The sequence below is a fragment of the Lepisosteus platostomus genome, chromosome 12 (assembly GCF_059453375.1).
Source record: "Lepisosteus platostomus isolate fLepPlt1 chromosome 12, fLepPlt1.hap1, whole genome shotgun sequence".
Classification (NCBI taxonomy): domain Eukaryota; kingdom Metazoa; phylum Chordata; class Actinopteri; order Semionotiformes; family Lepisosteidae; genus Lepisosteus; species Lepisosteus platostomus.
The window spans coordinates 24,523,693-24,812,050 of NC_142622.1; the positions used below are offsets into that span (position 1 = coordinate 24,523,693).

The 288,358-nt window shown below is 37.5% G+C and overlaps 1 protein-coding gene across 1 annotated transcript; it reads left to right on the forward strand.

The window, feature by feature from the left end:
- The first annotated feature begins 11,966 nt into the window (after positions 1-11,966).
- LOC148651334 (ATP-binding cassette sub-family A member 13-like) lies at positions 11,967-134,991 on the forward strand. The gene is given in 40 exon segments (XM_088602304.1): positions 11,967-12,087; positions 12,647-12,786; positions 12,901-13,008; positions 17,093-17,187; positions 17,189-17,318; positions 17,920-18,170; positions 19,201-19,315; positions 21,251-21,580; positions 23,266-23,352; positions 23,813-24,118; positions 26,244-26,310; positions 27,177-27,283; positions 27,286-27,362; positions 30,113-30,118; positions 31,327-31,545; positions 31,819-32,010; positions 32,866-32,936; positions 39,350-39,507; positions 47,331-47,552; positions 50,539-50,641; positions 53,902-54,145; positions 69,694-69,781; positions 71,107-71,215; positions 72,255-72,309; positions 72,662-72,839; positions 72,967-73,056; positions 77,580-77,762; positions 85,059-85,312; positions 94,520-94,663; positions 94,665-94,701; positions 96,602-96,711; positions 100,029-100,179; positions 100,879-101,013; positions 101,564-101,667; positions 110,181-110,245; positions 110,248-110,266; positions 115,299-115,404; positions 115,665-115,830; positions 123,574-123,692; positions 134,785-134,991. Coding segments are annotated over 40 exon segments (5,469 nt in total).
- Positions 134,992-288,358: the final 153,367 nt, after the last annotated feature.

Genomic DNA, 288,358 nt, shown 5'->3' on the forward strand with positions numbered 1-288,358 from the left:
GGGAGAGAGCCTGGGGTCAGAGCACAGGGTCTGTTATTGTACTGTACCCCTGGAGCAGTTGGGGTTAAGAGCCTTGCTCAGGAGCCCAGCGGAGTAGGATTCCTCTGTTGGCTACAGGATTTGAACTGGCAACCTTCCAGACACAGGTGCAGATCCTTAGCCACAGAGCCACCTCTCTGAAAGTAGGGGACTAACTTTACACCCTGCTTTCAGTTCATTACAATTGACTTAATTGTTTCAACTGAGAGATTTAGGGAATCAATATACTGTAGATGCTTACAAGTGAATGCACAATTTTATTTTATTTTATTTTATTTTATTTGTCTGTCTGCCTGTCAATTAAATGAAGATCAAACAGACTTTTATCACTTTATTATCTTTTTTATTGATTTATGAAAGGCTAAGAAAACAATGTCTGCAGCTAGCTTTATAAACCCTCATGGAATTTTTTTGGTCTTTGTTCTATCAATCTCAAATTTTTATCCAAGGTAGTATATATTTTGGACAAGACAAGAAAGTTAAATTCATTTGTTGTTTTTTTGTTTTCTTTTTGTTGTTTGGATATTACTTTCTATTGTGTGTGGACATATAAATACTGTTACAAACTAGATGCCCAACTGGTTACCTTGAATTAAAACCCTGAACCAGGCCTAACTATACTTTACAAGATAATTTAAGACGTTTAGGGAACATACTTTCCAGGTGGATGTACATTTGGTGTGATGTTTGTTCAATAAAATCTCTGTGTATGCTTTAAAAAAGACTGCCATTTTCCTGATAAAATAACTTTTGACATGATAATATAATAACAGATATACTGTATATGATACATTTTGTTAGAAGATCAACACATATAAAGTGGGTGTTTAAATGGATTTATGGATAAAATATGTAAATATTCTAACCATTTGGTAAAATGATGAAAATATCTTAAATTTTAGTGCTCAATGTAAACTACAATAGGAAAATTAAGCTAAATCCTTAGTTTTTATACAGTCTTTCTAGCTTTAATTCTGGATACAGTTATACAGTTAGACTTAATCATCCACATTCCCAAATGTATAACTTTAGCTCCATTACTACTGCGTTTCCTTCTTGATTGATCAATTTCAATGATTGCCTAAAACGCACGTACTACAGTTATTATTATTATTATTATTGCTTACACTTATATAGCGCTTTTCTGGACACTCCACTCAAAGCGCTTTACAGGTAATGGGGACTCCCCTCCACCACCACCAATGTGTAGCATCCACCTGGATGATGCGACGGCAGCCATAGTGCGCCAGAACGCTCACCACACATCAGCTAAGTCTTGAGTCCTGGCAGTGCAACATAATGGCAAATGTCATCTGTATTGTATTGTGCCTTACAAATGCAAAGAAATTGTACAGAGAAAAACATGTGAATCAATGAGAAATCAAAAGCTACAGTATTTACAATCTGTTAAATGACTTATACTGTATATTCTTTTTACATAATCATGAACTGGACTATTTGCAACAATTGCTATAGATGGTGATAGTTTTAAAAATAAGATTCAATAAACTTTAAATAGATTATTGACCATTAATTTTTGAAAGTCACATATATTCTCAATATTTATGTACATTAACTCTCATAAACAATGAGCACCATTGTGGACTAAGCTAGTTGGTTTAGTTTATTGCTTTTGCAAGTCCAGGATTTATTTCTTAAGATAAGATCACTTTATTAGCAATATACAACTTTGTGCATTAGGCATTTGTCTTTTCTCACATACCCCATCTCACTCTCCATGAGACACAGACAGGGAAAGAGAAGCTGGGGATCAGAGAGCAGGGTCAGCCATTGTACAGTGTCCCTAGAGCAGCTGGGGGTAAGGGCCTTGCTCAGGGGCCCAACAGAGTAGGATTTCTCTGCCAGCCACAGGATTTGAACCAGCAACCTTCCAGCCACAGGTGCAGAGCCTTAGCCACACTGCCACTGTTCCACCCCCTTTTTTTTAAGATAAGGAAAAAAAGAACCCCAGCTGCTCCAGGGACGCTGTACAATGTGACCCTGCACTCTGAGCCCAAGCTTCTCTCTCCCTGTCTGTGTGCCTGTATGTCTCATGAAGAGCAACCTGGAGTATGCGAAAAGACAAATTCCTAATGCAAGAAATTGTATATGGCTAATAAAGTGATCTTAGCTGCACTTATATATTTGCTTTGTAGTGGAAAAGACCCAGACTAAGTAGATCAAACTGTGAGAGCATACTGCTATCTTCTAACATCAGTGATATGTATGATCTGTATTATTTAAAAATCTATTTGGAAAAACATACTGTACATATTGTTTATTGTACTGTACATTCATATCTGTGGGTTGTTCTGTCAAATAATAGTGAAAAAGATAGAGCATTAAAATCATATTACAGGAAATAATAGCTTTAAATTAAGATCCCTTTAAAATTTTTATGTTGCCTTATTCACCACAAAGTTTTATTTTCATCTTCACTTATCATTGCTAGGATGAAGTCAAGTCAAGTTATTGTGGAGTCTGCGTTGTTGTATAAATCATTCTTTTTTTCCTGCAATCTCAGCAAATGACATTGAAAGTAAATGAGTATCCTCTCAACTTACTGTGACTGCAGTTGCACTTTTCAAGCAGTTAACCTGGCCTCCTTTCCTGGTGTGGTGCATTGCAGTGAATAGAACAATTTGATTTTGTCTTTCTAAGTCACGGGATTGCACATGCCAGTTTAGCATTGCCCTGGGTCTGTAGACTTAGTTATAGTGGAGTGGTTATTCTGATTTAGCACAGTGAGTTTTTATTTTTCATGGTTTCTGAATGAAAATGAAACTGTCAACACCTGCTAAACAAAGTTTTTTTTTAAATCTTGTTTTATATTTGGAGCAACATTAAGACATTATACAGTATATAGTGCATTGTATCCAAGATGAAAATAAGTTATTAGTTGATGTTTCATAGATTTTCTGTAAATCCCTTCAATAGAAATAAAACAATTTATCTTCCAAGAAGGTCAATAGTCTATTTTGCTGCATAAGAAAATACCTAGCCCATACAGTTTCTCTAACATAACACTGTGGTTTCAGACTGTTAATAAAACATATTTCTGCAGTTTGGTATATCTTAATGAATGCATTATAGAGATGAAATACTGTATGTATAAATTATTTGGTGTAACTCACCTATCTGAATTCCCCCCAGCCCCCCTCCTCTACTGAAGAGTAAGGAGGAGCTAGGGAGTTTGCTGTATTTGTGCAAGGGTGTAGATGGAGGGGGAGTGCAAGAGAGATACAGTACAGTGGCGATCAAAAGTATTCTCCCCTTTTGGACCTTATTCATGCTACAATATGGAATCATCCACCCATCTATTTTCTAACCCCTTTATCCAGTATAGGATCACGGGGGAGCCAGAGCCCTTCCTAGCAAACAATGGGCGCAAGGCAGCATACACTTTGGACAGGACACCAGTCCATCACAAGGCAGACAGACATCAACACACACTTACACCAGGGCCATTTTTCCCAGAAGCCAATTAACCTTCCAGTGTGTGCTTGTACTGAGGGAAGAAACTGGAGTACCTGATAAACCTATGACAATATGGAAGGATATACTGTGCAAACTCCACTCACCCCAGGTCTGGAATTGAAGCCAGGGCCCCAAAACTGCAAAATATCAGTACAAATCACTGCACCACCATGCCACCCCAATATAGAATTGTAACGTATTGAATTGAGATTTTTTGCTATTTATCACCAAAACACTCTATAAAGTCAAAGTGAATACATAATACTAGAAACACAGAAAACCAGCAGGACAATGACCCAAAACATTCAACCAAAACTATTGGAGTGGCTTAAAAACGATGATGTTTTGCAGTGGCCCAGTCAAAGCCTGCACCTCAGTCCAATATAGAATCTATGGTTGAAGTTGAAAATTGGTGTTCACCAATGGTCCATAAATGGTGAATAAATACTATGCAGTTATTTTCTTTTTTTATTTACAATTAATGTAGAAGGATTTGCAGAATAGTGTTTTCAGTTTGACATTATGGAGTGATTTATGCCAATCAATGGTAAAAAATCCCAATTAAATACATTATGATTCCATAAATCCAAAGCAGTGATTACTTTTGATAGCCATTGTAGATGAAGGGAAGACCAGTGTGTAAGACTATATATGTAGGTGAGCAGAAGAGTGAAATTAGGATCTAATCTTTCCCCAAAACTTCTGCCATGAACTTCATTAATTGAGTTCTATTAATTTTAACAAACACTGTGTTTTTCACAGTAGCATGTGAGCATAAACATTATTATTTTTAGCACATTTTCCATCATTTTTGAGTGCAGGTGAGATACTGAATTAATGTACAGGGTATTTGTAGGACCTGGTTTACTGAGTGGTAGTACAGGACTATTTTGTATCTCTCCCTGCTATTTATGTTACCCTTACAGAAAGTGAGAATATTTGGGCAGCACATGCAATAAAGATTAAATCCAACTACAGTACCACTTAATTTGCATTGAACAAATTAAATGTACATACACAACCTAGCATGCTGAGCACCATTAATGACCAGTAATACTGTATATTCACAATTTGTACACAGATGTCTTAAAATGTCTTACCACATGTAAAAAACACACAAAAGACATAGAGTACCCTGTTTACTTCATACTGTATCACAACAAAATAATTTTCCATTATCTAAATAAAAAAAATAATTCTTCTCAGCAGAGTACAGTGCAGCTGTAGACAATGATTTTTGACATTTTATGTCCAATTGTCAAAATAAATACACATTGCAAATGCAAATGGGATGGTAAATATAGGATTTTTACTACAGAGTCAGTGCTAACAACATTTTATTTTTTGTGAGCATTCCCAATTTGATTTTCTTCTTATCTTACAAGTGCACACTTTGCAGTGTTTGGTTAACTCCTAAAAACAGAAATTGGGACATTCTACTGTATGTAGCTCAATCAGTAAGAACTTGTTCAGGTGCAGATTAAATACTAGGACCATGTGTCAAGTCTTGTTTTCTGTATGTATACTGATATCCAGAAAGACTGTCAGGCCCCGCTTATGGTCTGCAATTAAACTGAAATCAAGATCAAGGCAGTGTTCTCCATGACAGGTCTCTGTTCTCTTTGAGCTCAACTTGGGATACCTGCATTAATATTTGACAGGTGAACTCTCTTAGTGAAACTTCCCACCTGCCAGTTTCCCTGGAGCGGACTCAGTGACACAGTGACCATTGTGGCCTCCCAAGCACTTGCAGGTATGCAGTGCTGTCAGTGAGGAACACAACTGTGCTCCAATTGGCACTGAACCTGCATTATGGGGCCATTTTGCCATTGATGTGTTAAAAGACAATTGGCTCAAAGGTGGGTGGGTTGGCGGAGTCTGACTATATGTTTACTGTGTGAAAGAAACTCATTAATCCCAAATCAGTTGTTTATAACAAAAATAATAACTAGAGATTCTAAATGTATTTAAAAACATTTTTTCTGAGTTTATTCCCAGCCAAAAATAAGTAAATAAATGACTGGATAATTTATCCAGTTAAAAATACATATTGAAATGATTAATTAAAAAATGTTGAGTGTACTTCAATAATGATGTACGTACAGTAAGTAGCAATCAAATCATCTACATGTCTGATCTGATCACTTTTCTCAACTTTTGCATTCTACACTCTTTCCTGCACCATATTGACTAATGTTCTAATCAGCTATATGATTTGCGCAATGCACATATTCACTTTACACGTGGAATAAATCACATCAGGTTGTTATTAAAATCCACCCTGTGTACAGTATTGTGTACATTTTTACTGTCATTAGCCTAGCATAGTATACAGAATGTATTGCACTTCTATCTAATGCTAGCTCTATTGTCATTTAAGTAATTAATCTTACTGTATTTACATGATCTTGCCTTGCAAAAGTATTTACCCCCTTCCAATGATGTTATAAATTAGGTATACACATTTTATTAAATCAATATTTTGAGTTTTCTCATAGATTTTTTTATTGGATTCAAAACAAGATTTTGACTGCACCAGAAAACATCCTCTGTATTCTTGTTAAGCCACTCCAGAGAATTGATTTGGCCATGTGCTTTGGTTTTCCAAAGCTGTAACTGCTGCCAAAGGTGCTTCCACTAAGTACTGACTCAGGGAGGTGAATACTTATGTAATCAACATATTTTAGTTTTTACCTTGCAGATTTGTTGAATTTGTTTAATTTCTTTCACCCATAAAAGCAGTTAGAGCATTCAGTTTTTATACAAATATTCACTTTAAAAATGTGTATATTTCTTTTGTAACTCAACAAAATGGGGCATCATTGGAAGGGGTGGAATACTTTTGCAAGGTACTGCACATAGTAAGTTGCTGTAGTTAACTGCATCTGCTAAGCATGTAATAATGCAATATTTTTTATATTACTGTGATATTTTAGAAATTGGGAGCTTTGATGACTATTGGGAATCACTTTTAATTCCATACACAATATTCACACATGGATTATAAATATACAGTATACAATTTATTGATATAACACAAAAACTTATTTTTAATATATAGAATATATTTATGAATTGATCTGCTGTAATATAAAAGGTTGATTGTTCACTAAGGCATAACAAAGAGAAGAGTTAACATCAGAGTTAAAATATCAACTATAACATGGTCTACCCTATAGGTTACAGAATATTTTTCTAATACTTTTATGCATACACTTTTATATTCTCAAAGACAATGAAATATTCAGTTATTTTCTGAATTTTACTTAACATGTTTAGAATAATAGTTTAACTCTTAAGAATTTTAATGTGAATTAAGATCGTTTGGCCAAACTGAAAAGAGCAGTGTTCTCGTAGTTGTTTCTTCAGCTCATTTGTTCTGTTCTGACAACGTCCTGGTGTAGACAGAGAAAAGGGGAGCTTTGCCTAGCAGTGCTGAGGACAGTTATCCAAAGAAGTTATTGTCTTGATAATCTTTGGCATTGACAATAGGCTGTGCACAGTCATTTGTTTGGTCCCGCCACAAGTAAATGGGTGGGAGAAACTAGGTTCATCCCGGCTATAAATTTTTACTGAATATGCTAAGATATACAGAATGTCAACAAAAAGATTCCAACTATCTTAATTTCGTTGATCAAAAATAACAAATTTGTTTGCAAAACACACTATTTCTACTGTTGCAGAAAGGATATTTTGGGCAGAATTCTGCTCTTTACTGACTTACTCTCTCGGCCTGGTGTATTGGGATAAAGTTTAAAATCTGATTTGGATTGCTTGCAGTCACATGGTTGAGAAAGTCAGAGTTCCAATTTAGATGGAGAGAAAAGAGAAGCCAGTGAGGTAACCGACAAAGTAAGTCATGTATTACCTTCATAAAGCAGGAAATCACAGTGGATGATTGGTTAGGATGTTGTCAGGTACAGTCTAGTCCTAGTATCCAGACTCCAGGTCCCTCATTGGTTGATCATACTTTGGGTGATGGACAATGACCTTTGGCCCATTGTCTTGGGCAGAAGGGAAATAGCAAACTGAAGGTAGCTAGGCTGCATTATACTTTATCTATTTAGGGTGTTTCAAAATGAACACAGTTTTACTTTGTTCTTATCTGTGATACATATTTGTCAATGCAATAGAAAGATTATTAGAAATTCGTAGTGTAATAATACTGTATGCCTTGCTGCTACAATAATAATTAAGGATTCCTGTCAAATCCCAATGAATGCGACAGAGAGCTGAATTATGTATAAAGAATTTAATAAATAGATGAGAACCTAAGTTGCCAAATAACTCCTTCACTATTGCAAGTTTGCAGCAAGGGTGTAGATGGTGAGGTGGGGGGGAGGCTACAAGAGAAATACAGTATGTGAAGGGAAGACCTGGGTGAGAGACTTGTAGATGGAGGCAATTGGAAGTGTGAGCAATTGCTGTATGATCCAACCTTCCTCCCACACTTCTGTTATAAACTCCATTAATCAACTAATGTCATGTACACGAGCACAGTTCATACAATACTATGAACAATGCATCTAGTTTGTTGACAACAACAGATCTTATGTCTATGTGTTAGTTGTGCAAAATACATTATAAATAAATGCATCCATTTATGGTACAGTAAAAGACAGTGTTGTGTATTATCTGCTACTTTAGGCAGTGTTATAAGAGGAGTTTTTATCAGGTTCTGAGATTGCTGCATTACAAATACTGAGATTTACTTAATGCACAACTGTTTCCCATACCTTTTTCAATGTTCTTATGCAGTTTTGTGCATCAATGTCCTGTTTTTCTAGGGATCAACATCAACATATGGCCAGATTCTATTCATATGAGTTGCAACAGTTTTATTAATTTAAGCTTAGAATTATCACAATCAGCGGAGCAAATTGTTAGCAATCTTAGTAACTTCACCAATTGCAAATGCCCCCTGTCTCCTGAAAAGACAATTCAACATATGCAGAGGTGAGTTAACCATATCACATCTACTTTAAAATAGTACTGTGTTTATACAGTACATTTAATTGTTTGTATACTATAATGCAAATGTTAGGTATCATTTATAGACACAACAAAAAACATTTTGTATTTAAATGTTTATAGTAAATATAGCAAAAAAAAATATTTACATGATGTGCCTACATTAATTGATTAATCAACTTTATTTGGTGTTAAAGTATTTGCATTTCATTTGTGTAAGAAATTTTACTGATTTTAAGGACTTTTAGATATTGAAAACATTGGATTGGTTTTACTTGGAATTCAGAGGATTAAGTCAGTGATTGATGTGAAAAATCTGTTTTTCTTTACCTTCCTTATTTGATTTTACAAATGTTTAGGCCTGCAATGATTGTTCATACAGTACGTAAGAAAAGAATGGTATGCTATTTCCTTTTTTCCCTTTGGGCTTATAGGTTCAATACTTTTCTTGAAGAATATTTCCCTGAAAATACTTTCAAACAGCTTCTCAACAAGATAAAAAACCTTAGTGGTATGTTTTATCTTTTATTCCCTTTCAGCTTGTTACAAATCCTGCATAGTAATGGAATGTGCCAAGATAATATTTTAAAACTTAATTCATTTCAGCGTGCTTAAGGCTGATTTGTCTCTTGTTCAAATATGTTTCAAAGGTTTTAATTATGAATCCTATGGGACTCTTATCTCTGATTAAGACTTAATAATCCAAATGTAATGTGTTATTTGTAATGTGTCAATGGTGTCTAAAGAAATCCCTACAAAAAGTTTTTAAAACACAAAAAAAGGTGCATAATAGAGTGTACAAAACATTTGACTCATTTCTCACAAACCATTTAATATAAAAAAACTGTATTTTAAATATCATAAAATATGGTAGGACTTAATTTAAATTTGCAAGGATATGTTTTTAAAAAACTGCATACTATACAGTATGTATTGAAATGGCATGCCACCAATGCAAATGCTAAACAAGATATAAAAGCAATGAAAATGATTGTCTTTTGAACACTGTCATAAAACCAATAGAGATAAGAAATGAACAAAAGAATTAATTTAGGATATGAATTTAATTAATAAAAGTATACATCTTTAAAAACAAAATCAATGTTTCAGACAAAAAAAAAGTATTTCTTCAGCTGAATGTATTGTAACCACAATGCTAAAATCTTGAGGTCCAAAAAGGTTTTGAATGTTTAAACAATAGCATTTTTTTTGCTGAAATGTTTAATATGAAAACAGAATTAGAAGAAGAATTAAAAGTAACTTTAAACAGATCCAACAAGCCCCTTTGTTGTTATGACTTGGCAGAAGCTAATTAATATTCATACCAATAATGCTTGCAAAGAACATACCAAAGGAATGGATTGACACCGCCCAGGCTGCACATGTACAGTACTGTACCTGCACAGGCAACTACATTCTCAGAACAAGGTGAAAGACATAGGGTGGCAAAGGCTGAAAATCTGGAACTCAGTAACCACTGTGAAACATACTTTATATCTGGGTAATAGCTGAAAAACATCTACAGTATCAATGCCCAAAGTTCATGATAAGTACAGTATTTCATACTTTGTTATATACATACTGTACATTTTGCACCTTAATTTCTTTAGGCTTTAGGCAACGAAATTTTTGTATTTTACCAGAATGGTAAAAATAATAATGACAATAACAGCAACAACAACATTTTAACAACTGTTAAAGTTGTGCACAATAAAGTTGTTTCTGTTTCCAGATTTTAATTTAGGAGCTTGTATACAGAATATAAGCAAGTTCAAATTGCATCTTTGGAACATGACAAGCTTGTCCTTTGAAACCATTGAAAACATCTTGACAGCAAATATCTCAGTATCAAAGATATGAACAGCTTGTGCACTCAAGGTAGTAACAGTTATATTGCTCCCTTTCAGATGTCTTTATGTCCCTTTATAATTTTTTCATGCATTTGCTGCATCCATTATATTGTAACGCAACGGGGGCTCAGGTGGGCACCCTTGCCGCATCTGGTCGGCCCCATCCCGACTGGAGGCTCGAACCCGGGACTTCCGCGTCTCTCTGCAGCAACCTAGCCCCGTGAGCTAGAGAGAGATCTCTCCACAGCCCAGTAGCTGTGGTCCTGCTATCACAGGGAAGGGCGGTGACGTCACCCGCTCTGGTACGCCGGCTCTTACACACAGTGCTTGTCGGCCGTAAGCGTTACAATATATACAGTAGGTTAGAGCAGGTTTTTAGCTTTAAAATTACTCAGCAGTTAATAATCTAAGTTTTACAGCAGAAAAAAACGATCATTCGAATGATATAAAGGTGCAAATTTAGTTTAATTTAAGTTAGTTTAATTTAATTCCAGAATTAAATTTCTGACTGACTTTAATGGTTTTCTTTTATTTATCTATAAATGTATGCATTAGTCTTCTTTTGTGAAGCAATTATTGAGATGTTACAGATCTCCTCCTAAATTTTATAATACTGATTTTTCTTTGCACTATGTTGATGTTTTTAAAGAGTAAAGAATCATAAAATATTGATCTGACTAACCTTCATCTTTCTTTAGATTATGACAAATACTCTTGCAATCTCTCTGGCTGGGAGTTGTGATGAAAACTCACTTAGATTGCTGTTGTCCTTTGCCGAGAACAGAAATATCTCACACAGTGTTCAAGAACTGGGTTCACTGTCTTCAGACGACGTATATAACACCTTGATATACGAAGCATAATCTATAAGGTACAGGACTCATTTTTGGATTGATGTCTTAATCCAAAGTACTCTGTTATTCAAATGTTGAATTTCAATAAGAGTGATTGCTGATAATGTTTTTTCTTATTTCACAGATTTTAGATAATAGATATCTAAAACATACTCTGAGTAAAAGTATTTTTGTTAAGATATTACTTATTCTTTCAGTGGGATCAGTGCAATTCAATTGCAATTAATCATCACTTCTGGCAAGCAACTACCTAGAGGAAAGGTTTCTTTGTACCTTTCACACCACTGCATTTTGTTTTGTCTGTGTCTTCGTTCATGTATATGAAATCCTCATGTCAAACATAACAGATTGTTCAAAAATTCATGATCCCTGAATTATGTTCCATACATCCATGCTCAAAGGAGTTCTTATTTTGTTTTTGTTTTTCACACCAGGCCTTTGTTCCAGTATTCATGCCAGTTGAAGTCAAGCAGATCATGAGCCATGTGTTGGAAATGTTTTCTAGTATCACTGAACTTACCACTAAAGCTCGTCCAATCCTACACCGCCTTCCAGGGTTGCTTACATCATTGACAAATTTGGAATTGCCTGGTATACAACAGTTCCAAGAGGTACAATAATTTACATTAATAACCTCAATAATCGAATAATTTTTTATAATTATGATATTCATTTCCTAGACTTGGTAAGTATTTATTGCTTACTTGTATTTCAGGCATTGGCAGGCAGTAGATTAAAACCATCTTCCTCTAGCTCTTGGCACACAATATCCAGCATGGTTTGCAAGCAAGAAGTGCCTTCCATGCTTTCTGAAAGTATTGTGCTCGCAGAGCTGCCTCAGATTACTGAACTATCCTTGGATGATATTCAGAAGTATGGAATTCCCCCTAATTCTTGTAAGTGACTTTTATATTCATAATCCAGCTTTGCCACATACTGATAGGAACTTGAACAACTAGAAAAGAGAACCCGGCACAGGATTTTCTGTCTGAAACATGATCTCAGATAAACCAGTACAGTACTGTACAGTAGAGTCTTGCAAAGGTAATAAGCCCTTTCCAAATGTTTTTATAGTTTTTAGTCTGAATGCCTGCTGTCATTATACTTTGAGTAGCAGTTAATATTTCTTATTTACACAACCTATTGCACACATTCTAAACAACAAAAGAAGAATAAGTAGCTAATATGAAAGAAAACTACAGAAATATCCTTGTCTCTGTAAGGTCCATCAGTAAAGTAGTGAATTTTGAAAGAGTTAGCAATGAAGACCACGGAACACTCCATGAAAATCAGACAATTAGCAAATCAATAAATTGGTTATGAGGCCAATAGCAACTTTGAAATAGTGACAGAATTAATTATTGGATAAAATGTCCAATAATCAACAATATTGTTGTAATAATAAAAAGTTCACCAATTCATGTTATCCTTGGTTTCCTTTCTTTTTTGTCCTAGCTGCCTTTTGTCTGGCATTTTATCAGGATATCCTGCAGTCTCCAAATGGAGCTATTCTGTGGACCATCCTCAAGCCTTTGGTACAGGGCAAAATTCTGTATTACCCACAGATTGCTGAGACACTACAAATTCTTCAAAAGGTAGGTGAACATTTTAATAAGAACTCTATTTGCGTATTTGTGTACATCTAAGACAAACATATTTTTGTAATTAATATCATAACAATTAAATAATCAATCTTATATTTGTGGTAGGCTAACTCTACTTTTGAACATATCCAAAAACTGAAACTCTATGCAGAAGAAAGTGGGAAAAACAAATTGGGAAAGAAAGAGAGCATCTTTATCATCAACCAATTTCAGGTAAGGAAAATACATTGATTTACAAAAAAAAGTGCTTTTAACATATTTATACAATTGCTTTCGGTAGTAAGAAAAACACAGAATTGTGCTCTGCATTCAAAGTATAACATTCAAGGATTACGGAAAGAACAGAAGAGTTTGTCATTTGACCTGTCTTGTACCTGTCTTGGCCTTTGGTTGCTAGTTATTCACCCATCCATTTTACAACATAAGCAGGTTTGTTCAAAGACCCACAGCTTTTTCTCAAGCAATTATACATTTGTAGCGGACGCTAGCACATAAGGGGAATCTTGACCAAGGTGTGAGGTGAACCCCATATGCCCAAATGCAAAATAAATTGTAAGTACAAAGGAAAGAAGTTACTAAATTAAGAGAACAGATAGACATGGATAAACTAAAGATAATGATAATAATTAAAACATCATAATGCTATGGTTATACGATTGGGAAGTTGCTATTGAAGTGTTATAATGTAAGGAGAAGGTTCAGCATCTTGCTAGTGTCAAAATTTCCAGTTCTTGGGAGCTTCAAAGCAAGGATGTTTTTGCTGAGGTGTAGGTGTCTGAGATTCACTGATCAAAGCAATCCTAAGGTTTACCTTGGTTTGCCTTAGTTAATTCAGTTCTTGATAAATCATTAATACAGGAGCACTGCATAAAATCAGCCAGGTACAGAGGAGGAAATGGAGAGAGACATAAAGTTTCTATTTTAATTTTAAAAATGATATGGATATTCTTATACAGCTTCTTAAAAGGCTAGAGAATAAATTAGATAACTGTTCTTTAAATTTGGAAAGGCAGATATAAAGACTGTGAAATCAGAGGAGAGATTGGTAGCTTAGAAGAACAGACAGATGTTTCAGTGAATGCAAAAAGGTAGAGTTGTGTGAGCCTAGAAATAGAGAAAGAGAAATTGGATTGTCCACTAACCAGGACAGAACTGTTTTGCCTCTGGATAACACTGATAGTCTCTGATAGTGTTCAGAGTTATGGGGTAGAACAATACCCAGTTCTAGAACAGAGTTTCAAGCACAATGCTCTCTTAACAAGGTTCAAATACTTAACTTAAATCTTGTCTTTATGGATGGTTTTGACAAGGACATCTCACCTTCTGTCCTTCTTTCTCCTCTCGTCTCTCTCATTTTCCTCTCTCCATACCTGCCTGTTTTTAAGTTGTGTTCCTATACTGTTGGTGACACTCTTAATGATTTACCATGAACTTAATTAACTAAGGTAATTCAAAGTAAACCTTAAAGTTTAGTGGTACTCAGCGGCCCACTGCTCAGGACAGAGACCAGCATAAGCCACCACCTCTACAGCAACACCTCTCAACAACTGAAGCGACAACAGCTAGGGCTGAACCTTTCTCTTTCTCACCTTCACCTGGTTTTAACAACATACCAGAGACTGAAGGCCTACAGCAGAGAGGAACCACAGTGGACAGCAGCAGCAAAAACAGCCTTCACAGAGCCAGCGATACCAACAATGTTTCTGACTGTAGTCTGAGCCCCTTGGTCACAAGATTGTGAGTGGTCAGACTAGAGCCCTTGTGACACCCTGTCTACACCAGAGGACAGGGCGAGTTATGAAACACTGAAAGAGCAGAGGAAGAGCTCTTAAATCTGCACTGCAAATTTAGAGATCATCTGCAACAGAGATGTACAGTTTTTTTTGCCAAAGAGCATGGAAGACAAGCCTCCCTAAGAACTTACTTCTATCTGCAGTACCGATGAACTATCTAGTCTCACTTCATACAACTATCTGCATCAGCAACACAAGCAGTATAAAGAATATGGATCTTTCGTCCTTTTAGTAACTATTCAGGCTAGTTTTAAACCACTTCTACACCTGCCATTAATTTACTTATTCACATTAGGTGTGGTTACCATGGCAACGCGTCTCCCTTAATCCGGGGCTCCGCCCCCCACACCAGACACTCCCTGCATTGTATCACAATAAATGTAGCAAGAGATTTAACTGTATGTCGTATTCTGTTGGTTTATAAAACAGCTTTATCTATGCTGTGGATCTGTGTAGGTGGTATTGAGGATTTGAATACTAGGTACCTGTAGTAGTCTTGGGTTTATCTGGGTAATCTGGATGTAGGCCTCTGGGATGCCTTGTTTGTAAATAATGGAATTTGACTTTTGTACGTTTATGTTGTGTGTTGTTTAGTCTGTTATTTCCATTATCAATAAATATTTGTTGATAATGTATGCCTGAGTTATTACTCTTTAAACAAAGCTGTGCCAGAGAACAAAGACCCCAGGTGCCTCTAATTGTACCAACCACGTGGGTATTATCCTGGTTTTGGGGAATTCGGGGATTATGATTATTAATTTAATTACTGAAATTATTGATTAATCTGCTTTCCCATTTCTTAGATGCATTATTTTTGAACCCCCTTTGTAACAATAATAATTTGATAGTGATGGAAGTCAAAAACTTAAAATTAACATGGATTTCAGAACGTTGTCCTAAGTCTGCATGGTTACAGGGGCTACTGGCTGACAAGAAGAAAAAAACAAAGGGGTCACTTGTTAATGCTGGAATTTATTGGACTAGACATTCAAATTTATCAGTTTTTTGGGAGAATTGGAGTCTGTCTTTATCCCAAATTTCACTTTAAACTAAAAAATATATTCAATAAATACATTAATAGCATTATAAATTAATACATGATGTGATTTCTACAGCAGTGTGAATTGTAAAGAGATCTATTCTTTATAAAATTGTAGACCAGAATGATGTGAAATTGTAAACTGTCGTTGTCTTAGCAATGCTAATTTCTGTACTCTAATTTGTTTTTCTTTTGTTTGATTACAACAAAGGGATCTTCTACCAATGTAAGGAACTGGAACTTATATATTAAGCTTTCTTACAGGGAGCCTTTCAACATATTTGTGTTCAGAACTTTGTTCAAAGCCATTTCAAAATTGATTTGGATATGCTGGCTGCAGAACTTCAGGATTATGGTAATTGTTATTATTAGTTTTATTGTTGTTGTTGGTGGTGGTGGTGGTGGTGGTGATGTTGATAGCAATTGTAGTAACATGGTTGGCTTGTTATAAAATGTGTAACTTTGTATCACAATTTACTATACAGTAATTATATCTCAAAACAAGCTAATTACTAATTTAAATCCTGTGTATACAACCTGCGTTATAACTTGTCTTATAAATGCAATTGTGAATATAATATAATTGTGAAAATGAGAACTTTGAGAACAATGTTGTCACATACAAATTATGCACTTCGAAACATTTTCTTATAATTTGTGTCTTATTAATTTATATATATATATTAATTTGGCAAAAGGTTTATTTTTAAGTAACTCTGATCTTGAAGATGAATTATTTAAAGACATAATATCTGGTAGTTATAGTTGGAACCACTAGTTTTGCAAAGGATTGTGAAAAACCTCAGGTCTAATTTGATTAAGCTTTAAAAGCTAAACATCATTGGCCCTGATTAGAATATGTTTTAATTTTTATGTGAGGCAAAACGTGTTTAGTGCATCAATAAAACAATTACTTTTCCTTCAAATAATTAGTGGTAAAATTGATAATTAAACAGACCATAAAGGAAGAAGCTTTCTTTTAATAGTCTGGTTTTACATTTTATTTTCTTGTCTATTTTATAGGCTTTATATTGTTGTGCCCCTGCATATCTTCCTCTGATTACTGAGAATTTCAAATGTTAACAGCAAACTCTAGATAATATAACAGTAATAAAAAACATAAACATAAAATAGCTAAGCCGTCTTTCTGATGCAGACTAGAATAGATATAACGGAAAAAAAACACTAAATCTATGATTGTTATTTATTTGAACCCTTATGGAATTACTGAAAATTTATCATGTAAGTAACACATTTTCAAAGGGTAAAAAATCACCTCTGCAAAGGGCTTGGAGTGATGATAAGAAACATATGTTTTCTGAACATGTTCTGGGGTTTACATTATCACCTTGAAGAAACACTCAAATTATGTTGAATAAGACGTAATAAAAGTAGGAACTACTAGTGATCATTCATTCAGGAGGTCTTCTTTACAATGACTTTGCAATATATGCTGCTTTTAGAGAAAGCAATAAACAAGACATTGAGTAGTCCAGTGACTGAGAAGATTAACGTGCTGTCTGAGCTGATGGTAAACATCTCAGCTTGTGTATCTCTGGACTTTTTATGGATTTGATTCTCTTGAAGAAATGGAACAAAAAGCACAAGAATTAATGCGACAGAATGACTTCCTAGCTAGTAAGTATAATTCCAGTAAGTAGTGTTGTCATATAGACCTTTCCATCCAGAAAATCACACTACATTTCACATTAAAAAACACAGCATTTCCTGTGTGTCTGCTCATATAAATCATAAAAAATAACCTCAATTTGAATGAAAAGATGAAGCTGCTGTCATAAGGCTGAGGCATCTGGATCCATATTTCAACTCAGTAAAATCTTTGAGGGTTATTGCAACTTACTCATGCAGTGTAAAGAAGTTCAGCACATTGTAAACACAGAAATAAAATTGCATAATGCAATGCATCCATACTTAAAATTGTGCATACCATACATCACAGTGTGTCATGAGATTAAACTTTGGTGTCCAAGCCACAATCTGTCCTGTGTCAAATCTTGGTTCAAGATAGACTTGAACTTGGCCTGTGCTTGTCATATTGTATGCCACATTGTAATTCATACTCCAGAGTAGTAATGCATGTACTGTATATTACAGGATGAGGATTTATTGCAGGATGAGGATTTCATTGCTTAGCCCACTTTCCCTTGTGTGTTTTTCATTGAAAATACAACAGATAACTTCAATAATACTGCTATGATTTTTTCTCCTAAAAAGGTGTGATATTCAACATTACTGGGAGCAACAAATCATCTGCCCCTTCTCCTTGTTCACTTTCCACCTCATGTGAGTTACACCATCAGGACCAGTGTGTTCCACAGCATGAGGACAGACCAACTGCAGAACCCAGTGTGGGCAGTTCACCCCAAGACGGTGCCCATGGCCAGCTTCCGATACAACCGTATCTTCATTCCACTTCAGGACATGATTAAACGGGCAATTATTTCAGTTCAGACTCAGAAGGAGATTACTGAACCCCTGTTGGTTGTTCAGGCTATGCCATACCCATGTCATGTCCAAGATCAGTGAGTATGTGTTAGGAATTAGTAGTGAGGACCCTATGCAGAAAACCAGGGAGATTTCCAGAGATGTACTATAGTTGAAAGAACAATCTGAGATCCAAAAGCCGAAGGTAGACAAGCCGGTGCAAAAGTACTAACCAGACAATGAAGCCGTAAACCATGAGGAAGCCGACAGTCGAAACCAGAACCAGAATCAACGTACCAAAACCAAAACCAGGAGACGCAGTCGAAAACAAACCAGGATCAGGAAGCCAAAAATCAAGTAGTAAAATAATCACAAGGATCTAAGTAGCTCTAGCCAGGAAGAACCCTAATACTAAGCTTAGGAGAGAGAGTGAAGCAGAATTAAATAGGCAGCGGTAAATGGGGTAATTGGTAACATTTTGGAATGCGAGGTGGAATGCCGATTCCTCAGGAGGCGTGGCGTTACAGTATGTTTCTGGCATTGCACTGTATTTCTGGTGTTAAGGCCCTTTTTTGAAGATAATTAAAATAATCAACAAATAACTAAAAATAAATTTTAAATAATGTAATAAAGACATAATAGAGAACTGTAGATTTAAATAGATTTGCAGATGTTCTCAAAATTATCAGAAAATCAAGGTTTACATGAAATACATTACAATAACAAATCACATGCTTTAATGTTATTGAAATTTGAATAACCTTCTTGTACAAAGAAGTTGAACACATTTATTTGTTGCTGAGTTAGACTTCAGAACATACGGGAATGCTAAGAAGTGTGAATTCAGGATTGAACATCAGGGGCAATTAGTCGGGTGATAAGGGATAATTTTCAGAAATAGACGATGTACCATCTTTCTGAAATTGTTTGATCGTTTAAAAAATGTAGTCCTTGTTTTGGTGACCATTCTTTAGAATATTTACAATCAAGACTAAAATCTATTTGAAATTAATTACATTTTTGTTTTAAAAGTGATTCCATGCTCTCCCTTTTACATTCTGAAGAAAATAAGCTGTTCCTGTAAAAATTCCATGATTTGTTGTTTTTTCTCCTGTTCGTCCTTGTCAGATTTCTGGGAAGCCTTGGGTTTTTATTCCCATTGTGAATGATGCTGGCTTGGATGATCTCAGTTGCCACCATGGTTCGACAACTTGTCTATGAGAGGGAACTACAACTGGAAATGGTGAGTAATCTTGTTTTACAGGTAATATATGTATTATTAATTAGAATAGAAACATACACCATGAGCATTGCAAGAAACTCCTTAATTCAAGACTGATGTATTGGATTTATCTTAAAATTACAAAATATCTGTTCATAAGAAGAAAAAAAATTAAACCATGAATACACGTGCACAACATTAAGTTACTGCGTATCACATCAAATGTAAGACTTCGTAATTAATAGGAAATTATTTGTATTCAGGGTTAATTTTTATTTGAGCCAGTAAACTAATGTAACAGAAATAGGGGGGAGAACTGGCCCTACATTTACAGTAGTACGTTAGTACAACATCAAATGCCAGACTTCTCATATAAACTGTTCATTTGAGCTTCAGCAGATAAGGTTGTATAGTAATATAGAATACAAAAAATAAAAGTCAGATATACAGTATTGTAAATTTCAATTTGGGTAAATATATAAGAAATGTGTTTTGTTTTGCTTTGTTAAAAATAAAGCTGTGTTGCTAAAAATACTTTGAATGTAGCAGAGGATCCTGAAATAATAAACAGAATCAATTATCGCTAAAATGACAAGCTGAACTAAATTTATGCCATTTACAAAAAAAGAATGAGTTAAGGGAAAACTGGAGCATTTGAGGTTCTTTTTAAATCTTTTAAAGCCTGAACAAAGTGAATATTTATAACTATTTAGGGCCATTCACTGAATCTAATACAGCAGATCACATAAAAAAATCATGTGTATAGTTAGGAGTTAATTTTAAAAGAAATTCTGGAGCCTTGGCTACAAGTGAGGCAAAGTGAGGTACAGACAAGATTGTGATTCTATTACACTAAGTTTGTTCCATCCATAACCTGCCACAAATTCCCCATACAGTTATATTCAGTGTTGGAGTGTAAACGGGTGGTTAATGTGTGATGTTCCTCCACTGCCATGCTACAAGTCAAAGATGATCTGCCATACATGTATAGTACTTGTGCCTTTCAACTTCCAGTTAATGAACAAACAAACCCCAGCCTCCAGCTGGTCCAGCACAGCTCACCTATATATATACTGTATATCTTTATCATTAAATATGAACTATATAAATAAATTGTGGACTGCTTTTTCAAAATGATTGCCAGCAGCTATATCACCCTGTAACTCATAACTGGTAACACACTGAAGCTCAGCAGGTGTGAGGCTGGTCAGCACCTGGGTGGGAGACATTCTGGGAAAGATAAGATTGCTGCTAGAACAGATGTTAGTGGGAGCACTCATCCTGCACTCTGTGTGGGTCCTAATGCCCCAGTACAGTGATCGGGACACTATACTGTAAAAAAAAGGTGCAATCCTTATCATGTTAAACCAATAATCTGACTCTCCATGGTCATTAAAAATCTCAGGGCATTTCTTGAGAAGAGCAGGGGTGTTACCCCAATGTCCTGGCCAAATTTCTCTCTGGCCTGTATCAGTCATGGCCTCCTAATTATCCCCATTTATGAATTGGCTTCATCACTCTGTTCTCCTCCCACTGATAGCTGATGTTTGGTGAGTATACTGGTGCACTTTGGCTGCTGTCATCATCTAGGTGGGTGCTGTTCATTGGTGGTGGAGGGGAGTCCCCAATATATTTAAAGTGATTTGTCCAGAAAAGCGTTATATAAGTGTAAGGAATATCAAATTGCAGAATCTGGAGGGGCCAATGCTACTTTTAACTACATTTCTATATGACATATGCTTATAGTATAAGCATGCATACTTTATGTGGAAACATATAAAACATATAAAGTACCACCCCAAAAAGGTATTAAAGCCCTGCCTCTGTAATATAGTGATAATCATGTAATATGTTTTCTAATTATAATTGTCTCTTAATAACCACAAACATGCAGACACATGTGTATCTTGTACTATTTTAAATAACTGGGTGTATTATCTAATTGATTTTTCTTAGTATTTGGAGCTAATGGGAGTCAAGCCAGGCACCCATCTTATAGTATGGCTGCTGGAGAACATGGTCCTTCTGGCAGCCAGCAGTGCCCGTCTGGTCATCATCTTCAAGATAAGTGGGATTCTCCCCCACAGTGATTCCCTCCTCCTATACCTCTTCCTTCTGGACTTCGGAGTGTCGATCATCATGTTCAGTTACCTCATTAGTGCTTTCTTCAGCAATGCCAATGTGGCAGCTATGTGTGGCAGCCTCCTGTACATGATCACTTTCTTCCCCTTCATGATCCTGGTGGTACTCCAGAGTCGACTGTCCTTCTCTGTCCAGACTCTCATTGTGAGTGTCTTTCGTCATATCAAACATGTGTAAGAACTAGGACGTTAATATAAACTGTTTAGTTCCCAGCAACAAATTGCAAATCACACCAAATCAAAATATATAGCAATTTAACAAGTTTAGTAGATTCCATGCCATTTGTAAACTATGAATACAAAGATTATTAATGTATGTAGCATACTACACACAGTATTTATTTTTCTTTTGGAAATATTTTTAAAAAATTAAAACATCTTTTTAACACATTTCCTACATGTACAGTGTACAGTGGATACATAAAGCTGTGATATATCTTAAAGTGGTTTTGAAATGTTTTACACAACTTAAGCTCTATTTAAAGAGAAAGATACTTCCAGTAGATGAATACTTCAAATTTTATTTTTTAAATGTATTTAGCAGATTTTCTTTTCCATTGACATTCCCTCTGTAGCAGATTTTTCTGAATTTAGTTCAGCTGATTCAGATCAACATACAAAAATTATGAACAGCTTCTTGTTGCCTAGATCCAATCCCTGTCTTTTACCTGAAAGCTTGCCTGCTAGACAGCTGCCCTTAAAGTTTCAATATTATCAACAGTTCGCTTTCCATGGGTCTGCCCCTACTGCTTTAAAGACTACATCAATCACTCCAATACTAAAGAAAACTGGCTTGGGTTCTGACATAAAGATGAACTACTGACCAACTTCAGTACATTACCATTTCTACCTTAAGTTTTTGAAAGTGTAGCTGCTGTAATGCCACGGCCAGTTACAGCCGCGAGGGTGGTGATGCATCAGATCCCAAGCAGAAGTGACCGGAGAGCGGTGGAACACTCAAGGAAACCTGACTGATTGAGGGCTAGGATGCTCCGGGAGAAAGGGAAAGGTGAAAACAGAAAAGTGAAAATAGAACAATTGATTACTGGCCAGCAGGGCTGAATTACCCCAATCCAGACAGTTAAGGAAAAGAAGAAGGAAAAAACAGAACTAGCTGGCAGAGCAGGGAAGGCCCCAGCCAGTCAGCAAGAAAAGAAACCAAGTGTAGTGCAGCGGTCTGGGAGATGCCAGCTGTCTGCATCCCTGCTGACCAAAGAGAGAAGCTGACATGGTAAAGTGCCAGCACCGATTTAGACTGCTCTTTCCAGCCGACCAGAATCTGGGACCCTCTGCTCCAGGATGGAACTGGCTACCGAGCTGCCAGTAGGAAAGGAGGCTGCACAGATCTGGGAGGCAGCCCTCCAAGTAGCCAGGGGTGCAGGCCAGAGACCCATAGGCTGATGTGCAGGACAAGAAAAGGAGTCTCCTAAAGTCACAGCTAAGCTTGCCCTAGGGGCTTTACTGAGAGGAGAGGTTTTATAGAGCTGGGAAGGCAGATGGTCCTGTCACAGGGTCCAGGAGTTGGTGATTCAAGGCGTACGCCCTTATGGGGGATCTCCTCCGAGACCAGGTCAGGCATGCACTGTCAGCATGGTCTCCCAGGTTCTCTCTGACTGAGGTGCCTGGGTGCAAACAGAATCAAATATCTATGCATCCTCTGGACCCAATGGGAGAGACATTGCAAAAGACAGAAGGCAAGGACCCGTCCTTAGATCCCTCTTAGCATTCAGCACAGCTGCAGGAAGCAATCCCAGTCAGAGCCTGGGAACAAGAATCCTCAGCAAGACCCGGCTAACAGTCTGAGCACACAAGGGATGCCTGGCTCTCCAGGAAGTAACAGAAGACTCTGCTGGGAAACTGGAGACTAGGGAAAAAGGAGAAAAAGATAAGAACCCAAAGAGCCCAAGAGACAGGAGGGTGAGGAAAAGAAAACAGTCCTGAACCAAGAGAGGAAGTAGCCCCAGGGACAGGACTCTACGGAACAAAACTGGGCCGTGGGGAGAGGTGAGGGGAATGCACAGACAGAGCCCTGGATGATGGAAACTGCCTCCTGGATGTGGGATGGAACCTCCGATGGGAGGCCAGCAGGGAAGAGTCCTGGGATCCCAGGGCAGAGGTCAGGAGACAACGAGCAGTCAGAGCTAGAGCGCAGGTGCAGAAATGCAAAAGGACAGTGGACAGTGAGAGCTGCCTCCTGGATGTGAGATGAAACCACAGGGAAAGAAGTCAAGCCAAGGAATCCTAAGGAGAAGACCAGGAGTCTCTGTACAGTCCAGTTCAGAAGGTGCAATGCACAGCGAAATCCTGGAGTGGAATGAATGATGAGGAACAGGGAAGTAGGGCTGCACGGGAAGAGCCCTGGGGTCCTGGATGACAGAAGCTGCCTCCTGGATATGGACAGAACCACAGAGATGGGAGGCCAGCAGAGACAAAGTCCAGGGACCCCAAGTCAGAAACCAGGGGCCTCGAGTCCGGTTCAGAAGATGCAGTGATGAATGAATCCTGGAACTGGAGTGATTTGGATCAGATTCTGAGCAGACTGCCTCAGTGGCGAGAGGTGGATGGTCAGCATCCAGCCATGAGATCTCTACCCTGGAGAATCAGCCTGTCAACAGAATTGGGCATCCTTGGCTACGGAGCAAAATCCTATGCCAAGCTCCAAGAAAAAAAAGAGAATGATCGGGTATTTTAGTCTTGGAACAGAACCCATCTGCTGAGGCCCGAGGAAGAAGGGGAATTCAAATTTGGAGTTTAATCCTGGCCATGACAACCAAAGATGGGGATACAGGGTGACATGACCACCCTGAGAGGCTGCTAAGACAGGAACAGACTAGATGGGAAAAAATAAAAATGGAACAGAGAAAAAAGTACTGACGTGAAAGCTAAAAGAGGGTGAAAAGAACAATGATGGAGTGCCATTGCAGGGGGGCTCTGGCTTTAAATAGACAAATTCAGTAATTAGTAGGGAATGGAATAAGTGGTAGTTAAAGGCAGATTACCTAAAGGGGATCTGGTTTATGCAACAAGCTCTGAAAAACCACTCTTATTAAGATCTCTTTATCATCTTAAAAATATTTATATCAATGTGTGATGTTCAGGGCTTGATTCAAACATTTATAACATAAAGGCTTGATTTCTGCAACTCTTGGCTCTATGGGCCATAATACCCTCCTCAGAAAATTGCAATGCAATATGTCCAAAACTCTGCTGCTACACTCACACTAGAGATGGTGGTATTTTAATAATGTATTCCCAGGTGTGTAATTACAACATTTCTTATTGGCATACTCTTACCTCTTTCTGTTTTCAGATAACACTAATTTTTTATCCTAACATGAGAAAAGTGCATCGAAAATGAATATGTTGAATGCAATACAGTGAGTGTAATTAACTTCAATAATATTAAAAAGGCAATAAAATATTACAGTATTTAAAACTTTGAAGGTGAAAAGCTATAAAATACATGATTATGACAACATGGTTACATGGATACATAATAATAATAATAATTGCTTACACTTATATAGCGCTTTTCTGGACACTCCACTCAAAGCGCTTTACAGGTAATGGGGACTCCCCTCCACCACCACCAATGTGCAGCATCCACCTGGATGATGCGACGGCAGCCATAGTGCGCCAGAACGCTCACCACACATCAGCTATCAGTGGGGAGGAGAGCAGAGTAATGTAGCCAATTCATAGAGGGGGATTATTAGGAGGCCATGATTAGTAAGGGCCAATTGGAAATTTGGCCAGGACACCGGGGTTACACCCCTACTCTTTTCGAGAAGCGCCCTGGGATTTTTAATGACCACAGAGAGTCAGGACCTCGGTTTTACGTCTCATCCGAAGGACGGCGCCTGTTTACAGTATAGTGTCCCCGTCACTATACTGGGGCATTAGGACCCACATGGACCGCAGGGTGAGCGCCCCCCACTGGCCCCACTAACACCTCTTCCAGCAGCAACCTTAGTTTTTCCCAGGATACATGGTTACATGGCATGATTATGATTTTTTTTATTCAGTCTGAGCATTGACCTTTTGAGAGTGTAATAGATTCATTCCATTCTGCGGAAATAACAGAGTGATTCACCAATACAACATCCATACATTCACCTCATTCAACAGGACATTCACCTCCCTCCCCTAAAACTAGAACTATTTTTAAATGCTTTCCAGAACTCTGTAGTTTGTGCTGAAATAGTATGTGAAGCCTGAAATTTAATTTGTCAGAAATAATTAAGAGAAGAAATGCAAACATTTAGTATTCAGATACTTCCTCTGGTGTCCCATTTTGTGAAATTTTAAAATGTTGAATTTTATTTCTGCAATTTAAGATTTTATTCAAAACCTGAATAAATGATTTTATTCAAAACCTGAATGCTCAAACGGAAGACTTCTAAGAGTAAGATGTTACATTTAATGTCAGCAAAAAATAAAGACTGAAAATTGAAATGTATCAATTACATTATTTGGTTAAAGCACCTTTAACAGAAATAACAGTGTTTTTTGTAAATCTCTAACAATGTAGCACACCTGCTTGGTGCAATTTTTGCTCATTCTTCTTGGCAAATTAGCTTAAGCTCTCTGAAGCTGCTTGGGGATCATTTCTGCACAGTAGTTCCACAGTTTCTCAATAGGGATCAAATCAGGATAGTGTACGTAGCTTTGGCCTTTAGATTTGGATCATTCACCTGCTTAGAGGTGAATTTTCATCCCAGTTTTAGGTCATTAACAGAGCTTTATGTTGTATAATTCATGTGATTGGATTGAAAAATGATTAATGTAATAATGGAAATGCTTTTAAGACCAAGAAAGAAGGCACTTTATGCACGGTGTTTAAGTATGGAACAAACTACCCAGCTGATTTTGAAGGTGATACTCTGGCTTCTTACAGGAAAAGGCTGGATGAGATCCTTTGATCAATTAGCTACTTTATTATCTACCAAACTAGCTAGATGAGCTTAATTGGACCCTCTCACTTGTACCTATTATTGCATTCCATGTACCTCTAAAATATATACATTTTTAATGAACATATGCTCATTTTATCTGCTATCACATTAACTCTTTTTCTAGAGGTTAATTTATTAATTGAATACACAATTGTATTTTTTATTTAACATATTCCTATTTCAATTAATACGTTTCTTTTAAGTACAGGTTTACTTGGCTTTTTGTAGAAATCCTACCACGTTGTCCCACAGGTGGCTGTGTTTCTAGTGTATGGTTCTGAATGATCTGAGCTATAATAGTCAACTAGCACTCCTAGTAAATTAGCACTCCTTTTTTGTGATGCAAAATAAAAAATACGGACATGTTAATGTATGGATATTGTCTAAACCTGATATCTTAATAGTGTTTGTTTTAAATAGGGAAGTATAGAGACAAGAAACCATGGTATTTTATTTTTAATGCTTAATTTTGGAGAAAACCACTTGAAGGAGCTGACATAATTAAAGAGAAGTATCTGACCTCAAATATTTCACTCTACAATAGGCAATTTCATGACCAAGGTAATCATGCTTTTGTTATTAGATATTTTTTAAGATTCTTTAGATTTAACATTTATGTGGATCTTGATGAGATATCCAATACTATTTCATAATTCTTTTCCTTTCTAGAAATACACTGTACACTGTAGATATTGACATGAAATCCTTGCCTTTTGACAGTATTACAAGTATTAAAACTTACATCTAAAACTGTGTTCATATCTTCATCCATTACTTCTTGTGCAGTGACCATGGAAGATGAGGTCCCAGGAAATGGGTCAGATTTGGCAGATTTAAGTCCTGGAGTTGTTCTTAGGTCACTGACCAAGGAATTTACAGGTTTGGAGGACATGGGGTCAGAGATCTGAATCTTACCTTCTACAGGGGAAACATTACCTCTATGTTGGGGCCCAATGGAGCAGGCAAGACCACATCTACAGATGCAGCCATTCAAAATGGGTGGGGTATTTCGCGGCATACCCCGGTGGGCGTGTCGCGGTAGCACGCAGTATCACACGGTTAATCGCGTCATTTGAATTTTTTTTTATTTTTTTTAATCGCGTATCTAAGGAAATCTCAGTATAACTTTGTTCATGCACAAACAGTGGCATGTTACATTATTAATTTGGGTGTCTTAATTCGATGTATTTAAAGCAGTGAACTACTGTAGGTGTAACATAACATTCAGAAATACAATCGAGAATAGTTTTGTGGTGTTTGTTTAGATGAAACGTTCCTAAAACGTATAACGTAACCGGGCATCCATATGAATCAAGTAACAGGTTTATTCCATGCCGAAAAAAAGAAGAAAGAAAACACATTCCATAAGAAGTGACTGAGCTCCGCTCTGTACCACGCAATGATCCCCCCAGAGTCTCTGCCCCGGGTTATTTGGGTTTTTAGACAGAGGGTAAAAAACTCTCTCTCTCGCTTGACCTCCCCCTCCCTGTGTATTGTCTGTTTTTTTGTTAACAAGGCTCGCCAGCTAATGTAAATAGAAACCTGTCTTTCTACCTTTTAAAGTCGTGCGATGTGTAAGCCACAATTCAAATAGAGAAAAAAGAGCTGACTGACAAGATTTAAGATGTGGCTGTCAATGTTGGATTAAAAAAAAACACATTGCCCGACGTTTGTTGCATTGCTTGAAAAATAACTGTATTTCGAGAGACTGGATAAGTGTGTGTGTGTCTCTCTCTGCTGGATGTCCCTCTCACTCTCTGCTGAATGAATAAAAGCATTTTATTAAAAACGCGTTTGCGTTTGTCTGGTATTTACTTTGGTCCCTTTTAACTGTTTTTCCATCTACTGTATTGCTTTGAGATGCCACTTTTAAAGGTGATATGTAAAATAATTTTTTTTATTATTGTTATAGAGAAACATGATCAGATTTTCCCTGGTTCAGAAAAAAGACGATTAAAATCTGTAATCTTTGCACTTGTATGTCATCGAAAAATACAATCAGTCTCTGCTTTGTGTAAGAATGGTGTCAAAAGGTAATCTAAGTGGTGAGAAAGCTGTGCTCCTCAAAATGCTTTACAGGATAAAAACAATAACAACAATAGTGGCTGGGCAAACGATTTTTTTTTATAGAAATACAAAATGAGATACTGTATAATGATGTGCATGAACAAAGTTATACTGCTATTTTCCTTAGATACGCGATTAAAAAAAATAAATTTTTTGAATCCCCGGCGGAACACTTTCCATAAGAATCAGCGCTTTTATACAGTATATCGCCTTTAAACACATATATTTAAACATGCGTTTACGATTTCAATCAAAACGCGATTCAAATCAATATAAATGTTTATTTTGTAACGCATAGGTGACTATTCATTGTTATTAAAAAGACTTAAATTCAATCATGTTGTGATATTTAGAAATATAAATTTGTTTGGTGCGAGTGAGGTTTTATTTAATCTCTGACCAAGGGAAACGTTTAATTTTTTCAAAGAAATGTTTGTTAAAAAAAAAGTCATAGTTTCAGGGGGATTCAATCACAGACCATGTGACATGGGAGTCAGGAACCTAACCCACAGCGCCACCGGCAAGGTCACATGCAGAGTGCTGAAAAAGCACTACAGAAACATTATCGACAGACAATGTACAGATTTGATAAAGCTATAAAATAATGTAATTAGGCACAGAACAAGTTTACAGCACAGTACAATAATAAATGCTGACCATGACTTTAGAAGCATAAATTACCTTACACTCAATTTAAACACAAGCTGTCTTTAGCCCTCTAAGCTGGTTCATACAGAAATGTAGAGAACCAGGCTCAGAACACACAGCTTCATTAGCGAATACATATGCAGGACAACTGGAGAAGACGTTTTACAGTGGATGGATTTTTAGAAACATCCCATCAGTGACATCACTGAAGTCAACTCCTAGTTAACTGTCGTGTGGATAGTTTCACAAGAATCAGACAAAGGTTTAAGCTTCGCTTGTTCTAGATAAAACTGCAAAAAAAAACAACAACCCATAATGTACTTCTTTGCGGCTCTGTTTGCCCAAATCATATATTCACAACGTGAAATTAGAAAATAATATTACGGAACCAAATTCCGCAATATGGAAACAGAACGTGTGTAATTGTTGACAGATGATGTACTCGTAACATTTTCACAAGACGAACTACAACATTTAAAAAATGACTTGTATGTACTTGATATCTCTAATCAATCCACGGCGATATAGTTAAAGCAGTCCCCGCACAAAACGAAACTAAAACTACCTGGGCATACCGTTTCACGCTTCTTATCAGTTGCTCAAAAGTAATTTGACCGTATGAAATGCATAATATAAACCTAGAAACATATACGTGAGCAGTATTTACGTAGTATCGGTGTCAAGACATACCTCTCAAATACTGTAAATCAAGTTAAAAATATCTCAAGACCGATTCTGGTAATAATGAAACCATGTTTTGTGTATGTTTTCTTTAAAGTACCGAGACCAGCCATATACTGTATGTTTATGTTCCAAAATTAATATCGTTTATGGCCTTCACACACGTTGCAGTATGCTCCTATTCTTTTTATGCTCAGGCACTAAGATTTCCCTTCAGTGGTAAAATTCCATATGAATATTCAATACTACAACGGGCACAGTAAAGACGTTTACAGTAAATCTTTCTACGACAGACCAACGGACCACGAGTGCCCGTGTCGGTCAACCATCATGTACCGCGGTACCCCGCGTCATCTTGCGTCACGATGCGCGACGCCGTAGCCAATTACCTCCAGTACATGTCTGTACCGCGCACTTTGAATGGCTGGATCTTTATGTGAGTTCTACACTGGTGCCAGGGAATTATTCATAAAGCTGTAGTACACAAGAAAATTAATAGTAACCTAAACAAAGGAAGATAAGCTTGAATAATGAAAACTCCAATACAGTACAGAAAAAAGTTTGTGAACCAGTAATACAGTATATTTATGTGAATTACAATTTCTTACCATGATGCCATTGTATAATCTAAACCAGTCTTTTTTCAGATAAACAAAATAGTTTATATTTACTAATTCAATGACAGAATGGTGTATAAAGTAGAAAAAAAATGTGATATTGAATAAGGTGGTTAAATAATTGGGTAAAAAGTAAACAAGAAATGTTTGAGCAGTACCTTTGTGCTCCACTCTTCAGCATACAGTACTGGTTAGTGGAAAAATACCAGAAAAACAGAGGGCCTCAGAGTAGTCGATGTTCATCTGTCTGGAGAGGATTACAAGTATAACTAAACTCTGAAGCTACTCAGGGTGGTGTAAACAGTTAATAAATGTAAGGGTTCAAATACTGATTCACACAGGGATATTTAGTAAGACTTTCACAAATATCTAATTACATTAGTCTAAAATATACAAGAATACAGAACAACGTGGTTCATAGACTTTCCCCAACACTGTAGCTGTTAAATTTTCAATATTTTGCAACAGTCTGTTAGGTTATCGACCAGGACAAGATTAGTGACCAGTTTATTGACTTTGGGAAAGATTTGCCAACATCATGCACAAAGGCATTAAATTTCCTTAGTGTTTCCTTTGAAAGCTTTTCAAGAGCACATCAACCATGGCCTGGATTCACTCTCTAATTGAGATGCAGACCACCAGCAGGTGTGGTAGTTGGAATGTGCCACATAATCCTGCCTGTGATTTGTAGCTTTTATGAGAAAGATTAATGAACACAGTAATGTGAAGTCAGGCACCAGAACATTAAATTTGTTGTTTTAATCAGACGCAAATCCAAAAAAACAAACACAAAGTAAATCAATTCTGTTATAAAACCCCACGAAAATGTCCCCCTGTCAGGTTGAATTAAAACCAAACGTTCATTTTTTTACACATTTTACAGTAGTTTCTGTAGTTCAATACTTGTTATTTTTCTCTCTCAGCTCCCTGGTGACTGGCCTACTGCAGCCCTCCTCAGGCACAGTGTTTGTGAATGGGAGAAGTACACATCAGGATCTGCTTGCAGTGAGAAGGGAGCTAGGAGTATGCCTGCAGCAAGATGTGCTGTTCCACTGTCTCACGGTCAGGGAGCACCTCCTGCTGTATGGGTCTATCAAAGCCCCTCACTGGGGGAGGAGACAGCTCACTCAGAAAGTCAGTAGGTAAGGTATACTGCAAAACTAAACTCCACATGTACTGCAAATGTATAGTGTTCCTCCAATATGACAGGAAGTCCAGAAATAAAATTTAAATAAAAAAAATCAGACATTATTTATAAATAATGGAACAAGTAATAGGTTTATTCCATGCTGAAAAGAGAAGAAAGAAAACACAATGTTTTGGTGGTGGAGCCTTCTTTGGGTGTGAACTTTTTTTATACTTGCCATGCTTTGCTGACACCTGTAAAAGCCTTGGCCACATATTTTATTTTACAGAGCCCTTGATGATGCTGGGTTGAGAGAACATGAACATAAAAAGGTGGTAGCATTGTCTGGGGGAACAAAGAGAAAGCTTTCAATTGCCATTGCTTTTATTGGTGACCGCAACACCATTATTTTGGATGAGCCTACGAGCGGGGTAGATCCTTGTTCACGAAGAAGTATCTGGAACACAGAAATACAGAACAAGTAAGTCATTTTTCTGCACTCTTATTATTAAGATTTTACTTTTTTGCCCCTGAAAGAATCCCTATTATATCTGAAGATACTCTATATACACAGCATTCAGCACTAACTGCAAGGCTATTCCTTATGTATTACTGTTTGAATAGTTTTTTTTTTTTAGTGTTCCAACTCTGTGTAATTGTCTGGATTCAGTGCACTGTATACTTAATGGATTGACAGTATATAAAGATAAATTTGCCGAAATCTGCCAGGCATTCCCTAACAAAGATGGAATTCAGACATCACTAATCAGGGTGAGAATACCTAAGCTAAAGAGGTGTCCGTTGCTAAGACTTCTTTACTGACAGTCTACACCCAAACAATGCATAAAGCAATTTTCTGGCTTTTGCCACCACTCCAATGCCAAGATACTTGTACTTGACTCCATGAGGGTCCTCAAGGAAACAAATTCCTTGCAGCAACCAAAGTGCAAGGTAGACCCAATAGGAGTTTCTGTGACACTTCTACTATGTGGCCTGGTAGCTGGCAGAAGCTCTAAACAGGATAAACAGGATGCATCCAGAAAGAACTGCCCTAGCATGTCCACTGAGTTAATGTGTCAGGAAGGCAGGAGCTTAAGTGTGGTTTAGAACACTCATCTTTCATTTCACTTTCAAACTAAATTTTGTAACAGCAGTGTCAGTAATGAGCAAAGTTCCAGCTGAGCTAGACTGAAGAGATGACATTCGGATAGTCAAGTAGACGTACTGTACAACCTGGAGGGTTAAAATGGGGATGCACCCACTTGGGGAAATCTGAGGGAGGAGACAGAACATTTCTCCCATATATGAATCTTATGCAGCACCTGTGTTGTTCCAGGATGATTACATTAAAGAAGGCCACCAGAGGATATCCTCTTGACCTGACTGGTGCACCAGTTGCCGCCAGTGGTGAGCAATGGTCTGAATATTTGATTAGACTGACAATATGATCTAAGTTGTGCGGTCCTCTGAATTCAAACACTGTTTTGAATTTAATACAAACATCAAGGAGGTTTAGTATTGCTTTTTCAATGATACAAGGGTCTTACTTAAAGCTGAGGATGTGTGTACCTCGACTCATCTCCTCAGAAAAGTCTTATCAGAAAATCATCAAAGTATTGAACCTCTACAACATAAGCCATTGACAAGCATTGACAAGATGTGGATACTGTGGAGCCTCCCTCACCCTGGAACACAAAGCCCTGCAAAATTACACCTGGAACACATAGCCCTGCAAAATGTGTCCTGCTATGAATGAAGAGAAAGAGAGAACAATATAACACAGAAAATGGAAACTATACATCATATAACAGTATCTAAACTCTACAAATTACAACTTGCAGTCTGTTCTACCTTGGATCTCATCTGTCAAACAAATCAAGGTTTTTAAACTCATAATGAATGAAGGAATTATGCTTGTATATCAAAAGATGTTCAACAACATGTGCCTCTTCTTTAACCTTTATCACAATAACAGAAACAGACAGGGGTATTTTGCTTATTTATAATTTATTTGTCTGCACCTTACAGTATATGTTATATTGTACAGCTCAGTATTATAATTTAGATATTACCATGCTCTAGGGTACACCAGCAATGTTTCTCCTGTGACTTAAACCCACAACTTTCCACTTAAAAGTCCAATACCCTAACCACTGCTCCACAGTGCTGCCATTGCTTGTGGTGGGATGTTGGAATATGGGATGATATTGTTACGACCCCAAGTGTCTAGGGGAAAAGGGGTGTAACATTTAGGATAATTCTTTTGGAAGCAGGGGGGTTTTGGTGAGGGACTAGGAAGCGTGATAAGGGTAAGGAACTAGAGTGGTGTCAAAGAAAAGAAAATAACAAACAAAATGGAGCTGGCTAGGACAGTGAGGGAAAGCTAATCTGACTACAAAAGAAAACCCGAAACACACGGTCTTCGACGTCTTCAACACCCTAGTTAACCTGCACTGACTACCCAAAACCATACAAGACAAAATGGCACTCACCCGTACTAACCTAGTGTACTAATACAAAATCAACTAAGTGTGTAAGTGTACCCAACCACCTAAACTAACCTTATATACAAAAGTTCACACAAAAACACAAGTGAACCAGAAATACAAATAAGGGAAAACAAGAGTAATCAACAGGAGCAGGGTACAAAAGAACACATAAGTTGAACATGTAACACTTGGGCAAGGTAATGACAAAACAAGAATGAACACACAAACAAACGAAAGTACAAAGAAACTAACATAAACCAACAAAACAACAAAGCCGAAGCTATACGAAAATAAACACACACAAAGCAAAACAAACCAACAAACGAAGCCGAAGCAATAACAAGAAGCGAAGCGAAGCGAAGCAAAAACCAAAACTGAATGGGACCAAAGTCAAATGAAAGGCCTTTTCTTCCTGAAAGCTTCCATGTTATATAGTGAATAAAATGAGTTCTGATTTGCTGAGGCTGATTGATGATGACATCATATTGAAACAGTGGTGTGATGGTTGGCCAATGGGGAAGGGAGAACAATCAAGGGTCAGCAGTGTGGACATAACAGAAAAAACACACACAGAACACACACTGGGACGTAACAATATACATAAACGATATTTTTGTACTTTAACATTTTCATTTTTGCTACACTAAATGGAGTGCTACTCACATGGTATACCATAATAAAAATGTATAAGAACACCTAACAAATTACTTAATGAGGTCTATGAAGTATCTGCTTCCTGAAAGTTTGCACATATGTACAGTATATAATTTATATCATTTACAGAGTCTACTTTTATGTCCTGCCATTTGTGAGCAGATTGAAGAAGTTCAGAACTGGCATCTGAAAATATATAAGATTCTTTTTCAGTATCCAAAACTTTCCAGAGTCCAAAACTAGAGATCCAGGCAACATATTGAATGGTGTAACAAATACTACTGTATTTGTCTTTATCACATGTACAGTAGTTGCAGGGCCAGGTTGAGTTAAGGCCATATTTGTCCCAGTACAAAAGGCTCAATATGTGTGGATGGCAGAGGTGTACATGAAAATGGTTGCAAGCAAAGAATGATTTCTGAAAAGCTGGTAAAGTTAGTGCTTATAACAGATGAGTAATGATTTGGAGACAAAGACACCAATTATCAGCTAACTGATTCTAACTCTGAGTCATGAAGCATCATCTAACAGGGTGAACAGACTGCCAGGCAAGAAACACAAGCAAACAACTGTATGAGCCGCAATGTCTTGTACCAATGTGTTTATTTGTTGCCTTGTTATCATTTGTTATGTAAGGTTGGACTTTTGTGTTTTACATGAAAGACACATCAATCATACAGTATGTTATTGGGCTAATAATAACTAGTCACTTTCATTAATATTATAGCTTTTTTGTAGAACAGGAAGTGATTGTTTGGAAGGTCTGAAGCTTTTCTGGCTCAAATTTGTGCTATCTTCCAAAAAGAGTTTGAGGCCATGGTATTGTGGCAGGAACACCTTGTGTTTTGCCATTCCATTGCTTGAAAATACATTTTCTTGACACTGCTTTCTCAGTCATTTGGCTACATGTGGAAAATAAGATATTTTATTGGAATTTGCACTTATAATTATTTACTAAACAAAATGCAGGATGCTAGGGGATAGTTCTATGTAGACATTTACACCAGTGTATCTTAGGCAAAGGAGCTTCTGATGAGAAAAATACTGCTTTGTGACACAGCAATGGCAAAGAAAAGATCTGCCAACAGTGGTTTTGTCCATAAAACTGAAGAAAGGTCAAATAATCAGATGGAGTGGTGGACATACAGTATAATGATTCTCTTCTGAAAGGACAAACATGATATTCTGATGTTAACAACTCTGCATCTAGTCTACATAACTCCAACGCTTCATTTAACCAGACAAGGAGAACAACACCTGAATCCTGATTGCAGCTTTTCGTACAATGACATGCTATGCATTTACAGAAGTCACTGAAGTGTTACAGGAAGGAGATGATCCATCTTTTGGACTTGCATATGACAAAACTGTGTGCAAACAGCTACCAGAAACTTCAAATGTAGTGGGCAAGTGTTCCAATTAATATGTATAATCTGTGCAATAAGTAAGGGATACATACTTTACAAAACATTAACATTATACCACACTCTTTTTGTTATGATGTTTTGCAATAATTCATGCCAATACTAACTCCCAAATTAAGCACCCGACTCTTCAGAACCTATAGTGGGAATTTTCTATGTTACTTCTAAAATTTGCTGCATCTTCTTATTCTTAATATAACCAAAACATTTGCACTTGAATAAAACCTTATGTGGCCTATGGCAAATAAATATTGTTAAAGAGTGGGCTTCAGTTACTATGCTAACAGGTGTTATGGGCTTGACCCTGTTAAACACTACTATTTTCCTCAATGTCCAGTATTCTTATTTGGCATTTAAGAAAGAGGCTATTATTCTAGCAGCATTTATTTACAATGTCAAACACCAGTCTGAAGCAAAAATAAACAGAACATTGCAAAAAACTAATGAGCACTGAATTAAAAGAAAAATTCAGATGGAATACCATTCTTTGAACAATGAAGATCTATAAATATGCATTTCTGCATGAAGCACCAAGAAACACTAATGAAATGCGTTGTTATTAATCATGCATAATGATGGTCTATTAGTTATGTTGCATAAACCATAAACACAAAGAGAACTGCATGAATTTCCTTCTGCTACTTAGCATACTTGGAGCTGAAATATGATTCAGTAATCAAACAATTCTGTTGTAATCAGACTTGAAGAAACTGTACCAGTAATGTGCAGTATTTCCTTCATTCCAATTCTTTTGCCTTCACCTAAAAATCTAAAATCAAATTCGGAGTAATAAACCTTAACCTCTACATGATTCTAGTTTTATCACTATACATGTGTATTGTTAATATTAAATTAAGCCATAACCCACATCCCAAGCAAACTGTAGACTAAAGATATACCTTATACAAATACTATACCTTTTTCTAATCATATCATAAATCATAAACCTATTCACAATTTTAGCCCTGCAAGCAAAACCATCTGCTCCTAACCTACATGTATATCCCTAACAGTAACCTTAACTCTGCACCCCTCCCGCCCCAAATGCTGTAGATATAATACAAACTCCCAAACTCTAATTCCATATCTCTAATCCTAATGCTTATCAATCTAAAATTAACCCAAACCATAAGTGCTAATTCACGCTCCTTAAAATTAATAATTTAACAATAACCACTTGCATTTAACAAGAACATGTCTTACCCCAAAAATTAATAACAGCAACATCAAAAACAGCAATACAGTGCATTTTATTTTTAAAAAGTAATAATCTAGTCTCGTAGATCTTTACAATTCATAAAGAGCACATAGAAAATAAAATTAAGGACAATAACAGAGCAGAGAAAATAAAAGAAAATTCCTTAACCCTTCTTTAAGTTAAGTTCTATCCTTAACTCTAACACAGCTTCAATACCTATTGTACTGTACTGTTTTGGTAGAGAACTATTAAACATATCATGAACTTTCTTTAATATGTCGGGCTGCACGTCAAAATATTTACAGTATAGCAAGAATCATATAAAATGTCAGTATCCAATGAACAGTACATAAAAAAACATTTGCTGTACTGTAGATCTTCAGATTTTGAAGATTTTGGTGATATTGATGGAGAACCATTTTTCTTTGCAATTGCTATCACATTACAATTTTATAATTAAATTGAAAAGAAGAGGCCCAGCATAAAGAAAAAAAAAATCAGGGCTAGAACCTTCCTGAAGTAATACTTCAATCCAATTAACTGGCATCTTTTTCTTCAGATCCATATGTAGAGTAGATTAGTTTATTGCTAAAGTATATGTACATTGGAATTCTTATTTGTGCTGATCTCTCAGGTCATACACAGTACAGCAGATAACACAGTACAACTACCTAAATACACTACCTAAGTAGTAAATTTATGAAATTCATTCACAACTATCAGCTGTTTAAATTAGTTAAAGAGAAAGTGCATATCACTGAGCTTCTCTAAAGCACTAAACGTGTTTGCATATGATTATAATGCAATCAGTTTTTTCTTGAGGCTTGATGTACTGTAACTTCTAATCAATGTGTTTTTATAGCATAGTAAGGCAGAATCTGCAATAGCTCCCATATTACCTTTACCTTAACAATGCACATATTTAAAATGACATTTATTTCTTGGAAGGCCAATAGAGATTTTTTTTTTTAATCTAAATATGACATGATTTTTCCTTTAGGATTAGGAAAAGAGAAATGCTTATATACTATAATCTGTCCATGATGCAGCAAATTGTGACGGTTAAGGTAATAACATAAATAAAATATATGTTGGTTACAGAAAACATAATCATGAAAAACATACCACTGAAATGTTTGAAATTCACAAAATTGTCTTTGTCCAATTTATAATTTACTGATTTATCATTTTTTACTTTCATTTTTATTTTGTATTGGCTTCCCATTAGGGAAAGGTGTACTTTTTTATTTCAAAAAGAGCTCTTAACCAAAGAAACATCGCTTCTACTGTCACAATGTACATGCACATTACCTTTGTCAGTTTAGAAAATTGAATATGACATGGTAGCTCTTTGGCTTCTTCTGATTTACACTTATAAGTGGAATGCTTTGAAATTCTTGCTGCACATTTGTATCAATTATGTTGGACTGTGACAGGAAGAACACATGAATATCTCACTCAAAGACATTTCTTCTGAATTGTGAAGACATTTTTGTATGTCATAAAAGTGGACAGTTGGAAATCCAAAATTCATTCAAAAACTGTCCAAATTGTCTATAATTATAGTACTGAACTGATAAAAGCATTCAAAATGAGTGTTGTAATAAATGTCCAATTATGCATTACTTTCCAGAAATATGGACTGTCAATCCAGTTAACACAATTTCATTGATGTTCTGTACAAGTATTTATTCTGAAGTCTGTTTATAAACATAAAGAAACATCCTTTATGTTAAAAGGTTGAAAGTTTGTTGTAAATGGTGAAATATGGAATATTTATCAAAGTGATCAAATACGTTTGAAAGCCTGTTTTACAAACATTTTAACTAACTTAAATAGACCATAACAAGTCCTGTGCATATACTCCTTAATGATGATTAGCTACTGTATGTCCTTTGAAGGTTATTTTGTGGCTGGAAAAAAATTGGCTTCTTAACATCCTACATTATGCTGGGTAGTGTAGAGAAAATGATTCAAAATGATGGTCCAAAAAATGATTTCAAAAAGAAGGGTATTGAACAAAGCTAAAGAAAAGCTGTTTAATTCCTTCCACAGGAAATACTATTATCCTCACCACACACCATCTGGATGAGGCAGAGATCATCAGTGATCGGATTGCCATCCTGGAACAAGGGAGACTCAAGTGCTGGGGCTCCCCTGCCTACTTGAAGCAAGTCTACAGCCCAGGCTACAGCCTAACTCTCATAACAACAGTAAGCCAAACACGAACAAAAATAATCTTATGGATTGCTTATTATCATTACAATGATTCTTGATAGAGAAAACTTTTTATATTACATGCTTGAAAACGTGAACAAAATACAAGTGTTTTTTTTAGGGAAAGATAAAGATAATCCTAATCCTGCTTGTGTAAGGATATTTCCTTGCTTTCTACCTTATGCTTCCGACAAACTGAAACACATTCATCTGGATGAATTTTCTAAATTTAGCATATCTGCTAAACACAGATGAGAAACCTGACAAATTTCAGTTTTTATACAGTGTACAAGTTCAATGAACAGCATTTCTTGAAACGCTCCTCAGGCATGGCATTTGGTAATTTCTCATGGGCTCATTGACTAAAAAAACTTCAAACAAACACACAAACTGTTGAAAAGATAATCTTTTGTATTTGTTTAACTTCTGCAGTTTTGATTTGCCAGTTTATCTCTTGTTGTTATGTTTGCTTCTTGTTCTTGAAATTGTAATTCTTATGCTTTAGGAAGTACATCAATTTTATTGGCAAACAACTATTCACATGGTTGCCACCTTGCCCTTTGCTTCCAGAGTCCTAAATTAATTGAGGAGAGTTTTCTGAAATGTCACTCAAATCAATTAAATAAAATGTACTGTATATTTATTTTTAGAAGTGTGGAGCCATTTAATAGTGTCTTAATATCATCTATTTGATTTGTGGAAATGGTCAGAGGAAGAGTCTGTGTGGGTTTGTTGACAGGAAATTAAAAGAATAACTTCAAAATTTCACAAAGAAACAAGAAAGGTTAATTCCATGCTGAAAAACAGAAAGAAGAAACTGAACGTTTTGGTTGTTTATTCTTCTTTAGGTATTAGGTATTAGAATTGTTTTTCCAATTCAAGTACATAATTGCATGTAGAATTCAACTCACTAACCATACCTTTTGGTTCAATGCGTGATATTAACAGAATATATTACAACACTGAAGACCTTCATATTTCACTTAATTGACAGTTCTATGGGGCCACAAGAGGGGCATCCTATCTACAGTACATGAGCTTTGCATCCTTAACTTTGTTTTATAATCATCTGACGTGATACAAATAATGCAGTAGTTGTTTTAAATACTGCTTACAAATCCCAGATGAAAGTGACTTAATGTGGGAAATACATATTGATGAGTCAGAACATCAATCTGATCAGAAGCTCCGCTGGGTTCACCCTGCAGTACATGTTGTTAATCCTGTTTTGTAAAAATAAATCCATGTATCTGTTTTGTTTAGTTACTGTGAACAATATTTCATCTTTGTACTTCTTTTATGTTTTATGAAAGAAGGACAACACACTACAGGATATTAAGATGGGTAATGAGCACGAGTTTCTCTTCACTGTTGTTTCATCTAGCCACTGTTTACATGCATTGAAATAGAAAAGTTAACTTTCAACAACAAAAAACAAAGGGTGGTAATTTCTATAAATGCCATTACTGTTCTAGTATATATTTTTCTTAAAATATTTGTGAAAAAATCATTTCCAATAACAATCCACATTCAGCTCCTCAGGATAATATCTATATATACTAGCATAAAGGATACAATTGTGATATCATGATAGTGAGGCCCTGCTTTCTAACATTGAATATCCAGAAGTTATGTTAAGAAAAGAATTAAGAAAAAAGACTTCTGGGTCACTCAAATGTTTCTGTACCCATCTCCAAACTAGTTGTTTCTTAGTCACAGTACGAATGATTAATGATAGAATGTAATTTATCACAGTAATTCCCCATGCCATGCCAACTAAATTGCCATGTTAAATTGTCTGTTCAAGAAACACTGAACTTTTAACCTGCTTTCATTCAATAATGTATTGCCTTTCAATAAAATATTCAGTGCTGTTTATTAATCATAATTAGTTCAGACAGGAAAATACTATGAAACATATTTGTTTCAATAATAAACACAAGTCTGAAAAAATCTTTTTTTCACACTTCCCTATTTGGATACTCCAGATAATAAAATCACTGGTAAGATTGTCATGTTTGAATCCTGGAAAAAGAAGGGAATCACAAGTTTAAAATACCTTCTATGGAGGCACTATATTACTATTTGAAAAATTACATTATTCAGATAGTGCTTTCCTTCAGTATTCTTTACTGATGGGGGTCCTAAAGATATTAGTAAGAGAGAGACTACCTTTGTTACCATTTCCTAAGTTAACAGGCTGGACAAAATTATAGGAAACAGGGATATCACATCTAAGATCTATTCATTACTCTTCTCCCTGGATGAAAAGATTTAAGGTAAATACCAAAGGATAAATAGGAAAGGGATTTAAGTTCTCAGCATGTTTTTATGTTCTACCCATATTTGTGTGGGTTTTCTCTTGGTGAAAACACATTTCCTTAGTCTAAATAGATACAGTATGTGCAGGTTGCTGGATGCTGGGAAACCTGGCACTGGTGTGAGTGCATTTATGTCTGTGTGTGTTTCTTGCAATGAACCATTGCATTCTTGGATAGCCTCCAGCTGCCTCCCCCCAACCCTGAATTAGATACAGCAGCTTCTCTGTAGGTATTGTTTTGTGCATGTTATTAAAAACAGAAAGTAACTGATAAAAGTTAATTTTTAGCTACAGTTATATTTAATTGTGTTAAATTCAGTATAATTCAAAGTAATCTTATACATTTTTGTTAAGAAAAATTCAGATTAAAAAAGTCATTTACATTTACTTGATAATCCCAACAGTTTTAAGAACAATTTCAGATTTTTTAGAAACAGATTATTCCACATAGTTTCAAATTAAACCTTTCTAGCCTTGTATTATAAAAAGTTAAACGTTGAAAGTGCTAAGAAAGATGCCTTCTTTTAAATAAAGCATAATGATTAGGAATAGGCAGTAAGAAATTCCTATAAAACTGTTGGATGCAATGGTAGATACATTAAAAAAGGAAGACAGGAGTTTTTTTAAAGGAAAGCACAAAATAAAAATAAATTTTATCAATTCCAAATCTATTTGATAATTTTGGAAAGTTATCAAATGATTTCATCTAGTATTTTGTTTAATTTCAGTCTTGTGAAAAATAGTGCAAGTGAGTAAGCAAGAAGAGTTATATTTGTATGTACTGTTGGTAGATTGAGCAAGATTGAGCTTGGATCCCCTCATAAACTTTTATTTACATTCCATATGGGCTAGATGGGCAGAGTGGCCTCTTCTTTATAACCCTCTCTATGTTACTGTGATTTTCAGCATTTTATAAAAAAATATTTATACTTTATTTATAGTAAGGCCTTACATTGGACATATTATGATGATTGTTTCTCTTCATTAAGATAATGTAAAAGGACAATTAAATATTGTGAAGAGATTTGATGTCACTGATTGCCTCAAATACTGTAAACAAAATCTGCCTTGGAACACTAGTTTGTCTACATTACAATATGTGTGCTGTTTTGATGTGTTTCAGTGTACTTTAAAAGTGGTTTCTTACTTTTAAAATTATATCTATGTCTACATTTACATACTTCTACCTTTTGTATTAATGTACAATAGCAGAATATACTGTATTTTTCAATGACCAAATATTCATATACAACATCAGCCACCGACCACTAGACTTCCTGGCAGTCTGGTGGATTATTTGGTCAGTTTTGGGAGGGCCCTAGCACTGAGATTAGCCTTTTATTTTTAAAGTGATTCATTAGACAATAAAACCAATTCTCTCCTTTGTTCTACAGCTTCTGATTTTTATTTCATTATATTTGTTTTATATGATTTTGACCATTTGGTTTACACTTTGAATGATTGGAAATGACTAGCCTTTCTCCTGATTTAGCTTCTTTTAATGTAGCTCTGTCTGCAGTGTATGCATTGTTAATTATAAATAAATGAGAGAAAGCTTTTTTAAATAGTGATGCTGAACAAACTGCTGTGCTGTTTGTTTAATGCAAATGTTAGTTCTAACAATGAATGTTTGTTTTGCACTTTATAATTCATTGAAAACAAATGGCACAAATTACAGTATTTTCCAAGCCCAAGCCGAGATAATATAATTGACCAGCAATGTGAACGGGATGATGCAATAATTCATTGTGGTTACTAAAGCATTAGTTAATACTTCCCGTATAAGAAATATAACTGGAACAGTGCTGGTGTGTTTTCCAAGTAATTATATTTATCATCATTATTAGAGAGCCAGCCAAGACATTTTTGGGAAATTTTGGCATGCCACATAGTTAGACAAAATCTGAGGAATTTTATTCTGAGAAAATTATTCGCTGAACATTGTAGTCTGAAACTTGGTGGGCTGTGTTATGCCAAATAAATCGATATTTATTGCACTATATCATGGTGGCACAGAACCCGACAGAGACCTACACTGAATGAAGCTGATACTGTATGTCGCACTACTTAATCACATTATGTTTTCCCAATGTACCTGTATTTTTCCCAATTGTGTTGTTTTTTTTTCCATGTTTAAATCTTGTAATTTTTAATGTGGTGTACAGCTTTAAATAGTGTCCATGATTTTTTTCTAATAACCTATACAAGAAACATTGATATGTTTGACTAATGGTAATGAAAATTTGGTGTACTGTATTTAGACTAAGACATTCTAGACTATCCCTATCCTACACTATTCAAAACAAATTGCTGTTTAGAAAACATGTTCACTTTTAACCAAATGTCAGGTGTGCTTAATATGTATAGATTTCCAGGTGTTGTGACACTTATCTATCTCAGAGTGTTGTGGGTTCATGAATAATAACATATCCTGTATATATTATATTCCACAGCTGAATGGCTACATAATTTGGTAGCCTTACAAGACCTTTGACCTGGTATTCTTAAAAATAAACTATATACAGTAGTTCCAAATCCTTATAGTATGTGCTCTTGCAAAAACTACCTTTTCTATGACCACCAACCTTTCTTAAAGGGCACATACAAAATCTCTTTACAACATGCTCATATGATCACTGTTATAATGGAGCCCATATACTGTAGGAAGCCCTAACGTTCTATTATAAAAATGACCCTTAATCTCTTTTGTTGTAACAACAAAGAAATACATCAGTTTGGGCACTGACAAGCTCTGCTTGCAGCTATATTTTTAAATATCAAATCACATTTGCTGAATCTGAGGTATAGTATTACTAAAATGTACAGTAGCTACTTTCTAATAACACTTGTCTAGAGATGAAATTTACTAGAACTAATGAACATACGGTAAAGATGTCCGTCCATCCATTTTCTAACCGCTTTATCTGATACAAGGTCGCAGGGGATCTAGAGCCTATCCCAAAAAGCAATGGGTGTAAAACAGAATACCCTCTGGACAGAAAGTCAGTTCACCACAGGGCACACACAGACATAATCACGCACACACTCACACCAGGACCAATTTTCATAGAAGCCAATTGACATACCATGTACAATATGTTCCTTGGGTTGCGGGAGGAAACCTGGAAGAAACCCATGCGAACACAGGGACAACATACAAACTGCACACAGATAGCAAGAGAACAAGTGAAAGAGCTCTTCATAAGACTTCTCTTTTTGCAGAGAAAGTGTTAGGCCTAATTCTGTTCTATGTAGGTCTCTCTCTGAGTTACCATCAGTTACTATCAGTTACCTATAGCTGAGGTCCTTTGAGAGAGAGCAATTGTCAATTGTTGTGCAACACTTTTAAGTAAAAAAATCAGACTGTGATTGGTCATTTTATCAAGTGCAGTGTTCATCATCACCCAGTAGATTCTATATTGATGGATTGTCCTAGCCCTGACAGTGGGTAATTGACTGTGACCCATAACCAAGGCCCTATGTCCAAATGTATCTCATTCTTTAATTGTATACAAAGAGCTCAAACATAGAAAGTTAATTACTGGGGATGTCAAAATCGACCCTATACATGATGTCCAAGTTTATGTAAATATCCCAGTGCATCCTTCTTATTGGGTACCCTTCTTATTAGCATTCCTAAGAAAATGACTCACTTGAGCTTTTCCTGCTCCATGTTCATAGCAACAGAAAGATGATTATTAAAAACTGTCTGAACACTTAATTCTAAGCATATGAAAGTCATAGTCATAAAGTGCAGAATACATCACATAGAAGTAAGATGGCTGCTGCTATGTTATAATAGCTTAGAATAAGAAACTAGTTCCAGTATTTATCCCTAAGTGCATGTTACAGATTTGACAAAAGCCGAGAAGACTGACATTTGGCTATTGATATTAATCAGTCTTTAATCATCTCCATATGAATCACAAGTCTAAAACTGCACGCTGAGTGGGTACCATTACTGGTTGAGCCACTCAGAAGCAGCTGCATCAGCTTCACCTCCAATTATCGGTTTGTAGCTGTGGTAGTATACTTCTAAGTGCTGTGTTGTTAGTAAAATCCTTTCTGATTTAACAAATACAACAGTTCCCTAAGAGTTCCCTGACTGCACAATTAAGCTATATGTGCTGCAGAAGAAGATATTTGGCATAGCCTTAAGCAATTAGTCTCATTGTGTTCTTGGAGGTTTCAGAACTTCATAGCCCAGGAATGTGTTAATAAAGTTGTGTCACGCTCACTTCTTGGTGGGCTTAATATCTGGTGTTTTTCTTCCAACTTTAGTAATCAATAAAATAATGAACTTAATAATTTTCTTAGACAAATACAGAATGCTACCTAAGATACTGTATTTTACATTTGATTACTCAAAACACTTCAGTAAAAGTGACTTATTATAGACCCATTGTTTCAAGTACTACACTTACAGTATGCTGTTTATTAAATAATTAGACCCACTATGTAACCGAGGTCAGAACAAAACACAAAGGATACCATGCCCTTTGGGAACATTGGGAGGTTAACACCCCTGTGTTAATGGAATGCTGGCAACATTACAGTTTGATTCAAGGCTCATTTATGAATGCATGAAAACATGGTCCACTCTGTTGGCTGAATTGAATGTGCAAATATACCACTGTGTATCACACTGTGATTGATTTTCTTTTTTATGTTGCCTGCCATGGTATATACTTAATACAACAAAGGTACAGTTTTTTTTTTTTTTACCCCAGGATTATTATTTAACAGTTTACATAATACGAGTATATTTGCAAAAAATATGTTTCTTACATTTAGTTATTGACACTAAGCATTTATTTGACTGCATTTGCCATATACAGTATAAGCCACTCATTAAATAAAATCAATAGTGCATGAGTTTTAATGTTCCATGTTGACTTGGCACATATATGGCACATTAGAAATAATAGTCACTATGATTTAAGGACTTCTTAATGTGTCAGTGTCACTGAAGAATTATGCTTTAATTTTTTAAACTAGGATTGTTCCTTTACCAGCTGTATGGTATATTCAGATTCCGGTTCAAATTCCAGTGTCTTAAGCATTATTGGCAAATACTTTTAACTTTGGCATTTTCCATCATATTAATATTTCCTTCCACTGGCAACAGTATTACCACTTTTGTTGTAAACACATTGAAACTGTTATAGCATATTTGTACAGTATATTATATTTCTGATTATACTGTATTTAGAATTCTAAACAGCAGACAATAAAACTTTGTGATATTATATAGGTTTTATTGTAACTCAAAAGGTTTTCAGGTAAAGAAAACAGTAACAGTTTACTTCAATCCATATGAAAATACAGTACAAGTTTAAATTTAAGCTTCATTTAAAGAAGCAAAAAGTGGGCATGCCATGTTTTGAATCGCGCTCCACACACTGTCCAGCATCCAGCATGTGTTTATTTTTATTTTATATTATATTGCCTGTGATAAAATTAGTTTACACTGATTTTAACGTGTTTTCAGGGTCTTAGATTGAGCAGTCATTAGCCGAAAAGTTGCTGAATGCAATCATAGGTGATAACTCAGATGTAGAGGATTTGTCAGATGGTGAAGATGTTGAGCCAGGTGATTATGACAATTCAACTGATGATTACTCTCCACCGGATTCACCAGAACCTGAACATCAGAACAGTGATGACAGTGACAATGAGCCGAGACCCAGTGGGCATGCCCGCAGGCGTGGTGAATGTTGGGTATGCAGTGCGTTCACTCCTGACTTAGTTCATTTCCTGGCTGGAGATGACACCTCTGTTGATTGACTTGATTGGCAGCCACTGGACTATGTTGAACAGAACATTGGTTGATGAAACTCATTTCTTATTGTATAAATGCTATGTCACTGGCTACCACTGGCACATGTCTCAACACTACAGTTGCTGAGATTTATCATTTTTTCGGTGCACCTATTTTGATGTCATGTGTGCCATATCCACAAATTAGAATGTTCTGGTCCAATGCTTTACAAATTCCTGCCATTAATGTCACGATCACCATCCCTCTTCTAGAGGGCCCTCCAACCCTTTTGTATTTTAGTTTCATTATTACATTCACCTGTCCCTTGTTCCCCGTTTATTATTTAAACCCCGTGCCTCCAAAGCTCAGTGCTGTGCATTGGAAGATGGCACCCGAAGGCCTGCCTACCATCATGTCACCCCATGCCCGCAGCTTGAGGGCATAGGCTTCAGAACGGCGTCCTGAATAGCTGAGTTCTGGGCTCGGAGCCTCGTTAACCTATTTGTAACTTCCTTGTTCCTGTTCCTGTTCCTGTCCCTTATCACGTTCCTGGTTTTAACTGTTTGTCTTGGATGGATCTCCCGGCACCTGGACCCTAGACTGCACCCTAGTTTTCCATTTGGACTTCCCTCATTTGGAATCATTTGCTTACGCTCCCCCCCTGTACCTGGATCACTGTCGGCACCGCCTTCTGTTCATCATCCTGTCCACTCCTCACCGTGTTTTCACTATTGTCCTTCTCCAGTCTCTTCTGGATTATACCGTCTTCATAGGGTCCTAAACTATGCACTTCACGGGAGTCAGGACTGGCTTCCATTACAATTACCTTATCACTAGTAACAGATTCTTCAAATTGAGAAAGTGAACACAACTGTTTCGCACTAGTTATTAGGCAAGACTTTTTAGGGACCGACTGTAGAACTATTGTTTTGAATGATGACATCAGTTTTGTTTGCACTGAAAGTTTCTAACTTTTTTCATACTGATTGCAGTTTTGAATGATAACATCATTTTTTATTTGCATTGGAAGTTTCTAACTTTGCATACTGATTGTAGTTTTGCATGCTGACAGTTTTTGTTTGCACTGCAAGGTTCTTACACTGAAAATGACAGTGTGATGCACACTGGTCACCTTCTTGTGATTTGCAGTAAGGTAATTTTAAAATGTTACCCCGCTGTCCTTATATGAAAATAAACCCAGTGTCCTCATATGAGGAAATCGTTTATTTCACAAACTACTTTCTGTTTCAAGACATTGCTTAGTTTTCATAGTTATCAGGTGCTAGTAGTTACAAAAAGCAAGGAGAAATTAAAAATGCTCAGAACAATATGGTCAGGATCTCAGGGCCTTTTAAAGATTTCATTTTCTTTATTTCAATTGTATTTCAAAGCTCTTCTTCTTGTTTTTCTCTAGGCAATAATTTAAGTTATACTTCTGCCCCCTTAAACATTGGAAATCAAACTTTTTTAATTTCATTAAATCATTTAATGCTGGTATGTGTAAATCCTTTCACCAAAAAGAGATTTCTAGTACTTCCTAGTCAACATTTGCTGTTAATATTTTATAAGATGCCTTGATGTGAACATAATGTTGGGTTAACCTCTAATAAAAACTGTCTCAGGTATAAAATAATGGACATTTGTTTCTGTGAGACTAATGTTCCACAGACTGTTCCAATGTCTGCATTGTTCAGGCATTAATATACAGTAGGCCATTTTTCCCACTATCATTATTTTACAGCATTACTCAATCAAATGCTCATTCACCAGAGGGGTTTTGCCGTTTTAAAAGTGCTAGCAGGCATGCTTACCATGAGTATATTAAGAAATGTGATATCTAGAAACTGAATAATTCATTTGGTAATAATTGAGAAGAGTCCTTATCTCCCAAAAGGTTTCTTGTGAAAATCTGTGAAATTACATTTTGTTGTAAAAGCATCATTACAGAATCTTTGTACTCCTGCACTTTTCTTATCTAAGATGTTACACTACTGTTTATCCATTTACACTATATCCAGGATTCTAACTGCAAAACTTAATCTTTAAAAAAATGTTTTCAATTCTTCCAAAACATTAAAATATGAATTATTAATTTAAATACACAAACAAATAAAAACTACAGAGCACAAAAGCATATGAGAAGATATAGACAAATGCTTTAAGTTTAAGTTTTCTAAAAGTTTATCATATTTTCACATCATTGCACCTATGGAACATTTAATACTAAGATACATTTGATTATCTTGACAATGGACACTTCTATTTGTAAATGTCTTTGATAAAAATTAACTTTAGAAAATGCGTGTTAATTTCTATTTCCATAGAGGCACATTTCAAAATGATTAAAAATATATTGAGAGACAATTAATAGGAAACAAAAGCTATTGGTTCCAAAAATCATTTTTCAGAATATATACTATACCACATTTAATTAAGATGAACAATGGTTATATTTACATTTTATGTCAACCATTTAATACTGTAGCGTTTACAGGTTCTTTTCAGGACAAAGGACCAGTGGAGACGCGATTAACAAACCAAGCTAGCTTTATTCATTAACAACCACACAAAACCAAACACAGGATATACACGCACATGATGAGACTGACGAAACACGTACACATCTTTAGGGTGGTAATTACTTAACAACACGCTATACTTTTATAAGACTACACAGGGCACTAGAACTACTAGGACATTATTTACACAGGTAGGGTCAGCCGCTGGTCATCGTGCTGACCCTCAGACTCTCCCCGGCTACCACTCCCAGCATGCCCAGCGGTACTACCACCAGGCGAGGGCGTTACAATACTTTGTTAGTACCGAAAATGATGGGTAATCATATCATCCATTACATTTTGTAACTTCTATATTGTATGGGATACAACCAAAAACTAATTTTACAAGGGTATATTTTACATATACTGTATGTCCTTTTATCCACAGGCATTTTTGAGTCTTCTCCAGGACACAGACGTAAAAGACTGCACTTACTCACCAGACGCAGAAGCTTTTACTGTCGGCAGTGTCACAACAATTAATAATGATGGTAACTACTGTAACTTATAAAGATTTACATTTGCAGTTTGGCTATAGCCATAATTGAGTTTTTATGCCAGTAGCCTAAAGATGTTATTTGACACTTGTCTCCTTAAGCAGCAGACTGTATTTTAACATTGCTTCCACTGCAATTAAAAACAAATGTTTTCTTTTCCTTAGTCTCTAGGCAAGTGTATTTTTCCCCTAATAAATATGAATGTCAATGAATAATTCAAAATGAGAAATTTCTGAAATGGTAATGGTAATAATCAAATTACAATTGTACTTTCAGAATACTTGTAAAATTGTGTAGTTTTGGTAACATTAATGATCAATCCTAAATTTGCTTTGGAGGTTCAGTGTGTGCCCCATCTCGCAAATACTGTACTTATCTCAAAATGTAATGTAACTTATCTGGATATATAAATTAGCTTACTGTATATGCAGTTTGGTTTAATACAAGTTTGAGTGATTTTCAAAACTGAAAATATTATCACTCTGCAAACCTGAGAGATAATATCTTATGAAAAAAAAGAAAAAACACATGCATCATTTACACTCTCCACTGGCAAACTGTCAAAAAGTACATTTGCTGGCAATGAAGTCTGTATTTTAAATTACAGATGCAGCCACTCAGAACATGCATAAGAACTCATACAGTAGCTGCGTTAGAGGTGTTGCGGCCCACTTCGGTGTAATTCAGCTGTATGATTCACCGGCCAAAGATGATTGATAGGTGGTGCATTAGGTCAGCAGCTCTCCACATTTTTGGAAGTGCAACCCCTTTGGACGAGCCACAAAATGTGCGACGCCCCAGGCAGAAAAAGCACATTGTCAATCATATGAAAAATAAAATGATAGTGGAAAAAAATTACTCACTTAATGAGATGGTTGCGCTTGCATAGAAGAAGAGAGAACTTCTAGTAGGGGATTTGTTGGTTGAGGTAAAGACGCAAATCATGTTAGTCCCTGAGATGGGCTCTGTATTTGCTCTAAGTTAACGCTGAAAAGCCAGACTCACAATGATAGGTTGATGCGTATAGGATAATTTTTTCAAGAACATGTTACTCTGGTCTTGGTATTCACCGTGCACAGAGATCCAAAAGTCAGGCAGTAGGCTCTCTGCAAACATGTGCTTGAGAGCCAAGTCCCCTGTAAGATCAATCAATGATTCTACCAATTCAATTGTTTGTACTGTATGATAAGATAAGATCACTTTGTTAGCCATATACAATTTCTTGCATTAGGAATTCATCTTTTCACATACCCCAGCTTGCTCTCTATGAAGCACATAGACAGGGAGAGAGAAGCTTGAACTCAGAGCACAGGGTCAGCCATTTATACAGCACCCCTGGAGCAGCTGGAGTTAAGGGCCTTGCTCATGGTTCCAACAGAGTAGGATTCCTCTGCCAGCTGCAGGACTTGAACCAGCAACCTTCCAGCCTCAGGCACAGATCCTTCACCACAGTGCCACTGCTCCGCCCATGTTCTCCCTGTGTTCACATGAGTTTCTGCCAGGTGTTCCCGTTGCCTCATACAGTCAAAAGACATACTGTACTAGTAGAATACTCTTCTTTAAAAAATTGGTCCTGGTATAAATGTGTGTCTGTTTGTGTCTATGTGTGCTCTGCAATAGATTGGCTTCTCATCCTGGGTGTATCCTGCTTTGCGCCTGTTGCTTGCTGGTACAGGCTCCATCTCCCCATGATCCTGTATTGAATAAAGTGGATAGAAAATGGATGGAAGGATTAAAGAACATACATTAAAAAAAAAACAACCCCATTGTAGGTTTGGTCTTATGCTTTGGATTATTGCTTTTGCCTGTAGTTTACCCCATCCATTTTTCCTTCCCTGTAGGGATGATGATTGAGTGGTGTGCTACATCGGTTTTGCACTACTGTAGATCCAATATAGATTTCCAATATACCAGAAAGGTCCAATTTTGTCTCTTCTGATCTCAAAATCTTTGGCTGCTTGTTTGCAGTATCACTTAAATGCTTTAGTGCTACAATGGCATATTGGGCAGTTTAGTGGATTGACCAGGACATAGTTTACTAACCAACATTTTTTCCCATCTCGGACATTAAAGCTCTTTCAAAATTGTTGCTGGCTTACGATGACATCCTTTATCAGTTTATTCTTGCCTTTCTGCATACTTTGGGACAGCTTGATTTAGGCAGGTACTACTGGAGGTAGAACGTTGTGTCTTCTATTTCGTGGTGGTATGACTAGAACGTACTGTATACAAATCCACAATGGGAGATACTGGACAGTGCAGGAGGCTTTATTGCAGATAGTTAAATAAAACCCTATAGCACATCCTCTCAAGACTACTAATTCCTCAACTAATACTGTGAAGCCATTTATATCTCATTCCATTTATTATTATTTCAATGCATATCAGTCATACCCATGTGAGAATCTGCCCTCTAAATCCTTCACCAATTTTATAATTAACTAAACATCACCTAGGCTTTTAGTTGCAGTTCACCTATAAACAGTCCCCTCATAGACACCTTACCACAACAGCATCTAAAATCTTACTCCATTTGCTTCATCAGTTGTGTTTGCTGTACCTGTAGTTAGAAAAACAACAAAAAAGCAAAACATGAATTTCATGATATCTGCAGTCAAAATGTATGTCTTAGTCAGGCAACTGATCTGAACTGGATCTGACACTGATCTGAAATACATTTAAAACACCAAGCTGAATGCTTTAAATAATTTATATGGTCAATCATGACACTTCTTTTTTACATCCTTTTATCACACTTTTGAATGATTTTTGAATGCACTTTGAGTAGGGAAGGATCATGATGCAGGCACACACAGCAGAATTCATAACATAGTTTCAATTTTCAACAGATAATGATTTCCCTATCAGTTTATACAGTATGCAAATTCCTAGGCATGTTTTTAGCAATGGTACTTCTTGTGACTGTGACTTGGTGAAGTACTTTTGGACCAGCAAGAACTATCACTTGTAAGATTTACTGTATTAAATTTTAGATATATTCAAGTTTTTCCCCCCATTTAAACATTTATAATTGATAATAAAGGACTTCAGACAGTTTAAAAGCCATAGGTCATACTTTTAATTTTGATTTCTTCACACTGCATAACATAATCAGCTTTTAAACATTTAGTTTGCTTTCAATTTTGCTACAAGGTTTCTGGAAAATATAATCTAGGTGTAGATCAATTATTAAACTGCATAGTATTGTAAGAAGCGTAATTAATTACAGTGACGTTTGTTTTAATGTTTGACAGATCTGACATGGCTCATTAGGGACACAGGAGCTGGGTTATGTCTCAGACAGCTTGCTGCTCTGTTGATCAAGCGCTTTTATCACTGCCGGAGAGACTGGAAGGGAGGCGTAGTTCACCTCCTGCTGCCAGTTCTTTTTGTCACCATGGCAATGGCTCTGTTCACCGTGAAACCACTGGTTATTCATTACCCAGCACTCAGGCTGACTCCCCAGATGTACAACAGCTCTGAAGGATGGTTCTTCAGGTATGCCAATTTAGCACACAACAATCTCCTGAGATATTTTCTCTGTGTGTATACACAGGAGGTTTGTAACAAGATTTGGGGGTTCCTTTTTCCATCCATTAACAGACAGCCAGTTATTCCTGGTAAGGGTCATGAGTTCTCAGAGTCTAGAGGCAGTTATTGCAGATATTAAATAGCTTATAAATTGCAGTAAATAAGGACAAGGTTGGATAAAACCCCAGAAAGCATAGCTTTTAAAGTTCATTATTAGCACAAAAAGAGCCACACAGAAAATTATAAAAACTTCAGGAGAGTAATATAAAAATGAACAGATAAAGGTTGACACTTTTGACGTACTAGGAACCAAGAAATACATAATCATCAAAACTTAATATTTCCAGGATTGGCTTTCAATCAATATGCAGTACGTACTGTATTACCCTGTATTTATTTTATATAATTCAAGTTTCATATTATCATTGAATACCTCACAAGATTTATCACATTAGACATGCCCCACAGGTCTATTGATTGATTTCTAGCTGTGACAAACTGACAAATATGGATTAAAAACACAGGGAACTCAAATAGTTTTTCACAGCTTTAGACTTTAAAGAAGAAATTGGGATGTCTTTGTCTAAGTGTTTTAATGATAATACTGTTGAACAGTATGAATTATATTTTAGAATATGGTTAATTACCTTAATACCAAACATTCATTGCCCTTCACACAGACTTACTACATGTGCATCAAGAATTTATCCAAAAGTAACAGATCCCACTTTAAGATGCTTTAACAATGTACACTATGTGGTTTAATAAATAAATAATAATTGGCTAAAAATCTAAATATGGAAAAACATATACAGTATGTAATATTTCATAAAAGATTTTAAAATAAAGGCTTTTAAAAGGCGCATTGAAAATAAAAGTACTGAAGACAGTTGAGCTGTTCAGATATGCCTATGGGCACATTGCTTGTCCACATCATTCACTACTCACCAACAAAAGTCTTCCCCACTCATTTTACATTAAATTGATGAATATAAATATTTATTTTAAAAATAACTGAAATAAAACTATATAATATTTAAAGATTTCACATTGATAAATATGAGGAGTAGCTTTAATTTGGGGATTCAACCCACTGCCTTGGGGCTAATCATAGTGTTCAAATGTTCCATGTAAATAGTATCAAATTTAGGCCAGAAGCGAGCCGTACCAGAACTTAATAATGCAGCACCAACAACTTTTTTATTGCAATCAGACAGATAAGCCCTAAAAATAAACATGAAAACATGTTAACTGCAGAGGGTTTGTCAGAATCTGCTAAAGTTATTAATGAAAGTTTAAGGAAGACCTTGTTTCCCACCAATCACCCATTACAACGTCACTATACTGTACTTACAAGTCTTCTTCCCCTGAAATCACTGCTCAGCAATCCACCATTGCCATTGTAGCAGCCTCTTGGTTGACCAGACACAGAGGGGTCATCATGGGTCCTGTTTAAAAATTACTGAATTGTACCTTACCATTCCCATACCATATCATCCAGGTTTCTAAAATTATTCTGTGTTGAAGTTATTGAACAGATTATCTGTGAAGCCTCAACCTTTCACTGTAATTTCTTAAATTCTGTTAATGAATTTTGCAAATATAGTATCTTTCACACAGTATCACATTTTTTCAGTATGTAATTGTTTATTTCTACTTCAGCTCTGATGATTTTGTGCCAGACAACTTAACAGATGCACTTCTGTATCATTTTGGAGGAGTAAATCTGTGTGATAACCAGACAACAGAAAGGTTAGTTTTTAGACAATGTCTTCTAACTGCGACAAGTATGCAACATGTTACTGTACACATTTTACCACCTCATGAAAGCAGACCTCTCAGAAATACTATGCTACAGTATGTTAGTGTTATCTAATTATGTTTACTCTTTTGTAGTCCTCAAGTAAAATAATACCTGAGCTATTCCTGCAATATCCTGGTGACAAAGAAATAAACAAGCAAAGCTACAAGGCTAATTTTACTAGTCTTTTACATAAACAAAACTATGTAATATTAATAAAACTACTATATAGTATACAGCTATTGAAGGGGTGTAACTACAGTTCTGTAGATACAGTAAATTATGTTTTAATAAAACTAGTAAATCTGTCCTAGTCCATGTTTATTAAGCTTGCATTCTAAATTTAAATTGTCTTATATCAGTGCATAACAGTAACTTAATTGACAACAAGTTGAGTTATATTTTGTTTCAGTATGATACTTAGCCTGAGAAGAACTAGTTATGACTTTATTTAATAACAAGCAAAAAATGTAGCCAAGGATGTTCTAGTTTTGTTGCAATGCTTTGGTATCAAACAGCATGGTCTCTATCTAACCCATAAAAAGTTGTTCACATCTTGGATTTAGACATTGTAAATGTGTAATTTTTTTTTCACACTTGTCTTGAACTTGAGTCTTTCTGGTCACTTGAGTGTTATCTTTGGTCTAGAATTCCATGTCTCATACTCATCACATTCTGTAAGTTTTCCGAACTAATGATCAGCTGATCAGAACAGGTTTGCTGATTCTGCTCTCTCTTCATCGTCTTGCTTGCCCATTTCTGATACTCTGGATGATACTCTGGGCACAACTAGCATAAGAGATAGATAAAACTGTAAGAGGAGCTAAGGTGCAAATGATTAATAGCTTTTGACTTTTAACTACTCTTGAAACCTTAGCTCCTCTTACAGTTTTATCTATCTCTTATGCTAGTTGTGCCCCATGGTTCAGTATATTTACCAGTTGTCCTCAATGAAGGCAGTCTCCCACAAACTAGAATGCAGGTGCCGTCTTTCTGGCTTGAATGTACATCTTCCGTCTTTGAAGGAGTACTTGATAGTGTACAAAAATCAATCACCACCACCAATTGATTGCTAAAGCCACTTCATTTCCTGCTTCTTTCCATTTTGCAACAACCAAGATGAACAATATGCAGTACCATATTCTCTGTGCCACACTTTCCACTACTACACCTCCTTCCTGGATGCCTGTTTTTTCTCTTTCTTGTTTCTCTCAACTTGACACTGCATGCCTACTGTAAGCAAGTTGGTATAGCATATGAAACCCACCACCTATCTACTAGATCCCAATCCTTTTGTTTTATTTCAATCCAGTTTTCCAGCCCTCTGCCCTCCTTTCCTCAACATAATAATTGAGTCCTTGATCACTGAAGTGGTACCGACAGCCTTTAAAATGGCTTCTGGTCCACCTGATCTTAAAAAAAATTGGCTATGAACAGCGTAACCGTTTTGATCCTATATCTAACTTATCTTTTTTTTGTGAAAATTTAAGAACATGTTGTTAAATACAATTTAGCAATCGACTTATTGCAAATATGTTTACTCTCCCACCCTGCGACTATTTTTAGAGTTTCTAAAATCCTCCTTAAATGGTTCAACTCTTATCTTACTGATCAACGACACTTTGTTTCTCTTGGGGATTTTAGTTCTGAAGATGGCTTCGTTAAATCTGGTGGTCCCCATGATACTGGGCCCACTGCTATTTAGCATTTACATGTTCCCAGTTGATCAGAAATTAAAAGCACATGGTCTGAATTATCATTTTATGCTTATAACACTCCAATATATGTCCCTACTAAACCTGACACTGAAATAGCTGTTTCTACGTTTTAATTGCATATCTGATATAAAAACCTGGAAGACTCAAAAAATTGCTTAAACTGCAAAAAGACTGAAGTTTTACTACTGTGCACCTCCCATCATATACGTAAAGCCAATGTAGTATCCCTATCTGTGAATGGCACTGTTGTAACAGAAGAAATAAGGTTCTTGATCCCGAGATGAAGTAAAACAGATGAGTTTATTGCATGCAAGGAACAATAATGCCGAAGTCTTGTTTCCCGCAAGAAACAACAAAACCGAAGTATTGTTCAACGTACTGTTACAAACTTTTGGGTTATATAGTGTTTTCTTCTCCGTTTCTGACGTCACTCGGTCTGATGGTAAAGAGGGGGGTTCATGGTATTTGGCCAGTTTACGATGTTCTGGGCAAATGGTCAGTTTAACATTACACCCAGGGGGGTTCCTAGCTTGCATCTGCAATCCTTATCAGTTAACCCCCTTTCCTGCCATAAACCCCAGCTTGTGACTTAGAAGTCTAAGCCCCCTACAGAAAGGATTAAATTCAAACCCCCGTCTTCACATCTTTCTTCATTCCCCCCTTATAAAATATGGCATACGTCAGTGTAGCCTATTTTTATACATACAATGTCAGGGCAGATCTTTCCTTTCTTGGCGAACAGGTATGTATTGCCATGTCATTGTACGTTCCACGGTTATAGCAAGATGTGATACATGTTTTTGTGAATGTGATGATTACAATTATACATATAAACAATACTACTCCTACAGATAAACACTATAAAAAGGTTCCACCCCAGGCCCCAAACACAGACTTTACCCAAGACCCAATTCCCCAATTTTCAGTATAATAGTCCTGATATTTCTGTCCCTCATTGTAAATGTGTTGGGCCAGATCTGAGATGTGCTCAGAATTATCAGGAATATATGTGCAGCATTCAGTGCCAATTACTGCACAAGTTCCTCCTTGGGCCGCCAGTACATAATCTAAAGCTAGTCGGTTCTGCATGGCCACTGTTCTGAGGGCTACCATCTCATCATTAACAGCCTTCAGACTAGATGAGGTAGAATTTGCTAATTCTTCTAAAGTCGAGGCCATTTGAATTAACTCTCGACTCAGAAAGTTCATGCCGGCTTGTGGAAATATTATACCTAAATAATATTCCCAATCAGCCAATTTTCTTTGTGGTCTGTGGTTAGGTCCGAAGGGGGTGTGGGTTTGAACACGGATATGAGGAACCACATATCCTAAAAAACATGAGCCAGACCACTGGGCTGGCAACCATGGGTAGGCTCGTTTTCCACAAATGAAATATGTTCCGTTTGGCGCTCCCCATGCCTCTGAAAATAAGAAACTTACCGAATTGTGGGGTGTGCCGATCCCATCCTGGAATTTGGAAGGTAGAGGTGGATATATTTGCAGCGATGGTAAGGTTGCAACGACTCCATCCAACCAAGTGCAGACCATTAGTGTGCTGAAAACATATGTTTCCCTCACGTTCCTTATTTAGAGTCAGGTATGGTGGTGTATGGCTTCTGTTATATTTAGGAGCGTAAGAGCCTGTGAAACTCGTGGGCTCTAAGCCTCGCTCCTGTAGATATTGTAATGTTGTGCAGGTTAAAGTCGTGTTATGGCAACCCCCATAGTTTGTCATATTAAAATCTCCTAAATTATCCCTCCAAATGATCATGCCTATGACTTCCTCGAGACGCCAAGGAATGGCCCCCATAGGAAGTCCTCCCTGTACATATTTGGGTAATGCGGCACACACCCAGCAGGCACTTTGGTTGGTTTTCTTAGCTGTCAGATAGGAGAGGCCTAAAAAGGAATTAATTCCATGTTCTCCTTTGTGGGAGAGATGATCATTAATCCCTGCGGAACATAGTTCTACAGCAACAATTATCATTATTGACAGAAATGATTTCATTCTGGGTCTGGGGATGAAGCTCGTCGGCAGTGTGACGCGTGGATCCAGCGATCTTTTCCTTCCACTCGAACCGCAGACTCGGTTGTCAACAGGATCTGGTAGGGTCCGTCCCACCTGGGCTGGAGAACCTGTGAAGGAAATTTCCTGATCCACACCCACTCTCCTGGGATGAGGTTGTGCCCTCCTTCAGGTGGTGGTCCCCACGCCTCCAGGACCTGCTCGCGGGCTCCTTGGGTGGCCTCTGTCAGCAACTTGCAATAATACAAAGGAATGGTTGATCCATCTGAGGAAACCCCAGTCTCAGCACCTGTAAGAGAACTTGTTTCAAATTATTAAAGGCGGCTTTTGCTGCGGGAACCAAGGCAATCTTGTCCTTGTACTGCACTCCCCCCTTAAGCAGATCTGTTAAGAGTTGTGCTCACCCTGTAAAAAACATTGCACCCAGGCCCTGTTAAAATTTCACAATGCTAGACACAAAAGGGCCTTATCATAACTGCTTCTATTAGACACTCTAAAGCTGAAGCAACTCAGACTTGTGGGTTTCCTCGTCAGGGGAAGCACTCAGAATACCATCAACATACTGAGTGATCACAGCCAGTTGAAGCCACGTGATACCCTGTTCTGCATAGTCATTCTTTGTAATGCATAATATTCCAACCCAATAGATCTGGGATAAAACCACCCATTAAAATCTGGTACTCGGCAAGTAAAACTTGCTGTCCCAATACTCCTGTGGCCTCCTGCCATCTTCCCATATACATTGCTCTATAGTACACTGTTGAACAGAGGAGTGAAACAAGCAGGACAGTAGTGCTCCAGTATCCCCTAACAGAGAAACCAACACTCCATTAACAGTACATTTTTATCCACTGGACTGGGACAGACTTAGGGAGGCTACAAGGGATTTACATGATCTAATCGTTAGGTAAACAGATTTTCTCACAAGACGTTATTCTCCCCAGTCTCGATTCTAAACCTACAGCGTTTCAGCATGTCTGGTTTCGAGACATTCGAATAAAACCAAATTGTTTCCATTATTGCAACTAATTGTATAAATTACAATTTATAATAATTTATAATAATACAAAAACTGTTTAACTACTTTTATGTCCACCTGTACTGTACTTATACGTTTCAGACGCTCTTATATTTTCCAATCTCCTTAAGTTGATTTTCGTCAAGTCTCTTTAGTTACGTCTCTAGCCAGTCCCGCTGGCTAAACACACTCACACCGTCATTTAGTATACCAAAACTCACAGTTACACACATACATGCCGGCACACAAATTCATAAAACACACATACACATCGAGAATATATTTTTCTCTTCGTAATACAATGTGCTGTATTCTTGTTTTACTTCTACATGAATCCTTTTAATTCCTGAAGCACATTCCAGGTTCGCTGCATTTCTAATTTCGGGTGCGGTACTTCTCTAGCCCACCGGTCAATATCCTCCGGTTTTGGATTTGATCGTATTGGGGGTTCAGGGAAGGTAGGTGCGAGAACGGACCCCCTCGGCGGGGTGCGAGACGGAGTTAGAGTGGCGCTGTCATCAACGGCACCAGCCCCTGCTACATCAAGTCCTTTCCCACTTCGAGTGAGAGTACAGACCTGCGGGCGCCCTCCCTCTAACAGGGGAGACCCTGATCCGTCTTTATCACACTCATACCAAGTGTTATCCCAATCAGACCCCCCTTCTCCATATGACCACTGAGGGAATTGATCCCAATTATTTTCGTTTCCTGCCTGTTTGTTCCCCTGTGGGAGAGCAGGATATAACTTAGTCGCCGGCTGTAGCACATTAACCAGTGCAGCGTGACCAGGAGTTAATTCCTTCTTTAGTTTCTCATTCTCCTGCACTGTCTCTTTTAGTTTTTTTTCTAGTACCTCTTTTGCCACGAATAAATTATCTTTCCTCTCATTTAACGCTTTTATTTTTTCTGTGAACTCCTTCTCTTTTCTATCCCATTCTGATTTCTCCTTCATGCTAATCTGCCACCTCAGGTGTCGGCCGATCACCAGGGCTGCAGCTAAATCTTTGTTTTTGTTCCAATGTTCATACGCTTTTTTACAGGCATCTTCGCCCCAAACTCCTTCTGACAGACTCAGCTTCTTCCTATATTTCTCTTCCCTTTCAGTCAATTTACACTTTTCCGATATGTAATCAGATACTTCCACCACTTTCTCAAACACCCAATTAGCACACATGTTTGGTTTCTTTAAGATTTACTTTTGTCGTGTGTGAGGTAACAGCTCATTCAGTAGGGGGATGTTTTCACTTGGAAAAACCTGTGCATTACTGCACTCATTCAGCTAAGGGCGTCTGTTACCTCCAGATCTAAATGCCTCTCCGAGACTTTAGAGAGGACTTACACCGCACTGTTCACAGGTAAGAAACGAGACCTCGAAAACCCCCTTTCTTGATCAGTAATTCACCATCCCCAGAACGCCAGCATCGCTGCTTTTGCCCCGGGGTGGACTTACGCACTGAGCTCAATCAGGGCGATTCTCGGGTCTCAACGTCCTTTAAATCCTGCTACTTAATGCTTTGCTCTTTTATTATGAGGTGTGTTTATGTTAGTGTCGTGCGTGTGTATATGTATTTCACAAACAAGGAAAACACCAAAAACATACATACATATATCTCTTCTACTCCTGTTTTCTTTAAAACAAAAAAAAACCACGCCACGCCAGAAACCACGCCACTCCAATCAGTGCACGATCAAGGCGTAGCTAATCTCAGGACCCCGGGCGTAATTAAAGCCCACACCAATCCTGGATTATACGTGCATTTAATGCACCACTCAGCTCCAGAACCCCGGGCGCAATTAAGGCCCACACCGATCCCGAGCCACAGAACTCCGGGTGCAATTAAGACCCACACCAGTCCTGAACTACGTGCATTTTATGCACCACTTGCTCTAGAACCCCGGGCGCAATTAAGGCCCACACCGATTCTGAGCCTCAGAACTCCGGGTGCAATTAAAACCCAAACCAGTTCTGACCTTCAGAACTCCGGGTGCAATTAAGACCCACACCAGTCCTGAACTTCACGGTAAGGGTCCAAAACCCGTTCAAAACTCCACGCGCAATTAAGGCATACACCAGCTTCGAACGCCTGTACACAATACCGCGGAACCCCTGCCAGACCAAATTCTGGGCTTACAGCAACCAACCCATTACATACATCGGTGCCTTCCCCGGGCCAGAGGAATTCAGAAACTCACGTTTACTCCGTCATCTCGGGCGATTCTCGCAGGGAGCAGAGATTTCCCAATCGGTCAGAGAGAGTCGGGACTTTTTTAAATAAAAGATGAGTCCTTACCTCTTAGTTATGTGCGCGCTGACCGTCTCTCCTGCCGATGGGAAGTTCTGCGCCTTCTGGAGCATCCGCCGACTATGCCAAATTTGTTGTAACAGAAGAAATAAGGTTCTTGATCCCGAGATGAAGTAAAACAGATGAGTTTATTGCATGCAAGGAACAATAAAGCCGAAGTCTTGTTTCCCGCAAGAAACAACAAAACCGAAGTATTGTTCAACGTACTGTTACAAACTTTTGGGTTATATAGTGTTTTCTTCTCTGTTTCTGACGTTTAACATTACACCCAGGGGGGTTCCTAGCTTGCATCTGCAATCCTTATCAGTTAACCCCCTTTCCTGCCATAAACCCCAGCTTGTGACTTAGAAGTCTAAACCCCCTACAGAAAGGATTAAATTCAAACCCCCGTCTTCACATCTTTCTTCAGCACTGTTCTTGAATTTCAATCAAAATTGAATAATTTAATGCTGATATTTAATTATAGAATATAAATATTACAAACAAATCATTCTTCTGTCTCAGGAATATCCTCATACTACACCCTGTGTTGTCTTTGACTGTAGCAAAAAAGCTGGTCAACACATTTGTCTTTCCTAGAATTGATTACTGCAAAGCCCTACTCACTGGGGTATCTAAATCCACACCGAAAAACTCCAATACAGTATGTTCAGAATTCAGCAGCCAGAATCCTGACCAGGTCATGTACAAGTGATTATATTACCCTTATCTTGGAATCTTTGCATTGGCTTGCTATCTGGTTTTGTGTTGACTTTAAAATCATTATGCTCACCTATAAGGCATTACATGGCTTGGCACATCCCTACCTGTCTGATTTAGTATCTGTCTACTCCTCACTTCACAACATTGATTCATCTGACTCTGGTCTTCATGTACCCCCAAACTTGTTTACATTCAGTGTGTGACAGAGCATTCTTTTGCTATCTCAGAGCTCTGGAGTTGTATTCCCAAGTATATCAGAGTCACCTATTCAGATTGCATTTAAAACTAGACTGAAAATCTTTCTTTTAAGGAAGGCCTTTACTTCATCAATTTTCTAATGTATCTTCTGCTGCACCTCACTACTTGTGATCTTATATGCTTATTCTGTAATTTGCTGTTCTTATAACTGTATTCTCTTTTTCCACCTTTTCTAAAGCTCTTTGAGATGCTACTTTTAAAAATGCTATACAAAATAAAGTTTACTATATGAAGTGACGGCTACTCAGAGATGAAACCTGCATGTGTTGAATGATCTGAGAGGGAAGATGATTATTGTTGTAAAGTAGTTTGCAAATACTTGCAAATTTACAAAATGTTAATATTAAATTAGAGAATACCAGTATTGTATATTACAGAATATAATAAAATCTTTTTTTTTTCTTTTGAGATCTAGTTCATCCTGTCAGTGGTTTAGCCATGGAGCTGAAGAATATAGTCATGAGTCCTGTGGTTGTATGGACAACCAAGAGCAGGTAAAAACAAGAGGTCAGATAACTCCAATTAAAAAATAATACAATCAATGCAACATATACTGCAGTCACATCAGGAAACCCAGATGTTGTACTGTAAATGAGGGTGAAAATAAGGAAAGGACAGATTTGATATATTTTCTGAGATTAGTTTTGATAGTGTATTATGTGTTAACTCTCTATGGTATCTTCAACCTACTTAAAAAAACTATTCATTATTTGACAACCTACAGTAAATGTTTTTTTAAATATAACTTTATATTATATTAAACATAACGGTTCAGGACTAAGTTAATCAAATTTTTATAACACTGCTAAACTATGTCAAATGAAACTGCTTAATATATGTTATTTTGTCATTGGAGATGTTTTTGTGTAAGCCATACCTTCCCCCCTCTCAGTATCCAATCTTATAAATAAGTAATAGTTAAACATTGTAAATATGGTAGATGGAATGGGGAGCTGCATTTTGTCTTTAGCAAACTTGCATACATGTTTGACTGTGTTTATGTGGGATCCAAAAAAAGTACTATATTTTCTAGTTGTCACTGAATATTACTTGTAGGCAAAAATACAATATGCACTATTCATATTTCACAAAGATATACTGCAAATATACAGTATGTACAGTATATGTGTAAATCAGTCACAATGAAAATGCTAGAAGTCAAGATTGTGAAACAGGAATTCACTTCAAATCTAAAAATATACCTTTGCTATATTGTTGAAATCAGTCAATACCTGTTTTAAATGTGCAAGAGCATACTTTTTCAGGCATGGGCAAAAAGCATTCTTTTAGGACCCTATGCAGACAACACAATCCGGGGGGAGTGAAGAAAACACGGGGAAAAGGCATGAAAGGGGGCTGGAAGGAAAACAGGGGGTGTGTCCATGGTGGACTGGTGTTCGGGGGAGGTGTGGACAAAGCAAACAGTCCAAGGGAGTCCGAGGCAAATCCAAGAGTGTAGCAAATGTCCAAGACCAGGTAATCCATCCTGACAGACAAACAGAGTTAAAAGCCGGAGCGGGATCTGGCGGAGGGTTAGGGGAATAAAAGGGGATAACGGGACCACACCTATGCCGTCAAGTCGCTCCTGGACTCGTGGGTAGGCGGGCTTCCAGGCATCCATCTTCCAAAGCTGAGCCCAGATTGGCAGGAACGTCTGTCTTTTATAGCACGGGGGGCAGGAACCAGAGGCAGGTGCAGGGGATCAGTACAGAACAAGGAAGGGCTGGAGCATCATTAAGAGGTTTACGTTCGTGACAAATGCAGTATGATAAAATGACCAAAACTATTATATAGTATACATTTAATGAAGAGGTGTAGCTATAGCTCTCTAAATCAAGTATGATTTATTAAAATAGTTCACCTGTCCTAGTGATTTTTTGCATTCTAAATTTAAATGGTCTTACATTAGATGCATAACACTAATTTAAGTGACAATGAGTGGAGTATGACAGTATGACAAAAGGACTTACAAGTACCATTTGATCCACTTGATATCTGATCAATTAAGCTAAATTTTCCTTTGTGGTATCATGGAAATATTTGATTTTTTATTACCATATAGAGTATTTACAGTAGTCTAATAAAAAATGAACAATAGTAAAAAAAATCCTTACATTTAAAGTAAGTAGCGTTACTCTGGACACTCTACTCAAATGAGGAGGTAACGAGAACTCCCCTTCGACAACACTAATGTGTACCACTCACCTGGATGATGTGACAGCAACCAATGCGCGCCAGTATGTTAACCATACATCAGCTTTCAGTGGGGAGGAAAACAGAGTGATGAGACCAATTCATAAATTGTCTTATTAGTGGGCTATGATTGGGAAAGGTTTCAGGGTAAGATCCCTTTTCTTTTCTAGAAACACCCTTTGATTTTTAATGACCACGGAGAGTCAGCACCTGTATACAGTATAGTGTCCCTATCACTACATACTGTATATTGGGGCTTTGGGTCCACACAGATTGTGGGATGAATGTCCCTACTGATCTCACTAACACCTCTTCCAACAGCAACCTTAGTTTTCCAAGGAGGTCTTCCATCCAGGTCACGATCAGACTCACACCTCTTAGCTTCAGTGGGTTCCCAATTGTGAGTTGCGGGGCAGCTGCTGGCTTAAAATGTTTATCAAACCTGGCATATAGACACAGTCTGTAGAGGTCCACATCTCTACAAACACCAATTAATATTAATAATAAACCCATCCAAAACCCCAACCACCACCACCACCAAAACCCCTTTAATAGAAAGTTTGGTATATATATATAATTTCATTGTGATCTAGATGCACTACAACTAAACTTTAAACACAATGTGGAAAGGATCCCCCAAAACAAAACCTTGTTATAGACAAACTGTAAATCAGCCCATAGATGAGATGCAATCACTTTGGGACAGGGAGACAGATCATACTGATAAAAATCAGCTCTGTGAAGCAACTAACAACTTTAAATTGAGTGGAAGATGCAATTAAATAAGGACATTAACCACTTTTATATATATAAAGGGGTTAAAAATAAATCAGAAAAGGCTTTATCAGAGCTTTGCCGAGTCTGACTGTGTGGTGACCAGAAGTATGATGGTTGTTACATCACTCTTTCAAAAATGAATATTAAATTATCTACATCACCACATATACAGAATTGAGTACACTGAACCAGTGCCAAAGATTGAAGTCATCTATTGTTTCAGAATTAAATGTTTTTTTTATTTTAGCCAAATGTAATAGCTAACTGAAACTCATTGTGAGATTTTTCAGGATTTGTCGGATTTGTCAGGATTTAGTATGGTATGCTATTACTGTATATAATATTACAAAGACTTATGATTAGTTGCATTGTTTAATGCAAAGAGTAGTACAATAGTTAAATTAAGTTGAATGGGAGTCAATGAGAAGGCCCACAGAGCTAGAAAAACAAATGTTTGTATTAAGTTAGTGTATTACTACTGTACAATAAGCATCAATTGTGATCCCTCTGTTTATCAAAGTCTGTTTTCAGAAAACATAAAAAATGCAGAATTTGGAAAATGCTAATCTCTTTCCACATGTTTAATTAGTTGATTATTTATGATTGACAGTGATTAACTTGAGTGACCTTGGCAACATGACCTTGTTAATGAGAAATTGGACACAGGTGATGTGGTAATTTAGCCCGCTGAATGTCAAGCCTGGTAAAAATAAAGAAATAATGAAAAGGAAAAATATATGCCACTTATGAAAAGAAGCCTTTGGTTTGTTGGAACAGTAGTTCAGGTAGACTCACTCAGTTGCGCAAAAGAGATCTTTGATCATGAATGAAGGTTTTTATAGACCACCATGATTGATGTCAGGGTGTGTAATGTAGATGTGTATGTCATTACCTCTGCTCTTTTATTTTTATAAAGAGCATGTGTTCACCTGTTTGCTGAGAAACATACTTCCTGCTCTTTCAAGCAAGTGTAAATGCACTGTTCCAGAAAAAAAGATGCCTTACAGAATTCTGTATGAAAAGTTCTGGAACACAAATGCAAACACACCTATACTGGGCTCTTCGAAGGCATTTGATCTGGAATACCAACAATTCAGATGGATAAAAACAAGCATAGCTGTTGGACTTATTTTATTAGTCATGAAGATTCATTAAAGAGGAGGTCAGATGTTTGATTTGGTAATTTGAATGTGATATACAGCATAACAATATCATCATTATCTGTTTAGACCATAGCATTTACAACTTAAAATTAAGTATGATAAATGTTTGCATTTCTGGGGAAGCAATCAGCAAACCCATTATGGCAAATAAATCCTGTCTATGCATATTTATGCTAACTCATCTCTGACATTTACATTCCACTTAGGGCAAAATATAAATGTGATTTGTTTTCTTAGGACTGACTTTTGTGTCATGACACATTAAACCTGATTTAATGAATGACTGGTGTGAACCATTTAAGACTATGTCAAGTGCTTTCAGAGTCACTTAAAAATAAACAGTTTTTATAAGATATTTCTTAATCTAAAAAAATCTTAATAATGCTTGTGATTGTAGTCTTTGTAAAAACTAATAGATTTCCTTACTATGGAATTGTAAGCAGACTGCACATATTTTTACGGCTGCACAGCCATAGCAGAAAAGCCGTAGCATTTCTGCCTTGCAGCAGAGGTCCTGGGTTCAATTCCACAGGTACTATCTGTGTAGAATTTGTATGTTCTCCCCTTGTTTGTATGGTGTTTTGCTGGGTTCTCCCGTTTCATCTCAAGGACCAAAGACATACTTGTCCTAGATAAATGTCCTAGGTGTGAGTGCATACATATTTGTGTTTGTGTGTGCCCTTCGATAGACTGGCATACCATCAAGGGTTTACTGTATACTGGCATGTGCCCATTGCATGCCAGAATCTGACTCTTCTGTAACCCTATATTGAATAAAGCATTTAGAAAATGGATGGATGGAACTGTATGCTTAATTTAGTGCAGAGCCAAAAATGAAAGAAAAGGTTCTATTTTTTATGGTACACTGAATTTGTAAAAAAAAAAGTATATTAACAAATATTTTATTCAATTAAAGTTAAGAAACATGAAATACTTTTAGAATAATCACTTCCAGGTTAAGTTCACAGCCCTATAAGCATTGCAGAATATGTCAATTTCAATTCAAAATTATCACCACTATTTATCTGTTAAATTATACTTTCTTACAATAAAGATCTTTTAATATATCATTCTTTACAGAAATGTCCTGTGCTGAATATATCTGTGCCATTCTTGCTAAGCAACAAGGGTGATATTCTTTATAACTTGACTGGCTACAATGTGGAAAAGTATTTAACAGGAACAACAAGAAAATTCTTTAACAAGAGGTAACTAAACTGACCAATATTTCTTTTAAGACAGAAAGGTTTCGGCAAGATAATATAAGTGCAGGATACAATCAGAGACGACTAACTTAAAGGTCTCATTTTGCACTCTGAGATAGTACCTTCCGTGGCTGAGCAGTTAAAAGAAATGTGGAATAACATATCAATGCTGTTTTTAAAAACATGTTTCTAAAAATATTTTAATTCTTTTATATTTACATTTTTTAAAATTAAAAAGATTTTTCAAATGGCTGAACTACACAAAACATGCTCCTTCTTATATCAACAGTTTCAGAGTTCAGCAGTTTCAGATTAGAAATATATAAATGTGTGTGCTTAACTTTCTCACAGATTTGGAGGCTGGTCTTTTAGCCGAACCTTTCCCAGTGAATTTGAACATGATCGAAGCAATTCATCCTACATAAAATCTATGTGCAAGGTGAGATTAGGCAATGTCCACATCAGAAAGAAGTGTAACGCTGCTCTGTAGAGGTGAAAAGGATCCAATGCAGATGCAGGAATCGCAGGGAGGTACGTAAGCATACTGAGCAAATCCAGGAGCTGAGTCGTAGTCCGAAGGCGAAGGTAGGTCGAGATCCAGTAAAGGCACTGGTGGCGAACAATCCAAAATGTGAGACAGAATCGTGGTCGAAAAGAGGGCTGCAGGGTCAAATCCAAAACAGGCTGTAAGACCGCTAGGCAGAGCAACAAGTAGTGAACTCAATACCGAGCAACGGGAATCGGGTAAGAATGGTATAAATAACCCGGCGTGCCGCACGGTAGAGCAATTGCAGGTGTGTTAACTCGTGCGGCGGCGCTTGTTAATAGTAATCCGCTGCTGGTGCTGTTTAGCTCGCTTACGTGTTGATCTCTGCTGGCTGGTGGTCGTGACAGAAGAGAACATAACATGTTACATCTTTTCTAATACTTCGGTTTTTAAAATGTGTCTGGCCTACAATTAACTGGTATCGTAGAGTGCAGTATCGCTGTGTACCCCATGATTCTGGGATAGATCTTGATTGCTTCGATCCTTTCCAGGAATGAATCGGAATAAATTTTAGTTCTTCCCCTGAGTTAAGGCTTTCGGAACATCAGTTGACCTTTACTCAGGAGTCTCTGACTTCTGAATGCTAAACATTAACACTTTTTACTTATTTCCCAGTTCCTGATATTAAAATATATATATAATTCTTTCTAGATGTGCATATATTGTATTTTGACACTTATTGTACAGCTTTTAAGGGATTCAAATCATTCACCGTTAAAGAGCTATTTTTCTAATGTTAATTTTCCAGATTTCTATTTTCCTTATGTATGAAAACTCAGTGCAAACCCCAGGTATTTGTATGTGGCTTATTCGTTTTTTTTACTGCAAAAATAAATTATATATTTGAGAATTACTGTGGATTTACTTATATTGTTTTTACATATATACTAAGATTCTTAATTTCAAAGTTTAGTTACAAACAAATGACTGACTAGAAAACACAGCGCTAAATTGTCAAGGAATTGGAACATTTGACTAGGATGTAAGATCTTCAAACAGTTTAAATTAATCAATTTATGTAAAAATTGAATATTGAGTACTTTGTGAATTTTTATGTGAAATATCTAATAGGTTTGGAGTAAAAGCTCTTTCAGGCTATGTCAAGTAGTGTCACATAATGCTACAATACATTTTGTTAATTGACTTGCATGTCAGTTTGCTCATTGCCTTGCATGTCAGTTTGTTCATTGACCTGCATGTCATGCCTGCTTTTGTAGGTTTGGTACAACCAGCAGGGCTATCATACAGGACCATCCTTCCTTAACCAGCTCAGTAACTTCATTCTCTGGTCTCACCTTCCCCCTGGTACAAACTGGAAACAGTATGGTAGGACATTAATGTTTTCTGTGTTTAAGTCAAAATAGGGAAAACGGCAAATCACATCAGCTTTAAAATTAATCAATAGTACAATAGTCATGTGTGAAAAGAGAAGAATCCAATGGGACCCAATCCAAGTACAGTAACACAGTGTATTTGAGAAGGTGTGGAGATACAAAAGAAGAATACTACTGATTACTATGAGGAAGGTTTTATTAAAAAAGCAACAGAAAGATCTTGAGGAACAATCTTGGTATTAAGTAACAATGTAAATGTTAGTACAGTAGGACATTGTACCCTGTAAAAAAATGAAAAGATCAGCAAATATTACTCTCTCAATTACTGAATCAATGCATACAGTATTCATTTCATTGTAAAAATACAGTACATTGGTAAACAACACTAAAAAGATGTAAGTTACTAGATTTGAATGCACTTAATTTGTTCAACAAGAACAACCTGGGGCTTGCTTAAAGCACTTGATGTGCTCAAATACTTCCTGCCAGCAGCCAGTGTAATACCACCTTCCTAGGCACTGCTGCTAGTTTGTGCATCAGTTGCCCTTGAAATTGAGAACATACAGTATAAGCAGTTAAAATAATGTTTTAAGCAATGTAGACCTTCAAAATTGGGTTTTTGTAAAAGCTCTGAATGTTTATCAATTTCCCTTTCAGTGACTCATTTCTGTTTTTACTCTTGTTCTACTTCTTGCTCATGCTGTTATTTTAATGCTGTGTACAAGAGTAGTATAAATGTTCTGATTGCTATTTGTTCTGCCAATTTTAGAACAAAACGTATCATTCATGTATCGTTTATTCATGCTGAGTAAGATAACATTACTCTTGGAGAAGTGATGTGAAGCAGCTAATGAAATTAAGCTCAGCAACATTGATTTTACACAATATGTTACAATATTACACATTGCAAGAAGAAAAATAATTGTATCATGGTTCTTACAGAGGTTTTACAGAGGTTTTTAACTAAGTAGGGATACTTTTTTAAAAATTAAGGATTTTTCTAAGTCTTTGGTTTGTGCCTGTTGTTTTAGGAATAACACTAAATAGTCATCCTTATGGTGGTGCCTTTCTGGATGAAGACAGAATGTAAGTCAGTTTGAAAAATGAAGTTTAGAAACATTGTCCAGACACATGCATGCATGTTAGCATGAGATGTAAATCAAATGAGTATATCAGATTTTCCAAGCATAAAAAACATCACTTTAGACAATTTTAATGCTCTGTTTTTATTTTATATATTTTTAAGCTTTTATATATTTCATATACTGTATAAGTTTTCACACAATATGCTATATATGTTTTTGATAAGAAATGTGTAATTGTTGCTTTCTTTAAGTACTGTAAGTTAGAATGACATTTGTATGGCCTTCTGACATTGTTTTCTTTCGCGTTTTGACGGTGTCTTATATTTGCATAATATAATATATAATATCTGCAGCCAGGAGAGTATTCGGCAGTGTGGTGTTGCCTTGTGTATCCTGTTGGGATTCTCCATCCTCACAGCCAGCCTTGGCACAGTAGTAGTCAGAGATCATGTCTCGGGGGAGAAGCGGCTACAACATATTTCTGGACTCAACCATATAATCTACTGGGCCTCTAATTTCATATTTGATATGGTAAACTCTTAATATTATCATCATATAAAAATATGATGACAAAATTGTAGTGTGGAATAGCTCTACTATTTTACTTATATTTCCTATCTCTACTGTGTTTACAGTATTGATTTCTGTATTAATGCAGGTGTTCTACCTTGTCCCAGTTGGTCTGTGCCTTGGGGTGTTTACAGCATTCCAGCTGCCTGCTTTCACATTCCGGGAGAACCTCACTGCAGCTGACCATTGCCATTGGGGAAGCTGTTAGGGAAGAACTTAGTTTTGGTCAGAAATAATGTAAGTAGAGGATAAAAAACCATTTTTGGATGACTTATGAATATAGCATTGCAAAACATGAATTGAAAAGTGTCAAAGGACAATGTAATGATTTTACCAAGAGGACTTTTCAAAATATTAAAATGGGATATAAATTAAAAGAAAAATTTTAGAAATCTTATCTGTATTTTAAGAAAGGAACAAGTAATAGGCTTATTCCATGCTGAAAAGAGAAGAGAGAAAACACAATGTTTCGGCTGTGAAGCCTTCTTCAGGTGTGAACTTCACAGCCGAAACGTTGTGTTTTCTCTCTTCTCTTTTCAGCATGGAATAAACCTATTACTTGTTAATGTGCATTTAGGAGTTTTTTTAAAAGTTATGTGCTTTGTACACCTGTTAAAACATTTACCCTGACATAAAATTAGGCCTTGAATCTGTCTAATTATAATTGATCTTTAGCAATCAAGCAATCTTTTCAAAGGCGATTCAAAATTTAAACCCTATAAAGTTACCCAGTTTTGATCTCTTCCTTTTATTTTACTCATTTGCTAACTCATTATTCAAGTGGTGACTCCTCAAGGCCAAAGCATACATTACATACAAGACATGACTTAGGGTTTAAAATATCCAAATAAAGATAAATAACCCAATCTATAAAAACATAATTCCAATAGCCATTTAAAAGTGATAATGCAACATGTAGATAAAGAAAAGTAATCAGACTAACAGACATTCAATAACCCAGGTCCCCAGACAAGAACAAAGGGATAAAGTAACTCCCAGTCCTACATAAAGATGCAGTTGTGACAAGATTCTCATTAATAAAGTCTTTAAACTGAAAATAAAAACCAAAAAAAATGACTCTGAAGACAGGAAGTTTAAAATGGAAATGTCAAAGAAAAAAATAGTGATCAGCACCCCAACTCCTAAAACAGACAAAAAGTCATATTGCCATTAAACCTTTCCAGAAAATGAATAGCATTACATTTTTTGCAAAAGTTCACATACAATACCTTAATACATTAATAAGGATTTATCATCCTTATTACAGAACTCTTACAGTACATACTGTAAAATATAATATACACATTTACTTCAAGAGAGGATTCACATTTACCTCAAGAGAATATTAGGTTCTAAGGGAAATCTTTAAAATGTGACTTTCACTGGCAAACAGTATTTCCAAAATGGCCATTCATGGCCAAACATGCTGGCCATAGTTGAGTTGTGGACTCTAAAATCATTGATCCAAAAAAAGTGACCCGTGACTGGATGACCCTAGTTAGCCAGGAGCTAAGGACTTACATGTGCAAAGCACAATTTCATCTATTTTGCACATGTTGAGAAAGAGGAATCAATTTTTATTTAAATTGGCACAGTTGCACCCAGTTACATGCACTTATACTTGTTCTCTTACCTTGCTTTTAGACCAATTTGTTTTAGAGTTCAATACCACACTAAGAAAAATACAATGGCTGACAATATGAAGAAAGAAAGTGAGAAAGTCAATAGTGCAGTGTATATGGTATATAGCAACATGTCTTATAATCCTAGTCCATAAAGAAACATTTTGTAGAAGCTAGAGAAAATATTCAAAATTTCAAAAACATACAAAAAGATTAATGTTAATTTGAACTTAACATTCAGATTTTCAGTATGACTATTGAAAGAAAATGCCAGTAGTTTGTAGATAGTATTTACATTTTTTAGCTTTTATGCTTTAACTGAATCTTTTTGTAAATAAATAAATCGCATTGGTTTAAATGTGCTAAACTCCAGACAGGACAGAAGTAGGCAAAATAGTTTAAATACATTTACTGTATACAGTACTGTACGTATGTGCGCACATGTATATACAGTATATCTACCCATTTTTAAAGTGAATACTTTCAATCGAAACTTTTATGAAAATACAAATATTTATGGGTGATAAAATGCCAGCATAAACTGGAAAGAAAAAGAAAAAAAATAAAATAAATGTATTTCACTTTTAATTGTTTACTTTAAGCATTCAAATTTTGATTAAAATATTCACTTTAAAAATGTGTAATCATGCTTCTAATTCAACTAAATCTGACATCTTTGGAAGTGAATGAATGCTTCCTTTCTTCTCTTCCCTGCATGTACTATTTATCTAGCTATACTGATATGGACTATAGTCCATTCCTATGGAGGATGTTTTCATGACTTCACTAGGAATGACCTGTTCACTTTGAGTATTTATGTTTTAATATGGCTGATTTAATAATTTATAATTTATTCAGATTCTGTTTCATTTGCGTTATCCTCATGTTAATTTTCCTTATGACCCATGAAAAGAACAAATCTTTTGTCTTAAACCTTCAGAATCAGGTAAAGAATTTTAGGTTTAACATATTTAGACATATTTGACCTTCGCTTAGTCCTCGCTTAGTCCTAATGGTTTGATAAAACAAATTTCATTTGACAAACAATACTCAAAAAATCTACTTTGTCATTATTTAAAGTCAGTCATCATTCAGCAATGCTGCAAAAAATCAGTCAGTAATCTTTGTGTGAAAAAGCAAGTACACCCTTATTTCTACCATCTCAATTAGAGGGTATGTAGAATCAGGTGCACCAAAATGTGCACAAATGATTAGTTGGTCATCAGAAAGTGATTCCACCTGTATGTCAGAATCAGAAACATTGTCAGTTTGTCAGGTCTCTGGTAACACATCATGACCAGAACAAAATAAATTCATGACAGTCTTTGAAAGAGAATTGTTGCTGCCTATCAGTCTGGGATTTTGGAAAGTTGGAAATTGTTATTTCCAAACAATTTGAAGTCTATCATTCCATGGTAAGTAAAATAATCTATAAATGGAGAAAATTCAAGCCCATTTCTAATCTAGGGATGGCTACCCAGGAGTGGCTGTCCTAACAAATTCTGTCCAAGACCTTAACCTAGTCTTGGGTGTAATCTGCCTCATGCCCATTCCATCCAGGATTGGCTCCATCTCCCCTATGACACTCTATTGAATAAAGCGGATAGAAAATGGATGGATAGTTGGTGCACCTTGTGCACCTTTTTATGTGTCTGAAGTTTAGGGACTATTGGCATATATATAATGGGATTTGCTCTGACAGTTGCTAAACGCCAAGCATTTTGATTAATGCTACAATGACAAAGAACTATTAATGACATACATGGGGGTGGCTATCCTGAATTAACAAAAGAATATAATAGAGCAGGGATTGCAATCATCAGCTGCCAGACAGGTCTTTAAGGTGGTGTATTTGAGTTCTTTATTGTAGTATAAATGTAAATGGACCTTTTACCATTACAAATACAATTATTATTAAGCACATTCTCTTCGGAAATGGAAAGACTGGAAATTCAAAGCAATATCTAAAATGTAAAAGTATTTCTCATGTTCATTGCGAATAGTGCTATACTGTATATAGTAGTGCTAAAGTATATACAACAAAGATTCTTAGTGAAACTAGAATTTTTATCTATATTCCGTACTTTTATCCCTCTTCATAAATCATAAAAAACATATCTTCTTTAGTTTTGGATTTTAGATTTTGGTAAAATATTAAGGGAACAGATAACAACAGACTAAATTTCAAGGTGTGATGTTTATTGGTACATTTGTATCATAAAAGGATTGTTGTGTAATGTCATCTGTAATTAAAATGGCTTTATCTGTTCTTTAAAATAAAAAAATAAAATATTTTATTATAAAAGATGTGAACTACACAAAAGTCAAAGTCTGTGATCTGCAAATATTTTGTTTCCTTGTACCTCCATGCATCATCTTCCTCTCCCTTTTTTGTGTTTTTTTTCTGCTTTAAATATCTATTTCCTCAGGCGTGACATTAGGTAAAGGGAACAAATTGAGATGGCAAAAGTGGTATTGATTGACTTCAGTCCATGTTTATAAAAACACTATCCAGATGCCCCGTTAGTGGTTTGGAGAGTTGCCCATCAATTAGGAGGTGCTTGGGTCAAAACCAAGAAGAGACGGTGTGAATCTGTCCATTTTAAAAATAAGCTTTTGTTATGGAATAATAACTAATAACACTATTGACACAGGGAATATTTTTGGAATAATTGGTTCAGATTATTGGGTAGCACTACCCTCCTTGAAAGTCACTATCTACAGAACCATTACCTTTTTACTCCTTCCGTAGAACAGAAATCAGAGTAGGAACGTACAGTACCAAGATAGACAATAAACATTTTTCGTTATTTATTTAAATAAAGTCTCTATGGAAATCACCATGTACATTTAATTTTGTACTAAAAAATGACATTCTTTAACAATTTTATTTTTGAAGGCTCCTGCAGTGATATTGAACCCCTGACTCCAGTGGGGTTTCCAGATGTCTGCATCTCCTCAATAGCTTAAACTTTTTCATTGATTGAGTGTATGGAAGCCCAAGTGCAATGAAAACTAAATGACCTTGTAGTCCCCATGTACTTAAGTAATGAACTCCAGATGTACTGTGTCATGACAGATTATGTTAATTGTTGTTGTTTTTAGGTTTTCAACACTGTCATGGATGTACCTTGTTTCTCAGTTGTTCTCCAGCCCAGACATTGCTTTCATTGCCGACATCTCTGTGAACTTTGTCTTCGGGCTTGGCACAGTGTTCCTTAGCTTTCTACCTCGCTTCCTGGCTCTTCTGTCTTACAAACAGGTCAGTTTTCTATATTTTTCCCGACTCCTTAAGAAATTATTTATTAAGAGGTACAGTAGCAAACAGGATGTACAGTAAACGTATCTGATATGCACCAAAACTACCATACTGATAAAAATGTCAAATTTGAAATCCAAGAATTGCAAGCATTCATTCATTCCACATCAACTACGTATTGCACTACAACAGCAACATGGAAGGGCTGTTTTCGTAAGGGTTTTGATTAAATCACTGTTCTCTTAACAGAAGAATGTTATATACATACAGATTAGAAGAATGACTAATCTATGACATACTGAAACCTTGTATGTGTCTAACAGCTCTCAAGAGCATCTGCCATTCCACAAAAAGCAGAATAAAAATCATTGAAAAATAACGTTTAAGATGTGTAGCCCATCAGCACCTGTGACTCATACATTGTTTTTTTTTTTCTATTTCTTGGATCTTGAGTGATGCTTCAATAAACAATGCTGCTTACACACAATGAGACCTCTTGCTGATGTGTAATTTTCATTAAGCTGTTAGGTTGTTAGATGTGTTGGAGTACCGTGCAGTTTGATATTTTTTGTTCCCAAACAAGGGAAAAAAATATGAAGTGTCTTTTCAAGTATGTTGATAAAAAGCCTAATAAACCTTTGAAGGAATAGAGACATACAGTATGTTCTTGTCTTCAGAATGGAAAAGAGGTTATGGCAGTATTAATTTATAGTTACTTGATGTCCAAAATATTTTCAAACAAATTTGATATTTCTGCCATTTCAAATTTTTGCTTGACATGTCAGTGCCAATGTGCTCATAAAAGCTCAGCTTCTTTAGAATTTTGAAATAAATAAGTGAGTGTGAATTAAATTATTCAAAATTAACTGAAGTCCAGTGGTCATAATTACAACACGCAATGGAAAAAATCCCCTATTTTTGCCAATTCATAAAATAATTGAAAATTACTCCATTATTAAAATACAAGTGTCCATATTTTCTATTCATATTACTGTTTACCTACTGTATGTTTTAAATTACAGTTGCTGAAACATAATTGCTCTAAAATAAGTAAAATAAGCACTAATAATTAATCTACCTTAATCCCCAATAATTAAATTCACAACCTACACCTAACACTCTATCTCTGCATTTTAGCTCAAACACCAATCAAATATAAAATCTAATCCTGGCGTTATCACAGCACTATTTAGAACATTGAAACTACCCCTAACTCTAATTTTAAAACCAGCATAAACATTATCCCCAAATTCTACCTTTATGCAAGTTACTAATTTAACTTAACTGGTATAATCTAGCCATTTGATTTTTGATTTTGGTTTTCTTAACCCTAACCACAAACCTCATGGAAACCTTATAATATTTAACTTTAATCAATTGTGAATTCTAGCCCAGTATAATACTCTTAACGTAGTTAATACTCTAACTATAGGATTATGTCCTACCCTATATCTCCAATGTTATAATGCTAACATTAGGCCAAGAACCATCAATTTCCAGTAATTGTACATACTGTAGCTCTGGAAAGTTTTTTTTGTTTTTTACAGTACTTTACCTTTTGTCTTAGGACATTTTTATTGCTTTCTGTTTTCGTATCAGAGGTTTTCCAACATTAAATTTATTGCTGGGCTTTCAATTTTCTTTCAATGTACAATTTTCATCCAAGCATTCAAGGTCTCATCTGAAATATCTCTGAGAAAAGGCAATAAATTGCCATCTTTTTTAAACTATCCCCTGTTAGACCTTAGAGTTAGAAGAGTGGTCAGATTCTGATAACTACAGTACTATACCTCTGCACAGACTTTAAAATAATCTAGTCAGTTCTCACTTCCATCATGTCAACAATGGGTTTCTATTGTACAGTACATAAAGCTAGAAGAAAATGACATTAAATGGTGTACCATGTTTATGGATGGCATATAGAATGTTCCATATACAGTACATCCATGTACCGTCAAAGTGCACATACTGTATAAAAGCTGTGATTCAGCAAGATTTGGGTGAAATTAGATATATTTAAAAAAATATGTTATGCCTGCTAGAATATTTCCATTTAAAAAACATGGTGTTCTAATTATCATTTCAAGACTGTGTTTTTTATTCAGAGGGATGGAATCCAAACTGTTTGAATAGGGCTTGGTTTTGAAAAGGGCTTTTGCGGAGTTTGTAGTTAAAATACTATACTACAATTTCAGGTTGGACATCTTTAAGGCTGGTGACATTGCACATACTGTATTTTTGTGTTCTCTAGGCTACCACCAAGTGTGGGGTGCAACAGATACAGATGTTCTTGACTCATTTGCCGTAAGTTCTTTCATAACTGAATGCTTCCCAAAACTAGTCCTGGGGGAGCCTTGTGTCTACTGGTTTTCAAACCAGACAAAATGGTAATCATTGTTATTAACGGGTGCCTTTAACTGATCAGTCTGTCTGTTTGGATATTAAATTCTTTAGGGTTTCGTTACTCATATTGTATATTGTTCCAACACTTTCAGCAAACAGAACCTGAATGAGATTTCTTAAGAAAAATCAGCTTAAGAATTTACTTAGTTCTGTCTAAATAACTAAATAACAAGAGGAAATGAAAATGTATCTGACACTGAGTTTTTTTTGCTTCTGGTCCAACTGGCTACGTTTCAGCACATCGTTGGTATTAGTTTGTATTTGATTCCAATTACGAATACCATTCTATTTTTGAAGAACAGAATACAAATTAAAAATTGCCAAAATACAAATATAAATTCAATTAGGCAGTGATTAAGAACTAACTGGAACATAAAAACAGAAGACACGAGAAGTCCCTCAAGAAGCCCTAACAGTTGGGAACTAACTTTAATTCAAAAGTGTTTAATCTTTAAAATAGTGCAATTAAGTGCTGCCATATCCATTTACTTTTCCCTGTTTTATTTTTTATGCTAAATTAATTATATTAAAACACCAAACGATAATCAGGTATATTTCCCCTATCTATAGTTTTACCCAAAGTTTTAGAATTATAAAACAAATAGACTGATCCAAACACCCATCAATGGGTGAAATGACAGTCTATAATTTTAGATTCCATTATGCAGTGTTATCTAACACAATATTCGCAAATGAATTATGCAGCAGCCTCTACTAACATTACACAAATGTTTAATTAACTGAAGTGCTCCCCAAGGTTCCTATTCATCTGTAACAACACTAATCTCTGTATCATAAATTCAAAGAGCATTGAGATGATACACACCTGGTTATTATTGAACAGTTTAAAAAGCTTAACTTGCTTTGTTTTAAAGCCAGCAGAGGGGAATACACACCGGCACCTAAATGTACTATTTAAACACAAAATATACTTTGAAATTAAACACAGTGTCTTGCAAAATTATTTACATCCTTCCAATGATATGCTATTTTGTTGAATTACAAATGATACAGTATATACACAGTTTTTACAGTGAATATTTCAAAACATGAATGCGAAATCGGAACTTTCATGGGTGAATGAAGTTAAATGTCAGCATGAACTTGAAAAAACAATGCTGATTGCATAAATATTCACACCTTTTCTGTGGCAAAACCTAAATTACTTCAGGTGCACACAATTAGTTAAATACCATCTGTCTGTGATTTCAGAATAAATTCACTTGTTTTCCTAAGGGCCCTTAATCAGGTAGTAAATTTCAATCAAAGATCAACCCTGAAAACCAAGGAACTCTTAAAACAGAGATAATATTGTACAAGGGCAGAAATTACAAAAAAGGGTTTAAAAAATCAAAGGTACCGAATGTCACTTTGAGCATGGTGAAGTCAATCAAGAAGAGGAAAAGCCTACCACGCAGACAAAATCAACTCAAATGCATATGTACTCTAGTTCTCATCAGAGATTTTCAGTGATACTGCAAATTTGCTAGAATGTTTTGCTTTAGATGAAACAGAATTGGAATGTTTTGGTCTCTGGCACAACCCAACAGAGTGCATCACCCAGTCAACATCATCCCTAATGTCAGGCATTATAAGGTGGCGGCATTATGTTATGGCACTGCTTTTCATCATCCCAGGAACTGGAAAGATTATCAAGATAAAGGGAAAAATTGATAAAGTACAGGGAAATCCTAGACGAAAACCTAGTTCAGCCTGCTAAATATGCCAATACAGGAACAAAATATTCACCATTTAGCAAGACCCCACACCACAAGACCAAAGCTGAACAGAAGAGAAGAAAGCAAATGTCTTTGAGTGGGCCAGTCAAATCCTATACAAAATCTGTGACAAGACTTTTAAACTTAAAATCCCCAATGCATGTGCGAAGTTGGCAAAGACCCGAAGCTGTAATTGCTACTAAAGGTGCTTCCTCAAAGTATTGACTCATGGTGATGAATACCTATAAAATCAATCTATTTCAGTTTTTAATTTATCTTTGCTTATGCTAATATTTATTTTAAGACATAAAAGTGTTGTGTATTTGAGCGTCCACTAGAATTGACCTTAGTCCATGGGCAAAAAAGTGACTCCCAAGACTCTTCTCAGCTGCGATGGAAAACAGTCATATTCCTCACATTTAAAATAAGATTATCGTAATTGTGTGGGAAAATTACAGGAAAGGCAACATACTGTATGACTCTGGGAGGTACACATCCAATTAATTGCTCTGCAAAGCCTAAACGCTCTAGCAGCAGCTCATTCTTTAAGAATAAACTCCATTCCTTCCGCAAGAACAGGCTGGACTTTTGTTCCAGCACATCCATTACCAACATCATTAACCTTAACACAAGGCCATAAACTTATAGATCTTTCATCAACCTATGGAACAGTGTGGCACCGTGGGCAGATATAGAAATGTTCAGTGCTGCTAACATGTGCTCAATTTGTGGCTACTGTGAACAGTTTTAATCAATGGAAGGATTGTGGCCTACATAATAGATTCAGAACTGCCAGAATACTTAACAACAACCCAAACAGGTGACACCTGAAGAAGTCTCCACGGCAGAAATGTTGTGTTTTCTTTCCTCTTCTTTTCAGCATGAAATAAACCTATTACTTGTTCCTTTGCAACATATTTAATGTGTTGTGTGCCGTAATGATCTAGCTCACATCTACCTTGAAAGTATTATTGACGGGTCCTTAAACTTTCTACCAGCACCTCAGGAAGGCTGGTAAAAAAGATAAAAACACAATTGTTTTGTACTGCAGCCACTGAAGAACAGAGCTGCGGTGAGATGACAGGTTGAAAACAAAGTGCAGGACTCAGGCGCTCTTTGGGAGTTTCCAGAGAGAAATATACGTGATGACTTGGGAGAGAGGAGCAGTCATGCTGAATGTTTGAGGGAGAATAGAGTGATGAGGAATCTGGGTGAGGGCTGTCCAGAGAAAATCTAGGAAGTCTAGTGGGAGAGACACTGCCTGGGGAGTGGCAATGGAGATACTGGAGAGGAGACAGACAGCTGAACCAGCTTGAAAAAAGGAGGAAACCAGTGGATTATGACTCTGGAGAGCTGGCAGGAGTTTGCTAGAGGGAAGTTGAATCTCAGCTGGAACGGTACTCGAAACATGATAGGGAATTAGATGTTTGAAACGGCTATGTTGAGTGTATACATTTGCCCAGGTAGCTGAATGATGGAGCACTGACTCAATGGAGAAATCTGCCATAACTAGCCAGGCTAATGAGATAATTGAAAGGATGATTGGCTGCCTAATTGAGCGTTCATGTTAGAAAAATGTATGAATTTGTAACTCAAAAATTTGGGACATTATTGGAAGGGAAAGAATACTTCTGCATGGTTTAGTAATTGGTTAACAGGATAATACTTGGAAACATAGTGTAAGTATTCAAAACAACCCTAAATACTGTATAGCATTATGATTTTCAAATACCCTCATTTATGTGTTTTCACAATATTAATCCCCAGAATGGATGATTAAACTGTACTGCACTTTTCTTTTATTGTTACAAAATGAAAACAAATTAATAGAACATAATTTTGAGCATTGTTTCCGTACTGTGTTAGTATGTGTTAGTTAATCTTAACTGCACCATACTACTCCATTTTTCCAAAGGTGCAGCATATTCTATGATGTGCCCTCATTCTATATCAGATACAGTATATGGAATATTCAGGTGGCTGTGAGTGTTAACATTGCTTTGATCTGCTCTTTGGTGATTTTGTTTCATCTTCAAAAGAAGTATTCTTAGTGCAATGGTTGAGTGTCTAATAGGATTGTTTTTTTCCATCAATTTTATAACCTCTTCATCCAATTCAGGATCACAGGGGAGCTTGAGCCTATCCTGGCAAGCAATGGGCACACACAGACACACACACGCACACAAGGATCATCAATGTTCTCAGAATCCAATTAACTTATCAGTATGTTTTTGGACTGTGGGTGGAAAGTGGAGCACCTGCACGAAACCGACGCAAACACAGGGATAACATGCAAACTCCATGCACATTTGAGCCCAGGACCCCAGTGTTGCAAGGCCCTGGGTTCAAATGCAAACCACTGCACCTTCATGCTGCCCAGGATTGTTCCTACTGACATTATAACCTATTGGTTTCCAGCTGTTAGTTACCCTAGTTCTACATGAAGGCAATTATAAATAGTCTTTGAATTCAAAACAATTGGTGGGTTTCTTAAATAAAGAAGAACAGGCTGTGATCTAATACAATAAATTTGCAATAAGTGCTGCAGAAAAAATTGCCCACTGTAAGTCAAACCATCTACAGATTTCAGTTTGTCCTTTTTCTAATTGTGCTAAGGAGTAATTTTACTCTTATAAAAATCAGAACATTTTTTATTATAACTGGTAAATGTTTATCTAATTCCCCTAGACGTGCATATAAATACTTCCATTTTGTTTTTTTTTATATTTTGTTTTTGCCCTACAATGGATTGGCATCCTGTTCAGGGTGTATGGTGCCTTTTTCTCATTGCATGCCGGCCCCTACGTACAGTAATTGTATTGGATAAGCCAGTTAGAAAATGGATGGATAGATGACTATTTCAGTTTTATAAAGTAAAACATCGTTTTTTTATTTGTCCATCCATCCATTAACTGTGTAACTTATTGTTAATCCACGAAATTCAACTTCTCCTGTGTCTTTCCTTATTATTTTAATTGTATTATTATCATCTGTTTCTCTTGATAAGATTGGGTGATATTTGGAGGAAAAACACCTCTCTTACCCATCCTTCCTATGGCTAATAATCAGCAATTTCATAATTAAGACTTGAGTTTCCTCAGCACTATATTTTAGTACAAACGTGACAACTACTCATTATTCTCATATCTTCTTTTGTTTTTCCATGTTTTGCCTACAGAGTTTGCACAACATGTATAATACTCTTCGGTGGGCATTTTTCATCTTCCCCCAGTTCTGCCTTGGGCAAGGGCTGATTGAACTGTCTTATAATCAGATGAAGTTTGACCTGACACACCACTTTGGAATTGACTCCTATATCAGCCCATTTCACATGGACGTTTTGGGCTGGAACTTAATTTCCATGGTGACTCAAGGCTGCTTATTTCTTTTACTACATCTTTGGCTGAACTGGGACTTTCACTGGCATCAAAGGTTAGTTTCTGTTTGCTTAATGCATTTTGTAGATTTAATAAAATTTAATTTTAATTCACTATTTTCCAATGACAAATATGTACTATTTATCATTCTTATGTATTTGTCATCAGATGAAAATTTACAGTATATTCATAACCTTTTCTACTTTGAGGAAACACTTAAATAATTCTGTTTGAAAAAGCTGTCAATTCTGTTACTAAATGTGAAGGTACGTTGCAGGATCTTAAATCGCTTTCATCTCCAATCCAGAGACAGATGTCAAGACAAAAGCTAAGGTGACACAATAGCATTATTTTACAAGGAATTGCAAAGAAGGCATTTGTACTAATCTATAATAAAAAAATTTACCCCTTTCCTTCTGGAATCAGTAAAAAAAAGAAATCTTTGCAAAAAAACATTTTAGACTCCAAACTTATTCACGGATGACTGTAGATATTAGTCCCTAAATATTTAATTGAATCCCACCATCTGGACCACTAAGGAGATCAGGTGGATTTTCATCTGACTGTACATTTAAATCTTCTGAAGGATCGTGGTGGTGGGTTGCAGACCTGTTCTGCAGCTGGAACACAGCTGCAGAGCTGAGCTTTGGGATATATATGAAAGTAACTACTGAAAGTGTAACTTTCAGGATCTGCTTGATATCTTTAAAGACCCAGAGGTATGGCTGAATAGCTGCTGACAAATCGAGGTGAACAATTATAGCCAACAGCTTTAATACCCAAAGAAAATAATTTAATAATGGCAAGAAATATTTTGCCACACCACAACTCTCAGTGAAGAATAAAAAAAACAATTAAACATTTGAAATTCACATTTAATAAAGCTTGTCATTATTGAATATAAAATTAATGCTGACATTAATTAGGATAGGTTCCAGGACACCTCAACTGTTACAAGGGATAAGCAGAATAAGCAGATTTCTGACAATGGCTGGATTAACCAGCAATGAGCCTATTTATACTGTATTTACAATCACAGATCACGCATATAGTTGGCAACTCACTTTGTGGCATTGCACTCAAACAGTTTTTACTGTTCTGAAGCAGTTTGCTAGTTATGGGTTTAACTTTAGTACAATTCCACAAATGGGACAAAAGAGGAGAAGTCATCAAAACTCAGGGGAAGATGAAAATAGGTGACTAGAACAAAAAAAGTAACGAATCAATGATTTGACAGGGCTGCTTATTTCCCTTCATGTTCATGTTATTAATCAATTATTGGCAGTATGGAAAACTTTAAATGTGACCTGAAATGGGGTGAATTCAGATCTTGATTTTTTCGGAAATCAATATTTATGATCAGAAGTTGAAATGTTAACATATCACTACCCCCTGCCAATATGGTATCAGTTCCTTAGAGGAAAGAATAAAGATTGGAAAGACAAAGGCTGCTTTTATAAAGCTTAAAAATATTTCGCTACTTAAAAACATCTTTCTCTAGATGAAACTGAATGTACCTAATACAAGGTGATTATTATTATCATACTGTATCTACAGAGAGAAGTGAAACTTGGCATCTTACCAGGAGAGATATCAAGAAACTATATGCATTTCTAATGCCTTAGAAAATATTAAGAATTACTTAAAAAGACCAAAAAACTAATGCAGAGAAAATTCACTGCACAAAACACATTTTTGAAATTAAACTGTATGAGAATATAGTTGTTGGGGCATGTGTTGAAAATGAATAGATTGTTTGTTGATCACAGCCCCCAGATAAAAGCCAGATAACACAAGACAGAAATCAGTGAGACCCAGAAGAATATGGCAGAGGACAATGTGCTGGAGTTGGGGATGGCTAATATAGAATTTTAAGAACCAGCAACTATGATGGTCAACGGACAAGGACAGGTTATGCAGCTGCTGTAATCTGCAGACACGGGCAGGTCACATAAAGGACTAAGTATCAACTATAGCAAGTTTCCTACTGGTTACTTGTTTTAAGTAGCTGAATATTAATATAAATTAAAATATATAATAACCCTGATTTAATATCTAGGTTAAGTACTAAATACTAGCCAGGTTATATATGGTAGGTGGGAGGTAAGAGGTACACCCAGCAAAAATGGATTCCAACACAAGCAGTACATGCACATTCCACATCAGACAGGCCTAATGTTACGAAGCGTCTTTCACGGTGAGGAGACGAGGAACTGGGCTGGTAGACGAACAGGGGGACGTGACGAAGGTGCTCAGGGGGGTGTGGTCCAGGCAAACAGTCCAAAGGGCATCCAGGAAAAAAACGGGGCGAAGTCCAAAAGTCCTAAACCGAGGAAATGCAGGAGGAGATGAAACAAAACACAGTTAAAAGCCAGAACGGGATCCTGTGCAAGGACGGGAAACAAAAAAGGGGTAACAGGACCAGGCGCTCTAGGTCCCGGACTCGGCTGGTTCAGGACGCTGATAGGAGGCCAATGCCTTCGAGCCGCAGACGTAGGACGACTTGGTGGTAGGCGGGCCTCCGGGCGTCCATGTTCCAATACAGAGCCCGGAACAGAATGAGCATCTGGCTTTTGGAGGGAGGCTGGAAAAGGGAGCAGGTCCACAAAATGAACTAAACTGTGAAAGAGCGGGAGCGCCCTTAAGGGGGTGGGATTACAATCGTGACACCTAAGGCCTGGTACTGAGACCCAGCCACACCACTGAGCGACCTCAGTATCTTTTGAGTATCTTTTGAATATGCCTACATTTGTTATTAGTATGTACAGATATATCAGAATAGTCTGATTCTACCTATATAGAAAAAAATGTTAAGTACTAACTTTGTAAAAAAGCATTGACAGCATTATTTTGTACTTTAATTTCTATATTGATCTTGAGTGACTTTCTTTCTGTGACAGATGGAATGTTTAATTTAATACAGTTCACCTACAGCATGTTTTATCACAAACCCCCAATAAATATAAAAAGACGTCTTAAATAATTGAATCATAATCTTATCTGCCAAAACTCCATTTAATTAATTTAAATCCCTGCCGGGCACATGTAGTTAAAAAAAGTCCTGAATCCTGAAACAAATGGTGAGCATAAAGTTTTTATATTTTGGTTTCTTCAGTTGCTTTGTTTCATTACCATCTGTACTGTATGTTTTTAACTTGTTTATATCAGATGCACACTTTTTCACTCATTTCAGTTAGATGGATATTGCTAAAATTGCATTTTTACCAGTTTTATGCATAAAATATCAAGATTTCTCACAATTTACACCATTCCCATTCTTTTTCAACCCTTACTTTTGTCCTGAATTCCCTTCACTGACTTTTGCCAACATTAAAGTTTCATATGCATACCATCAGGAACATGCTGTGCTAGCTGTTTCTATTATTTCAGAAAGGTGAATCTGAAAGGTAATCAATAGGCTTTTAGTACCAAATAGAAGACACAGTTCACTCAGTCCTGCAGGAACTTGGTTGACACCAAAGGTCACACTCAGCTGACTTTACCCCAACACATGAGACATTTTGCTACCATATAGAGGTTTGATTCTCACCAAATCCCTAAGCTTTCACAGTCTTATATAGTCTGAAATAAATGTTTTATTAAATAAGAAGTTAGAAAGTTCTGTGTTCTCTATTTCTAATTTGCAATGCATGTTTGTCAGGTTTCTTTTGTTTTGCCATCCCCCAAAATAGTTTTTCTATTTCTGTAACAAGTTGTAAAATTACTGCTTATTTCGGTACAGTAGTTCAGGAGAATTAAATCACATTTAGTAAAATATGAGTAGCTTTTCTTTGTTCTCTAATGCCACAGTAGTTCACAATACAGAGTTAATGTTTGTAATGCATTAATATAGTTTTCTGCCCCTAAAGTAATATTGAATTACAATAAACATAAAATAATAATATTCCATACGTACAATAGTCTTCGTTTTATGCTTGAAATACATTTTTATAACTGAAAGATAGTGTCTCTCAAGACAGGAAATAGAAAGAGATAAATAAGCAAGAAAATATATTTTGCTGGTTTGGTATTTTTTCTTAATTTTTATATAAAAAAACCTGCATTTCCTATGCGGCTTGGCTGTTAAGAAAGCTGAACATCAATTTCAGGCTCTCTTGCCAGATCATTCATTTCTCTAGGACATTAGAAGAGGAGCAAAGGTAATTTCCCACTTAAAGGGGCACAGAATATCCATTATCCATATCTGTATCTATATTTATTAGCGCGGTAAACCTAAAGGTACTTTTCAGAAATTATTCAGGCTGTAATAGTATTTTGTTTTGCCTCACAGACTTTATATTGCTTGTATTCAGGAAGGTATACACTTACATAAAATTTGATTTTTGAACTTCCAAGATTTCTTGGTCAGTATAACTATATCAGAGAACATGCTGGAAATTACTTTTACTTTGTATCCATTTTCTTTTTCTTATTTCTTTTCTTATTAGAAAAATTGCTAATGATATTTAGTACTACAGTACACATCAAATTAAATTTAGCTTGCATTTACAGATATGAACAAAATAACCTCTTTTCTCTTTTCAGCATGGAAGAAACCTTTACTTGTTCCTTAACGTAATAACATTGATGTATATATACTGTACATTATTTTTATGTACTGTACAGTATAATTATTACAGTATTATACTGTATATTATAATAGTTATTGTCATATTATCATGTTTTTGATCATTTCCACTCTACCATTCAAACATTTCTGAAACCACAAAGATTTTTATGTTTTTGAAAGTTTTAAACTAGATGTTCTACATTTTTAGGAAAAACAAAAAGAGCTATTGTATTACGATGAAGGTTTTCTGCATTTAACAAGTACTTCAGATATTGTATTCATATCAATTAGCTTTTAGTTAAAAGTAATCAGTGGCCTCTTTGTGTTTTAAATATGTTAAAATATCAAGGCAATACACAAAACAAAAATAGTTTTCCAAGTAATAAACTATTGTCTTAGTTTGGCTGCAGTAAGTCAACCTCAGAATACAGCTATATCCATTATAAAGTAAAAGTAAGACAGTGCCATAATCTTTGATTTAATGGCTCCCATGATCCGCTTGCATACGCATTGAAATACATTTACATGTTAAGTGACTGGCAAAAAAAAATCTCATAAAACTTGTTTTGACAGGCTGTTTTGATTGAATAGGCTCTGCTTGAATATTATTTCACTGAGATAGATCTCCCCAGGGAGTACAAAAAGTATCCGGAGATACTCTTGATTGTTTGGCTATTCAGATTATGTGACTTTGCCTTTAGATGGCAGAAAACTAAAATAGAAAGATTAAAATGGCATGCAAAACCCTTTAGTGGCCAGCAAGATATGGAATAATATTAGCCTTTTCTTAAAAAAAAATCCAATTACAGAATACAGTATTTATATGGTAATTATTTTGTAAATAAGTACAGTATATACTGTACCTACTCAGTTACACTTATGCATTCAAGAGTAAAAATGTGATTTTTATTATTTTTCTAATTTCACATTTCCTTTGAAATAACCATAGTGGATCATTTGATCTACAGTTAAAAATATCAATCTATCCTTAATAATATTGTAATTATTTATATGTACTTAAGTAACTACTATGAAATTACAGATTTTGTGTAGGCTATAAGTTGATATTCAATGAAAAGTGTTGCTAGTTGTTTCTATGTCCTGGTATGTATTAATGGTGACTAATGGAGTTATCCTTTTGTCTTCCAAGTACTTACTGTATAACTGAATGTCACTGAATCAACATGGATCCAAACTTTCTTATCCTTTTAAAGCTATTTTCAGGGAAAGAAAAAAAATGTGACATAAATCCTGCAGATTGCTGGTCTGTGTCCAAGCTCTGCTGCTTGTTCAGTATAGCAGTAAGTCCCAGTGGCACAGCTGAATTTACAGGATCACTCTGTAGGCTTTATATTGGAGTCTTAAACCATCCCTAGCAAACAGAGTTAAAATTAAAATTGGCAACACAAAGGCTGGCCAGTGTAAGCGTCAGTTATTCTTTTGATCAAACTAGCACAAAAACTGTACTTTAACTGTCTTGTTGGAAAGTTTTAAATTATGTGTTTTGAGACCTACTGTACAGATGAATGTGCATCAAATTGTATTACTGCAGTTGTGGTACTGTGGCACAGTACTGTACACTGATTCATTGGTCAAAGAAAATTGATAGGTGGCACTTGTGGTGCATTAGATGTTAGTGAAATGATTTTAAAATTTAATGTTTCTCTATTGGGAATGTTTAAATCCACTTATTATATAAATATTAATAAGGAATTATGCAACTAAAGGGAAATTTTGGAAGCTGAAAATAAAAATGACAGAAGTATGACATCTATGAACATCATGAATGATATTAATTTATTAATATAATACATAATAACACTAATAGAGTAGCTGTAAAAAATAAAATAAAAAATAAAGTATACAATAATATTCCACCTTAAATATTTTCTACATCAAAGTCTTTAACTTGGTCTCTTACTGAGGTTATTTTGGAAAAGTTTTGAAATGCTTGTTCTATCTATATAAAGTTTATAAACTTTATATAGATAAAAAGCTATAATGTTTTAAAACTGTTCTAAAAATACTATACTTGCTGTCTTATTAATATAACTGAGTAATTTTACATTGTGAAACAACCATACTTTCATTTTTAGTATTAATTTAATATTTAACATACTGTCATATACCGCATTAAAGTAATACAAGTCTAAACAGTATACAAATTACATTCTGTAATTGGAAAAATATTGTCCCTACGGGGATGAGCATTGAAAATCGAGCCCGGCCATTTCACGTGATAGCCTAGAATACTTGCATACCCCACACTAAACATTCATTGAGTCACCTGTTGGTTTTACAAAATAGTGAAGTGCAGCTCCAGGTTATTAAAAAAAAAAACTTGATGCAATGCATTATGTCTGTACACATTCTGAATGACTGCATCTGTACAGTATGCACATTCAGTTCTGAATGTTTATGTTTATGCTACCTGTTACTTAATTTATTGAATTATTATTATTGAAAAAAAAATATTGAAAATAAACAGTTTAATTTAATATACATAGTAAGAGTGATTGTTTTAAAATCCAAATGTAGAGAAATCATTCTTTTGCATTGTCTATAACTGCTTACTTTGTCCATACAGTTAATTTTCTGGGAAGCAGTTAAAATTTGGAGTCCAGTTTTAATCACATTATAGTTATGTTTATATGCAAAAGTAAAGAGAAGTGATAGTGATTTTGTCAGACTATACTTTTTGTGAAATTATTTTATTGAAGGTTTAAAATAACTCAACATTAATTAAGCAAACTAAAATATCTAGTGTTCTGCTTTCTCTCTTTAAATTCTAACACACATGAGGGCAAAAGATGAGTAATGTAGGCTAAAATACGAATGTTATGGGGAAAGGCTAAAAGTAAAAAACTTGCAAGCAGGTATGCCCTATGTTTTGTCAATGGTATAGGCAGTAACACAGTGATTCACTTCTGAGACATGTAGTCACATTCAGTGAACCACCTTCCAGGCAATATTTTAAAATGTACTCTCCAGAATGGAGAATTGAGTTGTTTGAGAGCTATAGCCATGTTCAGTTTCAAAGGGATGTTTGGTTTGCTTTGCATGCAAAATATTCTCCTTGAAGAAGTGTGAAGTGTATCTCTGATTCTAGATTTGATGAAGGGAAACATTGTGCTGTTAAAGTTTGGGAACACAAACACTTGCCAGAACATACCCATAATTCTGTGGTATACAAAGCAACAAGAGGTGGTAAGATATGACACCGCACTGTAAATTCATGCTAATAAGGAGCAACAATACTGGCAAGAACTGCTGAAACCTATTACTCAGGTTTTAAAATTCATTGTAGAACGTGGCCTGGCATTTCATGAATATAATGAAACTCTTGTCACAACACAAAACAGTAACTGTCTTGGGATTTTGGAACTCATTGACTTGATCCATTTTTGTCAGAGGTTCAGAAATTCATTATCTTTCATATTTGTGAAGAGCTTATTTAACAGATTGGGAATAAACTAAAATTTTCTAGTTACTCAAGAAATGAATAACATAAGCCTAGGCAAACACCTGGCAGTGTAGTTTAAAGTACTGTAGACAAGTAAGGTATTATGTGTATGCAGAAGAAATACACATTTTATTAAGTTATGTACTGTACAATATATCAAATGTAAGATGATAAGCTTTATGAAGTCACCTATGAAAAAGCGGTGAATCTTGAAACTAGAGGAAACTACAGAGACATACATTGAAACTTGAAAATATTTTTTACACAAACAGTAGTGGGAGTCGAAAACAAGCTACCCAGTCATGTTGCTGAGCTGATTTCTTGGCTTCTTTCTATTAATAGCTGAATGAGATGTTGGGATCAATTACCTGGTCGTGATCCCATTTTATGCCAAATGAACTGCTTTTGTTTGTAGCATTTCTTAAGTAATTATGCTCTCATAAATAATGTACATTGTGTCAATTAAATGACAGCCAGCATCTCTTGAGAAATCAAAGTCATATTTTTTCTCCAATCCGAGGACAAAATGTTCTCCCAATCCCCAAAGTGTCCAGACTGTCTTCTGAGTCCTAGCTGAGGTTTCAGGAAAAAGGATTCTCTTTGGCCACCTATTCTGGCTCCCTGCTACTGGTTTTCTGGGGATGCTCCGATTTGGCTTATCCCACTGCTGACTCTGGGATTACTCCCCTCTTTTTGAATTTGCTGGAACTTTTCAGGTTAATTCCACTCTGGCTAGATCTCCAGGAAACTACTGTATCTGGCTTAGATTTCTAGGATACCATCCGTCTGTCCTGCTATGTACCTCCCTTATGACTTAATGCTTCACAAATCAGCCAGGACAAAGGAGGGTCCCCCCACCATTTTCAGTCTTTCTCAGGAAGCTTTTACCAAGACAGTGAGTTGCCAATTTCAGGACAGTCTATACATGTGGCTATAATATTCTTCCTCTAGCTGTTTGTAGATCTGTTGCTTCCAAAATGTTATTTTCTGTCTTTTCTTCCATATGGTTCCTGTATCTCTAGCTTTAGTATACATCTATAGTACATGCAGCTGTGAGAGACCTTCCCTCTAAAACATAAACAGGCTAGTGGCTTCACTGTAAAAAAGCCACTTGTTTATCAAAATGATGATACCTTAAAACAAATTGTTGTTATTATTATTATTATTATTATTATTATTATTATTATTATTATTATTATTATTAACGTTGTTTTGTTTATCTGTTACAGAGGTAAGGGAGTTATTTCTGGTGACCTTGAAGAAGAAGAAGAAGTGGAAAACATGGATGTTGAAGCTGAACGACAGAGGGTCAGCGGAAGGCTGGATAGTGATGTTCTTGTTCTGAGAAACCTGAAGAAACATTATCAGAGTTTCAGTGAATGGTATTAGCCTGGGTGTTTCTAGAGGAGAGGTACATTTAATGTATCTTTCAAGACTCTATGGACATGGTTGTGGAGTTCTGGTTAATTGTTTTCCTTGCATCATCATCATCATCATTAATCTCACATGAAAAATGTCTATGAAGAAAATCTTAACAGGGTTAGCCTCATCATTGTTCTTTATTTAGAATCAGGAAATATTTGTTACAGACAGGTCAAATTAGACATCGCCAATTGTGTCATTATTATCTAAGTCAGAACAATGACCCCTATGCCTGAACAGGAACCTTGAGGAAATGTTCCTTCTGACTTATCCACCCATTGAGCCATTTGTCTTTTGATTACTACATTACATACTCTGCAGTAATTTATACAGTATACTATGGGTTTCAGCACCAATTGCAGGAAAAGCTCATCCTTCACTGATATCACTGCAAGCCGCTAGGCACCTGGGAAGCTGTAGGTTACACTCGGAGAAGAGATACCCCTGCCGCCAGTGGCCCTTATCCAACTGTGCATTATTGCTTGGGGAATCCCAGTCACAGTCATTAGTGTTATGACCCAGTCCTGACCATATAAGCTTGGATTCTAGCCCCAAGCTTGTGATTAGAGTCGGTGCCTTTACCATTTTAAGAAAAAATGTCTGATCCCAAATAAGAGACACTGCCTCAATAACTAATAAAACTTTTATCTCAGATGCTTCTGGAGATAATATTGGTCCCAGGAAACAGCACAGCACTGTCCTATCTAAGATGAGATAAGATCACATTATTGGCCATATACAATTTCTTGTATTAGGGATTTGTCTTTTTGCATACCCCAACTTGCTCTCCATGAGACACACAGACAGGGAGAGAAGCTTGGGGTCAGAGCACAGGTCAGCCATTTACAGTATATGGTGCCCCTGGAGCAGTTGGGGTTGAGGGGCCTTGCTCAGGGGCCCAACAGAGTAGGATTTCTCTGCTGGCCGCAGGATACGAACCAGCAACCTCCCAGCCACAGGCGCAGATCCTTAGCCACAGAGCCACCACACCGCCCCCAAAGATTTTTTTCTAAAGATAAGAACAATAGAACTATCTAAGTACAATAGATTAAAGTCTTTGTAGAGTCTACTTTGCAACTTCTTTTTTTTCTAAATTTTTGTCTCTAGTTTGGCCAGCCAGTCTTTTTCCCTTTAGCTTTTGTTGACATTTACTGTGCCTTATCTTCATGTTATAAGCCTTCACACCATAGGAAGAGTCTGAATAATTTTGAAAGGCACTATAACTCTTTGCATTCATTCTTAAGATGATATATAGAATGAAAATCATCACTACTCTGCTCTGGATAAGCCACTTGGAAGCACCTGGGTAATAATAATGATAGTTATGACTGAATTAATAATTATTCATATTTGAACAGCTTATTTTATCCTAAAGTTATATATGTATACAGTATATGAGGAGACCCACTGCACATACCCCTATATGCAGCACCCACCTGGATGTCAGTTGGCTGCCAGCATGGAGCAGAAGCTGCAGTACTCGTGCAGCCCATCATCAGTGAAAAATGGGAATTTGCTTCCCTAATTGAATCAAGTGGAATTAATAGGAAAGCCGGATTATACAAGTAGATTTTAACCAGGACACCAAAAGTTTAACAATCATATTCTTTTTAACAACAATGGAATGATTAATGTCCAAGTAATCAAGACCTTCATCAAACATCTCACCTGAAGGATGGCAGCTCTTACAACATAATGTCACTGATCATAACAGTGGTTTGAAAAGTCTGATCCAGAGTGCAGTACTTCCTGCTGGTCCACCAATACCACCAGCAGCAGTAATCTGTGTACAAAGATTATTAGTCCTCAAGCATAGCCTTAACTGAAGCTATTCCACTGTGTATGAGAAAGAATTGTCCATATTTCAAGAAAAAACTTATTCTTAACAGTGCTTTTGCCTGCTTGGCATCAATGGTGCTGGAAAGACAACAACATTTAAGATGCTGACAGGAGATCTTGCACCATCTTCTGGACAGGCCATAATAAGGAATAATATTGGGTAAGAGTAATAGAGTTAGTGTAACTTCTAGTTTAAATATTAAAATATATTTTTTCTTTTAAATTTGATTTTGTTCAAACTTTCTGATCCTGTACTATATCATACAGATGATTTGTCCAGGCAATGTACTTATATTCATGATCTTCAAAACATCATCAGTGAAAAATCTACTTTTACTGTATATGATTATAAAGGTAAAAAATAATTAGAGTGTGAATGTTTTAACAAACACTTTATGGGTTGTGTTTCCAGCCTTCTTTCTCAATACATGATGACCTAATAAATTTAGTAGCATTGAAAATTAAAGATATAATCATACTTTTGACGATCATCTCAGATTATACCCATTATCTTTCAGGCTTAAGTGACATTTAACATTTAACTTAAATGGCTGTTTCAGCAAGCTCGGTGAGTGAGAATAAGGATAATTAAATACAGTTTAGTGACACAGATCATCAGCAAAATAGTTCAGGTAACTTGGGTCTTGGCACTGATGCAGTGACAGCCTGAAAGTTTTTCTTTCTCTTGTTTCTGTGTGCACTCAAGGGCACTTCAAATAATAGAAGCTTTAAATGCTTAAGATAATTGAGGTTTAACATAAATGAGATTCAAGGTCTGGACCTAAAGGGATAAAAGCTATTCAGGCATAAATTTTGAACCTGCAGTTAAGATGCTTTGAACAAAGCTGTAAAATGGATTTCATATCAAAATTTCCATTGAGGATATTGTTAATGGAATAATATTTATCCACTGATGTGAATCCAACATGGAAAATGAAAGCCAATGTAAAAAAATAAAAGAAAGCAAAGGGTCTTGTTCAATGTTTGTAGTAAGTGTCTCTTAAAGCTATGTTTGTCTTTTAATACAAGGAACCTTGGACTGCCTTGTCCAGCCTGAATCCAGATTAATTCAGTTCAGAGTACATTTAGTGCTTTCATCTCATAATTCATTTACTTTGTCATTTGATTTGTTTGGTTCATTACTCGAGATAAATATTCCCAGAATTTTAGTTCTAGATGTTAAGGTACACTTACAGTATATAGTGAGACCTTTGAAGACTGGTTTTGACATTTTCTTCTGGGTGACATTGATGGTTGTCTTTGTTATAACAATTAGTAATGATGCCTTATTGACTGTAGCATTAATTTATTATAAGAGCCCCTATATTCCTAGGATGACTTCTTTCAATGGGAAATGCACATCATAAATCACAGAATGGCTATATTAGAAAACCTAGATGGTTGATGGTCTAGAGCTCAACAATTAGTTCATGGTATGATTAAAATTAGGAAATACAGAAAGTTTGATAAGTGGCAAATGTTGATGCCCACAAAAAGGGAAAGTGTTAAGAAAGTGAATAAAAAAATAAACTGTAGAATGAGTCCACCATTACATTTCTATATTCTAGGATTTGATCAGTCATATTTAGTTTTGGTTTCCATGCACAAAGAGACTCTGAAGCATTAGAATATAGTTGAAAAAACAAACATCAAGAATTGTTCCAAAGGCTAAGTTAGCAATTAATGCAAGGACAGGATTAAAGACTTGTCCCAGCAAGTTAAGAAAAATGTTTTGTTGGTGGACAAGGAATTCAACAGCATTTTTAGATTGGTTTACTAAAGAAAATTACATTTAAGATGAGCAGATTTTATAAGACAGTTAGATTTACAAAATGGAAAGCAGCGCCTCAAACAAAAATATCAGTAGCATGTATTTCAAGCTAGCTGTACAGAGAGTTCTCACTTTTTGGAATTCTTAATGTATAGGCTATAGTGTGTTTTGAAACCCCCTATATCTCTGAAAGATACAGTTTTCTTATTGTTAGACTGCATTTTATAAGGGGAGCTGCTTCTGCTTCAGCATGCATCGGTCGCAAAGCAACAAGTAAAAGTTAATTCCGAGCTGAAATTGAGAAAAACACAACGTTTTAGCTATCACATCTTTTTCAAGATACCTCAACAACCAAAATATGCTTTTCTCCCTACTTTTCAGTGTGAAATTAACCATTACTTGTTCCTTCAAAAAGTGAACATTTATCATTTATATTTCATATATAAATTAATATAAATGTATATACACATATATCACATGTACACATGTATCACACATATGTAAACATTGTTTTATGTTTTTTCTGCTGTTGTTTTTGAACAAAACTGTTTATCCTTAAGAACTGTTGTACTGAGACCTGCAACATATCTGATGAACCCACATGTAAAAATTGAAAGGTGTCTATTCCAAAATTATAGTGCTCTGAGCTACTTCAATTATTTACCAGGGTTTGTGCTTGCCTTTTTCCCTCCACAGACATGGCTGTGCCATGCATCTACTCTGGTGGACAGCTTAGTAACTAGTGGGAGCTGATCCTACTCCTTGTTCCCCTCAAGAAGCTCTTTTGGTGTCTAAAACTGAAGAACATAAGAGCAAACATATGAAAATGTTGTGAATACTGGTTGCAGTATTTTTCTCTGCACTGCTGAGTACACAATACATCCCACACCGTGAATGAATATTTTTTTATTCCATCTGATTTCAGATTAATTTAGGTCTTTCAGGTCAAAGGATCAAATGTAACTAGGTTTTGAGTTATAGACTGTGATATTTTATCATATAATTGAACACCTGCAGATCATATTCTCACTGTCTTGTGAGAACATTTGCACTTACTTTCTCTCTGACTGGTCTCTGAGCCTCACACCCACATCTCAAACCAACACATATGGATCAGAGAAACAGCTGCTCCTTTACAGTAATATCTTAACAGTTGATATGTTGTATATTAATACTGTAACATTCACAAAGAGTTGATTATCATTCATCATTGTATAAAGTGTTACTCATCCATCTGTGAAGCATGAATAGACATTTCCAGTAATTCGGTCAAGTGTTAGTATTTGTATAGACAAAAAGTGACTCACATTTCCATCCCTACAAAATAATCAAGGTGTATGATCAAAAGGAACTCTGTAAATTGGAGTAAGAAAAGAAAAGCACACAAATAACTACACTTATAACTAAGGTTTATTATATCAGGGTTGGTCTGTTCTCAAACAGTTCTGCTCTTTCCTGTTTTAAGCAGGGGGTTTATGTACAGTATGTACTGTAGGTCCAACACATCTCACTATGATACAAAAAGTATTATGCATTTATACAGTATTAATATGGCAAGAGAGTGCTGAGAAACCAAAGTCAAACTGACAATATCCTGTATAGTGCAACACTGTCAAGAATGTTACATTATGTATTAAGAATTCCATATTCTCTTGCCAATAAGCATTAAGGCCCTAATATCTACTGTTACTATGTTTTACTTGTAGAACAGAGTTGGAAATCAGAGATGCAAGCTCACAAGGGATCATGATTGGTTACTGTCCTCAGTCAAATACATTAGATAACCACCTCACTGGGTGGGAACATCTGTACTATTACTGTCGAATTCGAGGAATTCCAGAAACTCACATCAAAAAGGTATGCTTGTCCTGAATTTTAGCTTTAGTGCTTTAGCCACCTCTTTATATAATATCTAGAGATGAAAAGAAAACAAAAGTATAATCTAAATTAATTTATATTTCTCTATTTCGAATTATTGAGTATTTATGTTATTCTAACATATAAAAAACTAACTTTTTACATATTTTAATATTTTAACTAAAACAGCATCTTGTAGGTACTTATTTTTCAAATATAACCCTGAAGTAATTGTAAAGATTCTGGGTTGAATTGACTATGTCCAGCTAATTCTAAATACCCTTATTATCAGGTATAAATCAATTCATTGATATTCAAAGAGTGTACCTACTGAAGTTTAGGAATTACAAGACATTTGGTTTCTAATTAAAGTGTAAGCATAACTGCAATTCCTTAGGAAGAATTATATAATGGGTCTCAGTTGTGTTTGCTTTGAAAGTAATGCAGTTCCTGATTTGTTCCACAAAGAGAGGCAGAGAAAAGATATTTTAATTCTAATCACACTAGCCAAAAATACCCAGGGACACATTCATTTCATAAGACATTAGCAAGTTATTAAATATACTTCAATCATATTAGTTTAGTGAAGCTGTTTATGGTTTATTGCAGTTTTTTAGCCCTCAGATTATTTCTTTTTGACTTATAATATCTAATAAGCATCAGAAAAACTTATTATAATAAGCTCTTTAATCTTGATAGGTCACCCAGAGTCTTGTTCTACGGCTGCATCTGTCTGCCCATGTTAATGAGCTGGTGGGAACATATAGCGGAGGCACAAAGAGGAAACTATCTACAGCACTGGCACTGATTGGCAAACCTCAAGTGCTTCTTCTGGTCAGGGCATTCATCTTCAACTATTAAATTATTCTTTACTGAACTAAGTTTTCATCAGCAACCTATATGCTGTCTCTTATGAGAATACACTGTATAAGTTGCAGCTGTTTAAAAAGCTAGCAGTGCTGTATTGGAAAATAAGCAATAACTGTATGGTGTGGCACTGTGTATATTATTTCAAGCAGCAGTTGAATGAGAAAAAGAGAGATTATGGCAAAAAACATTAATGAAATTTCATATATTTACACTCACTTTCAGTGGTTTACTATGGTAAAAAAACAGAGTCATGAGTCATTAGTTTTTAGATTTAATAGTAAGCATGCTACAGACATACAGTATGCTATGCACATCATAACATCATGTGAACACTACAGAAAATTTCTGTTCACTGTAGAGTTTTAAGTAATCTAATGGATTGAATTTCAAATAAACCTAATGCTTATTGTTTTTAATTTTTTGGCATGACTTGGGGGTCTGATTTTGAAGTAACAGAAAAGTGGAGATCTATATTTGAAGTGGAAAAGATAAGCATTGCAATCTGTGCCTCTAGGATGAACCCAGCTCAGGCATGGATCCTGTCTCCAAGCAATATCTCTGGAGAGCAGTTTTGAGGGAAGTCCAGGATGGCTGTGCAGCTGTGTTGACTACACACAGGTATTTCATTTCTTCTTTCTGTGGGAGGGGTAGGGTTGGGGTAAAATCATGGTAACAATATGGTGAACATTCTAGATTTATGGTTAATGTGTTAATGTGAGAGCCCTGTATTCAGATACAAGGGCAAAGAACACAATATTCAGGATTTAGAAGTGAACGCATAGAGCAAGCCAAGTAACAAATCATATGAAATACAGCATAACACATAAAGTGAATAATCAACCTAAAATATACAACAATAACACAAAAATAGATATACTTCAAGAATAAATTGTAGCATTTCACTGTGTATACAGTATATGCATACAGAATAGATGTAAGACCTTTAACTAATGACATTATTAGTACAGTACATCATATATATAATTCCATGTTTTTTAACATATTAACTGTTAACTGTTGCAACTTGTTTTAAAATGTAATTTGCGAAATGCGAAACTCCAGAAGACATCTTTAGTTCATGCTGCTGTAATTTGACTTTTTTGACGGTCAGCCAGAGAACATGTTTTAAAGCAGAAGGAGTAAGGCGTGAAATGGTATTTGGTGACAAGTTATCTTTGAGCATGTAATGTTCAGCTTATTTGTTTCTGTAGACTCAAATAACCACATTTCTACTATTTTTTTATATCTCTCAGTCTTTCTTGCTAGAACTTCTTTAACAGTTGTGATTATATACTGCACAGTACAGTGAGTAAAAAGTACAGTACAAAGTATTCAGACCCCTCCACTTTTTCCAAACTTTGTTGTGCTGTAGACTTGTTTCAGAATGGATGTATTGATTCTTTTTTACCATCAATCGACACACAATACCCCATAATGACAATGTGAAAACACGTTTTTGGGAAGTTTAGCAAATTTCTTAAAAATTTAAAACTGAGATCTCCCATTTACATAAGTATTCAGACCCTTTATTCAGTACTTTGTAGGACCACGATTAGCAGCTATTAAAGCTGCTAGTCTTCTTAGGTATGCTTCTACCAACTTTGCACACCTGGATTTGGGCAGTTTCTCCCATTCTTCCCTGCAGATTCTCTCAAACTCTATCAGATTGGATGGGGAGCATTAGCAAACTGCAATCTTCAGGTTTCTCCACAGATTTTGTATAAGGTTCAAGTCCGGGCTTTGGCTGGGTCACTGAAGGGCATTCAGAGACTTGTTCTGAAGCCACTGCAGTATTGTCTTGGGTTCAGAACGTTGTCATGCTGAAAGGTGAATCTTCGCCCTCGTCGTAGGTTGTGTGCACTCTGGAGCAGGTTTTCTTCAAGGACCTCTCTGTATTTGGCTCCAATCATCTTTTGCTCAATCCTGACCAGTTTCCCAGTCCCTGCTGCTGAGAAGTATCCCCACAGCATGATGCTGCCTCTACCATGCTTCACTGTATGATGGTATTAGCCAGGTGATGAGCGGTACATTTTTTGTAATTGTTAAATTTTTGTCTTAACAGACCAGAGAATCTTTTTCCTCAATCTCTCAAAGTCCTTTAGGTGCCATTTGGCAAACTCCATGTGGGCTGTCATATGCCTTTTGACAGGAGTGTCTTCCGTCTAGTCATTCTATCATAGAGACCTGATTGATGGAGTGCTGCAGAGATGGTTGTCCTTCCGGCAGGTTCTCCCATCTTTACACAGGAACTCTGAAGCTCCGTTAGAGTGACCATTGGGATCTTGGTCATTTCCCTGACCAAGGCCCATCTTGGCCAAATACACAATTTGGCCAGACAGCCAGCTCTAGGAAGAGTCTTGGTGGTTCCAAGCTTCTTCCATTTGACAATGATGGAGGCCACTGTTCTCCTAAGAACCTTCAATGCATTGCCAATTTTTTATACCCTTTTCCAGATTGACAGATTGACACAATCCTATCTCAGAGGTCTGTGGAGAGTACTTTGGACTTCATGGCTTGGTTTTTACTCTGCCATGTACTGTGAACTGTGTGACCTAATAAAGACAGGTGTGTGTGGTTCTAAATCATGTCCAATCAAGTGAAGTTGCCACAGATGGCTTACAATCAAGTTCTAGAGACATCTCAAAGATGATCAAAAGAAATAAGATGCATCTGAGCTACTGTGGTAGAGTATCTGATATTCTCCACAAGCCTCAGCAAATTGCCCATTATACTATATTGTTATATATACAGTAATTCAATTCAGTACTTCAATTGTATAATTGTACTAATTGTTTTTTGTACTTCTTACTGTCTGAGAGCTAGCTTAATAGCGTTTCATTATACCATATACCTGTATGTGAGTATAATGACAATAAACTTGAACTTGAACTTGAATTGCAATTATATAATATATTGTATATAATAATTTGAAGGTATAGTGGCATTTTCACTATGAACTACTTCTACTACTAATAATAATTAATATATTGTATTATTAAGCCAAATAATAATAAGAATAATTATAATAATTTATTAAAAATTAAGTATTTTAGTTTTGATTTAGTTTATACAGTTATATCCTCTTGGGTCAATTAAACAAACTGAAAGAGCTGAATTTCTTAATTATGAAGGAGAAAATGTTGACAGGTGGAAGGACAGTTGGCTAACTGTTTTTTCTTGTTCATCATGTGTATGATGTTGGGTAATTAGGCACTCATAAAGGCGCTGTGAACATCCCATCAATATGTTTCACTTCAATGTTTGGAATCAGTAGCTGAAAGACAAAATGAAAAATCCAATAACTCACTAGAAAAGCTAGTAAGTCAGAAGCTGAAAAATAAGAAAAAATCAGAATCACAGCACAGAAACTGGGCTTACCAAAATCAACAATGGAGAATACACCCTAGAAGAATGAAACCATGGGTATAATTACCGATCAAATTAACACTTGATTGTTAAATAAAAAACACCTGCAGCTGGTGACAGAAAAATTATCAGAGCCATCAAAGAATATCTTAAACAACTGCCTTTGAAATGACCAACAACCTCTATTGTGCAGGGATTTACGTTTCAAAGTTTCACAAAACAATGAGAAAGTAGGATTACAAGCAGAATTTCAAGCTCTTCACCTCATAATAAAAGAAAAGAAAATGCAGGGTGGAATTTACTCAGAAGTACAAAGATGATCCAAGAGAGATTTGGAACATTGGAAGTTTTACGAACTGATGTCCCCCACACTGTATATATTTTAAACATTTACCAAAGTGATAGAAAGATTAAAATGTTGAGAAAGAAAAGAATTGCTTATGTGTGAAGATGTACAAGTAGATCTGTGAAGCATGTTAAGGTACTTTTATGGCCTAGGCATGCATGGCTCACTCACTTATATTGATGACTAATGCTGGAAGCATATTCCAAAACATGCAAGCAGTGTAACCCAGGAGTCGGTCAGAAGAAAGAAGTGGACAATTTTTCACTGACCATGTTGACCCCCAGATTTAAATTTAATTGATCAAGCATTTTACATGCTGCTAAAAAAAGTCAGAAAACCCCAAGAATAATTGAAGTGATCATAGCAAAGGTTTGGAAAAGCATTTCAATCAATAACAGTTTAGTGCGCTCAACGGGTTTCAAGCTTCGCACAGGTAGTGTGAAGAAATATATCCTCAAAGGAATATGCAGTCAAGTATTGACTTTTACAAACTGAGATGTACTGAAAATGAATACTGTATGTCCCAATATTTAGGGTCACAGGAAATCACTTTGTTGAACACAAAGTAAGTTTTTGTTTTAATATGATCATACTGTACATTATATATGCATGGAATTACCCAAAAATAAAAGCTACTGTCTATGATACATTTTTGACTTTGCAATCCTAATATTTTGAAGGGCAATGTATATGTATAAAACAGTGATGCGTAATGAAAGTATGTGCATTTCACATCAGTGTCTTTTGAAATGTACTCTACAGTATGTAGATTTATATATACTGTATAAGTAACTACCACCAAAATATTAGAGAGTTCATATGAATGGCCCAACCAGTGGAAATGGCCCATAACATGGAATGTTCCATGATTGCAGCAGACTATAAAGTATTGACAAGGCTTTTCCCTCAGCGACCCATGCTATTGAAAATAAATGTGATGTTAGACCCATGATTTCTGCCACTCATACCTCTTATGCATGCATGCATCAATGAAGGCAATAGACCCAGTTACAATGTCAGTTCTGACAGCCTCAAGGATTTACAGACAGTGTTTGCTATATAAAAAAAGGAATCATAATTCAGGACACAAATACCTACTGAATCAAAGGGACAGGCATGACAAATGTCATGTGTTGAAGAATACCACTGAGTTCTCCATTATCTTCACAGTTACCTAGTAGAATCTATATCATAATATGTTGTAACTGTAACCACTATGAGAGGCAAACAATCTACTACAAGGGTTATTCTCTCACATTTTGATAAGACAGTACAGAATATTGAATACAGCTTGAGTGGGAAGCTGTGTCAAATGCAGGCTACAAAGATACAAATAGAGAATACAGTAAATAACAAAAAACACACGTTAAGACTCTTTTTTTAACTTTTCAGCATGGAATTAACCTATAATATAATATCCCTTGTGACAGCCCATTGAGTGTGCTGTAACGAAATCTTTCAATTAGGCAGGTCCAGGACAACAGACATACACTTAAACACGGTAGTAGTTCAGGTGGGTAGCTGCGTCAGCATGCGTAGGCTGCAAAGGAACAAGTAATAGGTTTATTCCATGCTGAAAAAAAGAAGAAAGAGAACACAACGTTTCAGCCGTGGAGCCTTCTTCAGGTGAAGAAGGCCACACCTGAAGAAGGCTCCACGGCCGAAACGTTGTGTTCTCTTTCTTCTTTTTTTCAGCATGGAATAAACCTATTACTTGTTCCTACACTTAAACACAGCTGTAAGGTTAAAGAAAACACCAGCATGCTTTATTTACAGTGCAATAAAAAAATAAAGCTCCACTTCAGCCACTAACTTAATGTGCTCTACAGAGGATCTGCCTTATGCTCCCACACAGCAGATTGATCAACCCAAAAAGGCTCCACTTCCTGTTTTTTAAACAGTCACCTAACTAATGTATTCCAGAAACTGATCAGGTAACAAAGAGCAGTGGCTCATTCCTCCACTGGTTTCTAGGGAATGTGGTCTAGACATGGCTGCATTCTTATATCCTAGTAGCTGGTATTCTCTAATGTTTACTAGAACTATATTCAAATATTATGTATATTATACAGTGTACATACTGTATGAGAGGTATGAGAGGAAGCTTAAATGGATTTGTGATTTATTCACTTGTGATTTGTCCCTTTGCAAATCCACACAAATGATCTGCTTCATATACATCCAGGTTACATACTGTACATCTAAAAAAATTCTGCTAAGCCTGCATGGAAACTTCCTCTGCAATAAAAGTGCTCAGTCTGAGAACTCAAGTTTTGTGTATACATAATTTAATATTTAACAAAATGGGACAACATCATGAATATTTTTGCAAGGTGCTATAAATAAACTGAGTGACAATAAAATGCAGCAGATGTTATTGGTTCCAAAAGTGTTAGAATGTACAGTATATATATATTTGTTTTGACCGCTCAAGAAGCTGAATTGTTAGATCAAATTGTTTAGAAAAAAACAGCACCCTGTAATTCTGAACGACCACAGCTGGCCATTCCTGATTTAATTAAAGCAATCAACTTACTAAATTGATGAAAACACATATGCCCTCCAAATCTTTACAAATTAATGATTTAAGGGTGATCTATAATACATGCTGGATTGTGGCTACGGGATCAGGGTTGGCCACTGCTGTTACAGTATCTGTTGTGTGTGGTTGTATGTTGTAAACATTTTCTAATTTAAAATGCAGATTTAACCTCAAGGCTCTAATCTAACTTCAATTAATTTACGCATTTTCTCACATTTCTGTTTCATATTTTTCCATTTTTAATCTCCACAGGAATATTTTTCCCTGCAACACAAATTTGAGTTATATTAAAATTTTTATTTTTAAAATTTGAATTCCTTTCTGCAAACAATAAGTCACATATTCATTTCAGTTTTCGCCCTGGAGTTACAAAGCAACTTTTACTACTATCTGTACAGTATGTGCCTCCCACAGCTATCAATTTGAAATGCTTTAGAAATATCCCAATATTATTACTAATGAGTATTACTTTTAGCCTACCTTTCCAGTTTTACTTAAGGAAACTTATTGTTTACAAAGTCTTCTCCCAGCTCTTCTGGTAGGCTGCCAGAGCTGAACATGTTGTTCCAAACAACAATAAGTAAAGAACCATGCAATGCAGAATTCTTTTTGACTTGGTAATTACAACGCAAAAAATGGGATCTTAAATTTGTAATATGGTTTAAAAATACTGTAGGAACCAATGCTGTTTGTTGTTTCATTTCCTCTTTATGGTTTACTACTTTATATTGAATGAATAATTATACATATATATGTTTCTGTAGCTCTAAAATAAAAATGTAAATTTTATATCCACAGACCACTATCAATCTGCATTCAATGTTTTCACAACAGCTTTTATTTTCCCATCTCTTTGGAAAAAAAAGGTTTCATTTTTTCCTGATTCTGCTTTGTACTGTAAGTCAAATTAATAGCAGCAATACAAACAATTGCAAGCACAAAAATGTCTAAGACACTCATCCATATAATGGCATACAGTATACTGTAGGTGTGACTTTGTATACTGTACAACATATAAATATACACTTTCATACTCAACAGTTACTTGTAGATTTGCAATTTAAATACAAAAACAAGATGCAAATGACCCTCTAGATACTGAATTATTTGAGAATACTGTATATAGTTTCTATATACAGTGCCTTGCGAAAGTATTCGGCCCCCTTGAACTTTTCAACCTTTTGCCACATTTCAGGCTTCAAACATAAAGATATAAATTTTTTATTTTATGTGAAGAATCACCAACAAGTGGGACACAATTGTGAAGTGGAACGAAATCTATTGGATTTTTGAAACTTTTTTAACTAATAAAAAAATGAAAAGTGGGGCGTGCAAAATTATTCGGCCCCTTTACTTTCAGTGCAGCAAACTCACTCCAGAAGTTCTGAATGATCCAATGTTGTCCTAAATGACTGATGGTGATAAATAGAATCCACCTGTGTGTAATCAAGTCTCTGTATAAATGCACCTGCTCTGTGATAGTCTCAAGGTTCTGTTGAAAGCGCAGAGAGCATCATGAAGACCAAGGAACACACCAGGCAGGTCCGTAATACTGTTGTGGAGAAGTTTAAAGCCGGATTTGGATACAAAAAGATTTCCCAAGCTTCAAACATCCCAAGGAGCACTGTGCAAGCGATCATCTTGAAATGGAAGGAGTATCAGACCACTGCAAATCTACCAAGACCTGGCCGTCCCTCTAAACTTTCAGCTCAGACAAGGAGAAGACTGATCAGAGATGCAGCCAAGAGGCCCATGATCACTCTGGATGAACTGCAGAGAACTACAGCTGAAGCGGGAGAGTCTGTCCATAGGACAACAATCAGTCTTACACTGCACAAATCTGGCCTTTATGGAAGAGTGGCAAGAAGAAAGCCATTTCTCAAAGATATCCATAAAAAGTCTCGTCTAAAGTTTGCCACAAGCCACCTGGGAGACACCCCAAACATGTGGAAGAAGGTACTCTGGTCAGATGAAACCAAAATCGAACTTTTTGGCCATAATGCAAAACGATATGTTTGGCGTAAAAGCAACACAGCTCATCACCCTCAACACACCATCCCCACTGTCAAACATGGTGGTGGCAGCATCATGGTTTGGGCCTGCTTTTCTTCAGCAGGGACAGGGAAGATGGTTAAAATTGAGGGGAAGATGGATGCAGCCAAATACAGGACCATTCTGGATGAAAACCTGTTGGAGTCTGCAAAAGACCTGAAACTGGGACGGAGATTTATCTTCCAACAAGACAATGATCCCAAACATACAGCAAAATCTACAAAGGAATGGTTCACAAATAAACGTATCCAGGTGTTTGAATGGCCAAGTCAAAGTCCAGACCTGAATCCAATCGAGAATCTGTGGAAAGAGCTGAAAACTGCTGTTCACAAACGCTCTCCATCCAACCTCACTGAGCTCGAGCTGTTTTGCAAGGAAGAATGGGCAAGAATTTCAGTCTCTCGATGTGCAAAACTGATAGAGACATACCCCAAGCGACTTGCAGCTGTAATCGCAGCAAAAGGTGGCTCTACAAAGTATTAACGCAAGGGGGCCGAATAATTTTGCACGCCCCACTTTTCATTTTTTTATTAGTTAAAAAAGTTTCAAAAATCCAATAGATTTCGTTCCACTTCACAATTGTGTCCCACTTGTTGGTGATTCTTCACATAAAATAAAAAATTTACATCTTTATGTTTGAAGCCTGAAATGTGGCAAAAGGTTGAAAAGTTCAAGGGGGCCGAATACTTTCGCAAGGCACTGTACATATTTCTATATACTGTATATTGTATAGTTTTGGATGATAAGTAATTTCTTTACAGTGTGTTTGAGTTTCACTTTTTTCATTCAATAAACATTTTCAGAGTAACATTTCTCTTTGTATAGCATGGAGGAATGTGAAGGACTCTACACACGGCTGGCTATAATGGTAAAAGGAAAATTCAGATGTCTTCTCAGCATGTCAAGAATAGGTAAGCTTATCACACTAAGTGGAGCCATTTCATTAAAAGTGAAATTGCTGCCAGGTCTTTGCATACTGGTCTCTTTGTCACACACTTATTCTGAAGATATTTAATGCAACCAGACATTTTAAATAGAAGCATCTGTCCTTTTATTATTATAAATTAGAATGAGCCACACACATATTAAATTCATGCAAGTTAAATATCACAGCCTTCATTACCCATCCCATCTGAATAATGTGTGACTAATGTATGTTGTTCATTTTTCACTCTTTAAAAGATCAAGTAGTATTTTTCATTTTTTATTACTCTTCAAGTGAAGGCCTTACGAGCACTATATTTTAGTGTACACATTTTGGACACTATTTAAAACATATGAAATCACATTTTGTTTTAAAATAAAATAAGAAGCAGTGAGGTAAAAAAGATGAAAACCATTGGCAAATAATTTTCAGGATGTCAAGAAATTAGTTCTCATCAGTAATTTAAAGCTTTTCGTTTCTTATGTGAATAAATATTGAACGTTTGGTTTTGCATTAAAACCATTTCATCTTATAGCAGTGGTTTTCCCTTTTTAATAAATTATGTTTCATTTTTGGGGACATTAACAAGTGTTTCACTTCAGTATTAAATTCAGCTGATGTTTTGTGTGCTTTACATTTCAGAGGAAATCCGTTGGACTCAATACAGTCCAACTACAGATACAAAATTCTGGTACAGATACAAAATGTTTGTTTTAAATATTGTAGTGCTTACAGGTTCGTGCAGGACAAAGGACAAGCAGAATCGAAATAGGGAAACAAGCAGCAGCTTTTATTCTATTTTACAACCAAAAAAACAATGACAGGATTTACAGACACACATTAGGGGACTGATACACATACACAGGTTTAGGGTGGTAACTCGAGTAAGGTCAGCTGCTGGTCATCTTACGGACCCTTTGCTTTGCGATACCCTCAGCACCTAGATGCACTTCCTTCTCACCACTGGGCAAGGGCACTACACTGCCCCCACCTGAAGCATCTGGCATCCCGCCGAAGTCGAACACCCCCCTCAGGCTGTACTCATAGTAAGCTAATGACTGTGGAACCCTGCGCGAGTGGCCACTGAGCCGCGGTGGCAGTTGGCGACCCCCAGCTGCCCCATTGTGGGCCCTGGCTGCTCTCCCAGAGCCTCCCTGCAAGGGTCCTCCTCCCGGACCCGGTAGAGTGTCATGCAGTCTCGGTGTAGGACCACCACTCTCCCCTGTTTTCGCAACCGGACCTAGTAGCAGACCTTGCCCACCACCCCGAGGACCTCAGAGGGCCCCTCCCACGACAGTGCCAGCTTAGGGCTAAGGCATTTGTGGTGGCGCGGGCTGTATACCCAAACTAAGTCCCCGAGCTGGAAGGCAGGCCCCCTGCAGCGCAGATTGTAGTGTCGCTGGATTCCAGCCGGAGTCAGTTGGGTCCGGGCAAAGCTGTGCACTCACCGCATCAAGTGCCACAGGTCCCACTCATAGTCTGGTCCAGCTACCAGTGCCGACTCGTCTCCGGGAGGCGGACAGAAGACCAGGTCCACCGGGGTTCATATCTCCCGGCTCAGCATGAGTGAGGCCAGGGGTGCACCCGGTAGATTCCTGGACCACGGTCCAATACGCCCAGAGCGCAAGGGGGAGGTGGCGGTCCCAGTCCCGCTGGTGCCAGGACACCAGGGTGCCCAGCTGGGTGGCAAGCGTACGGTTAAAACGCTCCACCAACCCGTCGCTCTGGGGATGCAGCGGGATGGTCCACATCTTAGAAATCCCCAGGAGCTGGCACACCCTGGCAAGGACCTGGGACTCGAAGTTACGCCCCTGGACACTGTGTAACTCCTCTGGCACCCCCAGCCTGGCAAACATCCCCTCCAGTAGGGCAAAGGTCACTGTGGGGGCAGTCTGGTCCAGGAGGGCATAGGCCTCCAGCCACTTGGTGAAGTAATCCATTGCCACCAGGATGTAGCAGTTCCCTGCCTCAGTGCATGGAAACGGGCCCATAACATCCACCCCCACCTGCTCCTGCTCCTGAAATTGTACTCCTGCAGGACCTCTATACATCGCACCATCTGTCCCTCTGGCTCTTTGAAGTGGAGCAGTCAGGTTAGGGATGCATGGTCTGTCCACAACCGGAACCGGGGTCCCTTACAGGTACGACATGAAGTGGCGGACTGCTGCCATCACTGCCAGCAGCTTGTGACAAGTCACGCAGGAGTTATGTTCAGCCTTACTCAAAGCCCTACTGTAAAAGGTGACCACCTGCTCCCCATCAGGCCCCTCCTGCACCAACACCGTGCCCAGCCCCAAGTCACTCCAAATGTAAGGTAACCATGGGTCAGGGTAGGCCAGCATGGGGGCCCCCACCAGAGCTTCACATAAGCGGCCAAAGGCCATCTCACAGCTGGAATACCAGTCAAAACAGCGGCCCTTTTCGGTGAGACGGTGCAGCAGGGCAGCGATGCTGGAGAAATCCTGGACAAACCTCCGGTAATACGAGGCCAACCCCAGAAAGCTGCGCAGCTCCACGACGGTGCGTCTGACAGCACATCTGTCAGATTTGAGACAGCAGGTGCAGGTTTTGTGGTCCTATTTGTGCTTAGCTGTTTTATTCTTTATGATTAAAATGGTAAAAAAATGTCCTTTAAATTTAAAAACTCATTTATGCAGAGTATAAGATAAATTAAGATTCTACTAAGATGCTACCATGTCAAGAAAAAAGTTTCTGAAATGCCAATGTAAATATAAGAGTGTTACCCCAGTACCCTAGTTTAATCTACAAATGCCTCTACATTTGAAGAGACAAATAAAAAATATTAAACTAACTATGGTGATTATACCCAGGACAGGTTGTCCTGCCCTGACCTCCCCAAGAGCAATTCTTATTGTCCAAGAATTCACAAAGAACCCCAAAGTAACATCTAAGGATCTTGATGCCTCTCTCACATGTTTCAGATATCAGGAAAAAGTTGAATGGGAAAGGTTTTTAATAGGAGACCAGCCAAGAAGTAACCATCCATGCATTGTCTAACCACTTTATCCAACTCAGGGTCACAGGGGAGCCAGAGCCTATCCTGGCAAGCAATGGGCACAAGGCAGGGTACACCCTGGACAGGATATTAGTCAATGGCAGAGCAGACACACAGACACAGATACAGACTTCCACACTCTCACTCCTAGGGTCAATTTTCCCAGAAGCAAGTTAACCTTCCAGTATGTTTTTGCACTGTGGGAGGAAAGCAGAGCACACACAGGAAACCCACATGAACACAGAGAGAACATGCAGTTCACCTAGCACCTCAGGCCTGGAATTGAACCCAGGGCCCCAGCGCTGTAAAGCAGCAATGCTAACACCACCACCACGCCACCCACACACTTAACCATTGTTTCTAAAAAGAACCTTGCTGATCATGTCGTGTTTTCCAAAGTCTATATTCTCTGGACAGAGATTGAGGTTTTTGACCACAATGCAAAATATTTTTCATGGCAAAATCAATCATAGAGGTGTATCATGCTTTGTGAACGGTTTCCTATCATTAATGGAATCATAAATGTATCCCATGTTGTATCAACAATTTCTGGAGGAGAATGTCAGGTAAGCATCTAAGGCCAGTATTATATTAAAATCCAACAATTTATCTCTAATCACGTGTCTGTGTCCACATATATATAATATACTGTATATGGAATATAAATTTGAGTATGTATAGAGTATGTACTGTATATTGTGGTCTTGAACATGTGGTTGTATTTCTCATTTGGTATATGTACAGTCATTTTCAAGTGAATTCAAAATTATTTTTATATGTTTATTTCATTTGTGAGACAAGTAGTACAAAATTATGGCAATACATCATGCTGAAAGGTGTCTGCATTGGTTTTTAACCTGAATAAGTAAAAACTGAAGGAGTAAGAGGGTTATGGAGTAAAACGTTGACAATTTACCTCTTTGCTGTTCTATGAATGTCAGAAATGATACCGATAATTGCATCTGAGAGGCATGATTATTAGGTTATTTTGACCAAAACATGCATTTCTATGTTAATTTTTACATTAATATACAATTTTTGAATTGCATTTAATATTTATTAACCCTCTTCATATAACCATATTAATAAATGGAAGTTAAATTAATTATGTGCTCCAATAAATCTTAATTGGTATTTTCTGCCTAATGCTTTCCAAACCAAATTCATGAGAAACACTCTAAATAGTATTTAAATGGACCTAAGAATATTTTTTCTAATCCTTCTGAGTTTTCTCTTTTAGTCATTTGCAGCAGTTCCATTTTCAGAGCTGTATAAAAATGCTCTCGATTAAAATTTGAAAATGAATTAATTGGAAATTCACAGCCGCCTTGCCTTGTGACTTAATTGACTGCATGCATCATTTCTGTTTAAATAGCTTATAATTTATAATTTTACTGAATTTTAGCCATTCCTTTAATGAAAATAAGTGAATGTAAGCAAATGTCCCATAATGAACTTGTTCAATATAACAGAGAATACAGTACTATATTTATATGCATACTGTATGTACAGTATGCATTAAGAATTTTAATGTCATGGTTAATAAGTTCTGGGATAAGGAAATTAGATAAAATGCTGATCAGTTAGATTCCTAATGCGTTATATTTTAAAAACAAATATCCATTTATAAATTCTATCCTTTTTATTCATATTGTTCCTTTCGATTTTAACAAATAATAATAATAATTATAATTGGTTACACTTATTTAAGTCTTTAAATATAGCGCTTATATAAGCGATATATAAATAAATACAGTCTAAGATTGTTGTTTCAGAGAATGTTATGTATCATACAGTTATAGTAGACAATAAAAGCTAGTCTATCCCAACAGACTTTAAAATATCAAGTCCATTGGAAAATACACAACAAGAAAATGTTGTTAGAAAATTGAAACCTGTCTTTAGAGATTATTTACTTAGTAAGCATGAAGGAAAAGCAATTGAATGAACAAATGCATACTGTGGGAACAATAACCTGTAACCATCTCCTTATTTTGTTCAGGTATGGAAGAGGTTACTCAGCTAAAGTAAGACTTGGCAAAGACTCATCAGACCCAAAAGCACTCACTCACCTTCTGACTTTGCACTTCCCCGGAACATACCTGAAGGTAATTAAAGAATATTTCTTCATTGTGTTTCTTAATCACAAGCATATTTTCTGTGAAGAATAATTGATACTGATAGAACACAATCTCAGACAATGCCATGTCTTGCTCAAAATTTTGAAGACTGCTTTTGGTCTTTCTATTAGAATATCTCAGTGTCTTTACCTGTAATGTTAAACTAGAATCACAGTTTTAGTTGTGTGTGTGATGGTTTTAATGCACAGAAAAAAAAACGTATTAATGATCTATGTGTTGCCTCACAGGAGCAGCACCTAGGGGTGACTGAGTATTAGGTACCTAAAAGGGAAGGCTACTTATTAGAGCTGTTCAGGCTCTTAGAAGAAAACCGAGAGAGCCTCCAAATTGAGCACTGCTCCATCAGCCAAACCACTTTAGATCAGGGAATATTGGATTTTTCGCTTGGGATGAGTTTGACTGTTTTTTTTATAAACAAAAACATGGTGCCCTCTGTATAGCTAATGAGGATCATTATGACTGCCATGCAATTGACATACATAGTGAAGATAATACTGTACATGACTGAAATACCAATTTCATTTAAATTGAGTTCTCTTTGAAGAGATTAAGAAATTTTTAATTTTTTTAATAAGATGCTTTTATTCGTTCATAATCCGACAATTTCAGGAAGACTAATGGAGGTCTGTTTTTTTTTCTGGAAAACCATAACTCTGGTCTTGTCCAGATTGACTGTCAGCGCTCAGGTCTGACAGTGCTGCTCCAGCAGTGCCAGGTTCTGCCGCAGCCTCTGTTCTGTGGGCGACAGCAGGACCAGGTCGTCTGCAAAGAGCAGGAACTCGATTTCTTTAATTAATGCAGATCAGTAAATCAAGGGACAAAACAGTTATTGCGCCCGGCTCCTCAATGGGCTTTGACGTGCTAATGCGTTAGTTTAACAGTCCGGGTGTGGCAATGTTTTTTATTATTGTTATAGAGAAACATGATCAGATTTTCCCCAGTTCAGAAAAAAAGATCTAAAGTACTGTACTGTATACTAGTTTGTCACTCTTCTCATCCCCTCTTTGCTAAATGGCTTTTGAATAGAGTCACATGAAGAGAGAGGTGAAACAGCCCTACACAGCCCTGTCGCAGTACACGAATATAATTTTAATTTCTTTAGATACGCAATTCTTTTAATATAGTCTTTGCTGTGCTCTAGAGGATCCTTGTGATATTTCGAGCTCTGGTTGAATGATAAGTGTCGCAGTTTAAATAATTTTCGTAGCTAGAAATTATGGAACGCTCTGTTAAAAGCAAGGGAGTTTTTATGTCCATTGCAGTTTTTTTGCAACATGAATATAATTATATCGTTATTAATTTCTTTAGATACGCGATTCCATATTATATTCCCTTTTAATCAAATTCTAAAAGTATGCTTGTTGACTCAGGTATCACGTTAGTTAAAGACTTCGATGCTTAAAATGTTTAGGGAGAAATGGAATACTGGTGTGTATGTTTTCTTTAAAGTACCAAGACCAGCCATATACTGTATGTTTAAGTTCCAAAATTAATATCGTTTTTTGCCTTAACACGCGTTGCAGTATGCTCCTATTCTTTTTATGCTCAGGCACTAAGATTTCCCTTCAGTGGTAAAATTCCATATAAATATTCAATACTACAACGGGCACAGTAAAGACGTTTACTGTAAATCTTTCTACGACAGACCAACGGACCACGAGTGCCCCTGTCGGTCAACCAATCACGTACCGCAGTACCGCGCGTCATCGTGCGTCACAATGCGCGACGCCGTAGCCAATTACCTCCGGTACGTGTGTGTACCGCGCACTTTGAATGGCTGCATCTGTACCACTATACCAATGTCTCAGATCTTTTAAGAGGTTTGGGCAAAGACATAATCATCATTAAATGTCCTAAAAATATTTGATTAAACACAGTACTATGCTGTAATCTCTAATCTCCATCTAGAGTTATTTTTTCTTTAATGGGCCTTTTTAAAAATTGGTGTAAAGGCAATGCTTTTTTTATCTCTTGCTTTAAAGTGAAAATGCAACACATTGGATCCTGTTTTTTAAAATCACACTCATTTGGGAATAGGTGGCTGAGAGGCTGTCAGTGCTGCAGGGAATGTCACTGTTGGAAGTATATATTATTCCACATCTCTGCTACCTGGAAATAGAAATGTGTACCTGCTTGTTTGCTTCATTACTGAACCATTTCAACCTGCTAGACCTCGTGCAGTGTGATAACATATTCTTGGCTTTACCCTAGCAGTACCGGAAATCAGACATGAGAGGTAAATCTTCCACTGTCAATATGGTCTATTTAAATATACTGTACTGTATATATCCATTAAAATTTTCTAGTGGGTGATTATCCATACTATTAAAAATTAAATATTAAATAACTAAGGAGACTATTAAACATCTAGTGAGTGAAAGATTCACTGTCAAAAATGGGCTCAGCAATGCATCTTATTGTATGCTTACTGTATGTAATGTAACAAAATCAAAACTGACATATTGCAACTGCAAATCAAGTAGTACATACAGGGAGAGCTTTCACAGGGTGCGGTGTCCATAGCAACCCAATATAACTGTAGAAGCATTTATTTATGGTCAGTGAATTAATTTGTCCCTTCTCACTGGCTGACATGCCAAGTGCATTTCTAGGAAGCGAAAAGTATATTTTTCAAAAGGTCAGAGAGGAAGAGAGTAGATATTTATAAATGATTTCTTATATTTAGCTGATTAGCCTTGGGGAATGGTACTGCATCTTTGCAAGGGGTATCTTGATTTCTCCACGACTACTAAATATCCTGTCATTAGCAGCTTTGAACATTTGCTGCAAAATAAAGAAAACAAGCATAGTCTTTGACAAGCTCTCTAGAACTGACCATGGTGCAAGTAAGCACAAATGTCATAGGTTTAGATAGACCATAAACATTTCAGACACTTTTTTCACAAACAAAAATGTTTAACTCAATTCCCTCCTTCACTGTATGCCATTGAGACCAACAGCTAATTGCTCTTGTTTACTGTTAAATGTTTAAAGACACTACTGCCCAATCTATTTACATTTGGTTTTGGCAGGTGGTGCCTCAAATTTCATGTTTGGAAGTTACTATATACTGTACAGTATTTTCTTCCATAAATGCTTTCAGGGAGTTGGACCATCAGAATTTTATTAATTTGCATTACTTTGTCATTGTGTTTATAAAGGCGTTCGACTCAGAAAATTTAGAAGAAAAAGTAAAAAAAGATCAAGGATTACATTTATTTAAATGCATAGGGGAATGCATTATAACTAGGACAAACAAAAACACAAACTAACAAATAATCTCAATTTAAGTTTGAATTGACTTAACTTGTCTGCCTGTTTATAATAATTCTCTACAGATAGCTAGTACTAGTAATAATCATTTTAGACCACTGATTAATACATGATCCTAACCAATTCCTATGTATTTCTCTGTATTACTTTAGGTTTTCAATGACTTTGTAATTCAGCAGGAGGAGGCCTCACACCAGGAATCCGCTGAGCACCAACACGTCTGTGTGTAGGAGGCCACTGACAGACTGAGGCACTGATATGCCTTAAAGGAAAAAAAATAAAATTCATTCTCTGTAGTTCAGTTTATACTGACACTTAATACACGTAGTCCTTAAACTAATTTTATATTATTGGTATTCATGGTGATTTTTTAGTCCCCTGATTTAACCACTGCACAAATATCTTTTTTTTCTCAAAAAGGTATCTTCTGTATTTGACAAATATAAAGAAGAAAGATTTATCACGTATGATAGTCCATTTATAGTTTTTATATTTATAGATTATTGTTCTTATACAGTAAACTGAGACAAGTAATCCTTAACATTACTACAGTTTATCAAAATTGTGTATACTGTATGTACTTTACGATGTTACCCTTACACGTTACACAAATGTGCATATTTACTGCTACCCACAAGACTGTTAATTTGATGTAAAAATTAAGCAAAATACTAGACTTATTATTTAAGGTAAACTGGTTTTAGAACATTAGTACAACACTTATTCATTTTATATACTAGACAATTTTAAATCCCCAATTGTTTCTGTCCATCTAATCTAAAATTGGGGAATCTTCCTCTGCAGCAGCCACTCAGCAAATGTTTCGTCTTTTGAAGCTTAACAGGAGCTTAATGTTAACAAGAGAGATGGTGCCACTTGCAAACCTACAGTAGCCTGGAAAGTTGCTGGAGTCAACTTCAGAGGCTTCTCCTGACAACATTCCGCAAATCATTCACTGTCATTTGAGAGCTTTACATTTTTTTCAATGTTGAAAATATTTGTTAATATTCAGATAAATATTTCATTTATGGCTCTAGACATTACTAAATTGTTTTTCTTTCTTTATGTATAAGTCTATCATTGCTAAAATGATACAATTTCCCTTCGGGATCAATAAAGTCTTATCATCTCTCTCTCTATAAAAAGTACAATTCACAGGATGCAAAACTTGATGTGTATTTAAAAGTTTCTTAAATAAATTGTACTGTAATTACTGAATACGTTTCATTTTTGGATATTAATATTTTGTGCTTTACTTAATTAACTTTAGCTTTCAGAACTAGTTAGGTCAACGTCCTGCATGCTTTTATCTGTGCAAAATCTCAAAAACTAATTTATGCTTCTCTGCTTGTCTATGCCACTCATCCATCCGTGGTCATCCATAGCTTTTTCCAAGCTGCTACAGTTTTATTATATACTTTAGATTAACAGGGCCAGATGGCAGATGGCAAACGAAAAATAACTATTAATACATTGAAGCTATGTGTTAGAACATATTGATTTTTTATCCCATTTAAACATTCAAAGGCATGATTCATGTTTTATCATCAAGAGTGATCATTCCCACAAACATAGTGACCTGTAAGTTGTTGTTGGTGTGTCATTCAGCAGTTAATAATCTAAAGTGCATTTCAAATGGACAATGTGACATTAGGAGACATCACCAGTTCTCTTTTAGTTTACTGTTATCAATACTTCAATAACCAATTGTCATTGACCATCTATAAAGACATAAAGTAAAGTCTGGAATTAAAATTGGAAAAAGTTCCTGAACAGGACGGTAAAGCTTGATGGACAGATCCAAGATTTTTTTTTAATTTGAAGTATTTTTCCATGTTTTTTGCTTCAAATCAAAAACAAAGCTGCCAGAACACAGTCGTTGCACAATACAATGTCTAAACTTTCTATATCATTAGATTTTTCATCTGTTGTGTTCATTTTTAGACACCTTACATCTTTCCCATATTTACAGTTGTATGCACCCCTGGCCAAATTACTGTACATGTTCTGTTAATTTTCTAAGTGAAAACAAGTTAACACAACCTCTGCAGCAAACAAACTTAAACTTGATATATTTCTGCAGATATTAATGCAGAGTTACTATTTATTTGCTGAATTCAACAGATTGAAAAAAATAAAACAGTAACTGTGGCATGTGCAAAACCTTGTAGATCCACTAGTGTTATTTTTATATTAACTCGTGGGGATCACTAGGTTTGTGTTGTATTTTGTTTTAAAATGTTGGAGTTTTTGAATAAAACAAAAAAAAACATTTCTCCAATAACCCACTCCCTTCACATTGTTTTCTACCCAAGTTTAAATGTTATTTTTTATTGAAATCTTAATCTTTTAAATTTTGAGAGCTGAGTTTATATACTGTACAGTACAAGTAGATAGATAAGACTTTATTTAAGTATGTTCATGCTAACTGCCTTATCGTACATAAAATAAAAATTAAAGGAGCTTTTTCACAGTTAAAATAAGAAAGGTTATAAATAACAGTGTCATCCAGCTTGTATTGCTCATTTTATAAAAACGGTCATTTTCATTAACAATTAAAGTTTTAAAAATCAATATTCTACTCCAAAATGATTTATTAAAACACTTATCATATAATAGGAGAACCAAAGAGCTACAGTATGATACAAATTAAATGCATTGTCAGAAGTGTATCTTCTAATTCAATACATCTAATAACCTTTTCTAAGGAACTTGTAACATATTATTTGTTTAGCCAGTTACAACCCGTTCATTATTTATTGATTAGAAATACTTTTGTTTAGAAATGTTTTTTAATCAATTTAAATGACTGTTCCAATGTAATGTAGGTTTGATTCTTGATTGTTCTTTGTATCTTAGGTACAAAGAAGTTTATCTGTATGCAGTTCAAATCTGTGGTCCAACAACATTAAGTACATCGGTTCCTTTGATCAAAGAGATTGATACTGTACCTTTTGGCTGTTTCCAAATTTAGAGTAATGCTCTAACAGGGTCAATATTTTATAATGAGCACCTTATGGTGTTATTACTTTTCCTGGACACTCAAGAGCTGAAGCGGATTTCAGCGTAGTGGATTTGTTATTTATTGCTTATTGGAATAACAGATTTTATACTGTACAGATATGAACCCTAGCTTATGCAGTTAAATAATTTTACAATATGTGAATGGCTAATATATATAGACATGAAAAGCACTATATTAAATATTAGTTTTAGTAATAATACATTTAATATGTTTTATATAGAACAAATAGGATCAATATATCGTATATATCGTATATCGGTAGAAACAAAGAAGTATGTTGGAAGAGAGAATTGTTCTGTGCTTACTATGACATAAACATAGCATTTCTTGTGGTAGCTTACACATTTTTTCATTCATGTATGAGAAACACAAATTGATGTTATGTACTGTATTACAGCAAACTGAAATCTAAATCCAGAACAAAATACTGTAAGTGTTTTTGACATGTTGCTATTCTTCTAATATTTTCTTAGAATACCGTCGTGAAACAAAATAAAATGGATGCATGTCTTTAAACTTCTAAAAGCAATCAGAAAGTAAATACATTTATTTCACAACATTTTAAGGTTGAAGTATCTCCTACCTCACCATTATTATTCGATTAAATTCTAAGTACTACAAAATTCTCAGACTTGTTTCTCAATGTCATGACTTTTACTTTACTTTATAACACAGCCCACTGGCTGCACAGCAGGAAAGAAGCAGAATACTACTTATAATGATAATTTTACTGACATAAAATCTCCAAAACATTTGAAATTACAGTGATTGTAAAAAGAACCAATACCCATTACATTTGAATTGTTGTAAGTATTGATTGAAAAATCAGCATACGCATGAAGTTTCACTACTTGTACAATAGACATCCCTCCTCCAGAAAGAAAAAAAAATATTATTACAGTATATCATTCAGAGAGTTATTTTCACAAAGGAAGTAAGATACTAGATATAGTATTGGAAATAAATATGGAAACACAACAAACTGAGCAATCACTGTGACAAGACTGAGGTTATGTTCAAGTTGGGGACTTCAGTGCTGCTGCTGATGCCCTGAGATTCAACATCTGATGCAAGTCAGAAACATTGCTGCTCGCCATGACACTGGATTGTCCTTTGAAGTTCATGATAGAAATGTCAAACAGGTATCTTTCTTCAACCTGCATAACAATGTCCAGTTAAGACCCTTGCTCTACTTATCATATGATGCAAAATTGATAAATGCCTTTATTTAATCAAAATCTGATTATGTCATGCTTTACTCGGATATCTTCAGAGGTACGATTTAGTATGTCCAGAATTCTGTGACTTGTGCTAACTAATACTCTACAAATAACTGAAATCCTCTTTAAACAGCAATGTATTAGACACTGAATGGTGAAGGTCCAGGTTATTTTCAAAGTTTACTGCATAAACATATAGTTAGGTTATACTGTAGGCCATGGATTTTAGAAAGGCCAAGAGATACTGTAATTGGAAAGAATTAGTGCAATTGAGGCTTAAAGTAATGATAAAGAAATCTTACAGGACTAAACAGCAAAATGTTTCTGAAAGATTAAGTTAAATATATATCCAGGACAAAAATAGTTATTTTGTATATAATGATAGATAAATGGTTGATGTACAAAATAAATATTTCACTCAGATATTTATGAAATAAGAGGTTTCAAGGACATGCTCCTGGCAGAAGAAGGACAAAGGTATTGTATTAAAAAGGACTAGCATAGGAGAGGCAGAAGTGTTTCAGTTACTAGGTGTCACGACCCTAAGTCCCTCCTTTTAAGGGTGCTCCGGCTCTTTCCCGTTTTGGTTGATTTTTCTGCACCTGCCTCCTATTCCAGCCCCTCCCTATATAAGCCAGATGCTCCTACCATTCTGGGCTCAGCATTGGAAAATGGGCACCCAGAAGCCCGCCTACCAGTGGGTCCAGGAGAGACCTGATGGCATTGGCTTCACAACGGTATCCTGCTCATCTGGGTCCAGGGCTTGGAGCTTCGTGACAGTAGGTACTAGTATCTTACAAGTTGTAGTCAAGGAGACAAGAGATGTGCTTAACACTTCACTGATGCAACTCTTCTAATATTCACTCAAGACAAGGCTACTATCCAGGACTTGAAAACTGCTAAAGTAGCACCCATCACAAGGGTGATGAAACGACACAAAATAATTACAGACCAATAAATCTGACATGTAACTACATGTAAACTTATTGATACTAAACTAGAACATCATCTATTAAAAAAAGCTCGTTCTTGCCTAACCACCATGTTACAGGTCTTTGAACAAGCAGCAACAGAAATGGTTACACAGAGGGTATGGTACTGTATGATGCATTTAGGATTTCAGAAGGCATTTAAATTTCCTCAGAAAAAATAGTTTCAAGTTGCAAGCAGTAGAAATCAGGAAAATGTGCATGTTTAGATGGAAAATTGATTCATAAATAGAAAAAAAGAGTACAGATACAAGTCAAGTTTGAATGATATTAAATTAGGAGGATTATCAAATACTGCAGAATCAGCAGATAAAATTCCAAATGTTATAGATAAGTAATAAATACAAAACTGTGAACACTGAAATAAAAGAGTCTACTTATGAAAAAGACTTGGGTGTTTATGACACATAAAAAATTAACATTCACAAATTCTAGACAACATGGGGTAGCAATAAGAAGGGAAACAAAATGTAAGGACATTATAGTGAGGCAACTAAGTTTCAGCATGGTAATCGAGGTTTGGACTTGGCAGCTTGATTGCTTTACTTAGAGTGTTTACAATAATTGAAATAGTTTTTTTCTGTATTTATGTACTGTAGCTCTCCTGTGTTAGGAGGCAAATAACCATTTAGGAGGACACAGGTAATCAAAGGGTGAATAGTTAATTCAGTTTAATTAACTTCACCATAAATCATTAAGACACCCATATTAAAGAATAAATAACCAACAGTAACTTAGCCACTCCTACAGAGGTCATTAAGCTGTTCTCCAGAGGAATGGACCACAGCATAAATACAGAAGCAGAAGGACAAGAAAGAAGAGAAAATAGATCAGACCCCATCACTTACAATATCATCATTCATCTTTATCATCTCCAAAGATGTGACTGAGAAAGCTCTTTTTTCAAACCAGACTGGGAACGAAATTCTCATCCAGGTAGTCAGAACACCATAAAAAATACCTGGCTTTATTATTAGAGAGTTTGCTGTCTTATTTATTTTGGGAGATTTCAATTTGGAATTTTTACAATTTATCAAAGAAAACTACAACAGAGCCTGACAGTTATTCAAAATTCACTTCTTCAGAATACACAGTGAAACAAACCAGTTTTTCACACAAGTGAAAAATTGTTGTGGGAATAGAGAACAAGCTACACTGTTTAGAGAGAGCAAAAACGAGGCTGTGATTTCTGAGCATCAGAGTCCATCAGGCACTCAGCATGGCAGAAGTGTGTCCACTTTTAAATGCCTTTGGAGGATTTGAAACTGATTTGCGAATGTGAAAGTACATGGATTGAATTGCTATTTAGCAATGTTCTTAGCATGAGGAAGTTTTGAAGAAGAAAGTAAGCTGGAAATGAGAGATCACTTTAACAATTTACAACAATATAGAATCCAGGTTTGGTGTTTCAGAGCATATTTGCAACACCTTTTATTTATAATGTGTTATTTATAATAATAATAATTATAATTATTTATAATTCATAATAAGGACATATTATCTGTCACAAACTGTACTCTCAGCATCAACACCTGCATCCTAGTTAAGCATTAGCACTGCTCATGCCCATTTTCCCCATTTATTATATATATATATAACATTACTTTATTAACCCTTTACAATTTCTTGCATTAGGAATTATCTTTTCACATACCCCAGCTTGCTCTCCATGAGACACACAGATAGGGAGAGAGCCTGGGGTCAGAGCACAGGGTCTGCCATTGTACAGCGCCCCTGGAGCAGTTGGGGTTCAGGACCTTGCTCAGGAGTCTAGCGGAGTAGGATTCCTCTGCCGGCTGCAGGAATTGAACCAGCAACCTTCTAGCCACAAACGCAAATCCTTAGCTACAGAGCCACCGCTCCGCCCCACTCCTTATACCCTCTCACTCCTATCAGTCCTCTCTCACTGTTGAGATCAACTTTAGCCTTTCTCTTGTGCGCGTACCTTACTGATCTGACTTCTGGATTCCGACCCTGTTTTTTCTTCGGTTACGTCTTCATTTTTCTCTAGTGGTTATTGGATTTGGATACCTTTATGACCTGATTTCTGGATACCCGACCCAACTTTATCTCCGGCTTCGACTTCGTCTCTGCCTAACGTCTTTTGGATTAGTATACTCTTGATCTGACTCTCCAGAAACCCGACCAAGCCTGCTTACCCCGACCTCGTATACTGCCTCTCACTCCTAGGATTTTGGACACCTACTCTCAGCACCGCATAGGGTCCGACCACCTTTTTTTCACAAGTCCCTAGTGACTTCACTGACATTATCTAAGCGGATGAGGACTTGTATTTTATGGACACATATTTATTTGATAAATAAATTACTTTTATGCATATATGCTATATTAATTTAATTACATAAAGATGAATGTAGTAAATACAAATAAGTAATTAAGGTGATATTTAAAAAAATATATCATTACAATACACTGGTGATTCAAATGTGGAAAGTTCAGCTACAAATCAAGGTAAGAATGGGATATCACCAGATAAGGATTTGGTATGTTCAGTGTGTACTAAATAAGGACAATAATAAATGGTGCAGAGAGAGCAGAAGTAAATCTGTTTTTAAAACTTTTTCAATTTTATGTCAACTTAAAAGACAGGAAATACAGTATATAAAGAAGTTTGAAAGCATTATCCATGTAAAAAATAAATAAAAATAACACTGGAGAAGAATAATTTCTTAAATAAATACTGTAGCATATTCTGTGGCATAAGACATGCTACTATTTAATTGGACAAAAGGTCTGTGCTCCTACAGTTTGTATTTGCAGTGCATTTCCTCTAGAACTCTGTAGAACATTTTTAAAAGCCCATATGGCAATGTTTAAAAGTATTGATTGAAGTCCTAAATGATTCCACCTTTAATAATCACACACACACCTACTGTTGTGTGTGCTGTGCTGCTCAAAAATGATATAAACACTGCCAACATCAAAAACTGCTGGGATCTTATGTAAACCTGCTAAAATGTGCAATTTAGTTTGTACTAAGAACATGACAAAATAACAGGAATTCTATAGAGAGAATAAATCTGCCACTATAATTCAGCTATGGGGCTATGGAAATTGATTTACAATTACAATATAATCAATTAAGGATAGAGTGGGTGGCAGAGAAAGGCTTTCTCAATGAAACATCATTTTTTGGAATTGGTGAAATGGAGAAAGCCAAAGAGAAACTAAACTAAAAGCACAGCCTGTTTCCTTCAAGCACAGTAGACAAAAGCAAATGAATCTTAGCAGCGGAAATGCATTATTGATAACCTATAGACTGTAGATAAAAGGAAGTACTGCTAAATTAGCTTCTTTGAAATGCCACATAAATAAAAAAGAACCATGCGTAATACAAATAGAACCCATTTATGTTCTACCCATTAAATGTCAAACATTATTTATAGAGGTCTGTAGACATAGTGAGACACTTTCAGCTAAAAAAAAGTTTCTGTGAATGACCAGTAAATGGGATTCCTAATTGTTATATAAGTACTCTTTATTCCAGACAGAGAAATCAAGACAAATACCCATTTAATTTACCTCAGTAGATTGAAAGTGCACTATATCATTATTAATTAAATATCTATACACAGTAAATGTGTGAGAGCGCAAGCACACACATCACCCTAATCACAACACTACCAGCATGTCACCCTAAACTTTCATGTCATAACTGATTTGTTTTTCATCACTTGGATCCCCTCTAGGGACAGTACAGTGGCATAGTGGTTAGCTTTGCTGCCTTGCAGTGCTGGGGCCATGGAGTTACTGTAAATCTGGACCTGGGGTGCTATCTGTGTGGACAACTGGCTGTGGTATGAGTGTGGGCTGTAGTAGTTCAGGTGGGTAGCTGCGTCAGCATGCGTAGGCTGCAAATGAACAAGTAATAGGTTTATTCCATACTGGAAAAAAAGAAGAAAGAGAACACAAAGTTTCGTCCGTGGAGCCTTCTTCAGGTGTGAGAGAGATAAGGCAGTAGGCAAAGGTAATGTAGCAGGAGAACAAAGGCTGGGAGGGAGGAGGAGTGAGAGGCGGGAGCAGGGGACAGAAAGGCTAATCAACAGGTGTGAAGTCAGATTAGGTGTAGAGAGGTGTGAAATGAAACTTCCAATGAATGGAGAAAATTTAAAAGAACAGTAGTCTGTCGTTAAGAGAAGGGAGAAGGTGTGATCCTAGCTGCAGAATAATTTTGGTTTCGGCAGTCTTTCTGATGTATGAGTCCGGAAAACCGTCTTTGAGAACACAGACGGAGATAGTGGTCGTGGCCGTCAGAGGTGAAATGAGAAACAATTGGCTTGGAGAGATCTTTAATCTTCACAGCCCTGACTTGTTCTCTGAAGCGGTCTCCGAGTCTCCTTCCTGTTTCTCCAATGTAGATGGCTGGGCATTTACTGCAAGAGATACAGTAAATAAGGTTGCTGGAGGTACAAGATGCCATCTGGGTGATCCGGAATTGTTCCGAGGGGCCTTGAATGAGTGTGGTGTTGGATGTGTACTTGCAGGTGATACAGCGAGCTCTGTTGCAAGGGAAAGTGCCTGGTGTGGATGGTTGTTGAAGTCGGTCAAGGGAGCTGTGAACAAGGAGGTTACGCAGATTAGGTGGTCTGCGATATGAGATGATGGGGCGGTTAGAAAAGAGGGCCCCAATGGAGGGATCATCCTGTAGGATGGAAAAGTTGTGGTTAATAGTCCTGGGGATAGGAAGTGGGTTAGGGTGGTAGGGAAGCACCAAAGGAATGCAGTTGTTATGGCAGGAGATCCTGATCGGGTTGATGATCCAAGAGGTGATTTTGGCCCTGTCAAAAACATTTATCTGTTGATGAAAAAAGAGTACATTTTGAGGGTCTGGATTCTGGAAATCGATGTAGTCGCTGCAGAGTCATCGTGGCCGAAGGAACTGTGAAAGAGAGTTTTTAGTATGTTTGGGGTGAAATGAGCTATACAGGAGATAGTTGTGTGAATCAGTGGAGAGTCTGGAGTAGTTAATGGCGAAGTTGATGTCTAGAAACGGAATAGTAGTGGAAGATATGTTAACTGTATATTTGAGGGATAGGTGGAAGTTGGTGAAGTGGTCTTTAAAGAATTTGGCAGCACGGACTCAGTTATTGATGTATCGCTAGAAGAGGTCAGGGGCAAAGTCAGTGTAGGAAACGAAGAAGTGTTCCTGAACTTGAACTTTATTGCCATACAGATGCAGCCATTCAAAATGGGTGGGGTATTTCGCGGCATACCCCGGTGGGCGTGTCACGGTATCACGCGGTGTCACGCAGTGTCACGTGGTTAATCGCGCGTCATTGACGCTCTGCCGGAAACTATCCGGCGTCACCTTGTAAAACCGCCAGGGGGAGCTTAACCTCTCATGTACAGCATTTGAGCTTTTAATTTTGAACTGTGTATTACAGCATGTTAATCATCAGTCATTAAAATGTTGGTATATTTTATGAAACCAAGATTGCTCAGTTGGACAAAAGTACACAACCTACCTTTATCAGAAATATTTATGCATCAAAGCCTTTACCGAAGATATTACTAATAGTATTAATAATGAATGACTTTGGACAAGCTGAATACTCAAAGTATAATTTCTTTAGCACATTTGTACAAGCACTTGGAATCTGTCCAAGCCATACTTTTTCAGGCATTTTGTTTTACTTCAACGGGCATAAAAACTTCCTTGCTTTTAACAGGGCGTTTCATAATTTCTAACTACAAAAATGATTTAAAATGTGACACTTATCATTCAACTAGAGCTCAAAATATCACAAGGATCCTCAAGAGCACAGCAAAGACTGTATTAAAAGATACTTGTATGTATCAACGCTTTCTTTTCCGTATACCAGATTTTATGGAACCACTTCAGAAGGGTGTCAGCCAGTCGGATTCCAGGAATCGGTACTTTAAAGGAAAAATACACACCGGTATTCCATTTCTCCCTAACGATTTTAAGCATCGAAGTATTTAACTAGCATGTGAAATAGCGTGTGAAAAAGTGGTAGTTTTAAGCTTTTCTGCTAATATGGAATCGCGTATCTAAAGAATTTAATAACGATATGATTATATTTGTGTACTGCGACAGGGCTGTGTAGGGCTGTTTCGCCTCCCTGTTCATGCGAGTTCCCCTGTAGCCTACTGGTCTACGTGCCTGACTACCAACTCACGGGTTGTGTGTTCAAATCCAGCTGGTGCTGGACTTTTCTTTTAACAAACATTTCTTCAAAAAAATAGAATAGCGATATTATGGACAATCAATTGACTTTTATATTTCAAAATATCACAACATGATCGATTCTAAGTCATTTTTGATAACAATGAATAGTCACCTTCTTCCCTTCTGACAACGGTCCCTGCTTCTGCTTCCTGCTTCTATTGTGTGTGTGTGTGTGCAATAGAGTAAATTTTTATAGAGAAATGGAGGCTGGACAGTATGCGTTACAATATAAACATTTATATTGATTTAAATCGTGTTCTGATTTAAATCGCAAACGCGTGTTTAATTATGTGTTTTTTAATCATAATCAGGCTAATGCATTTCTACATTTCTGTATGAACCAGCTTAGAGGGCTAAAGACAGCTTGTGTTTAAATTGAGTGTAAGGTAATTTATGCTTCTAAAGTCATGGTCAGCATTTATTATTGTACTGTGCTGTAAACTTGTTCTGTGCCTAGTCACATTATTTTATAGCGTTTTTATAGCGTTATCAAATCTGGTAGCGCTGTGTGTTAGTTTCCTGACTCCCATGTCACATGGTCTGTGATTGAATCCCATGGAACTATGACTTTATTTTTTAACAAACATTTCTTTGAAAAAATGAAACGTTTCCCTTGGTCAGAGATTAAATAAAACCTCACTCGCACCAAACAAATTTATATTTCTAAATATCACAACATGATCGAATTTAACTCTTTTTAATAACAATGAATAGTCACCTATGCGTTACAAAATAAACATTTATATTGATTTGAATCGCTTTTTGATTTAAATCGTAAATATATGTGTTTAAAGGTGATATACTGTATAAAAGCGCTGATTCTTATGGAGTGTGTTCCGCCGGGGATTCAAAAAATGTATTTTAAATAAGATGATAAAGCTTAGACTAACTGTATTCTAAACTGTATTACAACAGAACATTGGACAATGCAACGTAAATTGCAAAAATGCACTTGGAATCTGTCCAAGCCCTCCTACAAAAATTATTTAAACTGCGACACTGATCATTCATCTCTTATTAAACTTAATTTTATATAGCGTTTTAAGCGAATAGGTAATTAGATTGCTCATAAACCTAATCGCTTTTTCTACATAAACACAGCGTGATTGCTCTCTGAAAATGCTTTTCCTTTATATTTAGGCTCAGATTTCAACTATAGATCGTATTATTATAAACTTTCTTGGAAAAATGTATTTTATGTAAACCATGTTTGCTATTAATTCATTTAGGGCTAAAATACGTTCATTGTCTTCCAATCGAGTCGAGTTGACATTGGAAGCTTGCCACACCCGGACTGTTAAACCAACGCATTAGCACGTCAAAGCCCATTGAGGGTATTGAGCCAGTATTGGCTTTAGTATTAGCCATACAGAACAGTAGTAGAAGTGCCCCTTTTCCATTCAGCGGGTGCCTGAGCCACTGTGTCCTATCTTCAGACAGTCGCCGTTGTGAATGTCTGTAGAGTGTATCTTATTTTTAGTACTATATTTTTGTATTATATTCCCTATTAATCAAACTCTAAGAGTATGTATCGGCTTGTCCCCTCCTCCCGCCCCTCTCTGTGTACAGTGGAGCCTCCTGTCCAGCCAGCACATGTCCACAGACATTCACAACAGCGACATATCATAAAACGTTTGCACATATAGTTAAATTATTAGTTGTTTTTCAGGAAGTTAAAAAAAACACTTGAATTACTTATCAAGTCTCTCGAAATAAAGTTATTTTTCAAGCAATGCAACAAACGTCGGGCAATGTGTTTTTTTTAATCCAACATTGACAGCCACATCTTAAATCTTGTCAGTCAGGTCTCTTTTTCACTATTTGAATTGTGGTTTACACATCGCACGACTTTAAAAGCTAGAAAGACAGGTTTCGATTCACATTAGCTGGCGAGCCTTGTTAACAAAAAACTAATAATAATGTAACATGCCACTGTTTGTTCATGAACAAAGTTAAACTGAGATTTCCTTAGATACGCGATTAAAAAATAAAAAATTTGAATCCCCGGCGGAACACATTCCATAAGAATCAGCGCTTTTACAGTATATATCGCCTTTAAAGGTGGCTTCTCAAAACGCTTTACAGGATAAAAACAACAAGAACAGCAACAACAACAATATTGTATTTCATTGCACTTTGAAAACCAAGTAATAACTTAACTATACGTGCAAACGTTTCATATGTTGCTGTTGTGAATGCCTGTGGAGTGTATCTTATTTGCCTTGAGTCCTGGTTATCTCTCTCCCCCTCCTCCCTCTCTCCCTCAATTCAATTCAATTCAAGGTGTTTTATTTGCATGACAGATGGGTACAATCAGTGTTGGGTATGTATATTTTGATATTTACACCCGGCGCGGCACCGAGGGAGCGTCTGCATTTATAACTTGGTTTTTAAAATTAGTCAAGCAATATGAAGAAGGGACATGTACTGGTACAATTGAATTCTTACTTACAGGAAGTCTCTCGATTATTAAAACAAGTGTAAAAACACAAAGTGCAGACAGTCCATCAAGACAATATACAAACAATATACAAACAGTAGACAATGTACAAGCAAACAAGTACAGTAAAGTGAGTTTGAATGTAAACAATGCAGACATCTAAACAATGACTGGAGATGAAGAATTCTACCACGGCAACGGTCCTCATAGAGCTGCTTAAACTCGTTCAGACCACAGCTGATGATCTCATGGCCACATTCAACATTATCTGCAGTGCCTTTCTTTCTCGAGAAGAGGTGTTGCTGTACCACACGGTGATTCCGTTGGTGAGGATGCTCTCGATGGTGCAGCGATAGAAGTTCACCAGCGCAGGTACTGGCATCCCCCATCATTTGAGGCACCTCAAGAAATAAAGGCGCTGCTGAGCCTTCTTCAAGATAGAGTCCATGTGCACAGTCCAGGTTAGACCATTAGAAATGTGAATTCCCAAAAACCTAAAGTTGGTGACTGTTTCCACTTCCGTTCCATCAATACTGAGTGGGCTGTGAGTGTGTGGCCTGTGTCTCCGAAAGTCCACTATTAGCTCTTTTGTTTTATTTACGTTCCAGTCCAGGTTATTGCCAAGATACCACCTAAGCAGCTGTACAACTTCATCCCAGTAAGTGGACTCATCATCATCGATGATCAGGCCTATTATAGTGGTGTCATCCGCAAATTTAATGATGCGGTTGTTGCTGTGTCTTGCTGTGCAAACGTGAGTGAACAGGGAGTACAAGCTTGGACTCAGACAGCAGCCTTGTGGAGTTCCATTGCTCAGGGTGAGTGGTGTTGATGTTTTATTACCTATCGGCACCATCTGTGGTCTCTTGATTAGGCAGTCCAGCAGCCAGTTGCAGACAGAGTTGCACAGACCTAATCCCCTGAGCTTTGTCACCAGTTGACTGGGTATGAAGGAATTGAATGCTGAACTGTAGTCCACAAACAGCATTCTTACATATGAGTTCTTAGTGTCCAGGTGTTCCAAGGCTGTATGTAGAGCCAGGGAGACAGCATCATCAACTGATCTGTTGTTCTGGAAGGCGAACTGCAAGGGGTCCAGGGAGTTGATGTGTGACAAAACCAGCTTCTCCAGGCATTTCATCACCACAGATGTTAATGCAACTGGGCGGTAATTGTTCAGGCACGTCACTTTTTCCTTTTTGGGGAGTGGAACAATATTGTTTTTTTTAAGCAGGTGGGGACAATGGACTGTGACAGGGAGGAGTTAAAGATGTCCGGAAACACTGTGGTGAGCTGGGCTGCACATGTCCTAAGGACTCGGGGTGGTATCCCATCAGGCCCTGGAGCCTTATGGATTTTCATCCTACTCAGAGTCTTCTGCATGTCCTGCTCTGAGAGTTTCAGAAAAATCTCACCCTGTACACATCAAAGCGGGGATAGAAATGGTTCAGCTCGTCCGGCAGAGATGTGTTGGTCATGTCGATCTCCTGGCTGCAGCCCTTGTAGCCTGTGATTGACTGTAATCCCTGCCATAGCCTCCGGTTGTCAGCGTTTCAAGCTGCACTCTGTAGTTCCATTTAGTGCGTTTTATGGCTTTCTCTAATGCTTACCGTGATTCCCTGTACAGCTCTATGTCCCCCAATTTGAACGCGGTGGATCTATTTTTTATTTTATTGCAAATGTCGTTGTTGAACCATATGATTGATTGGGAAATGTCCTAATTTTCTTTTCTGGTACACAAATGTCAGCGCAATATTTAATAAAGCTGGTGACTGCGTTCCTATACTCATTTCAATCTGTGTCGGGAGCTCTGAATGCGTCCCAGTGCCGTCTTCTACCCGCAGACAAAAATCCTAGCATAGCTGAGTCCAGGGTGCGAATTATATCTTGGCATTAGGGGGGAGCTCACCCCTGGTTGGGGGGGACAACGCATTAGGCAATAAAGGCCAGTCAACTAACTCATACAAAGTGAGCATTGGATTATATAGTTATAATTTAACAGGAGTTACTCTTACCTTAAAATAGAAGTGACCACAGATGTCCGTCCTGTTGCCCATGAAGTGGACAAGAGGTGGCCTACTTTAACCCAAGATTATACAAAAAGCATAGGAGAAAAACTCTCCAAAGGAGGTCCATTCAGATCAACAAAAAGAAGTGAAGAGAGGCTTTGTTCCCACAACCTGTTGCAGGATTTTCTATCAGTGTCATTCAAGGCAGAAAACCCCCGCTCGCAATCGGCTGAGGTGGCGAGGTATGTCCGGCCTGCTGTAGAAAGTTTTCCCAGCGTCTTCCCTGATGCTTTGCCTTGTAATTACCAGTCATGGAATTCCTCCACTGCCTCTCTGACGGGTTCACCCAGTGGTTTAGCAAGTACGCAAACTTCACTTTCCCCGTAAAGAATTAAGACATCATGATCCTGTAGCCACTAGCACTTATCCAGCTGTTTCAGCATCTGGACTAATTCAGATTCAGGGAGTCGCTTTGTAAGGCTATTGATCACAGAGTGATAGAACTGGAGCCGGTTTATCTTTCCTGTACCCTCTGAGATTTCAACATTTTTAAACATGCCCAGTGACAAGCACTGTTCGGCCTTCACTTCGAATTTACTGCTGGTGTCTTTCATGGCTGTCAAGATATCGATGGTCTGCTGAATGTGACAACTGGAGTCTACCAGAGATGTCTGGAGTTTCAGGGAGAGGCCTTGTAGCTCACGGAGAATGTCTTTTATAGATGCCAAATCTGTAACAAATGAGGAGTTAGTGAGGTGTTTGTGTAGTCCCTTGTATTTCTGTCTATCAGTGGCAGTGCGTAATGCATCCTCGCTTGCTGTTTTAAAATGATGTGCCAATGCAGGCAAATCTTTCCATACTGTTTTTACAGTAGTAAAATTGCTTGTCACCCATCTAATATTAAAAATCTGGCCAATTTTCAAAATCTACACATTTAGATCTGCAGCTGCTTTCTTGAGCATTCGAGCGTTCTTAGTCGATTGGTGATAAAGTGAATATAGTTTGGCGATTAAAGAATTTGAAATGATTACACACAGCCACTTCTCTAAGAGCGTCTTGGACTACCAGTTCAAGGCGATGTTCCAGACATCCAGACATGGATGTTCCAGTGTATTCACTTTAGGAAAGTCAAGTTTTAGCCTAGCAATTAGTCCAGAGGATTTGCCAGTGAGCACTGCAGCCCGTCAGTGGCTATGCTAAATAGATATTTCTTCAAAAACTCATAATTAAAACCCACGTTCCTAAGGCTCCCTCTCAGGCAATTGTAAATTGATTCTGCGTCTGTGCCATCCATCAGCTCTGTGATGTCCAAAACTACATTGTCCACGTCCCCTTTCCCACTCACATCCCATCTCATTTATATGATATGATATATGATATGATTAGCTGGTAGATTGGTGCTGACTGGGGTCACAGAGGGATCAGCCTCTTCCTCTGGGGTGTTAGCACTGTTGGTGGACATATTCGGCAGGGTAGGCCAGGCAGGCAGGTCAACAGCTAAACTGTCTGACGAGCAGCTGCTAGCAGCAACAGTCAGATTGCCAGTTTTGGTTGTTTTGTGAACCCAAAATTAGCAAGTAAAGTTTGGTTTTCTCTTGGGCATTATCGTTGCTTTTCAGAAATATAAATAGAAAATTTAATGTCATTGGAAATTTTCTCTGTAAATTCACTGCGCCTTTAATTTTTTAGAAGACGTACAGTAACCAAGAGTGACTTGTTAGCTTGTCCGTTTGTCACGTGAAAAGAAACATTGCCTACTTTTGTAACAGCGCCACCATGCCTTGATCGGTACTAGTATTAAATTGCTTAGCTATTTCAATGGCAACAACACGGTCAAAACATAAACACAAATGTAGTCTATACCAGAAAAAAGTGACACATATAAAAAGGAAATTTTATAAATTGACAGTTTCCATATTTTAGAGACCCCCAAAAATTTCACAAATGGTCTCTTCAGGGGAGCTCATGCCTTATTCAGGGGAGCTAAGCTCCCCCTAGCTACCCCGTAATTCGCACTATGGCTGGGTCCCATTCTGGTGCCCATGGCGACTCCACTAACCAGTTGGTAAAAAAGGTTATTGAATGAGAATGCATTCAGTGTGAGAACCAATTCTTCAAGGCGTCCCAGGGTGTGGGTGGGTGGATCAAGCAATGTGCGTTTGTCCAGCGTGTGCTTGAGGGCTGTAAAACCATCATTATGGGGAATGACGGTATAAAGAGATGTGATGTCCATGGTCCATATACTATATGTATTACTTTGTTGTACAGGTATACTGTACTGTATATACTGTTGCTGTATACTGTATATAGCTGAATGCTTGTGATAATTTAATTTTAGTTTTTAATAAATATTTTATGCATGCTAAAATACTCCAGATAAAGACACATAACTAGTGTTATATTCTATTAAATTAAATGTCCCAGGAACAAATACAGCTTCTGGCAGAGTTGAATTGTATCATGTGACATATTGAGATACTTTAGATGCTTAAGAGAACACATTGATAATTTGTTTTTTTATGATTTTTATAAGGATACATTTACTGTATGTGTTTGGAATACTATACAAGTAAACCTCATGAACTTCACATGCTACATTTGTTGAATTTTATCTGAGTGTTTTCTAATTTGTGTCTGTGGATCTTGACTATTTGCAGTAACTACAGTAGGTCTCTACACCTGCTAGAGACACAATTAACATCCAAGGTATACTTCTTTAACTACATAAAATAGCTAATTGTATATATTGTACCTCTGTCTCTATAAAAACACCAGTATAGAGTCCCCTTATAATAAATAGCAGAAAATGTACTTGTACCACTCACTACTGATTATTAAGTCACATCCCACTCACTGTACTTATATTTGCCTAGATTTCACTTAGCTTCCCTCCCCAGAATAGGTATCTCACCATATCTCTCAGAACTCTCTATCACATACTACAGGCTCTGCATCTATAAGTACAGTAGGTATAATATTGAGGACACCATCCATCTTGATTAGAAGATGATTAGTACATGAGATGTAGTTCAATGTTATTGTGGTTGGAATTGTAGTTAAATATTACAATAAATCTTACAGCAACAGATGCTTGAATTCACTATATATTAACAGTATTATTTTAGTAATAAGCTGCTACTACATTCTGAACTTTTCCTTGTGATCCAGGTTTATACTTAGCAAGCTCTAAAGGTCAGCAGCTGTTACTGTACCTTGAGTTTGATGGAACTGAGATATTTTATTATGAAGGAATGGACTTAATTTCATCCCCAGTTAGTGCACTGATTTCAGTTTCCAGCAATTGATCCTGAGTAACAAAAGTGAGTGTAGGGGAGTAGGTTGGGGACTATACTGACTTTAAGTTTGAATATAATGGCTAGTGCTGTTATCAGGATTGGTGGAAACAGTATTTATCCTGGCTAAAATAGTGGGGCAGGTGCCAATCGGTAAAGAATAACATACTGTTTGCAAAGACGTCCATTAATTACCACACAGGTAATTTAGAGGTGACATGTGAGACAGTGGGACAGGTTTAACCTGGCCCAAGACCAAGAGGATGATCCAGAGCAGGGGAAGAAGACATTGCATCATTACATCGTCATTTTGTTTATTAATCATCACTTAGGGGTTAGTCCTGCCAACATCTCTGCTGATAACAAGGACACTTCCTGAATCCTGCATTTTTGGGTCACTATCTACAGATATATATACACACAGTATACAGTATGTGACACTAGCATTCCTTACAAGACTTTCCCTTTCTCACTTCTTACACTGAGACCAGCAGTCTGTCTGGTGATGGTAAGGTCCAGGGGGTACACCTATCTCAACCTGTGACAACTAGAGTTCTCTCAAATGAGGGGTGAAGCCTTGCCAAATGATTTGCCACTCCTCAGGTACTAATGCCTCCCGTCAGGCCAATCCATCACGAGTAGAAACTCTGCTTTGGAGCTCTCACTCTCCCTCTTTCCAGGTTAGAACATACTGTAGTTGCAGATTAAAATCACTTTCCTGCTAGCTGTTCTTATAACCCTGTTAATTAGCCCAGACGAGTCACTAATTCCCTACAGAGCCTATCCTGTCAGCTCCTTTCCTTCATGTGGAATTCCATTTCCTCTGAACTTTACTGTAATTACTCAATCAGATCAGATGTTCCTCATTCTAAAGGTTTTGCAATTAACAGGCGTCTCTTTCACAAAGCCACCTCTTACTACATCACAGTGTGTTATTTTTAAGACTTTTTAGTTTTGAACCCAAATCTCTTTCCTAAAAACCAGGGAGACCATTTGTCTAATACTAAATGATGAATAGAGTGAAAAAAATCAGAAACAAGAATAATGTGTGATTTTTTTGGGAAATAAAATAATAAATAAAGGATATTCCATGGTTCCATAATTTCTCCAGCTTTAATAGAAGTACTGAACTTATTTTTTTCCTTATGTTGGTGTTCAAAGTATTGATAGCCTCCTAGAGATACTCAAATATAATTCAAAATATTTATGACTATTGAAATAAAATATGGTTAACTACAGTTAAGTATTTGTCAAAGTCTCCACGCAACCACACACTCGCCTCCACATTCCAACGCGCTTTGCTCACCGCAATTAAACTATTATCCAACCACTTCTCCTCTTTTCTCTCTACTTAAACCTTTCTACCTCACCTTTCCATGCTCACTATTGAGTTCTACTCGCCTGAGCTCAACCTTTCTCGCCGCTTGACTGTCTCACCATTTTGGATTACGGGTGTTGCCTTCCCACCAACTACGGACCTGCCTTATTGGTCGGACTTTGGTTATTGGACACGAGGGACACGAGGGAATCTCTGCCCTCCTACAGACTACGGACTTGCCTTCTGGATCGGATTTTGGTTATTGTTTATTACTCTTTGGATTACAGATCTCGGCCCTCCTACAGACCACGGACCTGCCTAACGATTTGGACTTCGGTTATGGGACTCTCTCTCTCTCTCTCTCTCTTTCTCTCTCTCTCTCTCTCTCTCTCTCTCTCTGCCCTTTACACCAACCCCACACAGGGTCCTACTTTTTTCACCTACTTGTCTATGATACTATTGATACGTCTTTCACAACTTTCATATAGTCTGAATTTCATCTCATACAATTTTCATTTGGTCTGCAAGATCAAATCTCTGATCATAAGGCTCAATTGGTGAACTGTTGACTTGCATAACAAATACTGCTATTAATACAGTAGTGAGAAACATCATAATTAATATCTTTCAACACATGGGGAGACTTACAATGTAGTTCAATAAATGACACATTGCTACTTATTTAATCCGTGAATCATGGATTATCATTTTTTTGTTTATCACTTTTTAACACCTACCCATACAATTATTGTCATATATCACTAGTGAAATGTCAGCAGATAATACTGTAGCTTAGAAAAAAAATCTGTACAGTTTAGCTCACTAATATTACTTACCTATAGTATCTACTGTAAATATGATGTACTGATCAGAGTTAACTGAGACACTTTACTGGCTGAGCCATTCATTGATTTGCATACCCCTTTGAAACTACTCATATTAGTGTGGCACATTATATCGTCTGTTACTAAATAAGAAAAGAGAAAGACATAATTTTAAGTTAAATAAGAATGTATTGAATGTATTATAATTAATCACAAAATTGAAATAGACAAAATATCCATTGAAGTGGACAGAAATGGAAATTTGGAATACTTTAGAATACTAAAACAAAGCTTGAATATAGCTAGACTAACTCTAATGCCTTTGTTTCATTATACTGTATGCATTATTGCAACAATAATAATTCCTTATACTTATATACCACTTTTCTGGGCACTCCACTCAAAGCACTTAAAAGGTAAAGGGAACTCCCCTCCACCACCACAAATGTGCAGCACCCACCTTGATGATGCGAGGGCAGACATAGTGCGCCAGAAGGCTCACCACACAAACTACCTATCAGTGGAGAGGAGAACAGAGTGATGAAGCTATTTGATAGATGGGGGATATTAAAAGGCTATGATTGGTAAAAGCCGGGGGAAATCTGGCCAGGATGCCGGGTAACACCCCTACTCTTTCGACAAACACCCTGGAATTTTTAATGACCACAGAGTCAGGACCTTGGTTTTACATCTCATCCAAAGGACGGCACCTTTTACAGGCATTAGGACCAACACAGACCGCAGGGTGAGCCCCCCCTACACCTTATGTAACTTTAGTTTTTCCCAGGAGGTCTCCCATCCAGGTTCTGGCCAGGCTCACACCCTGATTAGCTTCAGTGCCAGTTGTGAGATGCAGGGTCATAAGGCTGCTGGCCATGTAGTGTTGTTCTAGTGTAAGTTAAACTTTTATCATAAACATAAAAGTTTATTATAGTGCAAATGAAGAGACTCAAGAGACACTGATAAATATTTTTATTGGAAAAACAAAATTAAATGCGTATAATTCCAAAAGAATAGGAGTTTGATCATTGATAATAAAATTAGTTTTTGTTCTGTAAAATTGCACAAGCATCACTTCAAACATAATTAAAGAAACTAAATAATAGTACAGATACAGAGACTGATGCTTTTGGTGAGTGCTGTGAATTCAGAATTGTCAAATTCACAAAGTTTGACTTATTAAATGGCGATTTTTTGTTTATGGAAATCTCTATGGAAATCTAAATGTCTTTAAATGCTCTGTATAAGGGCATACAGTATGATGCATAAAATACGGTAATAACTGTTAAACTCTGGCTGATACTTTTTCATAAATTTTCTATGGAGTAACAATTAAATTACACTAAAATTATAATGTAAGAGATATTGTTTAGCACTACTACTGTGGAATAATCCTACAAAATGTGGTAAATAATAATCCGTTATTATTGACATACTGTTTAGGACTACTAAAGTTACCTTCCAGAAAATTACCAAGCTCAATATTTTCTCACACTTTTAATTGAAGCTACAATATTAAGTCAAGGCTTTCATATGCTTCTGTTATTTAAGTCTGCTTACAATTGTTCACATTATGTGCATTTAAAATGCCTTGATTCCACAAAATAGTTATTGGGGTCCCAGTAAGACAAGAATATTAATACTTTAATCACCCTTAAAACCTAAAAACCTAAAAGGAAATTAAATACAAGACATTCCTGCCAAAAACCTAGAAGCAATAATAATTTACTGAAACATGTCTAAAGTTTCCTACTACCCACTACTGACCTACTTCTCCTAAACAGTGAACCCTTATTGAACAAAGATTCTCTGAAGCAGACATAGCCATCTGTTAATAATGGCCTTTGCAAGTAGTTATTCATGCAGTAAATGATCTACTTTTTCTTTGCACATGTAAAGTTGTCTTCTATCAGTGGTCTCCAAGAGGGACCATGGCTGATTTTACAACAATCACAAAAAAGCCATTACAATCACTGCATCTTATTTTTGTAAAGTTTCTGTCAGTTCTAAACCTATGCGCTAAAACTCGACACACCCACAGGGATATCCAGTAATCTTGGATATCCAATCTTCTCAAAAAGCTCCTTTTGAACACTTTTATCAGTCTAAAATTGTTTTCTTAAGAAAGAAGTTCAGGAATTTGACATTTTAAAACAATCCCTTAGGATACATTGTTGTATATGAACTAATACAGTAAAGGTTCCATAGTCCCAGGAGGGAATCTCACACAATTCCATATTCCCTTTACAGACCAGTTTAATTTAGTGCCTGATCATTACCAGCTTTCTAAATATCATGTTGCTTTTCTCATAACAAAAAGAGGAACAGCCTTTGGAGACAGAATCTTGCCTATTTCTTTCTTTCCCACTTAAAATCTAAGATTATTCGTCTATTCTCTATATTACTACAGGTCCCATTTGATCCTTTGCCTCAGGGTGAGACTAAAAGCTCCATACAGCAGTTCAAAGCATGTCCTGTAAAATAATAGCAATGCCATACCTATCAGCATCCTTTAATCCTGGCCTTTCACAAAAATGCCCCTGTGGGTAGACTGGTATGATTATACAATGGTAAAGAATTTGGAACCTGACAGCTTTAGAACCTGTGAAAAATCAATGAATATCTTTTAATTTGTATTGGTACCATATTTTCACTAAATTTAATTGCATTTAATACCAACTATCAATATCCCCAGTATAAAACAATTTTGAAGGCAACATTTCTGTCTCATTAGATAAAATGTGCTATGAAAAATATGCAATTGACATTTTAATTATGTAGCACATAATTGAACATTCAGTGGTGGTATCCACAGTGCTTGAAGGAGTAAGGTTTTTTTCTGTAAAATCTAAAAGAGCTTGAAGAGAGTTTAAGTGTTGTTTTGTAAACAGTGCCAGAAATCCCACTTGATGTCTTATCACTCCTGTATTGTATTGTCATTTCAAATTGTACTCCATTGCAACCAAACTGTTTTGTGTTGGCAAGAAAACAGACATTTGAATTTCCATGTTTTTAAGATGTACTAGTAAAAAAGCAAGCTTACATATGGTTCAGTTAAACTTTTTCTCTCCCTGTCATGAATGGAAATGTGTTCTTTTGTTGGAGATATTATGTTTTTGTAACATCACTGTGACACACAAACAACAGAGTACAGTATATTCAATTGTAATTTTTGGAAACATGAGAATACATTCTACAGTAGTTGTTTGCATCAGAGGTTGTTTGCAGTTATTGAGCTTTAAATTACTGATTTGCTTTTTTGTAATAATACCATGAGCCCAATTAGCACATACTGTACCTTTTAGCCACAATTGCCACACAATGCTGGCAGGTGAAAAAACATACTGTGAGCAATCTGAAGTGCAAATATTTTAAATTTACAATAAATGGAACCATTCTTTGCGAAGTGAGTATAAAATTTCTAATACATCCAAATTTCCTCACCTGCTACTGTTTCAATTCTGTGTCTATCAAATTGTACAATTCAATTCTACAAAATTAAAAATAAAAAAAATATTTAGCAAAATCCATTTGATGCATTTTTATCAGAAAATATAAAAGTGGATAAATAATTAATGAAAGGTTCTAGTTCAAAATATAGTAAATTATGATCAAATGAGAATGTCTCTGAAAAGATAATGATGGAATAAGCCACTACAGATGAAATACCGATGCAACCAATAAGAATGCACATTAATCTTTATTACTGTTTTAGCAGTACCACAGTGCGGCACGGTGTCTGGTTCACTGGCCAAAGATGATTGATAGGTGGCTTTACTTACTTGTTGCTGAAATTTACATTAAGACAAAATATAGATTATTTCAATACAGATGTAAACCTGAAAAATGTACATTACATTCACGACAGCTATAATAATAAACTGTTTTTATATATCTGACTGAGTAACTTTGCTACTTTCTTTTTCAATATTAATTTAATATTTAACAATATAAATATACATAATCTAATATACAGTATAAAATTAATAGAAGTCGAAATAGTATACAAAGTACAGTAAATTCTATAATTGGAAAATCTCCTATGGGGCTGAGCTTTGACCAGAATTCGAAATCAAGCATTTTGGGTGACAGCCAGGAATAATTCCACTAGCCACGTTAGGCATTCACTGCACCACCAGGCACTTTTAAAAAGCAGTACAGTCATGCATCAGATTACTTAAAAAAGTGCATTATGGTGCATTATTCACCGTGCATTCTAAATGTCTTGATCTGTATATTAACATACAGATTTCAACATAAAATGTCTTGTATCATATGCACATAATACTGACGGTGCAGAATGGCTATGAGTTTATATAGTACAATATTATCTAGTAAACATAAGAAATGCTGAAAACTAAGATAACTAATATTATATTAATTAATAGTAATAATAAAATAGTTTACATGTTTTGTGTTAAATTTTCATTTCAGAAGATTACATTTATTACATGCTTACATGCTCATGTTGTACAATGTGTAAAGTATTCTTAATTTATTTTGCAGAATTTAACCCAGAGCAACTTTAAGTTTCGGTAGACAGCTGGATACAGATACAGTAACTGCCAAAATAAAGGAAACACTTTAGTAAATGAGAGATACAAAATATATTAAAAGCAGGTGCTTATATTAATATATTTCAATCAGGTGTGGTTCCTGAGTTAATTAAACAATCCCTCCATTGGGGCCCTGTTTTCTGACCACCCCATCATCTCATATTGCCGACCACCTAATCTGCGTAACCTTCTTCTTCACAGCTCCCTTGACCGCCCTCAGCAACCATCCACACCAGGCACTTTCCCTTGCAACAGAGCTCACTGTATCACCTGCAAGTACATATCTTACACCAGACTCATTCAAGGCCACTCAGGACAATTCCGGATTACTCAGATGACATCTTGTACCTCCAGCAACCTTATTTACTGTATATCTTGCAATAAATGCCCAGCCATTAACATTGGGGAAACAGGAAGGAGGCTCGGAGACCACTTCAGAGAACATGTTAGAGCTGTGAAGTTTCATTTCACACCTCTCTTCAACTATCCTGACTTCACACTACCTGATTGGCCTCTCTTTCTGTCCCCTGCTCCTGCCCCTCGCTCCTCCTCTCTCCCAGCTTTTGTTCTCCTGTGCTACATTACCTTTGCTTACTGCCTCGTCTTTCTCACACATGAAGGCTCCACGGCCGAAAATGTTGTGTTTTCTTTCTTCACTTTTCAGCATGGAATAAACGTATTACTTGTTCCTTTTCAGCCTAAGCATGCTGATGCAGCTACCCACCTGAATCTATGCCAAGATGCATTGATTCCATAAAGTGCCCTATTAAGTGTTTCCTTTATTTTTGCAGTTACATGTAAAGTACTTTAGATTGTTTTAGTAAATTAATTAACTTTTGTATCTCAAAGATAAAAAAAACACCCTACCTGAGATTTAAATCCATAACTAGATGGGTTTGGCCAGTTCAGTCTAGAGCCCTAACCAATGGTCTGCTGGTATGAATAAAATAATTTGGAGCAATTTTAACCCCACTTTCAATTTTCTTGGCTATTTTGCTTTTATGCAACTCTCCTTGATGAATATCCATTTGTAACCACAGATGTCTAATTATTAATTTCTTCAAGTCCACTTTATAACTGGCAGACACTTTACCTGTTAATGATTTGCTTTGGGATTAATTAAAACATATAAGGGTCTTTTCTGGTGTGCAAAAAGGACCTTACTCAAAAGAGTAGCCCATATGTCTCTGATTACATAGACCTCTCTCATTACATACAGACCTAAAAAACTCATACAGTACCACAATACTAAAATCATAGTATCATTGCAGATATAACCTATTTTTGAAAAAAAGTCATTCAGGCTATGTTTATCATTGTAAACTAATATATTCAAAAAAGCACCCATAAAAGACATTGAAAACATTACATTATGCAGCAAAATATCTGTTTCTGTGTGTTTAAACTCAGGTGACACATAATAAATAATAATCATTTGTGAATACACAATATTTTATTTCTCTTATTCATCCCTTTTATAATTGGATATTGTGAACTATAAATCTGAACAAAGTTATATGCTTTCGTCCAGATGTGGGATTAGTGTTCATGCAGCTAATTAAGGTAATTAGTGATTAATGTGATTTGGAAATCCAGTTTTATTGATGCAAAAACAGTGTAACTCAATAGTCTGGTTTCTCTCTTGCAAATTATTGATTTCCATAGTTAAATATTCAGTGATGCACAGATGTGACAAACAAAATTAGAAGTCTTTGTAAAATAAATTGAATTTTTAATTTTGTTTTCTATACTATGAATAAAGTTAATAAAAGGTTACTCACAATAAAATATTTTATGGATTTTTTAAATTAAGGGCATGTTTATATGATTAGTGATATACATCGCGTAAAATGATGGAGTTAAAAGTCAAATTGTATGCTTAAGAAAAGGGTGATGACCCTAAGATTGATTCAAGTTATTAATAAGGTAACACAATAAGAAAGATAAAGAACTGATTGGGCACAAGTGATGAGGTGTTTCTTGCCAGCAGTGGACCAAGTGTTCATCTTGACCTCTTTACATACTGTAGGTCTATGTGAGATAGTCTCAGTAGAAGTATATAGCTCCTACAAAACTCCATTTGATTTGTGGTTACCTACAGTAACTGCACAGTATTACACTGTTGCCCTTCCTATGGAATCATTCTACAGTGAGAACATTCCTTCAGGACAATGCACTTTATGCAGCGTGCGTAACTATGGCTTTTCAATTGACACAGCAGCAGATATGCATGAAAACCCTTCTCACATGACTTAGAGCTTTATTAAACATTTGTGGTCAGAGAAGAAGGAGATTCCTAGAATCTGTGAGAGATATGAGAAAGGAATCTCAGAAGGCAGCATCTGCAACGTGTTACAACTAGAATTGCTTTCAGTAGTGAATGCACACACACTACTAGTCTGTTTCTTCCACATTAGACTCACTCTTGTTAATCACTCATGTTAATCAGAATAAGGAATTTAAATGTCATGTCTGGCCAATACATTTTCAGTACATCTGCTACAAGACAGATTGTTATTTTCCTGATAATATTTTTTTGCAGTTACTAGTGATATGTTTCTTTTGATGCACAGTACACATAGATAGACAATACTGTACTGTTTATGGATTATGGGATATGTGAATATTAATTAGCCTGTGCTTTTCACAGCACTGGAATTTCTAACCATTCACACTTTTCAGTAAATGGTTTTGTCACTAAAATTACAGTGGATGATGTCATGGGATGAAAAAACGGACATTTCAGACAGTTACCCCTAGAAATAGGCAAAAAGCCACCTGAATCATACTTCTTGAATGATGAAGTACAGCCCTTGTAAAAATAAATATTGGCTTACAGTTCCAAGTTGTGTAATAGGGTGGTAGGTGGAGAAAAGATATCAGTTCTTGTTGCAACCACATTCTCCTTTTTTATTTGGGTTTGGCTATTTGCTATTGCCTTTTATGCCCATCCATCCATTTTCTAACTGCTTTATCCAATACAAGGTGGTAGGGGAGCCAGAGCCTATCCAGGCAAGCAATGATGCAAAGAGAGATACAGTACACCCTCAATGGGAAGCCAGTCACTTACATCAGGGCCAATTTTTCCAGAAGCCAATCAACCTACCAGTATGTCTTTGGACTGTGGGAGCAAAACTGGAGCACATAGAGGAAACCCACGTTAAAATGGGGAGGACATACAAACACACCAGGTCTGGAATTAAACCTAGCTCAACAACATTGTGAGGCAACAATGCTAACCTCTGCACCACCATGCCACCTCACCTTTAAGATCCATACAGTCTAAAAAGTCAATGGATTAAATAAGTTATATTCCACACTATAGCATTACCCAGAGTGCTGGGTTTTTATTGTGCAATACAAAATATTGTTTCAGTAGAAACATGTTGTAGAGAATTATTTCTCTACAACATGTTTCTTTTACAAGCAAACCTAACTAAGGCCATTTGTTAGCAATATGTCTGGTGGCAGGGCATCTCTTGAGGTTTAATTTAACACATGAATCACAGACCAGTAAGCTTGCATGGACTGCAAAGAGAGATCAAGCCTCTCTACTGCAAAATTATTTGGTATATTTGAAGAAAATACTAAAAATCGAGTCTTTTTGTCAGAACTGCTCCTAGTAAGGGTAGAGGTCACAGAAACCTAGATCGTATCCTAAAAGCTTAGGGATCAAGGTGAGATTACATCCTGGATGAAAAACCAGTGCACTGCAGGGTACACACCAATGTTCTAATATATATGTGTGTAACCTGAATTCTAATATAATATGTTTATCTAATATTTTTACTGAACAAACAGGAGTGTCTCATGAACACAAATGTCAATGCTGTGAGCAACATGCACATGCCTACAATTTATCTAAAAAAACATTACAGGAAAGTTTGATCAACTTTTAATTTACTTTGATTTGCAATGGTGCAACATCAGGCAACGCAGTGGTACTGTGGTTAGTTTTGCTGCCCTTCAGCACTGGGGCCTGGGTACAGTTCTGCACCTAGAGTTCAATTCGCTTGGAGTTTTTTTTATTCTCCCTGTGTACGCATAGGTTGGTGCTATAGTGTGGTTTCCTCACACTATCCAAAGACAGTATTAAATAGACTCCTGTTAAATAGCTTCTGGTTAAACTGGCCCTGTTGTAAGGGTGTGTCTGTATCTGGCCCTGTGATGGACTGGTGTCCTGTCCGAGGTGTATCCTGCCTTGCGCTAGTTACTTGTCAGGATAGTTTCTGGCTCCTTCACAACCCCTGTATTGAATTAAGCCATTAGAAAATGTATAGATCATGCAACATCCCTTATTCTTCCACATTACAATGTTGCAGGAACTAGCTGTTTAAATTCAATTAATGCAGTAATGTAATGCTTGCTTCCTCTCTACATTGATCTTGTATTGGGCTTGTAGAACAACATTATGCTTTGTACAGCTTTAGTTCTCATATAACAGATTTGGCCCAACAACATCACTTATTCTTCCAGATGACAATGTTGCAGCAATTAGCCATTTCAATTAATTTAGTGCTGTAATGCTTGCCTGGACTCTACATTTATCTCGTATTGGGCTTGTAAAAGAACATTATACATTGTGAAGCTTTAGTTGCTCTACAGCAGATTTGGAGTAAATGATCAAACAAAACAACTTCACAGAATACCATATTAATAGAAATAATTATTGAAATTATTACAATATTACAAATTATCATTGCACATATTATAAAGCTAAATGGAAAATAAGTAGATACTGTATAATGTTTTCCTTCTTCCATATGGAAAGACATGCAGAGACACAAGATTATAGTTTTGTGAACATCCTGTAGAAAATATCATACTGTATCATACTGTATAGGTATCATACTGTATAGGTACATTTGATGAGAGTGTAGCCTGTTTGTCATGTACAGTTGTTGTGTTGTTTTTTTGCAGGGTAAAACAGATAAATGATAAGTAAAAATAACACCAAAGCACAATTATTTCATTATACTGAATTATCACCATTGCTTTAGTGGTTGATAAGGTAGTAAAACAAGAGTGACGTCAAATTTTCATTTTTTGTTCATAAACTAAAATCTCACTTAAAGTAAAGCAAAACAAAATGGTAATACAAAATAAAAATAATAATATGACCATTTTTAATTTTTTTTTTCTGTATACTGTATATCAAATCAAGGTTATCAGGTAAAGTTTTAACTGGAATAATAATAGAAAACTTATAAAAGCAACATACTGTAACATCGCATTTTATTTACTTACTCAGGTATATTTTCATTCACAGATGAAGTTATAATTATTTATAATGTATACTTACACTAACTAAAACTTTAAAGAGGAACTGCAGCACTATTTTTATATTTCAGGGTTAGAAAGAATCAGCAATGATGACTGCATTTAAAACCACAATAAAAGTAAAATGTAGACAGTTACTTGTAAAACCTCCAATTTACATCACAAAATAGATAAAAGTTCTGCTATTCAGAATGAAGCAACAAAACTGCTGGTGACCTGAACATTGTTTACATTACATTGTAAACAAAAGCAGGCTTGTGAATAAATCTCTTTAATTCAATAGAGATATTGCTCTTGACTTCAAGACGTGGTGACAAATGCTACCTACTGTACTTGTTAACCTTGCATGCAGACCACATTGGGACATTTCAGCGGTGAAATGTCTGCTGCACATACATTGCAATACATGAGTTGTTACTGTGACAAGCGTGCGGGAAGGGCAGCTTCACATCGCAAACTCTCGCTCCCGCCCGTGGCGAGATCTGCGGATTGCGACATCACGGCAACTTGCAGTACTTTCACAAATTTCATGATTTTGTGCTTAATTCAAAAGTTGTGAAAGTTGGCCTGTTGCTTGTCGGGATAGGCTACATCTCCCCTGCAACACTGTATTGGCTAAAGTGGTTAAAAGGCGGATAAATGGATGCTGTAAAATCGAATTTTTCCATATTTCTTATATTGTGTTTATGACTACATTTTTACAGAAATTCTCACATATAGAATATGTAACTTGTTGTGGTATCATAATACATGACACATTATGATATCATGATGATTATTATTTTTTTTCTGCAATGAGCTCATATATAATTGACAGTGCATTGCATCTGCTAGAAAAACATGTTCCCCACTCTTCTGAGAACAGAAGTCAGTTTAAGCTGCAGGTATGTTTTTTAGGTGTGTATACAGTATGTTTCCGTACAAATTTGATCCATACAATTTAATTTCCAAAAGGTCATTTTTATACAGTACAGGTATGAACCCTCAAAACGTAATGAATAAAAAAGTCTTTAATACTATTCATCACCTCTTCTTCATTGATTTAGACATTAAGTGTACTCTAATAGTAAAAATGCATTAGAATAATGGAAAATTGATTACATAAGCTTCCTAATATTATCCTTACAGTATTAAACAAAGCTTTGGTTTAGAAAAGGTGCAGTATGAGTAAAGTAATTTTGGACACAAGACTTTCAGATAGAAATGAACTAATAACTAATATACACAATTAACTTTTATTTAATGGAAAATAAAATGTATGAGAAGCCAAAGAAAAGAAAAATATGGAAAGCCAGATTACAAAGCATTAGCAATGCTTTGAGTACTGATGTACTTGAGATTCATTAGTATCCTAGTGTGGAAAAGCTTATTATAAATTATTGCGTCTTGGCAGAGTGTGAACAATTTAGACTTGAAAAATCATTTTGGACAAAATAAAATCAACAGGCCAACACATACATTTTTTGAGTCATCACTGTCTGCAGGCAGTTCTGCCTATGGAATTGCACCTTCATATTATCGATTGTGTACAACTTTGTATTCTATTTGCATTAGATGTTCCCATTAATAAGAAATAGAAGTTAGATTGAACTATTTTAGTACTCAGCTTGGAGAAAGCTCGATTGTTGAATGTAACTAGAAAGGAAAATATGATATAATTTGATTTAATAATTTGATCTCTATCGTGTGAAACTACTGCAGTATATAAGATTCTGCATTCAGACCTCTGATTCAGAAGGCAATCTCCCCACTTCCTGTTGTTAGGGTAATAACTCTTAAAATAATTACTATGACTCTATAAAAAGAGCACATAAGCCAGTTCAGTTATTGCTCGTCTCTGTTCTGAAGTACCTCTTGTAATATATATGTTTGAGTCCCCCAACAAACGTAATCTACGAAAAGAAATCTAAAGGCTGCATTAGGCTATAATTAAAAGTTGTTACCCTACGGCTAGATGGGTGATAGATAGCTGTGATTTGAGTAATAAAGGGATCCATATGGGATATAGGCTGGTTTATTGAGAGGGAGATGGTTATAAAAGGATCAAAGGGGTAATGTAGCACACAGGGTAATCAGGGAGCTGGACCAGACTGGCAAACAGGAACAGAACTGCACAGACAGGAAGGTAAGTAGGAACTGGACCGGGGACAGAAGCGGGACTGTGCAGTGATGCAGGGCTAGATAGGATAACCAGGAAGCTTGACCAGCCTAGGAAAAGGGAAAAGAACCTGGCTGCACAGACCACCAGATAAGCAGGAAGTGGTCCAGGAACTGGGCAGGACTGTGCAGGATCACCAGGAAACAAGATGCGACTGAAACATAGAATTTGCAGATCAGGGCAGAGCGAGACTTAGAGTGGCTAAATATCCAAGTCCTGAGCAATAGTGCTGTGAGGCTTAAATACTGTGTTCATTAACATGCGACTGATGGCCTTGGAGAGCCTGCCGAATCTGGTGCGTGTAGCACAAGGCGTGGTTGAGCTCCTCATGTGAATTTGACCAGTCTCCAAGGAGATCAGTGACTGATAGCTCAGACCAGCCTGGGACAAAACAAGTGACATAAAAATATATCTAAAGTTAGATTTTCAAATCCTCATTCAATTAACTGTGTCTACAAGTGGAATCACACCCTGAGCTTATAGAACATTATAAATAAATTATATTATCTTTTTTTTTTTCTGTACTTGGATCATATACTCAAAACTAATGAACTTCAGGTGGAACAGCATAATAACATGTTTCCGTGCCCAGGTACAAAATATGTTTCCTGAAAAACATTATAGATGACAGGAATGTGGCCATTTACAAACACAGAGATATGCGTTAAAATACGGGACATTAGAATAATTAGTTGTACAGTACTTGTTGTATCTTGAAAAAGGAGTATTTGGTTACAGCAACCTTTATATACCATCTCCAGCTGCAACTAAGTCAATCATATTTCTTTAGCTTCTGTAGCCAGTGACATTTAGCAACACAAAATTCCTTCCCTGACTAGCAGCTCTGTTTGTAGAACATAAATTAACCAACTCAACAGAACATAAAGTCATGACATCATACAGCTGTAACATCTGTGAACCATTATATTGTTACATTGTAGTGATTATTATAAAAGCTGTATAAGTTCATTTTTTTACTTTATTTCTTTTCATTAAGTGATAAACCTAGTACAGTTAAAAGGTCTGCATGGTCTCAAGGCTCAATCATCAAGTGTTTTTCTTAAATGAGGTCAAGCACATACTCTAATCAAAAGTAAAATTATTAAAATTAAAATTATTACTTTGGATAGTGCTGAGACAATGATATACTGTAAACCATTACCATTGGCATATAGTGTGGAAATAAAATAATTACCAAAAAATCACTTTTTAAAATCTTTCTTTACAAAAATAATCTCTTTTACAAATGAACACTGTATTTTTAAGCACTGTACTAATCAGTCTTTAAAGATTTTGTATATGGGACACAGAGACATTGTGCTTCATATCCGACATAAAGGCTTTGTATCATGTGATAGGCAGTTGGCACCCCTTCACTGTATTTAGAGCTAAGAAGAACTGTTTACCTAAATACAGTATGTTAAAACAACTAACCTATTATATCAGAATTGTTTCTTTTGACATGGCTTTGTTGTCTTTTATTTGATTCTATAATCAGTATTGATTATGAAAAAGTGATAATACATTTCTCTCTGGTACATTAAGGATTAATTGTACACTGGAATTTATTAGAACCATGTGTGGTAAAATTCATATTCAGCACACAGTCACACCAGTCATCCTCACTGTCCACTGTACTATGTTCAGGTTCAGCAATTTGACCTCAAAGCCCCACATTGACTCCACATTGATATTTAGTGCCTATACAAGTGTCATCTTATCTTGTTGAATGCGAACATAAATGGGTTGCAGAGCCTCATGGGAACAAGAACTCATGATGAGGTTATACACCCCTGGAGGGAAAGTTGTTAAAAAATAAGGGAGTTGAAAAATGGGCCTGTCAGAAATGGGGTTCACAAATTAAGTCACAAAGATAAAACCTATCATTTTGGAGACTGAGATGCATTAGTCTCTGAGACAAATTTCCATGTTAGAGCAAGGGGGAAGGTGAAGACAGTGTCACATTTGTCCGACTGTAATTGAGGTTTTCTAGTGTTTATCTCATCTTGTCAATCAATGACAAAACACATGAACAAAATAACTGTAATAGTTTAAAAAAGGAAAAGGTATCACTGCACAGTAGTGCATTATTGGTATTTAGTTTGCAAAAATAAAGATGTAAACATTGTGTAAACTGTTCTGTAAGTTGTCCTGGATAGGGGCATCTGCAAAATAATAAAACAATATGTTTTTTTAAGTTTAAAAAGAAAAGTTTAAGAAAAAAGTAAAACAATGTTTCCTTTATTTAATTTAAGGCAACAATTGGTATAATCGGCATATGCTTAAAATAATGTTATATTTATAAATTATTTATATATTTATAATATATATTTACGACACCTGAAATATAACTATTTTCATTAATTGTGGTGATTGCAATGGTTAAAAAATAAGTCAAAAGCTCCAGAAAGCATATTAGAAAATACTGTACATACTGTACTGTAGATGCAGCCATTTAGAATGTACAGTACAGTACATCAAAACTCACATCAGTTGTATAAAAAACACACTGCTGTATGCCACACTTTCCAGCACACCATTTTAAGCCCTTCACAGCTCAAAACAAATCACCAAGTGTGTAGTCTAAATCATATTTATTGAAAACATTACAAATTCTATATGTTATATAAACATATAGATACATAAATACATTTTTTTTAAAGAAAAGCTGATCACAAGTCATGAAAGGAGCCAGGATTGGACCTTGATTTATCATGTGCCTGGGTTCATGGAAATTCTAAAAAACAAGGAATTTAATAGAATGCTTATAAATTAATCACAATAACTCAAATATTGCAATTTACAATTATAGTGTTGAGGCATGCACCACTCAAAACATTTTAATATCATTTTAATGATCGCTTGCAAAACAGTGGTGTAAATAATTGTGCCTAGGTGAAGGCACAGTATGGATATCTGTGGATATTACTTATGTAATTCCTTAATGAATCAGCAACAATGCAACTTACAGTATGCAACAAATCATTTAAATCAGTACTCAAAACTTTTATTTTAATTTTGCCTTTTTTGTTTTTATATGTTTATTTGATTTTAAATACAATGTTTTTAAAGCCACTAAATAACCTGTTTTCTAATCATGATTAATACACAACTTCTAATATACTATCTGTATACAGTACTGTATGTAATTAAAAATACAATTCTATTAGTGTTATACAGAATTGTGACATACAGTATCTCATTTGGAGTTGTGTGTAGCAATGTGGTAACAACATCCTGTCTTAACAATGTAATAATTATATTTAATTAAATTGTTTGTCACTAGTATGTAAAGAATACAGTATGATTACTACATGAAACTACTAATGGGTTAATAAACATTTAATCCTGTACTTAACATTTAAGCTTTACATGCAGCTGTGGAGCTTTAAGGGTTCACTGTTGCATCTAGCAGTTTTACAGAGTAGTGCAGTCCTGCATCAGAATATAAAAAAAATATGTATAAAATAATATATCCAGTGTATTAAATAATAAAACTTATTTAAAAAGGTGTAATTGGAGCTCAATATTTTCCCACCTAATATTGACTCCGGTGGGCAGGGAGTCAAAACTTACTCAATCAACATGTTTCCATTTTATGTTAATATTTATTTTCTTTCACACATACAAATTTTATCCAGTTTGTTTTACAGTTTTAATTCATATTCTTTCTTTGTAAACCCTAAACATACTAAATGGAAAGCAGAAAATTTAGATTATTGTTGTTTTTCTCAGATATGTAGAAAAAAACATTGTCCATTACTTTGGGAATCCAGGTTTCCTCTATGGCATATTTACAAGGCATGACTTATTTAATTTACAACTCTGAGTTATTAAAGAGGCATTTTTGTAATGATGTGTGTTTCACATATTCCTTGACTCCTTGATTTCATAGAGGAATTCAAATCACATTTTCTGGGTTATTTAACTGAAAGGAAGAAAAGATTTTAGCCTTCAGGAAAAGAAGAAAATTCAGTCAAGTCACATCTTATGCATATTTTGTTTGACATAACTCAAGAAAAACAGAACATGGATTTAAGATTGTTTAAAAAATAAAAATGCACATTTCGATTTAAAAATCTTTCACTACTACTCTGTCTTAAGCATTGAATTAAATATACAATATTTAAAAGATGAACACATTTCACACAGAGTATGTTTTTTCTAGAAAGTAAATAAATAATAACCCCACATCTGTCTATGCAAATTTATTCAAATGTATTAATGTATTTATTCAAAATAAATGAATAAGCATGATATATCCAGCACCTTCTGTTCACATAAACATAGGACCCCGAAGAGTGGATCAAATCCCAACAACTCAATCCATATCTGAATACCATGTACATTTTAAGTAGTTTATCAAAATGAAATGTAACTATAAGATAATATTAGACAGACATAATGTCTAAGAAAGCAAAAAAGTCAATGAATTAGGAAGAAACATTCAAATTAAAATTAAATGACAATTTAACACTAGAGACAATCTAAAGATATAAAGAAAAAAATCTGTTTTATGTATGTTTTCAAATACATATATTAAATATACTCACTAAATCAAACATTAAAATATAAAAAACTTAATGTCCTTGAGTGGCTCAGTCAAAGTCCTTGAATTCCTTCCCATCATCAAACTTATTTAAAATGGTGTCATTGGAGCTAAATATTTTTCCACCTAATATTGACTCTGGTGGGTAGGAAATCAAAACGTATTCAATCAACGTTTCCATTTTATGTTAATATTTATTTTCTTTCACACATAAAAATTTTAAAGCTTATTTTAAGGGGTTCTATCTGTGTGGATTGTGTCTATGTTCTTCTTCTTAAGTTTCCTTCAAGTGATACAGTTTCCTCCCGCAGTCTAAAGGTACAGTATACTGTTAGGTTAATTGGCTTCTGGAAAAACTGGCCCTGGTGTTAGTGTGTGTGTGTCTGTGTCTGTGCGTGCCCTGGAATGTACTGGTGTCCTGTCCAGGGCGTACCCTGCTTTGTGCCTGTTGCTTGTTGAGATAACCAAGATAGTGAAATACATATTGATAGACAGAATCTATTCTCAAGCAGGATAACTTATACAATTATATTTAAAATAAAATAGTTTATGTATAAGCCAGTAAAATGTTGCTGTGTTTTAGTAAAACTTTGGTTTTAGTTAGCACTGCCTTCCTCTTTTATCACGTGTTCATTTTTAATAAAAGTCTACTGTATGTCTGTTAACTCTCAGGTGTAAGGAGATGTAAATGACCTCAGGGGGATTACATGGAAGAAAGATTAGTATGCTGTTTCCTTTCTTACTAAAACATCCCTGTGCTGCCAGGGAGAGCATTCAGCTTTTGGCAAAACAGACTCTAAAATCTTAGAAAAGACATTGTTGAATAATTCAGTTTGAGAGATGCTAATGCATTTTATCAGCTTAAGAATAGTACAAAATGTGAAATAAATGGAGGACAAAAACACACAGAATACCCTCACAGCTGTCCTTAAGAGCCTGCCTGAGGGTTTCATTAATAATAATAATCCTGTGAAGGAAATTAACAAAAACCAAGGAAGGTGCTTTCTGCACAATCATTCCTCCAGGACTAACCTAATTTTGTATAGTTAGAGGAGCTTAATTCCTTCTTCTGTCCTGAGGGTCCTCCATGGATCCATGAAGTGAGCTGGGTGATCCTGAAGGTCTCTGTAAATGGGAAGGTCTGGATAGTTTGTGATACAAAATATTTTCCCTGTTCATTCCATCATTTGAACAAATTAAAGGTAGAGCTGTCTATCCTCAGTGATGTGTTGAGTTGTGTGTCCATGGTTTTTGGTGTGACAAGGTTAAGCCCAGACAGGTGAACAATACTTAGGTGTCAGGAACTCTAAAAGCTAGAGCAGTATTACCACGGACAGCAATTTGTACTGTATGTCACGGCTTGTGCTGGTAAGTTTGGAGATGCTGTTTCCCATGTGGGATGGGAGTGGCTCATGCCCCACCATTGCCAGGGCAACCCAAAAGTTTGCACAAGTTCTCAGCCTTCCTCCAACCCAGTAACATGTACAATATCTATTACAATGGCTACCTTACAATTAGGCAGCCAATCATCCTTTCAATTATCTCATTAGCCTGGCTAGTTATGGCAGATTTCTCCATTGAGTCAGTGCTCCATCATTCAGCTACCTGGGCAAATGTATACACTCAACATAGCCGTTTCAAACATCTAATTCCCTATCATGTTTCGAGTACCGTTCCAGCTGAGATTCAACTTCCCTCTAGCAAACTCCTGCCAGCTCTCCAGAGTCATAATCCACTGGTTTCCTCCTTTTTTCAAGCTGATTCAGCTGTCTGTCTCCTCTCCAGTATCTCCATTGCCACTCCCCAGGCAGTGTCTCTCCCACTAGACTTCCTAGATTTTCTCTGGACAGCCCTCACCCAAATTCCTCATCACTCTATTCTCCCTCAAACATTCAGCATGACTGCTCCTCTCTCCCAAGTCATCACGTATATTTCTCTCTGGAAACTCCCAAAGAGCGCCTGAGTCCTGCACTTTGTTTTCAACCTGTCATCTCACCGCAGCTCTGTTCTTCAGTGGCTGCAGTACAAAACAATTGTGTTTTTATCTTTTTTACCAGCCTTCCTGAGGTGCTGGTAGAAAGTTTAAGGACCTGTCAATAATACTTTCAAGGTAGATGTGAGTTAGATCATGTTCCTTTGTTTTCTCCACAATGCATTACGGCACACAACACATTAAATATGTTGCAAAGGAACAAGTAATAGGTTTATTCCATGCTGAAAAGAAGAGTAAAGAAAACACAACATTTCTGCCGTGGAGACTTCTTCAGGTGTCACCTGTTGGGGTTGTTGTTAAGTATTCTGGCAGTTCTGAATCTATTATGTAGGCCACGATCCTTCCATTGATTAAAACTGTTCACAGTAGCCACAAATTGAGCACATGTTAGCAGCACTGAACATTTCTATATCTGCCCACGGTGCCACACTGTTCCATAGGTTGATGAAAGATCTATAAGACAACTGCAGTATTACGTTTATGGCCTTGTGTTAAGGTTAATGATGTTGGTAATGGATGTGCTGGAACAAAAGTCCAGCCTGTTCTTGCGGAAGGAATGGGGTTATTCTTAAAGAATGAGCTGCTGCTAGAGCGTTTAGGCTTTGCAGAGCAATTAATTGGATGTGTACCTCCCAGAGTCATACAGTATGTTGCCTTTCCTGTAATTTTCCCACACAATTACGATAATCTTATTTTAAATGTGAGGAATATGACTGTTTTCCATCGCGGCTGAGAAGAGTCTTGGGAGTCACTTTTTTGCCCATGGACTAAGGTCATGCAGGAATTCTAGTGGAATACCATCATTTCCAGAAGGTTTTGTATACAGTATGTACTGTATATGGAATATATGGAATTTGTATATTGCATATGGAATGTGGCTAATGTGGAATCTACTGTATATCCAGTTCCCAAAAAGTAAAATACAAGGGGGAAGACTCTGGGCTACTTACCATTACTGTACAGTAGTTTGAACACGTTTGTAAAGAACAATGAATGTGCTGGTGTTCATTTATCCAAAATTTCTTGTAATTGTAATTGCTGCACAATACGCTTCCACCAAGTATTCTTAGCGTGGTAAGTACTTTCTATTTTATTATTAGCATTATGCAATCACCGTATTATAGTTTTTTAGTTTACAGTTTTTGCAGACTTAACTTGCAGATTCATTCACTCATCAATGTTCAGCAATAAAAATATTCACTTATAGAGAGTACACTAATATACATAATTTGAAATTCAACAAAATGAGACATCACTGAAAGCGATGAATACTTTTGCAATTTTACAGTATATTAAAATAAGCAGTAATAGTGTTAAACTTTTCTCAAAAGAATAATCTGGTTTACCTAGGTTAATTAAGTTCTTGGTGAATGATTAAGGGTCATCAACAGTGAAGGAACAGTGGATTAAGTACAGGGAGAGAGAGGAGCTAAAGGAGAGGAACACACAAGGAGGGAGGACACAGTGCCAGATGAGAGATCCTCATATTGATCTGCCTTTAAGACCAGTTTGCCATTTTGTTGTTTTTGTCTGTCTTTACAGTGAATCCTTAGGTTAAAAGCAGTCTTTCCTGGTTAGCAGATGCATTTTTAAAATAGGTAGATACAGTAGGTTTCCTTTCATTCTGTTGCAGACAGATTTATAAATAGAGATACAGTATATAACTAAATTGTGTTCTGTTTGGTGTAGAAGCCAGGCTTTTGACTATTTTTGGCTTGTTAGATGCTATTTAGGATTTGAATACTTGATAGAAGTCTGGAGGTTGTTTTTTTTTTGTTAAGGATACATTGTTTATAAAAAGAATAAATTGTATTGTATCTTTATGCTGTGTGTTGTTTAGTTTCATTGTCATTACTACTGGTAATTCTCTCTTTTATAACCCCCTACTTGTAATAGTTGGTGTTAGTGTGGCATTCGTTGGCTCAAAAGGTGTGTGCAATTATTGTTCATAATAATTTCCAATTAATATAATGTTAGATTTTATTTTGTGCCCAACGCTAACCAAGACAACCTCACTTAAGCCTTGGCTCGAGGCTACAGCAGGATCCTTCTCTCTCTCTCCCTGGTTCCACAAGCTGCCTAAGGATTGGAGTGGCATCAATCCAGCAGAGTACGTATTGAACAGAACTGCGACGGTCCTAGTCAGCTGTTCCCCTCTCGTTCTCCGTGGGAGTTATGAACGCACAGTTGTGGATGAGTATAATCAATATTCACCATTATTGCTCTCAATAATTGTGATATTAACACATGTTGATAACAATTTAATTAAAGTAGAAGTCATTACTTATGAGCACATGAATGATGATTATGTTAATGGTACTGATTAGGAAGTTAGTGAAATCAACAGTGAAGTAAAAGTAAAGATGGGGTTAAATTAAGTCCTTTCTGCTTGAAGATTAGACTTCTAAGCAACAGGTGTTTATGGCAGAAAAAGGGAGAACTGATAAGGATTCCAGATGCGAGCTAGGAGAGTTAGAAAACCCCCTGGGGACTTAATCCCTGACCATTTGGCCAAAAAGCTGTAAACTGGCCAAACACGTGACCTCCCTGCTTTACCATAATAATGAGTGACGTCAGAAGCAGCAAGGAAAGGATATATAAACCTAAAGTTTGTACCAGCACTTTGAACAATAGTTCGGTTTTGTTGTTTCTTGCGGGAAACAAGACTTCGGCTCTATTGTTCCTTGCATGCAATAAACCCATCTGTTTAACTTCATCTTGGGATCCAGAACCTTATTATTTCTGTTACAACAACAGTAACCACCCTTGTTTTTATGTATCTCTTCTTTATACTTGCTATAGCTTAATAATTAGCATGTGATGACCTACCCTCTGTATCCATGCAAACTCTCATGTATTTTCCCTGAATACATTTATGTCCATGCACATTGTCTCTAATGTAGATCAATAAATGTATTCTCTGTGGTGTGAGTCCTCATGAAGACTCCTTGTTGTTCTGTCATTTGATTTCCTTTTTGTTCCAACTGAACATTGTGCCAGTAAAGATGAACTGCTACAGATGCAGCCATTCAAAATGCACGGTACAAACCCGTACCGCATGCAACTACACATGTGCCACCTCGCAGTACCGCAGTACGTGATTGGCTGGCCAAAATGACCGACAGGGGCACTTGTGATGCATTGGTCGGCAGTGAAAATATTTAATCATTTAATCTCTTTACCGTGCACATTTTAATCCACTTAGTATTGAATATTTATATGGAATTTTACCACTAAAGGAAAATTTTAGTAGCTGAACATAAAAAGAATAGGAGCATAACGCATCTGAAGGCCATAAATAATAATATTTTAGGAACATAAACATATTATGTAAACTGTATATTGCTGGTATTGGTATTTTAAAGAAAAAATACACACCAGTATTCCATTTCTCCCTAAACATTTTAAGCATCAAAGTCTTACATATGGTTATTTCTAAACATTTTTATGTGCTCCTTCTGACCATATTACTGTACGTTTATATACTTTGTGAAAATTGATCGTTTTAACTTTTTCTGCGAATACGCTAGTTATCGGATTAAACAAAAGCATACTTTTAGAATTGGATTAATAGGGAATATAATATGTATTTGCGTATCTAAATAAATTAATAAAGGTATAACTATATTCATATACTGTTGCACAAACAGTAGTATAAGACTTTCCATTGATATGTGTATGGCTGTTTCAGTGTTTGTCACATGACTTGCCTTGGTGGCGTGATAGCTTAAGTGATTGATTTATAACCCTGATGTTGGGTGTTCAAACCTAGCTGTCACCATGAATTTCCTTTTAACAAATAAACATTTATTTGAAAAACATGTTTGTACTGTATGTACACAGCGGTACCACAGGGTGTAGGGCGCAAATCCACTTGAGCCTGAAAGCCCTACATTAATGTTGTGCATTCGCCTGGCGCTGCGCGGTTTTCATCTCTCTCTCTCTATCTCTCTGCGGGAGTGCTGGCTGTGCCGAATTAAACCAGTTTCTCAGGTATTTTCAAAGTAGAATAGGGCAAGTCTTCCAATGATAATAATAATGTTTCTTTATTAGCCCTATACAATTTCTTGCATTAGGAATTCACCTTTTCACATACCCCAGCTTTTCTCCATGGAGACACAGACAGGGAGAGAAGCTTGGGGTCAGAGTGCAGGGTCTGCCATTGTACAGGGCCCCTGGAGCAGTTAGGGTTAAGGGCCTTGCTCAGGGGCCCAACAGAGTAGGATTCCTCTGCTGGCCACGGGATTTGAACCAGCAACCTTCCAGCCACAGGCGCAGATCCTTAGCCACAGAGCCACCGCTCCACCCAATGAAAGACACTCCACTTTCCCCCACGGACACATGTTTTCTTAGAAAAACAAATTCACAACACGAAGCTGTGTCATTCTTCTGTGTAAAAAAATCGGTTTGAACACCATGGGTGCTGTTTTTAAGTAAAGTAAAGGAATTTTACTGTTGTCAGCAGTATTGTGTATATAGTTGACCCTTACCTGAATGAAAACAGGACATAAATAAAGGGTTTCAGAAATCAAACAAAGCTTTATTCCCCTGCTTACAGTCTGGGTAATTGGAGGCAAGTGCTGTTATGCTTCCTATTGTGATATACGGGTTTTTCGCAAGAAGCCGTATTGAGCAGTGTGTACACAGTGGTCCCCCCGATTCCAGTTAGTGCATAATTACGCATTGATGAAAAACCGGAGGTTTAAAAAAAGAGAATTAGCTCACTGATAGTTTTGAGGCTGCGAACATTTTCACAAGTCGTGGTCTTTAAAATGCATTTGGTTTGAAGGCTTTCTGTGTTTTCCTTGCGAAGATATGAACAAAAGAAAATTCGAGAGTGGTAAAAAAATGGCTTAAAAATGACATAGTGAAGACTGTGAAAACAGTCACAATGTACTTTGTACACAGAGCAAGTGTTTTCATAACTCTAGGAGGTTTCGTGAAAAAGCTACAGGCATGCCGAAATCATTTTTGAACTTCAAGCTAACTTTACCCCAGTGTGGGCACCGCATTGTTATCTCAATCACCTGCTAATTCGTTTTACAACCCAAGAAGACAGGACAATGTGATTGTACTGTATCTGTATGGAATGTGTGTTGCGTTTTCAAAATTAAAGTGTTTAAAATGTATAATTAAAAATTTAAAGAAAACTTGCAGCTTACTCAAAGATTCTAGGATGATCACGAGGAAGTGTATTGCATGTCTAACGGTCTAACAAAAACTATAGTATGCTTAAGAGTTGTTAATCCGGCTTTTATTTTTCGGCACAGCCAGATGGCCCAAACCACACAGACCACACAGAGCACCACAATTCACACTCAACCAAATCACAGATCACAGATCGGTCCCAGTGTATGAGATATTGCTGTTTGATCTTTGATCTGAGCTTTAATAGAGAGCTTATCTCTATTAATATAACTATCGAGTGGTATTAAATGCAACTTTTTTGTATAAATGACACTTTTCTAAAATGTATTTAAAAAATAAAAACGATTACACTCTTATCCTCATCCCATGATGAAGTAGTATACGCTCCTGCTTTGTTTAACAATGGTATGAAAAATAAATCTAAATAGTAAGAAAGCTATGCTTAAAGTGAATTAAGGGACAGAATGCAAAGATAACGATTTACATTGCATTGTCAGATTGTGAATCAATAAAGGTATTTAATTAAACACACGTTTGCGATTTTAATCAAAATGGGGAAAATGGGGTAAGAACATTAGACATGCAATACACTTCCTCGTGATCATCTTAGAATAGTTGAGTAAGCTGCAAGTTTTTTTTATACATAGCATTCAGAAATACAATCGAGAATAGTTTTGTGGTGTATGCATAGATGAAACTTTTCTAAAATGTATAACAAAATTAAAGACGATTAAAATCTGTAATCTGTAATCTTTCCACGTGTAATGTCATTAGAAAGTACAATAAGTTCCTGCTTTGTCTAATGATGGTATCAAAAAAGAAGCCTGTGCTTAATGATAATTAAGGGACTTAGAAGTCAAGGAAAATGATTTACGTTGTTTAATTTTAAACACTAAGTTATGAACGCAGATGCAATTGGTGCTTTACAGACATTTTGTGATACTGAGCTCCGTGCTTCCTCCTTCCCGGTGCTACCTCACCCTCTGATGCAGTGCAGTGGGCAGCATGCTGTTTTCAGAGCCTCTGATTGGGGAAAAAAAGACCTGCTGATCTGTTCTACATACCAGGAAGACAACAGGATATGATTTTTTCTATTCGAAACGTGTGTTGTTTTTTTGAAATTCGTGTACTTTAAACGTTTAATTAAGAAGTAAAAACCTTACAGCATAGACAGAGATTCTAAGCTGATCACAAGGAAGAAAAATCACTCATTTTTCATGCATAAAAAGTAGTTATTAACTATTGAAACCTGTTTTTATAGCTTTTAAAGTCGTGCAATGTCTAAACAGGAACACATCATTGTATCTCGTTATTTATTTATTTTTTAAGAATTAAAAAATTGTTGCCCAGCCTAATTTTAAAGACCTCTACTTGTGAAACTTTTCGCAGCCTGTACATAAAACTATATACAGATGCAGCCATTCAAAATGGGTGAGGTATTTCGCGGCATACCCCGGTGGGCGTGTCGCGGTATCACGCGGTATCACGCATTTCACGTGTGTCACGTGACTAACTATCCGGCGTCGCCTTGTAAAACCGCCAGGGGGAGCTTAACCTCTCATGTACAGCATTTGAGCCTTTAATTTTGAACTGTGTATTACAGCATGTTAATCATCAGTCATTAAAATGTTGGTATATTTTATGAAAGCAAGATTGCTCAGTTGGACAAAAGTACACAACCTACCTTTATCAGAAATATTTATGCATCAAAGCCTTTACTGAAGATATTACTAATAGTATTAATAATGGATGACTTTGGACAAGCTGTATACTCAAAGTATAATTTCTTTAGCACATTTGTACAAGCACTTGGAATCTGTCCAAGCCATACTTTGTCAGGCATTTTGTTTTACTTCAACGGGCATAAAAACTTCCTTGCTTTTAACAGGGCGTTTCATAATTTCTAGCTACGAAAATGATTTAAAATGCGACACCTATCATTCAACTAGAACTTAAAATATCACAAGGAAAAATACACACCGGTATTCCATTTCTCCCTAAACATTGTAAGCTTCGAAGTCTTTAACTAACGTGATACCGGAGTCAACAAGCATACTTTTAGAATTTGATTAAAAGGGAATATAATATGGAATCGCGTATCTAAAGAATTTAATAACGGTATGATTATATCCGTGTACTGCGACAGGGCTGTGTAGGGCTGTTTCGCCTACCTGATCATGCGAGCTGTCTTGTAGCCTACTGGTCTAGGTGTGTGACTACCAACTGGCAGGTTGTGTGTTCAAATCCAGCTGGTGCTGGACTTTTCATTTTTATTTATTTATTTTTTAATCGCGTAACATAAACATATTACCGTATGCAAACTGTACTGTATACAGTATGTATATGTATATTTAATGTCTTAACTGTGCCCGTTTAATTGAATTTAAAAAAATTATTTAACACGAACATTAAGCTGTTTACATCTTCCGCCTGAGAACAGTCACCCATTGCTACCCAACGCAGAATGGTGATTGGCTGACACTATCTGACACCCCTCTGATTGGAGAAAAAAGACGTGCTGGTTTGCTATACATACTGTACCAGGAAGAGGATTTCTTTCTATTCAAAACATGTATTTTAAAAGTTTAAGAAGTAAAAACCTTACAGCGTACACAGATTTCTAAACTGATCAGGATCGTTATCTTTGTCTTATGCATTATAATGTTCACCGCTCTGTCCAGCAAATTAATAATAAACTTTATTTTATATAGCGTTTTAAACGAATAAGTAATTAGATTGCTCATAAACCTAATCACTTGCTTTTTCTTTTTATTTAGGCTCAGATTTCAACTATAGATCGTATTATTAATAACCATAATAACAACCAACCAACAAAAACAACCATACTGGTGCTGGACCTTCCAGTTTTACTTATTTATTTTTTAATCGCGTAACATAAACATATTACCGTCTGCAAACTGTACTGTATACAATATGTATATGTATATTTAATGTCTTAACTGTGCCCGTTTAAGTATTGAATATTCATATCTAATTTTACCACTGAAGGGAAATCTTAACATAAACATACAGTATATGGCTGGTCTCGGTACTTTAAAGAAAAAAATACACACCGGTATTCCATTTCTCCCTAAACATTGTAAGCTTTGAAGTCTTTAACTAACTTGATACCGGAGTCAACAAGCATACTTTTAGAATTTGATTAAAAGGGAATATAATATGGAATCGCGTATCTCAAGAAATTAATAACGATATAATTATATTCATGTTGCAAAAGAACTGCAACGGACATAAAAACTCCCTTGCATGGTTTCATTACGACCAGAATCGGTCTTGAGATATTTTTAACTTGATTTACAGTATTTGAGAGGTATGTCTTAACAACGATACTACAGTGCTTAAGTACTGCTCACGTATATGTTTCTAGGTTTATATTATGCATTTCATACGGTCAAATTACTTTTGAGCAACTAATAAGAAGCGCGAAACGGTATGCGTTTTACTTTCGTTTTGTGCTGGGACCCGTGAATTGATTAGAGATATCAAGTACATACAAGTCATTTTTTAAATGTAGTTCGTCTTGAAAAAATGTTACGAGTACATCATCTATCAACAATTACACAGGTTCTGTTTCCATATTGCGGATTTTGGTTACTATTATTATTTTCTAGATTTCACGTTGTGAATATGATGGGATGTCTGATGGAATGTTTCTAAAAATCCATCCTCTGTAAAACGTCTTCTCTAGTTGTCCTGCATATGTATTCGCTAATGAAGCTGTGTGTTCTGAGCCTGGATCTCTACATTTCTGTATGAACCAGCTTAGAGGGCTAAAGACAGCTTGTGTTTAAATTGAGTGTAAGGCAATTTATGCTTCTAAAGTCATGGTCAGCATTTATTTTTGTACTGTGCTGTAAACTTGTTCTGTGCCAAGTCACATTATTTTATAGCGTTTTTATAGCGTTATCAAATACGGTGTTACTGTAGTTTACTGAGTCCCATGTCACATGGTCTGTGATTGAAACCTGTAAAACCGGTTTAATTCGTCACAGCCAGCACTCTTCAGGTGTGAGGGTCTTCTGCTCAGAATGAAACGCTAAAATGTTTGTGTATATTCTAATGGTAGTGGGGGCGGGGTGTGTGGGAACAGGTTTGGTTGAAATTGCATTGGAGATCTATGTTCTTCACACCTGAAACATTTTCTCTGAAAGCATTTTCTTCGCAGTTTAACCGATCTTGTTACAGCATGTTACAGTTTACTATTATTAACCATATTAATTTTAAGTGCTTAATGTAAAATCTTGTAAAAATATATTTTCATTGTTCAAATATACATTAAGTCTGACTATCATATAATAAGTTAAATACAAAACTAAAGAAAAAATAGGGTTAAATATAATTCAAAATATTTTGCTAACAATGTTAACTGTTTATGAATAATAAAATGTATTAACTAAGGAGTAGGATGGCACAGTTGTTAGTATGTTTTTTGTTTTGTTTCTTTTTCATAAATACAACAGTACTACCTGATGTCTCAGTGGCTTTCAAAATTAAATTATGCATGTAAACCTGTGAACTAGAAAGATAACTAAGATATCCATCCATTATATTCCATAATATCCATGAAATATATGGCACTGAAATACAGTATGTGTGACGCATAAAAGACACCAAGGGATTGGGTGAGCTCCCATCACAAAAAAAAAAACTGCGAACCTGCACTACAGCGACCATAGTACAGTATGGAGACCAAGGCGTTTTACGGGAAGAGACGGGGTGCTTCTGCCACCCCAGCTTCCAAAGAGCGAAGGGTAAGCAAATACAGCAGACTTCATCTGAAATACGCGATTACAGCGCATATTACAAGGTATTATTGCCGTTTTGAATTTTAAATTCAATTATAATAATTTTTTCGTAGCCTGTTCTTCAAGAAAACACCGCACGGGCAAAACGATCTACCACCAGGACAGTAAAAAAGAACACAGTAAGATGGAAAAAAAGAAAAGTTTATTTTGACTTCTGTTCCGCGACTGATGAATACTACTGTGTGACTTTATTTCTTACATGAATTATGTTATTTTGCCACAGGCCGTGGGTCTCTGCTCTCGGCCACTGGCCAGGGTGCCAACCTGTAGAAGCAGCACCTGTATGGAGACATTTCGGCAGCAGCGGGAGCATTACGATGCATTACTGGGGAGGATTGGGAGGCTAGAGTTCCAGCAGTCAAACAGTTGAGCAGCTGTCTCCCGAAAAGTGCCTCTCCCCGCCGCGCAGGCTGCAATGCCTGGCGGAAGCTCTGCCCCCTGCAGAGCACACACCGCCTCAGGACACTCCATCCCGGCCTCTCAGTTCACCACCGCGCAGGAATCTGTTGATGCTGTCCCCGCCGGCTATCTCCCCCCAGGAAGCACAGCGGAATTCACAGATGCAAGAGCCGACCGCTACGCCGCTCTCGTGTTTCGAAATCTTGTGACTTTTGAAATTTACTGGGGGTGGACCACGTCTGTAAATTTCGATGGGTCCAGAGGCAAAAGTGCCTTGCCTTGCAATCTCCGGGAAACCATTAGTACGATGGTGAATCGGAGATTCTCAACCCTTGCTGCGTACGACTGGAAAAGAATTTGTGATCGGATCAACGAAATGCTTCGTAGGAGGAGGCGGTCTTTTCCTCTTGTCTAACAGTCTGTCCACAAACAAAACATTCCTGTTAGACAAGAGGAATTGAAAAAAAACAATTTTGTCAATGAAAACCGGTGTGTGTGTGTCTCCCTGCTGGATGTCCCTCTCACAAACTGCTGAATGAATAAAATAATTTTATTGAAAACGAGTTTGCGATTGTCTGGTCTTTAAATTCTTGAGATACGTGATTCCATATTATATTCCCTTTTAATCAAATTCTAAAAGTATGCTTGTTGACTCCGGTATCGCGTTAGTTAAAGACTTCGATGCTTAAAATGTTTAGGGAGAAATGGAATACTGGTGTGTATGTTTTCTTTAATGTACCGAGACCAGCCATATACTGTATGTTTAAGTTCCAAAATTAATATCGTTTATGGGCTTCACACGCGTTGCAGTATGCTCAGGCACTAAGTAAAAGGAGATGCTTCGTATTGCTTGACTAATTTTAAAAACTAAGTTATAAATGCAGAAGCTCCCTCGATGCGCTGCTCTGGTGCGTCGGCTCCTACCCAGTGCCTGTCTGCCGTAAGCGTTACAATATACTAAATACTAAATACTAAAGCCGATACTGGCTCAATGGGCTTTGACGTGCTAATGCGTTGGTTTAACAGTCCGGGTGTGGCAGGCTTCCAATGTCAACTCGACTCGATTGGAAGACAATGAACGTATTTTAGCCCTAAATGAATTAATAGCAAAAATGGTTTACATAAAATACATTTTTCCAAGAAAGTTTATAATAATACGATCTATAGTTGAAATCTGAGCCTACTTTAAAAATAAAGGAAAAGCATTTTCAGAGCGCAATCACGCTGTGTTTATGTAGAAAAAGTGATTAGGTTTATGAGCAATCTAATTACCTATTCGCTTAAAACGCTATATAAAATAAAGTTTATTTAGAGATGAATGATCAGTGTCGCAGTTTAAATAATGTGAGTCAGGAAACTAACACAGCGCCACCGGATTTAATAACGCAATAAAAACGCTATAAAATAATGTGACACAGTACAGCACAGTACAATAATACTGACCATGACTTTAGAAGCATAAATTACCTTACACTCAATTTAAACACAAGCTGTCTTTCTGTATGAACCTCTAAGCTGGTTCATACAGAAAATGTAGAAATGCATTAGCCTGATTATGATTAAAAAACACATAATTAAACACGCGTTTGCGATTTAAATCAGAACACGATTTAAATCAATATAAATGTTTATATTGTAACGCATACTGTCCAGCCTCCATTTCTCTATAAAAATTTACTGTTGCACACACACACACAATAGAAGCAGGAACCGCTGTCAGAAGGGAAGATATGTTCAAAATATCGCAAATATCGATCATGTTGCGATATTTTGAAATATAAAAGTCCATTGATTGTCCATAATATCGCTTACCTATTTTTTCGAAGAAATGTTAGTTAAAATAAAAGTCCAGCACCAGCTGGATTCGAACACACAACCTGCCAGTTGGTAGTCACGCACCTAGACCAGTAGGCTACAAGACAGCTCACATGATCAGGCAGGCGAAACAGCCCTACACAGCCCTGCCGCAGTACACGGATATAATCATACCGTTATTAAATTCTTTAGATACGCGATTCCATATTATATTCCCTTTTAATCAAATTCTAAAAGTATGCTTGTTGACTCCGGTATCATGTTAGTTAAAGACTTCGAAGCTTACAATGTTTAGGGAGAAATGGAATACTGGTGTGTATTTTTTTCTTTAAAGTACCAAGACCAGCTATATACTGTATGTTTACGTTCCAAAATTAATATCGTTTATGGCCTTCACACGCGTTACAGTATGCTCCTATTCTTTTTATGCTCAGCTACTAAGATTTCCCTTCAGTGGTAAAATTCAATATCTACAACGGGCACAGTAAAGACGTTTACAGTAAGTCTTTCTACGACAGACCAACGGACCACGAGTGCCCCTGTCGGTCAACCAATCACGCACCGCGGTACCCCGTGTCATCATACCTGCGGTACGTGTCTGTACCGCTCACTTTGAATGGCTGCATCTGTAGAGAGAAGACACAGAGCTGCGAAAACTGTGCAGTGCTGGGCGAATGCACCACATTAATGTAGGGCTCACGTGGGTTTGCGCCCTACACCCTGCGTCAATGTCAATATAAAGCCAATAATATTTTCTATTTTAGTTTTTCAAAGAAATGTTTATTTGTTAAAAGAAAAATGATGGTGACAGCTGGATTTGAACACCCGACTTCAGGGTTATAAGTCAGTCACTTAAGCCATCACGTGACAAGCACTGAAACAGCAATACACATATCAATGGAAAGTCTTATATGACTATGCAACAGTATATGTATATAGTTATATCGTTATTAATTTGTTTAGATACTCGAATCCATATTATATTCCCTATTAATCCAATTCTAAAAGTATGCTTTTGTTTACTCCGATAACGAGCGTATTCGCAGAAAAGGTTAAAATGATCAATTTTTACAAAGTATATACAGTAAATGTACAGTGACATGGTCAGAAGGAGCAAGGAGCATGTAAAAACATTTCCGAAATAACCACATGTAAGACTTTGATGCTTAAAATGTTTAGGGAGAAATGGAATACTGGCGTGTGTTTTTTCTTTAAACTACCAAGACCAGCCATATACAGTACAGTTTACATAATATGTTTATGTTCCTAAATCAATATCGTTTATGAGCATGTGAAAGGCATGGTGAATCGGAAATTCTCAAGACTTACTTTGTATGATTACAAACGAATACGTGATCGGATCAACGAAATGCTGTGGTATTACTTTTTGTCAATGAAAAAAATTAAGTATTTTCGTTTACAAAGACGATTACAAAGAATGTGGACCAGGGTAATACTTTGAGTTTACAGCTTGTCCAAGGTCATTCATTATTAATACTATTAGCAATATCTTCGGTAAAGACTTTGATGCATAGAATATTTCTGTATAATTAAAATATTTATGATAAAGGTGGTAGGTTGTGTACTTTTGTCTAACTGACCTATCTTGCTTTCATAAAATATACCAACAATTCTTAATGATTATCATGCTGTAATACACAGTTTAAATTTAAAAGTCTAAAGAGTATACAACTTAAATTCTTAATTGAGTAAAGATTGTCCCTCAGCAGTGATCGGGATTCGAAACTGGCTGTTTTCTGGTGACAGCTCAAATGCGGTACATGAGAGGTTAAGCTTTATTAGCTCCACCTGGCGGTTTTACAAAGGGATTCCGTATACTATTAACATAATCTAATTTCCATATGGAACACGGAATGACGTGAAATGACTCGTTACGACGCGTTTAGATGCGACACTTCCACCTGTCTGTACCGCAGCTTACCAAGCTTGTTTTGAATGGCTGCATCTGTATATTCACATAATCTTTGTTCTAGGATTTCTGATACAGTAGTAATTCTACTGTTGGTTTACACAGAGCAGAAGTATATTCTTTCACTTAACTTTGAACTTTCCTGCATGTTAGTTTTAGTGCTGCTAATTAAACGTGGGTACATAGCAGCAATTTGACATGATAAACAGTACAGGTCAATTGCAACAAACTGAAAGCAACATACTAACTGGAGTTCAACCCATGGTTAGCACGCAGCTCTATGTTAACCTAGTTAAGACCAATTGCAACAAATTTGGCTGTTGAAATTAAACCATACAAAACCTGTTCTCAATTCCAATAAACACAAATTAACAGCTGCTGCCCTCTAGAGGCTACTAAAGAAGGGGACCACCTCTTTACATGGTTTAAGCAACTTAGTAGTGTACTGTAGTAAGCAGAACACAGGATCACATTAGAACATCCCAGAATATAGTGGAAATAATATTTTCACTGTATAATGAATTTATGCATCTGTCACCTGGATATTATATTAATATTTAACTAATACATTGTTTTTCAGTCACACCATGTTTATAAATAATGAAGTTTATTAGCGTGTGTTAATAAAAGTATAATTTATTAATAATTATATTTAATGTCTGTGTTTATTAGTAGCTGTATGCAGATGGATTAGTATATGATAGTGAATTTTTAGGTATCCTGGGGAGTGAAGAGAACTGAAATTAAGGAAATACATATTTAAGTCTTAAATATGGTTTGTCGCATCTGGGTGTCAATTGAACAGATTTATTGTATTTTTTATTGTGATGGGAATTTATATATTGTAGCGTATTCAGGTTCCCTCAGGACAAAGGACTAGTGGAGACGCAATAAATAAGCCACGCTTTATTCTTTTATCGAAACCACACAAAACCAAACACAGGATATGTATATACACACATGAGGAGACTGACGGAACACGTACACATCGTTAGGGTGGTAGTTAACAACAGGCTATACACTTACAGTATAAGGCTACACAGGACACTAAAACTACTATGACATTATTTACATATGCAGGGTCAGCTGCTGGTCATCATGCTGACCCTCAGACTCTCCCCGGCTACAACTCCCAGGTACTATGAGCGCCAGGGTGCGCTTCCTCCTCAACACCGGGCGAGGGCGTTACAATATTATACAACATACAATATTACACCAATGTGAAGAAATACAATCGTTTTTTATTTCAATGTTCTGCACATTCTGCAAACCATCAAGATAGTTTTTAAACTGCACAAAATATTTAAAACTATACAGTAGTACTATGATTTTGTTGTTTTGATGAATGCAACAATACTGATACAGGTTTAAGATTTTTTTTAATGGCAACAATACTAATAGGGGTTTAAGAATTGTTTAATTGGATGATTAGTGCTATTAAGAAGTTGTTAATTTATTTCAAGAATTGGTTATCCTATTGGATAGGAAACAGAGTAAATATAAGGTGCAAATGCTCAAACTGGAGAGATTAGTGGAGTACCAGAAGGATCTGTATTAGGACTACTGTTATTCTCGCTTTGTATCAATAGAACCAAATTAAGAGGATCAGCAAAATACTGTAAAAGCTGCAATGGAAATTCAAAATGATTTAGATAGAATTCATGACTTAGTAAACATCTGGCAGATGGCATTTAATGTAGAATAGTTCATAAAATGGGAAGAGCCGAGCTTTAAGAAAAAAAAATATGAAAAAGATTTAGGTGTTTATATCTACACATCATTTATGTCTTCTAGAAAATGCAGGAAGCAATAAAAAAGCAAGTTTTTTATGGGCTCACATGACTGAAGCTCGGTATTTTGTTATCCCAGAGAATGTAACTACTCTATCTACACACCTATCACTCACTATTTAAAATGTAAATATATGTGTGCCTGATAAGCTTCTGATATAAAACCTGAACTGTCATTATTATGTATTTCATAGTATAGTGTGCTCCAGAAAACATACTATACAAAATTATATAGCTGTCTTCACCACTGTAGCCTTTCTCCACTCATCTCTGTGATTTGTTGTTTCCCCCCACAGATGTTACTTAGATTTCTTTCACACTGTTACATTATGGCTGTTTCAAATCCCCTTAATGCCTTATACACTCCAGTGAACTGCATAAAAGTCAGTCTGTGTAACCAATAAGCTCGCCAGAGAAACTGAGCTGCCCTCGTTTGTCCATACAATCAGCTAAGGAAAAAATATGTTAGCAATGGGTTGTTTTTAATTGCTGCCCATGTTTCAGATGCTGTTAAATTTTATTCATTTTAAACAACTGAGCTCTGTGTTCATGTCACCATACAATTCAAATTTAAGGACAAGGAATAAACTTGGGTTTTTACACTTAAATTTAAAATAAAGCTTAATTCTGTAAAATAACCATTAATATAACTGCTAAGGCCTTGCTTGCTTTTCTGTCTATTTAGGCCACTTGAGATTGGCTGGATTCAGAGCTCTGGTAAGGGGGAGTCATACATAAATGGAAAGAGACTGATTCACTGTACATCCTGTACCTCTACAGAACTTCAAACCTAGCCTTATTCCACCCCACCACACATAAAACACACATACAGTACTTTAAAAAGTTATTTCAATGGTCATGCCAGATAATTATGAGTAGTAAGAGCTGATTTAGTTAAATCTTATTTTAAAGCAGAATAATATTTAAATTTACAGTAGATCATATTTAGAATTATTTTCTTAGGTATAATTATGGCTGTTGGTAGTGGTGAAATTGGAGCTATTGTTACTTTTGGATCAGATGTTTTAGGAGGGTTGCTTGAACCTTCAATCATGTGCTAAGAGAATCACACATGTGACTAAACCTTTGACCCTGTTGTAAGCACTTTCAAATGCAAGACTCATATCATGTGTCCTAGGCATTACTGAACCACCAAGGAAGAGTATGAAATAGGTCTTGGGATCTAGTGGTAATTACCACATCAGCCCTTCAACGATTGAGTCCTTTGAGAAATCAGATTGATGTGATAATTAACAACACACATTCAAGCAGTCTTAATTTAGTTACTGTACCAGTTTTTGATTTAGTCATAATTTTAGTAATCAACTAAACTTTGACTATAATCACACTAACATTTAAATGACTAAAATAGAATTTTAGCCATGTAGTGTAATTAATACAATAAAACATATAAAAGTTTTTGTTTTATTCATATTTAGTATAAAATAAATTAATGATTGGTTTATTTTTAGCCTTGGAATATTAAGGAAATTAGTTTTAGTCTTTTACATTTACAATTAAGACTATTCTAATTTATAGGCTTTACCTATAAGGAAACGTTTAACTTACCATGTTAAGGAAGGCACAAGAGCATTAAAACAGATTAGAGACCTTAAATGTCACACCAAATCTGTGTCAAAAAGCACGTCTTTGTTGCTCCATCTAAAGTACTGCATATTGATATATTAATGCCCAGAGAGGTTAAATCACAAATGCAAGAAATAATTGTACAATAAAGGGCAAACAATAAATGATGTACAGATACATCATATTAATTTTTCCAATAAGAAAATACATTTTGGCTCTGTTAATAATAATAAATCCTTATTTTTAGGTTTTTCAAAGCAACTTTTTTCAAAGCTTCAAAGAAATATTGTTATTAATTTATCTGGTAGAGACCCTTGCCAATACTGAATTGCAATAACTTAGGGAAATTACAACATGAGTTACTTAAAACATTAAAACCAGACAGGACAAGTAATATATTCATTCTTTTTCTCCTTGGTTTTAGTTATTATCGATGATTATTCCCCCTTGATGTTATATTATTTAGTTAAAAAAACTACCATAGTCTAAGAGTAGACTAAGTTCTAATGATGTCGTGCTAGCAAATAGGAACAGGTAGCAGGTTTATTCCATGCTGAAAAGAAAAGAAGGCTGTGGAGCCTTCTTCACCTTCTTTACCTGTTCCTTTGCAGCCTATGCGTGCTGACGCACCTACCTACTTGTGCTAGCATCATGCTAACAAAGTACCATGGCTGTGCTTCATGTTTGTCACAGCGTTTTTACTCTACACACTTTCTTCAGAAGAAATAAAACAGAATGCCTGCACAGTCTATAGACTACAATAATATTTTCTTGGTAAGATAAACACCCAGCTATGTAATCAACCGAAATGACATTAAAGAATATTCTTTTCTGATAACTATCACATGATGTTTTCAAATATAAAATAATTTGCTTAGATTTCTTTTTAATTTATTGACAAGCTATAGTATAAAAAATAGATGTCTATCAGTGCAGAGGTGTCTGGGTGCTTTAAATTCATATGATGCTTCAGAATTGTTGTAGATTTCATCTATAATATAGCCACAATCTGTTTCTTTACCTTCAGGAATGTTTTACAATAGCTTTTCCTGGTTTGCTCATCATATATGAAGTACTGCCAGATATTTTTCTTCCAGTTGAAAGCAACCAATGAATTCTACAGCAAAGTATTCCTTGCATCTCTGCAGCTTTTCTTTTTCTAAATCCACAATTCAAGAACCTTATATAACAAATTCATTTCCGTACAAGTTTTAGTCAGACAGGGCATTTCATCTCGTCTTAATTTATTCAAACAAAAATGCCCATGATTATTTTGTCATCATTAACTAAAATGAAAAACTGGTAATTGATTAATCTGTTCATCATATTTTTCATCAATGAAATTAACACTGAATTCAAGATGATGAGATTGATCTGCATGAATTCAAAACAAGACTGCTTTATTTTATTAAAATAGATTAGTTTTTAGGCAATAACATAATATAAACAAAAAAGTTAATATTTTATAAACAAAAAAGTTTAACAATTAAGAAAATGAATGCAAAGTAGAGAATTAGAAAAATGAAAGTTGATATAGAACAAGATACAGAACAACCAAGTGCTAGTAAAATTCTAATTTGAGACAAAAGGCATACATTAAATTCTTATCAAGATAAAGGTTATATGCTATCCATATCAAACACTGAACCAAAGTGCAAAGTAAATGTAAAATATTACTTTAGCAGGTGCACAGACTAGAGGAACTTGGTGTGTTCCTATTGTTTATGTTCTGGACCACGGGGAAGTAGGCATCACCTGATCTTTGAAGATTTGTTAATGCAAAGAGTGGTGCATCACTCAGGAGTGATCTGGCATTCTTCTGGAGTGGAACTAGATGTTTTGCTGACTGGAGAGGGTGGAGCAGCGTATCAGACTTTACTTCCCTGATACAGTTGAGGTCTTTGCTACTGCTTCTCGCTGGCATACTGACTTCCTTAGTTCTTGACACCACTTGATACAGAATTGTGGAAAAGAAGAGAATATTGATTGTAATTAATATTTGAACTCCTTAGACTGATTGTTATAACATATTTGGAATTGAAATGGAATTTTCAATTATAAATAATTTTGTTGTTTGATATTACATACCTTTGATATTACAGATGCAGCCATTCAAAGTGAGTGGTACAGACACGTACCGCAGGTAATTGGCTGCGGTGTCGCGTATCATGACGTAAGATGACACGGGGTACCGCGGTGCGTGATTGGTTGACCGACAGGGGCACTCGTGGTCCGTTGGTCTGTCGTAGAAAGACTTACTGTAAACGTCTTTACTGTGCCCGTTGTAGATATTGAATTTTACCACTGAAGGGAAATCTTAGTAGCTGAGCATAAAAAGAATAGGAGCATACTGTAACGCGTGTGAAGGCCATAAACGATATTAATTTTGGAACATAAACATACAGTATATAGCTGGTCTTGGTACTTTAAAGAAAAAAATACACACCAGTATTCCATTTCTCCCTAAACATTTTAAGCTTCGAAGTCTTTAACTAACGTGATACCGGAGTCAACAAGCATACTTTTAGAATTTGATTAAAAGGGAATATAATATGGAATCGCGTATCTCAAGAATTTAATAACGGTATTTGTGTGCTGCGACAGGGCTGTGTAGGGCTGTTTCGCCTGCCTGTTCATGCGAGCTGTCTTGTAGCCGACTGGTCTAGGTGTGACTACCAACTGGCAGGTTGTGTGTTCAAATCCAGCTGGTGCTGGACTTTTCTTTTAACAAACATTTCTTCCAAAAAATAGAATAGCGATATTATGGACAATCAATTGACTTTTATATTTCAAAATATCGCAACATGATCGATTCTAAGTCATTTTTGACAACGGTCCCTGCTTCTGCTTCCTGCTTCTATTGTGTGTGTGTGTGTGTGCAACAGAGTAAATTTTTATAGAGAAATGGAGGCTGGACAGTATGCGTTACAATATAAACATTTATATTGATTTAAATCGTGTTCTGATTTAAAAAACGCGTGTTTAATTATATGTGTTTTTTAATCATAATCAGGCTAATGCAACATAAATTGATACAGTATCTTTGTCTTCTAAGTATCTTAATAAACTTTCAGCATAGCTTTCTACCCGTCAAGATTTATATTTCTTGGGATTTTGGGATCAAACGTGGAAGGATTAGATTATAATCGTTTTTATTTGTCAAATACGTGATTGTATTTCTGAATGTTATGTGACACCTACAGTAGTTCACTGCTTTAAATACATCGAATTAAGAAAGTTATGTGTAGCACTTTAGATCTTTTTTCTGAACCAGGGAAAATCTGATCATGTTTCTCTATAACAATAATAAAAAACTTTATTTTACATATCGCCTTTAAAAGTGGCATCTCAAAGCAAAACAGTAGATCGAAAAACAGTTAAAATGGACCAAATTAAATACCAGACAATCGCAAACGCGTTTTCAATAAAATTATTTTATTCATTCAGCAGTTTGTGAGAGGGACATCCAGCAGAGAGAGACACACTCACCGGTTTTCATTGACAAAAAGTAATTGTTTTTTTTTACATTTTTTTTACATGTTTTGTTTGTGGACAGACTGTCCACAAACGTGAGACTGTCTTTCTCTGACTTACATTCCCGAATGTCCCCCGCCCCGGTCAACAATCCTAGGAAGAACACGAAACAGCCTGTTAATAAAATTATTACAATTTTGTTCGGTCAGTTCTTCCTCCCAGAATTTATAGATCGCATCGATCAGTTCCTGCTTTGTGACGGGCTTAGCGGTTTTCCGAACGTAGTCTTTCAACGAATGCCAAACCATTTCTATCGGATTTAGATCTGGGGATTCGGCTGGAATTTTCACCCAGTTCACTCCTTCTGCTATAAGCCTCGCCCTTGCTGCTGTGTATTTCGGATCGTTATCTTGAAAGAGACGGTGCCTTGATCCAAACTGCTCCCTGATATATGGGGCAGCATGCTGTGTGACCACAACTTCCTCGAAGAATACACGGTCCATTAATTCCTTCGAAAATAAGAAGTGGTCCCGGGCCTCTTCTAGATATACCCCCCCAGACGTGAACCTTCAGTGGATGTTTGGGCTTTGGCTTGTCCACATGTCTCCTCTCCCCTTTATAATGCCGTCTCACTGTGCTTTCAGAAACGAAGATGTCCATCGAAGCCAACTGCTGTACAATGTCCCGTGTTGACTTCCCACTTCTTTTCATCTTCATTATTTGGTGTGAGAGAGTCTTCGTGATTTTGGTCATTGTCCGTCCCCTTACCAAAGCGATACAGTGGTGCAGCTTGAATTCTGTACCTATATACTGTATGGTACAGATAAAACTTACACCATACCGATGAGCTAATTCCAGGGAAAGACACTCCTATTTTATTTAAAACACAATACGCCAGGAAATGTGTCTGATGCATTAGCAAGTTAAAACAATTGGGTCGAAAACCTGGGCGTAACACCATTTCCTTTTTCTGATCACTCGCTTTCTGGATACACATCTCACCTGTCCTGTTCTTTGTTTTCCTGGTTTGCTGATTATGCCTGCTGCGGTCCACTCCTACCCTCACACCTAAAGAATACTATTTTAAATTTCTTGGTGCAGTTCATTAACCCTTGTATGTGCTGTCCGCGCCCAAAATGCAATTAAAAAAAAGTCAAAAACCGTGCTCAAATGCAATTTAGAGCTTAATAAGATACACTCCACAGGCAAAATTAAAGACAAAATTAAAGACGATTAAAATATGCAATGTATTTAAGGGGCTTAAAAGTAAAAGGAGATGCTTCATATTGCTTGACTAATTTTAAAAACTAAGTTATAAATGCAGACGCTCCCTCGGTGCCGCGCCGGGTGTAAATATCAAATATCTACGCCGGAGGTAGGGGGACAGAGATACTGTTCTGTAGACAGGACTCAAGGCAAATAAGATACTTATGGGTACGCAGGCATTCACGACAGCAACATACAAAACGTTTGCAAGTACTGAGTTAAGTTATTACTTGGTTTTCAAAGTGCAACGAAATACAATATTGTTGTTGTTGCTGTTCTGGTTGTTTTTATCCCGTAAAGCGTTTTGAGAAGCCACCTTTAAAGGCGATATATATTGTAGAACCGCTGATTCTTATGGAATGTATTCCGCAGGAGATTCGAATTTTTATTTATTTATTTTTAATCGCGTATCTAAGGAAATCTCAGTATAACTTTGTTCATGAACAAACAGTGGCATGTTACATTATCATTGGTTTTTTTAACAAGGCTCGCCAGATAATGTGAATCGAAACCTGTCTTGCTAGCTTTTAAAGTCGTGCATGTGTAAACGACAATTGAAATAGAGAAAAAAGACCTGACTGACAAGCCGATACATACTCTTAGAGTTTGATTAATAGGGAATATAATACAAAAATATAGTACTAAAAAAGGTACTACCACTTTTAAAGGTGATATGTAAAATAAAGTTTTTTATTATTGTTTTAGAGAAACATGATCAGATTTTCCCTGGTTCAGAAAAAAAGATCTAAAGTGCTACACATAACTTTCTTAATTCGAGGTATTTAAAACAGTGAACTGCTGCAGGTGTAACATAACATTCAGAAATACAATCGAGAATAGTTTTGTGGTGTTTGTTCAGATGAAACGTTCCTAAAACGTATAACGTAATAAAATTAAAGACGATTAAAATCTGTAATCTTTCCACTTGTACTGTGAGTCATCGGAAAGTTTCTGCTTTGTGTAAGGGTGGCATCGAAAAGCAATCTTAAGTGGTGAGAAAGCTGTGCTCAATGTATTTAAGGGACTTAAAAGTAAAAAGAGATGCTTCATATTGCTTGACTAATTTTAAAAACGAAGTTATAAATGCAGACGCTCCCTCGGTGCCGCGCCGGGTGTAAATATCAAAGTATACATTCCCAACAAGAATTGTACCCATCTGTCATGCAAATAAAACACCTTGAATTGAATTGAATTGAGGGAGAGAGGGGGTAGGGGGACAAATATACTGTAGACAGGACTCAAGGCAAATAAGATACTTATGGGTACGCAGGCATTCACGACAGCAACATACAAAACGTTTGCACGTACTGAGTTAAGTTATTACTTGGTTTTCAAAGTGCAATGAAATACAATATTGTTGTTGCTGCTGTTCTGGTTGTTTTTATCCTGTAAAACGTTTTGAGAAGCCACCTTTAAAGGCGATATATATTGTAGAACTGCTGATTCTTATGGAATGTGTTCCGCAGGAGATTCAAATTTTTATTTATTTTTTAATCACGTATCTAAGGAAATCTCAGTATAACTTTGTTCATGAACAAACAGTGGCATGTTACATTATCATTAGTTTTTTTAACAAGGCTCGCCAGCTAATGTGAATCGAAACCTGTCTTGCTAGCTTTTAAAGTCGTGCATGTGTAAACGACAATTGAAATAGAGAAAAAAAGACCTGACTGACAAGATTTAATTAATGCAGATCAGTAAATCAAGGGACAAAACAACTATTGCGCCCGGGTCCTCAATGGGCTTTGACGTGCTAATGCGTTGGTTTAACAGTCCGGGTGTGGCAAGCCTCTAATGTCTCCCGATTTCGGCAAAAGGCACCTGCCTTTCATTGGAAGACAATGAACACACTCTAGCCGTACATGTGAATATAACATAAAGACACCAAGGGATTGGGTGAGCTCCCATCACAAAAAAAAACTGCGAACCTGCACTACAGTGACCATAGTACAGTATGGAGACCAAGACCTTTTACGGGAAGAGACGGGGTGCTTCTTCCACCCCAGCTTCCAAAGAGCGAAGGGTAAGCAAATACAGCAGACTTCATCTGAAATACGCGATTACAGCGCATATTACAAGGTATTATTGCCGTTTTGAATTTTAAATTCAATTATAATAATTTTTTCGTAGCCTGTTCTTCAAGAAAACACCGCACGGGCGAAACGATCTACCACCAGGACAGTAAAAAAGAACACGGTAAGACGGAAAAAAAGAAAAGTTTATTTTGACTTCTGTTCCGCGACTGATGAATACTACTGTGTGACTTTATTTCTTACATGAATTATGTTATTTTGCCACAGGCCGTGGGTCTCTGCTCTCGGCCACTGGCCAGGGTGCCAACCTGTAGAAGCAGCACCTGTATGGAGACATTTCGGCAGCAGCGGGAGCAGTACGATGCATTACTGGGGAGGATTGGGAGGCTAGAGACACTCCTGAAAATGCAGAGGAAGGAGACAGTATGTTCCAGCAGTCAAACAGTTGAGCAGCTGTCTCCCGAAAAGTGCCTCTCCCCGCCGCGCAGGTTGCAATGCCTGGCGGAAGCTCTGCCCCCCGCAGAGCATACACCGCCTCAGGACACTCCATCCCGGCCTCTCAGTTCACCACCAGTCAGGAATCTGTTGATGCTGTCCCCGCCGTCTATCTCCCCCCAGGAAGCACAGCGGAATTCACAGACGCCAGTGGGACGAATAATTCTCCCAGATGTCCAACTGCTACCCATCACCCAGGAGATGGAGGGGGGGTTGTACTTGCAGTGCATCGGCATAGACGGGAAAGCAAGAGCCGACCGCTACGCCGCCCTCGTGTTTCGAAATCTTGTGACTTTTGAAATTTACTGGGGGTGGACCACGTCTGTAAATTTCGATGGGTCCAGAGGCAAAAGTGCCTTGCCTTGCAATCTCCGGGAAACCATTAGTACGATGGTGAATCAAAGATTCTCAACCCTTGCTGCGTACGACTGGAAAAGAATTCGTGATCGGATCAACGAAATGCTTCGTAGGAGGAGGCGGTCTTTTCCTCTAGTCTAACAGTCTGTCCACAAACAAAACATTCCTGTTAGACAAGAGGAATTGAAAAAAAACAATTTTGTCAATGAAAACCGGTGTGTGTGTCTCTCCCTGCTGGATGTCCCTCTCACAAACTGCTGAATGAATAAAATAATTTTATTGAAAACGCGTTTGCGATTGTCTGGTATTTAATTTGGTCCCTTTTAACTGTTTTTCAATCTTCTGTATTGCTTTGTGATGCCACTTTTAAAGGCGATATGTAAAATAAAGTTTTTTTATTATTGTTATAGAGAAACATGATCAGATTTTCCCTGGTTCAGAAAAAAAGATCTTAAGTGCTACACATAACTTTCTTAATTCGATGTATTTAAAGCAGTGAACTACTGTAGGTGTCACATAACATTCAGAAATACAATCACGTATTTGACAAATAAAAACGATTATAATCTAATCCTTCCACGTTTGATCCCAAAATCCCAAGAAATATAAATCTTGACGGGTAGAAAGCTATGCTGAAAGTTTATTAAGATACTTAGAAGACAAAGATACTGTATCAATTTATGTTGCATTAGCCTGATTATGATTAAAAAACACATATAATTAAACACGCGTTTGCGATTTAAATCAGAACACGATTTAAATCAATATAAATGTTTATATTGTAACGCATACTGTCCAGCCTCCATTTCTCTATAAAAATTTACTCTGTTGCACACACACACACAATAGAAGCAGGAACCGCTGTCAGAAGGGAAGATATGTTCAAAATATCGCAAATATCGATCATGTTGCGATATTTTGAAATATAAAAGTCAATTAATTGTCCATAATATCGCTATTCTATTTTTTCGAAGAAATGTTTGTTAAAAGAAAAGTCCAGCACCAGCTGGATTCAAACACACAACCTGCCAGTTGGTAGTCACGCACCTAGACCAGTCGGCTACAAGACAGCTCACATGAACAGGCAGGCGAAACAGCCCTACACAGCCCTGTCGCAGCACACGAATACCGTTATTAAATTCTTTAGATTCCATATTATATTAGCAGAAAAGCTTAAAACTACCACTTTTTCACACGCTATTTCACATGCTAGTTAAATACTTTGATGCTTAAAATCGTTAGGGAGAAATGGAATACCGGTGTGTATTTTTCCTTTAAAGTGCCGATTCCTGGAATCTGACTGGCTGACACCCCTCTGAAGTGGTTCCATAAAATCTGGTATACGGAAAAGAAAGCGTTGATAAATACAAGTGTCTTTTAATACACTCTTTGCTGTGCTCTTGAGGATCCTTGTGATATTTTAAGCTCTAGTTGAATGATAGGTGTCGCATTTTAAATCATTTTCGTAGTTAGAAATTATGAAACGCCCTGAAATTATACTTTGAGTATACAGCTTGTCCAAAGTCATCCATTATTAATACTATTAGTTATATCTTCAGTAAAGGCTTTGATGCATAAATATTTCTGATAAAGGTAGGTTGTGTACTTTTGTCCAACTGAGCAATCTTGCTTTCATAAAATATACCAACATTTTAATGACTGATGATTAACATGCTGTAATACACAGTTCAAAATTAAAGGCTCAAATGCTGTACATGAGAGGTTAAGCTCCCCCTGGCGGTTTTACAAGGCGACGCCGGATAGTTAACCACGTGACACACGTTAACTGCGTGATACCGCGTGATACTGCGACACGCCCACCTGGGTATGCCGCGAAATACCTCACCCATTTTGAATGGCTGCATCTGTATGTTGTGAGCATTAATCAACTAGGATATGCTTCACAAATCTTAGACAGCTTCATGGATCATTTAACATTCAATTAAATTCAACTTTATTGTCATTAAACTTACACAACTTACAAAGGTGCATAGTATAATGAAAAGTGTTTCTCATTAGTCACTCAGGTGCAGTATATAAATAGGACAGAAGATAAGACAATAGACAGTAACACAATAGCAATAACAGTAACATGTAATAACATAACATAAATAACATGTAATCAAGTAATCAAAACTGTGCAAAATTCCGCAAACAGAGAAAATATAACAGGACAAAAACAGTGCAAGGTAATTCTTGGAACAGTGCAAAAATAGTATGGTTAAAAATAGTATGGTTAATTAATAAACATTAAATAATATTATGACCGGTACAGTTTTACTGGGCTATCAAGGGGAAAGTACAATTTCGGCTTACATGTGTGTGTAGTGGTGTAGGAGTAGAGTCATTGTGGGTACAGGAAGATGTTAGGAGAGATCATAGTATGGTGGGAGGGAGTGGGGGCGTCACCAACTTGACAGCTCTGGGGAAGAAGCTATTTTGGAGTCTAGTTGTGTGCGACTGGAGTGACCGGAACCTTCTGCCAGATGGTAGGGAAACAAACAAGTTATGACTGGGGTGAGTGGGGTCAGACATAATTTTGGTGGCTTTTTTCAGACTCCTGGATGGTAAGCCACTGCCGATGATGTATTGGGCAGTTTTGACCACCCGCTGTAGTGCCTTACGGTCGGATGCGGTGCAGTTGTCTTTCCAGACTGTGATGCAGCTGGTCAGTATGCTCTCCACCGTACATCTGTAGAAGTTAGTGAGGATCTGTGGATGTAGGTGTATTTTCTTCAGCCTTCTCAGGACATACAGCCACTGTTGTGCCTTCTTGATGAGACTGGAGGTGTTCAGTGTCCGTGTAAGGTCCTTAGAGATGTGAACACCTAGGAATTTGAAGTTATTCACCATCTCCACCGCAGACCCTTCTATGTAGATGGGGGATTGAACTTTTCCTTGTCTTCTGAAGTCAACAATCAGCTCTTTGGTTTTGCTGATGTTGAGACATAGGTTGTTGGTTCGGCACCAGTCTGCAAGTTGTTTTATCTCCTCCCTGTAGGCTGTCTCATCATTGTCAGTGATCAGGCCCACGACTGTGGTATCGTCAGCATACTTGATGATGGTGTTTGTGCTGAACTTGGCAGTACAGTCGTGGGTGAACAGGGAGTAAAGCAGTGGGCTGAGCACACAGCCTTGAGGGGCACCGGTGTTAAGGGTGAGTGTGTTGGAGGTGAGGTTGCCAATCCTGACAGTCTGGGGTCTGCTGGTGAGGAAGTCTAGGATCCAGCTGCAGAGGATTGTATCTAAACCTAGAGCCCTGAGTTTGGTAGAAAGTTTTATGGGTATGATGGTGTTAAATGCTGAGCTAAAGTTAATGAACAGCATTCTTGATGGTGGTCATCTTGAAGCAGCTTGGTACAGTGGCTAGGGCCACGGACATGTTGAAGATGTCAGTACAGACATCAGCTATCTGTCAGGCACATGTTCTGAGTACCAGGCCAGGGATACCATCAGGTCCAGCAGCTTTATGTGTGTTCACTCTACTTAGTGATTTCCACACATCTAGCTTGGATAGTGTGAGGGGTGGGGTGGCAGGGGAGTCAGTGGTCCTGGTGGTTGGTTCAGGATTTCAATATCGTGTTTTGTGAACTGTGTTCTTCAGTACCATACAGAGCTATGACATGTACAGATCTGCTTGTTCAAGCTCCCATTCAATTATATCAATTCAAATTAATGTTCTGTTTTTTTGTGGAAAAATTAACCTACAAAAAGAAAACCTTCAGTTAATAAAAATGAAAGATAATGAAGATATAGAACAAAATGTCACCTAACTAGGATGTGTGTAGGTGTTCTTTTAATCCATTTAACTGTTAATTTTTACAGTAGTTGTTTTTTAATAAGTAATCTTTGAGTGTTGTTTTCTCATATTTTGCACATTATGTTCTCTGTGGCTTTCTGTATGATATTTTATATTTTTTTCTAATGTAGATGGATAAGAGCTTGCACCATTTTGATTGAGTATACAGTACGTGTTAAGCAGTACTGAAGATTTTTCTTTTAAATTAGGAAATTAGGATTTAAATCAGTATAGGGACACTATACTGTAAACAGGCACTGTCCTTCGGATGAGACGTAAAAACTGAGGTCCTGACTCTCTGTGGTCATTAAAAATCCCAAGGCGTTTCTCGAAAAGAGGAGGGGTGTAACCCCGGCGTTCTGGCCAAATTTCCCATTGGTCCAATCATGGCCTCCTAATAATCCCCCTCTATGAATTGGCTTCATTACTCTGCTCTCCCCCCCACCGATAGCTGATGTGTGGTGAGCGTTCTGGCGCACTATGGCTGCCGTCGCATCATCCAGGTGGATGCTGCACATTGGTGGTGGTGGAAGGGAGTCCCTATTACCTGTAAAGCGTTTTGAGTGGAGTGTCCAGAAAAGTGCTATATACTGTAAGTGTAAGCAATTATTATTATTATTAATTATTATAAAAATGATATTAATTTAAGAATATACATATATTATACATACTTGCTGGTAGTGAAAGCTAAAATTAAAAAATACTCAACTGTATTCCACTTTCTTCATAAACATTTAATAGTGTTGTAGTACTCGAGACTGGTCTCAAGACCATATTTTTATGTCATGTCTTGTTATGCACTCGGGTGCGTTTGCACTCAGTCTTGTCACAGTCTCAGACAAGGGTGGAATCAGATTTTTTCCCCGGAGACCAGTTAAAAAAAATAGAACGTGTCCTTGTGCTGTAGCATATTATTTTTCTACTCCCTCTAAAAAATGTATACTGTATCTGCCACTAGATAAACATTATGATTGGGCCATACGCATCCAATAATAATCAATGATTGTCCATTGTCCATGATCCATGATTTGTTTTCAGGATGTACTCTATACAGTAGACTACACATAATTTTGCTGAAAATGTCATCTACATCGTCGATAATTCAATTCACATATGTGAACCACAAAGAGTTAATCTGCAAAGTGTGGTGTCTTGTGGGAAGGTTTATGTAAATGAGATAAAATTACTTTCACCACACTTTTCTTTATCTCCGTGGAGTTTCTTCTGTCCGAATATCTTCCAAATCCAGTCCGTAATTCGTTCTCTTAATCCTGATCCTATCCAAGTTCCGAGGTCCATAAAATAACACCAATCCGCGTCATATCCACAGACGGATATACCTTTGTGTCCCAGTGAATACAAGTAATAGGGATCCCCTCCATTCTCCTGATCTGCATTTCTTCGGGTAGTACTGTAGGGGTCACCAGGGTCACCATACTTCCCAACAAGGCCTCGGACAGGTCCTCCCCCTATCTTAATTTTAGTAATGTGGGGATCCTCACAGGTCGGGACGTTTGCCGTGAGGTAGTTACAGCTTCCTTCATCTCTGGTGTCCACTTGCCGGGGTTCAGACCAGCTGGGACAATGGCTGGCTACATGCCCCTCTTCATGACAATTAAAGACAGGTTTCTTCCCATGGTCGGGGCCTCTGATCTGACTTTTCTTGAAGGGATTTCTTAAATTGTGGAGGGCCTTGATAATCACTGTACTTTAATGACCGATACTTCATTTCAGTTTCAGAACTCTTGGGGTTTCTCCTCTCCTCTTTTTGAAATTCCCCATTTTCTTCTCTCATCAAGGCCTCAGTGGCATGCTGTCTGTCCACTTAGTCAATTGCCTGGTCCAGTGTCTGGGGATCCCCACCACTCACTTTCTTTTTCAGGTATACAGGCAGACTCCTCACAAAGTGATCCAACACCACTCTTTCGATCACTTGTCCTGAATTTAGTTCTTCAGGCTAGATGTACCAGGTCAAACATTTGAGATCTAGTGGGCTTGTCCATTTGATATTTCCAATATGGAACCGGACTGCTCGTATTGCCATTGTTACCCCTAATCTCGCCAAGATCTCCATTTTTGAGTCTCATAGTTCTCAGCATCCTCTTCTTTTAAATCATAATAGTCCTTTTGGCTTTCTCCAATTAAGTAAGGCGCTACTCTCCCTGCCCATTGCTCTCTGGGCCATGCATTTCTAGTTGCAGTTCTTTCAAATGTGGTTAAATAAGCTTCCACATCATCAAGTTCCGTCATCTTTTGGTGCCCAATTGGTTCAGCAGTGTAGGTGTCTCTCCCTGTCTCTCCTCTGCCTGATTTTCTCCCCTAATCTTTGTATTTCTTCCCTCACCAATTTCTGTTCCTCTATAATTCAGTGATTAGTTTCAGTTTGAGTCTTATTTGCCTCCTGTTGTGCTTGGATAGCTTCTTGCTGTCCTTTTAAAGCCTGAAACTGGGCGAGGGTGGCTTGGGACAATTGATGTATTAACTGTTCCATTGTTTTTTTTTAAGAGACACCACACATGCAAAACAAAACCCACAGAAAAAAGCTTAATTTCCACAATTCTTAGTCCTGAGCAGCGTTGCCTGCATCCTCCACCAATTGTGGTGTCTCCGGGGAAAGTTTATGTAAATTGAATAAAATTACTCACACCACACTTTTCTTTATCTCTGCGGAGTTTCTTCTGTCCGAATATCTTCCAAATCCAGTCCGAAATTCGTTCTCTTAATCCTGATCCTATCCGAGTTCCGAGGTCCATAAAATAACACCAATCCGCGCCGTATCCAATCCACAATCCAAAGTCAAAAAAACGTAATCCATATCTCCTTTCAATAGTCCATTATTCTTTAATCCGATCTTTAACACAATCCTAATTCCTCTCTCTCCTCCAAACCACATTCACCTTATCGGCTTCCACGCTGGTTCACTCTTTCTGGGGCATTTATTTTTTGGTTCCTGATGAGGCTCAGTTGTTCTTCTGGATAGACATTTTCCATATGCGGGTCTTCTTAGCGGCTGTTTTGCTCAGGTCTATGTCAAGTATATTAAGCAGGTCATTCCGAAAATAGCGGTTATGAATGACCCTTCCCCTTGTCATCTTACAAAAGACACTGAAAAAAAGACATACAGCAGAGAGCAAATTTTTCAATACCTTAATAACTGAGACCAAGGGAAAGATGTTTCATTAATTTCAGCTACTATACTCAGCTGATCATATCATTTAAACCAACGTGAGCCTAAGTCAATAATTTAATGAGTCATATTTGATACTGTATATGAGCAGATTGCTAGTTCTGGTAATGTTTAGAATGTTTGTGATAACACTTTATGTTTGGCACATTCATGATGATGGCATTATACAACTATTTGCGAATGTCACTAACCGCATTCCTACGAGCACCTCTCACCGCCAACACCCACGCACTAATAAATCAATTGTCTTTCCTCACGCTCTTCCCTATTTATATCCTCTCACTCGACTCAGTCCCCGCTCACTATTGAGAAGTGCACATTTCTACTTTCGACCTCACTTTGGATACCCGACCTAGTTCTAGTTTTTCAACATCAATTTTTGCCCTTTGACTTTGGATTGGGTTACTTATTGGTTCCGGTCATCCTCACGCTCAACACTGCATAGGCTCCAACCTGGTGCTTCTAACGCCATCTCTGACAGCGATCTGGTCTTGAGTTAGACACACATGACTTAGGTCTTGGAATTGTCCTGGACTTACTCCCAATAACCTCTTCCCGGACTTGGTCTTGTCTCAGACTTGACCTCCTGTGGTCTCGGGCTGGACTCAGACTGGGACTAGGTGTCTTGACTACAACACTAACATTTTATGCATCAAAGGATTTAACTCGGTCACTTACTGTGGTTATTTTGGAAAAGTTTTGACATGCTTGTTCTGACTATATTAAGTTTTTATACTTTATAAAAAGCTATAATATTTTTACCTTTTCTGTGAATACTTGCTGTCATTATTGTAGTGGAAAAACCTTGTACTTTTTAGAATCTGCTAGGGATTATTAATATGGAATCGCGTAACTAAAAAATGTAATAACAATATTCACTTAAGGATATAAATATAATAGTTCAGGTTGGTAGCTGCGTCAGCATGCGTAGGCTGCAAAGGAACAAGTAATAGGTTTATTCCATGCTGAAAAAAAGAAGAAAGAGAACACAACGTTTTGGGCGTGGAGCCTTCTTCAGGTGTGAGCACCTGTTCTCTTTCTTCTTTTTTTTCAGCATGGAATAAACCTATTACTTGTTCCTATAAATATAATATATTTATATAAATGTAGTAGTACTATATTCCACTTTCATTATAAACATCTGCATCAATTTCTTTGACTCATTCATTCATGTTTACTTTGGAAACATTTTGACATGTCCGTTTCAGCAATGTTTCTGAGTGGTGTTTTGGTAGAGTGGTTTAACTGTGAGCCTATAACTCTAGAGATCCATCTTCGATACCCACTCAGGGTAGAAGAAGTTTTACTTTTAACAAATCGACTCCTTATAAAAAAAATAAAATAGTGAATATTATGTCCACTATATTGACATTTTATTATTTTTATATACAGTATCATAACATGTTCAATGTTAAATTATATCAATAAATTAAAAACAGGAATGAGCAAATATGAATCCTGTCAACAATGAGAGCAAAAACCAGTTCAACCAGTTTAATTCAATTCAAAATACTTTATTAATCCCAAGGGAACAATTTAAGACAAGCCTTTACAACAAGCCTTAGAATGACATAGTATTTATTATAATTATATTGGTATTAAAAAGACCACTGAAAACTAACTATAATCAAATCTCTGATCATTATAAGCAATATTAATTTATTAATAATAAATAATTTCAAACAGCTTGTATTTTGTTCAGGGTCATTTGTCATTGTTTTCACAACCTCTACTTTCTTATTAAAACACCTAAAGTATTTTTGAGACACAATGTTGCAGATGTCAATAACTTTGCAAACAAATGACACACCACAGGCATTTTAAAGATTGTGATTCCAGAACATTTTCACAACTTTTATTTAAACAATATGTAGTGCATGGTTCCTTTTTTTAGAAACCTTATTTTTAATAAAGCAGATCCCAGAGAGTTCATAATGCGGGAATTACTATTCAAAAGCTACTGTATGTACTCGAAACACCTGATGATTTAAGCAGAATAATGGAAATTAATTGAGTTCAACCTCACTTTGAGAAACTCCTTCTGTATTTTCTGCAGTACACGACTTCACAAAAGATACCCCTTTCTTTTGTTCAAACTTAACAAAGGTTTGATTTTTACTGAGTGGCTGGATCTGTAGGTCCATTTATGTTTATCACAACAGGACAAATACTGTTAGTGCAAAAATTGTTTTCTGTTAAATATTTCAAGCAGGATAAGATTGTGTTCTCATATTTCCTTCAGCGGTTTATGTTTTCTAACAGATATACTGACTTACTGTAGGTATGTTTAAAATGATCAAACCCAGGTTTAATACTAATGATTTGTTTTAAATTTCACTACAATATTTATCATTTATGATTGCCAAAATTATGATTCATACAAAAATTAGGATTTCAAAAGAATCTGGAAAAATTTAATATGCAATTGATAGATCAGGGGAGGAGGTGGTAATCAGAATGCAGGTGTATAGTAAAGTCACAAAAGCATTCTTTCTGTTTTTACTTGTTACTCTTCTTCTTATGGTACAGTACCTACTCTGCTCTACTCCATTGCAGACAATCATAGATGCTTGATTTGATTTACATTTCTGTTTTCCGGCCTCTGTCAGAATGTCACAAAGCCAGGTACAGTAGCTGCTGGTTGATGTTAACTACTGTACTCTGAAGACATTGTTAACATTCTGCTCAACAATCAGAAAATGTTTGCTCTCTAACTTTACACATGTGATATGGTGATGCATATCAATTGGGTTGGGTTCAATTCCTGGAGTGCTAATGTATTTTATATTCTGCCGATGTTCACTGACAAAATACATACTGATAGGTCAAATATATTTTATAAAAATTGGCCCTGATGTGAATGTGTTCACGTTTGTTACTGTGTTTTATCTGTGATGGACTGGTGTCTCATTCAGAATATATCCTGCCTTGCACCTGGTGCTTGCCAGGTTAGGCTGTAATTCCACAGGTGACCCTTTACCTAATAAAGAGGTTAATTGAGCTCTCTCTTTACTCTGCTCATTGTCTGTGGCAGCATATTTTGTTAATCCTTCATTCCTGCTGCCAAGTGTATCATGTTATGATTTTTTCTTCCATACTGACTAATAGGCTTTGTACTGTTTAATGGCTAACACCCCTAAATTCTGTTTTGTTTGGAAGGAAAACAACATCCGAGGACGTACTGAACTTAAAAAAAGTGGATACGTATCAGCAATTTATATTCATATGCATTATTCATCACATAATTATGTATTGCTGTGGATATTCAGTGAGGCCCCTCTCTGTTGTCTGAGCAACGGAATTGATCCTTGCATGCTGGAAATAAAGGAAAGATAAGCTGTTTGATAAGGAGCATTTCTCAGGACAGTGACACTACCCAGGACAATACTTCTCATGTATGCCCACCCATGGCACTTGGATGTCTAGCAGAGAGACATAGGTACATCTGGACAATAGTCTTAAAGTCAAATGTTGATGTCAGTCATCCAAAAGATGACCAATAAATCAGAGACCTGTAGGATATGGAGACCAATGCCCCCTGGTAACCTCTTGACCAATCACCAACCATATTATCCCCAGTTAAAAAGTGTTGCATGTCTCTCCTACCTGGTTTCTCTCCTTCGATCCAACTTGGCCAGTTGACAGCTGCCCCATTTGACTGCCAATACTTTTGCATAAAGCCAGCTTTTCGTCAAGCACCCAGTAAGGAGGGAGCCTGTACATACAGTAGAACATACGTAGGTCAACCTACACAATGAATCTGTGACCAGTTGGCTTCCGCCATGTGTCCGCTTGATGACCGGAGAAGTACAGTCAGACCTTTGTCGAGACTCCTGAATATTTCAATATTCAGAAATAGCTGCTATGCCAGAAGCAAATGTAGCTGAGCTAGTTTGGGCACGGTGACGTCAGAGCCCTCCCTGGGCATAGCAGGGACCTCAGCCACCTGGGTTGAGGGAGGTCTCCTTTAGCTCACTCAGCTGGTTTCCTATTGTGTTACGCTGGAGACCCGGGTTCGTGCCCAGGTGACGAACTGGTAGGGTGGAATGGTGAAGGCACTGGCATGAGCCCGTGCGGAACCACAACAAAGTTTCTCCCCCATTAGCGAATTGCACTGACCAAGCAGTCACTCTTGAGCAAATTCTTCATTCACCAATGCTAACGATTGGAGGTCTGTAGCAGAGAAGATGTTAGGAGCACAGATGAATCACCAAGGGGCAGGGTTAGGCAAGTCACATTCTTCAAATTCCCATGAGGAAATCACTGAATTGGCTGCAGCTGGAGTCTCTAGCTTCCTATAAAAGCAGTTTCTGAGGCAGTCAGGGGTTATCTTTTCATGGACCCTCATGGTTTAGCAGAACAGGAAAAGGGAGAGAGTAGGTGAGTTTTTCTTTAAAAAAAAAAAAAGGCTGAGACTAAGGGAATAAGATTTTTTTTGGTTTGGTACACAGTAGGGGTTTAGTTTAGCTTTTGTTAGTGGTTTTTGTAACAGCCATGGCGGCCAGCAGGGTTGGCATGCGTGGTTACTTCTGTGCACAAAGGGTTTTGAAGGGTGATGACAGTTCGGCGCACTTGAAAGAAATCTCGCAGTTAGACTTCTCAAGGAAAGTTTTGTAGAATGAGTTAGGGTTTAAGGCTTTGGACATACATTGTTTAATCGTGTTACCTAAAAGACTCGGGTTTGGCATTAGCTTTAAGTCGGCAAAGTTATTGGAAGAATTTTGGGTTAAAACCAAAATGAAAAAGGACATGGGTTTAATTAACAAATTTGAATAGCAGAAACTGACAGACCTATCCAATAGAATAGTGGTTGTTCTAATGTTTAACGAAATGATGATAAAAGAAGATATTGTGACATGGCTATCAAAGTTTTGCTCAGTCAAAAGAGATCCTATGAAAGTCTTGGATGATGACGATATCTGAATCTGTGCATGGAGAATCCCTGTTTTGCTGCATGAGGACAGGAATGGGTATGGAGGCCTTAAATGCATCCCTTTCACTGATTATTCAGGGTGAGAATAAGGTTTTGTATTTTACCAAGGGCAGCCCAAATTGAAGTGTATTAATTAGGTCATTTTGTGGAAGCATGCACAAAGGTGGTGTGTGGTATATGCAGAGAAAACAGTCATACATATACTGAATGCACAAAGATAAAGAAGTGTTACTTATGCGGGAATGAAGACCACTTGTCTAAATTGAGAGCAAGGACCATACTATCTGTTTTGGGTACATTAAATGCAGACCTTGTTACAAGAATGTGGGCTACCCTTTAAAAACAGTTACAAAGACAAGGAAGAAATGTGGAAATTTGGCCCATCGCTCAGGAGTGGATCAAACAAAAACAAATAGGATGGCATGGCTGTTTTAATCAAACATAAAAAGGTGGCGATAAATCGACATTTCGTAGTAAAATCCGGAAGAGCATTAGTGGCGTATCTGTCTCTCATGAATTAACTTAAATGTGTATTGCCCAAGAAATAAACATATACTTTAATCCAAGACCTGAGGGAGTTATTATGATAGACAGGGGAATTTGAGGAGGATCCTATGCAGAGTAGTTAGCCAAGCCCAAAAATCGTAATCCAAAAATTCCAAAGCCAAAATCCATCAGAGTGCTGTAACTGATAAAACTAAGCAAAAGTTGTATACCAAAAGTCTGTAAAATCCAGAACGTCCTAAGGCCGAAAGACGCAATACCAAAACTATAGCCAGAAGTGAAATCCAATAACGAGGTAAGGGAGAAAAGCAGTCAAAAACCAGAATCCAAAACGCGAATAAAGAGTGCCGAGCATCAGGAGTAAATCTACCAGAATACTGAGCAGGAAAGGTGAGTGGTTAAGTGTTCTGGAGAGCTCTACACCTTCTTAAAGGGATAGCACGTGATGTAACAGGAGTACTTATTAGGAAGAGATCCACTGGTTTAAGCTTGAGATTTTAACTGTCCTCTAGTGAAGAAAGGGAGATAGTAGGGAAGAACAAAAAGTCTGATAAGTCATCAACTCTATTGAAGACAGTTTGTAAGGATTTTACATTAAAAGATGTCTTTAATGGCAGAGCAGGGTTCACATGGTATAACTAGACTGGAACACAAGCCTCATTTTGTGTTTATACAGTATGTGATGGCACTTGCACGAATGCAAGGTGTTATGACCCCAAGTGTCTAGGGGTAAAGGGGTGTAACATTTAGGATAATTTTTGGATGCAGGTGGGTTCTGGTGAGGGACTTCGGAAGCTCGATAACAAGGGTTGGTGCAAAAAGTGATCATTTTAAGGTGAATAAGTGACTGGTATGAAATAAGACACAACAACACACAGGGTGAGGGAACCAGAGTGGTGCCAAAGAAAAATAAACAAAATGGAGCTGGTTAAGAAAGTGAGGGAAAGCTATCCTAACTACAAAGGAAATCCCGAAACACACGGTCTTCGGCGTCTTTAAACACCCTAGCTAACCTCCACTGATTACCCAAAACCATACTCACCCATCCTAAACTAGTGTTACTAATACAAAAATCAACTAAGTGTGTGCAAAATGTACCCAACAACTTAAACTAACTCTATACACAAATACATAAGTGAACTGCGAATACAAACAAGAGTAGACAAGTAACAGGGTACAAAAGCACACAGAGGTTGATACAATAACAAGTTTGGGCAATGTAATGGCTAAATGAGGATAAACACAAACAAACGAAAGTACAAAGTGACAAACAGAAACCAACAAAGTCAAAGCTATACGAAAATGCACACACACAAAGCAAATCAATTACCCAACAAAGCCAAAGCAAAACCAGAAGCGAAGCGAAGCGAAAACCAAAGCTAAGCGGGACGGAAGTCAAACGAAAGGCTTCTTCCTTCTGAAAGCCTCCATGTTATACGCTGAATAAGATGAGTTGTGATTGGTCAAGAGCTAATTGAAGATGATGTCATACGGAAACAATGGTGCAATGATGGACCAATGGGGGAGGGAGATCAATCAAAGTCAGAAGTGTGGAACATAACAACAAAAACATGCATAGACCACACAGTGGGATGTAACACAAGGCTAGACCTTGTTTTTTTCCTGATCACTGTCTATTGTCATGAGAGCTTTCGACCCCAACAGCTTTTACTGTAGGGAGAAGTGTGTGGAAGTTAAAGAAGTAACGAACAGGTTTAGGGAAAGATATAGAGGATGTAAATCCTTGTATGGTCTTTTTAAGAGGTGGAGACCTTTTTAAGAGAGAAGACACGAAGAGTCAAAAAAGGATTACAAAAAAGATTACAGAGATATTTTAAATTAAGGGATGAAGGGTGGGATTTTAGAGTGGAAATTGAATGCTAAAAATCTCAACAGAGAATGCTAAAAACATTATCTTTCAGAGTAGAGTGAAAGAGTTGGAGGAAGGTGAAAAATGTACGAGATTCTTTTTAAAGAAAATTGTAACACAAGAGGGTCTAATGTCAGGGTAAAAAGGTCGTGATGGCATTTTGGAAACAATAGCTGAGTTGAGCTGACGATAGTTGAAGACTTTTATGGGGAATTGTTAGAAAAGAAACAAATCTCGAATTAGCTATTAGAAAAATATGTGGACATCATCCTAAAAAGCATGAAAGACAGTACAATTTTAGCGAAAGGCCTTTCAATGTAGGATTTAATGGAAGGTTCAAAAACAAAAGAAGTAAGACACCGGGACTGGATGGCCAACCATTTGAGTTTTATAAAACTTTCTAGGATATTTTTTCATGCGATCTTTTAACAGTTTTTAAAGAATTTGAGTTTTTAAAGGACCTGCCAGAAAGTTTTAAGAAAGGGCTCATGATTATTTTATTTTCTAAAAACCACAGGACTGACCTGGCAAATTGACGACCCATAAACCTACTGAACTTTGATCCTAAATTGTTTTCTAAATGTTTAACACTAAATTAAAATCAATTTTAGGAGAAATTGTTCATTCAGATCAGGCTTGTGGGGTAGCAGGGAGGAAGATCACAGATAGCTTGATACTGATTAGATACACCATAAGTTATGCAAAAGAGAGGAATATCAACCTAGCAGTCCTAAATCTGGATTTAGAGAGAATTTACCATCGAGTCTCGCACGGATACATGCTTAAAGTACTCCAAAAGATTGGACTTCCATTCAGGTTTCTCACGTGCGTAAAGTTATTATATAAGGATATAGAAAATGTGATAATGGTTAATGGTTGTATAACAAAGACAGTGAAGGTGAAATGTGGAGTACGTCAAGGCTGTCTGTTCCTATTTGCTTGTTGAATTGAACCACCGGCACATGCATTAAGAATGGAAAACAGGATTATTGGCATAAAAATCCCTGGAAGGGGCTAAATTAAATTAGAACAAATTTGTAACGGGTTTAAAGAGGTAGATGTGGGGGGTCACGGTTTGCAGAAATGAAATAACATTTTTGGGAGTAAGGTTCGACAATAATGGGATGGGAAGTAAGAATTGGGAGGGGATGATAGAGAAGGTCCAAAGGAAGGTCAGTCAGTGGAATTCACAAAATCTGACTATGGAAGGCAAGATCCTGGTGGTGAAGACTATATTTACACCGTCAAGATCTGTTTTACTGATTTTAAAAAGGTTAATTTTTTACTTTTTTGGGGCGTCCAATTGGGAAGATGGAAAATGTGAAGAAGGAGGTTGTGTCAAAGAAGGTGGAGATGGGTGGCAAAGGGATGCCTGAATTGTGTTCTTTTTTTATTGTGCAAATACATGTCGAATCATCTGTCCTTATCCGTAGGAAAAAGGGGAAGCCATTATGTCTCGGATTTATCTGAAAACACTTAAAGTTTTAGAAATCCCTTTAACAACTCTTATTACCTTTAACCTTTCATACCCTTATTTTATCATAAAGGCTTTTTTAATTGAATGGAAACTAGAAAATGAAGCACTGCACACGTTGTCAAACGCAAAGAAATTGGAACTCGTGATGCAAAGCAGGGATCAAGCATGTCAAATTTGTGGCCTTGCAGATGGGAACTACAGGAGGGTCTGGAAAAAAGTTGGTCCCCCCGACCTGCTGAACAAACATCGTGACATGTCCTGGCTGATTGCACAAGAGGTTCTAACAACAAGGGCCATGGGGACAAGAGCAAGGTGTCCCGTGACAGATGCGGTAAGAGGAAACCATCCGGCATGTGGTGCAGGAGTGTGACGCTGCAAAAGAGGTGTGGACAATGGCCAGCGGTTGGACAAGATGCTTCCTGGACTGTGGCATAAAGGAACCCCAGAGTGCTCTATGGCTTTGGACTAGAAAAGCTAAAAAAAAAGAAGAGAGCAGAGCCTGGTGGGTCATCTGTTGCCTAAGAGAAGCTCTATGGGAAGCCAGAAACGTGCTGGTGTAAAGAAGGGAAAAAGTCCCACCTCTAGGAGTAATGCAGAAAGCGGCACACCATTTGAAGGACGAAATCCTGATTTACAGAAGAAAAGTTGGAGAAAGAGAAACAACAAAACTCTGGAAGATGGCATTATGGGCCAAATACATGGCAAACAAACTGTAAAGTATTGAAGTTACTGCCACGTACAGAATGTGTTTATTTACTGTTTCTTTTATTGACCCCATGTAGAATTTTTTTGTAAACTGTTTTGCCTTTGTATCAATAAAAGTATAAAATTCGAGCATTTAAAAGACAATTAGGTTTTCATTTGGTACAATAAATCAGAAAAAGATTATAAAGCGATAATATTGGTAGCAGCCAATTGGGTCGGGATGCTGATAAATAATAAGACATTTAATGAGCGCACCTGGCCACCCAGAATTGACTAAGTGTGGTTCTTGCCAGTGCTATCCAGGGAAAGATATGGTTCATGTGGAAACCCCTTGCCACACTATCAGAAAGGGATCTTTCACAAGGTCCATGCCTGGTTAGTATTGGGTCAGCAGAACAATGATTAGGTAACGGTCAGTTGTTCCCTTTTCCTTCTGAGCAGGATTTGAGTATTTTTATGAGACTGATTTAGTATAACTTATTTTATACAAAATGCATAATCCTTGTGTTTGCATGTCTTTGTAATCTTGATATGTGTCATGTCTTGGTAGCCCTCAAGTAAGCAATGTGTCGCTTGTATCTAGGCAGATTGTTTCATGTATTCACTTTGAATGTTTTATATACACGTTGTAAAATTAATAAATGTTTTTTTGTGTAGTTTGAATCCATACTGTATGTCAACTGCTTGTTATTCTGTCAATTGATTCCTAGATTGACACGAACAACGCATCCCTGCCTGACGAGCTGAACCACTTCTATGCCCGCTTTGATGCTCTGAACATGGGCAATGCTGAGAAGACCCCAAGTGTGCAGGGCGAGTTTGTTCTGAAACTCTCAGAGCAGGATGTGCAGAAGACTCTGAGCAGGGTGAAAATCCGTAAGGCTGCAGGGCCTGATGGGATACCACCTCGCGTCCTGAGGACATGTGCAGCCCAGCTGACCACAATGTTTACGGACATCTTTAACTCCTTCCTGTCACAGTCCATGGTCCCCACCTGCTTTAAAAAAACCACTATTGTTCCAACCCCCAAAAAGACAAAAGTGACATGCCTGAATGATTACCGCCCAGTAGCATTAACATCTGTGGTGATGAAATGCCTGGAGAAGCTGGTGTTGTCACACATCAACTCCTCCATCACAGAGTCCCTGGACCCCTTGCAGTTCGCCTACCAGAACAACAGATCAGTGGATGATGCTGTCTCCCTGGCTCTGCATACAGCCTTGGAACACCTGGACACTAAGAACTCGTATGTGAGAATGCTGTTTGTGGACTACAGTTCAGCATTCAATTCCATCATACCCTGTCAACTGGTGACAAAGCTCAGGGGATTAGGTCTGTGCAACTCTGGCTGCAACTGGCTGCTGGACTTTCTTATCAAGAGACCACAGGTGGTGCAGATAGACAATAAAACATCAACACCACTCACCCTGAGCACTGGAACCCCACAAGGCTGCTGTCTGAGTCCAAGGTTGTACTCCCTATTTACTCACGACTGCACAGCAAGACACAGCAATAACCGCATCATTAAGTTTGCCGATGACACCACTATAATAGGACTGATCAGTGATGATGACGAGTCCACTTACAGGGATGAAGTTGTACAGCTGCTTAGGTGGTGTCATAGCAATAACCTGGACTTAAACAGAAAGAAAACAAAAGAGCTAATAGTGGACTTTCGAAGACACAGGCCATACACTCACAGCCCACTCAGTATTGATGGAACGGAAGTGGAAACAGTCACCAGCTTTAGGTTTTGGGGAATTCACATTTCTAATGGTCTAACCTGGACTGTGAACACTGACTCTATCATGAAGAAGGCTCAGCAGCGCCTTTATTTCTTGAGGTGCCTCAAGCAATGGGGGATGCCAATACATGTGTTGGTGAACTTCTACCGCTGCACCATCGAGAGCATCCTCACCAACGGGATCACCGTGTGGTATGGCAACACCTCTTTGCGAGAAAGAAAGGCCTTGCATAGAATGGTCAATATGGCCCAGAAGATCATCGGCTGCGGTCTCACCGAGATTAAACAGCTCTATGAGGACCGCTGCCGTGGTAGAATTCTGGCCATCACAGAGGACAGTCACCACCCCGGGCATGAGCTCTTCACCCCACTGCCCCTCAGGCAAGAGATATAAGAGCATACGGACACTTACCACTAGATTCTTCAATAGCTTCTATCCACAAGGAGTGAGACTGGCGAACACATTTAGCCATCCCCCTCGGACCACACCTACACCATCACCATCTACCTCTTTATGATTTCTTATCTATTGCACATCTCCAGTCATTGTTTACACATCTGTATTGTTTACATTCAAACTGTCTACATGTTTACTTGCACATTGTCTATTGTTTGTTTGTACATTGTCTTGATGCACTGTTTGCACTTTGTCTTGTTTTTTACACTTGTTTTACAATCGAGAGAGTTTCTGTAAGTAAGAATTCCATTGTACCAGTACAGGTTACATATGGAGATAAAGTTCAAGTTCAAGTCAAGTTCAAGTAGTAACCAAGAAAAGCTACTACTCCTACAACTTCCATGGTGAAGAAACTGTTCTTTGATGGAATATTGAATAAACATGGTTAATAATAATGCTGTAATAACATGTAAATAAATAAAACACATACAGTAATAAAGCCATGATACTCTGCAGGAAGATATTAAATGATACAAGTTTTGCTTGAGTACATTTAAAAAAAAATGTTTTTGAACAAAAATGTTTTAGGGACAGGGATTTTAGGGGTATTTGTATAATATGGAAGAAATGTAAAGCTTATTTTGCTGGACATAAAAGACTGTAAAAAAAGTCTGTTTGGTTCTGCCCTTTCTTGAATGCCAGGGCCTTCAACAATATGTCTGGGTAGTGTACAGTAGGAGATTTGTATTTAAATTTGGTGTACAAAACAGAAATCGTAACAGTGAATTGTGAGAGTACTTGAAAACTTTTAGGAACCACTCAAACATAATTTACAGACTTACACATAGATTCTAAATATACAATATACAATTTATTGATATAACCATCAAAAGCAACAAATGTAATATAATACATATCCATGGAGGGATCTACAGAGAACATGGAATGCTGATCATTCACTCAGACAAAGACTAGAATTATTAACTTCAGAGTTAAAATTTGCATCAGCTATAATGTGTTACTGTCTAGCTCGTAGGTTCTATCAGTCTCATATAGTTAAATCACATTTATATTCCCTTGTACAAGTAAATATACATTTACTATCATGAACTAAGCATCAGATGTGTTTGTTAACTCTCGAGAATGATGTGATTAATTAAGTTATCCTCAACAATCTGAAAGCCAAAAGTCTTTGATCATTTTAATTTCATACTAGTAAAAAGCTGGGCTGGATTGGTTTCTTTGTGTTAGCTTCTCTGTACTGGGAAGGTCCCACTGCAGACAGAGGAGAGAGATATTTTCTCTAGTGATGGCTAGGAGGCATAGTCCTCAGGCAGCTCTGCCAAAGTAATGTTTTGTTGACTTTGGTCTTTAAAGCAGTCTTAATTTCCTACAACATTCCTGTGCCAGCACACAGACAGCATCAGGCTGCATAGTCAAGACACACAAATATTTTTAGAAAGCTTTAATAACACTTAAGTCTAAGTGAAATATAGTCCCTGATGCTACAGTAGCGTGTTCCTCACTCCCAGTGCTCTGGTAAAGAAGTGCCACCTGTTCTAGATTTTGAATGCATTTTGATGTACAGTACTTTTTATTTGTGTCCCCTGGTTTTTGTGTCACTTATTTTCTTACCACATCAGCTGGGTTAGTCTATGCTTTAGAGGAAGACACTTCAGGATTTACCACAGGTGATATGGCATTTCCAAATCTGTTCTATTCCTCTATTCTACAGATAGTTTTCAATATGTTTTGAAGGCACAATGTGTTTTCATAAAATTTCTATTACAAATTTCTCATATGAATATAAGTTAGAATATGAGGAAGCCAAATGGAGAGAGGACTTCAAGTCATTTTTACAAAGTGTTTTCTAAACAGCTTCCTAAGAGGTAGTCAAATAAAAATATCTTCTGTCTCAGCAATTTTCAGAAGTAAACTAATGTACAGTATGAAAACAGTGGAAAGAAGTTAGCTGATATTTTGTTGTACTGAATCTTTACAGTAGTTTACTAAGGGTATTCAGTTATTATCTTACTGTTGCAGACCAGCAAATTAGGCTAGTACTATACTTTCAAAAAACTTGACACTAGAGGTAATTTAGGCCTCAATTGTTTGTAAATACAGTAGTTTCATGTGTGGTGCCTTACTTCATTACTTCAATTCAAATTGGTCATGGGTTGAGTGTCACATTCTCACAAGGGTTAATTTACCGTTTCCTATATATGGAGACTTAAGGTAATAGTTGACGTTGGATTGCTTAGAATGTATACTGAACTGTGCTGGAATAAAGATTCTTCACATAACATTTTTTCTTTTGTGGTTTGCCTGTATGCTCTGGCCTTATGACCCACTTGCTGAGAGGTAGATCTATCATGTTTACATAAACAGTAGCACAAGTATTATCGTATTGGACTAGAATCTCAGAAGGTGGGAAATTATTTAAACAAATGAATGCAGGGATTCAAATGACGTTTCCAATTCATTCGGCACTCTATAAAATAAGAGCACACTGTCTATAATGATTTCTAATTCAAATTTCAAATTTGGCAAGATTCATTCTGAAAGAAAGCCCTCCCAAGCACTCCAACTCCTGAAGGCAGGTCCTCAATTTCCAAACCTCCTCATCCAAAAATTAGGATTAATGTAAAAGAGTGCCATTAACATGATAGCATTTCTTGGGTGTTTTGTTTTTGCTAATTTAATTGAATCATTGTTGTTTTTATCTGACAAAAGAATCAAGTTCCAGTTTAAAGTGGTTAAGTTAGGTATGCTGTTCTGTATAAAATATATATTACAGTCATTTATACAGTCATAAATATACTGTAAACAGTATTGTTTTTTTTTTTGCCTTTAATCCTTTATTATTTCAACGAAAAAGATTCTGGATAAAATGACCTAAACCAGATTTTCACCTCCAAATCAGATCCTTAATTGACCCTTTTACAAGGAATGTCACAAAAGAATTAAATGTGTTGGAAATTTTTATTAGATTGCTGAAAAATTTTCCCCTCTTGCATTAAACTTATGGAATCCGTGTACACAGTGAATTTCTAATAAATTGGATAAATAGTTTCAGAAATATTTGTCTTGGGGGTAATTATACAATTTCATTAACACCTTATAAGCATACAGTATACAGTATGTACTGTATGAATGTTCAAATGCATGTTTTTCAAAATCTTGTTCAAAATAAATAATCCTCAGATTCTCATTGAAATTGACCTCACTTTACAATATCTATGCTCATGCTTTCCCCCTTCTTTGATTTAATATAAGTTTTATTGTTTTTTTCCAAGAGTGTTTCTTTATAATTAAGAGCAACAATGGCAATATCTAAGGAGTGCAGAAGCTAGTAGCAGTTCCTATTTAAAGCCTTGTAATTATCTTCTGATGTACACAAGGCAGGCTCGTTGCCTACAAACAAAAGTAAGACAATCTCAATTTACTTGAAAACCTTTCTACAATATCTTATTCAGATGTTTTGCCTTTCTTTTTCTCTCTTTTCTTTTAGCACTTGTATATGAGGCATACTCTCATTAAAATTCCTAAGACTTTAATTCATCCGAAGACAACCATGGGAGTTTAATCTTAGCACACTTCAATATCAAATTTCCATCTGAAGGAGTCACCTTACTGTGCAACTTCAGAAAAATAAATTCCTCGTGTATTAATTTATTTCAATGATTCATATATTCGTTTTTTCAGTGTTTATCAGTATTCTTGTTACTGATATTGTTTTTAAATTACTTTTTTTTCTATCTCTTTCAGAATTACTTTCAAAGCAAAAATTTCAAAAGATTCTTTTTGTTTGACATAATGGGTACTGACAGAGCACTGACAGCTTTCTCAGATTATTGCTTCCTGATAACTAAAACTGACACCTTATAAATCATGGCTCTTTACTTGCATAAAAGCTATTTTACATCACTTAGAACAAAAAATGAATTTTGTTCAACACATTATTGCTCTTGATTGATAGATATATAGATACCTTTATTATTCAATCATTCCACCAAAAATATCATTCAATGAAGTCACACAAAAACAATAAAAATCACATTTTTACAAGAAAAAACCCTACACCCCACACCCTACCCCTTTAAAACAATGACAAGTGTGCTAACATTTCACCCTGTCAATTTCACTAAGAACATAATTTACACCAGATATCACTTTGAAATAGATTACATACAGTATATCATACTAACTTGTAACAGAGCAGCCAGATCTGGAGTGTAAAAACTGAAATAGGCCATTACAGGGTGGCATGGAGAGGAATTACCTGCATTCGCACAAGATTAATAGGCAATTTGCTTCAACGGTTTGGAAGCTGGTCCCCTTATTTAGGAATTTAAAGAGTAGCCAGGTTTTGGGATAGACCCTTCCAGTCTTGCAAACAATGAAATACTCAATCTCACAGTGAGACTGTTTATTATTGCAAGGTTCCAGGTTATTTGGTTCATTTAGAAAAGAAAAGGAACCTCAAAAGATTATAAGCTCTTAATAAATGGTTAGTAATAGCAGGGGGTGGTTTACAACAAATAGCAGGCTCAGTTGTTGCTGTGTCAGTCTACCAGCAATGTAAGAAGGTGGGAGAATGGCGCTCACCAAATGAAAAGAGGTGCATGTACTTTCCACTGCTAAAAACTTTAAAGATCTCTAAGGAGACAGAAGCAAGAGACAAACCCAGTTCAGGTTGGGAAAGTTATATTTACATCAGGGTTGGTTTGTCCCTGGCCTAATTCTTTATGCTGTGCCACCATCTAAGGGGGATCTGTAACAATAATAAAATATATTTTAACAGTAGCCATTTATTTGTTTCTTTGCACTATCTATGCAATGTTATGGTGCATTCATTACATTGCAGTATTTCTGATCCAAGGTCATTGTTTTTCTTCAAGTAATTGTTGAAGAAAATAAGCTATTAAGAAAATAAGAGTTTATAATCCACATGTTCATGTCAAAGAAAAGTTCTGTTTAGCATGATGACAGTTACTGTATATGTATCAACTTTAGTGCAGCTAAATTGACATTTCAAATAATCCCCAGACATTGCTGATAAAATTTTAATTATTTCCCAGTGCTTAAGCAATTCAACTTTAGGAACAATGACCACATTCAACTATCTTAATTGAAAATACTTGGTTTAGATGAAATTGAAAGGAATATTACCCTTAGGAGTTAATAGAGGCATGAAATTAAATATATATATATAAATCAGAAGATTGTATTTTCTCTTTTAACACAAAAAGGATCACTAGTGCAAAATGGTATCTCAGTTTTGTTGAAAATGTTATTTTTTTATTTTTGATTCAGTTAGTATTACAGATGACTGGAAAGGATTATAAGATTATTTTTCATCATTTTGCTTCGAAAATTAGTGCTTAGTTTTGAAACAGAGTTTCAATTGAACTAAATACCTTTCTTAGCAATTATCTAGTATAGAAAACACATAAATTGCACTAGCAGACAAATTCTTTACAAAATGCCTTTGTGCCTGTTTTATTGTGTCTGTTTACTAGTATAATGTTTCTCATACACAATTCCAAGTGAATATTTCCCATAACGTATATACAGATGCAGCCATTCAAAGTGCGCGGTACAGACACGTACCGGAGGTAATTGGCTACGGAGTCGCGCATCGTGACGCAAGATGACGCGGGGTACCGCGGTACGTGATTGGTTGACCGACAGGGGCACTCGTGGTCCGTTGGTCTGTCGTAGAAAGATTTACAGTAACCGTCTTTACTGTGCCCGTTGTAGTATTTAATATTTATATGGAATTTTACCACTGAAGGGAAATCTTAGTGCCTGAGCATAAAAAGAATAGGAGCATACTGCAACGCGTGTGAAGGCCATAAACGATATTAATTTTGGAACTTAAACATACAGTATATGGCTGGTCTTGGTACTTTAAAGTAAAAAATACACACCAGTATTCCATTTCTCCCTAAACATTTTAAGCATCGAAGTCTTTAACTAAAGAGATACCGGAGTCAACAAGCATACTTTTAGAATTTGATTAATAGGGAATATAATATGGAATCGCGTATCTAAAGCCCTCTAAGCTGGTTCATACAGAAATGTAGAGATCCACGCTCAGAACACACAGCTTCATTAGCGAATACATATGCAGGACAACTAGAGAAGACGGTTTACAGAGGATGGATTTTTAGAAACATCCCATCAGTGACATCACTGAAGTCAACTCCTAGGTACCGTAACTGTCGTGTGGATAGTTTCACAAGAATCAGACAAAGGTTTAAGCATCGCTTGTTCTAGATAAAACTGCAAAAAAAACAACAAGCCATAATGTACTTCTTTGCGGCTCTGTTTGCCCAAATCATATATTCACAACGTGAAATTTAGAAAATAATATTACGTAACCAAAATCCGCAATATGGAAACAGAACCTGTGTAATTGTTGATAGATGATGTACTCGTAACATTTTTACAAGTAGAACTACAACATTTAAAAAATGACTTGTATGTACTTGATATCTCGAATCAATCCACGGCGACATTGTTAAAGCAGCACAAAACAAAACTAAAACGCCCTGGGCATACCGTTTCGCGCTTCTTATTAGTTGCGCAAAAGTAATTTGACCGTATGAAATGCATAATATAAACCTTGAAACATATACGTGAGCAGTATTTACATACTGTAGTATCGGTGTTAAGACATACCTCTCAAATACTGTAAATCAAGTTAAAAATATCTCAAGACCGATTCTGGTCATAATGAAACCATGTTTCGTGTATGTTTTCTTTAAAGTACCGAGACCAGCCATATACTGTATGTTTATGTTTCAAAATTAATATCGTTTATGGCCTTCACACGCGTTGCAGTATGCTCCTATTCTTTTTATGCTCAGCTACTAAGATTTCCCTTCAGTGGTAAAATTCCATATGAATATTCAATACTTAAACGGGCACAGTTAAGACATTAAATATACATATACATACTGTATACAGTACAGTTTTCATACGGTAATATGTTTATGTTCCTAAATCAATCTCTTTTATGAGCATATGAAAGGCATGGTGAATCCATTCTCAAAAATTACTGTATTTAAAATGTACTGATTGCGAAATGCTGTGGTGTTACTTTTACAAAGACGGTCAATGAAAAAAAAGAATGTTGACCAGGGCAATACTTTGAGTTTACACTTACAGCTTGTCCAAGGTCATTCATTATTAATACTATTAGTAATATCTTCGTTAAAGACTTTGATGGCCACAGCTCAAACATGAGAGGTTGAGCTTTATTAGCTTCACCTTGCGGAAATTCCGGATACTATTATTTTGTTTGTCGTATTATAGGAGAATTTACGGTAACTCGCGGTATTTACCGGTAGCTTGCGGTAGACTGCGTACAGCGTACCGGAAAATAATGCGGTAATGCCCGCGCATTTTGAATGGCTGCATCTGTACAAGTAATTCATCTTCAGCTTAAATCCTCATTTGTTTGCTATTTGAAAATGTCTTTCATCTTAGAATTGTCAAATCCTGGTAAGGCTATTGTTTATTATTGTCACTTAATATAATCTATTAAAATAAAACTACTCCAATTACCTTTTAAAAATCTTACATTATTACTCTCCAATGAAATATATTCTTGAAAATCTCTCTCCAAAGTTATGAAAGGGTTTATGATTTGTTTCCATGTCTGTAATTTCACTTGACTATATTTTAAATAGCCTCTACCTTTTTTCACAATTCTTAAACTTACTATATCAAGTTATTTACTGTATATAACAGAGGTCTGTAAGTGCTGATCTTGTATTAACATGTTATGGAACTGTAGCATAGCAGTATTAAGAATGTTAAATTAAGAATTTCTTATGGCAAAGAAAAAATTTTATTATCGTTAGCTGGCTGTGGCAGATGTGGTTCTTCTTTATGGTTCATATCCTCAAAGGTCACTTCTGGCAGCTCTAAACTGTGATCTGTTAAGACTGGAGAAGAGTGCTCTCTGAACTTGAACTTGAACTTGAACTTTATTGCCATACAGTATGTAACATGTACTAGTACATGTACGGGTACAATGGAATTCTTACAGAAAGTCTCTCGATTGTTAAGACAAGTGTAAAAACACAAAGTGCAGACAGTTCATCAAGACAATATCTTTCTCTAATGCATACCGTGATTCCCTGTACAGCTCTTTGTCCCCCGATTTGAACACGGTGGATCTATCTTTTATTTTGCTATTGCTATTGCCAGCAGCCATATCACTCTGAAACCCACTGAAGCTAAGCAGGTGTGAGCCTGGTCAGTACCTGGATAGGAGGCCTCCTGGGAAAAACTAAGGTTGCTGCTGGAAGAGGTGTTAGTGGAGCCAGCAGGGGGCGCTCACCCTGCGGTCTATGTGGGTCCTAATGCCCCAGTGTAGTGACGGGGACACTATACTGTAAACAGGCGCCGTCCTTCGGATGAGATGTAAAACGGAGGTCCTGACTCTCTGTGGTCATTAAAAATCCCAGGGCATTTCTGAAAAAGAGTAGGGGTGTAACCCAGGCATCCTGGCCAAATTTCCCATTGGCCCTTACCAATTATGGCTTCCTAATAATCTCCATCTATGAATTGGCTTCATTACTCTGCTCTCCTCCCCACTGATAGCTGATATGTGGTGAGCGTTCTATGGCTGCCGTCGCATCATCCAGGTGGATGCTGCACATTGGTGGTGGTGGAGGGAATTCCCCTTTACATGTAAAGCTCTCTGAGTGGAGTGTCCAGAAAAGCGCTATATAACTGTAAGCAATTAATTATTATTATTTTTATTAATTATTTTATTGCAAATGTCGTTGTTGAACCACGGTTTCTGACTGGGAAATGTCCTAATTTTCTTTTCTGGTACACAAATGTCGGTGCAGTATTTAATATAGTTTGTGACCATATATATGTCCATATACTAATTTCAATCTGTGTCGGGAGCTCTGAATGCGTCCCAGTCTGTACTATCAAAACAGTCTATTAACCTGATTTCCGCCTCCTCAGACTAACAAAGTACTGACCTGTTCGTAACAGGGGAGGTCTTCAGTTTCTGTTGTACCCAGGAAGCAACAGGAGAGCAATGTGGTCCGACTTACCGAAACTTGATTTGGGAAGCGCTTTGTATGCTCCTTTTATTGTTGTGTAGCAGTGATCTAAAATATTGCCTCCTCTTGTTGGTACAGTGACATGCTGAATGTATTTTTGCAGTACCTTCCTCAGATTGCAGTGGTTGAAGTCCCCGACTACAATTTAGACAGCTAAATGGGAGTTTTCATGCTTGTTGATAATGTCGTGGAGTTCGCTGTGTGCTGCTTCCACACAGGCTTGAGGTTGAATGGAAACGGCTGTAATAATGGTAGCAGAAAACTCCCTCACCAAATAATAGGGTCGGTATTTTATGGTCAGGTGTTCTAGATTCAGTGAGCAGGATTTAGAGATTACCTTCATGTTGGTGCACCATTTGCTGTTGACCAGGAAGCAAACGCCACCTCCTTTGTGTTTGCCGGTTGCTTGGTGGTTTCTGTCCATGTGGTAAATGGTGAACCCCTTTGGGTGGATGGCGGTGTCAGACTCAGACTCTGCAGCATTAGGATTGGCCACTGAAAGACACCACTTGACCAGGCAGACTCTTCCAGAAGCAATGGTGTGCTTTGCATGCTCCAAAGCGCTCACACTCCCTTTATTAGCCTTCAGTACTCATAATTTAAGTTGGGCATTTTTGTGGCCTGGTGTGTGGGCATTTCCTGGGATCAGCCCATTGTCAGCTATTCTCTCAGAGATGGTGAAAGGTGGGAACACTATGTCCATCCTTTCGGAAATTATGGGTGTTATTTTGGCCTGCAATGTCAGATGAATGAAAATCCTGAGATTTGGAAGACACGTAGTACAAGAAGATGGCCCTTCTTTTTACCATTAAATCAGCCAAATGAATTAGAGAGCTGAGGGCTCTTCAATTTGTTGGGCCACCTACAATATTGCTTTGGCCTAAGGTCCTTGTTGGTCTGTCACATTATTCAACATGTTCAGCATCCCCCTCCCCTTCACAGCAGTTTCTCCATGTTCTGAAGTCTGTCAAGATGCTTGACATTTATAGCATCAAGCTGTGTCCTTTAAGTTATCCAAGCAACGCTTTGTGTCCATGAGGTATTGGAACCCTGACTTGACACACTCCAAGCGCTGCATTACTATTGTTGAGACTATCTGAATGGTGTACAAAACCTCTAGCCTTTTCAACATGATAGAACCTTTTTGTCAGGTCATCTGTTAAGGCTCTTTGTTTGGCTTTACACTCCACATTCATCAATTTCTAAGAGTTGATTTTTTTAGTACAGCATGACATTCAGTGGAATATGCAGTAGCACCTTACAGTGTGCCACTGAGTTCCTTCGTGACCCTCCATGACTTTATATCCTGGCTAGTGTACATCCTGTTTTTTATAGTTTGAATATTCTTGTTCCTCAAGAGGTAATAAATAAATTTAATACTAGACTACTATTGGCTCACTGAAAAGGAAAACAATCATAAGCCTTTTGGGTTCTTCATAATCAGCCTGGGCAAGGTGCTGGTTCAGCAAAAAATAAAATATTTGCTTAACTACTATGTCAATCTTATAAGTCAGTGGACTTACAGTAGAGCAGAGGCAGTGACAAGACTGTATCGCTGTTCAGAGGGCCAAAAATGTGATGATAATCTAATGTTTCTTGACATCTGAACACATGCTTTTGAATATTAAAAGATTTGCATTTTCCTTAAGTAAAGTCCTGCTTGTTTTTTTGTCATTGCAGCTATCACGCAGTGATAGGATACCATCCCATAGTACATTTTTGTAAAAAATTTAATACTTTATCAAGAAAATTCAAATGCTTTTATCTTACCCCAAAGAATATACAGTATATGTTTATATGGAAGTACTTTTATTTTCTTGCCACATACTATATATCAAATAATATGTGAGAGATTATTAATTGATTAACTAAATAGTTGCACTCCTAGGTTGTGTGGTGGTATTTCCCATATACTAAAACAAACTAGAAATTCTGCAGTTCAATCATTATGTACTGTACATAACTACTTCAAAGCTACAGACTTTCTGAACCATACAAACTTGAAAGCATTAGTTTATTCTTAATACATTTCAGTCTGTCTAATGTTTAAATGTAAATCTTTCTGCTGCAACATTTAAATTATCTGCCTTTCTAATGTTATTTTTAAAAATCAAGAACATAGATTGTTATTTAAATAAATACTATTGAACAATCTAACTCTGGATGAGTAGAAAAAGGCTATAAAGAAAATGTTGTATATTTCAATTTATATATCATATTTAATATTAATGAGACAAAATATTTGTAAATTGTGAGCTGTGAGAAAAAATGAGATGAGTAGGAAAGTATTATTTGTACACCTGATATACCCTTTAACTCCATGCTTCTTCAAAGAAATGGCAGACGTGGGGGTTTGGGGCTCAGGGTTTAAGGTGATATAAGGGCTCAGAATTAATTCCATTATTAAAAAAAATAAATGTTTTTGTCACATAATGAACAAAAAATAATTAATTTTAGGAAAATGTCTCTATCATCAAGGCCTTTTAATGTACTGTATGTGAAATGGAAAAAAAAATTCCAACAATATACAGTATTCATCCTTAAGGCTAATAATATATAAAAGTAAAATAATTTTATATAAATAAAAATGTGTCTGACATCTCAAGGGCAGAAACTATAAAAATAACTAGCTCCTTAAAAATTAAACCGAGGCAGTTTGGTTTTGTTTCTCAATGCATCCTGCAAATTCATAAAAACAAATGTATTAATTTTTAATTTCATTGTAATTTTCACCCTGCTGCAAGTTTTTTTTTTCTAGAAGGTATTGGTGGAAGATTAAATTTCAAGAGATTTGCTGGACAGTAATTTACGTACCATATGGTTATAAATCAAATCAGCTGGTGAATCATGAACATCTATGAAACTATCTTTATGATAGTGATCAAAAGGAAGTGTCAGTAAAATACATATTAAAAACTGAAAATTCATTTAATTAATGTAACTATAAATATCATTATGTGAATACTAAGATATTTACATACAGATGCAGCCATTCAAACTGAGCGGGTTATACAGCGGTAAAACACGGTTTGAGATTTGCGGTATAACATGGGTTACTGTATAATACCGTATAATACTGCATAATACCGCAAGTAAGATAATAGTATCCGGAATTACTGCCAGGTGGAGCTAATAAAGCTCAACCTCTCATGTACAACGTTTGAACTGTCGCCATCAAAGTCTTTACCAAAGATATTACTAATAGTATTAATAATGAATGACCTTGGACAAGCTGTAAACTCAAAGTATTACGCTGGTCCACATTCTTTGTAACCGTCATTTTAAACGAAAATACCTTATTTTTTCATTGACAAAAAGTAACACCACAGCATTTCGTTGATCTAACTAACTAACAAGGACAGGACATTAACAATCCAATACGATAAAGGAATAAATGACTGTTTTTGTTTAATTCTTTAGCACATTTATTTGAACATTTCCATCGATTGTACAAGCACTGAAAAACTGTCCAATCCCTAGTTCGTCAGGCATTTTCTTTTACTATAACAGACATAAAAACTCCATTGCTTTCGTAGCAGCAATGCTTGTTAATAAGACAGAATTAAGTGTTGCTGTGCTTTCCCAAATGAGGCCCCATCTCTCTCTTCATCTCTGTGGTGCAGCCACAGAGAAGCTATTCACGCAGGCTGATTTAAAGATGTTTTCTTTTGATAAGGGACAGCTCCCAAATTTGGATGTGCTTAGCTAAGCCTGGCTATCATGATCAATGGTCATCCATTGGCGCCTATCTGTCTAGGGAGTGCCAAATGGACATCTGGACTGCATTCCTAAGTGTCAGTAGTAAGTGACTCATATCTCACCTTGATCAACCAATCAGGGACTGGTAGGGCCAAGTAACCCACGTGGGTCTCTGATGCCCATGGAACTTTCAGCCAATGAACGAGCTGAAGTTCCTCCAGGTAAAAACAGGCAACACAGAGAGCCTGGGGTAGGGGAGAACAATTTTAAAGTAGGAGAATCTCTAAGGAGAATTCCAGGGGTGCAAGACAATTCCAGTGCAGGACGGCCCAGGAGCAGAAAGGTTCCCAAGGGCAGGACATTCTCGCAGTGCTCCTCCTGACCATCCTGAGACTCAGCCCGGACAACCACATAATGGCCAGTGTGTCCGAGTGCCAGAACTTTCCTTTGTTCTAAGAGTCGAGAGCGGAGGTTGCCAGAGAGTAACCAGAGGATCCACCCGAGGTTAGCACCAACAGCAAGCCTCGTGAACAGGTCAGAACTGTGGACAGCTGAATCACTATTCAGAACTAGCGCTTCATCAGGAACGAACCGGTCCTCTTCCTGACCTGCTGGGACCCACAGTCATCTTTTCTCCTGAGCACAACTTTGCTAGTTAAAGCCAACACTAACTAACCGGTCTTCAGAGATCATCAGCAGCGCACCGTTGCAAGCCGCACAGCACAGCCTGGCACCTAGCCAGACAGCGCGGATTGGACAGCAACAAGCCTGCAACTGCTTCTTTGTGCCTGCAGGAGATCTGAATCCCCAGAGATTGGATGAGTATTCAACTTCACTGCATTACTGCTCGAGAATTCAATTGTTATCCCAACCAGTTGATATCAATTTAATTCCTAAGAGTTATGTACTTGTTTTGAGTATCTAATGTAGAAGTTGTAACCAAGTTCAATTACAAAACGGTCTAAATAAATGATATACTAAACGTATGTCCTCTTGATATATGTAACTGAATGAATATATACCTTTTGTATTCTAATAACCCTCCCGATAAGATCTGTTAGGTTTACATGCATATTCTATGTATTAATAAATGTATCCTCATGTACAATTAATAATTGTCCAAGTAAATGCCCAAACCCTACAGAACAGGTGCCTCGTGAGAGCACACTACACTTTTAACAGAGCGTTTCATAATTTCTAACAATGAAAATGATTTAAACTATGCAACACTTATCATTCAGTAGGAGCTCAAAATATCAAAAGGATCCTCAAGAGCGCAGCAAAGCCAGCAGAAACAGATATGTATGTATCAGATACATGAGAATCCAAGCTTTTCTATCTACACTTTCTTATCTATGCTAAGAAGTAGTCTTTCTTTATCACACAGTAAATAGTCAAAATTCTGGGGTGTGCATATACCAGAGATTATGGCACGGCTTCAGAAGGGTGTCAGCCAATCAGATTTCAGGACCGGACATATCTGTTTTATAATCGGGAATATAATATAGAATCACGTATCTAAAGAAATTAATAATGATATTAATTTAAGGATCTAAATATTTAAATCTATAAATCTATGTATCTAGTATAGCTGGTAGTATTACTGTATTTCACTTTCTTTGTAAACATGTTTTGTTAACATCCGAATCGCAGGTGGATTCTGTTTTTTGTTATGGTCTATAGCTCAAATCCTGCTTAACTAAAAATTAGACACAAGAAGAGTATTATTGGACAATGTTGTGAGGCTCTGGTGGAATTTCTCTGTAAACTGAAGAGTTATTGAGGAGACACGTTGTGCAGATGCAGCCATTCAAAATGGGTGAGGTATTTCGCGGCATACCGCGACACGCCCACCGGGGTATCACGCGGTATCACGTGTGTCACGTGACTAACTATCCGGCGTCGCCTTGTAAAACCACCAGGGGGAGCTTAACCTCTCATGTATAGCATTCGAGCCTTTAATTTTGAACTGTGTATTACAGCATGTTAATCATCAGTCATTAAAATGTTGGTATATTTTATGAAAGCAAGATTGCTCAGTTGGACAAAAGTACACAACCTACCTTTATCAGAAATATTTATGCATCAAAGCCTTTACTGAAGATATTACTAATAGTATTAATAATGGATGACTTTGGACAAGCTGTATACTCAAAGTATAATTTCTTTAGCATATTTGTACAAGCACTTGGAATCTGTCCAAGCCATACTTTGTCAGCCATTTTGTTTTACTTTAACGGACATAAAAACTTCCTTGCTTTTAATAATAATAATAATAATTGCTTACACTTATATAGCGCTTTTCTGGACACTCCACTCAAAGCGCTTTACAGGTAATGGGGACTCCCCTCCACCACCACCAATGTGCAGCATCCACCTGGATGATGCGACAGCAGCCATAATGCGCCAGAACGCTCACCACACATCAGCTATCAGTGGGGAGGAGAGCAGAGTAATGTAGCCAATTCATAGAGGGGGATTATTAGGAGGCCATGATTAGTAAGGGCCAATTGGAAATTTGGCCAGGACACCGGGGTTACACCCCTACTCTTTTCGAGAAGCGCCCTGGGATTTTTAATGACCACAGAGAGTCAGGACCTCGGTTTTACGTCTCATCCGAAGGACGGCGCCTGTTTACAGTATAGTGTCCCCGTCACTATACTGGGGCATTAGGACCCACATGGACTGCAGGGTGAGCGCCCCCTGCTGGCCCCACTAACACCTCTTCCAGCAGCAACCTAGTTTTTCCCAGGAGGTCTCCCATCCAGGTACTGACCAGGCTCACACCTGCTTAGCTTCAGTGGGTTGCTAGTTGTGAGTTGCAGGGTGATATGGCTGCTGGCCATTTTAACAGGGCGTTTCATAATTTCTAACTACGAAAATGATTTAAAATGCGACACCTATCATGAAAAGAAAAAAATACACACCAGTATTCCATTTCTCCCTAAACATTGTAAGCTTCGAAGTCTTTAACTAACGTGATACCGGAGTCAACAAGCATACTTTTAAAATTTGATTAAAAGGGAATATAATATGGAATCGCGTATCTCAAGAATTTAATAACGGTATGATTATATCCGTGTACTGCGGCAGGGCTGTGTAGGGCTGTTTCGCCTGCCTGCTTATGCGAGCTGTCTTGTAGCCGACTGGTCTAGGTGCGTGACTACCAACTGGCAGGTTGTGTGTTCGAATCCAGCTGGTGCTGGACCTTTCAGTTTTATTTATTTATTTTTTAATCGCGTAACATAAACATATTACCTAATGCAAACTGTACTGTATACAATATGTATATGTATATTTAATGTCTTAACTGTGCCCGTTTAAGTATTGAATATTCATATCTAATTTTACCACTGAAGGGAAATCTTAACATAAACATACAGTATATGGCTGGTCTCGGTACTTTAAAGAAAAAAATACACACCAGTATTCCATTTCTCCCTAAACATTGTAAGCTTCGAATGAAACTACTAAATAAAGACATAAATATAGAAATCTTAAGATTTGTTTTATTTAATGTTGGTAGCAGGATGAACTGTCAGAGTGTATATTTTGTCGCAAAGTTGCTACAAGATGTTAACAGTGAAAAAGGTATTTAGAAATGAGTTATTTCAAGATGAAAAAGAAAACATACACAAAACATGGTTTCATTACGACCAGAATCGGTCGAGATATTTTTAACTTGATTTACAGTATTTGAGAGGTATGTCTTAACACCGATACTACAGTGCTTAAGTACTGCTCACGTATATGTTTCTAGGTTTATATTATGCATTTCATACGGTCAAATTACTTTTGAGCAACTAATAAGAAGCGCGAAACGGTATGCGTTTTAGTTTCGTTTTGTGCTGGAACCCGTGGATTGATTAGAGATATCAAGTACATACAAGTCATTTTTTAAATGTTGTAGTTCGTCTTGAAAAAATGTTACGAGTACATCATCTATCAACAATTACACAGGTTCTGTTTCCATATTGCGGATTTTGGTTAGGTACAGTATTATCAAATCCAATGGCGCTGTGTGTTACTTTACTGAGTCCCAATCTGTGATTGAAACCTGTAAAACCGGTTTAATTCGTCACAGCCAGCACTCTTCAGGTGTGAGGGTCTTCTGCTCAGAATGAAACGCTAAAATGTTTGTGTATATTCTAATGGTAGTGGGGGCAGAGTGTGTGGGAACAGGTTTGTTCTTCACACCTGAAACATTTTCTCTGAAAGGATTTTCTTCGCAGTTTAACCGATCTTGTTACAGCATGTTACAGTTTACTATTATTAACCATATTAATTTTAAGTGCTTAATGTAAAATCTTGTAAAAATATATTTTCATTGTTCAAATATACATTAAGTCTGACTATCATATAATAAGTTAAATACAAAACTAAAGAAAAAATAGGGTTAAATATAATTCAAAATATTTTGCTAACAATGTTAACTGTTTATGAATAATAAAATGTATTAACTAAGGAGTAGGATGGCACAGTTGTTAGTATGTTTTTTGTTTTGTTTCTTTTTCATAAATACAACAGTAGTACCTGATGTCTCAGTGGCTTTCAAAATTAAATTATGCATGCAAACCTGTGAACTAGAAAGATAACTAAGATTTTAATACTAATTAAATGACCGCGGGCACTTTCCACCCCCTCTACATTCTCAGAGTAGAACAGACTAACCTTCTAATGAAAGACGATCCACCCCCCACGGACAGGAAAAGTGCCCACAGGCACTTAAACTTAATATGGTCAGTAACAGTAAACAGTAACATGGTCAGAAGGAGCACGTACAAACGTTTTCGAAATAACCACATGTAAGACTCTGATGCTTAAAATGTTTAGGGAGAAAGTGGAATACTGGTGTGTATTTTTTCTTTAAACTACCAATACCAGCCATATACAGTCTGTAACGTAGGGATTTCTATATGTCTTTATTTAATGTTTACATTAGTGACAAAGGCTAAACTTTTAGCTTCAGTAACGTGTACATATCTCCCCTTTTTATAAAACGACTTGGTTGAAAACTGTTCCAGAGCCACTGTTGTTTCATCAGTGAAAAGTACATCATGAAATGCCTCTCCCTGGTCAATCCACTGGAAAAAAGAAAAGGAGCATAAAGTTTCTGATGGTCATAAACGATATTCATTTAGGAGCAGCATCAGAGGTATGTTTTTAACTGCACTGCATTGGAGAGAATACCATAGTGTGTTTTTTTTTTTACTCCCTGGCGGAAACTGGCTTCCAGAAGAATCAGTATGGCTCAGAGATTAAATAAAACTTCACAGACATTAACGAAGAGCATAACGCGTGTACTGTATACACTGCAAGTACAACCCAACTCTCTGCAGGAGTGCTGGCTGTGACGAATTGAACCGGTTTCACGGGTATTTTCAAAGTAGGAGGCGAGATTTCCAGCGAAAGTCACCCCCCCCCCTCAAAAACCCAGTAAATACAGTACTTACTAGTTAAAGGCTAGGCTCCCGACTACGGCGAAAGGAACCCTTCTTTCATTAGAAGACAATGAACATATTTTAGCCCTGAATGAATTAATAGCAAACATGGTTTACATAAAAGACATTTTTCCAAGAAAGTTTAGCCTTTGTCACTAATGAAACCACTAAATAAAGACATAAATATAAAAATCTTAAGATTTTTAAAATACATGACTTTGCTAAAATTTATTTGAAAATAAAAACAATTACAACCGCCAGGGGAGAGAGAGAACAGGGGAGGGATGTTGGTTTTGCATAAGGGGCGGGGCTATGGAGATTAGGTATGTTTGGGAATGTGTAGTTACATGTTCTGGCTGTTTGTAAATTATCGTTGTTGAGTATGGAGTGTTGAGGTATTGATTTTTTGTAATGCTTTATGTTGAAAATTGAGGTGGATTTTGATTATGATAAACAGGATAAACTGGGATGGGAGGAAGGTTTGGTTTTGCATAAGGGGCGGGATTATGATAATTGGAGGACTTTGCGAGTGTAAAATGGTTTGATTATTTGATTTTGTATTGTGGTTGTTATCTATGTTTTTGGTTGGTATTATGTTTATATGGTAGTTTTTGTTGGATGGTTGTTATTATGGTTATTAATAATACGATCTATAGTTGAAATCTGAGCCTAAATAAAAAGAAAAAGCAAGTGATTAGGTTTATGAGCAATCTAATTACTTATTCGTTTTAAAAAGCTATATAAAATAAAGTTTATTATTAATTTGCTGGACAGAGCGGTGAACATTATTATGCATAAGACAAAGATAACGATCCTGATCAGTTTAGAAATCTGTGTACGCTGTAAGGTTTTTACTTCTTAAACTTTTAAAATACACGTTTTGAATAGAAAGAAATCCTCTTCCTGGTATAGCAAACCAGCATGTCTTTTTTCTCCAATCAGAGGGGTGTCAGATGGTGTCAGCCAATCACCATTCTGCGTTGGGTAGCAACGGGTGACTGTTCTCAGGCGGAAGATGTAAACAGCTTAATGTTTGTGTTAAATAATTTTTTTAAATTAAAATTCATTCTATACAGCAATCGCATATTTGGGTACCGTTTCATAAAACTTTCATGCTTAAAATGTTTAGGGAGAAATGGAAGACTGGTGTGTATTTTTTCTTTAAACTACCAAGACCAGCCATACACAGTACAGTTTACATACATACAGTAATGTTTATGTTCCTAAATTAATATCGTTTATGACCTTCAGATGCGTTATGCTCCTCTTCTTTTTATGCTCAGCTAGTAAAATTTCCCTTTAGTTGTAAAATCCATATAAATATTCAAAACTAAGCGGATTAAAATGTGCACAGTAAAGACATTAAATGATTAAATCTTTGCACTACCAACCAATGCACCACGAGTGCCCCTGTCGGTCATTTTGGCCAGCCAATCACTTGCCCTGCGGTACCCTCCGGTGCCCCGCAGTGGCTTGTGGGTAGGTTACCGTACCGCGGGTTTTTACCGCGCATTTTGAATGGCTGCATCTGTACATTGCTTCTTTTTACACTTGTAAAAAAAACATTCCAATGTTAATGCGACACGGATGATATTATTAATAATGTTGCACTTTTGGGCCTGTGGTGTATTGGTCGTTAGTGAAAAGATTTAATCATTTAATCTCTTTACTGTGCACATTTTAATCTGCTTAGTATTGAATATTTATATGGAATTTTACCACTAAAGGGAAATTTTAGTAGCTGAGCATAAAAAGCAGAGGAGCATAATGCATCTGGAGGTCATAGTTTAAAACGCTCTGTTTTTATGTCTGTTATAGTAAAAGAAAATGCCTGACGAAATAGGGACAGTTTTTCAGTCCTTATACAATCGATGGAAATGTTCAAATAAATGTGCTAAAGAAATAAACAAAAAAAGTCATTTATTCCTTTATCATATTGGCTAGCTAATGTCCTCTCTTTGCTAGTTACTTGTGGCTGTGTTTCTGTGTTGCGTAGCAATGAGGGACTATATTCTCAGGCGGAGGAATGTAAACAGCTTAATTTTCGTGTTAAATACATTAAAATTCATTCTATACAGCAATCGCATATTTGGGGACCGTTTTATAAAACTTTAATGCTTAAAATGTTTAGGGAGAAATGGAAGACTGGTGTGTATTTTTTCTTTAAACTACCAAGACCAGCCATATACAGTATAGTTTACATACTGTAATATGTGTATGTTCCTAAATTAATATCATTTATGACCTTCAGATCCGTTATGCTCCTCTTCTTTTTATGCTCAGCTACTAAAAGGTCCCTTTAGTTGGAAAATTCCGTATAAATATTCAGTACTACGTGGATTAAAACGTGCACAGTAAAGACATTAAATGATTAAATCTTTCCACGACTGACCAAAGCACCATGAGTGCCCCTGTCGGTCATTTTGGCCTGCCAATCACGTACCGCGGTATGACGTGGTTTGACGCGGTATGACATGTTATGACATAGAGAAATGCCTGGGGTACGGGTTTGTACTGCGCACTTTGAATGGCTGCATCTGTACTTCATCCCTAATGTATAACACAAATAACTGAATGCATGCTTTTTTTTCTATCAGAAGGGGACATTTCATGTCATGAAAAATAAGAATGAAGAATAAAAGTCTTGAAAATCACCATGCAGTTTAACCAAATCAGCTTTCTCTGAAACTTCAGAGAACTTTCTCTGAAAATCTAATCCTGTTTCACAGACATACCGTACCTTTTCAAGGGCTCATGTGAGATTTTTTTCCCAAAGCTGCGTGTTGAATTCCAACACTTCCACCCTTGGATTACCCCAAAGCTAAAAGTAAAGAAAACTGGAGAATGTATTTTACTCATAAATATTTTCATAACTAGCATCACATTGTATTGTAATTAAGGTAATTCCATTCCTTTCTCTAGTATGGCTTTTGCTGAATTACTTGGTGACAGGCATGTAATTAGATACAGTATATAGTGGCCATGAAGGAAACAATCACACTGACTATAAGGACTGTGGTTTACCTGTGTTGTAGTAATTTTGCTGATGACACAGTCCTGCTCAGTTTATTAAAGGATACAGAATACCATCATGGGGCCATTCTAAATGATTTTACTAACTGGGGCAGTTTTCCTTAAAGTTAAATATTTCAAAAACAAAGGAACTGGTTATTGATTTTAGGAAAAATACCATACCCCCATACCATTGATGGTCAGCCTGTTGAAATTGTCGATGACTATAAGTACTTGGGACTAGTCATTGACAAAAACTTAAAATGAGACAAACGTTGTGAAACTATTTATAAAAAAAGCCAACAGAGACTAATTTCTTAGAAAACTCAGGTACTTTAAGGTAGATAAAACTATCCTTACACTTTTCTACAAATCATTCATTGAAAGTGTCTTAACATATTGCTTCACTTGTTGGTTTGGCAACATAAGTACCGGTAATTGTAATAGGCTGGATAAATTAGTGAATATAAGTGGCAAAATAATCGGGAATAATCAAATCAAATTAAGCATCCTTTACAAACAGAGGGTGACTAAGAAAGCCAAAAGCATCAGGGAGTGTGTGTCTCATCCCCTCCATTGTGAATTCACACTTCTCACTCGCCTCTGTGCCCCCTGGTGTAAAACCAACAGACTCAGGAAATCTTTCATTCCCACTGCAATTACATTCTTAAACAATGCACAGTAACTACAGTACCATGTCTTTTGTTTCTTTTCTCCTACAGAAGTGTTGTTGTGACACTTCTGTGTTACAACAACATACAACATACCAACATATCCTCTACCCTGACTCTAAACACTGGAGCCCCCCAAGGCTGTGTGCTTAGCACTGGTCAGGCATAACTCAAACTCCATCATTATACAACAGTCATCGGCCTGATCACAGGTGGTGAAGAGTCTGCGTACAGGGAGGAGTTTGAAACCCTGGCAGCATGGTGCCAGGAGAACAACCTCTCTCTGAACATCAGTAAGACTAAGGAGATGATTGTGGACTATAGGAAACACCAGGGAGGAGATCACACACCTATCGATATCAATGCGACTGGAGTGGAGAGGGTCAGCAGTTTTAAGTTTCTGGGAGTTAACATCTCAGAGGACTTAACCTGGACCCACCACACCAACATCGTGGTCTAAACAGCACGGCAGCACCTATTTTTTCTCTGTAGGCTAAAGATGTTTGGTGTGCCGTCACATATCCAGGCCAACTTCTACAGGTGCACTATTGAGAGCATCCTGACTGGTTGCATCAGTGCCTGGTATGGGATCTGCTCCGCCCAGGATCCCAAAGTACTGCAGAGGGTGGTGAAGTCAGCGCAGCTCATTACCGGCTGTAAGCTACCAAACATCCAGGATATACACTCAGCTAGATGTCTTAAGAAGGCCAGGTCCATTCTCAAGGACCCCAGTCATCCCAGTCACAAACTGTTTTCTCTCCTACCGTCTGGTAAACGGTACCGAAGCATTCAGTCAAAGTCCGTCATATTAGGGAACAGCTTCTACCTCCAAGCAATAAGACTGCTAAACAGCCAACCTGCAGCTCCTTTAGCAAATCACCCATAATGGCTACATGGACATACAGTTTTCATTGTATTCAGCATACTAGACTACTTGGACATAATATATTGCATACACCATGGACACATAGCAGCTCTATTCATATTGAGTTTTATTAAATTTCTATTACATTATTATCTATTATTATGTAACCTTATTTTCTTAACATAAATTTTGTGATTTTTGTGATTCTTGTGATTTTTGTGAGCTTGCAGAAAAGACATTTCATTGCCAGCAACTACTGCTGCATGCTGTATTTTTGTGCATTTGATAAATAAACTTTGGTTTGATTTGATTTGTATTCTCTTCCCTTGTAATGTGTATTTGTCATTGTGTTGTGTTTGACTGTGCCGTAAAACAAATTTCCCCTAGGGGACAATAAAGCTTGAATTGAATTGAATAATTGATTAATTGATTGGAAGGTTGGGATGGAACAAGGGAAGGTTGTGTGTTTCCTGAGTTTTGCTCCAATCAAATTCTTAATCAAAGAGTAATTTATGGGATTCGTAATTGGTATCAATGTAAGAGATTCAGAACTCATTTATGTGTGTTGGGTGAAATTTAATTATTTGGACTTCTGCAGAAGGACAAAATATCATTGTAGCCATGTCTGACACGTCATTTCTACCTATGTCTTTTCCTCATAAACCAATCGCACATTAAGAGTAGTTTAGACAGAGATAATCAAGTTAAGTAGCAGCTTAAAAAATGAAGTTTTAAATAGCTCAAGTTTATAAAACATAAAAAGAAATTGAAAACCGTTTTTTTTTTAAGTTGTTCTGCCAACATTTCTGAGGCTGACATCTGCGGTCGTGAGACTTGAATAGAGTTTCAGGTGCAGGGGCCCGGTGATCCTTGGCAGCTGGCAGAGAAAGCCGAGGTGTAGGACCTCGGAGCTCACCAGAGACAGACGAGGAAAGGAGTGGAGTCACAGGATCGGTGCTGAAATTCAGAGTTGGTTTCAGGGATGCTGGTTTCAGGTTTCAGAATCCTTTCAGGGTTTCAGGCTGACATGTTCCTTAGAGTACTGATGAAGTGCTTCCTGGAAAAACTCACAATGTCAGAGCCATAGCGGTATTGGTAGAAACGCTTCACAACAAAAACAATGGCCAAACCTTCCTTATCCAACTGTGAGTTGCCCCTTTCTGTCTTCAATAATGTACGTGAGGCAAAACCAATTGGCTTCTCATCTTCCATCAGGTGAGAGAGCAGTGCTCCAACCCCATGTGGAGAAGCATCACAATACAGTCTTGAAAATCACCATGCAGTTTAACCAAATCAGCTTTCTCTGAAACTTCAGAGAACTTTCTCTGAAAATCTAATCCTGTTTCACAGACATACCGTACCTTTTCAAGGGCTCATGTGAGATTTTTTTCCCAAAGCTGCGTGTTGAATTCCAACACTTCCACCCTTGGATTACCCCAAAGCTAAAAGTAAAGAAAACTGGAGAATGTATTTTACTCATAAATATTTTCATAACTAGCATCACATTGTATTGTAATTAAGGTAATTCCATTCCTTTCTCTAGTATGGCTTTTGCTGAATTACTTGGTGACAGGCATGTAATTAGATACAGTATATAGTGGCCATGAAGGAAACAATCACACTGACTATAGGACTGTGGTTTACCTGTGTTGTAGTAATTTTGCTGATGACACAGTCCTGCTCAGTTTATTAAAGGATACAGAATACCATCATGGGGCCATTCTAAATGATTTTACTAACTGGGGCAGTTTTCCTTAAAGTTAAATATTTCAAAAACAAAGGAACTGGTTATTGATTTTAGGAAAAATACCATACCCCCATACCATTGATGGTCAGCCTGTTGAAATTGTCGATGACTATAAGTACTTGGGACTAGTCATTGACAAAAACTTAAAATGGGACAAACGTTGTGAAACTATTTATAAAAAAAGCCAACAGAGACTCTAATTTCTTAGAAAACTCAGGTACTTTAAGGTAGATAAAACTATCCTTACACTTTTCTACAAATCATTCATTGAAAGTGTCTTAACATATTGCTTCACTTGTTGGTTTGGCAACATAAGTACCGGTAATTGTAATAGGCTGGATAAATTAGTGAATATAAGTGGCAAAATAATCGGGAATAATCAAATCAAATTAAGCATCCTTTACAAACAGAGGGTGACTAAGAAAGCCAAAAGCATCAGGGAGTGTGTGTCTCATCCCCTCCATTGTGAATTCACACTTCTCACTCGCCTCTGTGCCCCCTGGTGTAAAACCAACAGACTCAGGAAATCTTTCATTCCCACTGCAATTACATTCTTAAACAATGCACAGTAACTACAGTACCATGTCTTTTGTTTCTTTTCTCCTACAGAAGTGTTGTTGTGACACTTCTGTGTTACAACAACATACAACATACCAACATATCCTCTACCCTGACTCTAAACACTGGAGCCCCCCAAGGCTGTGTGCTTAGCACTGGTCAGGCATAACTCAAACTCCATCATTATACAACAGTCATCGGCCTGATCACAGGTGGTGAAGAGTCTGCGTACAGGGAGGAGTTTGAAACCCTGGCAGCATGGTGCCAGGAGAACAACCTCTCTCTGAACATCAGTAAGACTAAGGAGATGATTGTGGACTATAGGAAACACCAGGGAGGAGATCACACACCTATCGATATCAATGCGACTGGAGTGGAGAGGGTCAGCAGTTTTAAGTTTCTGGGAGTTAACATCTCAGAGGACTTAACCTGGACCCACCACACCAACATCGTGGTCTAAACAGCACGGCAGAACCTATTTTTTCTCTGTAGGCTAAAGATGTTTGGTGTGCCGTCACATATCCAGGCCAACTTCTACAGGTGCACTATTGAGAGCATCCTGACTGGTTGCATCAGTGCCTGGTATGGGATCTGCTCCGCCCAGGATCCCAAAGTACTGCAGAGGGTGGTGAAGTCAGCACAGCTCATTACCGGCTGTAAGCTACCAAACATCCAGGATATACACTCAGCTAGATGTCTTAAGAAGGCCAGGTCCATTCTCAAGGACCCCAGTCATCCCAGTCACAAACTGTTTTCTCTCCTACCGTCTGGTAAACGGTACCGAAGCATTCAGTCAAAGTCCGTCATATTAGGGAACAGCTTCTACCTCCAAGCAATAAGACTGCTAAACAGCCAACCTGCAGCTCCTTTAGCAAATCACCCATAATGGCTACATGGACATACAGTTTTCATTGTATTCAGCATACTAGACTACTTGGACATAATATATTGCATACACCATGGACACATAGCAGCTCTATTCATATTGAGTTTTATTAAATTTCTATTACATTATTATCTATTATTATGTAACCTTATTTTCTTAACATAAATTTTGTGATTTTTGTGATTCTTGTGATTTTTGTGAGCTTGCAGAAAAGACATTTCATTGCCAGCAACTACTGCTGCATGCTGTATTGTTGTGCATTTGATAAATAAACTTTGGTTTGATTTGATTTGTATTCTCTTCCCTTGTAATGTGTATTTGTCATTGTGTTGTGTTTGACTGTGCCGTAAAACAAATTTCCCCTAGGGGACAATAAAGCTTGAATTGAATTGAATAATTGATTAATTGATTGGAAGGTTGGGATGGAACAAGGGAAGGTTGTGTGTTTCCTGAGTTTTGCTCCAATCAAATTCTTAATCAAAGAGTAATTTATGGGATTCGTAATTGGTATCAATGTAAGAGATTCAGAACTCATTTATGTGTGTTGGGTGAAATTTAATTATTTGGACTTCTGCAGAAGGACAAAATATCATTGTAGCCATGTCTGACACGTCATTTCTACCTATGTCTTTTCCTCATAAACCAATCGCACATTAAGAGTAGTTTAGACAGAGATAATCAAGTTAAGTAGCAGCTTAAAAAATGAAGTTTTAAATAGCTCAAGTTTATAAAACATAAAAAGAAATTGAAAACCGTTTTTTTTTTAAGTTGTTCTGCCAACATTTCTGAGGCTGACATCTGCGGTCGTGAGACTTGAATAGAGTTTCAGGTGCAGGGGCCCGGTGATCCTTGGCAGCTGGCAGAGAAAGCCGAGGTGTAGGACCTCAGAGCTCACCAGAGACAGACGAGGAAAGGAGTGGAGTCACAGGATCGGTGCTGAAATTCAGAGTTGGTTTCAGGGATGCTGGTTTCAGGTTTCAGAATCCTTTCAGGGTTTCAGGCTGACATGTTCCTTAGAGTACTGATGAAGTGCTTCCTGGAAAAACTCACAATGTCAGAGCCATAGCGGTATTGGTAGAAACGCTTCACAACAAAAACAATGGCCAAACCTTCCTTATCCAACTGTGAGTTGCCCCTTTCTGTCTTCAATAATGTACGTGAGGCAAAACCAATTGGCTTCTCATCTTCCATCAGGTGAGAGAGCAGTGCTCCAACCCCATGTGGAGAAGCATCACAATACAGAGTGAGATCTTGGTCCAAAACAAAATGAACTAACAGCATGTCTAACTGCAACAGTCCCTTCACTTTCTTGAAAGCAGCTTCCTGTGCCGCTCCCCATTGCCACTGACAGTTGTGTTGCAGCAACTTGAACAGAGGGATTAGAGCTGTGGATAGGTCAGGTAGAAACGTCTCATAATAATTAATCATCCCTAGGAAAGACTTACAGTAAATTTGGAGACAGACCTTGGGTGTGGAGCCTCTTTGATGGCTCTGACCTTCTCTACAACAGGATGTAGGCCCTGTGCAGTGATTTGATGACCCAGAAAGGTCACACTTGGTGTCTGGAAAATGCACTTACAGGGTACTTCTCTTTAAACGCAGATCCCACTTATGACAACCTTTTCAGCAAGTGATGAAGTTGTTCAGGTGTTCCTCCTCAATTATACCTGTGATGATTACGTCATCAAGATAGACTGTGACATGGGGGATTCCTTGAAGTAGGTTTTCCATAATTACTGGGAAGGAAGGGCACATCAAAAACTATATTTGTCTATTGTGAGTGTTATATTGTGGCGTACTGTTTTTACCACTCATCCAGCTACAACTTCTTGTAGGAGTGGAGTAGGAGTAGAAGTGGCTAATTTCCAGCTTTGTAAGGGCTGTGGCCCCAGCGAGTGTGAAGAACAAGTCCTCCACCCTTAGAATAGGGTATGCTTCAAGAGCGGAAATGGTTGCTGTTCAGTTTGTAATCCCCACAAATGCGAACTGTGCTGTTACTTTTCAACACAGCAACAATTGGTGCCACCTACTGTGAAAACTGGACATTAGGCACTGTTCTGGGCATGAAAAATCTTGGTGTAGCCTGAAGATCCACCCAAAGCTTTACCATCATGCCTTTCAAAGTACCCAGTTCCTCCTTGATTACTTCTTAATATCTTTGGACCACCTCTGGTACTGTCTGTCCCCTCATATGCTTAATTTCACCCCAATCTAAATGAATTTCTCTAAGCCAATCTCACCCTATCAGGCTTGGCCCTTAACCACTAAAACTCTGTCACGGAAGCCGGGGGCTAGCCGTGGAGAGAGACCGGCGAGGCAGTAGGACCCTATGTGTAGCGGTAGGAACAGAGTGAATGAGAGGTTTGTCCGGGCTCAATGGATCGGGTGGAGTCGGTGTGAGACAAGCCCTAAGGTAGCAGACGTGGGGCAACCGATCCCAGTGCTGAGCGAGAAAGAAGGAGACTTGGAGGCGTGACAACAACAGATCTTCTGTCTTTTGGCCACCATATTCAACGTGTACCCACACTGCCCCTAGCAGAGGAATTACCACTCCAGTATACTCATTCCACTCTCTATCTTCAATGCTTATCCTTGTCACCAAAAATGTGGTATCTTTCAATTAGCACACATAAATGCACTTCAGTATTCTTTATTGAATTTAATGAACAGTTAGCAACCACCAGAACAGTCCACCAGGCCATAGGACGAGGAGGCCAGGACCCCCATGCAAAGTGACAAAGGCGAGTGGAGATAGGGTGGAGGTGGGATCACATTTGCTATTTATAGTGTTTTAGGAGAGGAAATGACATCAGGAGTAATTGCTAATTACTGACGGCCAAGTCGGATTGAACTTGGTTGTTGTCATCTCTCCCGAATATCTGTTACAAAATCCATTAAGCATTAATTTCACTATTTATTTGTAAGTGTGTTTCAACGTGCTCTATTTGTATAGTGAGCTTGAGAGCAAGAATATTTTTGCAGTATATTGCTGAAGTAACCTTGTATTTTTTTTTGCTTCAAATCTACAGTGAATAAGTTAACCAAGAATCCAGCAACGCCAGTGGCAATTCTTGTGAGCAACTTTTTATGCTCTTCTAAGTAGCTGTGAAGATACTGTATATGAAGAAGTATTAGATAGAGTTAAAGTACAGTATAAGTCTCTTAAGTCTGAGTAAACATGTTACTGTACATTAAATAGTAATGACTATGTTCAGGCTCTACTGCAAGATATAAAGATTTCCAAAAATAAAAGCTAAGCATGTTGTATACTGTGTAAATAGAAAATTGTATATCAAGGTTATTTCTAACAGGTTCTTAATATTGATGACTTGAGAGAGGTTAGAGTTTGCAATATATTATCTACATGTATTCAAAACAATTTCATTTGAATACAAAAATAAGGAAGGGACTTTAAAATGATTTTTTTGGAAAATGTTCTGCTCGTATTAAGGTGCATACAGAAGTTAGAAAAAAAACAAACAATGTGTTTATAATGTTCAGGTGACCCAAAAACTTTGTACAAAAAAAAAATCTACAATGAAGTATACAGTAAGGAATATCCTTGTAAAAATGTGACAACAATAGCAATGGGCCAGACACATATTGAAATGAAATTATATTTTCAAGAGAAGTATGTAGTAAATTTGATCTCAAGAACACCATTTGTAATATGGAAAGTAGAATTTATCATTTTGAAGGAATGCAAAAAAAAGAACACAAATTATTTTCGGGAGGCCTTCTTCCACCAATGGATGAATGGAAGAATAGTTACTGTAGTTTGTTAATAGGATGACATACTGTACTTATTTAGGTATTTACACTAAAATAAGATAGTTCATCTTCTTGTAGGTAGGCAGGTCCCTTTTCAGGTCATAAAGGGGCAAGGGCCACCATTTTTCCTCAGTCATCCAACACTGGAGGTGGAGGTGATGTGGTCAGCATCACACTCCAGCCAGCCTGTTACCTGCAGAAGAATTAACCCCCAGTACTCATTTGGAAAATGTTTTCTCCCAGAGATATAATCATTAAGCAGTTTATTGTCCATCGTAGGGCAGACACACAGATAGCAGAGGCATTCACCTCTGTACACACCGTTTGATATGTCACACCATGTATTCATGGAATTAATGTTAATTTACTCTGGTCAGAGCTTGAACACATATACTCACTCATAGGGACATTTTTCCAAACCTACAGTACCAGTACTGTAAGTTTTTCAATTGTAGGAGGAAACCAGAGCACCCAGAGGAAACCCATATGAACATGGGGAGAATATACAAATACCACACAGATAGCACTCCAGGTCCAGAACTGAACCCAGTAGACATTAAATATACATGTTTTCTCCATCTCCAAATATTTAAAAACAGCTTGATGAGACAATAGTACAACAAGTACAGTATAGTTGTTGTTGAAACTCTAAACTCTTGAAAGTACTTGAAAATGGCATATAATGTCACTTTCTATTCACATCATATTGATAACCCCCAACAGTAATGTTTCATGATGAAGATCTGGAAATAATAAGTGAGTAACTTCAGTATGTTAAATAATTAATAGGTCTTGTTTACTTAAAAAGAGAGTAAAACTCCAGTAAGATATTGCAGATAAGATAATTATTTTCTCTAGACTGTGCTGACAGAACCTTGCTCTCTGTATTAATTGAAATAACATAGTTTTCTTTGTAAATTTCACCTTAAAGAATAAAATATGTTGTTTTGTATGTTACATCTTCTGCATTATCTACATTCGTCTCATGTGGAAGGCATGGTTGTCAGATCTTCAATTTTGTTTTAACTGACACATCAACCCCAAACATATTTTTAACACACAGCCTCCAGTGAAAATTACCATGATTTTTTCCCCTCCCTAATGTACCTATAGAAAGCAGCAAAGGAATTTCTAAAAGGTTTAAACAGAATTCAACACTGGGTAAACATCTGGCAGATGACGCTTAATGTAGACACATACAGAATAATAGATACAGGTACTGTACCAAAAACATAACTTCAGATTCAAAATAGGAAATACAGACCTTGAAGAGGCTACTGCACCTATGAAGACACTCCATAAACAGAATGTTAAGATTTATAGTTACGAGTGAAGAATTTAAATCAATGGATGTTATGTTAAAACTGTAAAATGCAATAGTAAGATTGTACTTGGAATATTGTATACAATATTGACTAAATGTATTGTGCTGCTCTTCAATCAATCTAGAGAAAAGTACACAGATACATTACAAAACTTAATGGAACAACTCACAATGACAGTCTAAATCACTGAATATGTTTAATCTTAAAATGAAGGGATCTACCAGCTTTATCCAATACACAGCCTCAGGGGGCTGGAAACAGACACAGAGCAGGATACACCCTGGACAGGTCGCCAGTCCATTGCAGCCACACAAACACACAGACACACTCACACCAGGGCCATTTTTTCCATAAGCCAATTAACCTACTAGTATGTTTTTGGACTACAGGAGTAAAAAAGGTCTTAGACTTTGGGTCCAAAGGGTCTGTGGATCCATTGAAATCCCAACATGGAGAGAACATACAAACTCCACACAGACAGCACCCCATAAATCAAACCTAGGGCTCCAACACTGCAAGGGAGAAATGCCATTGCAATGTTAAAGCCAACCAAATGTATTTCTCCAGAACTGGTCATGAAAAAAATCAGTAGGCACAAGTGAAAACCACATTTAAATAAATTTAAATTAAGATCTGCAGGCTCTTCTTTACAAGGCTGTGGAAAGATGCATCAAGCTACTCAGTCACATTGTTGAAGCCAAGAACCCGTTTTCCTTTTAAATAACAACTGGATGAGATCTTTGGATAATCCAAATGGACTGCTATTAGATGGACCAAATGGCCTCTTCTTGTTTGTAACCTTCCTTATGTTCTTGCATTTTGGAGGTAAAACTGGTGTATTGAGGAATGGGTCTTTACAAAAGAAGCACCAAAATGGGCCATATAATATAATTGTACTTCTGATGTTGCTGTAAATCTGTGCTGACTTTTTTACAGATCTTATTAACCACCAGCCCAGTGGAGTATTCCCTCCGTCAAAGCAACATTAATCATCTGTTTATCCATCCACAGAAAGTATCTAGAGACCCTACAGGCAATGTCATCCACTTTAACCTTTGCTAATTTATCCATTTAATATTCCTGGTGGCTGGTAACTAGAATCCTAAATACAATATGTTCTCTGAAGTGTTCTCCTACATTCTCCACCCTTTTATTGAAAGAAAAACGTAAAAGAAACAACAGTAATCAAACAATATTTAGTATGCCTTCGTTTCTTTTATACACATGGAATTTTTTTGAGCTGTGAATAAATTAGTGTGTAATCTTGGCTCATGCCAAATCAGGCTATCAAGTGTTGTTCAATAACATGTAGTTCAGTATTTAAATGGGAATTGTGCTTCCTCAAACCCAGTTCTTTCAAAATAATTTAAAGCATTAAATGGAGCTTATTTCTCACGTCTCCTTTAACAGACAGTCTCCAGAGGAAGTTCTTATTCTGTGTTATATCAGTACAGTATATATCAAAAAGACTAAAATGAAGTTGAGTTTCATCATCCTAATGAAAAATAGGGAAAAAAAAACTAGACGTCCAAGATGTCAAAGGGATTCAGAAAAAAATTGAATGAGGGAAATGTTTCTCTGCCTGATTGATTGTGTGTGGTTTACACTTATGCTGGATGGGGGATTAAATGCTGTGTGAAAACTTAAACTACTGCAGTCAAATATCCCCCCTCAGACCATAGACATTTTTACAATTGTTAATCATTAAAAATTGAATGCTTGTGTGTCTGAAAGCAATAAATAGTTAGAGATGTACTACTACTAACAAAAAACAATATTTTGTGTTACTATTTTACATTTGATGGTACTGTACACTACTTGTCACAGGAGCCAGTTCTGACTCCTGTGAAATGCGTAGTTAAAGACACTATGTGAGACGTTATAATCCACAAGTGACTGGATTAGGACATCAGGGAAGACACAGCAGGATCAGGTCAGGTAAAAACACAAGGGGTGGTGACGGCAGTGATCTGGTGCATGGAGGGAGCGCACGCGAATGAGTCCAAAGGAAGTCCAATAGGGGAAATCAGGGCGCAGTCCAAGGTCCAGGTGCCGGGAGATCCATCCAAGACAAACACAGGGAACAGGGAACTAGGAATATGGATAGTTAAAACCTTGATGCCTTTTATTCTGCACTAATCTGATGTACTGTATAGTATGGACAAGCTTATGTACAGTTCATGTTATGTGATATAGGAGCAGGTGCTCCATTATTGGGAGTTTTTCATATTAACATAAATTGAAAGACATACATGTAACAAACTGTCAATCACTTCTCACAAACTTGTTCCTGTTTCTCTGCATTCGAACTTGAACTTGAACTTGAACTTTATTGCCATATGTAACCGGTACTGGTACAATGGAATTCTTACTTACAGAAAGTCTCTCGATTGTAAAAGAAGTGTAAAAAACAAAACAAAGTGCAAACAGCGCATCAAGACAATATACAAACAAACAATAGACAATGTGCAAGTAAACATGTAGACAGTTTGAATGTAAACAATACAGACGTGTAAACAATGACTGGAGATGTTCAATAGATAAGAAATCATAAAAAGGTAGATAGTGATGGTGTAGGTGTGGTCCGAGGGGGATAGCTAAATGTGTTCGCCAGTCTCACTCCTTGTGGATAGAAGCTATTGAAGAATCTAGTGGTAAGTGTCCGTATGCTCTTATATCTCTTGCCTGAGGGCAGTGGGGTGAAGAGCTCATGCCCGGGGTGGTGACTGTCCTCTGTGATGGCCAGAATTCTACCACGGCAGCGGTCCTCATAGAGCTGTTTAATCTCGGTGAGACCGCAGCCGATGATCTTCTGGGCCATATTGACCATTCTATGCAGTGCCTTTCTTTCTCGCAAAGAGGTGTTGCCATACCACACGGTGATCCCGTTGGTGAGGATGCTCTCGATGGTGCAGTGGTAGAAGTTCACCAACACATGTATTGGCATCCCCCATCGCTTGAGGCACCTCAAGAAATAAAGGCGCTGCTGAGCCTTCTTCATGATAGAGTCAGTGTTCACAGTCCAGGTTAGATCTTTAGAGATGTGAATTCCCAAAAACCTAAAGCTGGTGACTGTTTCCACTTCCGTTCCATCAATACTGAGTGGGCTGTGAGTGTATGGCCTGTGTCTCCGAAAGTCCACTATTAGCTCTTTCGTTTTCTTTATGTTCAAGTCCAGGTTATTGCTATGACACCACCTAAGCAGCTGTACGACTTCATCCCTGTAATTGGACTCGTCATCATCACTGATCAGTCCTATTATAGTGGTGTCATCTGCAAACTTAATGATGCGGTTGTTGCTGTGTCTTGCTGTGCAGTCGTGAGTAAATAGGGAGTACAACCTTGGACTCAGACAGCAGCCTTGTGGGGTTCCAGTGCTCAGGGTGAGTGGTGTTGATGTTTAATTGCCTATCCGCACCACCTGTGGTCTCTCGATAAGAAAGTCCAGCAGCCAGTTGCAGACAGAGTTGCACAGACCTAATCCCCTGAGCTTTATCACCAGTTGACTGGGTATGATGGAACTGAATGCTGAACTGTAGTCCACAAACAGCATTCTCACATACGAGTTCTTAGTGTCCAGGTGTTCCAAGGCTGTATGCAGAGCCAGGGAGGCAGCATCATCCACTGATCTGTTGTTCTGGTAGGCGAACTGCAAGGGGTCCAGGGACTCTGTGATGGAGGAGTTGATGTGTGACAACACCAGCTTCTCCAGGCATTTCATCACCACAGATGTTAACGCTACTGGGCGGTAATCATTCAGGCATGTCACTTTTGCCTTTTTGGGGGTTGGAACAATAGTGTTTTTTTTAAAGCAGGTGGGGACCATGGACTGTGACAGGGAGGAGTTAAAGATGTCCGTAAACACTGTGGTCAGCTGGGCTGCACATGTCCTCAGGACGCGAGGTGGTATCCCATCAGGCCCTGCGCCTTACGGATTTTCACCATGCTCAGAGTCTTCTGCACGTCCTGCTCTGAGAGTTTCAGAACAAACTCGCCCTGCACACTTGGGGTCTTCTCAGCATTGCCTGTGTTCAGAGCATCAAAGCGGGCATAGAAATGGTTCAGCTCGTCAGGCAGGGATGCCTTTCTTTCTTTCTTTCAGGTTGCCACACTCGCTTCTGTCAAAACAGACAACATGCTAGCCTCACCACGGCAGGTTTCCATGACTGCTTGATCCAGTGAAAGACTAGTTCTCATTATCACATGATCTTCAAGATCGGTCTTATCACATCCTTGCTTAGTCTTAGAGTTTGGTCCCAAGTCTTGGCTCTCTCAGTGTTGCTCTCTACGTGTTCTGACTCTACTGGTTTTGACCTTGTCCTGTACTTCTCCTTCATTGCTTTGACACCAGAATTCTTCTGTTATGAGCTAACCTCTCAGATTTTCCTTGTACTTTCTCCAGTGATTCTCTCAGTAATGAGCTTTAACTGTTTTTTATGACCCTGTTTTGGATTTCCTTTGGTACTCCATTTTGGATATACTTTGGCTTTCACGTTGTTAATCCACTTTGTTCACTAGATTTTCCATGTACTGTGTTTGCTCCTTGCTACACCTGCTTGTCCTCTACCTTTGCCTGTTTCACCCTGCACTTGGGTTCACCTCACATCACAGGCCGCTGCTCGGAATCTGGTAAGAGCAGTGCCATCGCATAGATTTGAAGAACATTTAAAACCCAAAATGTGGAAACACAAAAAAAATCATGATATTCTAGATTATTACTAGGTCATCCTTATTTATTTATTACTAGATTAACATCTTTACTTAGAACTACACTGAAAATGTTTTATTTTCCTTTGTTTCTTAATCTAGAAATCAACAAACAACAGCATCAGGAAAAACAAATAATTCTTTTGTAGATCTGTAATTTTCAAAGAGAAAATATTGCTGTTATTGCTTCATGCTTTGGCACACTCACACTTCTTATTAGTTTCAGTTCACATAACCCCAGATAAATCCACTCATGTAGCACAGGCTTTAAAATTAATCGGATAGTCACTTAAGGGGACTGGAACAAGTATGGAGGGGGTTGAACAGTTAATCTGGACTAATTTTCTGCACTGCAATGATGCTTTAAAAAACAGTTGCTGTGTAAATTAAGTGCCTCCAAAAACAAACTGTGCTGCCTAGAGTAAATAATGCATGCTGAGGAAGACAGATTCTCACTGATAAAGGCCTAGTTATGTAATATGATGAGATGAAGATGGTCAGTCCTCTAGGGGATAGTCACTTCTTTCAAGCTACTCGACGAGATGGCCAGTGAAGTGAAAAACAGTTGGAAAGCAAAATTCAGCCATTGCTTGATTCAGCCTGCAGCACAGAAGAGGAAAAAGGAAAAGTCAGCAATAAGAGAGTGTACATGGTTTTTTAAAACCATTTCATTTTCACAATCTTTAACACAAAGATTTAACCCAGACTGAGAGAGGAAGACTTGGCTTTGGGTCTTCCTCATTAAAAGGTAACCATATACAAGACATGAACTGAGTAGATCAGATGCACTTTCTTGAATGCATTATTGCCATGTCAACAGTGCAGAAAAGGCCTGTGAAGTTTCAGGCAATTTGTGTGTTGCTCAGATGAAGGCGACAAGCTGCTCACCACTATTCATTTTGTGTATGCAAAAATATACAGTACATATTTCACAAGCTGCTGTCATATCAAATAAGGACAACTTTCTTTTATTATTTGTTTTGATTGTTTCTTAATATAGAAAAGATGATGAGGCAGTAGAGTAAAAAGTCTTTATGGAAATGATATCTGATATCTGATATGCTTTTTAGTAGCATTTATCGACTTAACACCATTTCTTCAAAGTGTTTAATTAGCAATTGGGAAAATGACTTGCTAATTAAAATGAGGAGAACTAAGCAACCATGATTATGTTCAGTTTTTTAATTATTGCAATGAGTAGTACACAAGTCTGCATTTGCAAACAATACATTATGTTCAATACAAGAATTGAAAAGAATTAGAAACTGGCTGAGGTTCAATATGAGTATCTTCTAAAGATGCAATAAAAATAAAACAGCAAAAGATATTAAACCAAGTGATATACTAAATTGAATTAGATAAGATTCTTAACAGAAAAATTATTGTTCATAGTGTAGGCATCCTCTCACGAGGCACCAGTAAATGTAGGGGTTTTGTGCTTTTACTGGGACAATTATTAATTGTAGGAGTAAATCACAAAATGATTCTTTGATGGCTATTAGAATCAACCTTGCGGGACAACTCAAACAACGCACACACACAAATACTAATACACGAGAATACATTTATTGATACATAAAATGTGCATAAAAACATAACAGATCTTATCGTGAGGGTTGGCAGAATACAAAAGGTATATATTCAATCATGAAGAGTTACAAATACCAAGAGGGACATACAGATGCAGCCATTCAAAATGCACAGTACAAACCCGTACAGCACGCAACTACCACAAGCCACCGCAGTCTACCGCTGGCCAAAATGACCGACAGGGGCACTCGTGGTGCATTGGTCGGTAGTGAAAAGATTTAATCATTTAATCTCTTTACTGTGCACGTTTTAATCCGCTTAGTATTGAATATTTATATGGAATTTTACCACCAAAGGGAAATTTTAGTAGCTGAGCATAAAAAGAAGAGGAGCATAATGCATCTGAAGGTCATAATCGATATTAATTTAGGAACATAAACATATTACTGTATGTAAACTGTACTGTATATGGCTGGTCTTGGTAGTTTAAAGAAAAAATACTGTAACGCAACGGAGGTTCAGGCGGGCGCCCTTGCCGCATTAGGTCGACCCCCCACCGTTGGGGGCTCGAACCCGGGACTCCCACGTCATTCAGCAGGGACCCAGCCCGGTGAGTTAAAGAGAGATCTCTCTACAGCCCAGTAGCTGTAGTCCTGCTATCACAGGGAATGGCGGTGACGTCACCTGCTCTGGTAAGCCGGCTCTTACACAGTACCTGTCGGCCGTAAGCGTTACAATACACACCAGTCTTCCATTTCTCCCTAAACATTTTAAGCATCAAAGTTTTATGAAACGGTCCCCAAATATGTGATTGCTGTATAGAATGAATTTTAATTTAAAACAAATATTTAACACGAAAATTAAGCTGTTTACGTTCCTCTGCCTGAGAATATAGTCACTCGTTGCTACGCAATGCAGAAACACAGCCACATGTAACTAGCAAATGGAGGACATTAGCTAGCCAATATGATAAAGGAATAAATGATTTTTATTTTCTTTTGCACATTTATTTGAACATTTCCATCGATTGTACAAGCACTTGGAAACTATCCAATCCCTAGTTCTTCAGATATTTTCTTTTATACTCTGGGCATTCTCCCGGTCTGGCGCTGGTCTGTGTCTTCTAGGATATAATGCCGGCGAGTTGTGTTAAAATTGGGTTTCCAATAACGCCGCAGCAAACTCTTAATGTCCACTATAACGGACAATCTCCCTTGCTTTTAACTGAGCGTTTCATAATTTCCAAAAATTAAAATGCGACAGAATTCTGGGGTGTCCCTATACCAGAGATTACGGTAGGCTTCAGAATGGTGATTGGCTGACACCATGTGACACCCCTCTGATTATAGAAAAAAAAACTTGCTGATCTGTTCTACATAGCAGGAAGAAAACAGCATATGCTGCTTCTATTCAAAATGCGTATTTTAAAAGTTTAATTAGGAAGTATAAACCTTACAGCGTACACAGATTTCTAAACTGATCAGGAGGAAGAAAAATCACCCGTGTTTAGCACATAAAAAGTGGTTATTAACTATCGAAACCTGTTTTATTTATTTTATTTTTATTTAGATTAAGAGTTCCCGTCACCCCCATGTCCATTTAAATCGCAATCCCGTGTTTAATTAAATATTTTTATTGATTCACAATCTGGCAATGCAACGGAAATCGTTATCTTTGTCTTCTGCATAATAATGTTCACCTCTCTGTCCAGCAAATTAATAATAAACTTTATTTTTGTCGTCTCCGCTCTAAAGGAACCCCCGTCGCGGAAGAATTTGACCTCAAAACGTTTACCCAGCGTAATATTGTATTTCTTTGCACTTGTCTTTAAATCAATTGTTGTCAGAATATCCCCACCTCCAAACAAGAACAAAATTGCAACGATTTTATTAACTGGCTGTTTCAGTAACTTAAAGTATATATTTAAAGTAATAATTTAACAATATATGTAAATTTTTAAAGATATGTTTATGTTGTGAATGTCTGTAGATTGTATCTTATTTTTAGTTTTAGTTTTGTTTCACATTAATTTTATAAGGGAATCTTGATTAAAATACTTTTATTTTTTCACAATCTGGCAATGCCAGACAGAATTCACATTCGCTGCAGCCAAATGGCCTTGCAGATCAGAAAATCAAGGAACAAAACAATTATCGCGCCTGGCTCCTCAATGGAATTGCTTTAACATGCTAATGCATTGGTGTAACACTCTGTGTCTACAGTACATTGTGAACAAACCGGTTTCATAGGTATTTTCAACCCCCAGCCACTGTTGTTTCATCGGTTGTTATCCTGTAAAGCGCTTTGAGGAGCCACCTTTAAAGGCGCTATATAAAATAAAGTTTATTATTATTATTATTATTATTATTAATATTGATCATAGTTTTCCTCCCAGAACTTGTAAATTGTTGTTGTTATTGTTGTTGTTGAGAAGCATACTGTCCAGCTTGTCAGGTGCATTCTCTTGTAAAATAATAAGTAGTGCTTTATTAGTGCTCCACTTACAGCAACCCAATGTAAATACAATTTGTCTCAAAATCCACCACCACTTGTATGAATCATAGCTCTGCCAAACGATGCAAATTCAGCTGCAATGGTTGTGTGCAGGAATTATTCAGTATGGCATCTCCATGTTCAAGTAAACACTGCTCTGTGTGCAAATGCAAATGCATTTAAAAAAAAGTTTTTTTTAAAAAAGCCACCTTTAAAGGTGCTATATAAAATAAAGTTTATTATTATTATTAATATTGATGATATTCTTCCTCCCAGGACTGTTGTTATCCTGTAAAGCGCTTTGAAAAGCATACTGTCCAGCATATTGTATTTCATTGCACTTTGACAGATCATCTTATAATCACTTGTTGTTAGAATATCCCCCAAGAGGATATAGAGGATATCCCCCAAGAGTTATCCAGGTAACAGTGAAACAGGCATACAGTCAGCCCATTTTCCATGTAAATAGTTCCCTGGTTCCGCACCCCTTGGTGTTTGTCTGTCTCTCTCTCTGTCTCTCTCTCTCTCAGGCCTTGTCTTGTGTCTCTCTCTCGTCTGGGCGTGGGAGTGCTGCTGGCGGGTGGTGATGGAGAAGAAATAAAGCGGGAGGATGGTGTCAGAAGCGGGAGGATGGACAGTGAACGGCCGATGATGTCGAACTGAGTAGCGCCGGTTCCCCCAGCAGCCGAGTGACCCTCTAAAGCGCCTTTTGGGGGCGAGCAGCAGCCGCCAGGGGCTGGGACCACCTCTCAGCACCGCCAGTGGCCACAGCCCTTATCAGGGCTACCCCACGGTGACCTACTCAGCGGAAGGGGGGCCCTTTCCCGGGTTGCCTCAGGCCGTGTGGCAGGAAGGAGACGCCAGACCAGCGGGGTCCAGCCCGCCACCCCTGCTCCAACCTGCACCGTGAGACCGAGCCGTTATAATGGGGAGACCCCATGACAAATGTTTGAGGCCCAGTTCCAGATGGCGGCCTGGGCAAACGCCTGGTCTCAGGTGGAGATGGTGGGACACCTAGCCGCCGTCCTGGAGGGGAAGACCTACCAGGCATTGCTGGATGTACCCAGGGACCAACGGTACAACTACCCGGCATTGGCGTCGGACTTCCGGAGGCGTTTTGGCAGGAGAGGGGAGGCGCCGGGACTGCTGCGGGCAAGGTTGGCCAACGCTGCTGCCTAGCGGAAGAGCCATTGGGTCCAGTCGCCGCAGACATGGCCTTCTTAGCCCACCAGGGTTACCCTACTCTCCTAGAGGAGGCCCACCGGGAGATAGCGCTCCAGGCCTTCCTCTGGGGCCTGGCGCCGACTGAGGTGCAGCACCACGTGATGCTGGCCGCACTGGTCCTCTTGGAGCAGGCCCTGGCTCTGGCCTCCAATGGAGGGGCACACAGGGAATCAGATGGGGAGGAGGAGACGACCAGCGAGGCAATGATGGGGGAGCGACGACGGCTGGTCATCTGCCACCGCTGTGGGGATAAGGGGCACATCGACCAGGAGTGCCAGGCGCTGGATCCCCGGGGACTCCGGAGGCCATTGGGAAACGGGAGCGGGACGGCCTAAAGGGGGGAAGGCAGCCCTTGAGCGATGCTACCCCCGCTCCGGAAAACCAGACAGAGTACAGTACGAACATGTGTTATTTTGAAATATAAAAAATGTCACTATATTGTAGGAGAAATTGAGTATTGGTGTGTATTTGTTCTTTAAAATACCAATAACAGCAACATACAGTTTACATAATATGTTTATGTTCCTAAATTAATATCGTTTATGACCTTTATGACCTTTATGACTAAGCAGATTAAAATGTGCACAGTAAAGAGATTAAATGATTAAATCTTTTCACTAACGACCAATACACCACATTATCTTCTGTGTCGTATTAACATTGGAATGTTTTTTTTACAAGTGTCAAAAGAAGAGATACAAAACCTGTCTCCTCTATAACTCTTTAGTTTACAGAGAAATTCTTCCAGAGTCTCACAACATAGTCCAATAATATTCTTCTCGTGTCTAATTTTTAGTTAAGCAGGATTTGAGCTACAGACCATAACAGACCAAAAAACAGAATCCACCTGCGATTCGGGTGTTAACAAAATGTGTTTACAAAGAAAGTGAAATACAGTAATACTACCAGATATATAGATACATAGATTTAGATATTTAGATCCTTAAATTAATATAATTATTAATTTATTTAGATACGTGATTACATATTCTCGATTATAAAACAGATAATTTCGGTCCTTGAATCTGACTGGCTGACACCCTTCTGAAGCGGTACCATAATCTCTGGTATACGGACGCACCAGAAATTTGACTTTTTACTGTGTGATAAATTTTAAAGACTACTTCTTAGCATAGATAAGAAAGTGTAGATAAAAAAGCTTGGATTCTCATGTATCTGGTACAAGTATCTTTTAATACAGTCTTTGTTGTGCTCTTGAGGATCCCTGTGATATTTTGAGCTCTGGTTGAATGATAAGTGTCGATGTTTAAATAATTTTAGTTGTTAGAAATTATGAAACACTCTGTTAAAAGCAAGGGAGTTTTTATATCTGTTATAGTAAAAGAAAATGCCTGACGAACTAGGGATTGGTCAGTTTTTCAGTGCTTATACAATCGATGGAAATGTTCAAATAAATGTGCTAAAGAAATAAACAAAAAAGTTATTTATTCCTTTATCCTATTGGCTAGCGAATGTCCCGTTCTTGTTAGTTAGATCAACGAAATGCTGTGGTGTAACTTTTTGTTGATGAAAAAATAAAGTCATTTCATTTAGAATGACGGTTACAAATAATGTGGACCAGCGTAATACTTTGAGTTTACAGCTTGTCCAAGGTCATTCATTATTAATACTATTAGTAATAACTTCAGTAAAGGCTTTGATGCATAAAATATTTCTGCATAATTAAAATATTTATGATAAAGGTAGGTTGTGTACTTTTGCCCAACTGAGCAATCTCGCTTTCATAAAATATACCAACTTTTTAAGGACTGATGATTAACACAGTTAATACACAGTTTAAATTTAAAAGCTGTTAAGCTTCATTGGCTCCTCCTGGCGGTCTTACAAGGTGATTCCGGATACTTTCTGTTATGACGTCAAATGACGTGATACACCGCTTGATACTGTGTGAAACTGCGTTTTCATGCGACGCCCACAGCGGTGTACTGCGAAATACCCCACCCGTTTTGAATGGCTGCATCTGTACATTCAGCATATAATTCATTTAGACCGTTTCGTAAATGAACTTGGGCTACAGCTTCTACACTAGATACTCAAGAGCAAGTACATCACTCATAGGAATTAAATTGATATCAACTGGTGTTGAGGTAACAATTGAATTCTCGAGCTGTAATGCAGAATGCTGAATACTCATCTGATCTGTGTGGATTCAGATCTCCAGCGGGCACAAAGAAGCAGTGGTAGGCTTGTTGCTGTGTCCAATTGGCGCTCTCTGGCTCGGTGCCAGGCAGTGATGTTGCGGCTTGCGACATGGTGGAATGAGGAAGAGATTTCTGCTGCGATGCTCTAGCATATGTAAATTTTTAAAGATATGTTTATGTTGTGAATGTCTGTAGATTGTATCTTATTTTTAGTTTTAGTTTTGTTTCACATTAATTTTATAAGGGAATCTTGATTAAAATACTTTTATTTTTTCACAATCTGGCAATGCCAGACAGAATTCACATTCGCTGCAGCCAAATGGCCTTGCAGATCAGAAAATCAAGGAACAAAACAATTATCGCGCCTGGCTCCTCAATGGAATTGCTTTAACATGCTAATGCATTGGTGTAACACTCTGTGTCTACAGTACATTGTGAACAAACCGGTTTCATAGGTATTTTCAACCCCCAGCCACTGTTGTTTCATCGGTTGTTATCCTGTAAAGCGCTTTGAGGAGCCACCTTTAAAGGCGCTATATAAAATAAAGTTTATTATTATTATTATTATTATTATTAATATTGATCATAGTTTTCCTCCCAGAACTTGTAAATTGTTGTTGTTATTGTTGTTGTTGAGAAGCATACTGTCCAGTTTGTCAGGTGCATTCTCTTGTAAAATAATAAGTAGTGCTTTATTAGTGCTCCACTTACAGAAACCCAATGTAAATACAATTTGTCTCAAAATCCACCACCACTTGTATGAATCATAGCTCTGCCAAACGATGCAAATTCAGCTGCAATGGTTGTGTGCAGGAATTATTCAGTATGGCATCTCCATGTTCAAGTAAACACTGCTCTGTGTGCAAATGCAAATGCATTTAAAAAAAAGTTTTTTTTTAAAAAGCCACCTTTAAAGGTGCTATATAAAATAAAGTTTATTATTATTATTAATATTGATGATATTCTTCCTCCCAGGACTGTTGTTATCCTGTAAAGCGCTTTGAAAAGCATACTGTCCAGCATATTGTATTTCATTGCACTTTGACAGATCATCTTATAATCACTTGTTGTTAGAATATCCCCCAAGAGGATATAGAGGATATCCCCCAAGAGTTATCCAGGTAACAGTGAAACAGGCATACAGTCAGCCCATTTTCCATGTAAATAGTTCCCTGGTTCCGCACCCCTTGGTGTCTGTCTGTCTCTCTCTCTGTCTCTCTCTCTCTCAGGCCTTGTCTTGTGTCTCTCTCTCGTCTGGGCGTGGGAGTGCTGCTGGCGGGTGGTGATGGAGAAGAAATAAAGCGGGAGGATGGTGTCAGAAGCGGGAGGATGGACAGTGAACGGCCGATGATGTCGAACTGAGTAGCGCCGGTTCCCCCAGCAGCCGAGTGACCCTCTAAAGCGCCTTTTGGGGGCGAGCAGCAGCCGCCAGGGGCTGGGACCACCTCTCAGCACCGCCAGTGGCCACAGCCCTTATCAGGGCTACCCCACGGTGACCTACTCAGCGGAAAGGGGGCCCTTTCCCGGGTTGCCTCAGGCCGTGTGGCAGGAAGGAGACGCCAGACCAGCGGGGTCCAGCCCGCCACCCCTGCTCCAACCTGCACCGTGAGACCGAGCCGTTATAATGGGGAGACCCCATGACAAATGTTTGAGGCCCAGTTCCAGATGGCGGCCTGGGCAAACGGCTGGTCTCAGGTGGAGATGGTGGGACACCTAGCCGCCGTCCTGGAGGGGAAGACCTACCAGGCATTGCTGGATGTACCCAGGGACCAACGGTACAACTACCCGGCATTGGCGTCGGACTTCCGGAGGCGTTTTGGCAGGAGAGGGGAGGCGCCGGGACTGCTGCGGGCAAGGTTGGCCAACGCTGCTGCCTAGCGGAAGAGCCATTGGGTCCAGTCGCCGCAGACATGGCCTTCTTAGCCCACCAGGGTTACCCTACTCTCCCAGAGGAGGCCCACCGGGAGATAGCGCTCCAGGCCTTCCTCTGGGGCCTGGCGCCGACTGAGGTGCAGCACCACGTGATGCTGGCCGCACTGGTCCTCTTGGAGCAGGCCCTGGCTCTGGCCTCCAATGGAGGGGCACACAGGGAATCAGATGGGGAGGAGGAGACGACCAGCGAGGCAATGATGGGGGAGCGACGACGGCTGGTCATCTGCCACCGCTGTGGGGATAAGGGGCACATCGACCAGGAGTGCCAGGCGCTGGATCCCCGGGGACTCCGGAGGCCATTGGGAAACGGGAGCGGGACGGCCTAAAGGGGGGAAGGCAGCCCTTGAGCGATGCTACCCCCGCTCCGGAAAACCAGACAGAGTACAGTACGAACATGTGTTATTTTGAAATATAAAAAATGTCACTATATTGTAGGAGAAATTGAGTATTGGTGTGTATTTGTTCTTTAAAATACCAATAACAGCAACATACAGTTTACATAATATGTTTATGTTCCTAAATTAATATCGTTTATGACCTTTATGACCTTTATGACTAAGCAGATTAAAATGTGCACAGTAAAGAGATTAAATGATTAAATCTTTTCACTAACGACCAATACACCACATTATCTTCTGTGTCGTATTAACATTGGAATGTTTTTTTTACAAGTGTCAAAAGAAGAGATACAAAACCTGTCTCCTCTATAACTCTTTAGTTTACAGAGAAATTCTTCCAGAGTCTCACAACATAGTCCAATAATATTCTTCTCGTGTCTAATTTTTAGTTAAGCAGGATTTGAGCTACAGACCATAACAGACCAAAAAACAGAATCCACCTGCGATTCGGGTGTTAACAAAATGTGTTTACAAAGAAAGTGAAATACAGTAATACTACCAGATATATAGATACATAGATTTAGATATTTAGATCCTTAAATTAATATAATTATTAATTTATTTAGATACGTGATTACATATTCTCGATTATAAAACAGATAATTTCGGTCCTTGAATCTGACTGGCTGACACCCTTCTGAAGCGGTACCATAATCTCTGGTATACGGACGCACCAGAAATTTGACTTTTTACTGTGTGATAAATTTTAAAGACTACTTCTTAGCATAGATAAGAAAGTGTAGATAAAAAAGCTTGGATTCTCATGTATCTGGTACAAGTATCTTTTAATACAGTCTTTGTTGTGCTCTTGAGGATCCCTGTGATATTTTGAGCTCTGGTTGAATGATAAGTGTCGATGTTTAAATAATTTTAGTTGTTAGAAATTATGAAACACTCTGTTAAAAGCAAGGGAGTTTTTATATCTGTTATAGTAAAAGAAAATGCCTGACGAACTAGGGATTGGTCAGTTTTTCAGTGCTTATACAATCGATGGAAATGTTCAAATAAATGTGCTAAAGAAATAAACAAAAAAGTTATTTATTCCTTTATCCTATTGGCTAGCGAATGTCCCGTTCTTGTTAGTTAGATCAACGAAATGCTGTGGTGTAACTTTTTGTTGATGAAAAAATAAAGTCATTTCATTTAGAATGACGGTTACAAATAATGTGGACCAGCGTAATACTTTGAGTTTACAGCTTGTCCAAGGTCATTCATTATTAATACTATTAGTAATAACTTCAGTAAAGGCTTTGATGCATAAAATATTTCTGCATAATTAAAATATTTATGATAAAGGTAGGTTGTGTACTTTTGCCCAACTGAGCAATCTCGCTTTCATAAAATATACCAACTTTTTAAGGACTGATGATTAACACAGTTAATACACAGTTTAAATTTAAAAGCTGTTAAGCTTCATTGGCTCCTCCTGGCGGTCTTACAAGGTGATTCCGGATACTTTCTGTTATGACGTCAAATGACGTGATACACCGCTTGATACTGTGTGAAACTGCGTTTTCATGCGACGCCCACAGCGGTGTACTGCGAAATACCCCACCCGTTTTGAATGGCTGCATCTGTACATTCAGCATATAATTCATTTAGACCGTTTCGTAAATGAACTTGGGCTACAGCTTCTACACTAGATACTCAAGAGCAAGTACATCACTCATAGGAATTAAATTGATATCAACTGGTGTTGAGGTAACAATTGAATTCTCGAGCTGTAATGCAGAATGCTGAATACTCATCTGATCTGTGTGGATTCAGATCTCCAGCGGGCACAAAGAAGCAGTGGTAGGCTTGTTGCTGTGTCCAATTGGCGCTCTCTGGCTCGGTGCCAGGCAGTGCTGTTGCGGCTTGCGACATGGTGGAATGAGGAAGAGATTTCTGCTGCGATGCTCTAGCAGTGGGCTCTCTGAAGACAGGCTAGTTAGTTCTGGCTTACTAGCAGAGTTGTGCACAGGAGAAAAGTGACTGCGGGTCCAAGCAGGTCACACTCTTTAGGCAGGAAGAAGACCTGATGTCGCGCTAGTTCTGAATAATCATATTCAGCTGTCCACAGTTCTGACCGTAGTTCACTTGTTGATCAGGTGAGCTTTCACGATGGGTTCACGAGGCTTGCTGCTGGGCTAACCTCGGGTAGATCATTTGGTTATGCACTGGCAACCTCCGTTCTCAATTCTTAGAACAAAGGAAAGTCCTGTACTCGGACACACTGGCCGGTACATGATTGTCTGGGCTGAGTCTGAGGATGTCCAGGAGACACACCGAGTCGAGAATGTCCAGGAGGCGCTGAGTCGAGAATGTCCAGGAGGCGTTCGGAGGAAGCCCTGTGCTGTCTGTTTTACCTGGAGGAACTACGGTCGTTCATTGGTTAAAAGTTTCATGGGCATCCGAGACCCACGTGGGGTTAACCTGCCCTACCAGATTGGCTGATGATGAGTAACAATGCACTCTGACGTTAGAGTTGTAAACAACTTGGGATAAGACTCCCTTGGAATTTCCCAGACTTTAAGGTGCCAGAGATGACCATTTATTAGGATTGCTGGAGAATCTCAGCACTGGGAGTTGTTCCTTATCAGGACACTCTATCAGCTAGAAAAACACCTTAATTGTGAACTATATGGAATGGCCTCTCTGTATCAAGCACCACTGAGATGAAGGAGAGAGGGACTGGCAAGGGAACAGCAAACTTAATTCCTGCATTTTAATAAGCCTTGCCGCTACATATCCCCCTGAGACGTCGTTGTCTTCAAACCAAAACAGGGTTAAGTGATGTCCCTTGTATTATTAGAACATTAACCTTAAATATCCACATTACTCCCCGAGAATTCATACAGGAACCAGCACTGGAAACAAACATGATGAATACCATCTGGAGTATGTATAAACAAGGTAGGAGACATCATCTCAGTCTAGGAATTACACATCAGGAAGTTCACTGTCAATATCTGATATCTCTGTAGTAAATATACAAAATATTTGGGAAGAAGTCACTTCCTTTCTTTTGACATGCTACCTTTGACTCATTCATGCTACCTGGAGTACATCTTGATGTGAGAGTACAGCATCCAGATTACACCACCAGTCATGATCCAGCTACCCAGCAGCAGTGTTAGAATAACACCGGTTCCTGTTCCCAGCCCCCTGATGAACCACAACAACTGTGTTGGGCACCTACCAGGGCGGTTTGGAGGTCTGTTCCATTTAAAGCAAACTCAACTACCTGTACCTCTTCAAGGCTTACTGTTTCTTGGATTTCTACCAAATTCAACAGTGTGGCACCTGAAGGCATCCACGACCTCATGTTTGGTCTTATATTGTCTGGTTCCAGACCGTACAGTGTTAAGTCCAAGATACACAGTGGCCTCCTCGGGAACTTGCAGGAAAACTGTTTGATTAGGCAGCTGCATTGTGGTAGCTGTATCATGCCTGTCATAACTCATAGTGACAGTTAAATGTGGTGTGCTGACCAGCCATTTACTTCCCACCTGCTCTCCATGGGGTTCATTTACCTCCCTCTGCTCGTTAGTAGCTTTACACCCTTCATTGGTGAATCATTTAGACACAGCCAATGGAAAGCCTTGGTAGCCATACCCATCTCAAAATTTGGAACCGAATTCAATCTTGGATCGCCTTCTGGGTGAGCTACGAGCGATGGGGTGGTTAACGTCACATGCTCCTCTACTGAGAAGAGTGGGATTAAGTGGGTTGGGAATTGTGCCATGGCTAGAATGGCAACAGTGGCACTAAGCTCCCTTAACAGGTCTTGCGTCAACATTCTGGCCTGTTGCACACAAGCGTAAACCCACTGCATAACACCGACAATCATACCCACTGGGTGGGGGATAAGATTCAACCCTGTTGCATAGAAAGTTGCCTGTAAGGTTTTCCCTAGGCTTTCCAGCTTTTGCTGCTGTTGATACAGCCTGTCACTACCCTCTGCTATCTCTGACACCTGCCTTCTTGGGGCAGTCAGGGTGAGAGTGCCAGTAGCAAACAAACCTACCAAAAATAGCAAACGTACAACAGTGGCAGCAGCAATCAGTCCTCCCAAAAGTCTTTTAGGGCGGCTGATCCCAGTCATCTCCTTCTGAGTGACTGTCTCCTTTCTAAGCTGGTGCAGTTTATACATGGTGTCTTTCTCGGTATACCATGTGGCATCCTGGGCAACAACATCCTGGAAATCAGGGGAGATCTGACGCAGCTTCTTATGCTGCTCCTCCATTTCCAGGGCATCTTTTTTTTCAATTTGTTCATGCCTGTGCTCTAGGAACCCTGATGGGGTTGGTGCAACGGTGGAGCATGCGTGACCCTCAGCTGAGTGGTCATCTGGAGCACCCGAGTGATCTGGATTACCCCATTCTCACTGTACAGGTCCACCCTGCACACCTCCTGATTGAGGAATCCCTCTATCGGCATGTTTATAATCGTTCGCTGGGGGTGGGTGTAGGACACCTGCTCGCTTCCCCCTTCCCTTGCTAGGGCGTCAGGGAGCTGCCCCAGCACTGGGATAGCTAGTTCACAGTCTTTGAACTCGCCATCACTCACCGGTCCCATGTCAGTGCGGGCGGGGATTCTGACACACCCCTTTGCCATGTTCTGCACTGGCAGGCGGGTGGCTTGACCATCCAGCTCCAGTCTGGGTGAACCACTGTTGGTCAGACTCAGACTGACAAACTGAGCTGGTGGCTGTAAGAAAACCTGCTTGGCTTTCATTCTCTGTCCCATCCTGGGGACTGGGTGTGTTGGAAACCCAGCCATCGAGGCAGGAACAATCAGGTCAATCTCACTCACTACCTGGTAGTTCTGAGAAATAATGTTACCTGACTGCAGGTTCCCTTTATCACAGCAGAGGGAATCAGAATCTAGGATCAGGCGTGTCCACAGCACAGTAGTCCCAGCGTCCAGCTGGGCTCTCTGTCTAACCTGTGAATGTTGCACCAGGGGCACCTGGCGATGGCCCTGTGACAGCTGCTCAAGCAGATCCTCACCAATAGAGGACTTCTCAGAGCTAAGGGTGAGGGCTACATCACCAACCTGCTCTCCTACCATCTGGATCCTTTCCACCACTGTGGGGTGGAGGTCCTGACCCCTCTTGGGTGCCAGGGTGCACAGGGAAAGCTCCTTTTCATCACCAGGTGGGGAGAACCGCTCCTCTTTAGGGATGTAAAAGGGGTGTGCTTTACCTGGTGGATCAGGCGGCTGCTCAGAGCACCGCTCCTGTGGCAGGGAGGCTGTTGGGATCTTGGCCGGGACATGACTTCCCTGTATATCTGGGGAACAAGAAAATATTTTTACTTCTTGTCCAGAGGGAACAGAAGGAATCTCTGCATGGGCTTCTGTGTTCGGTGGGCACTGTGTGAGCACAGTATGCCTCTTGGCCCCCCTTTCCTTCTGTACAAAAGGCGTAGGGGCCTTGACCTGATCCCACAATTTACCTTGCTGGTGATCCACCAAAGGTTCCACTCTGAGTCGTATGCCCTTTTCTTTTCCTACCCGTTTGAGCTTGCCGTATAAACCTGATGACATCAAACACCTTTCAACCTCAGTGTTAATCAGTGTCTCACTGTGTGGCAACTTTGAGGTAAAAGCTTCCTGCTTTTCCTCTTTGTTTAACTGCCTGCTTTGTGACTCCACGTCAGCACTCGCTTGGGAGTGGCTGACCTCATCCAGGCAGGAACCCTTCTGCTCAATCAGATGGGGGCGTGGCCTGCTCTCCTGAGGTGGAGAGTTCTAGCTCATTCACGTTTCCGGCAGCCTTGGGGAGCGTTTTTCCCTGTCCAAATAAAGCCTGTTCAAGCCTGGCCAGGCGGGCGACTACTGCATCTTTTTGCTTAGCCTTTTCGCTAGCTTTCTCTAGCCCTTTCCCTCCCCTGGTGTTCTCACGGCGTTTAGGACGCTGGGTGTTTGCCTTTATGCCTGCTTTGTGCCAGGGCATAGCTGGCTCAGGAGCTTCCACTCCTTTGAGCAGGAGGGAATTAACCCTGCTGGCTCTGATGGCGAACACAGTCATTTTAACAGCTTTTTGCTCTGAGCCACTTTGGACATCATACTCCCAGGCTTTCTGCGCTAATCTCCTAATATCAGTCATTTTCATGGTCTGTGCATCTGTATGCATTAAGATCATCTTTCTGACTGAGGGGTGGAGCTTGGCAATGAATAAACCCTTGAAATTTGTGCTCTCTTCGCAACCCTCATAATTTCTCCCTGCAAAATAAGTTCGTCTAAGTCTCTCGTAATATTCGCGAGGTGACTCGTCTCTCTCATGTTTAATGCAATGGGCGGTGGCCACGGCAGCCATCGGGTCAATAAATGCACTGTATTCTTGGATCAGTGCTTGACACAGCTCCTCAAAGTCATTACAGACTTCTTTTGTCTGCCTAGCCATCAACTCATGTACGGCTCTGCTAGTAGTTTTTCTGACCAGAAACACTTTCTCCTGTTCTGTGGCATCTGGCAGGTACTGCAGTGTGTCTCTGAGGTCCTGAATATAACTCTCGCCATTATTCACTGACACTGCGGGGTCAAATCTCTCTATGTCCTTCGCTAGCTGTCTCAGAGAATGGAGGTTTACTTTTCTAGCTTCTCCGCTGACGGAGAGATGGCGGAGATCTTGATCTTGGGGCACTCACCTTAATTGACTCGGCTCTCTGCCCCTGTTACAGATCCCTTCCGGGAGAGCTCTCCCTCAGGCGGAACCCTTTTTTTCCCTGGTAACCGTGCGCTCCGGACAGCTTGGCGGCGAGGAACATCTGTGTTGCGGCTGCTGTCTAAGTGAGTTTTTATCCTCACTGACACGCAACAAGTCCTTGCACATTTTATGGTTACTTTCTTTTTCATGCAGGCTAGCTTCTAGCCCTCTCTGAGTTCTCTCAATGACAGCTTTCTCAATACTGTGCCAGTAGTCAGACTTGTAGCTGCTAGAGAGTGCTTACTAGCGACTCTAATTCAGACGTTTTAACAACTATCGTTAAACTTAAAGAGTATTACTTTTAAGTACGAAATCACAGTTCTACCACAGAAAACCACAAGATCAAATATGCAATCAAACCAGTAGATCGCAAAAGATCACAAAAAAATCAACCACTGCTTAAAGAGCAAGGGGATTTTTTTCCTTTTTCAGCACACTGTATTTGTCATGCACGAAAACCTGCGACGTTTTATATTGAATTATTCCGCTTGGTCGACTCATTTCAGTCTAAGCCCTCCTCACATGGGGCACCAATAAATGTAGGCATCCTCTCACGAGGCACCAGTAAATGTAGGGGTTTTGTGCTTTTACTGGGACAATTATTAATTGTAGCAGTAAGTCACAAAATGATTCTTTGATGGCTATTAGAATCAACCTTGCGGGACAACTCGAACAACGCACACAACTTCGGATACTAATACACGAGAATACATTTATTAACACATAAAATGTGCATATAAACATAACAGATCTTATTGTGAGGGTTAGCAGATTACAAAAGGTATATATTCAATCACGAAGAGTTACAAATACCAAGAGGGACATACATACAGTATATCATTCATTTAGACCGTTTCGTAAATGAACTTGGTTTACAACTTCTACACTAGATACTCAAAAGCAAGTACATCACTCATAGGAATTAAATTGATATCAACTAGTGTTGAGGTAACAATTGAATTCTCAAGCTGTAATGCAGAATGTTGAATACTCATCCGATCTGTGTGGATTCAGATCTCCAGTGGGCACAAAGAAGCAGTGGCAGGCTTGTTGCTGTGTCCAATTGGCGCTCTCTGGCTCTGGCTCTGACGTGGTGGAAGGAGGAAGAGATTTCTGCTGCGATGCTCTAGCAGTGGGCTCTCTGAAGATGGGCTAGTTAATTCTGGCTTACTAGCAGAGTTGTGCACAGGAGAAAAGTGACTGCGGGTTCAAGCAGGTCACACTCTTTAGGCAGGAAGAAGACCGGTTCGTTCCTGATGTCGGGCTAGTTCTGAGTACTCATATTCAGCTGTCCACAGTTCTGACCGTAGTTCACTTGTTGATCAGGTGAGCTTTTACGGTGGGTTCACGAGACTTGCTGCTGGGCTAACCTCGGGTGGATCCTTTGGTTGCGTGCTGGCAACCTCCGTTCCCGACTCTTAAATCAAAGGAAAGTAATATACTCTGGCACACTGGCCATTACGTGATTGTCTGGGCTGAGTCTGAGGATGTCCAGGAGACGCACCGAGTCGAGAATGTCCAGGATGCGCTCAGAGGAAGCCCTGTGCTGCCTGTTTTACCTGGAGGAACTACGGTCGTTCATTGGTTGAAAGTTTCATGGGCATCCGAGACCCACGTGGGGTTAACCTGCCCTACCAGTTCCTGATTGGCTGATGAGTAACAATGCACTCTGACCTTAGAGTTGTAAACAACTTGGGATAAGACTCCCTTGGAATTTCCCAGACTTTAAGGTGCCAGAGATGACCATTTATTAGGATTGCTGGAGAATCTCAGCATTGGGAGTTGTTCCTTATCAAGACACTTATCTATCAGCTAGAAAAACACTTTAATTGTGAACCAAATGGAATGGCCTCTCTGTATCAAGCACCACTGAGAAAGGGACTGGCAAGGGAACAGCAAACTTAATTCCTGTATTTTAATAAGCCTTGCCACTACAATAGATAGTGAAAAGAAACAAAAGGCTCATCCTTCATGATTAAAAGAGACAACAAAAAAGCAATTGAGTAAAAGAGTCATCAGTTTGAAATATACAGTACAATGTTGTTCATAATTATGGAAAGATTTAAGAGGAAATGCAGAATCTTCGAAGAGCAAAACTAAGAACACTTATAGAACTAGTGACTGATAATAACTAGTGAACATTAAAATGAGGTATACCTAGTCTGATTCATGTAAACTGCAGAAATATTGTTGAGAGCCCTGGATTAAAAAACAAAAACAGAACAGCATGGCTTATACACATGGTGAATGTTCCACAATTATTGCATTAAATATTATCCAACAACCAACAGATTAAAGGATTAAAAATGAAACAACATCACCCTTCTCTTCCTCAAAGTGTTTTGCCATGCAAGAGGACTTTGTTCAGATCAGCCTTGTAGACTAGATTCTGCTTTAGTAATCTGAACCATATTATAGATAACTTGCTATCCTATCTAAAAAAAAATTCTCTGAATCCTCAAATGTACTTTCTCTCCTTATTTTGTGATGCATTTTTTGAATCAAGAGATTGAAGCTCATTTAATTTGGGGTTTCCATACGTAAAAGGGCAGCCAAGTTTAGGAGGTGGAAAGAGGGCAGAACCACAAAGGGGTAGTGTAGAGACATGTTGTCATGTTATGTTATATTGCATGAGGAAATTAAGGAATTGGCAGCACCTATGCACAGCCTTTCCTTTCCTTAAGATTATGCCCAGATGTGACCATGGCTTTCTGCTAGATACACAGGCGCCAACAGTCGACATCCATTTTAGGAAGTATTGATACTGGATCTAGACTGTCCTAGGAAAGATCCTTTTCCAGATTACAAACTCATCTCATTTACATTCCCACATGTAAAGACTACTAGGTCATTCTGTGGCTGAGATCACAAAGAGGGGCCTTACTGGATTTCCACAACAACTCCTATCTCTGTGGCCTAACACTAAGTTGCTGTGACAAGAGCTGGTCCAGGCTCAAGCGTTCAGGATCCTATGTGGACGGTATAATCCAGAAATTGAGAAGGACATCAGGGGAAGGTACAGCAGGATTAGGACAGGTTGACAGACAGGGGGTGGTGACGGCGGTGATCCGGTGCTCGGGGGGCGTGGCAAAGACAAACAATCCAGACAGTCCAAAGGGGGAAACCGGGGTGTTGTCCAGAGTCCAGGAACTGGGGGATCCATCCGAGACAGACAAAGTTAAAATCCGGAATGGGATCTGGAACAGGAACAAGCCCAGTGGGCAAAAGACGTATAATATACGTCTATTAAACGCATACTGTACCTTAGACGTCTAAATGTGGTCTACAATTCGTCTAGAATGAAATTCTAATATACGTCTAAAGTTATACGTCAATTATACGTCTATGTTTAGACGTTCATTATACATAAATGGTTGGAGTTCTATTATACGGATAAATTTAGAGGACTATTATACATATATGGTTGGAGTTCCGGATAACTTTAGAGGTCTATTATACGGATAACTTTAGAGGACTATTATACGTATATGGTTAGAGGTCTATTATACGTATAACTTTAGACGTCTATTATACGTATATGGTTAGAGGTCTATTATACGGATAACTTTAGACGTCTATTATACGTATATGGTTAGAGGTCTATTATACGGATAACATTAGAGGTTTATTATACGTATATGGGTAGAGGTCTATTATACATCAAAGATAGATTTTATAGGTGTAGAAACAAGTAAACCAAGCCAATGATTAGGTTTAGAAATTTATTCTGAAAATACACATTCACACCTGAAACATACGTATTTCAAATTATACATTGTATACAATCAATCAACAATCAACATATGGGCAATAATCATAAAAAACACAACTAGTCTTAAACTTCAGCTACAAATTCTGGTAACATGGCAATATACAGTATAGTAATGACAAACACAAAACTAATTACATTAACACACTAACTCAAAACCACATTTTGATTCAAATATACATTTTAAAATGTACAACTTCTATATTTCCAAGAAAAAAAAAATATTACAATGGAAGTTACTGTAAGACGATTTTCGTCCACTATTTGCAAACCCTGTCTAATTGTCCTAACAGTTAGAACCAAAAACCTATTATTTTCAGAGTCCAGATCTCCTGGCCCCCTGCCTTGCATATGCATTCTTCAAGTAACACATTGCGTGCTCCTTTATTTCTTTTTCTGTTGATGTAGGGTGGGACTTCAGCACCGCAGCTAGGAGAAAATTATATAATATTACTTCCCAAATAAATGATGATTAATATCTTCTTTAATATAATCTAAAAAATGAACGGTTTACTAAGCTCAAAGCTGAAATAAATGTATAAAATTTGGCTTGCATCATAGCAGTTGAGCAATAAAGTCTGTCCTAATTAAAGAGTACCCAAAGTTTGAAAGTACAACATAGAATAAGAATAAGAGAAACGGCAAAACGATTTTGTGTCATCTTCCCCATTCACACTATTTTATGTGCCATTTTTTTGCTTATTCACGTACTATTTTAATCAAAATAATATTAAGAAAGATCTGTATGTATTCAGATAGTATTATTATTGTTCATACTTGGGAGGATTGCTGAGATATTTACGGATATACTCCTACGTTTGAAAAACGTTTCCAAAATGGTGACCAATGAATATTATCAATGCATTGTGGTATATAACCGGAAAATATGCTGGGTTCGATATTTTCTCAACGTATGCGTTTATTAATGTTGTCGATATTATGGTTGAAATTTAACATTGATAATACATCGCGGCTATGTGCCCCCTGCTATGAGCTGATGTGCAATTTTAACGCATGCAGTTAGTAAGGATCGTACTGTTGTATGGTATTATATATAATGACATTATGGAATAGGATGGGGACAGGCCTGGGGGGAGGGGGGAATGTCGCCCCTTCAGTTTTGGGCAAAAAAATTTACCTAACTTAATTTGCGCCCTAAAAAAATAGTTGTACTTTGTCAATGGTCAGACAACACTAAATGACACGAACAGTCACTCAGTCTGTTTGATGGGCAGGAGGGCTATCCGTCCAGGAACTGCACATATCAGTGTCGTTATTGAGTGTCAACATTACGATCCTGTTTGCTCAGGTGGACCGATTCCTTGCAGTAGTTTATCATTATACTTAAAATCGTTATATAACTAGGACTAGTTATAGCAGTCTGTGCTTTCTGTTGGTTTTACAACATTTTTTTCTTAACAATTCAGAACGTCCATGTAGCTGCAAAAATGAACGCTTATGGTACTTTTCGCTCCAGGCAATACAAACCGTGAGAGTGACGAAAAATGTGAAACTGAACTTCATCGCAAATACCAGATTGCTAGTCGTTATCTTCTATCATGAAGCACTAATCAATGGCATAGCTGCGAGATTTAATTTGGGTAGCTGCACCGTACAGCTCCGTTTCAACCGAAATATCACTCCCCCCTCAGAATTTCAGACGCCCCCCTACAGATTTTTCCCCGGTCACCGCGCACTGATGGGGGACGGGGTGTCCAGGAAATGGTATCAACTTTTGTCAAGAAAATAAAAATAGAAACTCTATAGGCACTCAAACATTTTACTGTTTTTTTTCAGGCAGGTGGCAAGACCCCCTCAGCAAAACCCTTGTATGCCAAGCTGTGGGCATTGATTCGTCGAATATACGTATATTTACGGCGAAATTACGTCTATACGTATATATACGTCGCCTCGACGTATAATCAACGTCGAATTGCAACCGTAAAATCGACGACATGAATAAACGCATTATTTTGGCAGTAATTAATTTATTATATTTACTATATTTATCATACACGTGTAAATTAATTACTGCCAAAATAATTTACTTCGTGCACTGTGCAGAGTGCCGTATACTCCTAGTTGCGGCACACACGATACATACAGTAAAAAGCCTCAGGCACTGTGTTAGATGTGTTTTCGACGTTATATATGCGTTTATTCATGTCGTCGATTTTACGGTTGCAATTCGACGTTGATTATACGTCGAGGCGACGTATATATACGTATAGACGTAATTTCGCCGTAAATATACGTATATTCGACGAATCAATGCCCACTGGGAGGAGTTAAAACAGAGTTACGAAGCCAGGCACTCTGAGTCCCGGACGGTCAGGATGCTGGGGAATAAGGCCTGCCCTCAGGCTACCTGCGAGCCTGGGGAATAGGCAAGCCTTGTGGCGTCCATCTTCCAATGCTGAGCCAGGAATAGCGAGAGCTCCAGGCTGAAATAATGAGAGACAAAACAGGGTGCAGGTGCACATAATCAACTAAAATACGAAAGGCTCTGAGCGCCCTTAAGAGGAGGAATGACGATCGTGATAGCTACTGTAATGTTGCCATAGCCGGCCCAGGGACGCCAAATTAAATGTAGTGTGCTCTCTGAAGGCACCAGTTCTGTAGGGCTTGGGCATTTACTGTGACAATTATTAATTGTAGCAGTAAATCACAAAATTGATTCTTTTGATGGCTTTAGAATCCAACCATGCGACATAACTCAAACAACGCACACACAGGTACTAATACACGAGGATACATTTATTAATACATAGAATATGCATGTAAAACTAACAGATCTTATCGAGAGGGTTATCAGAATACAAAAGATATATATTCAGTCAGTTACAAAGAGGTACACATCAAGAGGACATACGTTCAGTATATCATTCATTTAGACCGTTTCGTAAATGAACTTGGTTATAACTTCTACATTAGAGACTCAAAACAAGTACATAACTCTTAGGAATTAAATTGATATCAACTGGTTGGGATAACAATTGAATTCTCGAGCTGTAATGCATTGAAGTTGAATACTCATCCAATCTCTGGGGATTCAGATCTCCTGCGGGCACAAAGAAACAGTTGCAGGCTGTTGCTGTCCAATCCGCGCTCTCTGGCTCGGTGCCAGGCTGTGCTGTGCGGCTTGCGACGGTGCGCTGCTGATGCTGACTGACCGGCTAGTTAGTATTGGCTTTAACTAGCAAAGTTTGTGCACAGGAGAAAAGATGACTGTGGGTCCCAGCAAGTCAGGAAGAGGACCGGTTCGTTCCTGATGAAGCGCTAGTTCTGAATAGTGATTCAGCTGTCCACAGTCCCGACCTGTTCACGAGGCTTGCTGCTGGTGCTAACCTCGGGTGGATCCTCTGGTTACTCTCTGGCAACCTCCGCTCTAGACTCTTAGAACAAAGGAAAGTTCTGGCACTCGGACACACTGGCCGTTCCGTGGTTGTCCGGGCTGAGTCTCAGGATGGTCAGGAGGCGCGCTGCGAGAATGTCCTGCCCTTGGGAGCCTTCTGCTCCTGGGCCGTCCTGCCCTGGAATTCTCCTTTGAATTCCCCTTAGAAAAGTCCACAGAATCCTACTGAATCTCACTGAATCTCCCAGGCTCTCTGTGTTGCCTGTTTTTACCTGGAGGAACTTCAGCTCGTTGATTGGCTGAAAGTTCCATGGGCATCAGAGTCCCACGTGGGTTACTCGGCCCTACCAGTCCCTGATTGGTTGATCAAGGTGAGATATGAGTCACTTACTCCTGACACTTAGGAATGCAGTCCAGATGTCCATCTGGCACTCCCTAGACAGATAGGCGCCATTGGATGACCATTGATCATGGTAGCCAGGCTTAGCTAAGTGCATCCCCCTTTGGGAGCTGTCCTAGGAAACCTTATCAAAGGAAACCTTAAATCAGCCTGCATGAATAGTTTCTCTGTGGCTGCACCACAGAGATGAACAGAGAGATGAGGCCTAATTTGGGAAAGCTCAGAAACACTTAATTCTGCCTTATTAATAAGCCTCGCCGCTACACTACTCAGATTTACAGTAGTTCTGAGTCATGTGCTCGTTTTATGATTGTAGCAGGATTGTTTGAATTTACTGACACAATGTTTAGATGTAACAGTAGATTGTGTGAATTTACCTTGGCTACTACAGGATGCAGTTGTATGTCTCTTTTTGGTCTGTTTAGACATTGCATAATGTTTTAGGTTAAAGGGCTAGCATTCTGGGTTTCTGTGTCAGTAAAATGTAGGAATCTGAGACACATAGACTTCTAAATGTGTGTTATAACTGGCATAAATTTGTGTAAAGTTTTGTATTGTGTAATCAAGTTGTATAGTTGACAATAAATATGTTTACTTCTCCAAGTTTTGACTCTCACTTATTACACAGTCACCAGAGTGTGTTAGAGAATATAAAAAAAACATGTGTGCCTTCTATTGTACTCACTTGGGTAACATTTCTTTATCCAGTCTGTCTTCCCACCCCCTATTTTGTAACAATATTGTTATCTGAATTAACTTATCTTGCAAATACTGTACTTCTGAATATGTTCAATCGTCTTGGATTCTTTAGTTATTAGTTTTAATATCATACTAAGTGGCTCAAAACCCAAATTCTAATTTAAAAACTATGAACAGTATATGCAGATTTTTTTTTGCCTTAGGCACTGACTATGACAATGTAATTCAATTGCCTTGTTAAACTCCTTGACTGACAGTGAAAAAACCTCTGAAACATTAACTGTTTAGCTGAGGGTGTGCAGTGTGTATGTCACATCTATTTTGCTGCTCATAGCTAGCCCCTTAAAAACTCCAAGGGGATATGTTCACTCCAGAATGTCTGCACATCCAAGGTAACAAGTACAATAATATAATATGATCGTATGATCATAATATGATTTAAAAAAAGCACAAAATAGGATACAAAAGTTTTGTATCAGCAGGCTTGTAACTATCAAAGTGATACAAGGGACCTTCTGATACCATGATTCTGATACTTGGTCAGGGACAAAAGGAAATAACCGTAAAACAATATTTTAAAGATGGAAAATATATATTCCATGATATACTCATGGAAATAGTGTTGACAAATTCCTTGACTTTCATTATTTGGGAGTTAATGACCTTTTGTGTTTTTTACCATTTTAATCCTTCTTGTCTTGGACTCATTATACTTGCAAGACATTGTTTCACGCATTGGCCGTCTAGAGTTGAAGGACTTGAATTGCTATTGCATGAAGCCACATACTGTACCTTTCCCCAAACCAACATGCTTGCTTATTGCTTTGGATATGCAGTTAATTTAATAAGAAACAGTATGCAAACACTGGTTTGAATTTTGATCTTTTCTTACCATCTGTTTTCATTGACGTTACTTTTAAATTCACATGGGTCTTTCAGCTTTCATTTGCCAAAATGCATCCTGACAGAGGCTTTAAAAAATCATGTCAAAGTTAACAGCTTCATCTGTCTACCTCCATGAAATTCTATATAAACTGACACTTGAAATATCCTATAATATATGTCAGGTGTAATTCATGAGAATATAATCATTAGAAAATATTTTTCTTCATCAAAATACCACGTGCACAATTATCATAGTGAACAAAACCCACAGCAACTCATCTTTCACCAATGGTACAATTTTTCATCTTTTTGTTCAGCATGTTTTTTCCTGAAGAGACACAATGCTAACAGTAAAGAATATAATAATGATTGCTTTTTACCCATCTGGGCAAAATCCAGACCAAAACAGCTACTGTATGTATTTTCCTTAGATTTTAGATCAGGTTCAAAAACTGGAATCATGTCAGTACTTCAATCATTTAAAGATTTCTTATGGAAAAATACATTTTGAGCCCCTTTGTTTATACAGCACTGTCCCAAGAATATATCATATCCCAAGACAAACATATTCTTCATACTGTACTTCACAAATGTCATACCAGTCATCTATGTTTCATGAGAAAGCTTTATTTTTATAATTTTGAGGAAGTTGTTATCTTTATATCACACAGTATATGCTTAACATATGCTTAAAAGCAACATGACATAATATGATATCAATATTATATAAAACTGTGTCGGCTATTTTAAAAATCAACTATGATATACAGTACATTATTGGATGGCTTTATCCAGAACAGAGTCATGGGGGATCCTGGCAAGCAATGGATGCATAGCAGGATACACCCTAGACAGGACAGCACTCTATTGCGGGACACACACACATACTGTACACACATACACTCATACTATGAAATATCTATAACAAATTCAAAATCGACTTCCCTCACCAGCTGCCATTCTAGCCTGCACATTGAAACTCCCTATTATTGTTTCTGTTTCAGATCTGAGAGAATCCAACTTAAGTTCCAGGTAGGTTCCTTTCCTGTATCTAATGAGGTTTAGAGAAAAACATGCAGTTAAGCTGCAGGAGACGAGACCAGAGACCTGGGTTGTGTACTAATGTTTGTAATATTCATCTGAGAATAGAAAAGAAAAATGTTGAGTTACAACACAGCCACACTAACGCTGAGCTAAAAGAACAGTGAGGCCAGGAGGCATTTGGTTTTGACAAAAAAGGAATTAAACAGATAGGAAATAAAGGAAAAAGAGGAGATATGAAGAACAAATTAGGAGGGGAGTTAAAAGGGCAACAAAATCATTTTTAAAATATTATATTTTGTTTCAAATAGCAGTAACTTTGTCTGAGACTGCAAGGCTTTTTGAAAAATGTCTTTCGGCTTTATATTTATAAATACCATTTTTATTTCTTCATCTGAAATAAATGAGCTAAGTTTGGAACTGAATGTTGCCAGGTTTTACACTAAGTCGTGCAAAAAATGATGACAACTGTGTGAGTCATTCTGGATTTATCATAGAAGGTTCTTAAAATACTTTACCTTGAAGGTTAAGATATTGATAATGGTATTAATTATAGTGATGTTGACCATGATGATGTAAAGATAATAACTATATTTTAATATTAATACAGAAACAAGACACTGTCTTAACTGTGCCTTATCATATAGCTAGAACTGACAAATGTTGACATTTGGTGTTATGCATGAGACTTCAAAAAAAGGTTTTAAAGTACTATTTACAGTGGATGACACACCATTCAACTACATTGCATGTGTTTGTTTTTTTCTATATTCACGAGGCTAATAAGATGCATGATTAATGGGAGGAAAATGTGTAGTTTTCATTTAACCATCAGATTTGAACAAACACAGGCTTTGCAGACAACAAAGATACTGCACATGTAGGCACTGGAGTTACAGTTCTGCACACATGAATAAATAGGAATACTGTAGAACTAAATATTATGCTATCAGCCTCCAGTGAGGACAGGAAATATTGCTCTCTATGGTTTACAGGGTCTTTTAATGATCCTGTAAATAATCACTCAATGACCTATTAATGCTCCCAGCAAAGCATAGTGTAACCATTTTTGGGTTTAACTGATGAGCACCAAGAAAATACTCCTTCCAAAACAAACAAGCAAAAACACCAGAAAGGATAATTCAGTTTAAATTGATTTTCCAGTACAGTTTTGAAGGCAAGTGCTAGCCTCCCTCTTGATTTGTTTATCAATGCATTGTGAATGCATTAACTCCCCAATATCTGTACAGGCCAAGCTTGTCTGAAAGTATTAAATTCTAAGTGGAACAGCAGAACGCACAATGTCTATTTCAAAACATTAATCATGCCCATAGAAAACACTGGGGAATGTGCCCTGATCACGGTTCATTGTGGAAAACATTAAAGCTACTTGTAAAGAAGCCCTGGAATTGTTATAAACATTGTGCCTGACAAATAGTCACAGTACTACTTAGTGAAAACTGTCTTTGTAAACTTTAGTTATTTTATTAAGAAAATGGATAGTTTGTTACTTTGTATTAATTAAAATACTGAACACTGCACTTTCTGACTATGGTGTATAAAGATAATATGAATAGATACAGTATATTAACATAACCCCTGCTCGAAATTACTGAGCTGTCTGGTTTTCTGGTTTTTAAGCTGTCTGTGCTTCCAAAATTTCCTGGCTATTGTAACCAAAAATAAGTGGCTTTCTGATAGCAGATGGATGTTACCAAAATAAAGACTGATGAAAAAGAAAAACTAGGACCAATATTCCCAAGGGAAATGGTAAACTTGAAGTGGTGTGATTGAGACAAAGCTTTTATTTCTGCAGATTTTGTTTATATTTATTTAAAACATCACTTTATGTATTAATGTGCTTAGAAAAATAAAGATATCGGATATTTATTAAATGAATTTGTCATGTGTTTGATTATGTGATCATTCATGGCAGAATGTGATACACTGCAGTGAGCTGGAAATTTGAGGATCCCAGCAATATTTCCAAATGCCACACTTAGTTTGATACTAGTCAGGCTCATTGCTATAGTGCAGCTGACATACTGAATAGACAGAAATAATTGGACCTTCAATTAGTCGAGTATTAAACTAAAACCACCCCAATTTTGGTCATCAAACTGTGCCAGAAAGAATGTAGAATGAATTGGATCTCCAACAAATTGTCAACATATTTACTAAGGCATATGAGCAGATGGGATTTATACTTAACATTCAGAAGAAACAATATGTCTGTTTTCAATCCAGATTTTCTTGGACAGAAAAGTGATATTGACATAAATCTAGCATTGCCTAACATATACAGGTAATCCTTGGCCACCTAAGTTAGCAACGATCACGATCATCAAAACTGAAAGCATAGGATACATTCAAGTTGCTAGTGTGCAATAATAACATGTATCAAATACAGACGAGATGAAACAGTCTGCCTTGTCATCATCAGCTAGGTCTATCAATCACAAGAAGTTACGTCCCTTAACCCAGTACTTCTTTAGGATAGCGGGACAGCAGTGATGATCAGCCACTGCTTGCCTGTGGCGACCATAATGGTCCATCCTGTCTGTACCAGAGCCAGCATGAGGCTTTTTTCTGCTGACTCTATCATCTGTTGCACCACTGACTTTCTATCTTTGCCGCTGATCCCAAGCTCTCCTAACATCCTCCAAAGTGACTGGGATGGAAAACCACGGCATCCTACCTCAATTGGAAATGACCAGACTTTCCACCCATTGCTTCTGATGTTATCCACAAGCTCAGCGTACAAGCTTTGCTTACAGTACTGTATTAATTGAACATGCTTGATGTAATTCAAGAGGTGTGAATCTCTTCCACTGAGTTTTTTGTGGAATTTCTGTCATATCCACTCATGCCAAAAGCCTTGGCATTCTATCTGAAGTCAAAGCCTTAATTAAAAACAATTCATTTGGATTATCCTCACTACTGTACATAGATCTTATTTAAGCAGAATTAGCAACCAAAAATGGACAACCAAGTTGGCTTATATATAACACTCTGAAAAACTCACTTATTATTAGTGTATTTTTTTATATTGGAAATTTGTTAGAAATTAATTAAAAATATGCTGCTTAGGCATCATGATAAATTTTCTATAGGGTGGTTTGGGGAAATTTTTTCTTAGATGGCAGTAGATACAGATATTTACTAGATTCTGCAGAAATAAACACTTTTCCTACTGTTAGATTGGCATAGGGAACATCTTTAGCCAAATGTACATAAACTCCAGATTCACTTGTTTTGTTCTAAATTACACAGTTCTAAAGCCAATATGATCTTAAAAATTGGTCTCTCAGCTATGGTAAATAATAAATGGGAAATCTGTCATCTGGCATTGATGGCATTCCTTTTCAATTACATCTGACTTTCTGGCTCCTGTTAGGTCTACCATTAAGAATTGTTAATTTTGCAGGGTTTATTTCAGGATGTCCACTTTCACCCTGCTGTTTGCCTTTGTGTTAGTACTGCTAACAAAAGCGGTCTGTCAATCTGCAATCACAATTCTGATATCAATATTCAACACAACACATTAGTCTTTGCTGTGGAAAATATTATTATTCAATATTTCCAGTCCCTGTGTCATTAGTCATTTGTCTTTGATTATTGCAGTGCTCTAGGTCTAAAATTGGTTTATCTACACTTTTACCAGTAAACTGCAATCGACAAAGTTGACCTTCCTCCATTTGTGTCGAGAATCAGACATTTCAGACATATTGTTATTGAGCAACGTGGCAGCTAGCATTGAGTTATAAAGGTTTCTTGCTGACAAAACATTAAATTCTAGCATGTATAATGTATATATAATGTATGATTTATCTAATACAAATAATACCAAAAAAATCATACGGACGATTTTATTTTGGTTGACTTGAAACGACACCTTTTCAGTTCTTAGTGAATGTGTTTTATTCAAGAGCTGTCACATGGATACACACTAAATCTATAAATTTACATGGAAAGGGATCCAAGTTATCCATTCAGCAGTGTTAATGATCTTCTAGGCAGTCTGAAATATAGATTTCAAGATTTAATTCATACTGATGTTCTCCTTACACAGTGGAAATCAGGTTTTTGTCACATAATTATGTACTTAATTAAAACTCATTAAAACTAATTAACTCTTGATGTCCCAGAAGACATTGCATTCCCACTCTACTTTTTCATAATCATAAATTCCTTAGAGATAATTTTGCTCTCTTCTCCACGTGGAAAGAACAAAGGGATTTACATTAAAGCAGATATTTCTTAATGAGGATTGTCTTCACTAATTTCAGAAGGGAACAATCTCAACACCAGCTACCTGACTGTTCATTCTTTTTTAAGCCTCTATTCTACAATACATACAGTACCACTTTGGAATATGTGCTTGTCTATATGCCTACTGCATTATCTACTAGATTTTATTTCTAATGTGGTGTAGTTTTTATTACACTATACTGTACTTCTACCATTCAGTTTTATTTTACCTCTTGAAACTTTAAGAAAGTTTGAGGTAGTACCAGTGATGGTGGGGGTATTTTTGGGGAGTTTGTGGGTTATTTTTTATTTACAGTAGTTCTTTATTTGATTTATTCTCCAAAAAATTACAGTGCCCATTTTATTACAGGTCAGTCAGTACATTATCAAAAGATTATTAGTTACTTTTTGAAACCGAAGTATTGTCAAATGTTTTGAATGTGTCCTTTAAGCACCTCATAAACCATATTCTATTTTATGATGCTCTGCTGCCATTAGCATTTATCTAATTTATTGTTCTTAAAGTAATTAAAAAAACAACAAATAGAAGACATCTGTTTCATACTGTATGTAAAGTAAAGCATGTGTTGCTATAGTGTATGTGTAGAGAAAACAGAACTACACTTATTGCTTGTATAATTCTAAATGGATTTTGTTATAAAAATAAAAAGATGTCTTTTCACAAGGCTTGGACTTACAGTACTTATTAAATACATTTTTGTCTCTACCAGAACTGGGAACTTTTTTTAGCACATAATAAATAAAGCCTAATATATGACTTGCAATGCATTTCTGCTCCAGTTATTTTTCCTTTGATTTGTAACAAGCTCATTTGGTGAAGGTTACACAATGGCAGTACTAAATTGATGGAAGCACATGGTATTTAGTGAAAGAGAAGGGGGAGAAAGGAGGGTGGCAAAAAGCAAAATACAGTCTTAAATTACTATTTTGGAGAAATGTACATATAGATCATGGCATTAGTTCCAGATAATCAAAAGCATGATGAATGTGCCCTTCAGTAAATACAATGTAGTATTGACCGAGATGTCCTAGTTATAAGTATTATGACAATATATTACAGAATAATTCATCTTTCTGCCCATCAAATGGCATTACATACCCCATGCTTTCAAGAGACAGCAATTCACTATTGACTGACAGATACAGTAGTTTTGACAACAGTCCTAATAAAGCATGCTCTGTCCCATTTAAATCTGTGTCATCATTAAATGTGTGTGATCAGGGTATACTGAAAAATATTTGCAGCCTATGGATTCATGACAAATAGGTGAGGAAATCTTTCAATTAAAACTTACAGTTGACATTTCTGAAGATCCTGTAACCTGTTCAGATGATGCAACAAATGAAAATCCTATTAACAAGCCATGGTAGGATAAGGTCCAAATAAAAATGTCCAGACTATGACATTAAAACTGGATCAAATCAGACGTTTAGTAAGGGATCACTCTGAAGCTGGAATCTGTTTATTTAATATAAATAGTTAACTATAGGACTGGTGGATAGATGTCTAATATCTCAATCATCTTTTTGCACTTTCATTTGTTAAATTGTTATCTGTATTCCCATCCATGAAATTAGTTCATATTGCAGAAAATATGTGAAATGTTTAGGCTTCTTAAAATGTGATAACAGAAGAACTACAATGACAGGTAAAGGAAAACCTAGAGGTTTAATCTGTGCAAATTAAAAAAAAATGGTATGGCGTTGGTCTTGTCTTATTAGGGCATGATCATTCTTCAACTAGACATGAATCAATCTAAATGGCATTGTAGTATGGCAGTCAGCACTGCAACATTAAAGCTCTTGGATCCTAGTTTTGATTCTGGGCTGGGGTGTTAGGCAAGCTCAGTGTTGTTTGCATGTTTACCCTGTTGCTGCATAGGTTTATGCCAGGTGCTCTACTTTCCTTAAATGGTCCAAAGAATGTTTTGAAGTTAACTGGAGGTTTACAAATTGTTCCCTGTATGTGCACAATGCTAAGGACTGGTGTTCTGTCCAGTGGATCAAGCCTTTCTCCATTGTCTGCCTAATTAAGCTTCAACTCATAGCAACCCTTTATTGGACTATCATGGGAGCCAGTCCTGACTCCCATACAATGTGTAGTAAAGACCCTATGCAGACGATATAATACGGAAGTGGCTGGAGAAGGACAAAAGGGAAGACATGACAAGGAATGGACAGGAGGACGAACAGGGGACAGTGATGGGCAGTGATCTGGCGCTCAGGGGAGCGTAGCGATCTAGTCCAGAGGGAAGTCCAAAAAGGGAAATCAGGGCACAGTCCAAGGTCCGGGTTCCGGGAGATCCATCCAGATGAACACAGGGAAAAGGGATCCAGGAACATGGAAGGTAAGACCCTAACAGAGCAAGGCGCTCCAAGCCACTGACTCGGATGGTCAGGACGCCTGGGGAAAAGGCCTTGCTCTCAGGCTTCTCCTGAGCCCGGTGGATAGGCAGGCCTTCAGACATCCATGTTCCAATACCGAGCCCAGAATAGCAGAGACGCCAGGCTTAAATAATAAAAAAGGTAACAAGACACAGGTGTAGGAACTTAAAATAATGGGATACAAAAAGGTAGGAGCTCCCTTTAGAGGAGGGAAGACGATCGTGACAGGACTAAGCGGTAATTGATAACTTGTTACATCCCGTCATCTCCTTAAAGGCAAATTGTTACTACTAATCTTATCTATATTATGTTTGTCATAGCTGCAAAATTCTCAGCCACGTTTTTTAGAGTTGAGAGAATTTCTAAACTCAGATATACATTTTTTTTTCAAAGTTTCTTCTACATCTACAGTTATCTTAGTGCATGTATTACATTTGTATATAAGTCTAGAATAGTGTTTTATTCTTCCAAGATGTATACTTTCTGTACATACAGTAATTGTAGTGGTATTATTTATTTTGGGAGGTGTTCAGATTCTAAAGTCACGCTTCTGCTTCTCTATGTATAAAAAGTCCAAGGCTGTACATAACTCTGTGCACATCTTTTGTAGCACCACTCTCTCCACCCCAACTTCACTGTTACAGCAGCCTCCCTGGTTCCTTCCTGTAAGTGAGGGGGTTGTGACAGCACTCTCATTTCCTCAGCCAGGTGACCTATTGCCAGAGTATTCAATACGCTGCACCTTTACATACTGTACATTGGTTGGTTGCATTGTTATTAGAACTTGAATTCTACTGAATTATCTAAAGTAAACATTGTCACATTGTTGAGACAATTACACTTGTAAAGATATTGTTGGCTTAAACACTACCATTGAGATTCTTTATCCTGACATTGTAACACTTCATTCATTTTTTTCCAGAAATATACTCGGGAATAGAATAAAGCAAAGTGTTGTAATTGAATTTAATAGCCTACCTAAGACCTAAAGTTGGAAGTAATACAGTACATTAATGCTTTTTCTAACCCCTTTATCTAATACAGGGTCATGGGGGAGGCAAAACTAAGAAAGTGGAAGTAATACATTTCCGGAATATTACTATATAAATTAAGGATTCTAAATGTCTATTGAAATACAAAATATTACCCAGTGTTCAGTTGAAAATGCAGTACAAATGTTGTTATAATAGCTTTGAATACCTTAAGCCTTTAAGATGACCCTCTCTGATATGTGAACAGTACCCTATCCCTTTTCTGTGTCCTCTGTTCAACTTTATGTATTCTGCAGTCTACCTAAACACTTTGCATAATATCTTAATGTCCTGTCTATTATCTCTCACTGTTTTCGGTGAGCTTCATTAAGCATGGTCATTACTGGTGAAGATTCAGCAGATTCTGTTCTCCATATTCTTGCCATTGTATCCATGTTTTGATTCATTTTAACTGAATTCCAATGTTATATGGATTATTCAGTTTAACTGTGGTCATTTATTTCTATTTTACCTTCTATAGTACTTTTAAAAGTATTGCACTGTGGCTTAAAAGGGACTTAAAATGGCAAACTAAGCAAAGCCTTAAATTAAAGACAGATACTGTCAAATGGAAAAAGAGCGACATTGTACATTAAAAAAATCTAGGGATTATGTAGCTTAATAAGTGGCTATTAATTAGTGTTATAGGGATAAATAATTGCTTACACTTTCTGGACAATCCCCTCCACCACCACCAATGTGGATGATGCGACGACAGCCATAGTGCACCAGTACGCTCACCACACATCAGCTATCAGTGGGGAGAAGAGCAGAGTGATGAAGCCAAATTATAGATGGGGATTATTAGGAGGTCATGATTGTTAAAGGCAATTGGGAAATTTGACCAGGATCCCGGGATAATACCCCTACTCTTTTCGAGAAACACCCTGGGATTTAATTTAGTATAGTTATATATATGTGGATGGAAAAAAGAAATGCAACACAGCCTGCTCTACACGTTAGCCCTCCCGTCAGCGTGGAACAGGCTGAAGAGTGACTCATCTGTGAAGAGGACCTGATGCCACTGCTGATGAGTCAATCGCAGCCTCTGTCTAGCACAAGCCAGTTGGGTGTGACGTCTAGGAGGTGTGAGCAGAGGGCCTCTGACAGGTCGCCTTGTTCTAAGGCCAGCAGCATGGAGCCTCACTGTCCTGTCACTGATGCGGGAATTGTGTCCGTCGACAGTTTCAGCAGCACTACGGGTGGCAGATTCGAAACGATCTCTCAGAGGGACCAGTCTGATGTGTTGCTGGTGCTCTGGTGTGGTCACTCGAGGGCGATCAGATCTTGGATGGTCATCTGTCATGTCGGTCTGCTGAAACCTTCTCTGCAGTTGGGACACTTACTTCAATAGTGTCTGGCAACGCTGGCACATGACATGCCTGCCTGCAGCATGCAAATGGCCCTCTCCCTTGCTTCTGGTGACATTCAAGGCATTATGGAATGCACAGAAAACTAAGCGTGGCCTTTGTCTTGCAGTGACCTAAGCTTTTAATTAAGGCCTTTTTAAAGGTGACCTTTAAAGTGTTCCACAGTTCCACCTGGACCTCGTTTGGTAAAAGTGCACCTAACGAGCTTTCGTGTGATTGGCAAGTTGCAATGCCTCACTGCACAAGCTGTATTGCTGGTCATAGAGTTTAAAACAAATTAACAACTTTTTGTGAAAGTACATAAGTTATAACTATAGTATTCTCATTCCAGAAAATGTTATGTTTTTTTCCCATCAGTATATATAGACATAATTTAGTATATATATAATTTAATAGTATAATTTAAGTTTTTCGTAACCTAACGTAATAACAAAAATAGCATTTAAATTCAAAAGGATGGTCTTTATCAAATTAGATTTAACCTTCAGAACAAAGACTAGACACTAACAATGGAAAATAACTGGGTTACATTTAAAGGAATTATTCTGAATATGCACAAAAATTAAACATACTCATATTGAATGAGTGCATACAGTACAAAAATAATGTATGATCAAAAAACAAGTGTCAGATTGCCCTGTTTGGTCTTCTGAAAAATAGAAATCATTGCTACCAAAAGACATATTTTCCTGTTATTTTTGCTGGAAGGAATGTTAAGGGGCAGTATAAATGTATCAAAAATTGTGAAAGGGGAATAGTATGCAATCAAAAGGAAATTGCTAAACAATTGGGCAACTTCTTCACTGAACTCGTTATGAATAAAAAGGTCACAACTACAGTGTCCCCCAGATAATATTCAAGTAAAACTAAAGAGATACAAAATGGTGTATTAAATATATTTAAAATTACTGTAAATAATGAATCATCAGGTTTTGATTGATATATCTTAAACATCTTAAAAACCATTAATATTTTTTTAGTTTTTCACTCATTGAAATTATAGAGACATACTGTACTTCTTACATTTAAGACAGACAGGTTAAAAACTATGGAGAGTAGCATCATACATAGAGAAACCCTAGATATTAAGTAGCCTAATAAGTGGCTAGGATAATTGTTTTTAAAATTATAGGGAAAATGGTACATGCAAACTGTTTTTTGCAATACATTAAAAATATATTTATGAAAGAATTAGGAATGCCTGCAAAGAAGGTCATTATAATTCTATTAACTATTCTATAATAGTACATGAATGGTACATACAAGTACATGAATGGTCAGATGTAAAATGTAATGTAAAATGTATGTTTTACTTGAGAGTTAAATGTTATAAGGGAATTATGGAGGACTGGGAGTTTGGAGGGGAATTACAAAAAATAAAGGCCTTTTTATCTTAACATGTACAGTATGTCATGTAATACAGTAGGGTCCACAATTAGAGACAAAGACTCATGGTTGAACAGTATTATTATTGGCAGTCAACACTGGTTCTATTGAATGAAATCTTGAATGTACTATTTTTTAGGAGTATTATATTGTCAAAGTTTCACTTTACAAAATCAAGCCTCAGCATAAGGCTAAGGGAATTACTGGTGCACTATGTTAAAGGATTCAAAATTAATTCAGCATTGCACAAAGAAAGTGATAAAAAGACGAGTAGCATCTGTAAATTACTGTATATAAGATGGAGTAACACAAAGATTCTGGGACTGTTGTTCTTCCTTATATGCACTACAGGATAATTTAAGCAAGATTCAGAGCTGGAAAAATTAACAGTACAGTAAGTTAAACATGTTGTAGGTAAATATAACAGTTCACACACAAGTAAGAAAACTTTTACCTATGTACAGATGCAGCCATTCAAAGTGCGCAGCACAGACACGTACCACGGGTAATTGGCTATGTCCTCGCGTGATGACACACAATACCGCTGTACGTGATTGGTTGAGTGACAGGGACACTCGTGGTGTGTTTGTCGGTCGTAGAAAGATTTAAATGTCTTTACTGTGCCCGTTTTAGTACTGAATATTTATATGGAATTTTACCACTGAAGGGAAATCTTAGGAGCTGAGCATAAAAAGAATAGGAGCATAACGCGTGTGAAGGCCATAAATTATATTAATTTTGAACATAAACATACAGTATTACAGTATATGGCTGGTCTTGGTACTGTAATGTTGCCATAGCCAAAATGTAATATAGTGGCTCTCTGAAGGCACCAGTTCTGTAGGGTTTGGGCATTTACTGAGACAATTATTAATTGTAGCAGTAAATCACAAAGTTGATTCTTTTGATGGCTTTAGAGTCCAACCATGCGACATAACTCAAACAACGCACACACACAGGTACTAATACACGAGGATACATTTATGAATACATAGAATATGCCTTTAACCTAACAGATCTTATCGAGAGGGTTATCAGAATACAAAAGGTATATATTCAGTCAGTTACAAAGTGTTACACATATAAAGGGGACATACGTTCAGTACATCATTCATTTAGACCGTTTCGTAAATGAACTTGGTTATAACTTCTACATTAGATACTCGAAACAAGTACATAACTCTTAGGAATTAAATTGATATCAACTGGTTGGGATAACAATTGAATTCTCGAGCTGTAATGCATTGAAGTTGAATACTCATCCAATCTCTGGGGATTCAGATCTCCTGCGGGCACAAAGAAACAGTTGCAGGCTTGTTGCTGTCCAATCCGCGCTCTCTGGCTCGGTGCCAGGCTGTGCTGTGCGGCTTGCGATGGTGTGCTGCTGATGCTCACTGGCCTGCTAGTTAGTGTTGGCTTTAACTAGCAAAGTTTGCGCACAGGAGAAAAGATGACTGTGGGTCCCAGCAAGTCAGGAAGAGGACCGGTTCGTTCCTGGTGAAGAGCTAGTTCTGAATAGTGATTCAGCTGTCCACAGTTCCGACCTGTTCACGAGGCCTGCTGCTGGTTACTCTCTGGCAACCGCCGCTCTAGACTCTTAGAACAAAGGAAAGTTCTGGCACTCAGACACACTGGCCGTTCCGTGGTTGTCCGGGCTGAGTCTCAAGATGGTCAGGAGGCGCGCTGCGAGAATGTCCTGCCCTTGGGAGCCTTCTGCTCCTGGGCCGTCCTGCCCTGGAATTCTCCTTTGAATTCCCTTTAGAATTGTCCACAGAATTCTCCACTGAATCTTACTGAATCTCCTCTGAATCTTCCTTCCGAATCTTGTTGAATCCTACTGAAGAAAGATGTGAAGACGGGGGTTTGAATTTAATCTTTTCTGTAGGGGGTTTAGACTTCCAAGTCACAAGCTGGGGTTTATGGCAGGAAAGGGGGTTAACTGATAAGGATTGCAGATGCCAGCTAGGAACCCCCCTGGGTGTAATGTTAAACTGACCATTTGCCCAGAACATCGTAAACTGGCCAAATACCATGAACCCCCCTCTTTACCATCAGACCGAGTGACGTCAGAAACGGAGAAGAAAACTGTATATAACCCAAAAGTTTGTACCAGTACGGCGAACAATACTTCGGTTTTGTTGTTTCTTGCGGGAAACAAGACTTCGGCTTTATTGTTCCTTGCATGCAATAAACTCATCTGTTTTACTTCATCTCGGGATCAAGAACCTTATTTCTTCTGTTACAACACTACTGAATCTCTCAGGCCCTCTGTGTTGCCTGTTTTTACCTGGAGGAACTTCAGCTCGTTGATTGGCTGAAAGTTCCATGTGCATCAGAGTCCCACGTGGGTTACTCGGCCCTACCAGTCCCTGATTGGTTGATCAAGGTGAGATATGAGTCACTTACTCCTGACACTTAGGAATGCAGTCCAGATGTCCATCTGGCACTCCCTAGACAGATAGGCGCCAATGGATGACCATTGATCATGATAGCCAGGCTTAGCTAAGTGCATCCCCCTTTGGGAGCTGTCCTTATCAAAGGAACCATCTTAAATCAGCCTGCATGAATAGTTTCTCTGTGGCTGCACCACAGAGATGAACAGAGAGATGAGGCCTAATTTGGGAAAGCTCAGAAACACTTAATTCTGCCTTATTAATAAGCCTCGCCATTACAGTACTTTAAAGAAAAAATACACACCAGTATTCCATTTCTCCCTAAACATTTTAAGCATCGAAGTCTTTAAAAAACATGTGAAATAGCGTGTATAAAAAGTGGTAGTTTTAAGTTTTTCTGCTAACATAATATGGAATCGCATATTTAAAGAAATTAATAACGATATAATTATATTACTGCAACACAGTAGTACACGCTGTACAATGTCTGTTGATTCTGTATTTGTAGGGCTGTTTCACCTCTCCTCATGTGACCTTGCGGGTGGTACTGTGGTCTACGTTCCCGACATCTGAACCACAGGTTGTACATAAATTGTTATCTTTGTCTTCTAAGTATCTTAATAAACTTTCAGCATAGCTTTCTCCCCGTTTAGATTTATTTTTCTTGGGATTTTGGGATCAAACGTGGAAAGATTAGATTGTAATTGTTTTTATTTTTTAAATACATTTTAGAAAAGTGTAATCTATAATAAAAAGCTGTATTTATTTATTACCACTCAATACTTATATTAATGGAGTTTAGTTGATACTGTAGGTAGGAAGACCACAGGAGGAAAAGGATAGCTTTTTGGAAGATCTCGAAGAAGTGATTAGCAGAATCCCAGGAAATGAAATGGTGGTAATTGGAGGAGACTTCAATGCACATTTAGGAGAGAAATGCCCAGATTATCCAGATGAACATGGTCAGAGAGGGCTAGGAGAGAGAAATGAAGAAGGAGGAAGGCTACTAGAAACACTCCAAGCTCTTGAATTGTTTGCAGTGAACACAGGGTTCACGAAGAATTATGAGCAAAAGGTGACATACAGGAGTGGAGGCCATGATACCCAAATAGATTACATATTAGTGAGAAGAATTGATAGAGCAAAAGTCCAAGATGCTAAAGTCCTGCCCTATGAGGCTGTTACCAGACAACACAGGCTACTGGTGATGGACATCACAATATCGAAGGAGCGAAGAATAAGGCAGAGGAAACACCCAGCACGAACAAAAGTGTGGAAACTGAGAGAAGACAAAGTAGATTTCAACAGGCTGGTGAAAGAAATGAAAAACAACACAGAGGAAACAGAGGAGCCTTCAGTTGAAGAAGAGTGGACTGAGATGAGCCACATCCTAGAAGAGGCTGCTACTAGGGTTTGTGGAAAGACAAGAGGAGGCAGACCGAGGGAAAATGAAGAGTGGTGGTGGGATATGGAAGTTCAGGAAACACTGAAGGAAAAGAAAAAAGCATACAAGGCACTGAAAGATGGCACTGGAGAATTACAAGAATATAAGAGACTAAAGAAGGTAGCAAAAAGAAGTGTAGCAAGAGCAAAGGAAAGAGCCTGGAAAGAATGGTATGAGAAACTTGAAACAAAGGAAGGAGAGGACCAAATCTACAAGATTGCTAAACATAGAGCGAGACAGAAAAAAGATATTTTCCGGGTGGCGGTACTCAAGGATGGAGAAGGCAGAGTCTTGATTAAAGAAGAACAGATCAAGCAAAGATGGCTGGAGTACTTCAAAAATCTGTTAAATGTAGAAAATGAGAGGGAGAACCTAGTGGAGGCAGACGTAGTGTGTGGACCAATCCAAGAAATTTCAGTAAAGGAAGTGACAGAAGCTATCAAAGAGATGAAAGTGGGCAAAGCAACTGGACCATCAGGAATAGCAGCAGAACACTTTAAGAACCTCGATGAAGAGGGGATTCAGTGGCTGACGAGATTGCTAAACAATATTGCAAAGGAAGAGAGAACTCCAGAAGAATGGACAAAAAGCAGTATGGTTACCATCTACAAGGAGAAAGGAGACCCAATGGATTGTAAAAACTATAGAGGAATAAAACTTCTGGAACATGGATTGAAAATCCTGGAAAAAATTCTGGACAAGAGACTCAGGAAGATAATCAGGATCCACAACTCACAATTTGGATTCTCAGTGGGGAAAAGCACAACAGATGCCATTTTTGTGATGAGACAGTTACAGGAGAAGACACTAGAGAAAGGGAAAAAGCTGTATGTGGCCTTTCTGGACTTGGAGAAGGCATATGACCATGTGCCCAGAGAGGTGGTGTATTGGTGCTTGAGGAAGAAAGGAGTACCAGAAAGCATGGTGAAGTTAGTTCAAGCAACCTATAGAGATGCAACTACGAAGATGATAACACAACAGGGAGAGACAAAAGAGTTTGAAATCACAGTTGGAGTACACCAAGGATCAGCACTAAGTCCTTTCCTTTTCATAAACATTATTGACACACTGACAGAGGAGGTAAGAACAGAAGTGCCTTGGGAACTCATCTTTGCTGATGATCTGGCACTGATGGCAGACTCAGAAGTAGAACTACAGTAGAAGGGGTTCAAATGGCAGAGGAGTCTGGAAAAGGGTGGACTGAAAATGAATGCAGAAAAATCTGAAATAATGGTAATGGAGAGAAGAGGAGATACTATGACCAATGTTGAGGAGACAAATGGAGGAAAACTGAAACAAGTTGATGACTTTAAATACCTTGGATCAAAACTGGTAAAGGGAGGAGAAACACTGGAGGCAGTAAAACAAAGAGTGAAAGCTGGATGGAACAAGTGGAGAGAGATAACTGGAATAATCTGTGACAGGAAAATTCCCAGAAAGTTAAAGTGCAAAATGTACAAGACTGTGATTAGACCTGTACTACTATATGGAGCTGAATGCTTGGCAGTTGGAAAGAGGGAAGAGAACTTGATGAGAAGAACTGAAATGAGGATGTTGAGATGGATTCTGCAGATTTCAATGAAGGATGAGATCAGAAATGAAGAAATCCGTAGACGATGTAGGGTGGTGGATGTGGTTGAGAAGATGCGAGAGGCGAGGTTACGGTGGTATGGACATATCATGAGGAGGGACGTTGAGGAAGTAACAAAGAGGGTAATGGAATTTGAGGTGGAAGGTAACAGAGGAAGAGGCAGGCCTAGAAAGAGATGGATAGATTGTGTGAGAAAAGATATGGAGGTATGTGAAGTGAGTGAGGAAGATGTGCTCGACAGAGACAAATGGAGAAGAGCAACCAAAGCAGCTGACCCCAGGACAGTCTGGGACTAAGGCTGTGAAAAAGAAGAAGAAGAAGAGTTGATACTGTTTAAACTTTTATTTTAAATTGTATTACAGCATTGTACACATGCTTAAAAGAGAAGAGAGAAAATGCAAACCTTCTTCAGGTGTGAGGATTTCTGCTCAGAATGAGACGCTAAAGATTTCAGTGCTTTGTGTATATTCTAATGGCAGTGGGGGCAGGGTGTGTGGGAACAGGTTTGGTTGAAATTGAATTGGAGATCTATGTTCTTCACACCTGAAACATTTTCTCTGAAAGCATTTTCTTCCCAGTTTAGCCGATCTTGTTACAGCATGTTACAGTTTACTAATATTAACCATATTAATTTTAAGTGCTTAATGCCATTTTTTGACCACGCATGAATATTCTTACGTCCATATCTTCGCAAGGGAATCAGTGCGAATTGTAATACTAGTTAAATGACCGCGGGCACTTTCCACCCCCTCTGACAGCATGAACTCCTATTCTTAGCTCAGCAGCTCATTACAATATAGGGTGTTCAAACTGTTTTTTTTTTTACACAGTGACACAGCGTCGCGTTGTGAATCTGTTTTTCCGTGTTTCTAAAGAAAGTGGAATACAGTGATACTACCTGCTATATAGATACATATGTTTAGATGTTTAGACCCGGCGCGGCACTGAGAGAGGGAGGAGGCGCGGAGCTCAGCAGCACAGAACGAACGTTCTGCTGCCTGGAGCGCTTAATGGCACCAATCGCGTCTGCATTTAAAACTTTTTAAAATGAATCAAACAATATAAAGCATCTCTTTTTACTTTTAAGTCCCTTAATTATCATTAAGCACAGCTTTCTCACCACTTAGACTACTTTTTAATACCATCCTTAGACAAAGCAGAAACTTGTTGTACTTTCTAATGACATTACAAGTGGAAAGATTACAGATTTTAGTCGTCTTTAATTTTGTTATGTTATACATTTTAGAAACGTTTAATCTATACAAACACCACAAAACTATTCTCGATTGTATTTCTAAATGTTATGTTACACTTAGTTCACTGTTTTAAATACATCTAATTAAGAAAGTTAGGTGTTAGCATAAACTATTAGTAATCAATTATATTAAATTTAGCACTGTAATAATTTGTTGCACTTTCCCCCGCATCTTGTAAAAATATATTTTCATTGTTCAATTATACATTAAATCTGACTATCATATAATAAGTTAAATACAAAACTAAAGAAAAAATATAATTCAAAATATTTTGCTATAAAATATTTTTTATAACTGTTATTTATAACTGTTTATAAATAATAAAATGTATTAACTAAGGAGTAGGATGGCACAGTTGTTAGTATGTTTTTTGTTTTGTTTCTTTTTCATAAATACAACAGTAGTACCTGATGTCTCAGTGGCTTTCAAAATTAAGTTATGCATGCAAACCTGTGAACTAGAAAGATAACTAAAATATCCATCCATTTCTAATGGTGCCGAAGTGGTTAGCATTGCTATCTTACAGCACTGGGGTCCTAGGTTCAAATCCCGCCGTCCTGTGTGTGTGGGGTTTGCATGTTCTCTCTGGGTTACGTGGTTTTTCTCCATATGTGTGATATGACTCCCTCTCGCACTCCAAAACATACTGGTAAGTTAATTGGTTTATGGGAAAACTGGCCCTGGTGTGTGTGTGTTTGTGTCTGTCTGTCCTGTGATGGACTGGCGCTATGTCCAGGGTGTATTCTGCCTTTTGTCCGTTGCTTACTGGGATAGGCTCCAAATCCTCTGTACTGGATAAAGAGATTAGAAAATGGATGGAAGTAAAGGCACTGTGCGGATGGAACTATACACAGTGTTAGAAACCCACTATGAAATGGCAGCATCTCACTGAGAATAAAATATTTTATAGTGCTTGCTTAAGGAAACAGCCTTTCCACCTCTCTTGCACATCAGTATCCATACCTATTTATTTAAACAAATTGCCTCTAATTATAAACATCTTAATATGCTGGCTCTGTGGATCAGCATCAGCTGCCCATTCCTTCAATACATGTACATCCAACACACAGTTCAATGCTAGCAACTACACAAAATCTAAAATACAATCCTCATTTCAGTATCTATGTAAACATACACTCTGTTTACTTCATCATCTTCATCAAAAGTATGCCTAACCCCATTAGGAAGTGTTCTTGTTATCAGTGTATTCCTCAACTTTCCCAAAATTATCTTTTTCTTACCAACATCTCTAGTCTTTTATCCTGCAATAACTCAGCCAACACTTAAACCCCCAAAAGCTGCTTGTGTTAATTTCTTTAAATCACAAATATCATATGTAAATACTGGCCATGTAATACTCTGCATTGTGCAATAATAGTTTATTTTAAAGGGAACTAGAGAAATCAAGAAAGGCTTTTTTTCCTAGAATTAATAAATGCACATCCTGTTCACTGGGGAAATTAAATCCACACTGAGCAATATTCAACATGTTCAGAATACGACAGCGAGAATCCTAACAGGGATGCATTACACCTGTTTTCAAGTCCTTGCACTGGCTTCCTATCAGGTTTCGAGTCTTCAAAATCTTCATCCTCATTCAGTACCTACTGTATATGGCTTATTATCTGTCTACTCCCCACCTTTGTCCGTCTGACTCTGGTCTTCTAGCTGTCCTCAAGAACATCTACATTCTGTGGGTGACAGGACCTTCTCTAGCTGCACCCAAGAGCTCTCGATTAGTATCCCCAGTGATATCAGTCACATACCCTGAGTGTATTTAAATCTAACCTCAAACTCTTTCTTTTCAGAAGACTTAGTGTCTGTTGCTGCTTCATTTTCTAACTTCGGTAGCACTTCAAACTGCTTGTCTTTCTTATATGTATTTACTTTGTAATCTGTGGTCCTTTTAACTGTTTTTACATCTACTGTATTGCTTTGAGGTGCCACTTTTAAAGGTGATATATAAAATAAAGTTTTTTTTATTATTGTTATAGAGAAACATGATCAGATTTTCCCTGGTTCAGAAAAAAAGATCTAAAGTATACTGGTCTGTCACTCTTCTCATTCCCTCTTTGCTAAATGGCTTTTCATACTAATCTGATCAATATAACTGCCTATTTTCTGTGCTTTCTCTATCCTGCTAGATTTGCAATTATTCTGAAAATGTTCTTCTTGAAATAACTCATTTCTAAATACCTTTTTTCAGTGTTAACATCTTGCAGCAAAATATACACTTAGCTCAACCTGACAGTTCATCCTGCTAACAACATTCCATAAAAAAAATCTTAAGATTTCTATATTTATGTCTTTATTTAGTGGTTTCATTAGTGACAAAGGGTAAACATTCTTGGAAAAATGTCTTTTATGTGTTGCTGAAAAACTGACTAAAATATATTTACAAATCCTTTCACCTGGCAATCTACCTGAATGCCCAACTATCTGAAAAGCCCTCCATGAAACTGTTTGCTATTAATTCATTTAGGGCTCACTGACAGAATTGCTGTTTTTTATGCATGCCAAAAAATTTTGGTACAATCGTCTCCGCTTTAAAGGTACCCCTGTGCTGGAAGAATTTGACCTCGGAACGTTTGCCCAGCATACTAATATAGGCACATCCCGGAATTTTGACTTTACTGTGTAATGAAGAAATTTTAAAGACTACTTCTTAGCGTAGATAAAAACACTTGGATTCCCATGGACAGTATCTTATACACATGTCTTTTTCTGTTGTCTTTGTTGATCTCTTGAGGATCCTTGTGATATTTTGAGCTCTCGTTGATGTCACGAACAGTTCTTTCCGGGCCCTATGCGGACGACGCGATCCAGAATAGTGAAGACACAAGGGGAAAAATATCATGCAGGAGTCGGTCAAGAGACAGGGGGGCGTGTCCATGCAGTGCTAGTGTCCGGGGGGAGTGAATCCAGGGCGAACAATCCAAGGGTAAATCCAGAGGAGGAATCCAAGACGAGAGGTTAAGTCCAAGACCAGGGGATCCATCCGTAGTTAAAAACCAGAACCGGGTCGGGACCGGCGGGACAAGGAATCAGGACCAGGAAACTAAAACCATAACGGAGCCAGACGCGGCAGGACCCCGGGCTCTCACGACACGGAAATCAATGAGAAGCCAGGAGTGAGGTCAGCGTCTGGCTTTTAAAGGGGAACGGGAATAAGGAACAGGTGCAGAGAATGGGAAGGAACGAGGAAGGGCTGGAGCTCCCTTAAGAGGAGGGGTTAGCGATCGTGACAGTTGAATGATAAAAGTGTCACAGTTTAAATAATTTTCGTTGTTAGAAATTATGAAACGCTCTGTTTAAAGCAAGGGAGTTTTTATATCTGTTATACTAAAAGAAAATGCCAGATGAACTAGGAATTGAACAGTTTTTCAGTGCTTGTACAATCGATGGAAATGTTCAAATAAATGTGCTAAAGAAATTAACAAAAAAGTAAGTTATTCCTTTATCATATTGGCTAGCTAATGTCCCATCCTTGTTAGTTAGATCAACGAAATGCTGTGGTGGGTGTTACTTTTTGTTGATGAAAAAATAAAGTCTTTTCATTTAAAATGATGGTTGCAAATAGTGTGGACCAGCATAATACTTTGAGTTTTACTGGTGGAGCTCATACAGCTGTGTCTGGGTATCTTGGTCAAATATTCGGCTAGTGTGTGTTGTCTGTTTAGGGTTCTGTAGCATTCCACACGGCTGGGCAGCTTGTTCCCCCCTGCCGCTGAAGACTCTACCCCTTCTACTTTGAAAATACCTGTGAAACCGGTTTAATTAGTCACAGTCAGCACTCCCGCAGAGAGTGATGAAAACCACATGTAAGACTTTGGTGCTTAAAAAATGTTTAGGGAGAAATAGAGTATTGGTGTGTATTTTTTCTTTAAAATACCAATAACAGCAACATACAGTTTACATAATATGTTTATTTTCCTAAATTAATATTGTTTATGACCTTTATGACCTTCGTTATGCTCCTCTGCATTTTATGCTTAGCTACTAAAATTTCCCTTTAGTGGTAAAATTCCATATAAATATTCAATACTAAGCAGATTAAAATGTGCACAGTAAAGAGATTAAATGATTAAACCTTTTCACTAATGACCAATACACCACATTATCTTCCGTGTCGCATTAACATTGGAATGTTTTTTTACAAGTGTAAATACATTTTAGCAAAGTCATGTACCATAAAAGTATGGTAATTAAAAACTTTCGCTGGAGTTTAAATAAAGTCGATGTTTTCTCTTTTGGCTAGATTTGACTATTTAGCCATGAGATAAACAATAGATTGTCATTAGACAACATTATGTTTATTAATCTTCCTTGTTATGCACAGTGAGAATGATAATGTAATGAGAATCAATTTAATCACAGAGTGCTCATAAATTGTGCTAGGAAGAAAACAGATAGGTGTTCTGAAAGGTCACATATAAACAGGTTTTCGAAGGACAGAATGATAGTGTAACCATTTCGGGTTCGGACAGGATGGACCCAAAAACTCAGACTTGCGGAGTTAAAAGCTGCCTTTATTTTCTTCTCCGTCACCACCTGCCAGCGAGCTGTCCCCCACCCCGACCAGAGAGAGATACACGACGAGCCCTGCTAATAAAGCACCTTGAATTGAATTGAACGAGCGAGAGAGAGAGAAACACCCAGGGGTGCAGAACCAGGGAACTATTTACATATTAAAACTATTTCCCAAATTTAATATGTGCTTTTCTATATTTATTGTCAATTAATTGTCCATAATATTGCTATTCTATTTTTACAAAGAAATGTTTGTTAAAAGAAAAGTCGTGGAGGTGGCTGGATTTGAACACAACCTCTGGTTTACAAGTCGGGAACATAGAGTCACATGAGGAGAGGTGAAACAGCCCTACACATGAATATAATTACAGATGCAGCCATTCAAAGTGCGCGGTACAGACACGTACCGGAGGTAATTGGCTACGGCGTCGCGCATCGTGACGCAAGATGACGCGGGGTACCGCGGTAAGTGATTGGTTGACCGACAGGGGAACTCGTGGTCCGTTGGTCTGTCGTAGAAAGATTTACAGTAAACGTCTTTACTGTGTCCATTGTAGTATTTAATATTTATATGAAATTTTACCTCTGAAGGGAAATCTTAGTGCCTGAGCATAAAAAGAATAGGAGCATACTGCAACGCGTGTGAAGTCCATAAACTATATTAATTTTGGAACTTAAACATACAGTATGTGGCTGGTCTCGGTACTTTAAAGAAAACATACACACCAGTATTCCATTTCTCCCTAAACATTTTAAGCATCGAAGTCTTTAACTAACGTGATACCGGAGTCAACAAGCATACTTTTAGAATTTGATTAAAAGGGAATATAATATGGAATCGCTTATCTCAAGAAATTAATAACGATATAATTATATTCATGTTGCAAAAAAACTGCAACGGACATAAAAACTCCCTTGCTTTTAACAGAGTGTTCCATAATTTCTAACTATGAAAATGATTTAAACTGCGACACTTATCATTCACCAAGAGCTCGAAATATCACAAGGATCCTCTAGAGCACAGCAAAGACTGTATTAAAAGAATCGTGTATCTCAAGAAATTAATAAGATATAATTATATTCGTGTACTGCGACAGGGTTGTGTAGGGCTGTTTCACCTCTGTCTTCATGTGACTCGATTCAAAAGCCATTTAGCAAAGAGGGGATGAGAAGAGTGACAAACTAGTATACGGTACAGTACTTCAGATCTTTTTTTCTGAACCGGGGAAAATCTGATCATGTTTCTCTATAACAATAATAAAAAACATTGCCACACCCGGACTGTTAAACCAACGCATTAGCACGTCGAAGCCCATTGAGGAGCCGGCCGCAATAACTGTTTTGTCCCTTGATTTACTGATCTGCATTAATTACAGAAATCGAGTTCCTCCTCTTTGCAGACGAACTGGTCCTGCTGTCGCCCACAGAACAGATGCTGGAGCAGCACTGTCAGACCTGGGCGCTGACAGTCAATCTGGACAAGACCAGAGTTATGGTTTTCCAGAAAAAAAGCCAGACCCCCATTTGTCTTCCTGAGATCGTCGGATTATGAACGAATAAAAGCATCTTATTAAAAACGCGTTTGCTTTTGTCTGGGTATTTACTTTGTAATCTGTGGTTTACATCTACTGTATTGTTTTGAGATGCCACTTTTAAAGGTGATATGTAAAATAAAGTTTTTTATTATTGTTATAGTGAAACATGATCAGATTTTCCCTGGTTCAGAAAAAAAACGATTAAAATCTGTAATCTTTCCAAGAAGTTTCTGCTTTGTGCTAAGACATTAACGAGTACAACCCCCCTCTCTGCGGGAGGGCTGGCTGTGACGAATTAAACCGGTTTCACAGGTATTTTCAAAGTAGGAAGTACAGTAGGACAGCACAAAAAAAAACAGACATTGTGTGGTACAGCACGGAGCCCAGTCAATTCAAACAAGTTCAGTTTCAAAAGAACTGCAACGGACATAAAAACTCCCTTGCTTTTAACAGAGCATTTCATAATTGCCAACTACAAAATTTATTTAAACT